General features: G+C 38.4%; 41 protein-coding genes, 5 long non-coding RNA genes and 4 pseudogenes across 65 annotated transcripts in view; 18 read left to right on the forward strand and 32 right to left on the reverse strand.

Annotated features, from left to right (window-relative positions):
- Positions 1–3: 3 nt before the first annotated feature.
- LOC110861721 (mannosyl-oligosaccharide glucosidase-like) lies at positions 4–3,348 on the forward strand (the record flags this gene model as incomplete). Its single annotated transcript, XM_022110847.2, is given in 4 exon segments — positions 4–281; positions 283–492; positions 1,936–2,486; positions 2,489–3,348. Coding segments are annotated over 4 exon segments (1,344 nt in total), but the record flags the coding sequence as incomplete, so codon positions are not given.
- On the reverse strand, positions 3,187–5,565 carry LOC110861788 (annotated as a pseudogene).
- A 335-nt stretch (positions 5,566–5,900) lies between these two features.
- On the reverse strand, positions 5,901–6,360 carry LOC118433246. The gene is made up of 3 exons (XR_004833271.1): positions 6,283–6,360; positions 6,034–6,145; positions 5,901–5,969 (listed from the first exon to the last, which is right to left on the reverse strand). It is a non-coding gene; the product is annotated as an uncharacterized LOC118433246 (long non-coding RNA).
- Positions 6,361–7,166: 806 nt separating this feature from the next.
- Positions 7,167–9,934, forward strand: LOC110861722 (annotated as a pseudogene).
- LOC110861723 (mannosyl-oligosaccharide glucosidase) lies at positions 9,413–16,498 on the forward strand. Its single transcript, XM_022110848.2, has 8 exons — positions 9,413–9,421; positions 9,604–9,761; positions 9,835–10,025; positions 10,535–10,697; positions 10,771–10,957; positions 12,606–12,721; positions 13,036–13,614; positions 15,056–16,498. Exons 1-8 carry the CDS (start codon positions 9,413–9,415, stop codon positions 15,912–15,914), a joined length of 2,262 nt encoding a protein of 753 aa, XP_021966540.2. The 3' UTR covers positions 15,915–16,498.
- Positions 16,308–18,496, reverse strand: LOC110861802 (annotated as a pseudogene).
- A 925-nt stretch (positions 18,497–19,421) lies between these two features.
- LOC110861725 (beta-centractin-like) lies at positions 19,422–25,327 on the forward strand. 2 transcript variants are annotated; one of them, XM_022110849.2, is made up of 9 exons: positions 19,422–20,086; positions 20,151–20,215; positions 20,287–20,488; positions 20,548–20,672; positions 21,116–21,259; positions 21,767–21,932; positions 21,998–22,076; positions 22,181–22,286; positions 22,726–22,862. In XM_022110849.2, the coding sequence occupies exons 1-8, from the start codon at positions 20,051–20,053 to the stop codon at positions 22,201–22,203; spliced, it is 840 nt and encodes a 279-aa protein (XP_021966541.1). In that variant the 5' UTR covers positions 19,422–20,050; the 3' UTR covers positions 22,204–22,286; positions 22,726–22,862. The 2 variants fall into 2 exon arrangements, with proteins under 2 accessions (XP_021966541.1, XP_021966665.1); XM_022110973.2 differs by lacking the exons at positions 19,422–20,086; positions 20,151–20,215; positions 20,287–20,488; ... (2 more) ...; positions 21,767–21,932; positions 21,998–22,076 and adding exons at positions 22,957–23,134; positions 23,660–23,823; positions 23,897–24,083; positions 24,654–25,327 and having other exon boundaries at positions 22,726–22,883.
- LOC110861834 (beta-centractin) lies at positions 25,227–28,802 on the reverse strand. Its single transcript, XM_022110972.2, has 9 exons — positions 28,475–28,802; positions 28,346–28,410; positions 28,073–28,274; positions 27,889–28,013; positions 27,302–27,445; positions 26,629–26,794; positions 26,390–26,563; positions 26,120–26,182; positions 25,227–26,011 (listed from the first exon to the last, which is right to left on the reverse strand). The coding sequence occupies exons 1-9, from the start codon at positions 28,508–28,510 to the stop codon at positions 25,868–25,870; spliced, it is 1,119 nt and encodes a 372-aa protein (XP_021966664.1). The 5' UTR covers positions 28,511–28,802; the 3' UTR covers positions 25,227–25,867.
- Positions 28,803–29,869: 1,067 nt separating this feature from the next.
- LOC110861726 (actin-related protein 1) lies at positions 29,870–33,401 on the forward strand. Its single transcript, XM_035844973.1, is given in 11 exon segments — positions 29,870–30,355; positions 30,420–30,484; positions 30,556–30,757; positions 30,819–30,940; positions 31,025–31,156; positions 31,441–31,576; positions 31,579–31,611; positions 31,677–31,741; positions 31,743–31,842; positions 32,143–32,205; positions 32,314–33,401. Coding segments are annotated over 11 exon segments (1,098 nt in total). The 5' UTR covers positions 29,870–30,319; the 3' UTR covers positions 32,458–33,401.
- On the reverse strand, positions 31,811–32,765 carry LOC118433241. Its single transcript, XR_004833267.1, has 2 exons — positions 32,536–32,765; positions 31,811–32,465 (listed from the first exon to the last, which is right to left on the reverse strand). It is a non-coding gene; the product is annotated as an uncharacterized LOC118433241 (long non-coding RNA).
- A 56-nt stretch (positions 33,402–33,457) lies between the features above and the next one.
- Positions 33,458–35,294, forward strand: LOC110861836 (beta-centractin-like). Of its 2 annotated transcripts, XM_022110975.2 has the most exons (4): positions 33,458–33,641; positions 33,846–34,017; positions 34,083–34,256; positions 34,358–35,294. In XM_022110975.2, exons 1-4 carry the CDS (start codon positions 33,493–33,495, stop codon positions 34,478–34,480), a joined length of 618 nt encoding a protein of 205 aa, XP_021966667.2. In that variant the 5' UTR covers positions 33,458–33,492; the 3' UTR covers positions 34,481–35,294. The 2 variants fall into 2 exon arrangements, 1 of the variants encoding a protein (XP_021966667.2); XR_004833266.1 differs by lacking the exons at positions 34,083–34,256; positions 34,358–35,294 and adding an exon at positions 33,710–33,764 and having other exon boundaries at positions 33,500–33,641; positions 33,846–33,985.
- On the reverse strand, positions 34,733–53,944 carry LOC110861804 (catenin delta-2). Of its 9 annotated transcripts, none has more exons than XM_035844962.1 (18): positions 53,728–53,942; positions 53,550–53,645; positions 53,207–53,469; positions 52,981–53,043; positions 52,572–52,894; positions 50,987–51,120; positions 50,753–50,824; positions 48,494–48,815; positions 47,871–48,114; positions 47,182–47,340; positions 46,552–46,665; positions 44,977–45,508; positions 43,569–44,010; positions 42,177–42,565; positions 41,412–41,639; positions 40,985–41,132; positions 40,653–40,748; positions 34,733–39,034 (listed from the first exon to the last, which is right to left on the reverse strand). In XM_035844962.1, the coding sequence occupies exons 6-18, from the start codon at positions 51,118–51,120 to the stop codon at positions 38,816–38,818; spliced, it is 3,099 nt and encodes a 1,032-aa protein (XP_035700855.1). In that variant the 5' UTR covers positions 52,572–52,894; positions 52,981–53,043; positions 53,207–53,469; positions 53,550–53,645; positions 53,728–53,942; the 3' UTR covers positions 34,733–38,815. The 9 variants fall into 9 exon arrangements, 8 of the variants coding, with proteins under 8 accessions (XP_035700855.1, XP_035700858.1, XP_035700856.1 ...); XM_035844965.1 differs by having other exon boundaries at positions 52,572–52,626; positions 52,726–52,894; positions 53,207–53,645; XM_035844963.1 differs by having other exon boundaries at positions 52,572–52,626; positions 52,699–52,894; positions 53,207–53,645.
- LOC118433242 lies at positions 51,047–52,225 on the forward strand. The gene is made up of 2 exons (XR_004833268.1): positions 51,047–51,143; positions 51,547–52,225. It is a non-coding gene; the product is annotated as an uncharacterized LOC118433242 (long non-coding RNA).
- A 158-nt stretch (positions 53,945–54,102) lies between the features above and the next one.
- Positions 54,103–58,723, forward strand: LOC110861831. 4 transcript variants are annotated; one of them, XR_002549093.2, is made up of 5 exons: positions 54,103–54,719; positions 55,074–55,515; positions 55,583–55,738; positions 57,904–58,270; positions 58,455–58,723. XR_002549093.2 is itself a non-coding variant. In XM_035844972.1 (5 exons), the coding sequence occupies exons 1-4, from the start codon at positions 54,442–54,444 to the stop codon at positions 58,207–58,209; spliced, it is 1,182 nt and encodes a 393-aa protein (XP_035700865.1). In that variant the 5' UTR covers positions 54,103–54,441; the 3' UTR covers positions 58,210–58,216; positions 58,487–58,723. The 4 variants fall into 4 exon arrangements, 3 of the variants coding, with proteins under 3 accessions (XP_035700865.1, XP_035700863.1, XP_035700864.1); XM_035844972.1 differs by having other exon boundaries at positions 57,904–58,216; positions 58,487–58,723; XM_035844970.1 differs by having other exon boundaries at positions 57,904–58,211.
- Positions 58,724–64,667: 5,944 nt separating this feature from the next.
- LOC110861727 (casein kinase I) lies at positions 64,668–68,411 on the forward strand. The gene is made up of 6 exons (XM_022110851.2): positions 64,668–64,793; positions 64,861–64,967; positions 65,482–65,707; positions 66,968–67,107; positions 67,190–67,343; positions 67,960–68,411. Exons 1-6 carry the CDS (start codon positions 64,668–64,670, stop codon positions 68,182–68,184), a joined length of 978 nt encoding a protein of 325 aa, XP_021966543.1. The 3' UTR covers positions 68,185–68,411.
- Positions 68,412–70,006: 1,595 nt separating this feature from the next.
- Positions 70,007–70,980, reverse strand: LOC110861728 (heterochromatin protein 1). The gene is made up of 2 exons (XM_022110852.1): positions 70,660–70,980; positions 70,007–70,579 (listed from the first exon to the last, which is right to left on the reverse strand). The coding sequence occupies exons 1-2, from the start codon at positions 70,978–70,980 to the stop codon at positions 70,331–70,333; spliced, it is 570 nt and encodes a 189-aa protein (XP_021966544.1). The 3' UTR covers positions 70,007–70,330.
- A 2,394-nt stretch (positions 70,981–73,374) lies between these two features.
- On the reverse strand, positions 73,375–80,846 carry LOC110861778 (probable RNA-binding protein 19). 2 transcript variants are annotated; one of them, XM_022110904.2, is made up of 11 exons: positions 80,020–80,846; positions 79,493–79,761; positions 78,588–79,122; positions 78,091–78,385; positions 77,372–77,624; positions 76,233–76,607; positions 75,446–75,783; positions 75,149–75,351; positions 74,614–74,724; positions 74,428–74,533; positions 73,375–74,123 (listed from the first exon to the last, which is right to left on the reverse strand). In XM_022110904.2, exons 1-11 carry the CDS (start codon positions 80,130–80,132, stop codon positions 73,881–73,883), a joined length of 2,841 nt encoding a protein of 946 aa, XP_021966596.2. In that variant the 5' UTR covers positions 80,133–80,846; the 3' UTR covers positions 73,375–73,880. The 2 variants fall into 2 exon arrangements, with proteins under 2 accessions (XP_021966596.2, XP_035700850.1); XM_035844957.1 differs by lacking the exon at positions 80,020–80,846 and adding an exon at positions 79,827–79,894.
- An 811-nt stretch (positions 80,847–81,657) lies between these two features.
- Positions 81,658–83,790, forward strand: LOC110861796 (heterochromatin protein 1). Of its 3 annotated transcripts, none has more exons than XM_035844958.1 (4): positions 81,658–82,152; positions 82,270–82,545; positions 82,632–83,104; positions 83,188–83,790. In XM_035844958.1, the coding sequence occupies exons 3-4, from the start codon at positions 82,784–82,786 to the stop codon at positions 83,431–83,433; spliced, it is 567 nt and encodes a 188-aa protein (XP_035700851.1). In that variant the 5' UTR covers positions 81,658–82,152; positions 82,270–82,545; positions 82,632–82,783; the 3' UTR covers positions 83,434–83,790. The 3 variants fall into 3 exon arrangements, with proteins under 3 accessions (XP_035700851.1, XP_021966618.1, XP_021966619.1); XM_022110926.2 differs by having other exon boundaries at positions 81,884–82,152; positions 83,185–83,790; XM_022110927.2 differs by having other exon boundaries at positions 81,884–82,085; positions 83,185–83,790.
- A 1,814-nt stretch (positions 83,791–85,604) lies between these two features.
- LOC110861798 (RING finger protein 11) lies at positions 85,605–95,823 on the reverse strand. Of its 2 annotated transcripts, none has more exons than XM_035844959.1 (7): positions 95,284–95,823; positions 90,613–90,960; positions 90,097–90,229; positions 89,600–89,751; positions 89,413–89,535; positions 88,388–88,796; positions 85,605–87,701 (listed from the first exon to the last, which is right to left on the reverse strand). In XM_035844959.1, exons 2-6 carry the CDS (start codon positions 90,636–90,638, stop codon positions 88,739–88,741), a joined length of 492 nt encoding a protein of 163 aa, XP_035700852.1. In that variant the 5' UTR covers positions 90,639–90,960; positions 95,284–95,823; the 3' UTR covers positions 85,605–87,701; positions 88,388–88,738. The 2 variants fall into 2 exon arrangements, with proteins under 2 accessions (XP_035700852.1, XP_035700853.1); XM_035844960.1 differs by having other exon boundaries at positions 85,605–87,714.
- Positions 95,824–99,203: 3,380 nt separating this feature from the next.
- Positions 99,204–124,520, reverse strand: LOC110861729 (homeobox protein onecut). The gene is made up of 6 exons (XM_035844945.1): positions 122,563–124,520; positions 121,328–121,725; positions 110,244–110,432; positions 106,314–106,508; positions 101,062–101,177; positions 99,204–100,666 (listed from the first exon to the last, which is right to left on the reverse strand). The coding sequence occupies exons 1-6, from the start codon at positions 124,518–124,520 to the stop codon at positions 100,436–100,438; spliced, it is 3,087 nt and encodes a 1,028-aa protein (XP_035700838.1). The 3' UTR covers positions 99,204–100,435.
- Positions 124,521–127,195: 2,675 nt separating this feature from the next.
- Positions 127,196–129,253, reverse strand: LOC110861772 (DNA replication complex GINS protein SLD5). Its single transcript, XM_022110899.2, has 4 exons — positions 128,986–129,253; positions 128,751–128,897; positions 127,932–128,251; positions 127,196–127,567 (listed from the first exon to the last, which is right to left on the reverse strand). The coding sequence occupies exons 1-4, from the start codon at positions 129,103–129,105 to the stop codon at positions 127,471–127,473; spliced, it is 684 nt and encodes a 227-aa protein (XP_021966591.1). The 5' UTR covers positions 129,106–129,253; the 3' UTR covers positions 127,196–127,470.
- Positions 129,254–129,367: 114 nt separating this feature from the next.
- On the forward strand, positions 129,368–132,851 carry LOC110861773 (dnaJ homolog subfamily B member 9). Its single transcript, XM_035844987.1, has 5 exons — positions 129,368–129,651; positions 129,740–129,777; positions 130,044–130,309; positions 130,730–131,013; positions 131,478–132,851. The coding sequence occupies exons 3-5, from the start codon at positions 130,078–130,080 to the stop codon at positions 131,718–131,720; spliced, it is 759 nt and encodes a 252-aa protein (XP_035700880.1). The 5' UTR covers positions 129,368–129,651; positions 129,740–129,777; positions 130,044–130,077; the 3' UTR covers positions 131,721–132,851.
- LOC118433250 lies at positions 132,562–134,921 on the reverse strand. Its single transcript, XR_004833276.1, has 2 exons — positions 134,671–134,921; positions 132,562–134,202 (listed from the first exon to the last, which is right to left on the reverse strand). It is a non-coding gene; the product is annotated as an uncharacterized LOC118433250 (long non-coding RNA).
- A 2,082-nt stretch (positions 134,922–137,003) lies between these two features.
- LOC118433249 lies at positions 137,004–140,139 on the forward strand. The gene is made up of 2 exons (XR_004833275.1): positions 137,004–137,356; positions 138,043–140,139. It is a non-coding gene; the product is annotated as an uncharacterized LOC118433249 (long non-coding RNA).
- A 10,482-nt stretch (positions 140,140–150,621) lies between these two features.
- LOC110861786 (lipase 3) lies at positions 150,622–157,332 on the forward strand. The gene is made up of 9 exons (XM_022110914.2): positions 150,622–150,754; positions 151,316–151,526; positions 152,502–152,703; positions 152,902–152,940; positions 153,443–153,512; positions 153,879–154,269; positions 154,805–155,035; positions 155,703–155,816; positions 156,480–157,332. Exons 2-9 carry the CDS (start codon positions 151,323–151,325, stop codon positions 156,639–156,641), a joined length of 1,413 nt encoding a protein of 470 aa, XP_021966606.1. The 5' UTR covers positions 150,622–150,754; positions 151,316–151,322; the 3' UTR covers positions 156,642–157,332.
- Positions 157,333–157,592: 260 nt separating this feature from the next.
- LOC118433247 lies at positions 157,593–159,013 on the reverse strand. The gene is made up of 4 exons (XM_035844986.1): positions 158,782–159,013; positions 158,531–158,683; positions 158,277–158,432; positions 157,593–158,188 (listed from the first exon to the last, which is right to left on the reverse strand). The coding sequence occupies exons 1-4, from the start codon at positions 158,944–158,946 to the stop codon at positions 157,889–157,891; spliced, it is 774 nt and encodes a 257-aa protein (XP_035700879.1). The 5' UTR covers positions 158,947–159,013; the 3' UTR covers positions 157,593–157,888.
- A 23-nt stretch (positions 159,014–159,036) lies between these two features.
- On the reverse strand, positions 159,037–161,431 carry LOC118433248. The gene is made up of 4 exons (XM_035844988.1): positions 161,313–161,431; positions 160,935–161,101; positions 159,658–160,726; positions 159,037–159,229 (listed from the first exon to the last, which is right to left on the reverse strand). The coding sequence occupies exons 1-3, from the start codon at positions 161,344–161,346 to the stop codon at positions 160,544–160,546; spliced, it is 384 nt and encodes a 127-aa protein (XP_035700881.1). The 5' UTR covers positions 161,347–161,431; the 3' UTR covers positions 159,037–159,229; positions 159,658–160,543.
- An 8,144-nt stretch (positions 161,432–169,575) lies between these two features.
- Positions 169,576–172,201, reverse strand: LOC110861731. Its single transcript, XM_022110855.2, has 3 exons — positions 171,947–172,201; positions 171,146–171,382; positions 169,576–170,326 (listed from the first exon to the last, which is right to left on the reverse strand). Exons 1-3 carry the CDS (start codon positions 172,167–172,169, stop codon positions 169,644–169,646), a joined length of 1,143 nt encoding a protein of 380 aa, XP_021966547.1. The 5' UTR covers positions 172,170–172,201; the 3' UTR covers positions 169,576–169,643.
- A 159-nt stretch (positions 172,202–172,360) lies between these two features.
- On the forward strand, positions 172,361–175,040 carry LOC110861827. The gene is made up of 6 exons (XM_022110965.2): positions 172,361–172,496; positions 172,976–173,303; positions 173,572–173,635; positions 173,700–173,834; positions 173,967–174,136; positions 174,648–175,040. Exons 1-6 carry the CDS (start codon positions 172,451–172,453, stop codon positions 174,943–174,945), a joined length of 1,041 nt encoding a protein of 346 aa, XP_021966657.1. The 5' UTR covers positions 172,361–172,450; the 3' UTR covers positions 174,946–175,040.
- Positions 175,041–175,153: 113 nt separating this feature from the next.
- LOC110861733 lies at positions 175,154–182,948 on the reverse strand. Its single transcript, XM_022110856.2, has 7 exons — positions 182,712–182,948; positions 182,175–182,299; positions 181,626–181,880; positions 180,789–181,176; positions 178,953–179,277; positions 176,403–176,525; positions 175,154–175,935 (listed from the first exon to the last, which is right to left on the reverse strand). Exons 1-7 carry the CDS (start codon positions 182,915–182,917, stop codon positions 175,543–175,545), a joined length of 1,815 nt encoding a protein of 604 aa, XP_021966548.1. The 5' UTR covers positions 182,918–182,948; the 3' UTR covers positions 175,154–175,542.
- A 611-nt stretch (positions 182,949–183,559) lies between these two features.
- On the reverse strand, positions 183,560–187,988 carry LOC110861734. The gene is made up of 5 exons (XM_022110857.2): positions 187,497–187,988; positions 186,000–186,213; positions 185,744–185,936; positions 184,965–185,084; positions 183,560–183,877 (listed from the first exon to the last, which is right to left on the reverse strand). Exons 1-5 carry the CDS (start codon positions 187,900–187,902, stop codon positions 183,605–183,607), a joined length of 1,206 nt encoding a protein of 401 aa, XP_021966549.1. The 5' UTR covers positions 187,903–187,988; the 3' UTR covers positions 183,560–183,604.
- A 5,404-nt stretch (positions 187,989–193,392) lies between these two features.
- On the reverse strand, positions 193,393–196,625 carry LOC110861735. The gene is made up of 4 exons (XM_022110858.2): positions 196,367–196,625; positions 195,345–195,676; positions 194,324–194,652; positions 193,393–193,777 (listed from the first exon to the last, which is right to left on the reverse strand). Exons 1-4 carry the CDS (start codon positions 196,570–196,572, stop codon positions 193,508–193,510), a joined length of 1,137 nt encoding a protein of 378 aa, XP_021966550.1. The 5' UTR covers positions 196,573–196,625; the 3' UTR covers positions 193,393–193,507.
- An 838-nt stretch (positions 196,626–197,463) lies between these two features.
- Positions 197,464–199,735, forward strand: LOC110861737. Its single transcript, XM_035845014.1, has 3 exons — positions 197,464–198,034; positions 198,659–199,046; positions 199,436–199,735. Exons 1-3 carry the CDS (start codon positions 197,556–197,558, stop codon positions 199,691–199,693), a joined length of 1,125 nt encoding a protein of 374 aa, XP_035700907.1. The 5' UTR covers positions 197,464–197,555; the 3' UTR covers positions 199,694–199,735.
- Positions 199,736–200,140: 405 nt separating this feature from the next.
- Positions 200,141–202,402, reverse strand: LOC118433262. The gene is made up of 3 exons (XM_035845015.1): positions 201,906–202,402; positions 201,132–201,441; positions 200,141–200,562 (listed from the first exon to the last, which is right to left on the reverse strand). Exons 1-3 carry the CDS (start codon positions 202,365–202,367, stop codon positions 200,219–200,221), a joined length of 1,116 nt encoding a protein of 371 aa, XP_035700908.1. The 5' UTR covers positions 202,368–202,402; the 3' UTR covers positions 200,141–200,218.
- A 359-nt stretch (positions 202,403–202,761) lies between these two features.
- On the reverse strand, positions 202,762–207,324 carry LOC118432853. Its single transcript, XM_035845019.1, has 5 exons — positions 206,903–207,324; positions 205,856–206,108; positions 204,506–204,641; positions 203,630–203,953; positions 202,762–203,078 (listed from the first exon to the last, which is right to left on the reverse strand). The coding sequence occupies exons 1-5, from the start codon at positions 207,268–207,270 to the stop codon at positions 202,897–202,899; spliced, it is 1,263 nt and encodes a 420-aa protein (XP_035700912.1). The 5' UTR covers positions 207,271–207,324; the 3' UTR covers positions 202,762–202,896.
- Positions 207,325–208,401: 1,077 nt separating this feature from the next.
- Positions 208,402–210,253, reverse strand: LOC110861738. Its single transcript, XM_035844946.1, has 2 exons — positions 209,983–210,253; positions 208,402–209,393 (listed from the first exon to the last, which is right to left on the reverse strand). Exons 1-2 carry the CDS (start codon positions 210,197–210,199, stop codon positions 208,402–208,404), a joined length of 1,209 nt encoding a protein of 402 aa, XP_035700839.1. The 5' UTR covers positions 210,200–210,253.
- Positions 210,254–211,171: 918 nt separating this feature from the next.
- On the forward strand, positions 211,172–213,933 carry LOC118433255. The gene is made up of 2 exons (XM_035844997.1): positions 211,172–211,382; positions 212,294–213,933. The coding sequence occupies exons 1-2, from the start codon at positions 211,193–211,195 to the stop codon at positions 213,259–213,261; spliced, it is 1,158 nt and encodes a 385-aa protein (XP_035700890.1). The 5' UTR covers positions 211,172–211,192; the 3' UTR covers positions 213,262–213,933.
- Positions 213,934–215,748: 1,815 nt separating this feature from the next.
- Positions 215,749–216,903, reverse strand: LOC110861762 (zinc finger protein 27-like). Its single transcript, XM_022110888.2, has 2 exons — positions 216,659–216,903; positions 215,749–216,588 (listed from the first exon to the last, which is right to left on the reverse strand). Exon 2 carries the CDS (start codon positions 216,544–216,546, stop codon positions 215,749–215,751), a length of 798 nt encoding a protein of 265 aa, XP_021966580.1. The 5' UTR covers positions 216,547–216,588; positions 216,659–216,903.
- Positions 216,904–218,752: 1,849 nt separating this feature from the next.
- On the reverse strand, positions 218,753–219,975 carry LOC118433236. Its single transcript, XM_035844948.1, has 5 exons — positions 219,768–219,975; positions 219,550–219,656; positions 219,213–219,473; positions 219,022–219,144; positions 218,753–218,950 (listed from the first exon to the last, which is right to left on the reverse strand). The coding sequence occupies exons 1-5, from the start codon at positions 219,973–219,975 to the stop codon at positions 218,861–218,863; spliced, it is 789 nt and encodes a 262-aa protein (XP_035700841.1). The 3' UTR covers positions 218,753–218,860.
- A 5,382-nt stretch (positions 219,976–225,357) lies between these two features.
- On the reverse strand, positions 225,358–227,156 carry LOC110861763 (zinc finger protein 160). The gene is made up of 2 exons (XM_022110889.2): positions 226,848–227,156; positions 225,358–226,773 (listed from the first exon to the last, which is right to left on the reverse strand). The coding sequence occupies exon 2, from the start codon at positions 226,729–226,731 to the stop codon at positions 225,595–225,597; it is 1,137 nt and encodes a 378-aa protein (XP_021966581.1). The 5' UTR covers positions 226,732–226,773; positions 226,848–227,156; the 3' UTR covers positions 225,358–225,594.
- Positions 227,157–229,944: 2,788 nt separating this feature from the next.
- LOC118433237 lies at positions 229,945–231,362 on the reverse strand. Its single transcript, XM_035844949.1, has 3 exons — positions 231,046–231,362; positions 230,682–230,961; positions 229,945–230,604 (listed from the first exon to the last, which is right to left on the reverse strand). The coding sequence occupies exons 2-3, from the start codon at positions 230,859–230,861 to the stop codon at positions 229,945–229,947; spliced, it is 840 nt and encodes a 279-aa protein (XP_035700842.1). The 5' UTR covers positions 230,862–230,961; positions 231,046–231,362.
- Positions 231,363–233,970: 2,608 nt separating this feature from the next.
- On the reverse strand, positions 233,971–235,008 carry LOC110861826 (gastrula zinc finger protein XlCGF8.2DB-like; the record flags this gene model as incomplete). Its single annotated transcript, XM_022110963.2, has 1 exon — positions 233,971–235,008. A coding segment is annotated over one exon (810 nt), but the record flags the coding sequence as incomplete, so codon positions are not given.
- Positions 235,009–244,355: 9,347 nt separating this feature from the next.
- On the reverse strand, positions 244,356–245,732 carry LOC110861765 (zinc finger protein 771). The gene is made up of 3 exons (XM_022110892.2): positions 245,471–245,732; positions 245,115–245,387; positions 244,356–245,026 (listed from the first exon to the last, which is right to left on the reverse strand). Exons 2-3 carry the CDS (start codon positions 245,289–245,291, stop codon positions 244,616–244,618), a joined length of 588 nt encoding a protein of 195 aa, XP_021966584.1. The 5' UTR covers positions 245,292–245,387; positions 245,471–245,732; the 3' UTR covers positions 244,356–244,615.
- A 1,201-nt stretch (positions 245,733–246,933) lies between these two features.
- LOC118433253 lies at positions 246,934–250,100 on the reverse strand. The gene is made up of 5 exons (XM_035844995.1): positions 249,518–250,100; positions 248,772–249,222; positions 248,334–248,495; positions 248,198–248,256; positions 246,934–247,640 (listed from the first exon to the last, which is right to left on the reverse strand). The coding sequence occupies exons 1-5, from the start codon at positions 249,673–249,675 to the stop codon at positions 247,361–247,363; spliced, it is 1,110 nt and encodes a 369-aa protein (XP_035700888.1). The 5' UTR covers positions 249,676–250,100; the 3' UTR covers positions 246,934–247,360.
- A 1,956-nt stretch (positions 250,101–252,056) lies between these two features.
- On the forward strand, positions 252,057–253,522 carry LOC110861740 (low molecular weight phosphotyrosine protein phosphatase). Its single transcript, XM_035845005.1, has 4 exons — positions 252,057–252,216; positions 252,351–252,541; positions 252,609–252,797; positions 253,248–253,522. The coding sequence occupies exons 1-4, from the start codon at positions 252,150–252,152 to the stop codon at positions 253,407–253,409; spliced, it is 609 nt and encodes a 202-aa protein (XP_035700898.1). The 5' UTR covers positions 252,057–252,149; the 3' UTR covers positions 253,410–253,522.
- Positions 253,523–255,210: 1,688 nt separating this feature from the next.
- On the reverse strand, positions 255,211–257,483 carry LOC110861741 (DNA topoisomerase 1). Its single transcript, XM_022110866.2, has 4 exons — positions 257,338–257,483; positions 256,130–256,422; positions 255,962–256,031; positions 255,211–255,306 (listed from the first exon to the last, which is right to left on the reverse strand). The coding sequence occupies exons 1-4, from the start codon at positions 257,481–257,483 to the stop codon at positions 255,228–255,230; spliced, it is 588 nt and encodes a 195-aa protein (XP_021966558.1). The 3' UTR covers positions 255,211–255,227.
- A 3,833-nt stretch (positions 257,484–261,316) lies between these two features.
- On the reverse strand, positions 261,317–262,437 carry LOC118433260. The gene is made up of 2 exons (XM_035845008.1): positions 262,077–262,437; positions 261,317–262,010 (listed from the first exon to the last, which is right to left on the reverse strand). Exons 1-2 carry the CDS (start codon positions 262,293–262,295, stop codon positions 261,720–261,722), a joined length of 510 nt encoding a protein of 169 aa, XP_035700901.1. The 5' UTR covers positions 262,296–262,437; the 3' UTR covers positions 261,317–261,719.
- Positions 262,202–264,222, reverse strand: LOC110861844. Of its 2 annotated transcripts, XM_035845007.1 has the most exons (6): positions 263,952–264,222; positions 263,646–263,810; positions 263,371–263,586; positions 263,130–263,285; positions 262,789–263,058; positions 262,594–262,721 (listed from the first exon to the last, which is right to left on the reverse strand). In XM_035845007.1, exons 1-6 carry the CDS (start codon positions 264,105–264,107, stop codon positions 262,635–262,637), a joined length of 1,050 nt encoding a protein of 349 aa, XP_035700900.1. In that variant the 5' UTR covers positions 264,108–264,222; the 3' UTR covers positions 262,594–262,634. The 2 variants fall into 2 exon arrangements, with proteins under 2 accessions (XP_035700899.1, XP_035700900.1); XM_035845006.1 differs by having other exon boundaries at positions 262,202–263,058.
- A 3,305-nt stretch (positions 264,223–267,527) lies between these two features.
- LOC110861742 lies at positions 267,528–269,607 on the forward strand (annotated as a pseudogene).
- Positions 269,608–274,423: 4,816 nt separating this feature from the next.
- LOC110861812 overlaps positions 274,424–276,101 on the reverse strand; it is a 37,736-nt gene continuing 36,058 nt past the window's right edge. For both annotated transcript variants that reach the window (XM_022110953.2, XM_035844980.1), the window contains exon 9: positions 274,424–275,693. In XM_022110953.2, the coding sequence (XP_021966645.2) occupies positions 275,558–275,693 (136 nt within the window). In that variant the 3' untranslated portion in view covers positions 274,424–275,557. The remainder of the gene's footprint in view (positions 275,694–276,101) is intronic.

The raw sequence follows: 276,101 nt of genomic DNA on the forward strand, positions 1-276,101 counted from the left end.
GCCCTTAGCAACCTCATCGGAGGGATTGGTTACTTCCACGGCCATTCGAAAGTCCAGTCGCCTTACAACTCTGCCCCTGTGCCGTACTGGACGTCCAGTCTGTACACGGCCGTCCCCTCGAGAAGCTTCTTCCCCCGCGGGTTCCTCTGGGACGAGGGCTTCCATCTCCTCCTCATCAACAAGTGGAACCCTGAAATCTCCATCGACATCATTTCCCACTGGCTCGACATGATGAACACGGAAGGCTGGATCCCCGAGAACAGATTCTTGGCGACGAGGCCTTGCCCGAGTCCCGGAGGAGTTTGTCGTCCAACGGAACGACGTCGCCAATCCTCCCACGCTCATCATGGCGGTGTTCGACCTCATCCAACGCCACCGCGAATGGCTCCTGATCAATCATAAGGCCACCTTGCAGCGAATGTGGCCCCGCTTGTCGACCTGGTACCAGTGGCTGAATAAGACCCAGATGGGAGAGACGCCCTTCACTTATCGGTCGGTTAATGAATTGATTAGTTAGATATGTTTATATTTTATCAGGGTGGGCTAAATGCTTTGTTAGTATTTTGTGCTGAGATTATTCCCTGTGTTTGGATTTCCGGGGATGTTGCACCCACAAAAAGATGATAATCTGCGTGAAGAAGGCAACAGTCCGTCGAAAATGCATGTTTTGTGAAGAGATTAAGTCAAGTCAAGTAAACCCAGTGTTGTACAACTACTCAGAAAAGTAGTTGAACTACAACTACTTTGATTCCATGTAGTTGAATTCTAACTACATTTTCAACTACATCTTATTTTAACTAATAACTACCAACTACTTCTTAACTACTTTTTTAACCAAATATTAGAATCATGAAAAAATAATGAAATTATTTACAACAGATTTTTACTTTAGATTCAATCAGGCCATGTAATCTCTAGGGTTCATTCGACAATGTCGATTTGCACTTCAAAATTCCAAGTGCTTCAAACAATTCCCCACTTCTGGGAGATTAATTTAATGTAAATGAGATACCCCTTCCTTCCATGATCCATTTAGAAAGGTAGTTAAAAAGTATTTGAAACGTAGTTAGGGTATTGTTGGTCAACTACACTACACCATCTAAAAAAGTAGTTAAACTACTTTGTATCAATTACTTTGGCAAAGTAGACAGTTGAATCTTAACTACAACTACTTTTTGCAAAATAGTAGTTGTAGTAAGTAGTTAAGTACTAGAGTTAACTAGAAAGTGTAGTTAACTACTACAACACTGATTGTAAACCTTTATTAATATGTCCACAAATATCAGTTAATACAAATTGGTTTCAAATTCATAACATAAATTACGAGGCTACTAAACCAAGTATGATTAACAATTTTGGTTCTTACTTAAACAAAATTCGCAACATTGCTACACAAATTTTGTTACGTGTAAGATTGATTAAAAAAAGCTATGAATTTAGATAATTGTGTTAATTAAAGGTTATAGATAGTTATTTATTAAGTTCGATTAATGTAGCCTCCGCCTTTACAATCATACAGATTCGTTCTGAAATGTAATTAACGTAATTTAAATAATTGATTAATTGATTTATTGTTATAAAGCACTGGGATTATTATCAGTTTAGTATTTCTTAAAACTACATTGAAAGAATGATGTTCCGAATTGTCTTTTGCTGTGAATTAACTTTTCATCCTTGACAAATTACTGTTTTTTTTAATCGTTAAATAGTGTATATATTTTGACCGTGAGAAAAAGTTAGTTCCTTCGCAAAACCCGTATTTTCGTATGACTGCTCCCTTCTCCACATACATTTTCGTCTTTTTGTGGGTGTAACATTCCCGGTAATCCAAACGCTGGGAAGAACTGAGCTCAAAATAGTACACATTTCGACAAAGTATTTAAGCCACCTCTACAATTTTATCATTGTAACTAATCCACTCATCTTCCTTTTTAGCTGGCGAGGTCGAAATGCTTCCACCCTGCGGGAACTCAATCCCAAAACGTTAGCCTCCGGGTTGGACGATTACCCCCGAGCGTCCCACCCCACCGAGGACGAGCGCCACTTGGACCTCCGCTGTTGGATGTCTCTCTGTTCTAAACTGATGGGCGAGCTGGCCGAACTTTTGGACTATGACGCCACCCGGTTTCGCTACACATATGAAAAGCTCACGGATCAAGACCTCCTCGACAAGCTCCACTGGTCACCGAAACTCGGAGCTTATACCGATTATGGAAACCATTCAGATAAAGTCGTACTAAAACAAGCACCCGTCATTCCCCCGAAAAGCGGGCAACGTCCGGTCCAACCTCAAGAAAAGGTTCGGCACGCCGTGCAACCACCGGAACTCGGTTTTGTCAACATGTTCGGCTACGTCAGCTTGTTCCCCTTGATTTTGGGGATTTTGAAACCCGACTCGCCCACCTTCACGGCCACCCTGGACAAGTTGGATAACCCCAAATTGCTCTGGACCCCGTACGGGCTTCGTTCCCTGGCCGCCAATCGCCCCTGTACAACAAGCGGAACACGGAGCATGACCCGCCCTACTGGCGAGGCCCCGTCTGGATCAACGTCAACTTCCTCACGCTCAAAGCCCTGCATGACTACTCGAAAATGGGCGGAAGTGGGGCCGTCTTGGCGAAGGAGAAGTATCACAAGTTACGGGAGAACGTGGTCAATAACGTGGTCAGTCAGTACCACAAGACGGGCTACGTTTGGGAGCAGTACGACGACGCGACAGGGAAAGGGAAGGGTTGCCGACCCTTCACCGGCTGGTCGTCGCTCGTTGTTCTGATGATGGCGGAAGAATATTGAGGCTAATGATATCTATTCTATGTGTAGCAGGATATGTAAATATATGCATAAAGATAGCCTATGAATATATTTACGCAGATAATTAATAATTATGTAAATATTGTACCACGTACTTAGTTCCTAAATGACCCTCATGTCCAACAGGTTGCCACCACTTTCTTGTTGTCTTTGGCTTGGCTATTTTTTCTACAATGAGGAAATTCACATCAATCTTTGTAAACTTTATCACATTTACAAAGTTGGTGTGAAGATAGCCTCCGCAATACTCTAGCAACAACAATGTATGATTGATTTTGTACCCCAATATGGATAAATATGTAACATAAATATTAACTTATTTTATAGATATTCCAATATTCCTCCTTTTCTTGTAATGTTTGCTGCTTTTTATAATTGTGATAATGTACAGTTTTATTGTTTGTATAAAATGATTAGCTGCTGTAAGAATATATAAGTAACGTATTAAATAGTAGCTTATATTAGCTGATATTTGTTGATAGTTGAATAAAGTTTACAATACAATACAATACAATTTAAAATGATAAATAAAGAGAACTACATGTACAAACAGTTTATAAAACAAAGATCCAAAATCAAAATGTTTTTCGGTGAATAACGCGTTGGCCTTCTTCTTCTTCAAATTCCCTTTTCGAAACCCACATTTTCTTGAGCGTGTCCAACGACGCCAATATCGAGCCACCGATCCAGGTCGAGTACAAGCGTTATTGGGGAGCAGAAATCAGTGTATAAATTACGTACTTTATGTACTAATTGTCGAAAGTGAATATTTGTTAATTAGCAATTACTTTAAATAACGTCTAGCCACCGGATAGCACAATGTTTTGAAAGAGAATTTTCCTCAAATCCGGGTCCGACTTTTGTATGGAAAACAGCAAAACTTCATGCATAGCTTCACACTCTTCTCTTATCAAACCTGGTCGAAAAAGGACTTCCGGAGCTAGGAAGCGAGCTTGGCCAATCTGTCGACAAAATAGACATTCATTCCAATTCCTTATTACTGAAGTTATAACAAAATTGTCCTCACATCAAGCTGAGCGTCTGACAACCTGTAAATTCGCTTATCCGCATCCGGGTCAAAGTCCTTGGATGGATTCACAGATAAGTAACACTCTCGCTCCTTAATCGTTCTCACAATTTCGAACTCTGACGACGTCCTAAAATTGATTCCTTCCTTTCGTAGAAGAAACCTGTGCAGGAAAATATATGAACAAAATATAAGTTATCCGATATAGCAATTCTGTATGAATATTGAAGGCATGCATAAGTATACTTTTTCAATTTACATATCTTCAAACTCTGGTTTAAATGATCAAAATCAATTAAAATATATCGAAACCTTGTCAATCATTCTTACTATTTCATACTCTGACGATGTTCTATTCTATGTATTCCTTCCTTACGTAGAATAGTAGCAAAGTTAATGAATAAAATGTATCAAAACCTTATCAATACGAGATAAACCAACCTTAGATATCTCGTCACATCTCGCCCAACTAAATCCACCCTCGTGATGCTGTGTGGCAGGGCGAAACCTTCGTAATAGGTCACCCCATCTCCGGCGACTAATGCAACATCCGTCGTTCTCTCATTTGCTTATCTTATCTACCAAGAATAATAACTTCATTAGTTGCAGGCTGCAACTTGCAGCACATTCTCTACTTAATCACCAATTTTTACTTACAATTTAAGAACTGCCTGCATCGACAAAAATAAGGCTGGAGCGTTCAGCGTTTCGAAAAATATCTCGGCCGACTTTTCCCTGTTCCTGCGCGGATTGAGGGGCGCTTCCGTAAGGGGAACGGGCTGCAGAGAACAAATATTTCAAAATTATGACCGACTTATGTTCCTTTCTTGTTCTTTTTACCTCTTCAGCAAATGTTTGCAGCTGATCTTTGCTGTACACGTATTGCCAAATTCTCTCCATGTCGTTCCAATTTGTGACGATGCCATGTTCCATCGGTACTTGATGGCCAACAGGCCCCTGTGCTCTTCCGCCTTGGGACCGATGAGAAGGTCACCCTCGAAAGCTCCGGCCATCACTCGAACGTGCTTTGGACGGCCCACACTGCTCAAAAAATGCTCAAACCTTCACAAACTGCTTATCAACTTCGTTATCTCGTATTTTTAACCACTCACTAATTAGGAAACCGACATTTAGGAACAGAATCTCCAGCAAATCCGGCCTTGATAATACCGTAACCCTGAACCAGACAAATGTCCCATTAACGACCAATTATGCGTTATACAAAATAATTGCTTTCTCACGTTATCAATTACTACAGGCTGATTAACCAACTCCATTTCGTTTTACTTATCGTTTATCAATAAATTCAATTTTTAACAAACTTATCTCGCATTTTATGTACTTTTGTGTGTGCTTTGACTTGAGTCATTCATTTCCAAGCTGGCGCATTATATCTCTTATAGTATGTACGAATCCACTTTGTTCGAAAACGCTATGCTTTCATGCGTTAACTAAACTCCATGATATTTTACTTTTAAGTTCTCAGTGAAATAAATAAAATTAATAATTATAAATAGGCAAATAAATAGTACAATAATTTTCACTAATCGCGCAATTTTGATACATTATTTTTCTCGCTTATAAATTTTATTAGCCATGTACCAGACACGGTATGATTAACACAATATGTTGACATAAGGATGGAAATTGACGACTTACAACTTACGAAGAACATTAATGGATTTGAAAATTCTAATAATTTATAATAACACATATTTTAACAGCAAAATTACTTGAATGCAGGACGTTTCTTCTCCTTCTTCTCCTTCGCTTCTTTGCCTTTGACCGGCTGCTAAAAAAATAATTAATTTAATGAAGGAAGCATAAAATCGAGATAATAAACCTATTTAATTGACGACTTACTTTTTTTTAGCGCTGGAGCTCGCTGTAGCCTTCAAGTAAGACGGCAGTTCCGTCACAACAAATGTTGCCTGTGGACGAAACATTAGTATTTAATTTGCATGTTAAAATGCAACTGAATTTTTATACAACATTCACTCACATTGGCCATTTCTTCCGTGACTCGGGGAGGCAACGACCTTCGCCTGGTTTTCTTAATTGGATTGGTGCTTCGTGACACTTTCCTCCAATGGATGAGGCTCTCTTGCCAGGTCTTTTCTTCACCAGCAGACTAAAAACGCAGAAAAAATTTAGTCACTTAATTTACTTTAAGGAAGGAATAATACTATGCCTACAAATGTTCTGCCGTTAACTCCAGGTTGGCGATAAGACGAGTTTGATAAACATCTGGTTCATCCTGATCCTCTTTCGGCCCCTTTTTTTCCCATCAGGTTTCTTCTCCTCCAGCTGGAAAAAAAAAATAAAATGGTCATAATTTTGATTTCTAAACCCTCCTCACGGAAGTGCCCCTCAATCCGGGCAGGAAAAGGCAGAAGTCTGCGGAAATATTTTAGAAACGCTGAACTCTATAGCCTTATTTTTACCTTCACTTTCTCAGATGGTGCTGGGGGTGGGTTTCGTGAGGACTGCGCGACGGGTTCTTGAGGCGGCGTCTCCGGGGGGATTCACCTCCTACAATCGTCTCTAAAATGGGAACAAACGACTTCCTCTGAGCCATTTTTTCACTATTTTTGAAAATATTGAGAGTAATAGTCGATACGTAGTATTCAGTGGAAGGAGGAAGCGCGACTGAGCCGAAATTGGAAAGCGTCGGCCGAGGAAAGCTCGCCTCTGCAATGTTGAAGAGGTCATGTAGAAGAAAACTCAGTTTCTCCAACTTATTTTCTTGACCTCCCGTAAGAGTTGGCATGTGTGGTGGGTGGAGGAGGAAATGTGTCTAGACTCCATCCTCACCACTGTCTCGTTTTTATTTTCAACTGACCTGAAGCCAGCCACTCAAAATTTCCAAAAAGTTGGACAATTTTCCATGACCAAAATGCATGAAAGCTAAGCGTTTTCGAACAAAGTGCATTCGTACTATGAGAGATTTAATGCGGCAGCTTGGAAATGTATGAGTCAAGTCACAGCACACAGAAAAGTTGTTCGTTGTGACAAGTACGTAAAAATGCGAGAAAAGTTGGTTAAAAAATTGAATTTATTGATAAACGATAAGTAAAACGAAATGGAGTTGGTAAATCAGCCTGTAGTGATTGATAATGTGAGAAAGAAATCAATTTGCAAAAGGTTTAATTGGTCGTTAATGCGAGATTTGTTCTGGTTCAGGGTTCCGGTATTATCAAGGCCGGATTTGCTGGAGATTTCCGTTCCTAAATGTCGGTTTCCTAATTAGTGAGTGGTTAAAAAATACGAGATAACGAAGTTGATAAGCAGTTTGTGAAGGTTTGAGCATTTTTGAGGCAGTTGTGGGCCGTCCAAAGCACGTTCGAGTGATGGCCGGAGCTTTGGAGGGTGACCTTTTCATCGGTCCCAAGGCGGAAGAGCACAGGGGCCTGTTGGCCATCAAGTACCCGATGGAACACGGCATCGTCACGGATTGGAACGATATGGAGAGAATTTGGCAATATGTGTACAGCAAAGATCAGCTGCAAACATTTGCTGAAGAGGTAAAAAGAACAAGAAAAGGAACATAAATGGGTCATAATTGTGAATTATTTGTTCCCAGCACCCCGTTCTCCTCACGGAAGCGCCCCTCAATCCGCGCAGGAACAGGGAGAAGTCGGCCGAGATCTTTTTTGAAACGCTGAACGCTCCTGCCTTATTTTTGTCGATGCAGGCAGTTCTAAGCTTGTAAGAATAAGTGTTAACTTAATTCTTGAAGAATTGATAATCGAGTCTCGCAACATATGGTCACAGATTTTGAGGAATAATCGATCATAAGTTTAATTAATGTGAACTTTGCAAAAGACAATGGGCCACGGTTACCAGCGGTATTTGCATCGAAAGAGGGAGAAACTGCGCCCTAAAGTTGATAAGTTTTACACCTTTCAACTTTACTGGTCGTTTCCTCCTCTTTGGATGCAAATATCTCTGCCAAAAAGTGTCTATTGGTAGATGGTGTAGTTTGCAAATTTCGTATTAATCAAATTTGCGATTGATTCACACTGTTTTGCTAAAAATCAGAGAGCATACGATCTTCATTTTGAGTGATAATTATTTTATTAATCATTTAATTTAACTATCATTTAACCATTTGATTTCGTCCCATAATTAATAATATAATTGTTCTTTGTAGATATGCAACTGGGAGGACGACGGGCGTGGTGCTGGACGCCGGAGATGGTGTGACCCATGCAGTGCCTATTTACGAAGGTTTCGCCCTGCCCACACAGCATCATGAGGGTGGATTTAGCTGGGCGAGATGTGACGAGATATCTGAGGTTGGTTTATCTCGTATTGATAAGGTTTTGATATATTCTATTCATTAATATTGCTACTATTCTACGTAATGAACGAACAAGTCTTAGAATTTTGTGAGAGTTTGAATAGTAAGAATGATTAACAAGGTTTTGATATAGTTATATTGATTTTGATCATTTCAACCAGAGTTTGAAGATATGTTCATTGAAAAAGTATACTTATGTAATGCAGGCCTCCAATATTCCTACAGAATTGCTATCAGATCTCGTATTGATAAGGTTTGATATATTCTATTCATTAATATTGCTACCATTCTACGTAAGGAAGGAATACGTAGAACAACGTGAGAGTTTGAAACAGTAAGAATGGTTGACTAGGTTTTGATTTAGTTTTATTGATTTTGATCATTTCAACCAGAGTTTGAAGATATGTTAATTGAAAAAGTATACTTATGCAGGCCTTCAATATTCATACAGAATTGCTGTATCAGATAACTTATATTTTGTTCATATATTTTTGCTGTACAGGTTTCTTCTACGCAAGGAAGGAATCAATTTTAGGACATCGTCAGAGTTTGAAATAGTACGGACGATTAAGGAGCGAGAGTGTTACCTATCTGCGAATCCATCCAAGGACTCTGACCCGGATGCGGATAAGCGAATTTACAAGCTACCAGACGGTAGTCAGCTTGATGTAAGGGACAATATTGTTATATATTCAGTAATAAAGAACAACAATGAATTACTATTTTGTCGACAGATTGTCCCGGGTATCGAAACGGCGGTGGCGACACGGCGGTGCTACTACATAAACGCCAGAAATCGTTCACGTTTAACAAGTGAGAAAGATATGTATTTGCTTTGATGGAATGTTTTCAGGTTTTAATATGATTATGTATGTTTGTAATGTCGTCATGTATTAATTAAAATGTTTGTTTTACAGACTACTTTCCACCTGCGGGATAAGCACAATTGTAGCATTTGTAGCGTATTAAGGTTATCTTGGATATTTAGAGACGAGAATTTCAACTCCTCTGCAAGTAGATAAGGTATTCTATTTGTTTGTCTGTTTGTTGTTCTTTGTTCAAGTGTGTCGATAAGTATTAGTTAGTTAATTACAAACTGGTATTCAATCCATGGCCAAACAAAGTTAATTATTTGTATTCTAATCACTTAAATAATTAGCTAACTAATGAAGCATTTCACGTCAGTCTTCGTAATTTCGTAAACTAACGAAACATAGGAACATCGCGTAGATAATTTTGACTTATTACAAAAACTTACAAAGATAAAAGCCATGTTACTGGTTCGTAAGTTGATCTTCGTAAACTTACGTGGTCACGAAATTACGAAGGTTGACGTAAAGTGTCTTATTATTAATAAGTTAAGTAATCTGTCTAATTTTAAGTAAATATTTACGTCTCTACAGAAAGTACTAATTTTGTATCTATACTCTCACTTGATTTTGGTACTCGCTACTTTTCGCAGGTAGTCGTCCGTGCAGGGCTTGATATTCCCGAACGGTTTTGGGGGTCTTATCGACCCGGCGTCTACTTTGGGATGAAGCATCGAAGTCCAAAGTCCTTGCTCACTGGGTTCATGTGGCTCCTCCCTTCTCTAGTCAGGCCAGGAGAACCCAACTTACGGTAATTTCACTTTATCCACAACAATGCAAATTCAATTCCGTTTTATAAACACGTAATTTCCTTCTAATTTTAGGCACTTGTGCGAACAAGGTGACGGCCTAACGAAGTACGGCTGGGTTGAGCATGACGGCGTAAACTTTGGGGTTCAGGAAATCATTGATCATCACATGAAATTGACAACGTCTTTCGTTAAAGCTCATCACGGGAAGAAAGGTGGCGATTGGACGTCACGAATCGAAGTTCAACCTCTGGTAAAAATCAGAAGTTTTTAAATATTGACTAGTTAACGTAGAATTCGATAACTCATTGTCAAAACAAAGTAAATACCTACTTACATATGTATTAAATGGAAATTTTAATGTAGGAATTGACGACTCATCGTCAAAATCAACACATTTTTAATCATTTCCCCGCTCTGGGAACTTATTTTAAAACTCTGGACGACAAATTTGTAGTCAGTGAGTTGATTAATTGAATGGTGCTGAGTTTTTAAGCCAGTTTCGATGAGGTCCAATTTATCTGAAGGCTTCTTAAAGTTGAGGTCTCCTTCAAAAAGTGTCGAAATTATAGTTATTTTTTTTAATTGGGAAAGGTCTGCTCAACAAGTACATCATTCAGAATTTCAAAATACATTGGAGAAATATTAAATATTTGCTGTCTTTAACGATGAATTATCGAGTCCTACGTTAATTAATTAAATGAATTAGTTATATATTTCATTCGTGTATGTATCATTATTCCGATGACGAATTAACCAATCTTCTGTCTATTAGGCGACTACAATCATCCCCAGTCGACCACGAAGGAGGAAGTCGTGCTCCTCTACTACGTCGCTTTGGAAGCCGGCATGGGTGGGAATCTCGTTCCCGAATATTACGGCGACATTCTCAAATCCGTCGAAGGTTACACGCCCGAGTTGGGAAAGTTCACGATAAAGTAATTCCCACTTTTTAAACAAACATGATAACAACTATGACTTATCTATATTAAATCCTCATTTTTTGTACAGGTTCATCAACAACAATAACGTTTTAAAGTCTTCATTTATCCAAACAAGTCTGGATTCCATGACTGCCGCTTCAAACACCGTGCTCTCGAGCATGGCGACCACCTCGGTTTCCGAAAAGCAGTGGTTGTTCTTCCTCAAAAATAGGAATCAGCCAGACTCGAACCCTCAAAACTTTCTTGTTTATCAGGTGCGTATTTATTAATCAGCAGGGTGGCTGACTGATTGATTGATTAATAGTCATTTATTCACGTTATTCCTTGATCAGTACAATTTAATGACTGGTTTACATCAAGTAACACTAAAAGATATAATGAGTAAAGAATTAACTTAACTACATAACATGACCTTACATTTATCTATTCCGTATTACTGTAATACGGAATACTTTGTCAAGATACAAGATAAACGATAGTATCTTGTCTTGTATCTTGCTCGCCTGATCAGGGACGTATCTTGTATCTTATATCTTTTAGACAATCGAATAGTATCTTGTGTAAGTATCTTATCTAGATATGCCTGGAAGAAAAGTATCTTAAGATAGTTGACAAGATGCAAGATACTTTTTTCTAAATTATGTCAAATTCAGTCAATTTCTTACTACTGTCAGTCAATTTTACCATGAATTTGTCGTAACCAGAGTTTGGTGAATTTTTACTTTATGTTTTGCTAATTAGTAACAAACCTATACATGCAATGCATACATATGTACATATATTCATATATATAAGTACTCGTACATACATAAACATACATTGCATATTGCATGCTGTGTACCTACGCTTAACTAATGTATAGATAATATAGGGTTTAGTTTGAATAAGCAGAGAATATTGTAAAAATACTATGAACTTCTTAAAAATATACGCATGTTAGGTAGGTAGAGGTCTAGTTTCTCGAAATTTAAAAATCTTTCGAAGTTTAAACATAGGCAACAAAATTTGTTAATTGATAACAGAATGATTTTAAATTTTGCATTAACTAGATTTTCGTTTAAATTATTAAACATTACTAATTGAGCATGAGTACCAGGCTAAAAAAAATAAAGTATCTTATCTAATATAAAAGTATCTTAAGATACATATCTTGTATCCTGTTCTTGACTAATCAATTTTTAAGAAAGTATCTTGTATCTTGAACAAGATGTATCTTATATCTTATCCTAGAAAGTAAGTTCATCTTGTAGCTTGTATCTTACGACCAAAGTATATTGCCCACTCCTGCAGTATTAATCTAACGATTACTTATTGACGTACTTTGTTTTCTGCAAGAACAGAAGTACAGGATGAGGAGAATTATGGTTTAAGGACATTACGGATGTGCAAATGAGAAAAACTTTATTGTTTTATAACCAAGCTCGATTGTGAATCACAATTTGTGATCGTCATCCGGACGGGAAATATTATAAATCATTAATTATTTTTCCCAGAGGCTTGAAAAGTACAAGAAACTTTGCTGAAATTTCAAGATACGTTTTTGTTAAATTGAGGTTTTGCATTGTATGCTCTCCAATTTTAACCAAATTTGTGTCAATTCATTACAAATGCAATTAGTATGAAATTTGCGAAGGACACGATCTCCCAATGGGAACGTTTGTTTTAAAATTATTACTAATAATACAGAAACCTTAAAGTCAGCAAATTTTACACGTTCCAAATCCACTGCGCGTTTCTCCTCTTCGGATGCAAACATCTCTGCCAAACGTGTCCAGGATGATTAGCGACAACTTAATAAACAAACAATACTTTTCGGCCACCCTTGATACTTGTCATGCGAATACATACATACTTATCTAGTCCAGTGAGATAAATGTTAATGTGACCTTTTACTTATTGCAGGTTCACGTCAAGGGTCACTTTAGTATGGACATTGTATACGAGTCTGAAAGCGGGGTCGTCCCTTCCAAGAAACTTTTATCGGGGGACATGTACAGCGAAATGTTGCAATCGTACAGGTAAATTAATACTCAACAGTGTTTCGTTTCTTGCTGGTTTGCTACATTTCTTGCCCTGTCAAGTAATTCAGGGTGCATGAAACTACAAGAAATATGATGCATCTAGCCACGCGCCGTATGAATTATTTACAGCGGTGGGGCGTCGTTTCTTGCGCCGTGCATTTCACGCAGATCAAAATATTTACCTGCAATAAACTACTTTATTACCGTTATTTCTTGCAAGTGGTTATCAGCACGTGAAACACTATAAACATAATTATTACGATTCTTATCAAACTAATAATTTAACCTCGTTTAAATCCTTCTTCTTTCAGGGACCGATTTTCCGACAAGTTCGAGACGACCTTTCACCTGGAGAAGAAAGGCTTTAATAAAACCTCGATTCACTTTGCCAAAGCTGCCCTTAGCAACCTCATCGGAGGGATTGGTTACTTCCACGGCCATTCGAAAGTCCAGTCGCCTTACAACTCTGCCCCTGTGCCGTACTGGACGTCCAGTCTGTACACGGCCGTCCCCTCGAGAAGCTTCTTCCCCCGCGGGTTCCTCTGGGACGAGGGCTTCCATCTCCTCCTCATCAACAAGTGGAACCCTGAAATCTCCATCGACATCATTTCCCACTGGCTCGACATGATGAACACGGAAGGCTGGATCCCCCGAGAACAGATTCTTGGCGACGAGGCCTTGTCCCGAGTCCCGGAGGAGTTTGTCGTCCAACGGAACGACGTCGCCAATCCTCCCACGCTCATCATGGCGGTGTTCGACCTCATCCAACGCCACCGCGAATGGCTCCTGATCAATCATAAGGCCACCTTGCAGCGAATGTGGCCCCGCTTGTCGACCTGGTACCAGTGGCTGAATAAGACCCAGATGGGAGAGACGCCCTTCACTTATCGGTCGGTTAATGAATTGATTAGTTAGATATGTTTATATTTTATCAGGGTGGGCTAAATGCTTTGTTAGTATTTTGTGCTGAGATTATTCCCTGTGTTTGGATTTCCGGGGATGTTGCACCCACAAAAAGATGATAATCTGCGTGAAGAAGGCAACAGTCCGTCGAAAATGCATGTTTTGTGAAGAGATTAAGTCAAGTCAAGTAAACCCAGTGTTGTACAACTACTCAGAAAAGTAGTTGAACTACAACTACTTTGATTCCATGTAGTTGAATTCTAACTACATTTTCAACTACATCTTATTTTAACTAATAACTACCAACTACTTCTTAACTACTTTTTTAACCAAATATTAGAATCATGAAAAAATAATGAAATTATTTACAACAGATTTTTACTTTAGATTCAATCAGGCCATGTAATCTCTAGGGTTCATTCGACAATGTCGATTTGCACTTCAAAATTCCAAGTGCTTCAAACAATTCCCCACTTCTGGGAGATTAATTTAATGTAAATGAGATACCCCTTCCTTCCATGATCCATTTAGAAAGGTAGTTAAAAAGTATTTGAAACGTAGTTAGGGTATTGTTGGTCAACTACACTACACCATCTAAAAAGTAGTTAAACTACTTTGTATCAATTACTTTGGCAAAGTAGACAGTTGAATCTTAACTACAACTACTTTTTGCAAAATAGTAGTTGTAGTAAGTAGTTAAGTACTAGAGTTAACTAGAAAGTGTAGTTAACTACTACAACACTGATTGTAAACCTTTATTAATATGTCCACAAATATCAGTTAATACAAATTGGTTTCAAATTCATAACATAAATTACGAGGCTACTAAACCAAGTATGATTAACAATTTTGGTTCTTACTTAAACAAAATTCGCAACATTGCTACACAAATTTTGTTACGTGTAAGATTGATTAAAAAAGCTATGAATTTAGATAATTGTGTTAATTAAAGGTTATAGATAGTTATTTATTAAGTTCGATTAATGTAGCCTCCGCCTTTACAATCATACAGATTCGTTCTGAAATGTAATTAACGTAATTTAAATAATTGATTAATTGATTTATTGTTATAAAGCACTGGGATTATTATCAGTTTAGTATTTCTTAAAACTACATTGAAAGAATGATGTTCCGAATTGTCTTTTGCTGTGAATTAACTTTTCATCCTTGACAAATTACTGTTTTTTTTAATCGTTAAATAGTGTATATATTTTGACCGTGAGAAAAAGTTAGTTCCTTCGCAAAACCCGTATTTTCGTATGACTGCTCCCTTCTCCACATACATTTTCGTCTTTTTGTGGGTGTAACATTCCCGGTAATCCAAACGCTGGGAAGAACTGAGCTCAAAATAGTACACATTTCGACAAAGTATTTAAGCCACCTCTACAATTTTATCATTGTAACTAATCCACTCATCTTCCTTTTTAGCTGGCGAGGTCGAAATGCTTCCACCCTGCGGGAACTCAATCCCAAAACGTTAGCCTCCGGGTTGGACGATTACCCCCGAGCGTCCCACCCCACCGAGGACGAGCGCCACTTGGACCTCCGCTGTTGGATGTCTCTCTGTTCTAAACTGATGGGCGAGCTGGCCGAACTTTTGGACTATGACGCCACCCGGTTTCGCTACACATATGAAAAGCTCACGGATCAAGACCTCCTCGACAAGCTCCACTGGTCACCGAAACTCGGAGCTTATACCGATTATGGAAACCATTCAGATAAAGTCGTACTAAAACAAGCACCCGTCATTCCCCCGAAAAGCGGGCAACGTCCGGTCCAACCTCAAGAAAAGGTTCGGCACGCCGTGCAACCACCGGAACTCGGTTTTGTCAACATGTTCGGCTACGTCAGCTTGTTCCCCTTGATTTTGGGGATTTTGAAACCCGACTCGCCCACCTTCACGGCCACCCTGGACAAGTTGGATAACCCCAAATTGCTCTGGACCCCGTACGGGCTTCGTTCCCTGGCCGCCAATGCGCCCCTGTACAACAAGCGGAACACGGAGCATGACCCGCCCTACTGGCGAGGCCCCGTCTGGATCAACGTCAACTTCCTCACGCTCAAAGCCCTGCATGACTACTCGAAAATGGGCGGAAGTGGGGCCGTCTTGGCGAAGGAGAAGTATCACAAGTTACGGGAGAACGTGGTCAATAACGTGGTCAGTCAGTACCACAAGACGGGCTACGTTTGGGAGCAGTACGACGACGCGACAGGGAAAGGGAAGGGTTGCCGACCCTTCACCGGCTGGTCGTCGCTCGTTGTTCTGATGATGGCGGAAGAATATTGAGGCTAATGATATCTATTCTATGTGTAGCAGGATATGTAAATATATGCATAAAGATAGCCTATGAATATATTTACGCAGATAATTAATAATTATGTAAATATTGTACCACGTACTTAGTTCCTAAATGACCCTCATGTCCAACAGGTTGCCACCACTTTCTTGTTGTCTTTGGCTTGGCTATTTTTTCTACAATGAGGAAATTCACATCAATCTTTGTAAACTTTATCACATTTACAAAGTTGGTGTGAAGATAGCCTCCGCAATACTCTAGCAACAACAATGTATGATTGATTTTGTACCCCAATATGGATAAATATGTAACATAAATATTAACTTATTTTATAGATATTCCAATATTCCTCCTTTTCTTGTAATGTTTGCTGCTTTTTATAATTGTGATAATGTACAGTTTTATTGTTTGTATAAAATGATTAGCTGCTGTAAGAATATATAAGTAACGTATTAAATAGTAGCTTATATTAGCTGATATTTGTTGATAGTTGAATAAAGTTTACAATACAATACAATACAATTTAAAATGATAAATAAAGAGAACTACATGTACAAACAGTTTATAAAACAAAGATCCAAAATCAAAATGTTTTTCGGTGAATAACGCGTTGGCCTTCTTCTTCTTCAAATTCCCTTTTCGAAACCCACATTTTCTTGAGCGTGTCCAACGACGCCAATATCGAGCCACCGATCCAGGTCGAGTACAAGCGTTATTGGGGAGCAGAAATCAGTGTATAAATTACGTACTTTATGTACTAATTGTCGAAAGTGAATATTTGTTAATTAGCAATTACTTTAAATAACGTCTAGCCACCGGATAGCACAATGTTTTGAAAGAGAATTTTCCTCAAATCCGGGTCCGACTTTTGTATGGAAAACAGCAAAACTTCATGCATAGCTTCACACTCTTCTCTTATCAAACCTGGTCGAAAAAGGACTTCCGGAGCTAGGAAGCGAGCTTGGCCAATCTGTCGACAAAATAGACATTCATTCCAATTCCTTATTACTGAAGTTATAACAAAATTGTCCTCACATCAAGCTGAGTACCGTCTGACAACCTGTAAATTCGCTTATCCGCATCCGGGTCAAAGTCCTTGGATGGATTCACAGATAAGTAACACTCTCGCTCCTTAATCGTTCTCACAATTTCGAACTCTGACGACGTCCTAAAATTGATTCCTTCCTTTCGTAGAAGAAACCTGTGCAGGAAAATATATGAACAAAATATAAGTTATCCGATATAGCAATTCTGTATGAATATTGAAGGCATGCATAAGTATACTTTTTCAATTTACATATCTTCAAACTCTGGTTTAAATGATCAAAATCAATTAAAATATATCGAAACCTTGTCAATCATTCTTACTATTTCATACTCTGACGATGTTCTATTCTATGTATTCCTTCCTTACGTAGAATAGTAGCAAAGTTAATGAATAAAATGTATCAAAACCTTATCAATACGAGATAAACCAACCTTAGATATCTCGTCACATCTCGCCCAACTAAATCCACCCTCGTGATGCTGTGTGGCAGGGCGAAACCTTCGTAATAGGTCACCCCATCTCCGGCGACTAATGCAACATCCGTCGTTCTCTCATTTGCTTATCTTATCTACCAAGAATAATAACTTCATTAGTTGCAGGCTGCAACTTGCAGCACATTCTCTACTTAATCACCAATTTTTACTTACAATTTAAGAACTGCCTGCATCGACAAAAATAAGGCTGGAGCGTTCAGCGTTTCGAAAAATATCTCGGCCGACTTTTCCCTGTTCCTGCGCGGATTGAGGGGCGCTTCCGTAAGGGGAACGGGCTGCAGAGAACAAATATTTCAAAATTATGACCGACTTATGTTCCTTTCTTGTTCTTTTTACCTCTTCAGCAAATGTTTGCAGCTGATCTTTGCTGTACACGTATTGCCAAATTCTCTCCATGTCGTTCCAATTTGTGACGATGCCATGTTCCATCGGGTACTTGATGGCCAACAGGCCCCTGTGCTCTTCCGCCTTGGGACCGATGAGAAGGTCACCCTCGAAAGCTCCGGCCATCACTCGAACGTGCTTTGGACGGCCCACACTGCTCAAAAAATGCTCAAACCTTCACAAACTGCTTATCAACTTCGTTATCTCGTATTTTTAACCACTCACTAATTAGGAAACCGACATTTAGGAACAGAATCTCCAGCAAATCCGGCCTTGATAATACCGTAACCCTGAACCAGACAAATGTCCCATTAACGACCAATTATGCGTTATACAAAATAATTGCTTTCTCACGTTATCAATTACTACAGGCTGATTAACCAACTCCATTTCGTTTTACTTATCGTTTATCAATAAATTCAATTTTTAACAAACTTATCTCGCATTTTATGTACTTTTGTGTGTGCTTTGACTTGAGTCATTCATTTCCAAGCTGGCGCATTATATCTCTTATAGTATGTACGAATCCACTTTGTTCGAAAACGCTATGCTTTCATGCGTTAACTAAACTCCATGATATTTTACTTTTAAGTTCTCAGTGAAATAAATAAAATTAATAATTATAAATAGGCAAATAAATAGTACAATAATTTTCACTAATCGCGCAATTTTGATACATTATTTTTCTCGCTTATAAATTTTATTAGCCATGTACCAGACACGGTATGATTAACACAATATGTTGACATAAGGATGGAAATTGACGACTTACAACTTACGAAGAACATTAATGGATTTGAAAATTCTAATAATTTATAATAACACATATTTTAACAGCAAAATTACTTGAATGCAGGACGTTTCTTCTCCTTCTTCTCCTTCGCTTCTTTGCCTTTGACCGGCTGCTAAAAAAATAATTAATTTAATGAAGGAAGCATAAAATCGAGATAATTAAACCTATTTAATTGACGACTTACTTTTTTTTAGCGCTGGAGCTCGCTGTAGCCTTCAAGTAAGACGGCAGTTCCGTCACAACAAATGTTGCCTGTGGACGAAACATTAGTATTTAATTTGCATGTTAAAATGCAACTGAATTTTTATACAACATTCACTCACATTGGCCATTTCTTCCGTGACTCGGGGAGGCAACGACCTTCGCCTGGTTTTCTTAATTGGTATTGGTGCTTCGTGACACTTTCCTCCAATGGATGAGGCTCTCTTGCCAGGTCTTTTCTTCACCAGCAGACTAAAAACGCAGAAAAAATTTAGTCACTTAATTTACTTTAAGGAAGGAATAATACTATGCCTACAAATGTTCTGCCGTTAACTCCAGGTTGGCGATAAGACGAGTTTGATAAACATCTGGTTCATCCTGATCCTCTTTCGGCCCCTTTTTTTCCCATCAGGTTTCTTCTCCTCCAGCTGGAAAATAAAAAATAAAATGGTCATAATTTTGATTTCTAAACCCTCCTCACGGAAGTGCCCCTCAATCCGGGCAGGAAAAGGCAGAAGTCTGCGGAAATATTTTTAGAAACGCTGAACTCTATAGCCTTATTTTTACCTTCACTTTCTCAGATGGTGCTGGGGGTGGGTTTCGTGAGGACTGCGCGACGGGTTCTTGAGGCGGCGTCTCCGGGGGGGATTCACCTCCTACAATCGTCTCTAAAATGGGAACAAACGACTTCCTCTGAGCCATTTTTTCACTATTTTTGAAAATATTGAGAGTAATAGTCGATACGTAGTATTCAGTGGAAGGAGGAAGCGCGACTGAGCCGAAATTGGAAAGCGTCGGCCGAGGAAAGCTCGCCTCTGCAATGTTGAAGAGGTCATGTAGAAGAAAACTCAGTTTCTCCAACTTATTTTCTTGACCTCCCGTAAGAGTTGGCATGGTGGTGGTGGAGGTGGAGGAGAATGTGTCTAGACTCCATCCTCACCACTGTCTCGTTTTTATTTTCAACTGACCTGAAGCCAGCCACTCAAAATTTCCAAAAAGTTGGACAATTTTCCATGACCAAAATGCATGAAAGCTAAGCGTTTTCGAACAAAGTGCATTCGTACTATGAGAGATTTAATGCGGCAGCTTGGAAATGTATGAGTCAAGTCACAGCACACAGAAAAGTTGTTCGTTGTGACAAGTACGTAAAATGCGAGAAAAGTTGGTTAAAAATTGAATTTATTGATAAACGATAAGTAAAACGAAATGGAGTTGGTAAATCAGCCTGTAGTGATTGATAATGTGAGAAAGAAATCAATTTGCAAAAGGTTTAATTGGTCGTTAATGCGAGATTTGTCTGGTTCAGGGTTCCGGTATTATCAAGGCCGGATTTGCTGGAGATTCCGTTCCTAAATGTCGGTTTCCTAATTAGTGAGTGGTTAAAAATACGAGATAACGAAGTTGATAAGCAGTTTGTGAAGGTTTGAGCATTTTTTGAGCAGTGTGGGCCGTCCAAAGCACGTTCGAGTGATGGCCGGAGCTTTGGAGGGTGACCTTTTCATCGGTCCCAAGGCGGAAGAGCACAGGGGCCTGTTGGCCATCAAGTACCCGATGGAACACGGCATCGTCACGGATTGGAACGATATGGAGAGAATTTGGCAATATGTGTACAGCAAAGATCAGCTGCAAACATTTGCTGAAGAGGTAAAAAGAACAAGAAAAGGAACATAAATGGGTCATAATTGTGAATTATTTGTTCCCAGCACCCCGTTCTCCTCACGGAAGCGCCCCTCAATCCGCGCAGGAACAGGGAGAAGTCGGCCGAGATCTTTTTTGAAACGCTGAACGCTCCTGCCTTATTTTTGTCGATGCAGGCAGTTCTAAGCTTGTAAGAATAAGTGTTAACTTAATTCTTGAAGAATTGATAATCGAGGTCTCGCAACATATGGTCACAGATTTTGAGGAATAATCGATCATAAGTTTAATTAATGTGAACTTTGCAAAAGACAATGGGCACGGTTACCAGCGGTATTTGCATCGAAAGAGGAGAAACTGCGCCCTAAAGTTGATAAGTTTTACACCTTTCAACTTTACTGGTCGTTTCCTCCTCTTTGGATGCAAATATCTCTGCCAAAAGTGTCTATTGGTAGATGGTGTAGTTTGCAAATTTCGTATTAATCAAATTTGCGATTGATTCACACTGTTTTGCTAAAAATCAGAGAGCATACGATCTTCATTTTGAGTGATAATTATTTTATTAATCATTTAATTTAACTATCATTTAACCATTTGATTTCGTCCCATAATTAATAATATAATTGTTCTTTGTAGATATGCAACTGGGAGGACGACGGGCGTGGTGCTGGACGCCGGAGATGGTGTGACCCATGCAGTGCCTATTTACGAAGGTTTCGCCCTGCCACACAGCATCATGAGGGTGGATTTAGCTGGGCGAGATGTGACGAGATATCTGAGGTTGGTTTATCTCGTATTGATAAGGTTTTGATATATTCTATTCATTAATATTGCTACTATTCTACGTAATGAACGAACAAGTCTTAGAATTTTGTGAGAGTTTGAATAGTAAGAATGATTAACAAGGTTTTGATATAGTTATATTGATTTTGATCATTTCAACCAGAGTTTGAAGATATGTTCATTGAAAAAGTATACTTATGTAATGCAGGCCTCCAATATTCCTACAGAATTGCTATCAGATCTCGTATTGATAAGGTTTTGATATATTCTATTCATTAATATTGCTACCATTCTACGTAAGGAAGGAATACGTAGAACAACGTGAGAGTTTGAAACAGTAAGAATGGTTGACTAGGTTTTGATTTAGTTTTATTGATTTTGATCATTTCAACCAGAGTTTGAAGATATGTTAATTGAAAAAGTATACTTATGCAGGCCTTCAATATTCATACAGAATTGCTGTATCAGATAACTTATATTTTGTTCATATATTTTGCTGTACAGGTTTCTTCTACGCAAGGAAGGAATCAATTTTAGGACATCGTCAGAGTTTGAAATAGTACGGACGATTAAGGAGCGAGAGTGTTACCTATCTGCGAATCCATCCAAGGACTCTGACCCGGATGCGGATAAGCGAATTTACAAGCTACCAGACGGTAGTCAGCTTGATGTAAGGACAATATTGTTATATATTCAGTAATAAAGAACAACAATGAATTACTATTTTGTCGACAGATTGTCCCGGGTATCGAAACGGCGGTGGCGACACGGCGGTGCTACTACATAAACGCCAGAAATCGTTCACGTTTAACAAGTGAGAAAGATATGTATTTGCTTTGATGGAATGTTTTCAGGTTTTAATATGATTATGTATGTTTGTAATGTCGTCATGTATTAATTAAAATGTTTGTTTTACAGACTACTTTCCACCTGCGGGATAAGCACAATTGTAGCATTTGTAGCGTATTAAGGTTATCTTGGATATTTAGAGACGAGAATTTCAACTCCTCTGCAAGTAGATAAGGTATTCTATTTGTTTGTCTGTTTGTTGTTCTTTGTTCAAGTGTGTCGATAAGTATTAGTTAGTTAATTACAAACTGGTATTCAATCCATGGCCAAACAAAGTTAATTATTTGTATTCTAATCACTTAAATAATTAGCTAACTAATGAAGCATTTCACGTCAGTCTTCGTAATTTCGTAAACTAACGAAACATAGGAACATCGCGTAGATAATTTTGACTTATTACAAAAACTTACAAAGATAAAAGCCATGTTACTGGTTCGTAAGTTGATCTTCGTAAACTTACGTGGTCACGAAATTACGAAGGTTGACGTAAAGTGTCTTATTATTAATAAGTTAAGTAATCTGTCTAATTTTAAGTAAATATTTACGTCTCTACAGAAAGTACTAATTTTGTATCTATACTCTCACTTGATTTTGGTACTCGCTACTTTTCGCAGGTAGTCGTCCGTGCAGGGCTTGATATTCCCGAACGGTTTTGGGGGTCTTATCGACCCGGCGTCTACTTTGGGATGAAGCATCGAAGTCCAAAGTCCTTGCTCACTGGGTTCATGTGGCTCCTCCCTTCTCTAGTCAGGCCAGGAGAACCCAACTTACGGTAATTTCACTTTATCCACAACAATGCAAATTCAATTCCGTTTTATAAACACGTAATTTCCTTCTAATTTTAGGCACTTGTGCGAACAAGGTGACGGCCTAACGAAGTACGGCTGGGTTGAGCATGACGGCGTAAACTTTGGGGTTCAGGAAATCATTGATCATCACATGAAATTGACAACGTCTTTCGTTAAAGCTCATCACGGGAAGAAAGGTGGCGATTGGACGTCACGAATCGAAGTTCAACCTCTGGTAAAAATCAGAAGTTTTTAAATATTGACTAGTTAACGTAGAATTCGATAACTCATTGTCAAAACAAAGTAAATACCTACTTACATATGTATTAAATGGAAATTTTAATGTAGGAATTGACGACTCATCGTCAAAATCAACACATTTTTAATCATTTCCCCGCTCTGGGAACTTATTTTAAAACTCTGGACGACAAATTTGTAGTCAGTGAGTTGATTAATTGAATGGTGCTGAGTTTTTAAGCCAGTTTCGATGAGGTCCAATTTATCTGAAGGCTTCTTAAAGTTGAGGTCTCCTTCAAAAAGTGTCGAAATTTATAGTTTATTTTTTTTTAATTGGGAAAGGTCTGCTCAACAAGTACATCATTCAGAATTTCAAAATACATTGGAGAAATATTAAATATTTGCTGTCTTTAACGATGAATTATCGAGTCCTACGTTAATTAATTAAATGAATTAGTTATATATTTCATTCGTGTATGTATCATTATTCCGATGACGAATTAACCAATCTTCTGTCTATTAGGCGACTACAAATCATCCCCAGTCGACCACGAAGGAGGAAGTCGTGCTCCTCTACTACGTCGCTTTGGAAGCCGGCATGGGTGGGAATCTCGTTCCCGAATATTACGGCGACATTCTCAAATCCGTCGAAGGTTACACGCCCGAGTTGGGAAAGTTCACGATAAAGTAATTCCCACTTTTTAAACAAACATGATAACAACTATGACTTATCTATATTAAATCCTCATTTTTTGTACAGGTTCATCAACAACAATAACGTTTTAAAGTCTTCATTTATCCAAACAAGTCTGGATTCCATGACTGCCGCTTCAAACACCGTGCTCTCGAGCATGGCGACCACCTCGGTTTCCGAAAAGCAGTGGTTGTTCTTCCTCAAAAATAGGAATCAGCCAGACTCGAACCCTCAAAACTTTCTTGTTTATCAGGTGTGTGTTTATTATAAGGGTGGCCAAAGTATTACGTTACAAAGTGCAAGAAACGTTGTAGAAATTTACTACTTAGATACTTTTCCGACTCGGAATGGAGGTCTCGCATCGTCAGCTCTCAGATTTTGACCAAACTAGTGTGAATCGATCACAATTTTAATTAGTATGCAATTTGTATTTGCAATACGATCACTCAATGGATAAGTTTTGCAGAAATATTTTCATTCGTAAAGAGGAAACTTGCCGTCAATTTGTCAATTTTGATACGCGTTTTCTCCTCTTCGGATGCAAACATCTCTGCGAAACGTGCCCATTGCGAGATCGTGCCTTTTGCAAACTTCATATTCATTAAAAGTATGATCGGTTGACACTAGTTTGACCCTCAAAATCAGAGAGCATACGCTGCGAGACTTTTATTGTTCGCACACGATTGAAAATGATGATTCGCGACACTTGAATAAGCAATCAATACTTTTCGGCCACCCCTGATACTTATCATGCGACTATGTACATACTTATATCATCTAGTCAAGGGAAACGTTAATGACTGTGACCTTTTAATCATTGCAGGTTCACGTAAGGGTCACTTTAGTATGGACATTGTATACGAGTCTGAAACCGGGGTCGTCCCTTTCAAGAAACTTTTATCTGGGGACATGTACAGCGAAATGTTGCAATCGTACAGATAAATAAGTACCCTCCTTTCTTGCGGGTTGGCTACATTTCTTCCACTGCAAAGCTCAGACGACGCAACGGGGAAAGAGAGGGGTTGCCGACCCTTCACCGGCTGGTCGTCGCTCGTCGTTCTGATGATGGCGGAAGAATACTGAGGCTAATAAATAATATCTATTCTATGTATAGCAGAATATGTAAATACATGCATAATGATAGAATATAAATATGTATACGTAGATAATTATGTAAGTATAATTAATTAAGGATTGTACCACGTAGTTCGTTCCTAAATGATCCAAACAATTAGTAGGGTATCACGTTTACAAAGTTGGTGAGAAGATAACCTCCGCAATACTCTAGCAACAACAATGTATGATTGATTTTGTACCCCAATATGAATAAATATGTAACAAATATAACTTATTTTATAGATATTCCTCTTTCACTTGTAATGTTTCCTGCCTTTTATCATTGTGATAATCTTCAGCTTTATTATTTGTATAAAATGATTAGCTGCTGTAACAAGTAACGTATTAAACATGATAAATAAAGAGACCTACTCAATTATACAATAATCTACTCAGTTTTTAAGAGCAACAATCATTCATTGTTCATTATTTCGTCATTCTGAATAGGATGGCAATGCACCGAATAGCAAAAGTAGTCGTATTTACAGCGTGTTTGATTTGACACAGAATTTCAATTGATTGGTTTTTACATTCGCATATAAAATTAAATACAAGACTTATCATAATTTGGAAACAAATCAGTATAAACTTCTTGGCAATACAAACCCCATGATTTTACTTATTAAACAATTAGGCATTTCACGTCAACCTTCATAAATCCGTAACCACGTAAGCTTACGAACTAAAAACATGATGATTATCTTCTATGAATAGCTTAATTGTTAGCAAAAATTACTTGAGAGATGTTCCCAGGTTTCGTCAAAAGTTTCATAAGTTTACGGGGGTTACGAAGTTACGAAACCTAACTTGAAATGCCTCAATATGTAAGATAATTGATAGACACAATAATTTAAATACTGTGGTAGTTTTTCATCCATAAATTCTACATGTACAAACAGTTTTTAAAATAAAGATCCAAAATCAAAATGTTTTTCGGTGAATAGCGCGTTGGCCTTCCTCTTCAAATTCCCGTTTCGAAACCCACATTTTCTTGAACGTGTCCAACGACGCCAATATCGAGCCACCGATCCAGGTCGAGTATAGACGTTCCTGAGGTGCGGAAATCTGTGCATAAGTTACAGTAGCATTATTATATAATTACTGATCATTGTTTATAACTAATCATGCACATGTCTTATCTACCATAACACAAGTTCATAGAGGTATACTTGCCTTGATTTTGATATCCTTTGGTGCTTGTTTTCTCACTTCAGATAACAGACGGTCACCAAAACCCTGACAAACGGCATAATAATTATATATTAGAAACTTTGTATAAATATATAAATAAGCGATATAAATAAGGCATGAATTTAAATTGATAAATATTTGTTAACTGTTTAAATTGAATATATGCTAATTGATTAAATTGAATATTTGTTCATTGATTAATTTCAATATGTACTAATTGCAAAAATTGAATATTTGTTACTTCACAATTACTTTAAATAAAGTCGAGCCACCGGATAGCACGATATTTTGAAAGAGAATTTTCCTCAAATCCGTGTCCGACTTTTGTATGGAAAACAGCAAAACTTCATGCATAGCTTCACACTCTTCTCCGATCAAATCTGGTCGAAACAGAACCTCCGGAGCTCGGAAGCGAGCCTGGCCAATCTGTCGACAAAATACACATTCATTGTTGTTCCTTATTACTAAATATATAACAATATTGTCCTTACATCAAGCTGACTACCGTCTGGTAGCTTGTAAATTCGCTTATCCGCATCCGGGTCAGAGTCCTTGGATGGATTCGCAGATAGGTAACACTCTCGCTCCTTAATCGTCCGTACTATTTCAAACTCTGACGATGTCCTAAAATTGATTCCTTCCTTGCGTAGAAGAAACCTGTACAGCAAAATATATGAACAAAATATAAGTTATCTGATACAGCAATTCTGTATGAATATTGAAGGCCTGCATAAGTATACTTTTTCAATTAACATATCTTCAAACTCTGGTTGAAATGATCAAAATCAATAAAACTAAATCAAAACCTAGTCAACCATTCTTACTGTTTCAAACTCTCACGTTGTTCTACGTATTCCTTCCTTACGTAGAATGGTAGCAATATTAATGAATAGAATATATCAAAACCTTATCAATACGAGATCTGATAGCAATTCTGTAGGAATATTGGAGGCCTGCATTACATAAGTATACTTTTTCAATGAACATATCTTCAAACTCTGGTTGAAATGATCAAAATCAATATAACTATATCAAAACCTTGTTAATCATTCTTACTATTCAAACTCTCACAAAATTCTAAGACTTGTTCGTTCATTACGTAGAATAGTAGCAATATTAATGAATAGAATATATCAAAACCTTATCAATACGAGATAAACCAACCTCAGATATCTCGTCACATCTCGCCCAGCTAAATCCACCCTCATGATGCTGTGTGGCAGGGCGAAACCTTCGTAAATAGGCACTGCATGGGTCACACCATCTCCGGCGTCCAGCACCACGCCCGTCGTCCTCCCAGTTGCATATCTACAAAGAACAATTATATTATTAATTATGGGACGAAATCAAATGGTTAAATGATAGTTAAATTAAATGATTAATAAAATAATTATCACTCAAAATGAAGATCGTATGCTCTCTGATTTTTAGCAAAACAGTGTGAATCAATCGCAAATTTGATTAATACGAAATTTGCAAACTACACCATCTACCAATAGACACTTTTGGCAGAGATATTTGCATCCAAAGAGGAGGAAACGACCAGTAAAGTTGAAAGGTGTAAAACTTATCAACTTTAGGGCGCAGTTTCTCCTCTTTCGATGCAAATACCGCTGGTAACCGTGCCCATTGTCTTTTGCAAAGTTCACATTAATTAAACTTATGATCGATTATTCCTCAAAATCTGTGACCATATGTTGCGAGACCTCGATTATCAATTCTTCAAGAATTAAGTTAACACTTATTCTTACAAGCTTAGAACTGCCTGCATCGACAAAAATAAGGCAGGAGCGTTCAGCGTTTCAAAAAAGATCTCGGCCGACTTCTCCCTGTTCCTGCGCGGATTGAGGGGCGCTTCCGTGAGGAGAACGGGGTGCTGGGAACAAATAATTCACAATTATGACCCATTTATGTTCCTTTTCTTGTTCTTTTTACCTCTTCAGCAAATGTTTGCAGCTGATCTTTGCTGTACACATATTGCCAAATTCTCTCCATATCGTTCCAATCCGTGACGATGCCGTGTTCCATCGGGTACTTGATGGCCAACAGGCCCCTGTGCTCTTCCGCCTTGGGACCGATGAAAAGGTCACCCTCCAAAGCTCCGGCCATCACTCGAACGTGCTTTGGACGGCCCACACTGCTCAAAAAATGCTCAAACCTTCACAAACTGCTTATCAACTTCGTTATCTCGTATTTTTAACCACTCACTAATTAGGAAACCGACATTTAGGAACGGAATCTCCAGCAAATCCGGCCTTGATAATACCGGAACCCTGAACCAGACAAATCTCGCATTAACGACCAATTAAACCTTTTGCAAATTGATTTCTTTCTCACATTATCAATCACTACAGGCTGATTTACCAACTCCATTTCGTTTTACTTATCGTTTATCAATAAATTCAATTTTTAACCAACTTTTCTCGCATTTTACGTACTTGTCACAACGAACAACTTTTCTGTGTGCTGTGACTTGACTCATACATTTCCAAGCTGCCGCATTAAATCTCTCATAGTACGAATGCACTTTGTTCGAAAACGCTTAGCTTTCATGCATTTTGGTCATGGAAAATTGTCCAACTTTTTGGAAATTTTGAGTGGCTGGCTTCAGGTCAGTTGAAAATAAAAACGAGACAGTGGTGAGGATGGAGTCTAGACACATTCTCCTCCACCTCCACCACCACCATGCCAACTCTTACGGGAGGTCAAGAAAATAAGTTGGAGAAACTGAGTTTTCTTCTACATGACCTCTTCAACATTGCAGAGGCGAGCTTTCCTCGGCCGACGCTTTCCAATTTCGGCTCAGTCGCGCTTCCTCCTTCCACTGAATACTACGTATCGACTATTACTCTCAATATTTTCAAAAATAGTGAAAAAATGGCTCAGAGGAAGTCGTTTGTTCCCATTTTAGAGACGATTGTAGGAGGTGAATCCCCCCCGGAGACGCCGCCTCAAGAACCCGTCGCGCAGTCCTCACGAAACCCACCCCCAGCACCATCTGAGAAAGTGAAGGTAAAAATAAGGCTATAGAGTTCAGCGTTTCTAAAAATATTTCCGCAGACTTCTGCCTTTTCCTGCCCGGATTGAGGGGCACTTCCGTGAGGAGGGTTTAGAAATCAAAATTATGACCATTTTATTTTTTATTTTCCAGCTGGAGGAGAAGAAACCTGATGGGAAAAAAGGGGCCGAAAGAGGATCAGGATGAACCAGATGTTTATCAAACTCGTCTTATCGCCAACCTGGAGTTAACGGCAGAACATTTGTAGGCATAGTATTATTCCTTCCTTAAAGTAAATTAAGTGACTAAATTTTTTCTGCGTTTTTAGTCTGCTGGTGAAGAAAAGACCTGGCAAGAGAGCCTCATCCATTGGAGGAAAGTGTCACGAAGCACCAATACCAATTAAGAAAACCAGGCGAAGGTCGTTGCCTCCCCGAGTCACGGAAGAAATGGCCAATGTGAGTGAATGTTGTATAAAAATTCAGTTGCATTTTAACATGCAAATTAAATACTAATGTTTCGTCCACAGGCAACATTTGTTGTGACGGAACTGCCGTCTTACTTGAAGGCTACAGCGAGCTCCAGCGCTAAAAAAAAGTAAGTCGTCAATTAAATAGGTTTAATTATCTCGATTTTATGCTTCCTTCATTAAATTAATTATTTTTTTAGCAGCCGGTCAAAGGCAAAGAAGCGAAGGAGAAGAAGGAGAAGAAACGTCCTGCATTCAAGTAATTTTGCTGTTAAAATATGTGTTATTATAAATTATTAGAATTTTCAAATCCATTAATGTTCTTCGTAAGTTGTAAGTCGTCAATTTCCATCCTTATGTCAACATATTGTGTTAATCATACCGTGTCTGGTACATGGCTAATAAAATTTATAAGCGAGAAAAATAATGTATCAAAATTGCGCGATTAGTGAAAATTATTGTACTATTTATTTGCCTATTTATAATTATTAATTTTATTTATTTCACTGAGAACTTAAAAGTAAAATATCATGGAGTTTAGTTAACGCATGAAAGCATAGCGTTTTCGAACAAAGTGGATTCGTACATACTATAAGAGATATAATGCGCCAGCTTGGAAATGAATGACTCAAGTCAAAGCACACACAAAAGTACATAAAATGCGAGATAAGTTTGTTAAAAATTGAATTTATTGATAAACGATAAGTAAAACGAAATGGAGTTGGTTAATCAGCCTGTAGTAATTGATAACGTGAGAAAGCAATTATTTTGTATAACGCATAATTGGTCGTTAATGGGACATTTGTCTGGTTCAGGGTTACGGTATTATCAAGGCCGGATTTGCTGGAGATTCTGTTCCTAAATGTCGGTTTCCTAATTAGTGAGTGGTTAAAAATACGAGATAACGAAGTTGATAAGCAGTTTGTGAAGGTTTGAGCATTTTTTGAGCAGTGTGGGCCGTCCAAAGCACGTTCGAGTGATGGCCGGAGCTTTCGAGGGTGACCTTCTCATCGGTCCCAAGGCGGAAGAGCACAGGGGCCTGTTGGCCATCAAGTACCCGATGGAACATGGCATCGTCACAAATTGGAACGACATGGAGAGAATTTGGCAATACGTGTACAGCAAAGATCAGCTGCAAACATTTGCTGAAGAGGTAAAAAGAACAAGAAAGGAACATAAGTCGGTCATAATTTTGAAATATTTGTTCTCTGCAGCCCGTTCCCCTTACGGAAGCGCCCCTCAATCCGCGCAGGAACAGGGAAAAGTCGGCCGAGATATTTTTCGAAACGCTGAACGCTCCAGCCTTATTTTTGTCGATGCAGGCAGTTCTTAAATTGTAAGTAAAAATTGGTGATTAAGTAGAGAATGTGCTGCAAGTTGCAGCCTGCAACTAATGAAGTTATTATTCTTGGTAGATAAGATAAGCAAATGAGAGAACGACGGATGTTGCATTAGTCGCCGGAGATGGGGTGACCTATTACGAAGGTTTCGCCCTGCCACACAGCATCACGAGGGTGGATTTAGTTGGGCGAGATGTGACGAGATATCTAAGGTTGGTTTATCTCGTATTGATAAGGTTTTGATACATTTTATTCATTAACTTTGCTACTATTCTACGTAAGGAAGGAGCACATAGAACATCGTGAGAGTTTGAAATAGTAAGAATAGTTGACAAGGTTTTGATATATTTGAATTGATTTTGATCATTTAAACCAGAGTTTGAAGATATGTTAATTAAATAAGTATACTTATGTATATGTAATGCAGGGCTTCAGTAGTCATACAGAATTGCTATATCAGATAACTTATATTTTGTTCATATATTTTGCTGTACAGGTTTCTTCTACGCAAAGAAGGAATCAACTTTAGGACGTCGTCAGAGTTCGAAATAGTGAGAACGATTAAGGAGCGAGAGTGTTACTTATCTGCGAATCCATCCAAGCAAAGGACTCTGACCCGGATGCGGATAAGCGAATTTACAAGCTGCCAGACGGTACTCAGCTCGATGTGAGGACAATATTGTTATGTATTCAGTAATAAGGAATAATAATGAAGTTCTATTTTGTCGACAGATTGACCAGGCTCGCTTCCGAGCTCCGGAAGTCCTGTTTCGACCAGATTTGATCGGAGAAGAGTGTGCATGAAGTTTTGCTGTTTTCCATACAAAAGTCGGACACGGATTTGAGGAAAATTCTCTTTCAAAATATCGTTCTATCCGGTGGCTCGACTTTATTTAAAGTAATTGTGAAGTAACAAGTATTCAATTTTGGCAATTAGTACATTCAAATTAATCAATTTGGAAATATTCAATTTAAACAGTTAGAAAATATTCAGATTAGTCAATTAACAAATCTTCGATTTAAATAATAAGCAAACGTTCAGTTTAATCAGTTAGCAAATATTCAAATTAATCAATTAGTAAATATTTAATTTAATCAATTAGCATATATTCATTTTAAACAGTTAACAAATATTTATCAATTTAAATTGATGCCTTATTTATATCGCAAAGTTTCTAATATATAATTATTATGCCAGGGTTTTGGTGACCGTCTGATATCTGAAGTGAGAAAACAAGCACCAAAGGATATCAAAATCAAGGCAAGTATACCACTATGAACTTGTGTTATGGTAGATAAGAGATGTACATGATTAGTTATAAACAATCATCAGTAATTATATAATAATGCTACTGTAACTTATGCACAGATTTCCGCACCTCAGGAACGTCTATACTCGACCTGGATCGGTGGCTCGATATTGGCGTCGTTGGACACGTTCAAGAAAATGTGGGTTTCGAAACGGGAATTTGAAGAGGAAGGCCAACGCGCAGTTCACCGAAAAACATTTTGATTTTGGATCTTTATTTTAAAAACTGTTTGTACATGTATAATTTATGGATGAAAAACTACCACAGTATTTAAGCCTTACCCTCACGCTCGGAGGAATCGAAACGGGTTGGAGTAAAATTCCAGTTTGATCCTTCTCTCTCGCTTTGCGTAATGCCTTGTAGTGCCTATCTCGGAACTTCGCATCGACCCTGTGGGGGGGAGGAGTCGACCTCAGGGAAATGCATCCCCCGGTCTTTAGAATTTCGTTTTCTGCGTCTGATGGTATTTTTTTCAAATTTTTTGGACTGGCGCAAGGTACACTTATGCCCCTTACCATCAAGTGAGATAATCTTATGGAGACTGGTAAGGGGCATAAGTGTACCTTGCGCCAGTCCAAAAAATTTGAAAAAAATACCATCAGACGCAGAAAACGAAATTCTAAAGACCGGGGGATGCATTTCCCTGAGGTCGACTCCTCCCCCCCACAGGGTCGATGCGAAGTTCCGAGATAGGCACTACAAGGCATTACGCAAAGCGAGAGAGAGAAGGATCAAACTGGAATTTTACTCCAACCCGTTTCGATTCCTCCGAGCGTGAGGGTAAGCCTTAAATTAGTGTGTCTATTAACTATACTATATAGTGAGGCATTTCACGAAACCCTTCGTAACTTCGTAACCCCCTTTAAACTTACGAACCTTACAAACTTTTGACGAAACCTGGGAATATCTCTCAAGTAATTTTTGCTAACAATTAAGCTATTCATGGAAGATAATCATCATGTTTTTGGTTCGTAAGCTTACGTGGTTACGGATTTATGAAGGTTGACGTGAAATGCCTAATTGTTTAATTAAGTAAAATCATGGGGTTTGTATTGCCAAAAAGTTTATACTGATTTGTTTTCAAATTATGATAAGTCTGTATGTATGTATTTTACTTAATGTATTATAAAATACCAATCAACTGAAATTCTGTCAAATCAAACACGCTGTAAATACGCCTACTTTTGTTATTCGGTACATTGCCATCCTATTCAAAATGACGAAACAGTGAACAATGTATGATTGTTCGAATAATCTTAACGAACGACGATTTTAATTTTAATTCCCGACGACGGAGGACGACGGGCGTGGTGCTGGACGCCGGAGATGGTGTGACCCATGCAGTGCCTATTTACGAAGGTGGGCGAGATGTGACGAGATATCTGAGGTTGGTTTATCTCGTATTGACAAGGTTTTGATATTTCTATTCATTCATTTTGCTACCATTCTACGTAGGGAAGGAATACGTAGAACATCGTCAGAGTTTTTATCGAGTTTTTTCATCGTCAAGGTTTTTATATAGTTTTGATTTTGTTTTGATCATTTAAACCAGAGTTTTAAGTATATTTTGTTCATATATTTTGCTGTACAGGTTTCTTCTACGCAAGGAAGGAATCAACTTTAGAACGTCGTCAGAGTTCGAAATTGTGAGAAGGATTAAGGAGCGAGAGTGTTACTTATCTGCGAATCCATCCAAGGACTCTGACTCTGACCCGGATGCGGATAAACGAATTTACAAGTTGCCAGACGGCACTCAGCTCGATGTGAGGACAATTTTGTTATAACTTCAGTAATAAGGAATTGCAATGAATGTCTATTTTGTCGACAGATTGGTCAAGCTCGTTTCCGAGCTCCGGAAATCCTGTTTCGACCAGATTTGAGAAGAGAAGAGCGTGAAGCTATGCATGAAGTTCTGCTGTTTTCCATACAAAAGTCGGACACGGATTTGAGGAAAATTCTCTTTCAAAATATCGTGCTATTCGGTGGCTCGACTTTATTTAAAGTAATTGTGAAATAACAAATATTCAATTTAAACGGTTACGAAATATTGCTCAATTTAAGTTCATGCTTTGCATACTAATTTTAATACTGGGTTTACACAAGGTTAAAGCATTTCGACCTCGCCGGCTAAAATTTAAAAAACTCCATCACCTAAAATATAAAGATGTTGTTAAACCGATAAGTGTGAAGAGTGTCGCCCCCATTTGTGTCTTATTCAGCCACTGAAACCAGGTAAGGGGATGACATTCGCTGCAAGATAGCCTTACGATTGATTAGAAGCCATTCGCGATGTCGTAGAATACTGAATAATGGAGGTCTCTTAGATTTTGGGCAAACTAACGTCAAGCGAGAACAAATTTAGTTAGTATGAAATATGCAACAGACACGATCTTCAGTGATAACGTTACGTTTGACAGAGCTATTTGCATCCGAAGAGGAGAAAACGCCCAGTAAATTTGGAAAACACATTTATAATCATTTAACATGTGTCGAACCTTTATTAGAATGTAACACTTAACATAACGATAATTTAAAGTTAAACCTAATTAACTTTTACATTTGGATATTACAACAATAATTGATGATAAAGTATTAATTTCCTTTTTTAACTAGCTATAGATCATCTCTCATCGTCACTAATTTCGTAGTTTTCTACTCCTCACCAGCAGCAGCCGGCTTATCTTCTTCACTTAATTATTTACGTAATAATTTTAGTTGAGAATTGTGGAATAATTTTCACCTTCTTCAAATTCAATCAGAAATAAATTAACATCTGCGCGTCAATCGTGTCAGAGTTGCGTAATGATAGGCTGACCTCAATCTTATCGACGAGAACAATTAGTAGAATCGTGGGGACAATAACATTGTGTGACCGAGTTTAATAAGATTTTTAAGATTCATTTCTTCTCTTGGGGGACATCATCCCCACGATTCTGTACCCGTCAAAGTTTACAAAAGCTGGGGACAACCCTTCCGTTTTTTAAGGTCCGTTTCCAGGATTTTGTTCCCCCGTAGAAAAAAAAACAGAACTCCCCCCTCCAAGAGTAGAGATCTTATCATTACGCAACTCATGATTACAAAGTACGACGTGACGGCGAAGAGACAGAGTTACAGGTAAAAATGTGCCATTATACATACTCATTAAATCCGATACATAACTATGATTAAGGTAATTATTTAATAATTTACATAACAAGTAGCTCCGGAACAGGGTATTTAATTTATGATAACTAGTTACTTTACTTTACATTACAACAAACTACACAACAGGTTCAAGTACATGTACACAGTTTTAGATTCAGCAGTAACAAGTTAACTAACTAGGTTTAATTTAATATGTAACAAGAATTAATTAATTAATTATTACGTAATTAATGACGATGATAAGGAGGAGACACGACGACGACCAAGTAGATATTTATGTACCATCTTTTTTAATCTTAATCTCTTCACGTATGTAAAACTGTGAATCATAGATAATTTGTACAATTTCGTAAATTCTTGTATAATTCTTACGAAATAAAATGTAGATTTGACCATTAATGCATACAAAACTCGTACAATTATATAGCATTATAATTATCACTATACATTAATTAATTAAGTAATTCATTAAAATTAACCTTTCATCATGATACAAAAGTGATAAATAATATGTCCCGGTTTGATTGATAAATATATAAAATGCTCTCTCTTCTTTTCCGGCTAATTAATTAAGTATAAACTATTAATAAAAATACCTTGATAATAATTAAATGATTGTACGAAAAGTAAAAATTAACTTCGCAATGGAAAAAGTAAGTATAATTAAGTAATTATTTAGCTAATTAATTAGTTCAGCAGTAAAAAATTCTTCATGATATTTAATCATCATCACCTCCTCCTCCGAGAGCTTCGTAATCCTTCGTTTCATTTCTTCTAGTTTACAAAAACTATAGCGTTTCCTAATTTTTCTTTTATAAGTTTCCTAAGACCGAGAGACCTGAGAATGAGCAGCATTTTTTTTTACTTGGAAAAAATAAAATTGCCAAGTTTTGGAAGCAGGATTGACTTTTAAGTTTAATAATTTATCCGTGGTGGGAAATTACTTTTGTTACTTATTGCATTAAGAAGCGTGTCAATATTTGAAATAAGAATTGGCGAAAAAAAAATTATAGCGGAAATTGAATAATGTTCGCAGTTTCACAGTCGAAAAGGAATATGTTTCTCAATCTTGAGAACGGGACAGCCAAAACGTACGACTTATCGTTAAAACCAGCAAATTTTTAATCATTTCTCCCCTCTGGGAACTTACTTTAAATTCTGGACGACAAATTTGTAGGGTCGTGTACACTCCAAATTTTGACGCTTTTTGAAAGTGGAGATCTCATGGTTAAGAAACCTTCAGAAAAATTGGAACCCGTCGAAACTCGTTAAGAACAAATCACCAATTCATTAATCAACTCGCTGACTACAAATTTGTCGTCCAGAATTTTAAAATAAATTCCCAGAGAGGAGAAATCATTAAAAACGTGTTGATTTTGCTGATCCGTCATCGTTAAGTATAAACAACCTTCATTTTCATTTTTATGGAATCGTACGCAACAGAAAAGGAACACTAGGAACTTTTGATACTTGGAAAAAAGTAATTAACCGAAAAAATCGATCAAGATTTTGAAATAGGAAACCAACATATTTCTGAAAGACGGATAATAATACAGGAGTAATGAGTAAAAAGTAATTACTTAATAATACCAGCCATACGTACGTACGTTTAACAATTAATTAATTCATTAAAAATTACTTTGTGAGTCGGTCGGTGGGATTGGTATCAATTAATAACAAAGAGATTTAGCATACATAGTAATTAATAAGTTATTAAGTAAGAAACTAACGTTGTTTAAGTACTACGACCACAAAATCTCAGCTATTATTGCTCAAGTCATTCATTTCATTTCATTTCATTATACATTCCAGTCCAAATTGGACTGTCCAATAAGTTTTTAAGATTATGTAATATGAAAAAACTCGCTAAATATTCATCTTCAAACATCATCACAAATAGAGAGACAAGAACGAAACAAAGTAACCTTTCTTCTTCTTCTGACAAGTTTTGTAAAAGATTGTCAAAAACTGATAAGAGGTGACCAAAATACTTGTCAAAATGTATACTATTTTGAGCTCCGATCTTCATACCAGGGTTTGGATTTCTGGGGGTGTTACACCCACAAAAAGATAAGAATCTACGTGGATAAGACAGTCGTCAATCGAAAATACAGGTATTGTGAAGAACTTAAGTTCTTATCGTTGTCAAAATACTGTATTTTTAAAACGTCGCGAAAAACAATATAGTTTGGCAGAGATTACAAGTTAATTTCTCCACAAAACCCGTATTTTCGACTGAGGATTGCCTTATCCACGTAAATTTTCATCTTTTTGTGGGTGTAACACCCCCGGAAATCCAAACACTGGTAACAACAGTGGTCAAAATACTTCACATTTTAAGAAAGCATTTTCAATCACTCATCTTTCCTCTCACTACAAATATTGCACAACAAAAGATCGAAAATCAAATCAATAATGATAAGTAATATGGCTCCTTTTCCTTATTCAAATAGTAAATACCTTATCGACACGTACCTATTAACTTAGCTACATCTTATCTTGCCGAGTGAGAAAAGGTAAAGTGAGTGGTTTGTTAAGTATATTTTTTTGAGTGCAGTCTGTTTTAGTGTAACATTAATTTTGTTCAATTCTTCTTCTTAACGGTAATCAGTGCTGTTTCTTTAGTAAAAAGATGGCTAATTAAATTTGTAGTTAATTTAATTTCTTCTTATTTAAGTACACAGATGAGAGAGAGAGAGAGAGAGAGACAAAGTAAGTAAGGAGACTAAAATTTGCTCCTCTCCACATTTAAAGGAAACTGTGCCGCCAAAAGTTGTGTGCAATTAAGTAATTAATTAACTAATTAAGTCGAGGAGAGAATTATCTGTGTGTGTAAGTAAGTAAGTCAGTCAGTCCTGTCGTCAGGAATGAGTAGAAATTTTTCTCATGTGTTCAGTCATTGAATAATTTTTTCAGTGCTCTTGCTCTTATCTTACTTATCCTTAGCTTAGCTTATCATGAAGAAATCACATCACACTAATATTTACTATCTACTAAATATGTATGTACGATAACAACCACAAAAAAGAGCAGTAGCATCAGCAGTAGAACAACTACTTATCATCTTCTATAGACGACGACGACGACGACTACACTGCACTTACAAGCCAACAGGCAGACATTAGAATTACTTAAGTATTAAACTGACCACGTCACACCGCTCACAATTCTACACTTATCATGACACAAGGAATGTCAAATTATACTATATGACACTTGAACAACTGCGGATAATTTCGTGATGGGTTTCCCTCAATAAATGTTAATCCCTCGAAGATAACGTCCTATTTCGTCCGTATTTTAATTCATGTTTCCAGCTGCTGGGTATAGAATTTCCTGGAATCTTGTCCCCCTCCCTCCCTCCTCCGTCTGAATGATTGATTGAGCTTGGTGGTAGAAAGTATGTAAAGTTCACTGTCAAACCCACGAGTCACCACCGGGTTGTTGGGCGGAATGGGTGGGGGGTGTGGTCATGAGGGGACCGTCATGTTCGGACCAGTAGCCTCCTCCTCCTCCTCCTCCGCCCACGTAACCAAGACCGCCGCCACCGCCGCGAGAATTGTTTCCCTCGTACATGCCGCGGTTCTTCTTCTTTTCACGATTTACTTGCGCGTACAGGGGCTCGCCGGGTTTAACCTGGAGGAGGAGAATAAGATAACAATTTATTGATGTATCGGAAAATGTTTACTAAATAGGACGGAAGAAGAAATTAAATAATTAATCAATCAATCAATCAATGGATGCAAGTAAGTACGTAATTGAAGTAGAGAGAGAGAGAGAGGAAATAAATGTACAAAAGTCCAGGCGCTGTGGAACTTTGGGGATGATAAGGACAAAATTCTAACAATAAAGGTCCCCCAGCTGACACTAGTGTCAATCGATGACAAATTTCATCCTAATCAAATCTGTCATCGATTGACACTAGTTTGCCCAAAAACGGAGAGACCTTCCATTGTAAAGACCCCACATTTATCATTGTCGTCCTCCCTCCATTCCACAATTCCCGAACAACACAATAAAACCAACCACAAGAGAGACGAGAAGTAAAGGAATATATACACACATAAAAATCATAAATCAGCATTCTCTACTGCATGCATTTACATATTAAGTATTAATCATCTGACTGAGATGAGATGCACATGTTTTTTTTAGTAAGGAGGAGACCAACCTATTCATAAAGAGAGAGAAAGTCTAGAAGAAGAAGAAGGAGGAGGGCGACCTAACACTTTTTTTACGTACAGAAATCACACCCACCACCTTCAGAAATGATGACGGAACGGAAGAATAGGACTCTCGATTCGATTTACTAGTTGTGCGGAAGAGGAGGAACAAGAAAGAGAACGAGAAGAGACATTAGTCGTGGCGATTATGTAAATTAGCTGCAGATTATTATCAGGAGGAGACGAGTGGGGGGGATTGTTAGTTAGTGGGGGGTGGGGGGAGGGGAGGGGGGTTGGTGGGGTCAGTGAGTGAGTGAGAGTGGGGGCGGTGGTGGTGGCGTAAGTAGTGGTGCGTGCTGGCTAGAAGAGTGGTGTGCAAAATGGGATTAAGTAGATCCGTTTGGCTGCAAAAGAATAAAGGAGAATAAAATATACCGTATTTGTGAGTATATATTTTTTTAAGAGTAGGACTGGATCACTTATCATCAAAATGAGCACACTTTTAATTACATTTCTCCGCTCTGGGAATTTATTTTAAAATTCTGGACGACAAATTTGTAGAGCAGATCATTCCCAATTTTTAAAGATATACACTCCAGATTTTGACACTTTTTGACAAAGGAGATCTCAAGTTTAAGAAGCCTTCAGAAATATTGAAACTCATCGAAACTGGGTTAAAAAACTCAACGTTATTCAATTCACTGACTACAAACCTGTCGCCCAGAATTTTAAAATAAGTTCCCAGAGGGGAGAAATGATTAAAAATGTACTAATTTTTCCTACCAGTCATCCAATCCTACATCAACTAAACCACACCCACACCCGTGTTATTATTATTATGTTAATGGTACTAGTAAACATCTTGTTAGGAAGAAAGAGGTGGTTTGGTCCGTCATAGATAAAACTATATGTTTCACTCTGGAGAGGACAAAGTAATGTATGTATTCGCAGTGGGTGCGGAAGCTGTGGGGACATTAAACTGGTTTATGGTTTTATATACGACATCAAACAATTAACTTTGTCCGCTCCCTTCCGCGACCACTGTGTATTGTATTTATTAGTTTTCTTGAACTGGAACCTTATTGACTCACCGGGTGGGGCGGATACATGCGGAAGACGCCGTGTGAGGGCGGGGCATGAGATCCTCCGTCGGGATAAGGCATATCCGCCAAGGGGACTTCGTGACCCTGTGTGGCAGCCAAATACTCACTCACTCACTAACTCACCACACCTGCTTTGCAACCCTTCAGCCGTGCGTAATACTCGTGGGGGAAGGGGGGGTTTATGTATGTGTGGATTTGTTATGGGGACAAGTGGGCACACAGGACGAGGAGGTGGACGAGGAGGAGAAAGAGAGTTTAGGATAATGTTAGTCAGTAGATAATACGTGAGGTGAGAGAGTGACGCTTATCTATCCGCTTACCTGGGGGTAATTGGGGGGTGGGCTTTTTGGAACGTTATTTTGACCACTGCCCCCACGCGTCATGGTTTTGTCTTCGTACCTTGTCCCACTTTGACTTGCCATGGGTCGATTCAATGTCGAATTTGCATTTACCGGCGATCCAGCAGAACTGAGATAGAGCAAAAGAATTATTATATCCGATAAGGTAATAAGTTAATTAATTGAATACTGAGGCAATTCACGCAGTACTTGGTAACTTTGTAAAATCCTACTTTTTATACCATACCCACTTTTGCAAAATAAAGAGACGCCTTTAATCTGAGCAAGTTTACACAAATTTGGAAGCTAACTTTCCTTCGAAATATGAGTAAAAGTTTGCAACTTTACGGATTTTACAAAGTTACCAAGTCCTGCGTGAACTGCATCGTTGTTTTGTCTTGATCTGTACCTGGCTTCATTCCCGCTTGGTCCGGGACTCCCACCTCGTGCCCCGGCCCCTTTGGCGACAAAGTCCGACTCGGTCCAACCCCCTTTTTTATACACTTCGCGCAACTCTTGATGCTGCCACATGGAGTAGAGAACCTGCGATGCGAACTTTACTGCGCGAGGGGAAAAACGACGCTTTTGTTGAGTGAGGAGAACCAGTCTTTCCACTCCCTCGGCTTCCATCAGAGATCTGCAAGTTTCATTCGTAATTCGTTAAATTTTATGATAACAACCAGAAAATGTATGTGTTTTGCTCAATTATTTTAGTGTATCGCGATCTGTGCAAATTTGCAATATCTTAATCAATATTTATCAATATTTATAAGCTGGTAATCATAATGTTTGAAAGGGTGTGTATTTGTGTTTGCCAAGTTTACTGGGGTATAAACATTCAAGTGAATTTCGTCATTATAATGTTTCGCTTCTTTTGGATTTGCTATGTTTCGTGTACTGCAAAGAAAGAAACGCAAGAAATATGAGGTGCAAACAACTGTGAGAAACATAGGCCATCCAGCCACGCGCCGTATGAAGTATTTATAGCGGCGGGGCGTCATGTCTCGTGCCGTGCATTTCTTGAAGGTCAAAATATTCACCTGCAAGAAACCACTTTGTTTCCGTTATTTCAGTCTTACTTGAATTCGAAACATTCAAAATTGTATCGTTTTCTTGAAACTTATTCTTAATTCTGAACACTGCATCATTATCTATTGATAACGGAGGAGCATACCTGGAAAACTCTGCATTTTTCTTGATAACTTCGTTAAGCGTTGCGAGCACGGCTGCAATCGTGTCATCCGACGTGTTCTGGTCGTGGGGTCGGCCCGATGGAAGTTTTTGAACGAGGTCCCGCATCGCATATTTCCCAATGAGTTCTTTATTCCTTTGGTCCAGGGCGAGGTTTCGGAGGGCGGTCGCCACCGCGCAGACGACGCGGTCAACCTCCATCCGCAGAAGTTCCACCAGCACGGGCAACCCCTTCTCCTTCCGCACTGCTGCGCGAATCTCAATGCTGGGCTGCCAGTAGCACGCGGCCAAGTTCTGTATCGCGCCCGCCGCCGCTTCCAACGTTTCAGGGTTAGAACAATTAGATAATAGGGCGAGGTAGGACTGCACAACCTGGAAAAAAAGGGGAAAATAATTAGTTAATTAATTACAATTAGTTATTGAATCAATTCACACAGTACTTGGAAACTTTGTACATAAAATCCGTGCTTTTTGTACCGTAATTTTACAAACTTTTACGAAATACAGAGACACCTTTGATCTGAGGATCCTGAGTAAACTTACAAAAATTTGTAATCTAATTCTCCTTTGTACATAAGTATATGGATTTCACAAAGCTACAAATGACTGCTTGAATTGAGTCATTGTTTTTACGAACTCCAGGTACTTTAATTCACACTTTAACCATAAGTACGAACTATGTATTAAAATAGTTGTTTTGAGGCTTATGGAATATGTTAGTTTCCATACATTGTTTGTTTATCGATTGGTTACAAGCTTCCGATTTCATTGCATTGTTTTTACAATTTTAGGATTATTGCTTACATATTTAGTTGTAAGTATGGCTTATCGTGTCATAGAATTTAACGGATTTCTGTTAACACTCGCATACAGACTTCAAAGTTAACCCTTTATTCGATTGTTATTAACAATTTGTTAATAGACTTAAGCCTTAAATCATTGAATACAATCGATGCAATTCACGCAGTCATTTGTAACTTGTAACATCCATGTGTCTCCTTGTACCATAATTTTTTTACGCAATAGGAAGACGCACTACCTTGAGGCGTAATAACGCAGAAATGGGGTGTCTCATTGAAACAAGTAGATCAATCAATCAATAAATTCTAATTAATTTTTTACAATTATAAGATAATGAATTATGGAAACTTTTATGGAATACAAATTCTGCAATATAACTGTTATTGAAAAGGAATTATACAAAGTGATCGGAGACGAATCAATCAATCTGAGCAAGCATACACAAATTTGTAATCTAATTTTCCTCATAAATAGTTAAAAGTTTGTAAGTTTACTTATTTTACAAAGTTATCTCCCCAGTATTTGTTGCCAATTTTCTCTTCTAAATGAACCAGTAAATCAATATCTTAAGTACCTCCGGCTGCCATAAGAGCTCCATTCCCCGAATGGGTTCCGTCCTCTGCTGACTGCTTGACCGTGTCGGCCCGCCGCCGCCGCCCCCGCCACCCTGAGCATTCACCGAATTGCTGGAATCCTTCGGACTCGACGAGGACACCAGGGCGGCCTCCTTTTTCTTCTTGTTGGCCCCAAAGCACCCCAAATTCTCCCCCTTGGCCGGCGTCGCGTTAGCCCTGCTCTGCTTGTCGTAGGGGGGTGGGTGCTTATCATAGTTCGGGTCCTCCACCTCTTGACAACGATAACTCAAGTTGCGAAGAATGCAGACACAGTTCTCCACACTCTTGTCGTCAATGTCCGCTCGAGACAGGGCGGCTCGCACGACGTGTAGTAAAGCTTCGACAAGTCCGTCGCACTCGCGCAACTTTTTCCTCGCGTATTCACCCGCCGAACTTACGTTCCTGAGGAGGAAATATTTTCAAAATTAGGAAATTTTAAATTCTGGAAACTTATATACAATGAAGGTCTCCCAATGTATGCTCTCAGATATTGAGGGTCAAACTTGTGTCAGTCGATAACAGAATTAATTAGTATGAAATTTGCGAAAGACACGATCTCCCAATTGGCACGTTTGGCCTGAGATGAAATGTTTATTAGAAATCGATGTGTTAACTTGGCACAACTTCATTTACATTTTGATAATCCATACTACAGTAATAATCCATACAAGAGATATTTGCATCTGAAGAGGAGAAAACGCGTGGGAAATTTCGAAAGCATACAATTTGTTGACTTTAAGGCGCGTTTTCTCCTCTTCAGATCCAAATATCTCCTCCAAACGTGCCCATCCTGTTCAATTTCATTCATTTGAGTGATTATGATGGTAAGTGATAGTGAATGAAAATGAATTTCTTGTGATTTGAGTGAAAATAATTGAAAGATTTTGTCATTTAAGATGAATGACTGTGAATGAAAGATTTCTCACTAATTTCATTCTTCATCCTGTGCTTAATACATGGAGCGAAGTAAAAAATGAAATGAAATGAAATGAATTTGAACGAAAATGACTGAGTGCGAATGACAATTTTCAGTCAGAAATTGGGATGACTGACTTTTGAATGAAAACTAAATTTTTGAACAGGTATAAACGTAACCATTTGAAGGTCGTGTCTTTCGCAAATTTCATACTAATCAAATACGCTGGTCGACCTCCTCCATTCCCACGGCAAAAACGCCCATCGGTATTTCAGTACGGCCGTATCAAAAATCGCATTGCGAGCCATCCGTACTTAAATTTGAATACATTCCCACTTGGACGGAGTACGATTGTACTTCGGTTGAGTACGGATGGCTCGCAATGCGATTTTTGATACGGCCGTACTGAAATACCGATGGGCGTTTTTACCGTGCCTCCTTATCTTTTTTACCTCACTACACCCGACGAATTCTTAAACACGGTGGACCAACAGGCGTCCGGAATGTGTTGATTGTTCGGCCCACTGTTCCGATCCCATCCGCTGTGAGGAATAATGATATTGTTGACGAGGGTTAAAATCCCGTCGTCAATTATGGCGCGTTTGAGCTCTTCGCAACTGGACAAGTTCCAAAGGACGCCGGTGACGAGTTCTTTGACCTCGTTGTCGGGTGTCCTCTTGAGAAGTCGGACCAGACCGGGAATCCCGCCCGCGGACTTGATTGCCTTCTTGTTCTCATCGTTTTGACGCCCGTACGATAAGTTTCGCAGTGCGCCGCAAGCGTTTCGATGAACTTCGGGTTGGTCATGACTCAGAAGGGCGACGAGTGGGGGGATTCCGCCGAGCGCGCGGGTTTTCGCCTTCACGGGGTCGTCCATATAGCAGAGGTGTTGCAGGTAGGCGGCCGCATTCGCTTTCACCACGGGGTTTTGATTCCCTAGAAATTGGATGACTTCGTGAAGGTCGGGGTCGCGCCACCTCACACCTGCGCAAAGAATCAAAGACAATTAACATACAAATCGAAGACTAATCGTCTACATTTTTAATCATTTCTCCGCTCTGGATTATTATATACACTCCAGATTTTGACACTTTTTGGTGGATGAGATCTCAAGTTTAAGAAGCCTTCAGAGAACTTGGAACTCATCGAAACTGGCTCAAAAAACTCGACGCCATTCCGTTAATTAACTCATAGACTACAAATTTGTCGTCCAGAAATTTAAAATAAATTCCCAGACCGGAGAAATCATTAAAACCTGCTGATTTTAACGACTTTGGTGATGCGTCACCATTTTAATCATATTTTTTAAAAACAAAAACAGGCCCACCACCAAAAGCATAAAACACAAAACAAACAAAAAAAGGGGGACCTGCTGCCGGCGAGTGGTTCTGGCTACTGGAGGAATTCTCATGATTCATGATAATACTTCCTCCCACACTTCCACTCCCACCACCACCACCGCCACCCTGCTGATGGAGGTGGGAGTGCGAGTGGGCGTGGTGATGCAGCGGCGGAAGGGCGGCTTCCATCTGCATCTCGCCGCTCGAGTTGTCCAACTGCATCTGCATCTGCATCTGCATGGAGGACGGGAGGGGGGAGGTGGGGGGGCCGAGTGATTGTGTAGGTGATGATTGTTACTGTTCGTATTGTTGTTTGGCACGAGAAAGGTGGACGAGGGGGAGGACGATTCCGGAATGGCGACCATGCCCCCACCCCCAACGCCGCCGTTACCACCCTCTTGCAGGAGGTACGGCCGCACGGGAAGGTTGCCGTAGTGGGAGGTGGAATTATTCAAATTGGCTGCAGTCCAGTAAGACGGACCTCCATTTCCGCGTGATTCTCCGCCTCCCTCTGATCAATCGTTCGTTACACCAAAAAGCCGGAGGGACACACACAAAAGTAACGAACACAAGAAACAAAACAAAACAAAACAAAAATTAGGACACAAACAATAAAGCAAAAATTCAGAACAATCAGAACGAGAACAAAAGCTGCTGGTAATACAGAGAAACGTCTGAGCAGTTTACCATAATTTCCAGGATGAGCATTAGCGGATGGAGAAAGATATTCGGGTCTGGGGACGACACCAGAGTCCATGTCGTCATAAGCTCCGGGAGGGTAGCCACCGCCACGCAGGTAGTCTGCAAAAGTAATCCCCCTCATTATTATTCGTTAACTTAATCAACACGACTCACAATGGAGGTCGACCAGCGGATACTCTCCGATTTTGAGGGTCAAACTAGTCTCAATCCATCACAAATTTAATTAGTATCAAGTTTAGAAAAGACACGATCTCCCAATGGACACGTTTGGCAGAGATATTTGCATCCAAAGAGGAGAAAACGTATCTTACAATCGACAAATTTCACTCTTTCTAAATTTACTGCGCGTTTTCTCCTCTTCCGATGTAAATCCCTCCACCAAACGTGCCCATTCCGAGTTCATATCCTTCCCAAATTCCATACTAACTAAATTTATCATCAATTAACACTAGTTTTCCCCCCATAATCGGATCGTACCCACTGGTCGATCTCCCTTCTAAGGAGAGAACGAGTGCAGGACAACCAACAAACAACATTGTAAACAAAACGATAAGACTGAAGCGGACCGTGTGGGGAGAGAATCTCGTACGTTTTCTTTAATCGATCGATCCCTACCTGAGTTGTTATTTCGTGTTAGACTAGGAGAGTCCGACGCTTCGCTGGGCGTGGAGGGCCGATACCCACCACTGCCACCCACCCCGGTGAAACTCCCGTACTCCGGATACTGCTCGTAGTCCGAGTACCCGAGATGGTGGTGATTATTGTATCGTCGACCTGTCCATTCCAACCAGGCGCGCGAGAGAGAAGACGAAAATAAATAAAAAATAAAACAAAATAAAATATAAAACGTGCAAAATAACTACATACAAACTTGAGAAATAGAGATAAAAATGTACGTAAATCACGAAGAAAAAAAGGGTGGACAGAATATACACATAAACAATGGAGGTCTCTCAATGTATAGTCATAGATTTTGAGCAAATTAATGCCAATTAATCACTAATTTAATTAGTATGCAATTTGGGAAAGACACGATCTCCCAATGGGCACGTTTGGCAGAGATATTTGCATCTCAAGAGGAGAAAACGTGCCTTAAATTCGACAAATTGTACACTTTTCAAATTTATCTTCCATTTTCTCCTCTTCAGATGCAAATATCCCTGCCAAACGTGTCCATTCCTAGATCGTGTCTTTCCCAAATTTCATACTAATCAAATTTGTAGTTGATCGACACTAATTTCCTCAAAATCTGAGAGCACCCGCTGGTCGACCTCCATTGTTCGTGGTGATAGTCTTATCATTACCGGCGGGGTCGGGTGGGAGAGCTCCGCGCGTATAACCGTACGGGTCTTGGACGAGCGTGGGGTCGTACTGTGGTCCATTGTTGTCCGGGGGGAAGTGGGCGGAGGGAGGAGGGCACGCGTTATTGGGGACGTACTCCGTCACAGGTGGGTTGTTGGAGGGTCGGGCCGTGTACTCCATCTGTTGACCATCAGGGCCCATCAGCTCACGCACCAGGTTCGTCGTCTTCCGCTCCGAAGTGGTCACCTGCACAAAGTAAAGAACAATTATAATCTAACTTCCTCCATTAAAAATCGAGGTCTTCCAGCGTATACTCTCAGATTTTGAGGGTCAAAGTAGTGTCAATCGGTTACAAATTTAATTAGTATGAAATTTGCGAAAGCCACGATCTCCCAATGGGCACGTTTGGCCGAGATGTTTGCATCCGAAGAGGAGAAAACGAACCTTAAAATCGACAAGCTTTACACTTTCCAATAGTTTTTTCCTCTTTGGATGCAAATCCCTTCACCAAACGTGCCCATTTCGAATTCATATCTTTCCCAAATTCCATACTAACTAAATCTGTTCTCAATTTCCACTAATTTCCTCAAAATCTGATCGCACCACCATTCCAAGTTTCCTTTACCGTAGTCGTCGTAGTCTTCCTAGTGAGCGTATTATTCTTGCTGCTGGCCGGGTCTGCTGAAGAGATAAGGTCCAAATGCGACAGCGCACCGCTGGAACCTCCCCCGTTATTCGTTAACGAGCTGGAACGCGAATGGATCAAGAGATTCGCACGCGATGGAGATGGATCGTTTGCGGGCTGGAGAGTGTGGTGGTGGTGATGTTGCGTGTGCCCGTAGTGGTGGTGGGGGTGATGGGTGTGGTTGTGCCCATTACTCGTCGTCGTCACACCTTGAGAAGGAGAAGGAGGACTTAACACTGCTGCTGCTTGGGCGCCTTCCTTTCTGCAAAAAAAGAAAATTTGCAAAATCAGGTTGTCCCTCAAGGTCAAATAAGTAAACAAAACCTGCGCACAGACAGACCACCACATCACGAAATAATAGAAGTATCAATTATTTCAAGAAATCACCACATAAATTAGTTTTTTAATGGAAAAGAGAAAACTTTTCAAATCAGGGGAACAAAAAAAACAACCAAGAAATCACGAAGACCAGACCACAAGGACAGTAAATAAATAATTAATTAATTAATAATTACTCGTTCAAATTTGATCCCAAAAAACTAATTGCATTCACAGCACAGCCAGATTATTACTAATTTACTACTTTTACTTCATACAAAACAGTGAATTAACAGAGTTAAATTAACGAAACGTTGATTCTCATCACTTGACCGGATATCAGTGGAATGGAATCATCCGACAACAAGGTATTGACTCCTCCCATTCAGTATCTTGCAATATTAGTGCTCCCCATAATAATACCTAATGATATCCGCCTTATCAAACCAAACTATACACAACCTGCCTAACTGATACAATATTTATCCACTCATCCATTCCATTTATCGTCCTTGTTAATAACAAGTTGTTATCTTCCTAAGAACAAATAGACCTAACAAAATCCAACCCTCCGACTGGACACAATGACTTCCTCGTTACCAACTAATATCACTGGTTAATTATAGACTACTGGATAACATTCCATTCCACCCACCACCACCACCACCACCACCAGACAACCCTCGTCCATAAATAAAATGACAACAAAACCTAACACCGTGACGAATCCAGACCACGAAAGAAAGTAAAAGTTGGAATGTAATGGAATGGAATGTACTTCGTAATGGATAGAAAAAAAAGCCGAAATTGAGGAAGGAAGAGGTATTTTTACATGCGTGACACATCACTAGCTGGGATTTCCTCGAGGGGACTATGACTCAAATAATTGATCCTTATATTAATGACTCATTATTAATCGGCAACTTTTCCTGGAGGGAACAATCCATCAATCAGTGCCCTTCCTGCCAGGAGAACATGACAGATCCACCATCTCCCAACATAACCCGACATGATTGACGAGACGGAACAATGCAATTTTAATATCTAATCTATCCATGAAATGACCGATAAGCAGGAAGGTGGTCTTTACTTACTTACATACTTTTGGTAAATAAATAGATAGTTTGGGGCTTATTTTACCAATAAATAAGTAGCAGCAGCAACCTAACCTTCCTCTCGTTGACAAATTGGTAGCCCAAATAAATTAATGTAATGATGATTATTACAATAATACAACAATGGGTGCAGAACAATCAAAACTTGTCGTCCCCTCCCTCAACAATTGAACCGTTTTTACCCAGCAGCAGGAAAAACAATAATGGGATATGTTATTGACAACTTTTTTTATACCATCAGAATCCCTGCAACCTGTCGTAATGTAAATAAATGGACTGACCAAACCGGAAATGGCTACGTTACACAATAATCAATTATCTGTTCCGGGAGAACGTCAATAATAAAAATAATTAAAGTTCAATTACATATGTACATGTGGAGAGACAACCCCCCAAAAACCGAGGTGGTCCATCGTCGTCATTATGCATCATTATTTTTAACTAACTAAACAATAATGCTATTATGATGATTACTACTTATTTACTTAATTAAATATATAGTTGATTAATTAAAAAGTATATAATTATTATTCCGACTTATCAAAAAAGCTGGCAAAGATGACGATACGACACGACACGATACGACAAATGCTAAATGCTAACCTGTACGATAACTAAACAATAATGATAACAACTACTTATTTACATAATTAAATATATATAGTTAATTAATTAAACAATATAATTATTATTTCGACTTATCAAAAGCTGGCAAAGATGACGACACGATACGATACGATACGACTTGATGACGACAAATTCTAACCTGTGCGACGTAAACTCTGTACGAGTGACCACTCTTTCCTGCCGTTGCTCCGTGACCTGACGACTCACCAGTCTGCGTGACCACGGGGTATTATTCAAATTAGATTGTGACCTTGACCTTACTTAAACTTTGTAAACTACTAAATACACACAAACACACATACAGACACACAATTCTATCTACCGACGTCTACGCCACGCCACGCCACGCGACGAGCAGGGAGGAGAGACTTACACACAATTGTCAAGGATGTTGTTGGGAGGAGGAGGTTGTAGCTGTGGGGTGGGTGAGGGATGTCCATTGCTACGGGGAGGGGGCGTGGGGACACCACCACCGTGGGGGAGGTTCGCGTGACCAATTCCGTTCATCTATACGCAACTAATATTCAGAGGTGGGGACGATACTTTGGAAAAATGGACAGTATTTTGAGCCCCGTTCTGAACCCAGGGTTTGGATTTTCAGGGGTGTTACACCCACAAGAAGACGAAAATTTGCATGAAGAATACAACAGTTGTACGAAAACAATGGTTTTGTGAAGGAATTAACTTGTAATCTCTATCAAAATACATTGTTTTCACGATTTTTTAAAAAATAACGTAATTTTCCAGCGATTAATAGTTAATTTCTTCACAAAACCCATATTTTTGAAGAACAATTGTCTTCTCCACGTAGATTCTCGTCTCTTTGTGGGTGTAACACCCCCGGAAATCCAAACCCTGAGAAGAACAGACCTCAAAATACTTCACATTCTTCCAAACTATGTTCCCCATCTCCCCCCATATTCATAATTTTAGGAGAAACATTCATTCATTCAAAAACAGCCAAAAAATTCATTCAATTCAAACACTTAAAGATCGTCGTCATCGTCATCATTAAACAACAAAGTGGACCTGGATTATTTATGTGTTTTGTCTGATTGTGCAATTTATGCAGCGATGCTGGTGGTATAATCTCAGGGTGAAATCAGATCATCAAAATTATTATCTTGTAACAAGATCCAGCTCGAATTACGTTGAGTATAACTTTTGGGAATAATAAAGTCGTAAATTTTACGACCTTTGTCTTTACACAAAGTTGAATAAAAATAGGGGTGGAATGTTGAGTGAGATAAGATGACTAATTCAGTCCTTTTAGTTATATAAGTTTTAGTCGAAAAAAATACGGGGGGTGGATGATGGTCATTCGAGATTGTTGACGTCGTCATTTCTGACTGGACAGTGAAGGATTGTTTTGTCTAAATCGTAATCATTTTTATGTACTTGATTGAGATTGGGCGAGGAGAGAAAAATTAAATTAATAATTTTTTATAAATTACGTCCAGTAACCAAGTAGCAAAATGTATAACAGATTATCATATTTTTAAAAATAAGCAATGATTGTGATTTCCAAAATCTTTGTACATGCCTGATGAAGATGACTGTGGGTCACTGAAAGCTAGCAATTTTTCAATAAATCAAGTATTATCCTCGAAAACCGCAGAGATGTCTACTAATATTAAATTAATAACCAAATATAATGGTGTCAAGATTGTTGTCTTATCTTTGCGTTAGGTGTGATATTTTTACTACCTTTTTGATTTAAAATGTTGATAAGATGATATTTAAAACTTGTCTGATTTACATTTAAATTAAGATACGTGACGTTGATATTATTTCTTTCTAGATCTTGCCGTATTTATAAAAAAATAGTCGTTCCTTCCAAAAGATTAACACGACTTCAAATTTACAAAATAAACTTGTAAATTAATCCACAAATTATGAAGGAATTAACTAATATGCTAATAATAATAATGATTAATGATAAAACAATATTTACTCACTTTTCACAATTGAACCGTTCTTCTGATCAATCAAAATTCGACTCGTTCCTTCGTTCTGTCACGATGATAAACGACACTTTAATTAGTGTTTAACTAATTCGTTGGGCTTATCTGTTTCTAATCTCACCACTTAATTCACAAAACAAGTTCACACCTTATTCACGTATTAACGATCACACAGTTTAATTAAATGCAATCCAATCCACAAGATATCCACCTTCTTCTCACGACGAATCCAATGAAAATACTGTCCTTCTAATTATAAACTTCGTTACAAATATATCGCGACGAGTCCATCCATCCGTCCCGTAGAAGAATCGTATCTTCTCATATAAAAACCCAAGAAAACACAACTATTAAACAATTTCGATCATATTTCAAGTTCGAAAAACTAATAAAATTGACTCACCTCCTTCCTCGTCGAAATTTGATCCTCGAACGACAAACAAACAACACCAACCAAACTTTTGATCTAGAAGAACAACAAAAACAAGAACAAAACAACAATGAATAACTAATCCCACAAGATAGATAACAATAACAACACTAAAAATACTCTTTAAAGAGATTAACTAATCCCCTTTTAAACTTTAAAGAGCCGACCGACCCTAAAAAAATCATCCCATCAAACTTACCATCAAATTAACTAATTCTTCTTCTTCTTCTTACATCTTCCTCCCCCTCCTCGTCATCCTTGCAATTAAACCCCTCGTCGTCACCCGGGTATCTATCTTATCGTCGTCGCCGACGTTTATCTTCACCGTTATACTAACAATAGCTTAGCTGCCGACTCTTAGTAACTTATTATATTATTCGTCCCCACCAATTACCAAATTCCTTCCTTCCCCACAACCTTTTGAGGGTGCTGATCTGATACTCTCCAAATTTCTTATCCGTCCTACCAGACCACTACTATTATTAGTATTTAGTACTATTATTATTATTATTATTATTATTATTGTGCTTGTCCGTACGTACATACGTAGAGCTCGGCTGTAGTGTATCACGGATGGATGATAGGTTGGTTGAGTGAATTAGGCTGACTCTCTGACCAAGAAGGCAGGTTTTTCGTGGCTATAATATAATGACAATATAGAGTATATCTTTGGTGGTATTGGATTGGTGGGTCACCCTTCTTCTTCGGGGGCAATCATACCTGACTCACCCTCCCCCGTGGGACGGGTGCCCTTCGCATAAAGCAAGTTGACGAGATTACTCCGACATTTCATTGGGAATGGGAATTCATCGAAATGTGGGTGTGGTGACCCCTCGCAGAAAAATGAAACCCTTTTCTCTCCTCAAAGTTAGTAAAGTTTGGTATGTGGTCTTCCTTTAACATACCGTGTACATTATTCAGACGCGGATGATGATGATGATTCCTCAGCGCGGCGACAGCGCCACCGTTCGAGGCGCTGCGAGAGGGCGACTCTGATCGAAGAGATGAATGTGTGGGGGGGGGCTTTTTCTGGGGTAGGTTGACACAAAAAGGTGAGATTTTCGTCTCAAAAAGTAGTCGGTGTCCAGAAAGAAGAAGTCGGTGTCAGTTTGCGGTGGTGGTTTGGTTGGTTGGATGGAGGAAGAGAGTTCTGCTGCCAAGACAGGCAGATAAATAAATTTTCTGTGATCCGTTATTTAGAAATTAATTGATTGATTAATTAATTTACTACTGTAAATATCATGTCAATCAGTAATTAATTAATTAATTGTAGTATAATAGTCATTAGTAAGGTGTAAGGGTAGTAGATCGCCGGCCAAAATCAACAAGAGTTCAAATTTACTGTGTTCAAAACTCTGTGATCTCGCTTGATGATCTCTGATAAATAATTGAAATAGGAACTTTAAATAAATAAATTAAAATAAATTTATAAATATGGAGAAGAGAGGAAGTGGTGAAATGAATATGTCTGGGGTGTCGGAATCTGGAGGGTTATCTTCGCCACGAGAGGGGGAGGAAGAGGAGGAAGATTGTTCGTCTCCCTCAGTTCCGCCGGTCAAGCGGAGGAAGAGCGAGATGACGGTGGTGGTGGAGGAAGAACAAGAAGATAACGTCGTGTACATGTCGACGCCGATGTCTTATCGAAGCAATTCATCGATGGCGAGCAGCAGTGCGGGGCGCAGTGATGTGGGGATGATGGGTAGTACGGAGAGGTAAGGGGTTATCGGATGGAGGGTTTATAAATAAATACTTGACTGATTTGGTGGCTTGCGCCAATAATGTGAAGGTTTAACTAGGGCACAAGTTAGCAAGGAGTCAAGTATAAAGGCATCTTTCTTTAGACCTTTTTTCGTATTGTGGAATGTGTGATGTGATATATTTTGAGTTCAATAATGAGTTTATACTTTAGTAACTTGCGCCAATGTTATGATTTAACTAGGGCGCAAGTTAACAAAGGGGGAAGTATAAGGGTACCTTTAAGCAAGGTGTCATTTTTGTATTGTGGAATGTACGAAATCAATAATTATTCATTTTGATTGATTGATTTCTTCGTTCTATTTTTCCAGAGTGAACCCCTTCGAACCATTTTGTCTCCGTAATTTGAAATCGTCTATCTTGTCACCGTCTGTCTTCCTGACGTCCACCCCCACGACGCCCAAGGAATTCCAAGGCTGGACGATCAACGAAATGGCGGAATTGTTCCCAAAGTCATTAGAAGATTCGCCATCATCTCATACCAATCCGTACCCTGTGGATGCCCTACAAGAAGCCCAGGCTCAGCAAGATATCACCGATTTCTTCAACGGGGGACCAATCGCTCCCACACCAGATGGCATTGTTCGCAACCCAACCGCAAATCTGTTGGGTTCGACACCTCCGGGACCACGACGACGACGTCAAAGTTGTGCGGCAATTTCGATGAACAGTTGGACGAATACGGTCCTCTCCCTGCCACCGGGTGACCTGCCCGAACAAGTCGCGGCCGTGTTGGGACCATACTTCAATATGGTGGATAATTGTTACAATTAATGATTTTGTTATCATCTAAAGTTAACTAATTCTAAACCAATATCAGGTTGATTGCTGTTCAGAAACGTTATCAAAGTCACTTCCAAATAATGACGAGCATCTCTGGGATTTTGAAGTAGATGAAAGTTCTCAAACGTCATCGAAATCGTTTCGGTCTTTTCAAATGAATGCGAGGCGACGACTCGACTTGTCTTTTGCAGATGTATGTACATAAATTATAATTATGAAATTTGAATACTATCTGACTTATCGAATATTTAGAAAAGTGTTTGTTTCCTTTCTTACACTGCAAAGCAAGAAATACAAGGTGCAAGAAACTGCAAAAAATATGTGCAATCTAGCAAAGCTGGCCTTTCTTGAAAGTCAAATTACAAATTATAACTTGTAATTGAAGCAATGTTGTGATTGTAAAATTACAATCACAGCATTGCTTCAGATACAATTAGTCAAGACAATTCAAAATTTAATTATACCAATTGCGGTTTAGATATTTTTTAATGAACATTCATCATTTAATATTAAAATAATTTCAATGCTTGTTCACTTTTAACAATGTACTGAACTAACAACTCTGTAATCATTCAATTATAATTACATTTTTCGACTGAAGTAATTTATATTACAATTAATATTTTGTAATTTTCAATTACTAATTTGGCCAAGTCTGCAATCTAGCCATGTACCATCGGAAGGGAGTAGTTTCTTGCGCCTTGCATTTCTTATAGGCAGAGTCTGGTTAAAGTTTGAGTTAGGGAACAGTCTGGGCATCCTAGTGAGCGAGTTGACTTTTTCTCCTCGCCACTTACCAGTAATGTAAATGATTTTTGTCACTAAGACTTCTAATTTGCAGCTAATACAAAATGGATTGATTTCGTTTTGGTGGCAATAAATTCCCAAGTTTGTGCTTTACAATTGCCATGTTGCATAAATTCCATAATAAATCTCGGTGAAAAGTATTGGACTGAAACATGATATGAGTCCATGTTTCAGTTCAATACTTTTCTCTGAGATTTATTATGGAATTTATGCAACATGGCAATTGTAAAGCACAAACTTGGGAATTTATTGCCACCAAAACGAAATCAATCCATTTTGTATTAGCTGCAAATTAGAAGTTTTAGTCGAAATTTTTCTCCTTTTCTGGTTCGCGATGCCCCGTTTGGAGAGTGGGAACGGTCACTCTCAAAACCCAAAGCAACTTTTTACATGCAACTGCCTGCATTGTTTACATGAAAATCAGCTGCTCTCTTCGCCCCGCCCCCCCTCATTAGCAAAAAATCTCTCGGCACACAAGGAGACGCAACCGTCGTCTCTGTCTTTTAGTTATGAGATTTTTTCAACGTATATGCCTTCTTAATCCGGGATTACGGATTGAGGATTGAGATTGGGATTGGGGATTAATTGATCCTTAATCCCAATCCGCAAGTTTTGACTTTTAATCCCTAATCCTCAATCCCAAAAAGTTTTGAAAAAATAATTAATCCCTAATCCTAATCCCGGAGCGCATTGATTAATCTTAATCCAAGTTTGGGATTAAAATGGGATTAAATCAGCTCCACCTGCTGAAAATTCTCAGAGACTTTGCCAGTTCTCCTTTTGTTTCAATTAAAAATATGTTTCCCATAAGTTATGGGCCATAACTATCGAAATTCCATCGTTGTATTTCACAAACAAAAATTCGATATTATTAAACAAATAGTTCATGTATTTAAAAACATTTGATAAGACTTCATCTGTTAAAGTTGATTTTAGTTCACTGATGACTAAGTAAACTTATTTTATGTCACTCATCTGTACACTTCATATTCTTGTGGCCGTATAATAATAACCTAGAGTGGCCAGTGGTAATGCCCACTCATTCACACTTGAATGTTAATCAAATGGAGACTGGACTTAAGTCACTTAAGCGACAACTCACACTTTAGGTCATTATTTATATGGTCATTAGGTTATTCAAATTCAATCGCACTGTTAAGACTTATAAAACAATTTAATTAAGACATCAGAAACATTAACTAGATATAAATGTGATCGACGATAAACACGACTTTAATCCCATTCCGGGATTAAAATCGGACTAAATTAATCCTAATCCCTAATCCCATTGAATGACTTGAGAGATTTAATCCCGAATTAATTTTAATCCCGAGTTAATTTAATCCCTAATCTCAATCCTCAATCCCGAATTTTTTAAAATCAATCCGTAATCCTAATCATTAATCCCACTTTCGTTAATCCCAAGACTCTGCTTATAGGTCAAAAATACCTACAAAAAACCACTTTCTTTCCATTATTTCTTTCAAATAATTACTTATTACACCCTTATTACACCCGAAATACTGATTTACATATTTATTCCCCCTCCAGGCTGAGAATTCACCTCCACCACGGTACCCAATTGAAGACCCTCTTGGACCAATGCGTCTCCTTGCATCCCCACTTCGCACCAAGAATTCCGACGAGTCATCCTCCTTCTGCACTCCAGACAATGTCAACGTCTCCAAGTCCGCATACTTTGGCGCTGGACGGCGGGACTTCTGCACCCCGACGTCCCGTGATGGCAACGACGATCTGGAGGACGAGGGCGGCTGTGGATCGGACGGGTGGCGGAGGCGACGCTCAATCCTGTCATCACCAGACATCACACCAATTCGTGGGGTGGAAGAGAAATGAAGGCAAGGTTTTTGCACTTGGGGGGAAGGGGTTACTGGGGGATTAACTCGATGCAAGTTGTGTCAGTTTATTCGAATTTTTAATAAAAAAAGTAAAAAAGACTCCGGACTTAGAGAAATCTAAAAAATTTAACGTTATCAAAATTTACAAATTAAAAATAGAGCTTCAATTTTTCGATTTCTCCAATTTTTAATTCGAATAAACTATATTAGCATCGAATTAATCCCCCGAAACAACCCCCCAAGTACAAAAACCTTGAAATGCGTGGAATATTATGATCGGGGATGCAATCAATCTTTGTTATCAAGTATTTTTATAATATCTATTTTAAAAAAACTTGGTTGAATGTTAAACTTAAATTATTATGAGCCATATATCATCACATGAATGTTAAATTAATATGAATGAAATGAACCATGTCATTGTTCAGAAGCAATTTATATATGAATGCGTGTAGTAGAAATTCGAAAAGTTGAATATATTTGAACAATATATTTTGCATAATTACATTAAATTGCAAAGTGTCTCGTTTACAAATTGATTAATTATGTCATACATTTACTACATCGATAACTTAGAAAAATGGTAATTTATTATCAATTATGAAAAATTCTGCATGGAAATCTCACATATTTCAGGCGTGTTTCTAAATACGTACATGTGTACCTTGCATAACAGCATTTTCTGGTATTTTCTAAGTTAGTGACAAACTAGGTGTTCATATTTGCATATATAAAATCATACTTTTCAATTTCCAGAAACATTATTTAGCATTTAATAATTCATCACATTTTTCATGAAAAACGCATATCACATAATTATCTATGTCATATTCATAACTTAATTCAAGTTAGTTAACTAATTTCCTCACATTGTTTAACAGTCGAATTAAAAACATGCATCTTCTTCCAATCGGACATTTAAGTAAAGCATCGGATAGAGTCACATATCTATGTACTCCGTGCTGGTATTGATTTGGTAATAATTCCCTACCGGATTGGTTATAGTTTGATTCTGAGTGGTAACGATTTCATTACCACCACATTACTACGACGCCGTAACAATCGATATTACCGATGCTGGTAGAGTCGTATATGTACTCCGTTCGGTAATGATTCAATAACAGTTGCATAAGAATGTACACATACATTTTATGTTTATAAACATACAACGCTACAGCATGCATCTTAATGGCGAAGGCGTAATGGCATTGTGAATTATGGCGAAATTAATTAACCTTATCGCAGAACAATTGCAGGAACAGAATCGCATCTCAAAGCAAAATTTTCGATACCCGACCAAGGCTGGCTTATCTACGTTGCTTATCTACATACACTCTTAGAAAACTGGTATTGAAGAAATCCTTATTAGTGTAATCTGTTTATCAAAAGAAATCTGGATCAGTCTGATTGTGATTCATTACATTGCTTCCTTGCTTTGCAAATTACAACGTATGGAATTGGAGAGATGTCCAGTAAACAGGTAATGAGACGATGGTAGCATGATGACCACGTCCATGGGAATAATGGTGACCTCGATTCAGATCAAACACAATTGGTAGTAAACTATTACTGACCGGAGTACATACATATTTGACTCTACATATGTAAGCTATATATGTATTAACGATCATTACCGTGTGGTAATGTTTACGGTAAATTAACCAATCAGACACAGGTCACCACCAATCCGGTAAAAAGTTATTACCAAATCTACACCTAGCGGAGTACATATGTGACTCTACCAGGTTTCTAACACTGTATTTAACAAAAATAAGATGGATGTGACAAATGATAATTAAATATATGATTATAATTAGTACACAATTTAACGTAAGAACAAAAGTTTGATGTAACAAGACACACATGTCATCTCTCATTTCATCGTGACACGTTGCAAATTAATTGCAAAATGCAAAATTATAAATTGCATACTTGTTTGCAAATCTATGTACTTATGTAAGTATTAAACAGCTATAAACTAAATGAGTAATAATGTAGTAATGAAGATTTCAATGTAGAGAGGAGGAAATTTTGCATGGATTCTTGGATTTTTTGCATGAGATTTTATATCGTAAATTCCTAAAACACGAGAAAATTGGATAATATGAAAAATAAAAAGGCTAATTTTCAGCTTTAACTGTATTTCTGTAAAGTTTCGAACCTTGGGAATTTTGCGTGTGCAAATACCTTGATCCACTGAAACTCGTCACGTTAAAGTTTTCATGCAAATTGATTTGTTAACAAATCGGTTTATTTTTTTATATGAAAAAGTTCATACGTGTGAACTTCCAATTTTCCAGGTTTTACGTATGCATGAAAACTTATCATTTTTGTAACGAAAGTAGGAAACAAGAAGTTACGGATAAGGGCTGAATGACGGTCTGACTTAATAAGTGTAATTAAGATAATCGATATTTGTTAAAGTTAATTATATGTATTTGAATAAGTAATTACTTCTACTTGTGTAATCCATATTACCACCACGATAAAAAGTCGCATAAACATGGATAACACGAATTTGTAAAGGTTTCAATTTGTCTTTGGTGCCAATTCATTCCTTCTTAATTAATGCTGCATTTATGAAAATGGGTGACATGAATTAATTCAAAGATTTCCATTCTTATTTACTTTCAGAGTATAACTTATTACCGAATGCATAATTAGTTCATTACCGGACACAGAAATTAATTATTTAATTAATATCACTCGACTCGACTAAACACAATACTCTAATTACAACTTCACATAATTCATTTTCAGACCAGAATATCGGATCGTTAAATGTTGATAATTATACACTTTGGTTCAGTTCGTGACGATGAATTCAGAGCTTCTTCATACCACTGCATGGGGACAATGTCCCCACCATTGTTCGATGTCCGCATCATCTCTCCATCTTATACAAACCCGTCCATCCTACAGTGTTAATGTCCCCACTGTATTCATACCATTTATGTTTAGCATTGTATCGTATGCGGTGAATTATGGCGAAATTTAACGATCAGAAAGCAAATGCAGGATCAGAATCCGGCTCTGTCTGCACATCTCGTTGCATAATTTTCAATACCCGACCAAGGCTTGCTAATCTACGTTGCTTATCGACACTTTTAGAAAACTGGTGTTAAACTATTACTGACCGAAGTACCTATAGATATATGACTTTGTACACGATTTAATACCAATTGTGCTTGATCTGAGTCGGGGTCAGCATTATTCCCATGCACGTGGTCATCATCCTACGATCGTTTCATTACCGATTTACTGGACATTTCTCCAATTCATTATAACAAGAAAAGCATGAAAGCAATGTAATGTTCGTTAAATTTCGCCGTAGTTCACAATACGATACAATGCTAAACTTAAATGTGTACAATCTTAAGCAACTGGTATTGAATCATTACCGAACGGAGTACATATATGACTCTACAAGCATCGGTAATATCGAATGGATCGTTACGGCGTAGTAGTAATGTGATGGTAATGAAAATCGTTACCACTCACAATCAGAATTAAACTAAAACCAATCGGGAGGGAATTATTACCAAATCAATACCAGTACGGAGTACATATGTGACTCTACCGGATGCTTTACAGTGATATGGATTAACGTTCATTATCGCTTGGTAATGTTGCGGTAATGAAAAATTAACCACTCAGAAACGAATCACTACCAATCCGGTAAAAAGTTATTACCAAATCTATACCTTATCGGAGTACATTTGTGACTCTACCAGATTTTTAACAGTGTGTCTAACAAAAATAATATATGGATGTGATAAGTGATAATTAAATATGGTTCTAAATTTTTCGTAATAACAAATGTAGTGAAATGGGACGCACATGTCAAATCTCATCGTGACACGTTGCAAATTAATTGCAAAATGCAAAATTATAAATTGCATACTAGTTTGCAAAGCTATGTAAGTGTTAAAAAGCTATAAACTAAATGAGTAATAATTAAGCAATTAAGTTTCAATGTAGAGAGGAAATTTTGTATGGATTCTTGGATTTTTTGCATGGAATTTTTGTTTATATCATAAATTCCTAGAACAATAGCAAATTGGATAAGCTGAAAAATAAAAAGGCTAACTTTCAGCTTTTACTGTATTTCTGTAAAGTTTTGAACCTTGGGAATTTTGTAAATTTCGTGGAAATATAGTGATCCACTGAAACTCGTCATGTTAAAGTTTTCATGTAAATTCGGTCATTTGGTAACAAATCGGTTTATTTTTTTATATGAAAAACCTCATATGTATGAACTTCCAATTTTCCAGGTTATACATAAGCATGAAAACTTATCATTTTTATAATGAAAATGGGAACAAAGAATTCTTCCTCTCGGTACTTGATAAGTGTAATTAAGATAATCGATATTTGTTAAAGTTAATTATATGTATTTTAATAAGTAATTATATTTAGTTGTGTAATACGTATTACCACCACGGTAAAAAGTCGAATAAACATGGATAACACGAATTTGTAAAGGTTTCAATTTGTCTTTAGTACCAATTCATTAATCCTGCACTTATGAAAATGGGTGACAAGAATTAATTCAAAGATTTTCATTCGAATTCACTTTCATTCATTTTAGTTCAGTTCGTGACGATTAATTCAGACGTGATTCATACACTATGAAGCATCCGGTAGAGTCACATATGTACTCCTTACTGGTATTGATTTGGTAATAATAACCTACCCGATTGGTTATAGTTTGATTCTGAGTGGTACCGATTTCATTACCACCACATTATAACGATCGATATTACCGATGCCGGTAGAGTCATATATGTACTCCGTTCGGTAATGATTCAATACCAGTTGCTTAAAAGTGTACACATTGATGTTTGGCATTGTATCGTATTGTGAACTACGGCGAAATTAAACGAACATTACATTGCTTCCTTGCTTTACATGTTATAACGCATGGAATTGGAGAGATGTCCAGTAAATCGGTATTGAAACGATCGTAGGATGATGACTACGTCCATGGGAATAATGCTGACCTCGATTCAGATCACACACAATTGGAAGTAAACTATTACTGACCGGAGTACAAATATGTATTAACGATCGTTACCGTTTGGTAATGTTGCGTTAATGAAAAATTAACCACTCAGAAACGAATCGCTATACCAATCCGGTAAGAGGTTATTACCTAATCTATACCTTAGCGGAATATATCTGTGACTCTATCAGATTGTTAACAGTGTGTTTAACAAAAATAATATGGATGTGATAACTAAATACATGATTGTAATTAGTACTAAATTGGACGTAATAACAAAAGCTTGATGTAATGGGATACACATGTCATATCTCATCTCATTATGAAACGTTGCAAATAACTGCAAAATACGAAATTATAAACTGCATATTTGTTTGCAAACCTACTTATTTCAGTATTTTAATAAGCTATAAACTAAATGAGTAGTAATTTAAAGATTTCAATACCAGTTGCCTAAGAGTGTAAATGCATATCTTTCTAAGACATGTATTTATTTACATATGGACATATTTAAGATTTGCATATGCAATCACTTGCCAATCAACGAAACTGTTATGTTATTTAACAAACCTCCTCGGCTCCCAGAATAATAACATTAATCATAACAATAATAATAATGAATCCGATTATTAACACCAACATTTCACGGGAACTCGGTGCGTGGCGTCCAAATTTTTCAGGCTAAAGTCCAATCCAGTCCAGTCCACCTATCTATGTACCAGTTACGTTATACATTTGCATGCTTTTTCAACCCTTAATTTGACACAATTACGTATTTATAAAGTAAAAATTTCAAATATTTTATCCATTCATTGTTGAGTTGACAATTCAGCATATTTTGATTTTTTGATTGTTCTTTATTGTGAATTGAGGAGAACAACAATTCTTTTATGATGTGTGAAAGTGGTTTTATCAATCAATACCATTTTAATAATAGGGCAAGAATTTTGCATCGTGTGGAATTGTAATTTGCAAATTTTTTAAACGGAAATTTGCAACATTAAAAAACTTAACTTAAAAGTCGTATATAACAATTAGTATGAAAAAAAGTGCATGACATTTCTGAGTTAATAACGTCAATATTTGTAAGAATTTGAGGCGGAGGAATATTTACATAGATAAATACAAGCTATGTATATATGAAAATCGACCTTACAAATTTTTGCAAAATCTGCATTATCTATGTTTCCTGCAGAAATTTTGTACAGATTTCTATAAAAATCTGCATTAAATGTTTCCGGTGGAAAATTTTGTACAGGCAAAATTTCCCTTCATTATTTTAAAACTTTATGCAGAATTGTTTGTGTACCCCTGAAAAATGGGTCGATTTTCATATCTAGTTTTCACCACCACATTTTGCATACTCTGAATTTCAAAGTTGTGAATTTCAAAATGGGACTGTTTTATTTATGAAAATCTCTTATGTACCACATTTGATTTTTAATAGCATCATGATTTCTTGTATTCCTGCTTCTTCGCACTTCTTGGTGGGTGGGACGTACCGCGTCTCCCCGACGAGAATCGGGTCTGGAGGGTTTAGCGAGGTCGTCCTCGGCATGGACATGGGCACCAGAGAGGTCAGAGGTCAACATGCATTTGCATGTTGACTATGGAATAATTTGACCATTTCTGAAATTTCGACAGAACGTTGCCGTCAAGCTGGAGCGACGCTCGTCTCGATACCCGCAACTCTTACGGGAACACCAATTGTACGAGGCGTTAGAAGGAGCGGATGGGCTTCCACGAATCCGGTAAGAAGAGCGTTTCCGGTGCAAATTCATGGCTACAAATGACTAATAGTTATTGCCATACCCGTTCAAAAAGTTAGTTTTCATTCAAAAGTAGGTCATCCCGATTTCTCACGGAAGATTTTCACTCATGTTCAGTCATTATCGTTCAAATTCATTTCATTTCACTTCATTCTTACTTCATGCAATGTACACATTAAGCCGCTTAACATGCTTAATTTAGGCATAAATAGAGTGAAAAATGAAATAAGTGAGTGAGAAGTCCTTTCATTCATTCACAGTCATTCATCTGAAATCCTACATTCATTTTCATTCAAGCGACAGGAATTTCATTTTCATTCATTCATCATTCATCATATAATCAGTCAATTGAATTAAAATGAAATAAGTGAGAAGTCTCTTCATTCATTCATTCACAGTCATTCATCTGAAATGACAGAATCCTTCAGTCATTTTCATAGGAATTTCATTTTCATTCATTCATAATCAGTCAATTGAATTAATCATTCCCCTTCAGGTGGTTTGGTCGTGCTCGGGAGTACAACGTGCTCGTGATGGACCTGCTCGGCCCCTCGTTGGAGGACCTCTTCAACATCTGCGGGCGTCAGTTCAGCCTCCAAACCATCCTCCTGCTCGCCGACCAGATGTTGGAACGCCTCCAATTCATCCACGACAACAGCATCATCCATCGCGACCTCAAACCCAACAATATGGTCATGGGCCTCGGCGACAAGGCGAACAAGGTGACGCCACAGTTTTTTGCAACAATTTTTTGGCCACAATTTGGCCACAATTTGGCCACAATTTTTTGCATAATGCAAGTATGCACTCCGATTTTGAGCAAATTAGCATAACGGTGGACTGGACGTGGACAAGATACTTGGTCAAGCTACAAGATAGTATCTTTATCTTGTATCTTCGTCTCCTGATCAGACAAGTATCCTGTATTTTTTATAGTATCGATCCTAGATAAGTACCTTATCTAGATATGCATGCCTGGGAGAAAAGTATGTTAAGATAGTTCACCAGATAAAGATGCTTTTTAAAAACTAAGTCAATTTCTTACTATCTGATCATCAACTTGTAACCAGAGTTTGATGAACTTTTACTTTATGTTATGCCAATTAGACTTACATACATATTGTACACTCTTAGGCAACTGGTATTGAATCATTACCAAACGGAGTACATATGTATATGACTCTACCAGCATCGGTAATATCGATCGTTATAATGTGGTGGTAATGAAATCGTTACCACCACTCAGAATCAAACTATAACCAATCCGATAGGGAATTATTACCAAATCAATACCAGTACGGAGTAAATATGTGACTTTATAGTGTATTTTCATGGGTACGGTACGTACTCGTATGTACATACGTTGCGTATTACATGACAGTCATGTATTTACATATTTATAGGCACATTAATTAAGTGTGTATTATGCTTAATTAATGTACGGATATTATTGGTTTATCTAATGTAAAAGTACTCATCTTAAGATACATGTCTTGTATCGTGCCTACTTAATTTTTAAAAAAGTATCTTGTATCTTACGTACTTAAACAAGATGTATGTTACATCTCGTCTTAGAAAGTATCTTCATCCGTATCTTACGACCAAAGTATCTTGCCCACCCCTGCAAACTAGTCTCAATCAATGACAAACTTGATAAGTATAAAATTTGCGAAAGACACGATCTCCAAATGGGCACGTTTCGCCGTTTCGCCAATATATATCTATATTTGCATCCGAAGAGGAGACAATGCGCAGTAAATGGGGGATGTGTAAAATTTTTGGCGACTTTACTGCACGTTTTCTCCTCTTCGGATTCAAATATCTCGGCCAAACGTGCCCATTGGGAGATCGTGTCTTTCGAAAATTTGATACTAACCAAATTTCCCATCGATTCACACTAATTTCGCCAAAATCGGATCGCATACACTTGGAGACCTCCATTGTGCATCTTTTTCATGCAATTTTTTCATGCACGCACGCAGCTCTTTCTGATCGACTTTGGCCTGGCCGAGGTCTACCGGACGTCATATTTTCACCTGTCCTATAACCAAAACAAGACGCAGGGTGTCGCCGGGACGGCGGGGTACACCTCGCTCAACGCCCACCTCGGGATCCGACGAAGGTTGCGATGCTATGAACTGACACCCATTTTCTTTGATTGCTTATCCTCGCAGTAATTATGTGGCGTGTGTGTTTGTCCGCAGTCGACGGGACGACATGGAGTCGATTGGCTACATTTTGGTCTACTTCCTCCGCCGCGGTCTGCCCTGGATTGGCCTCGACGCCTCGAACAAGGAGGCCCTCTGCGCACGGATTTTCGAGGTCAAGTCCACCACCACGATTGAAACGTTGTGCCAGGTATTCAGCGGCAGTGGCCGCGGGGGAAGCGTGAGGGACAATGTCCCCTTGGTTTTTGGATGTCCGCATCTTATACAAACCCATCCCTATCCGACATTTTTAATGTCCCCAGATTTCCCAACGGGTTACACGCCAATGTTCATCAGCGGTGCATGTAACCAGTTGCAAGAATGGGGTCTATTTTGGCCTGCAAGAAATGCAAGGTGCAAGAAACTACGTGCATTCCTTCATACATGGCGTCGCTGTATTTCTCCCACTTTCTTGCAGTTTCTTGCACCTCACATTTCTTGCGTTTCTTGCTTTACAGTGCAAGAAATGGAGCAAATCCGTACGAAATGAAACATTTGTTTTGGATTAACTTAGGACTCGATGGCTCTAAAGTGGCCGAAATCAGCACATTTTTAATCATTTCTTGGTTTTTAAAAACTTGGAAATGACCTGCTCTACAAATTTGTGCTGATTTTTACGACTTTGGCGATGAATCATCGAGTCCTACGTACATCCGTAAAGTGGACTGAATTGCTGAAATTGTCATTACATAAAGAACAACTATGCATTATTTAAGCACATTTCTTCTCCATGTCATGACAATTTTGTGACCTTTATTTTGGCGCAGGGCTGCCCCCCGGAGTTCGCGACGTATCTGAACTACTGTCGCGGCCTGGCTTTTGAGGAGGGGCCGGACTACAAATACTTGCGCTCGCTCTTCCGCCGCCTCTACCGGAAGCTGTTCAACAACGGGGAGGACGCCGAGTGGGACTGGACGCGGTTCATGAAGGACAACCCCCCGCAGCTGACCACGGGGGCCCCCAATCAAGGCCAATTCTGCTCCAACTGGTGATCATCAGGGAGGAGAGTCACGTTTTCAAGATAGTTTTTCATGCAAATTTCCACAATGCAAAGGGAAATACGACATTGTTTTAGATCCACGTGGTCAACCCACGTGTGACATTATAAGTTAAAATTATCATGATAAAATTCAATCATGTTGAACATACATTAATTAAATTATGCTTTTAATTGATTATTATTATTTCAAGTGAAAGCTATTTGTGTGTTGGGTTAAGGTATTTTGAGCCTGTGGAAATATAGAGATTAAAATTCAAGCTTATTTAACTAAATAACTAAGTGATTAACTGTGTATGTACATACGTAATTAACATATCCTCATTTACATATTCATCGTCGTCTTTTTCATGTCGGCGTAAAATTCTCAGTGAAAGCGAAATTACGAAATCACTTTTTGACTTCAAGATCAAAACCTACAGTGCAGACTTGATATAGCCCGAGTCAGGCGTAAATCTGTTTTCAAATTAAAATTTTTTAAACTTCGAATTGTTCAATTAAGAGCCTTTAGTAACCCATATACTAAAATTTATCCACTATCACTAAATTTTTGTTAGTGCACACATTTTTTTCCCTTGGTCACCAGTATCGACTGTGGCCATAACTTTGAAACGAGTGTATATTTTTTCTGAAAACTTTCAGGATATTATGTTACCAACATTCAATGTAACATATATAAATTCCAGGTATGCGGGTGACTAGGATCATATGCTTTTGTTCGTGCACAACACATATTTTTCTCGCTGGTCACCAGTATTGACCATGACCATAACTATGAAACGAGTGTATTGTTTTTCCTAAAACTCTCAGGATATTATCCTAGTAATATTAGACGCAACATATGCAAATTCCAGCCACGCGGGTGACTAGGTTCGTATACATTTGTTGGTGCACACATATTTTTTTTCCCTGGTCACCTGATTGGGTCGCCCAATAAGGTCCTCCAGGTGAAAATTTTTCTTATTTTACTTCATTAGGAGCTATTACCAACTTGCCTACCAAATTTCAGCTCGATTTGACGAATTTGAAAAATTGGTATGGGTCACCCCATAGGGTCTGTCCAGGTGAATATGTGTCCAATTTCAATTCTTATTCTTCCATTAGTAGCCATTAACAACCTATGTATCAAATTTCAGTTCGATTGGATAAGTTTTAAAAATCGGTATGGGTCACTAGGGTCCATCCAGATGAAAATTTTTGCAATTTTACTTTGTATTCCTTCATTAGAAATCATTATCAACCTCTGCACCTAATTTCAGCTTTCTACGTCAATTTTGAAATTTTGATGCATAATACCCCACCCACCTATATGACCCCCACCGGTCAACCACCTGACCGATTTCGCCCATCTTCGAACTTAACTCCTCATTTGACCCATACTACATTTGTGCAAAATCTCAAGTCGATCGGATTAGGTTAACGGCAGTTATCGCAAACCAGACAGACGGACAGACAGACAGACAGACGGACATGACGGGTACATAAGCCCTGACTCGGGCTAAAAATGGGTCACTCAACGTGAGAATGACGCATCAATTATGGATGCTTATCATGCCGCATAACATCGTATCAATTATCGGTATACTTCTCATGCCTATCTAATCAATTATATTTATACTACCTTATCTATAATCGTATTTGTGCCACCTCATCAATCATCAGTATACTTATCATTCTACCCTCCTACCAACTATGGATATTTATCTTATGCCACCTTATCCACTATCCGGTATGCTTATCATGCCACCCAATCAATTATGGGTCCTTAAATGGGGACTTAGCCTGACTAGAAAAACTCTATAAAACAAACAAGCATATTTTCATTGTAACAAACAATCTCGCATTCATTTATTCAAATAAACAATTCAATCCAAACTAACTAACAACTTGTTAGTAACAAGTGGTTTAAAACCGTTCCAATAACAAAATATGAATTATTAACTATTTTTAAAAATGACTTCCCCATTAAACAGAGACCGGAAGCTTTCTCCTTAAAACTATATTTGTTTCACTAACTAGATACAACTACAAAGTTCTACTCTTACTACGCTAACAAAGTCAAATTGCCTAATTGGCGTCGCAATCATAATACTTTTAAGTATAAAAAACAATAATATCATTAACAATGGTAGTTTTAATGTTTATAAGTCCTCCAAGATCTGAGCCCATATCACATTCATCTCGTAAAATTTTATGACCTTGTGCGGTATCCTTTCGTTGCATTCCTGACGAGGAATCGCCTCCATATCGTCGCGTTCTTTGTATTTCACGACGAAGCGGAAATCAGCATCGTCATCCGCACCCTCCTCCTTGCAAACTGCGACGATATCCTGCACCCTCCAACCTTTTACCAGCCCGCTCCGACCCGGCTTCGTTATCTTGATTACCTTCTGTCGATAAGGTAAAAAAATGAATCAATTAATAATGTTGACGTTGATGGAGAATGAGTAAGGAATTTTTGTGTAACCACCTTCTTCTTGGGAGAGGAGGAACCTCGGCGGGGGTCTCGGTCGAGACGATGGGAGGGACCAGGAAGAGGCTCATCTTGCCTAGCGGGACGGGCTTCCTCTTTCTTTTGAGAAAGTTCAGAACCCTTCTTTTCTGTCTTCCCGACTGGTTCGGAAACTTTCTTGTCATTCTTCTCGATAACTTGGGACGCTTTCTTCTCCGTCTTCTCAGTTGATCCGGTAGGTTTCTTGTCACTCGCCTTGGCTGGTTCGTCAGCGCGCTTATCTTCTTCTTTCTGAGTTCCTCCTTCTTTCCGATCTTTCTTCGAATCGGCTCCAGTCATGCTCTCTTCCAGTCTTGCCGGATACCTGCACCTTTTCGGATTTCCGACGTTTCCCTTCAGGCTTGACCCTTCTTTGTTTACGTGTTTTCTGGAACTCTTCTATAAGATCGTAGCAAAACAGACCGGTAGCCGGCTCCCAAGTGTTGTCCTCCCTATAAAGATAAACCAAAACGATATCAACCAATTCATTATGATAAACCTAGTTCAAAATGAATGATTATATCATTATTTGACTCACTTTGGGTAATTCTCCCATTTTACTAAGTATTCCAATTTGCCACGGACCATCCTCTGACCCTGTATCGCCTCCACCATATAAATATTTGGGTCAGCGGGCTCTTCTTCTTCTTCCTTGCCGTCGTCATCGTTGCTGCTGGAGGACGATACCGGCGGTGCTGGGACCTTCTTCCGGTCTCTCCCCGTCGCCATCACATCGACCATGACGATTCCTGAAGGGACGTCCTTGTCGTCGACCGCCAACTCAAGTTTTTCAGTAGTATTCGAATCCATCGTTCTGTACGTACAAAGAATTAGCATAAATTACAATCAATCAATTACTGAATAATAGGTAAAACTAGTTGTCCTGAAATGATAAATGATTTTAAAAAGGAACCACTAAACCATCATTTACCCTTTTTTTACTTCGATCTAACTCAATTTTTAGAAGGCAAAACTTTTCTTATTTCTGACTCTTCTACCTTTCGTTAACTTGGTAAATTTGACGTAGAAATCGAGACTTTGGAATTGAAAAAACGTTCGAAACTGCTTTATTCTAAACTTTGGCCCAAAAAGTAGGAACCAAGGATAAAAAGTTAATCAAAGTGGGCACGAGGCAACAGCAGCAGGAAGACGAGTGAGAGGGATCTGAGAGCAAAACCGGAGTAGTAGAGGCCGGCAGATGAGAAAGCACGCAGCTCGCCTCGTTGGCATATTCCGATTGGTGATCATGCAAATGAGGAGGGGCCAAACGTACCACGTGACCTCCGTGAAAGATTGGGGTCGTGGGACGTTTGAGATTCTGGGGCAAGATGAAATACCTGCATGGAAAAGACGCTTTCCATGAAATTCCAGGGTCCTTCTTCTACTCATTTTCAGATCTTGAGGGCCTGATTGCGTCTCTAGCATTTGCCCCCACGCCACACCCACTCGAGGGGATGAAAAACGTGAAAAAAGGCATGTTTTCAAAAATCCTATTTTGCTCTGATTTTGACAGTTTTCACATTTCTGTGATCTCAACATGAAAACTGTCAAATTCAGCAGAAATCTCAACTTGTATTATCGAAATGTATGTTCAGGAGATTCAATCAAAATGGGATTATCACAGTTCAATCAGACCCGAGATAATATGCTAATTAATGATCCTCTTATCCCAATTAATTAAGCGTTGTTTAAAATGTGCACAATTTTAGTTTCAATGAGTAACTTTATGTGTAAGTATTATGAAAAATAATTAAGCTCATAATTAACTAATTAGTAAACTTTGACACTGCCCAGCAGGGGGCACATCTTAGCAAACAGTGTTTCAAACAGAAAATAGTTCCATACGCCTCATGAACGAATCCCGTGACGAAAGGTTTCTACACCTCCGGCCGCATGAAAAAGTTACTTGTAACGAGAGAGGAAGAATTCTTTGTTTCACATTTTCATTACTTTGGAATTGAAAAAACGTTCGAAACTGCTTTAATTACTAAACTTTGGCCCTAAAAGTAGGAACCAAGGATAAAAAATTAATCAAAGTGGAGCACGAGGCAGGAGGCAGGAAGACGAGTGAGAGGGATCTGAGAGCAAAACCGTAGAGGCCGGCAGACGAAAAAGCACGCTGCTCGCCTCGTTGGCATATTCCAATTGGTGAACATGCAAATGAGAAGGGGCCAAATGGACCACGTGACCTCCGTGAAGGATTGGGGTCGTGGGACGTTTGAGATTCTGGGGCAAGATGAAATACCTGCAAGGAAAAGACCCTTTCCATGGCCTTCCTCTCAGATCTTGAGGCACTTTGCATATTTATTTGCCCCCCGTCACACCCACTCGAAGGGATGGAAAACATGAAAAAGGGATGTTTTCATGTGAAAATTCAATTTTGCTCGGATCTTGACAGTTTTTACACTTCTGTGATCATATTCCGCAGAAATCACAACTTTTTCGAAATTATCGAATTTTCAGGACATTCAATCAAAATGGGGTTATCACAGTTCAATCAGACCCGGGACCAAATAAATACCAGTACGGAGTACATATGTGACTCCACCGGATTTTTTATAGTGTATGAATCACGTCTGAATTTAGAACTGAACTAAAATGAATGATGAATGAAAATCTTTGAGTTAATTCGTGTCACCAATTTTCATAAATGCAGGATTAATTGAGAAGGAATGAATTGGTACAAAAGACGAATTGAAACCTTTACAAATTCGTGTTATCCAAGTTTATTCGATTTTTTACCGTGGTGGTAATACGTATTACACAACTAGAAATAATTACTTCTCAAAATACATATAACAACTTTTAGCAAATATCGATAATCTTACTTACACTTATCAAGTCGAACCTTTATTCAACCCTTATCCGTAACATTTGCAAGTTTATTCGAATCTATCGTCATTTAAATATTTTATATTACACAACTCGACTTAATTACTCATAAGTTTTAAAAATATCGATTATCTTACAAACTTTCATCTTATCAAGTCCAGCTAATTTAATCCTTAATTCAACAGTTACTTTTACATGTATCAGATAAGTTAAAAGATTTACTAATTGCACCGAATAGATACATAATTTCGTCTACTTAATTATCAAATTGGCCAATAACTCACTTATCGCGAGGTCATTTTACAAACTATTTTACTAATTGAGATTGAACCTTATCCTTGCAATTAGTGATTAAACCGTTGATTAAACTAGTCGTCGTCCCCTTTTTCTTCATCCCCCCGACCACTTTTGGTGCCCTCCTCCTTCTCGAAGTACCTCCGGAGCTGCTTCTTGGTGGAGTTGTCCTTGTGGTGCGAGGAGGAGGAGGACGTGGCCTGCTGTCGGGCCACCTTGTTCCGCAGCTCCTCCAGCGACGCGTCCCCTTCCGCCCACTCCAACACCAGGCGACGGCCGTACACGTGCGTCGACTTGCTCAACGTGTCGAATGCAGTCTACAAAGTCAAATTACACCTTGAGTCACATAATCAAAATTGAAATCTTGTTTTTTTGGCAACGTTTTAAATTAAATTTCTACATTTTTATCACATAAAACTTGACAATTTTTCCGAATTTCAAAAAACTAACTATTAATTTTTTCCAAAAAAGTTTCGTCATTATCTATGCATGTGTTGATAATCGATGGCAGACGGAATTCAAAATATTGAGAAATAAAGTAAAATTTATGCTAGTTTTCTGCTAAAATTTCCATGTAAATAATCCAATTAATCAAAATTAAGCAGTCTGTTTTATTCCCACCTTGGCGTTCGCCTCGACGAAGAAGTCGATAAAGGCAAATCCGCGATGTTGGCTTTCCCCTGTGGCTTTTCGTGGCATTCGAACCGCCTTCAATTTTCCGAACACCCTGGAAAAAAAATAATACGCAAAGGTTACGATTTTGGCCATGAAATGAAATCATTTTCATATCTGTGGAACACTTCTCACTTGAATAGATCCGTGATTTCTGCCTCGTTCGCTTGGAATGGGACGTTTCGCACGAGGATTTTGGAGCACTTTCTGTCCGTCGTTTTCGCATTTGCAGCAGCATTTTCAGATCTACATGGAAATAAATGATTACAAATTTTTACAAGCCTATCCAGAATTACAGAAGTCTGACAATGGAGATCTCGCAACGCATGGTCTCAAATTTTTGGCCAAATTAGTGTCAATCGATGACAAATTTAATTGGTATAAAATTTGCAAGGGACACGATCTCCCAATGGGCACATTTGGCCGAGATATTTGCATCCGAAGAGGAGAACACGCGCAGTAAATTTGGAAAGTGTAAATTTTGTTGACTTTAAGACCCTTTTTCTCCTCTTCGGATGCAAATATCTATGGCAAGCATGCCCATTGGGAGATCGTGCCCTTCACAAACGTCATACTAACTAAATTTGCGATCGATTGACACTAGTTTGTTCAAAATCTGATTCTATTGAAAGACCTCTCTTGTGAGAGTGAATTGAACTGAAGTACTCACTGCAAAGTCCTGCTCGACATTTTGATTTCTAAGGAATGATTTTGTAGCATGCTTTGGTTGAGAGTGGTTAAAGCCTTGGCGGCATCCTTCGCCCGATAGAACTGGACAAAGCCGAAGCCTTGCGACAAAAGCTGGTCGGGACTCTTGGGATCCTTCCTCCGTGCCACCGTCACGGCAAAGATTCGTCCCACGGAGGCAAAGTGCTGTACCAGAGAATTACAACAATTTGCATAATTATACATCGATAACTTGCGCCATAGTTAGGACATAAATTACGATGGCGTAACAATCGCCCACCTTTTTCAGTTCCGTTTCTCCCGTAGAAAAGTTCAGATTTTTAACGAAAACGGTCGTTTCCGGTTCAGGCACCATGTTCTCGTCGAATGGTTCGTCATCGTCGTCATAATTGGGCAACTCCCTTTCTGCCAGTTTCGTCGTCTTCTTGTCCGCAGTTGGCTGTGTCTTCTCTTCGACTACTTCTTCTCTCCTGACGGAGATTTTGGACCCGTCCGACGCCACGCGGAAGACGTTGACGGGAGCCCATTCCAAGTAGAGCGGCATCCCCTTGAATCTCGAGTACGCCAATTTCTTGAACGCCCCCCTCGCCTCGGACGGCACCATGAATTCCACAATCGCTGCACATGAAAAAAGAACACGTAATTAACATACGACTTGATGACTCTCGTCAAAATCAGCACATTTCTACTCATTTCTTCCCCTCTGGGAACTTATTTTAAAATTCTGGACGACAAATTTGTACTCAATGAGTTGCTTAATGGAATGGCGATAAGCTAGTTTTTTCAGCCAGTTTCGATAAGTTCCAATTTTTCTGAAGGCTTCTTAACCTTGAAATCTCCTTCAAAAAATGTCAAAATCTGGATTATGTATTTTTTTTTAATTGGCAACCACCTGGTCTGCAAATTTGTCCTTCAGAATTTTAAAATAAATTCCCAGAGCGAAGGAATGATTAAAAATGGGCTGATTTCCACGATTTTGGTGATAAGTCATACGTTAAAATTAAAAACGAACATATACATAACGCAGAAAATATAAACTTATCCCCCAATTTCTTCTGTCCACTCACCGGTAACTCCGCTGGGCGGAAGGACAACCCTCCCGAGAACGCCGCTTTTCTCGAACAACAACCGCAACTCGTCCTCGGTCGTGTTTGCGACCAAATTTTTGACCAAAAACGTTGTCGTGCTGCGTTCCAACTTGAGTCCGAGGGACGCATCGAACGCATCCAGACAGACGCCGTTCGCTTCGAGAAACTTCTGGGTCGCGGACACGATTTCCGTTTCGGCCAATGCCATCCGAACGGCGACACTGGAGGAGTGCTCGTCCTTCGCGTCGGAATTGTCGAGCAGGAGCTGTTCTCGGGAAACGCCATACTTTTCAGAAACTACGGCCGACACGGCGTTCATTCCGAGGAAGAGAGAATTCCAGTTGTGCGAAGAACCTGGAGTGGATTGTTAAAATACAATTCATTAGTCACGAGTTTTATCAATTGATAAGCGGATTAACGACATCAGGATTAAGGATTAATTATTGGGTCATATTTAACTGATCATAATTAATACTCTTTTAAGCTAATATTTCCTCTCGCCATAATGAAATCCAAGTTAACTAAAATCAAGTCTTGAGAGAAACGCAAGCTTGCTTGACCAATAAAAGCCGGTAAAGATGGTTGGGTAAAAATCGATACAATTTTGGAAAGTTTTTTAAAAATTTAAATTTTAAAGTGATCTTAACAACTTGTATTATCACTTCTGGCAGATTCAAGTACTTACAAACAACGAAATACTTTATTATGAGTAAAACAAGTATTTCTGTAAAAAACATTTATCATGGCCGGGAGTAGTATTAAGTTATAAGTTAACCATTCCCCTTACTTAAGATTTCAGAAAACTTTGGCACAAAATTGTGTGTGATTTTTGTTAATAAATTTTTCCAGCTAAGGTATGGACATGTCTTTATTTAGCAAGATTCACGCAGTACTTTGTAACTTTGTAAAATCCGTGCCATAATTTTACAAAATGAAGAGACGCCCCCCTCGATCTGAACAAGGTTACATAAATTTGGGAGTTAATTTTCCTTCGAAATATGAGTAAAAGGTTGTACCATGTGTATAGAATTTATGGACTTTACAATGTTACGAAGGCCTGCGTGAATTGCTTCATTGTTTGCTCGATAAGCACACTACACGAGGAACCTTCTGCCCACCTGCCGTCTTTTTGCGACTAGCCTCCTTCTCCCTTTTGTAAGAGGAGCCACCCACACCGCCACCGCCAGCCTCGTCGTCGTCCTTGCTCTTGGAGGGGAGCAGATGAAGCATCCGTCCTTGAAACGTCGTCCCATCCAAAGCCTCAAACGCCTTTGCGGCTTGTTCCGGAAGGAGGAAGGATACAAAGGCGAATCCTTTGCTTTGTCGGGTGAGCCGATCCACGGGAAGGTGAACTTCCGTCACAGGGCCGAACTAATTAATCATTGAAACGTATTTTAGCTAACTTAATCGTCTTAATTGTTGACTACTTAAAATTACAATGAAAATCTTCCAATGTATGCTCACAGATTTTGAGCAAACTATTGTCAATTAATCGCAGATTTAATTTGTATGAAATTTGCGAAAGACACGATCTCCCAATGGGCACGTTTGGCCGAGATATTTGCATCCGAAGAGGAGAAAACGAGCAATAAAGTCGACAAATATTACACTTTCCAAATTTACTGAGCGTTATCTCCTCTTGGGATGCAAATATCTCGGCCAAACGTGCCCATTGGGAGATCGTGTCTTTCGCAAATTTCATACCAATCAAATCTGCGATTAATTGACAATAGTTTGCTCAAAACCTGATCGCATACGCTGGTCGACTTCCATTCTAAATTTATTACCTGTAATAAATTTAAATATTTTTAAACATCGTTACCAATAATTAACTCACCTTTTCAAATTCCATCTTTAAATCAGCCTCATTCACCGTGTAGGCCAAATTACGGACGAAGATTCGCCCAGATTCTTCCACCCCTTCAGCAGAGCGCTCCAACTCGGCCGCTTGTCCTGCCCAGCGCCCTTTCCGCTCACCCATTTCTGCCCCCACGACCCCCGCTCGGGAGACGTAGGTCCGAACAGTGATCTGTTGACCGAGGAGGATACTGCGATTCTTGGCTAGAGCTTTCCGCCGCTCATTCTCCGTGAGGAATCCGACATAGGCAAACCCACGAAGACCGGGAGGAGTCCTGAAAAATATTAGACGTCAGATAAGACCTTATCAACGATGGGCGTGAAAGCGTGAGGACAAACAGAGGGACAATGTCCCCACGGTTATTCGATGTCCGCATCATCTTCCCATCTTATATAAACCCGTCCCTCCCCCTCTCCTACAATGTTAATGTCCCCCGATGTCCCCACAGCCACTGCTTATCTAAACTGACCACTCACCTTATCGACTTTGGCACCAAGGGAGCAAAGAACGCTTTCAAATCCTTCTTTTTCGCCTTTTTCGGTAAATTTCGAAGCTTCACGGTGAAAAAAGTGTCTTCCGGTATGACACCTTTCGCCTTCTTGACTTCTTCCTTCTTCGTCTTTGGCTTACCTTCACTCTTCTTCTTATCGACAATCTCCTCCTTATCTTTCTTCTTGCCCGAGGTCAACACCATTTTTTCCAGGGTGTCGAGCACCGTGTCGTTCCCCCATTTTGCTTGACTCTTGGAGTTGTGGACTTGTAAAAACTCGAGAAAATCGGGGTCAGCCTGCGCCTTTTCGTAAAGTTCTTCCTCCCTCCGTTTAATCTTTTTGGGGGCAGTTTCATCGTCGTCGTCGGCGGCGGCGGCGGTGGCGTTGGCGGCGGTGGCGTTGGCGTTGGCGTCGTCGTCGTCACTTTCATCTTTTTCTTTCTTCTTCTTCTTCTTGGTGGGCTGAGGTTCTTCCGCTTTTTTGCTGTGTTTACTCCAAGCCTTTGGTTTATTGGGATCATCTGTAGACAAAATAATAATAATAATCAAATTAATTTAGGACTTGATGACTTATCACTAAAAGCAACACATTTTAAATTAATTTCTCCCCTCTGGGAATTTATTTTAAAATTCTGAACGACAAATTTGTCCTTAGTGAGTTGATTAATTGAATGGCGATAAGGTTTTTTTACGCCATTCCAATTTTTCTAAAGGTTTCTTAACCTTGAGATTTCCTCCTTCAAAAGGTGTCAAAATCTGGAGTGTATATTTTTCAAAAAAGTGGACAACTCCCTGCTCTACAAATTTGTCGTCCAGAATTTTTAAATAAGTTCCCAGAAACGATAAATAATTATTAAAAATGTGATAATTTCACAAAATTAAGGCACTCACTTAACGGGTAACAGGGCTCCACCTGCATCTTGCCCCCACCGAAGAACGACTTATCGAAATAGTCTCTTGCCGCACTTGCCTCCTCCTCCGTTCGATAACCGACGAAGGCAAAATGACGAGATTTCCCGTCATTGAAACGCTTCAGTTGAACATCCGTCACGGTCCCTTTGGAGGCGAAAAGGTCACGAAGTTTGGGTTCCGTCGCCCCCTCGGGAAGGTTCTTGACGATGAGACGAGTATACTTGGTGGACGACATGGCGATAAGGACACTAATTTAATTTAATTAATTATCTTTAGTTTTTCACTAAATTTAACCTGTTATTCTTCTACACACTTTGCTGCTGCACGTGCAACTCGACATCCCGCATCTTCTTCTTCCAGTCTCATCTCGTCTCTCATGAAATGTTGCAAATTTACATAATTGCGAAATATTTGCATATATATGCAAAATTAAATTACTTTACTTTTTCTTGACCCTTAAATCTACTTAATTAAGATTATTTATTCATTTAAATATGACTAAATACCTTGAATAAATCAATCCAGTTTTAATGGCACTGTACATATTTATTGTACAGGACAGACGTCCAGTGCGTGGGGACAGAGGGACAATGTCCCCACGGTTATTCGATGTCCTCATCTTGTTATATTAACCCTTTCTTCCCCACATCCTACAGTGTTAATGTCCCCACGGCGTCCGCGGTCATTGTATTCATACCCATTTATGTTTAGCATTGTATCGTATCGTGAATTATGGCGAAACTTAATGAACATTATCGCAGAACAATTGCAGTAACAGAATCCGGCTCTGACTGCACATCTCATGGCATAATTTTCAATACGCGAACAACGCTGGCTGATACGTTGCTTATCGACACTCTTAGAAAACTGGTATTAAATAAATATTTATTAGTGTAATCTGTTTATCAAAATAAATCTAGATCAGTCTGATTGTGTGATTCATTACATTGCTTCCTTGCTTTGCATATTATAACGCATGGAATTGGAGAGATGTCCAGTAAATCGGTAATGAGAATGAGACGATGGTAGCATGATGACCACGTCCATGGGAATAATGGTGATCTCGATTCAGATCAAACACAATTGGTATTAAACTATCACTGACCGGAATACATATATGACTCTGCATATACCTATGTGTACATATATGTATTAACGATTATTACCCCTTGGTAATGATCGTTAATACATCTATGTACTCATACATAGATTGTGTTTGATGAGATTGTGTTTGATGAGAATCGGGGTCACAATGCTAATTGTGCATTGGGATAGTGATTCAATCACTATACAAATCCGGTAGGAAGTTATTACCTAATCTATCCCTTAGCGGAATATATATGTGGCTCTACCAGATTGTTAACAGTGTGTTTAACAAAAATAGTACGAATGTGATAAGTGATAACTAAATATATGATTCTAATTATTACTAAATTGAACGTAATAACAAATGTAATGTAATGGGATGCTCATGTCATCTCTCATTTTATTGTGAAACGTTGCAAATTAACTACAAAATACGAAATTATAAATTGCATACTTGTTTGCAAACCTATGTACTTATTTAAGTATTAAATAAGTACTAATTTAACAATAAAGATTTCAATGTTGATCACTTTTGTAATGAAAATGTGAAACAAAGAATTCTTCCTCTCTCGTTACAAGTAACTTTTTCATGCGGCCGGAGGTGTAGAAACCTTTCGTCACGGGATTCGTTCATGAGGCGTATGGAACTATTTTCTGTTTGAAACACTGTTTGCTAAGATGTGCCCCCTGCTGGGCAGTGTCAAAGTTTACTAATTAGTTAATTATGAGCTTAATTATTTTTCATAATACTTACACATAAAGTTACTCATTGAAACTAAAATTGTGCACATTTTAAACAACGCTTAATTAATTGGGATAAGAGGATCATTAATTAGCATATTATCTCGGGTCTGATTGAACTGTGATAATCCCATTTTGATTGAATCTCCTGAACATACATTTCGATAATACAAGTTGAGATTTCTGCTGAATTTGACAGTTTTCATGTTGAGATCACAGAAATGTGAAAACTGTCAAAATCAGAGCAAAATAGGATTTTTGAAAACATGCCTTTTTTCACGTTTTTCATCCCCTCGAGTGGGTGTGGCGTGGGGGCAAATGCTAGAGACGCAATCAGGCCCTCAAGATCTGAAAATGAGTAGAAGAAGGACCCTGGAATTTCATGGAAAGCGTCTTTTCCATGCAGGTATTTCATCTTGCCCCAGAATCTCAAACGTCCCACGACCCCAATCTTTCACGGAGGTCACGTGGTACGTTTGGCCCCTCCTCATTTGCATGATCACCAATCGGAATATGCCAACGAGGCGAGCTGCGTGCTTTCTCATCTGCCGGCCTCTACTACTCCGGTTTTGCTCTCAGATCCCTCTCACTCGTCTTCCTGCTGCTGTTGCCTCGTGCCCACTTTGATTAACTTTTTATCCTTGGTTCCTACTTTTTGGGCCAAAGTTTAGAATAAAGCAGTTTCGAACGTTTTTTCAATTCCAAAGTCTCGATTTCTACGTCAAATTTACCAAGTTAACGAAAGGTAGAAGAGTCAGAAATAAGAAAAGTTTTGCCTTCTAAAAATTGAGTTAGATCGAAGTAAAAAAAGGGTAAATGATGGTTTAGTGGTTCCTTTTTAAAATCATTTATCATTTCAGGACAACTAGTTTTACCTATTATTCAGTAATTGATTGATTGTAATTTATGCTAATTCTTTGTACGTACAGAACGATGGATTCGAATACTACTGAAAAACTTGAGTTGGCGGTCGACGACAAGGACGTCCCTTCAGGAATCGTCATGGTCGATGTGATGGCGACGGGGAGAGACCGGAAGAAGGTCCCAGCACCGCCGGTATCGTCCTCCAGCAGCAACGATGACGACGGCAAGGAAGAAGAAGAAGAGCCCGCTGACCCAAATATTTATATGGTGGAGGCGATACAGGGTCAGAGGATGGTCCGTGGCAAATTGGAATACTTAGTAAAATGGGAGAATTACCCAAAGTGAGTCAAATAATGATATAATCATTCATTTTGAACTAGGTTTATCATAATGAATTGGTTGATATCGTTTTGGTTTATCTTTATAGGGAGGACAACACTTGGGAGCCGGCTACCGGTCTGTTTTGCTACGATCTTATAGAAGAGTTCCAGAAAACACGTAAACAAAGAAGGGTCAAGCCTGAAGGGAAACGTCGGAAATCCGAAAAGGTGCAGGTATCCGGCAAGACTGGAAGAGAGCATGACTGGAGCCGATTCGAAGAAAGATCGGAAAGAAGGAGGAACTCAGAAAGAAGAAGATAAGCGCGCTGACGAACCAGCCAAGGCGAGTGACAAGAAACCTACCGGATCAACTGAGAAGACGGAGAAGAAAGCGTCCCAAGTTATCGAGAAGAATGACAAGAAAGTTTCCGAACCAGTCGGGAAGACAGAAAAGAAGGGTTCTGAACTTTCTCAAAAGAAAGAGGAAGCCCGTCCCGCTAGGCAAGATGAGCCTCTTCCTGGTCCCTCCCATCGTCTCGACCGAGACCCCCGCCGAGGTTCCTCCTCTCCCAAGAAGAAGGTGGTTACACAAAAATTCCTTACTCATTCTCCATCAACGTCAACATTATTAATTGATTCATTTTTTTACCTTATCGACAGAAGGTAATCAAGATAACGAAGCCGGGTCGGAGCGGGCTGGTAAAAGGTTGGAGGGTGCAGGATATCGTCGCAGTTTGCAAGGAGGAGGGTGCGGATGACGATGCTGATTTCCGCTTCGTCGTGAAATACAAAGAACGCGACGATATGGAGGCGATTCCTCGTCAGGAATGCAACGAAAGGATACCGCACAAGGTCATAAAATTTTACGAGATGAATGTGATATGGGCTCAGATCTTGGAGGACTTATAAACATTAAAACTACCATTGTTAAATAACAATGGTAGTTAATAATAAACAATAATAACAATAACAATAATATCAATATTGATATTATTGTTTTTTATACTTATTATGATTGCGACTCCAATTAGGCAATTTGACTTTGTTAGAGTAGTAAGAGTAGAACATTGTAGTTGTATCTAGTTAGTGAAACAAATATAGTTTTAAAGGCAGAAAGCTTCCGGTCTCTGTTTAACGGGGAAGTCATTTTTAAAAATAGTTAATAATTCGTATTTTGTTATCGCAATTGTTTTAAATTTTAAAGTTTTTTTAAATTGAATTGTTTATTTGAATAAATGAATGCGAGATTGTTTGTTACAATGAAAATATGCTTGTTTGTTTTATAGAGTTTTTCTAGTCAGGCTAAGTCCCCATTTAAGTACCCATAATTGATTGGGCGGCATGATAAGCATACCGGATAGTGGATAAGGTGGCATAAGGTAAATATCCATAGTTGGTATGGTAGAATGATAAGTATACTGATGATTGATGAGGTGGCATAAATACGATTATACGGTAATTATAGTACCAGTTTATGTAGCAGGTTTTGTCAAATGTTATCCCCTCACGTGTGTAAAGACAACAATGACATTAGGCAAAGTAAATATGGAGAGGAGAATTAATCAAGTATTAGATGACGTCAAGATACTTTTTTCTTCAAGATTTAATCAAGATTTTGAGGGATTTAATACTCTCACGAAATTTGGCAAGGAGTAAAACAACAACAAAATTTAAAAAGCTGTTAATCGGGATGAATCTTTAAATTAAAATTGCACGATTTTTTACTATTAAAAGCCGCTGATGTGATGAATCTTTGCTTAAAATTGCAGCGCTTTTTGCTATTACACGAACCAAATAGCAAATAGCTGCTAAGGAGGCGAGGCAAAAGTCCACTGGCAGTGTTTCGTTTTTTGCGGGTTTGCTACATTTCATGCACCGGGAAGGAAGCAATGCAAGAAATGAGAGGTGCAAGAAACTGCAAAAAAAGTGGCAGAAACATGCACAATCTAGCCACGCGCCGCATGGCGTATTTACAGCGGCGGGGCGTCGTTTCTTGCGCGTTACATTTCTCCCAGATCAAAATATTCCCCTGCAAGAAACCACTTTCTTGCAGTTATTTCTGGTTAAGTACTTGCACCCGAAGCACTGTCCACTCCCACTATGCATCAGGTATCATGATGCGGCTGCCTGATCTGGTCAAACTACCATGGCGTGCATGCACTGCAGTTATTGTCAATCTGCCAGAGGAAAAAGAGGCAAAGTCCGAACTGCATCTGCATCTCTGGCCTAACAACAAACAACAACAGGATGAATTCATTGCACTTTTTGGCTAAAAAAGTCTACCCAAAGCTGCACAAGTACCTTATTACGAGTACTAATTGACGCCCATTCATTAAGCATGTTTTGTGCCAAATTAGTACCCGAAATTAGTACATCCACTGAATGATCATGGTTCAAGAATAATTAATTTCGCATTAAAAATTTGAACAAGGATTTTTTATAGATTTTCTTGCGAAAAGTAAATACCGCGATTTATTTATTCGTGTTGTTACCTCCTCCTCCTTCTTCTCATTACATGCGTACATACGTTATTAGACTTAAAAATCAATACAGACATTGTCGGACATATCGGTTCAGTTTAGAGTAAATACTTACATTAAATAATCTTAGTTTTTTCTTAACGAATCAGAATCATTACGCTCACCTCATCACCCTCCTCTCGTTGTTTTCCGATAACAACTTATCAATCTTCCCCTCCTTCTCTCATCTTATGTTCTCTGGCGACATAATTATAGTAAAAGTAACAATGTATACCTATAAATAATGAAGATCTCTCAGCGTATGCGGTCCGATTTTGGGCAAATTGGTGTCAATCGATTGCAAATTTGATTTGCATGAAATTTGCCAAAGACACGATCTCCCAATGGGCACGTTTGGCCGAGATATTTGCATCCCAAGAGGAGAAAATGCGCAGTAAATTTGAAAATTGTAAAATTTGTCGACTTTATTGCTCGTTTTCTCCTCTTCGGATGCAAATATCTGGGCCAAACGTGCCCATTGGGAGATCGTGTCTTTCGCAAATTTCATACTAATCAAATTCGCGATAGATTGACACTACTTTTTGCCAAAAATCGGATCGCATACGCTCCGAGACCTCCATTTTACATAGTCATCGTCCCCTAAATTAATTACAATTAATTACTCCTCCGCCTACTAATAAGCACACATTTCAATCAGTCCAATACTTAAATTACATGTTCCTTCTTTCCTCCCCCTTCCCCCCTCTCCATGCGACTTTGGAGGAATAAAAAGTACGTATGTATATTTTCTCCTCTTCAATTAATTACTTAATTAATTAGATACATAATTTCCCTCTTTCTTGTTAAGTACTAAAGTTTACAACGCGTTGGAATACATATCTTCTAATTTACATATTGTTGGCCAACTAATTAACTAATTAATTAATTAATTAACTACTTTGCTAAGAAGAACAACAGCAACATGGAATGTAGTCAGTACATTTAGTTAACTATTTAGTAATTTTTAGCAGTAACATTTAACACAAAAAGCTCACTCATGGAGAAACGGAAAGCAAAAAACTACACATTGAAAATAATTAATGTGCCAAAAATTGGCACATTTTTCTGCAAAATAGACCTCCAAGAGTCTGCACTTGTAAGCAAAAACTACGTAAACCGTATCGGACATCGATGTGCCAAAAATTGGCAAATTTTTCTACAAAAAAGAAGTCTGCACTTGTCAGAATTAACTGTCCAAAAAGTCCTAGAAATTTTGCACGTATGAAAAATTCGCGAATTTTTTGCACATTAATTTTTCAATACTTTAACCCTTTTCACTTTCACTTTCACGATGTACATAAATCTCTGTTGGCATTTCATCCTATATAATTTTGCTCTTCTGTATGTAAATTACTTGCTAAAAATTACTTACTTAATTGCTAATAAGCCAACAATGATGCAATTTTAAGCCGATTATCGCGAATTTTTGTATAAAAATGGTTCCTATTTTTACTCGAATTTTTCCTTACTTATTCATTAGTTAATGTGATCTCTCTCTCGTGTTCGGAAATGTACAAATACTGCGACAAGTCTTACTCCCCAAACACCACGACGACACTACGACGCCGAGTCCTGGCCAGACTGAGAGTTTGGCAGGCAGACAGTTGCGTAGAGTTGTGGTGTAAAAGTAAAAGTTACATAATATGTAAGTAAGTAAGGATAGAAATACAACGTGGTAATAAAATTGTTACCGAGCAGTGTATGTAACCAAGTAGGTAACGATTTCCTAGGTCAGAATCAGTGTTTCGGGTGGAAGTAACCACGTATCAATTCAACAATTATTATTACCACGATGGATAACGAATCGTCACCTACTCGATAAACTGGGTACACTACTTGATAACAATTTTTTACCTTCAGATGATAAGACATACAAGGTAAAATTATTACTTAATTAGATAAGTCTATTAATTAAATAAGGTAAATAAGCATACCCTCCAAGAAAAATTACTGCGTAAGTAACTAATTTAAAAAAATAACCACAATTCTCACCTGCGCTTATACTTGGTAACTTGCGCCATAGTTAAAGTACAACAACATTGGCGCAAGTTACTATATAAGAAGTGAAGTAAATATAAACCCAGCTTAAGAAGAATTGTATAAGCAATTATTTAAAATTAATGATACGTCCTTATCAAGTTAACCTTATCCTAAAAAAACATCACACATTTCAATAACTAGTTTGTTTCATCAGATCACGGTAAGAAAAACGTATTCCTTAATAAAATGGAGTCGTAGTTATAATTAAATATGCATAATTATAAGTTTAATCATAATTATCGGGGAGGATCGAGCCCGATAAGATTGGCGAGTGGTTTTTTTTCATCTTACTTTATGTAGTTTTTTTCTCACTATTTCTTTTTGATTACTACTCGTAACAAAAATTTGACAAGTACTATTACGTAAGATAAGTAAGTAAGGATAAGGTTACAATTTAGTAATGATTATGCAAATTATATGTATAAGATAAGAGTTTACATTTCAAATAATGACAAGTACTACATTTCATTTCTTTTTTGATCTCTATGTACGTTAAGTAAGTTTCATTTTACCAATTTCGAGATGGACTGGACGTGTGTTTCGAGTTGGTTGAGTGGTGGAGTAAAATAAAATCAATTCGAGGCGAGGTGTGTGCGGGGGGAGACGTTTTCAGAAGAGCTGAAATAGAAAACTGTAAGTAAATTGGGTAAGAGTTTGGTGGTTATTAAATTTTAAAGATGTTTAAGTATGGAAATGGAATGTGAGTAGAGTTGTACTTATGCTCATAACATTGGAACTTAATGAAACATTAAGATTTTGGGCACATTTTACGGATATTTCTGTTTAAATATTTACGGTGCTGTTTAATTTGATAAGATCCCTGTACAGCGATGACATAAAATTAAAATTAAGTCACACCAAATTTGCAAAGTTGAAGAACAATTGCTGAAACAGTGGTGTTTCGTCGTGTATGTAAAATTTGTCCAAAACGAAAATGAATCGCATTTAAATATTGAGCCCATTCACGCAGTTATTGGTAACTCGTAAAATCCATTCGTTTTGTACATTTTCAAAGTAATGTGACGCCCTTAATCTGATTTGCAAGCTTACAAAAATTTGTAACCTACATTTTGTTCGAAATATGAGTAAAATTTTGTAAGTTTACGGAATTTACGGGTTTTACAATGTTATAAAGATCTGCCTGAATTGATGCGCTGTTTTACTTATTGAGTTAAGACTTGACTCGTTTGTCCCAAATTAATACCCGCAAAAAGACCAAGGTTATCATAAACATGACGAGAATGGGGCTTATTTTCATGTCATGAGCATAAGTACAACTCTATCCATATCTCCAGCTCACTTACACATTTCGAGGACAATTTAGTACACTTTTTGACTATTGTTACATATTATTATGCGAGGAGAGTAGTAGTAGAAGTAGGTAGAAGACTGGTGTGCCCCTTATTTACGTATGCTATATAGGTTTCGGTTGTTTTTTGGCTGGTTGGGGACGATCAGGAGGAGAATAAGTAAACAATTTTCGATTTTTGTTCTTGTTCTTGGCTAAAATTCCGGTAGGTAAAAAGAAGGGAAGAATAATTTTGTGCTTTCTTTCTTGTGAGACAGTTCTCCATGCGAGGATGGGTTCGGTTTGAAATTAATTAGACGTAACTGCGTTGCTTTTCGTTTGTAGTCATTTATTCTCCCCTCCTCTGCTAACGATGACCGCTCGTTTCATACGTGAGAAACAGGGCTACGTCGACGGGCTCCATGCTGGAAGAAAGAATGGGATAAGATGAAATAAGATAAGGTGGTAATTAAGGAGAATGTTTGTAACCCAGTAAAGTTAACACAAATATAGAGACGTCGACAGGTTTAGAGTACATTTCTACCGTAGGACTCGATAATTCATCACCAAAATCTTTAATCAGCGTTAATCGTTAATCGTAAAATCAGCACAGCTTTAATCATTTCTCCGCCTTGGAATTTTATTTTAAAATTGTGGACTAAAAATTTATAGAGCGGGTGGTTCCCAATTAAAAAAATATATTTAGTCCAGATTTTGACACTTTTTGAAGGAGATTTTAAGTTTAAGAAGCCTTATGAAAAACTGAAACTAATCAAAACTGGCTCAAAAACTCAGCGCCATTCCATTAATCAACTCACTGACTACAAATTTGTCGTTAAGACTTTTAAAATAAATTCCTAGAGGTGAAAAATGATAAAAAAATGTGGTGAAACGATTGAAATTTTAACAATTTTGGTAATGAGTTCTATGTTAAATTTCCTCCGTAATCTTATCAAACTTGAAGAAATTACGCTTGTAAATTTTACTACTGGGTTACAAAAATGTGCATCATATATTTAAAAATATTGCTCTCTTGCGTACCAAGATGGACACGTAAAACTTCGCATCAGCCAATCGTCAATGCATTTGACATGATAGACATGCATGCAAGGCATGTACCGGACTCGGTCCCCAGGAACAAAGTCAATCATACAGATGACGCATCTGGAATTAAATTTCGAAAATGAACTCAAACCAGAAAAAGATCAAATTTAGACTCTAATCTCACTCTCGGGGTTTGGCAGACTCATCAAAAACGCCGGAAGGCAAGTGTTGTATGAGTCCCATTCTCTTGGCAATTTTTATCTGTTCCTCCTCCGTCAATTGATTCAGGGGGCGGCGGACGTTTGGCGAGGGGTAGTATTCAGGCACGTTCGATTCCTAAATATAATTAGTTATTAATTAGTAATTAATTAATTACAATTAAATGCAGACAATGTCGGTATTCACGTTAAACTCCGTCGTAAACGTCGCTTTGTAACGTATCTTTGCAACTTTGCGAAGAGTTACGGTGTGACAGAAGACAGAACTACTAAATATTCACGACACCGATTTCGCAAACATGCAAAGCTACGGATTGCTTTATTTTTTTGCGAAATATAGGTCCTATTTCGCAAAAAAAATCGCAAAGATGCCAAGATGTTTTGCGAAGGAACGTGAATACCCACGATATAACTATAGTTTATAATTATTAAAGGATTTAATTAAAATAAAATAACTCCGTACAGACAACTGCTGATGGAAAATCTCTGAGCTATGAATCTGATCGCTGGAGAGGGATTCTCGAGTTCCATCACCTCCTCGAAGCAGGGACACGTCATCGGAAGCAGAGCCTTTCAAGCAGTTACCCATGGCTGAGCTGCATAAAGAAAAAAATTAGTGTGATTCCTCGCCAATTTGAAATTGTTATCATCAAAATCAGCACATTTTTAATCAATTCTCCCCTCTGGGAATTTATCTTAAAATTCTGAACGACAAATTTGTAGTCAGTGAGTTGATTAATGGAATGACGCTGGGTTTTTTGAGCTAGTTTCGATGAGTTCCAATTTTTCTGAAGGCTTCCTAAACTTGAGATCTCTTCCGTCAAAAAGTGTCAAAATCTGGAGTGTATATTTTTATAAAATTGTGAATGACTTGCAACAAAAATTTATGGTTCAGAAATTTTAAAATAAATTCCCAGAGAAATGATTAAAAATGTTTACGATTTTGACGATGAGTTATCCAGTCCTATGTTGCTCTTACCAGAAATGGGATAAGCAATTCCCCATGAACAATCTATAATCTCTTCGTTCTTTTCCACGCTGGGGAGGGGGCAGTGAACGAGGGAGCAAATAAAATGGTGGTGGGAACGATCCGTTAGATTCTGTGATGTGATGACCAGTGTCCTTTGAGATTGTAGAAACTTATTTTCCAACAGCACCGATTTTCGATAGTGACGAGTCTTTATTGCACACGCAGTAGTTCGCTAGTATTGACCGATGTCCAGATTTCAACTTCTATGGCACAAAAAGAACAAGAACAGGACAAGCGTTCCTTCCTTCCTTCTCCGGACAAATTGCAACTCTCCCGAGAAACTGGACTTTCTTATCCCTGCAAAGAAACAAAAATCAAGTTTGTATTCATTTTTTCATCGTTTAAAAAAATCTTTATCACATTTTTTCTCATTCGAAGTCCTACGAAAGCTTTGTATCATTCCTCGCCATCAGAAGATGGTATCAAACCATAAGCAGAAACGAATATGACAAAATAATGTCTCAAGTTGTATTTAGTCCTCAAGTTGAGAGTCTCTCAACTAACGAACAAAGCCAGTCAGCCAAGCAATTCTAATTCTAATGAACTCAACTCGCGACGACGACGGTGTTTCATTTTCATGCAGATTTATTCCAGAAGATGAAGAAGGAATCCTTATGTTGAGCGAGTTGTTGAGAAATATAATCATTCTAAAGAAGCAGTGGCCACGGAAGGGTGAGGGGGACAAAAGATGGACAATGTCCCCACGGTTGTTGGATGTCGGCATCATCTCCCCATCTTATATAAACCCGTTCCTCCCCTATCCTACAATGTTAATGTCCCCACGGCTTCCGCGGCCACTGTTCTAAAGGAACGGAATAATAAGTAACGGGAGGAGGACCAGACCACCACCACCACAAGAACAACGAACCGTGCTGTCGCGTATTTATTCACGGTGCAAGAAATAAATAGAAACGGCGTCAAGTTACACGAAGGAGAACAAAAGGATAATATTTTTCTAGAAGCAGCCAAGAAATGAAAATAATGAAGTGCAATTAAATAAGGTACTATTTGATGTGTAGCATAGATTTTTAATTTCACTCCATCCCTGTTCATTTGTTTAAGGGAAAATTTCTAAAATGGCTTTTTACACAATAAATTTCCTCGAAAATGAATTTCTTCAAATCAATAGTTTTGTAGTAATAAAAACATTGCTAATTCATTTGCCATTTTTTTAACAATAAATTTCCTGAAAAATTAATTTGCTATTTTTTTCAAATCGATAGTTAAGTTTTGTAGTACCAAAAATTAACTGTACATTATATTACCTTAAGAAAAGTTGAATTTATCTCGAAATTAATGCAAATTTTAGAAGAAATTTGCATTAAAATAGATTGAACAGGGGTAGAGTGAGATTAAAAATCTATGTCTGAGTTATCCCACCTTAATTAACTGCTCTTATGTATGATAAGAGTCTTATCGAGAATAGAATGCACGTGGGGAATAATAAATCACTGTGAACCAACCAAACCAACTACTCTGCTGCCGAACTGTATAACATTCACGATTCAAGTGGATCATTAATTTTTTGTATTATTCTTCGTCTCTCTTTCCTGGTCTGGTTTGGTCTGAGGGGAATAATCGATCCATACAAAAAATGCAAGTTCAAGTACGACAATAAATAATAAATAAATAAATAAATAATAATCGGAAACCTACCAAGAAATAAAAGGATAAAAAATGTGCATGACATGTATGGCAGATAAACAAAGGGCGGATATGTATCGATTTCCAACATTTTCGTTGGATTTAGACCGACGGTAAAGCTTTATGGGCGTGTCCCCTAACTCGCATAGGGCACAAAGTTTTCAAAATATGTTTACATATTAGAACTACTTCTAGGTTTTCAGATATATAAATATTTATTTTCAAAATTACGCATATATTTTGTAAATATTTCAACGATATGAGATCGAAATTTTTTTACTGAAAGAAATTGGATGACAAAAGATCCAGAGCATATTCCGAAAAACAAATTTTACTAAAATTCTTATTTTTCTGCATTTTAAAAAATATTTCTAAATATTTTTTCCAAAGTATGTATATATTTTGTGAATATTTCAAATTTAAGCGATGTGAAAGACTAAATTTTTTGGCTGATAAGGTTGGACCACACAAAATCCGGAGAATTTATATTCAAAAATAGAAAAAGTTTGTAAAAATGTGTATGTTTTTTATATATGTTTCGTAAATATTTTAACGTTTTTCTTTTCAAAAATACATATCCGCCCTGTGCAAATAAATAATCGATTCATCACAACAATTTAGCAGAAACGTCCTTCATCATTCATCCATATTTACGGAATTAATTAACCCGGATGGCTCCAATTTGGATTTATTCATAACTGGATTATTTATTAATCCAATTTAATCCAATTCATCGCCCACCCACGCACCCACCCCACGGACAATTTGCTAACTTTGTTACATAAATAAATTGGTGATGATTGGCTTTTCTCCCCTTTGATGCAAACTAGCCTAAGTGTTTTGACCTCATTACGCAAATAGATAGAAGATAAAATAAAAGTATTGATCCCTGTCGGTTCCTTTTCCTCACAAAGTTTCTTCTACACGGGGAAAGTAAAGTTTGCATTTTAGATGTATTCATTCATTCATTGAACACATGTAAAATTGCTTTTTGAAATGTCGTAAACTTCACTTTGGTCGGATCGGAGCGTAGATTGGATTGAACTCTGGACTCGATTGTGTAAAGGAACAAGGAACAAGTAGTTGCAATTGTGAGCAACCTTCTTTGAGAGTGGACGAGTACTCGTATATCAAGTAAATTCTGCAAAGAAAGTGGAATTTTGGACAATGCCGACCAGAGCGGGCGGAACATGGGGACAATATTGTCCCCAGGATCTAAATTTTTCCCCTTTTACACATTATTATCCCAAATTTATCGTTTAGAAGATGACTTTTGTTACTAGTTTTGAAGACCAGAGCCTGCCGAACAAAGGGGACAATAATGTCCCTAGGATTGTTCTTCAAATACGAGGACAATATTGTCACCCCAGAAAAATATATGATTTTCCTACCCATTAAATTATTCTTTGCCTTCCTTGGAATCAGGTGAAAGTAGCCATTTGCAAGAAATAACGGGTAGAAAGTGTTTTTCAATTTTGACCCCCACGAAATGCAAGACGCCAGAAACTACCGCTGTAAATACTTCATACGACGTGTGGCATATTTCTTGCAGTTTCTTGCACTTCACATTTCTAAAAAAATGTAAGAAATGTGATGCAAGAAATGATTTCTTGCTTTCTAGTGAAAGAAATGTAGGAAATCCGCAAAGAAACGAAACAAAACTGCTCTCAATTTTGTTCTTGTCCCCGATCTATCGTTCCGACTTTACTACTTTTGCTTACTTCATCTATCCGATTGAGAGAACAAAAGAAACAAAACAAAACAATCCATTGTCCTTTTTTTTGGTTGTGTCCACGTCCACCTTTACCTTCACCTTGCCAGAGAGTAGAGAGAAAGGATTGAATCACTTTTCACTAATTGATTGATGCCAGGTAAGTAACTCGACAGAGAGAAAGAAAGAAAGGTGGTCAATACTTCCACTAGTCCATCATTAATTGTTGTTTACGAGAAAGAAACAACTCCTCGTGATTCTGGGTAATGCAATTAAAATCGACGTTCGACACAATCGACGTCACACAACAGTGATGATGATCTATTTTTCAGTTTATGTTCTGTACTTACGAACGACAGGAAAGTTGTTGGGTTTCGTTTTGTTTTGTTGTTGTAAAACATTAAATGCATTGCAGACTAATGAACGCTTATCAGCAATACTTGTTTATCAATTTATTTCGGGGATGATAAAGCTTCGTTTTTTCCAGGTTCAGAAATATGTCATGTTTGTAATCAAAGTTTGGAGGAAATGATATTACTTTTTTGTTTATATAACATTAAATATAAGTTGAGTTTCATTATTTTTGGTGTAAAACATTAAATTCAGAGTAATGAATGCTTATCATGAATGCTTATAGCTTATCAACCTATTCCGATAAAGCTTTCTTTCAGGTCAGGTTCAGAAATATGTCAAGTAAACAAAACCTAATCAAAGTTTGGAGGAGAGGAAATAATAAAACAAAGTATCAAAACTTTTGGATAGATTGATGACTTCAATTTAATTGAATGGATAACCTTTCACCTTTCATCATTATGTTCCATTTCCGTCAGAACTCTCTGTTCTTATCTTTTGTTCTAATCTTAGCTTCACGATAACAAAGCATCAACTTATCTCTTCTTTCAATCGCAGCTGGAGCTTGGAGTAGTAAAACGTTTAAACTTGGAACCTGGTTTTGAACCTCATTAATTAACTTTAATTATGCCTCAATTCCATTAAATTGATTCTACTCTTGTTTATTAAGTGGTACTACAAATTCCAAATTAAATTAATATCGTCAATTGCGACGCAGAAAACAAACGAATAACAATTCGATCGTAAATTTTCAGTTCTTTGACCCTGACTCAGTTCAAGGACATTAATTATTAAAGTAATTGAACAAACCCTTCTCTCACTCACTCTTAATTGTGATTAAATTATTAATGGAGATGATTCAATTAATTAAAATATTTCTTCGTAAAGATAAACAAAACAGTCCGTCCACTCACCTCAATTTCTCCGCCTTCTTATCTTCTTCTTCTTAATCCCACTTAATTATTACTCAGCAAGTTTAATTTAAACTGTTTAAACCACTTATCAATTATAAAAGTAAGCACTACTTATCTCTTCCTTCACGGCAGGAAAAACAAGATAAGATTATAAATTGTCAAGCAAATATTGACGACGACATTTCATAATTTTTATTTTCTGCGATATCTAAAACTTATCCAGATTTTTTTTTCTTTTGGGGAAAAAAAGTCACATCTTGCTGATGATAAGGGATGATAATATTTCACTGATTATTTACGCCGTGGGTGGTCTGGATCTTGTCGTGGGTGATGTGCTGCTGATGATGATGATAAGTGCTTAACCTTAGCGAAGAAGCGAAATGAATCTCGAGCAGAGAGAGAGAGAGAGAGGAATATTTAGTCAATTTAGTTAATCATAGTTAAGTTAGCTAATTAATTAATAAGATAGTTATATTTCTTTGTTGGATTCGTAGCAGTTGGACTGACTGTGGACTGACGACTGACTTGGTTCACAACAACACAAAAACCAGGTGACATTCAGCCCCATGTAGAGGCAAACTTGGTGCTTTGTGGGGCAAAATGGGTGCCAATTTCCCCCAATATGCAAATTTTGTGCGAATTTTACCCCTGTAAAGTATTTGAATCGAACTGAAAGTGAAATCTGGGGTCAAAAAGGTAACCTCAGATTTCGAAATCGGGACGAAAATGGGATCGTAAAGGGGGCTCAGACACCAAATTCTGAACCAGTAAGTTGATCCAGGGATGCATAGATTTTGTGGTGGTGGTGATAGTATGACAGATAAGCGGGTAAGCGACTATCGAGGGGGAATATGAAATAATTCGGGTTTTTGGAGGAAATTGGATATATTTGAAGATGCCTTTGTTTACACGGACGTCGTGGCCGCATGACCCCGTGCAATTCTTGGTTTTGGATGAAATGCGTCTTTTGCAAGTGTGTATATCGCGTATATAGTTTTGCAATTTGGTCTGCCATCACCTTTGGATTGGCAAAACTGCGATGCAAAAAAGTAGTAGTTGGGTTCTTTCTTTGTTCGCTAAAATGCATGCTGCTGGCGTCACGAATACAATGAGTCAGATGGATGGATGGATGAGGGATGAGGCGATGGTTTCGTCAATGTCACGTCAATGCCATGCAACGAAATGCAAGTATACATGCTTGCTGTAAATGTAAATGTATGAAATTTCATGGAAATTGTGAAGAAATATATTGAAATTTTGGAAAATAATTTGCAGATAGGGTGTTAATGTGTGAAGAATTGTGGTATGTGTTCCAGATATGGAAAAATAAAAATTGGACACAATTTCCTCTACCTCTTTTGGGTATTGAAGTCTGAATAAATCGTGAATGCAATGTCAAAATGCATCAAATTTCATGGAAATTTCACAATATTTTGAAATTTTGTAAAGAAACATAAATATGTTTTAATTAAAATTGTGTACAAAAAAATTGCACACCGTTTTCATTGGGTATTCAAATCTGAAGAAATCATTCAATGCCATGCATTCCACGGTTGCTAAAAATGTATCAAATTTCATGGAAATTACAAAATATTTGGAAATTCTACGAAGAAATATATGCACATATGCTTTAAAATTTTGCAAAAAAATAGCACACAATTTCATCGGGTGTTCAATGCAATGTGATCAAAATGTATCAAATTTCCTTAAAATTTCTCAATATTTTGAAATTCTCCAAAGAAGAATCATAAATAAATATGTTTCAAAATTTGGAAAAATAAAACTTGCACACAATTTTAATCGGGTATTCAAGTCTGAAGAAATCGTTCTTTATTTATTACATTTTACATGTTTTTATATACTGACTAACTACACTTAACTCGTGTAATGTAACCATAAACTCTTATCTTATCATAGCTTATCCTCACTTAACTTATTATTATCCTGCAACGGTGACAGTTTATTTTAATTCTAAGTTAATTAATTAATTAATTAATTATTCAACTTGCTGCTTTGGATATTTCATGGCGTAAATTTATGTAAATTAACGTGTGGTTTTTTGTTATTACATTTTACTAATTTTATTCATGATGATCATCGTGTCACACAATTCACATTTTTTGAATTATTAACAACAACTAAAACTATGTATAAGAACAAGAATTATTAATTTTATTGATAACTCTTAAGTACTTATCCACTATTTTGTGAAGGTTTTTGTTTTTTGCATTATTATTTCTTGCAAGTTTTTAATATGTCTTAAATTCCTTAAAGTCAAGTACCAGGTGGGTTGGTGGGTGGGTGGTGGGTGTAGTTTTTCAAAAAATAAATAAAATTTCCAAAATTTCCGAAATTATAAAATTTAGGAAATAAGAGGACAACGTTCCAAAAATGTTTTTTTGTACAAGTTACAACAAAAATGGGTAAAAATTTGTGGGTATAGTTTTACAAAAAATGAATAAATAAATTTCCAAATTTCCAAAATTTCCATCTAAGTAATTAGTAAATAAAAAAATGTTTTTTTTTGTACAAGTTCGCAAAAAAATGGGCAAAATTTTGCAATTTTTTTCGAAAAAGAAATTAATTTCTGCACTTATTTTACACCAATTTTACACACATTTTTTTACGGGGGGAGGTTATCTTCATATAAATTGGTAATTAACTAACTAACTATGGTTATCTCTGGCTAGACTTATCGTTAAGGATAAAATAACATGTCGTCGATACTTTTCTTTCTTAATTTATTTAATAAGAATAAGGGCTTTGGTATGGTTTTTGATTAAGTTTTTCTTCGATTATTCCTACATTTTAGATACACATACGTAAAAAAACTATGTTAAAGTGTAATTAATTAATTAATAATTAATTAATTAACTTGGATGGAAAACTAGAGGTTTTTTTCTCTGTTTAAAATCGTCATCGTTAAATTGTAAATTTTCTTTATCTTGAAATCCATCCATTTAACGAATCGTGACGATGATAAGGTAGTCATTTATAGGGGGTGGGGATGATAAGACAAGAAGATAAGTGGGGGGGTTATCTAATGAAAGGTAGGTAAGGTATTTTTTATTTCCGGTGGGGGGGGATGAATATCGATAATTCACTTATCATATGTTTATTTAGACCTTAACTAATTTAAGTATTTTTTTCTTCTTCTTAATACAAAACTAGATGAAGGTGTGGTTGGTGGTGGTGATGATAAGAATGCCGCTGCTGTTAAGTATTTAATTGTAGTGTAGCTGTTTAACTGGCATATTAATTAATTAATTAGGTAATTAATTAATTAATTAGAGAAATATATATCCTAAAGTAATACCAATTAAATTTTAATTATTATTTTTTAAATATATATTTAGTGCTCGAAACACCATTATTGTTGGGTTTTTGTTGTGGACACGACATTTCATGGAGTTTTGTTCCTTATTGGTTGAGAGTGGGATCGAAATTTTTGGAAATTTTGGTTCCCCTGAAATATCAGGGTTCAGAAATTCTAAAAAAGTTATTCCCCCAGTATTTCTGAACTTGAAAATTCAAAATTTTCAGAATTTTTGGTTCCCATTTCTGCAATTTCAGAGTTCATGATTCATGAATCATGAATACTAGAAAAGTTATCTTCCAGTATTTCTGAACTTGGAAATTCAAAATTTTAAGAATTTTAGGTTCTCATGAAAGTTCAGGAATACTATAGGATTAGAAACTATATCCTCAACCCGTTGTATTTCTGAAACTGGAAATTTCTAAAGTTGGAAATTTCAGAAAACCAAAATTACCACGAGACACAATCTCACAAACGACCTTAAGGAACAAATAACGCTTCTAATTTCACCTCAATTATAGAAAACGTATTATTTTTAGTGTCGTACGAGATCAGAGATCGTTCATTTTTTTCTGGAAATTTGGAAAGATTTTGGAGTAATGCATTATATTTCTGCATACATAAAAAACTTTGTTTTTTTTTGTTTCTTCACTAATTATGTCTTTCATAAAGGTTGCATTGCATATTTTATATACGTCACACACTTGACTTTTTGTGAAAAGAAGAAGTCGGAAATCTTCTACTTCGTTTTGTGAATATTATTATTTTATACTTTTATACTTTACTGACTGGGTGGGTGTGGTTGTGGTGGTGGAGGAAATTCTATTATGTAAATATGTACGAGGAGGAAAGCGCGAGGATGATAAGAATTAATACACGATTAATTTTACATACACGAAGAAACCGAGATCGTCGTCATCATCGATCATGATCATCGCCAGAGATTTTTAAAAATTAACAAAAATATGTATCAAAATTGTGTAACAAAACATGACATGTTTAACAATTTGTCAAAATATACTAGAAAACGAGATCACAAAATTATTTAAAAAAATATAGGAATGCATTTACGGAATTTTTTGATTGAACTTAAATATTTCTGACTAAAAACGATAACTAAATAAATAACATAAATTATTTTCGTTTCTTGACTAAAAAATGGAATGTTTCTGACGAAATAAATATTTTTAGATATATTTTTAAACGCATTTCTGACTAATAAAAGATAAATAACATAATTATTTTCGTTTCTCGACTAAAAAAATGAAATATTACTCATTTCTGACTAAAAGATAAGTACATAACACAATCATTTTCGTTTCTTGACTTAAAAAAAGTGGAATGTTTCTGACTAAATAAATATTTTTCCACGTATTTTTAAACTCATTTCTGACTAATAAAAGATAAATACATAACATAACATAAATAACACAATTAATATTTCGTTTCTTGACTAAAAATGGAATGTTTCTGACTAAACAATATTTTTTTACACAATAACTGAGATCAAAACGTTGCTTTTTGAACAAAAAATCTGAGTGAAATTACATAAATTATTTGTCTCTGACTGGAAAATTGGTGATTTTCATGCTTTCTTTCTTTGGTTTCTTGCTTGCTTCTTAATAAAAAAGTGTGTCTGTCTGTCTCACTGAATATGAAGAATATTTTGGTGTGTGTAAAAGAGAAGGCTACTTGTTGTGGTTTTTTTATCTGTATTTTGTTTGGAGGGTCGTATTTTTATTTATTTATTCATTCTGCTGACTCGTGAATATTATTATGGTCATCGGCATCTTCATCTTCGTCTTCGTCGTCATTTTGTGGTGGTGGTGAATCGGGTCACAAGACGTCATGGTCATGGTCGTCACTTTCCCCTCCGGCGTGGATTCCGTTGGGCGTGGTGGACCCGGCGTTGGAACTGTTGCTTTTGGGGGAGGGTTCATTCTCTTCTTTCCACTTGTCCATCGAACGTCGTCGCGCATTCATAAAAAAGTTCCCCACCGTGGTAGGTTCGAGACCCAGTTGGCGTGCTATCGTGACCTGCATCTCTTTCGAGGGGCGTTTCGTCTCCTGGAGAGGAAGAAAAGAAGAAAAATGGGTGTTAGGAATTTTTCGCAATTTTATGTAACGCAACTTGCGCCATAGTTGAAGGAACCTGGGCGTATAAGTTTCTAACCAAACCACGAGTCAAGTATAAATGCATGTATCTTATCGTTAAACGATTTCATTTGATATTTTTGTCATGATAACGGCTAAGACTTCGTTGCTAATTTTCGCCATGGTTAAAGGAACTGTAACATTGGTGCAAGTTGATAACCATGAGTTAAGCATAAACGCATGGACCTTATCGGTTTCATGCAGAGTTTGATATTTTTGTTATGATAACAGCTATATATACTTGACATCTTTCTAACTTGGATCATAGTTAAAGGGGGCGCAAGTTGGTAAGGAGGATGATAAGTTACCTTAAAAATGGCTTGGAGTGTACGCCGCTGCAAGTCTGTGAATACGAGTCTGGGTTTCTTGGGCGTGGTTGGCGGATGTTCCGAAGTGGAAGTTTGATCCTCCTTCCGTTTGCATGCTGAAACACAAAACAAAACAAAATCAACTTCAAATTTCATGGACAAGATTAGTTTCAAATTTCTACTTAATTGTTACTATTAATAATTTTATGAGGGTGCATTTAATTTAATGTATGCATGTAAGTGACAGGGTACAAATCCATACACATGCATATATAAATACACACATAAAGCGAGGCAATAATCTTCGACCCTGATGCAAAGTACATACATACAGCGAATTGGAAAAGTCGGTGTGAAAGTGATACTAAAATTGTCTTTAACTCAGCCCATCCCCACCCACTTGAGATCATTTAAATAAATATGCAGCACCACACCCCTTTAGTCTACATCCATATGTGAATGTCCATACAATTGACTACATAGTCTCACTCCTTAAAAAGAGGTCAATCTTAAAACTTGTCCGTATACGAGAAGAAGTTTCATCCTCTTTCTTTCTCGGGAGAATTTTTTCGTCGCATTTTAGCGTCCTCCTCCTCCTTGTAAACACAAGTATTTACTTTCCCCACTTTCCCCAACACCTCGCCAGCTCTCTGGCTGCCTGCATTATAATCCATGTTGATTGGAAAGTGTTGTTTTAGGGGGTGCGCTTTCTCTCGCTGCATCAGATGGTCCGTTCTCACCAACCAACGCGGACCAGTGGTCACTTCCAGTCCAGCTATGAATTTATTTGTCCAGAGTCCAGTCCAATCCACACCGACTGGACTGAACTGGGCTGAACTGGATACATACATATTCACTCTCTTCATCCAATCTCCTCACACTTTTGCTTTGCCGGGGTGGAAACAAATTTGGAAAAGCACTCTGTCTCCAAATTCAAATTCCTCGAAAGAAAAAATAAAAGATAAAAATCTAAGCCATCATCCAACCCAACAGCGAAATGCATTCATTGCATGGCATCTTACGTAAGAAGATCACTACATGTGTCGTCTACCATAATAATGCGTCTCTCTGTCTCAAAATTGCCTCTCCGTAATCATTTCATCAATACTTTTGTGCGGCGACATCACGATTTCGGCGTCTTTTCCAAAATTGAAACTGGGCCCAAATTACATTTTAAGTAAGAAGAACAAGAAGAAGAACAAGTTACTGATCGATGTGTGTAAATAAATATGTGTATGTTGCAGACCAAACCACAAAAAGACGCCATATGTGACATTTATTTTGTCGAGATCATCTTTAGTAGCACGTGAGGATGCAGCAGCAGCAGCAAGAACAAGACCAGATCTTGATTTTGAGACAGGGGGGAAAGTTGAGAAAGTAGAAAAGGATGGAGTAAGTAAGAAAGGGATGATGATGACTCTGTTTTTCTCGACATGACGACATTCTCGAATGACATACTGATGTCGTCTCTCTCTGATCGCTTTATTGTCCTGGCTGGCTTGATCTCCTTCTCCTCCCCAATCTTACAAGATCTCCACCACCACCACCACGACCACCCTTCTGGATCAGATTTATAGCTCACTCACAAATGGGAAAGTGATGGCTTTTCCATTCTCTACCAAAGAACGTCGTCCCACTTTCCCCAGGTGACGTGATGATCTTCTTCTCCTTCCTCTTAATTTACCCCTCCCTTCGTCCAGTCCAGTCCCCCCACCTGGACTGGGACTCACATTAATTACAGCACAAAGAGAGAGAGAGAGACGGGAAGGATATTTATGAGGTTTCTCTTTTATCGTCGTCTCACTTTGCCTCACATTATTGATTAGTTACATTGATTATTCAATTCAACTCATTGATTGTGAAGGGTGTGATTGATTTATTTATTTGGCTTTGACACAGAGACCCAGACACCAAAAAAAACACGCCTTTTTTTCTTCCTTCTTGGTTAAGAATGAAAGGACAGTCAATGAATGAAGGAAGGAACGTCACTAAATATCGACACCGTAAGACCACTGGTCAAGCGGGGGTAATGGTCACTGGCTAATTTACGTATGTATATAGTGAAAAAAGAGACACATGGAGCAAGATGATGATGATGACGACGACGATGATGATGATAAGGTCGATATAACAGATCGATAAGACCGAGTATCCTGATCAATACCGTTGCCCTCTTTTCTCAACCGCTTTTTTCGTTTTTTTTCTTTTTTGAAAATTTGACAGACAACAAGAAACTAAGAGAACAAAACTACAACGAACATGTAAGGCTCGAGCATATAAAGCTGGAGAGTACATAGATCAAACGAACAAGTGAGAGAGGGAGGTGTGCTCGCCTCGTGGCCAATTATTTTTATTTTGACGATTACGTGATGGATTCGAAATTCATGGAAATTTTGATTTATTTATTTGCCCACGAGGACGAACCAACCCGATACTCTCAGCTCTATTATACTTTTCTACACGGCGGCGGCGGCGGTTAGGCGGCTGAGAAAAGAGTGGGGTTGGTATTTTTTACTCACAAGAAGAATGACCGGTCGAACGATCGTGTCGGTGGTGGGGGAGGCGGCGGCATGTCGACGATGTCGCAGGGATGATGCCCACGCCATGAAGGGATGTGACCAGCAGGGTGATACATTTCAAGCATCATGGAAGACTTGGTGGTAGTGGCGTGGGAAGAGTGATGATAAGTCCACCCGAAGATGGGGGGAGGATGATAAGCATACCCACCACCACAACAATTATCCTCCTCGTCATCGGAATCGTCACTATTTACACCACCACCCACCATGCCACCACCATGACGGCGTCGATAAGAAGAAGCAGTCTCATCATCATCATTATCAGCCTCATCACCATTATCTGCAATTATGACCAATGTGTCGGTTGTGTAAAAAATATGTAAATATGGGCAGAAATAGTTGACTAAACTAAATTCTTTTACACGTGACCTGGGTTCGCCGTGTCTCTTTTTTTGTAAAAATATATAACGAGTTGACTAAAAATTCTGGTAAATTCTTTCACACGTGACTTTCCAGGTCTCTCTTTTTCTGCAGAAAAATATATCATATTCTGTGTCACTAATATTATGACGAAGTGACATTTTGGCCTAAGTGGGTATAAAATAGGGTCGAAAATATGCTATAAATCTCTCTTTTTTTCTCTCTCTGTGTATTAAAAAGTCTGACATTTGTCACTCATCGGTCCACCCAACGAAGAGGAGAAATTGCTCCACTTTACTACGCGTCCATCCATTTGGTCCAGAGTCCACTTGGCCATTTTTTATTCCATTATCATACATATTCCTTGTCGTCAGAGAGAGTGAGTGAGTGAGTGAGTAGTGAAAGTGGAACCTCACTCACTTACGCAGGTCGGTCCTTATCTCACCAGCCTCCACACCCTCAACGACTTTCACCGCGATGGAAGAATAACAGAAAACACTCCACTTTTTTCTACCAAACTCGATGTCCACCTCCACCCTTCTTTTCTCTCCGAAGGGATGAAAATTCTCCCACTTTTCTCGATCCAATAGAGTTGTACTTGGTCATGGCCTCGTTCACAAATAAAATTTCCTATATTTTTACGGCCAATATTCCAATAAATGTGGCATTAATGCCATCAAAAAGCGGCAATTTTTTAGCTACGATGGTTCAATTTAAGGCCTCCTAAATGCCTTCTGCCCAATTGTACAACTCTACTAAACTTGTCACACTAAAAAGTGCATAACTGACCAAGAAGCTTGCATTCTTCTTCAAACGTCTAATATTTCAATAGTATGGCATTAATGGTATTATGGCGTCAGAACCAATTTTCACGCCATATGACTACATACTATGCCCTGTCTGACATTTAAGGCCTACTCCGGCCAAAAATGTATCCCTCCGATTGTACAACTCTACTAAAAAGTGTCCAACTGACCAAGAAGCCTTCCTCCTTCTTCTTCTCTTCCTTCAAACCTCAAATATTTACCCAGAAGACAAGAAGAAAACAACAATTTTTCTCAACTTTCTCCACTTCCTCGTCATCTTCCTCCCCCCTTCGCTTAAAAGACCAAGTTCACCCATCAACCCTGCTCTGCATCCTTCCAACTAGAGGAACACCACCTCGTTCCTTCCTCGTTCCCATGAATAATTCATGCATATTTTCTTTCTCTTCTTCCTCCTCCCCGGCACGTCAACTCCCAATAAAGAAGAAGAAGAAGCCCCACAAAATAAATACTAACTAAGAAATGATAAACTTTCCCCAAATTATAACCCAGGAAGGACAAGGACACAGGTGGAACTGGATTGGAAGCCATGCAAGATAGCCAAAATTCCTAACTTGTCCTCCGTCCGTATTTATTTAATTGTCACCTCATTTGATTAAATAGTTGCTCAAACAAGGAGCGACTTAATCACTCAACGGTGACGTTAACTTGGTCCGTGTCCCGTTCCCTTCCTTCAACATGTCAGGACAGGAGGAGAAGGGAAATAAAATAATCAAGTGTCCAAACACGACCACGACGCTGAACAACAAAACAACTAAAACTCTAACATTTCCAGCCATCCATTTCTCAACTCTGTCACGACGTCCACGTCCACGAAGCCCGTGTCACCTCACAAATCCAACCAACAAAGCAAGAAATATGCTCGAAATCGGGAAGAAATTGGGCTCATTTCGTTCCTGCTGGTCGTTTGAGTTGACCCTTTCGTCCAAATTTGAATAACGAGGCCAAACCAAACCAAATGCCTCACTTATTGGCCAAATCATGCCAAATCGGCGCACAGAAAAAATGACCCCTGGTTTTTGAACAGTTTTTTTTACTAGGAGAGAGAGAAAAAAATGCAAATAATAATATTAAAAATTGTGTTTTATAACGGAGCCTGACTTTCCAAGGTGGTCGGACCAACTAAAAAAATGACCCGGAGATTTTTTAACACTTTGTTTTTCTTACTAGGAAGGGAAAAAATGCAAATAATAATATTAATAATCGCATTTTTTAGTGACAACGACTACGACGCCTGACTTTCCTGTCGCGTCCATTCCGATTTTTGAAGAGATTTTTTGTTTACCAGTAAGATAAAAAATAAAAATAAAAATAATAATCACGTGTCTGACTTTTTTCGATTTTTACGCATGTGGATCTCGATAACCCCCGATTTTTGAAGTTTTTTTTTGTTTACCAGGAAGAAAAAAAATGCAAATGCAAATAAAAATAATAATCGCGTGTCTGATTTTTTCCCGACTTTGACGACGTGTCCATCTCGCTCGCTTACCATGCACATTCGTGTGGTTGATGTTGTTGTTGTTGTTGACGTTGGCGGCGGCGACGAGGACGGTGTGATGGCGTTGTTGGAGGAGGATGGAGGGCGTGGCGTCGGAAGAGGAGGAGGACGACGCCGTGATGGAATGACCCAGCGTGGTGGAAGGAGGACCGTAATAATTCGAGGAGGAGGAGGATTGATCAACATCTACAAAGATCAAAAAACAAACGGAAATGAAACAAATAAACAAAAAATGTTAAGGTTAAAACTTGAAATTAAATATGATAAGGTAACTCATAGATAAGTCAACTGAAATAGTGGGGGAGGATAAATGAGGAGGAGTGGGTGGGTGGTGATTAAAGCAAAAAAGCAACTATTTTTTGCCGAAGTAAATAGATAGAACTAAACATTGAACATGTAAGTATGTACGGATATGGATTAAAAATCCGGGTTTTTGGGGTGATTTCGTCCGAAAAATCGGAATTTTATGAACAAAAACCATTTAACGAGGATGTATTAAATCCGGTTTTGTTACAAGTGACAAGCGTGATTTCGTCCAAAAATGGGAGTTCTCATGAAAAAAATTATAATAAATTTCTGGAAAAACTTCTAAAGAAATCGCTTTAAAAGAAGTGAAGACTTTAACCATATCAAAATATTTTGCGGAATTTTGCGGACAAGAATCGAGGACAATAATGTCCTTACAGACAAATACACAATTTTCGCCGTCTCCACATTAAAATCTTCAGAAATCACACACATGGCTTTAAAAGAGATGAAAATTTTCACAAAAATTTCCATTCTGGAATAATTTCGCGGACATTAATCAAGGACAATAATGTCCCCACAGAATTTTCGCCTTATCATCCCCCCTAACAAACACTGTTCCGCTGGTCCTGCAGCTATTTCCTTGCCATCATCACATCGCTTCCATACTTATTAATCTCATTAGGACTCGATACATACAGGACACAGGTTACACACATATTTTTGCAGTTGTGTGTTGTGTCGTGTAGCGTCATTTTCTGGAATGATTAATGATCCCAATTGATGGACTGATTCATTCAGTCATTGATGTCGAGACGTAACATTTGTGTCATGTGACCTCGACACGTTCCCTTCACCCCGATCAAAAAAAATGTCAGCCAGCCTTGTTTACACAATTCCGTTCTGGCAACGTTATGCACTTTCAAGAATTCTTCTTGGCTCTGATTTTGCACACTTAACACACGACATGATCTACTAGGTGGGTGGAGTGATGGTGGTCAGTGACCGCGGAAACCGTGGGGACATTGCCTTTGTATGCTAGGGGAGGGACGGGTTTATATATGCATATATCATACCTGTTCACTTTCATTCATGTGACTGATTATGATAGTGAATGAAAATGAATTTCCTCTGATTTGAGTGAAAATGAATGAAGGATTCCGTCATTTCATATGAATGATTGTGAATGAAAGATTTCTCACTCCCTTCATTTTTCATCCTATGCTTAATACATGGAGCGAAGTAAGAAATGAAGTCAGATGAAGTGAAATGAAATGAGTGTGAATGAAAATCTTCACTCAGAAATCGAGATGACTGACTTTTGAATGAAAAAAGTTTGTTTGAACAGGTATAGCCTACATTGACCAACCTTGGTCCTCTGTTTGTTTCCACACCCTTCTGCGGCCACTGGGTGTAATAATATGCCACCGGGGGACATTAAGGATACTGAAGGGATGGATTTATAACATGTTTATACATGATAAATATGGACATCGAACAACCGTGGCGACATTGTCCACACCCTTCCGCGGCCACTGGCGGTGGTGGTGGGTGTAATAAGATGCCGACATGACATGACGGACCGCGGAGAGAGAGGCAACTTTCTCTCATTTTTATGTACAGAATGATGATGTGGTGGTGGAAGTGGTGGTGGTGGTGGAGTGGGAGTGCATAATGGGGCAACGTCTCCTCGGCCCATTAGGAGGATAATGAGGTGGTGATGGGGGCAACCATGTATGAACTATGATAAGCCAACTATGCATGTAGGACCACCAACCACCACCACCCGGGTTTTTCGTACGAGGGAGAAAGTGGTGAAAATTCGGGCAGGACATAATCCAACCCTTCACTTGCACCAACCACGCGGAGAAAGAAAGGATACGAAATTGCCCCATTGAATTCCATTAAAGAATCCGAATTAAATCGACCTTTTATCTGGAAACGGGCCCATTTCCAAGAAGAAGGAGAGGAGAGGACGAAGCCATACTTCAAAAATGTGGGGAGAATATGACAGAAGAGAATTAAGAAGACGGGTTTCTTCTCGTAGTAAAGTGAGATGAGATGAGGAGGAGTGACGGGGAAATTGAGACTTTGTCAAGATTTGGGTTATTTAGGTACCCGTAGTGATGCTGAGGAGTAAGATTTCATGTGTATCCGATGAACGGGGAAATTGAGATTTTCTCAAAATTTGGTGTATTTTGATACACCTAGAGTTGTATATTGTAATTAATGCGGAGGAGGGATGTAAACTGAAAATTGTGAATTTCCAAAGTTTCCAAAATTTCCCAAAATTTTCTAAATTGCTGAAGAATCCAAACCAATTTTACGCAAGACGCAGTTCGGTCCACCCCGACTTCCTCACGTAATGCATATGTACACAACAATATTTCTATACAAAATACATCTTGTAATTAATGCTCGGGACGGATGTAAATTTCATACCCTGGGAATTTCCCAAATTTCCCAAAAAAAATTCCAAATTTCTTAAGAACCCAAACCAATTTTAAAACGCAGGTCGGTCCACTCCGACTTTTTCCCCAATAAGTACACAACATTCACACGACTTTTCCCCCGATTTATAAAGTTACTCGAGAAACATGAAGAGACAGACAGATAAGAAAAACACCTTAAAAACTAACAAGTACATACTAATTTAAAGAGAGCGAAAGATTTACAGTGCACGTATTTACAAACAGATTTACAGCGAGACGATCTACATGCAGAAAGTGAGGAGAGTGAAGTGACATGATGAGTGAAAGTTCAGGGGCTGCGGAACCCCAGAAATGCATTATTTTCCCCGTTTCCAAATTTCTGTAACGGTTTTTTTATCACTTGAATATCTCGCTATTTTTCAAAATACCAAACTTTACCTACCCTACCAATTACACAGGTTTCTCTGCTAAATATTTAAATTAAATTCCTCCGGTTTTTAAAGGTTTTTATTTTTAGAAATTTAACCTTCTCCTGGATTTTACAACGCAATAAATTTCCGCTGACTGGCATACCTACATATTTTTAAAAATCTCGGCTATAATTAGACACATTTGTGCATGTATGTACCTGGATGGGAAACGATCTCGTATGTAATTCGTGGAATAATTTTGCTATACAAATATATGTAATTATTTAGTAAGGAATGTAATATTTCGAAAAATCTAGCACGCTAGATAGTCAAGTGATAAATGAAAAATTGCGGTCTGTAATTTAGTAGATAACGGAATATTTCCGAAAACTAACTGATACCATCATACCTGTTCACTTTCATTCATTTGACTGATTATGATAGTGAATGGAAATGAATTTCCTGTCATGTGAATGAAGATGACCGAAGGATTCCCTCATTTCAGATGAATGACTGTGAATGAAAGGATTTCTCACCCATTTACTTTTTCACCCTGTGATTAATACAAGGTGTGAAGTATGTAAGAAATGAAATGAAATGAATTTGAACGAAAATGACTAAATGTGAATGAAAATCTTCACTCAGAAATCGGGACTTTTCAATGAAAACTGAATTTTTTAACAGGTTAAGAGGTTAAGCTACTCCCCTTTTTGCTTATCTTATCAATGATATGCACACATGGTTCCGCAGCCCTTGAGTGAGTGAGAGAAAGTTGAAGAGAGAGAGAGAGCATATTTTGTTTAAGTGGGAGGAGAGTAATAAATTAGTCTTACCGAAGGGGTGGTCTTGGACGTATGAGGAGGAAGGTGTGGCCGACGATGCGGAGGAAGGAGACACTCCCGCGGCCGGAGGTCCCATCAGCCCCCCGCCGACACAACCCCCAGAAGAAGAGCCGGTCCCACCCCCACCCCCGCCGCCAGAGGAGGAGGACGAATACCCGCACGACGTACTCGACTGCTTACCTAGAACAGCAAGGTTAAGAAGAAAAATAATTAACATTATGCACATCTTGTGACCACACGGGAGATCAAATACATAGATAACATCATATATGCTTATCGTACATGCTTATCATACTTACAAATATCGTGCCAATATTAGTAATGTCGTGGATGTGAAATTCGCATGTTTTTTTTTTTGCACACGCGGATACAAATACTCGGAAGAAAATGGCGACCATTTTTGCATACGCATGCCATCAAAACCGTGTCATGTTTAGAGTTATCACTCAGCAGTGTTTCGTGTGTATTTAAGTAACCACGTGCAAAAAAGTGTGCTTTTTTTGCACGTAAATATTTTGCAAGAAATGCACAGCCCCAGAAAGTACGCCGTGAGGGTTGATGCATTTGCAAACTTATGAATACCCCGATAAGACCAAGGTTATCATAAATTTCCAAATCCCCAAAATCTTGAAAACATGAAATATTAAATATACTAGATATTTTTGGGTTAAAAATTTCCAAAATTCCACGTCTTAAAATTACAAAACTTTACTAATACATAGCAAAACATGATTTGATAAGTGCTTATCCCACTCAAAAATGTCAACTCCAAAATGCTACATATTTATTGTCGACTCAATACGCATTTAGAAGTGGTCAAGGTTGTTGCATGGTTATCTGAACCACATTTTGTTTTCGGGTGGGTGCGTGTGTTCCCTTAATTATTGGAGATAGTCTGGTGGCAAAAAAAGTATAGTTATCGATTCCATCCATCCATACCCGCACCCGCACCTGAAGGAGTCGTGGTTTTTTGGTACTCCATCCGTCCCATGTGCTGCTGACTCATCGATTAATTGATATTTATTAAACCTGCTACTCCCACATACATATTCCCGAGTTATGAATGAATGCATGAATGGAGGAACGAACTAGTTTGCCAATTCGTGAAATCAATTCCATTGTACACACAGAAAAAGAGAGAGAGACCATGACCGCAGGCAGGCAGACCAGGAAAAACATAACCTGTAGATTGTTACCACGATGCACACGTGGCCTGGATTTCCGAACAGAAATTTAATTGTCATTGAAGAAATCAGAACAAGACGATAACAACACTGAGAAAAACATAATCTGTAGGTTGTTACGTACCACGCTGCACACGTGGCCTGAATTTCCGAGCAAAAATTCAATTGTCACGAAAATCAGAAACAAAAATTAGGAAAACATAACGTGCAGATTTTTACACGTGACCTGGATTTCATGCATGTTCTCCAAATCAAAAATTTAGTTGTAACGGTATCATGAAAATGAGAACAAGACATTGACAACAATGGGAAAAACATAACTTGTAGATTGTTACGTACACGTGGCCTGGATTTCCAAGCAAAAATTTTAATTTTCGAAAATATAATCAAGTAAAAATCCCCGAAAATTGTAGAAATGTGTGATCACAAAAATTTACTTGTGGCGACATCCCGAAAATCAGCACAAGGCGTTAACAACACTTATGTATGCACGACCAAAAATATGCATATTTGTTCATTATTCGAGCAATAATGAGAATATTCTTGTCTTTGTTGAATCATATCGGACCTCGCCATCAAATTTATTTGGAACGTGGATGGATGGAACCAGGTGTGTATACTTATTAGGGTCGAGTTTTGTCTGTCTGTCTGTCTGTCTGTCCGTTTTCGTACGTTTTTAACCTTTTTAAATTCCTAAGTATGCTGCGCATTAAAAGGTCACCGTGTAGGTCGAAATAGGTTAAACGGGGGTCAAATTGATGGTAGTTTGACCCTGGGGATTAGATGGAGGGTCAAAAACTATAAAATTTTAGGGTTTAGAAATTTTACCCTTAACTTCCCCTACTTCATTACGCCTGTTTATTACGCATACTTGGTTTAGACGGTAGATTGCCTACACTACGTCACGATAACATCACTAACCATCCATCCATCCACCAGGTACATATTCTAAGAAATAGGATTTAATGAATTTCCTCATTTATTCCGAATTCCATGCATACATCCACATTCACATTCACCTCTGGATGGAAGAAGAAGAAGACACAGGTAATAACACTAATGATATGATGACTCCTGGAAATTGCTGCACCCGATTCCCTTCCTCCCTCCCCACCACCGCAATTATTACCCCAGAAACAACGCTTCCTCACCACCACCACCACCACCGCCACGGCTATTTCACTACCACAAAAACAAGAACAAGAGTCACTAACTATAAGAGAATAATGCATACATATTCAGTCAGAATAATCATCAACCCACCAACCAAGCAACCCAAACAATATATTTGGCTGTATTTATGTACAGTGGCCGTGGAAGAGTGTGGACGAAGGGACAATTGATGTCTCCCCGGATATTCGATGTCCGCATCATCTGCCCATGTTCTATATTACATTAACCCGTTCTACCATGGCAATGTCCCCAGATGTCCCCACGGCCGCTGGGTATGTATGAATGTACGTGGGCCTAAATTGGATAAACCCCTGAGACCTGGTCAATTTTACGTATCTGATTAGCAAATAAATACATAAAGTGAATACTTTCTCCCACGATGCGTGCGTTTTTCTCCATCGGGAAACATGCATCGTTTCACCGTTTTATTTATTTTTTAGTCCAAAATTGCATTTATTGTATGTATCCTTTTATATGTTTATAGAATATGTGTACGACACGTCCACCGTGTTTCAGGTGAAAGTAAGTAACCAATTGCAAGAAATAAGGGGGGAGGGGGGAAGAAAGTGGTTTCTTGCAGGTTAATACTTTGACCTGGGAGAAATGCAAGGCGCAAAAGCCTAGGTCCCGCCGCGATAAATACTTCATACGGAGCGCATGGCGGATATTTCTCGAACTTTCTCCCAGTTTCTTGCACCTTGTATTTCTCGCGTGTCTTTCTTTCCACTGCAAGAAATGCATGTAGCAAACCCGCAAGAAACGAAACACTTTACAACGTCCGTCCGTCCGTCTGTCTGGCTGTCATTCCTGATTGAGACGGTCTATACCTTTCACTACTTTGTATACACATGCACATAGGTTCACCTTATACCCACCAGTCACCCTTCTCCACCTTCTCCTTCTCCTTCTTCTTGTAAAGTATGTAAAGTATGGTGAAGTGAAAGCAGGAGGAGGCGAAACTACTGCCATTTCCTCAGAATTTGGCCTTTAATTCAAAACCTGTAAGCTTAGCTGATGTATTCCCGACTCTTTTTACCAGGCAGAGGGTTGTCGAGTGGTGGTTTTACGCAGTGGCCGCGGAAAGCCGTGGGGGGGGGACACAATGTCCCCACGGTTATTCGAAGTCTGCATCATCTTATACAAACCCTTCTATCCTACAATATTAACGTCCCCCTCTGTCCCCACACCCTTCCGCGGCGCCTGGTGGTATGGTGGTGGTGAGAGTGTCTTGTCTCTCGTTTTTGTTCCTCTCTCTCTCTCTTGTCCCCCCGAGCTCCTGGCAACGGGAGAGGACAACAGAGGAAAACACTGAACTCTTCTCCATCCAGAGAAAGAAGCTACAAAAGTGTGTACACATTTTCTCGCAGGTGAACCAAACCTCCAGTCCTCATGAAAACATGGGACGACTTATATGGACAAAATATAGAATAGAATAGACAATGGATACTCGTCGTCGTCGTCGTCGTCGTTGCCCTTCTTCAACCAGGACGACGATGTAGCTGCATGCACATGACATGACACAAACTCTGGCTGGAGAAATGTGATGTGAGGGGAAATGCAAAGTATTATAATTACATGGGATGTATATATATAGAGAGAAATAAGTAATGCCACCACCACCACCACTACGACGAGTAACATAATGTATGCATGTATATTATGTATGTGGATGCATATGCATATTTCGTAACTAACTTTACATATGTATGTATGGAATTGTACTTATGATGGAGAAAGTTCTAGGAGAGAGAGCGAGAGACAAAAGTGTTGTGGATAAAGAAAAGATGGGAAATCTCGACTTACTTATTTGGGTAATAGCTCGTGTCGATTAAAAATAAAAGAAATTGATGTGTTATGCAAGTAGGAATTTGTATTTTCTTACAAGAAGTGTTCCACATGGAAATAGGGAAATTTCTAAAATCTCTACTTATTTAGTTACTACCGATTATAAAAGATTGTTAAGAAATTTAGTTAGGCACGTGCGAATTTGTATTTGCTTCTTCACTTCTTTTAACCTGCGTTTCTCTGCAAATGTTTATGTAATCTCGTGTCTAGCCGGAAGGAGATGATTGTCCTGATAAGATGCCTCTACTTCCTATTTTTGAGTAGAGTTGGATGTACTACATTTTGGGGATAAGTCCTTATCAATCTTTGTAACTTTAAATGAGGGCAAAATAGGGCATGCCACTAAACACATGTTCTCGTACAGATCTCCTCTTGTACATAATTTCTACACAAAACTATGCCCAGCTCGTCTTTATATTTCCTAACTTCCCAAAGTTTCTGAACCCTCTCATCAGACAGACGACAAATAAGGGAATAAAACCATCTTTTTCACAAGAAGATTATGGATATGGATCCGATATGAAAATATGTAAAAATAGAAAAATATCTAATACACAATTCCTTCCTTTATAGTTTGGAATTTTGTCATCATTTTTTCCCAACAATAAAAAATTTCAACCTGTCCAAAAACAAAGCTCAAAGACAAAAAGCTCTCCGAATTCCGATCCACGTATTTACCTGAGACGAGATTGGAATTTAGTAATGAAATAATTCCTCGAGATTACGTATGTACATATGACGAAATTATGTAGCATGATGGAAAATATTGTAGAGTGAAAGTGCTCGAAAAATGTGTCACGACCGGAATTTGAGACATTTTTCTTATAAAATAATATAAATAAAATCATGACAAAGTCAGGCAGGTATATAGGTACTTCCCGCAGTGGCCGCGGAAGGAAGGGTGGGGATAGAGGGAAAATGTCCCCACGGGAGTTCGATGTCTGCATCATCTCCCAATGTTATATAAACCCGGCCTTCCTCTATCCTACAATAATAATGTCCCCTCACAGCTTCCGCGGCCACTGCTTTATAAAATCATAACACAGTCAGGCATCCATACCTTCCCGCCGTGGCCGCGGAAGGGTGTGGAGTGGACAGAGGGACAATGGCCCCACGGGTATTTAAGGTCCCCATCATCTGCCCATGCATCTTATACAACTCCACTATTATCCGACAATGATAACGTCCAAAGATGTTCCTACGGCTTCCGCGGCCACTGCTGTCTCAATGCTTTCCTATTGGAGTTGTTATCAACAGTGGCCGCGGAAGCGTGTGGACAGAGGGACGACAATGTCCCCACGGTTGTTCGATGTCGGCATCATTTCCCCATCTTATGCTATAAATCCCTATCGTACAATGTTAGCGTCCCCCTCTGTCCCCACGGCTTCCGCGGCCACTGCCCTTTTCCTGGCAGAATATGCATGTAGGTACTGGGAGGGAAGGGGGAGAGAAAGTTTGTGTGTGAGGTTGATGATGATGATGATGACCATTATTCAGCAGCGACGGTGGTACTGCCAGGTACGAGTTGTACTTTCCCCTCGTCGTCGTGTGTGTGCACAAATATGCATGAAATTTGGATGAGGAGTGGATCACACGGTTTTTTCTTTCCTTTTGATAAAGCAAGGAACAAAAATCTCGTAGAGAGACATATGTAAAATTTTGAACGATTTGTGTTTAATGTGACGGGATTTGTTTTTTTTTGTTGTGACGGATAAGCATTCATCTTTTTAACATTTTGTCGAAATGTGGCGTTTAATGTGATGACGGGATTTGTTTGTTTTTTATTTGATAAGCATTGATCTCTTTAATATTGCATCGAATTGTAGCCTATTTTGAGCCCCGTTCTTCCCAGGGTTTGGATTTCTGGAGATGTTACACCCACAAAAAGACCAAAATCTACGTGGAGAAGGCAACAGTCGTACGAAAATACGAGTTTTGTAAAGAAATTAACTTTTTATTGCTGGAAACATACATTATTTTCACGATTTAAGAGCAATTAAAGTATTTCGACCGCGATTAAAAGTCAAGTTAAGAGTAAAAAGTCAAATCATGCAGATTCGACGTAGATTTTCAATTTTTTGAACTAAAGTGTATTGACAGAGATGAAAAGGTTCTTCATAAAACGAGCATTTTCGTGTAAATGCGGTGTAGATTTTCGTTTTTATGGGTGTAAACACCCCCTGGAAATCTAAACCCTGGGAAGAACGGGGTTGAAAAATTCGGTACATTTTGACAAACTAGATTTCCACCCTTGTTCCTGATTTTGGGGGTACATATTTTCCCTCTACCTTCCCGACTGACAAATTCCTATCGTCCTGCATCCTCTCACAAATATGCATCTCTCCGTTAAATAAAATTTGGAACAATGTTAAATTAAATTAAATGATGTGATCACTTATTTAGTTTGGATAAGCATTGATCTGTTTACTTATTGGGCGTGGGGTTGGTTTGGTATGCATACATACGTGTGTACATATTTTCGCTCTTATTTGCACCCTGAGAGGACGAGAGGGCTTTATTAAAATCCGATACTTAAGTCTAAAATAAATAAATATTATTGATTCCACTGCCCCTACTGCTCCTGTTAAAGTGGAGAAAGCAAAACAGGGTTTGTTTGTAGGTTTGCTGCTTACTTACTTATTCGCAAACTATTTATTTTGCTATCTCTCTCACTCACTCACTCGCTCACTTGTGGAGAAAGTGACACGACGAGGGCTTGTTATTCTGCATGCGGACCATTTATGCAAATGTACGAAACAAGTATTGCAATGTTGGAGGAGGAGGATGAGATATGTACATTTGTGCGACAACGAGAAGGACGAGGGTGTTAATTTGACGGAGTGACAATTCTATAACAGAAATTATGTACTTGGTTTTTTATCAGAGATTTTTTGGAGTTTTGAGAATAAGTTTTTCAAATCTAGTGTAAGGAAATGTGTAAGAAGTGAAATTGTATATGAAAACTTACTCAGGGAAATAGAAACTATAAGATTTGTAATAAGAGAGATTTGGAAATCTGGATCAATTTAAGATGCAAAAATTGCATGCTTGATTTCAAGCATTTTTTAAGTCTGGTTTTTTATAAAGGGGACGAAACTTGATTTTTTTCTGCAGAAAACAACGTACTAAATTGCTCAGAAACTTGTATGGATGCATTTCTTAAATCTGGTTTCTTGGACTTGAAATAAGGGGATGAAACTTTCTGTGTTTTTTTTTGTGGGGAATTTGCTATTTTTTGCAGAAAACGTGCTAATTTGAAGCCATCACTTCTCTGGAATAAATCGCACTATGTATTTACTAACGAACCAATGCAAGTTCCGAACTCACATAAAAATGTCACATAAAATTATGTGCTCGAGAAGGAGTATAAGCTTCCCGTTCTCGAGAAGAAATGCGGAAAGATCATCATCATCACGTCAGACCAGAAATCAGTGGCTGCGGATGCTGTGGGAACAATGTCCCCACGGTTATTTGATGTCCGTCCCCATCACCTTCCCAGGTTATACAAACCCGTCCCTCCCCCTATCCTACAATGGTAATGTCCCCACAGCTTCCGTGGCCACTGCGAGAAATTGTAATGCGAGTTAATGTCATGCCGTGTACGTAGGTATGGACGTACATAAGTACGTCCACCTCTTTAAGAAGTAGGTGGAGGGATGGATGGGATGCAATGGAATGGAGGAAATGTCAAATTTGGACGAAGGTGACGTGCTACAGGAGTACGTACAGCGTTTTGAGGAGTGACCTTTAGGATACGTAGAACGCCTACATTTTCTCAACTTTTACCCCCAAAAAAAACCTTGTCCGTCAGTCCAGCAAGACGCATCACCAGAGGAAGGATATGTATGCATTTACAAACTTTTTCATTTGATGACGGCAAACGGTCAAACTTTGTGGATGTGTTGTCCAACTCGTGAAAACTTCAACATTTACATATTTCTAGGTTTTCAGATATGCAAATATTTCCGCGATTATTTAAAAAATACGTACACTTTTTACACATTTTTTAAAAGTACGAATATATTTTGTAAAGATTAAAACGATGGGAGTAACGAAATTTTTTGATTAAGGAAATTAGATCAAAAAGAAATTGAGAGATTTATATTTAAACAAAACTTTTGCTAAAATTCGTATTTTTATGTTTTTTCGTACATATTTTGTAAATATTTTAACGAATTTCGTAAATACATATCCGCCCTCTGCATAACCCACGGTGACGCTGAGACTGATGATGATATTAATGACATTATTAGCCAGTAACTTATCAGCAATTTGCTTGCAGATCACCATTCGCCTTATCATTAAATACGGTACGCGACTAATGGTCAACGAATACGTACATATACTCAACCCTTTCTCATTTTTTCCCATGCACAGTGACATGAAAGATGACTTTCGACTATAAAACCACCTCGATAACCAAGAACCACACGGACGCGGATATAGGATTACGTTACTGGAAGGGGTAACTATGTACATTAAAGTCTGAGGTTTCACTAACTAACCAAGGATAAGTACTTATTAGGCCAAGATAGATAAGGTTATGAAACGGAATAATAATAATGGCGGAGGACTGGACAATATCGGATAACCGGGGCATAATTAATGCTCTATTAGTTCCCTTATCTGGATGGATATCCATCCTCCTTCCCTATTAAATAGTGTATGTATCATGCTCATAATGAGCTCAGATACATATTCGCATGTGCACGTCCTTTACGGTGGTGGAGATGACTCGTACAGATAAGCTCTATACCCTGCTGGGTGTCACCCATACCCACCCACCAGGTCAGGTTTTGGGATGGCAACAATTAGCATAAATAACTATGCATATTCGCCACCAGGCTGAAATCAAGTACCAATTAGTGCACATATTTATCTCGGTCACGGCCTTCTCCAAAGATGAGAAAGGGAACGTTTTGTAACAAATAAGCGTCATCATCACGACCAAAAATGCAACCATGTCATCCCGAATATAAACTTTTTTCGCCAAATTTTCGCCAGAAAAATAAAACTTGATACGGAGCGATTTGTAGGGAAAACTATGGACATAAAAGGATGTGCAAATTCCGTTCTGCTAAAACGGATACAAATTTCGGGCAGGATTATGCAACAAAAATTAAGCAGGATACGACAATGCATCCAGCTTTTAACGATTACTACACAGTGCATCAATTAACAGATTTACACTATCTCCGTCACAACCTTATCCACCCAAAGATAAGGTTAGTCCGAGAAGGTTCTTACTGAAGCAGCAACCACGACCAAAAATGCAAACATGTAATCCTTTAAAATATTTATAGAAATCAAAATCATCCCAATCTCAAAAAGCATGTTTTTATAATGTCTATAAATTCAGGGGATGACGCAATGATTTCTAACCAAGTACCAGTTAATTACACACATATTTACAATACTATCTCGGTCACGACCTTATCCAAAGATAAGATGAGCCCAAGAAAGTTTCCTACGGAAGCAGTAACCACGACCAAAAAATGGAAACATATGTATCATTAATCCTTTGAAATACATAGATATTCATCCAAATCAAAATCACCCCAGTCTCAAAAAATGCATACACATCGGTTTTTTTATAATGTGTATAAGCTAAGCTGCTGCCCTGATATTCGGGGATGGATACATAGATTTGATTAAAAAATGGTACTTACTACCCCGGCAGACCAGACCAGATGCAGACATATCTACACGTTTCATCACGATGCATACATAGCTCACCTGCCTTCCGGGTAGTATGTAAAGTAAAAGTGTATGTATCCGTAGTGGGTGGAGGTGGTGGAGAGTCGGATCACCTCCCCACCTCCAGCAGACCATGACCCACCAACTACTCATTTGCCTATGCATAACCTACACATGTATGGATGGACACGTGGATGACTCATTTTTCAAGGTATGATCCAATTGTTTCTCCCACCGACCGGATACACATCCATCCAGCCAGACTCGGCTACCCTCTCCTTCCGACGACGACCACTATCTTTCTCTCTCTCTGTTTGCCGTCCCAATCGCCATGACGACCCGGGAGGAAAGTGAGACTTTGGTGGGTGAAACGGGATAAAATTCAGGAACAAACAATGGAGGTGGACCAGCGTATGCGATCAGATTTTAGGCAAAATAGTGTGAATCGATGACAAATTTGATGCAATTTGGAAAAGATGTGATCTACTAATGGACACGTTTGGCAGCGAAAGACAGAAAAAAGAGGATAAAAAGGGAAGTAAAGGCGACAAATTTTACAGTTTTCGAATTTATGTACTGCGCGTTTTCTCTTCTTCGGATGCAAATATCTCGGCTAAACGTGAACATTGGGAAATCGTATCATTTGCAAATTTCGGATTAACTGAATTTATGATGGATTGAGACTATTTTGGTCAAAATCGGAGAGCATACGCTGGGAGACGTATGTACTTTGTTAGTGAGGCAAAATACTGCATATTTTAAAAATCATGATAACGTATTTTGATAACGACAAAAAATTAGGTTCTTAAAGTAGACAAATTTTACACTTTCCAGCTTTACTGCAAATTTTCCCCTGTTCGGATGCGAATATCTCGGCCAAACGTGCGTATCGCGTCCTTTGCAAATTTCATACTACATAACTAAATTTGTGACCGAATTGACACTGGTAAAAATCTAAGAGCATACGGTGGAAAATCTCCCTTGTGAGACGAGATCGTTTCTGTTGCAAATTTCATAGACTAATCCTAAGTTTGCTATCGGATTGGCACTACTTTGGCAAACTTTTGAAGAATGCACTGGGAGAGCTCCATTCTTAATGAGCTAAATAGATGATTTAATTGCTGGATGCCCATTATGCGAAATGATGCCAAATTCTGAATACTCATTTGTACTCACCTGCCAAACGGAGAGCAGACATTCTTTGAAATTCGGGCTCTTGCAACCACTTCCACATCCGGCGAAACGTCTCCCTCCCGCTTTTCAGCTTGCTCCAGGGTTTGGGATTCCTGAGGAGGTCGCTCAACGTGCCCTGGCTGCGACAGAGCACGCGCTGCGCGAAGATCGCCTGCGGAATGGAGTAGCGCTTCAGCTCGGCGGAAATCCGGGCGGCGAGTTCTTTGGTGTTGATTTCTTCGAGTTCTCCACCCCCACCGCCGCCCCCGCCGCCACCGGAAGTCGAGCCGGTCGAGGAGGACGTAGATCCCCCCGACCCAGCCGGGGTACTTATCGTCGTAGCGTTCGTCTTACTCGAGTGGAGGACCGGATGTAGGAGGGAGGAGGGTGAGTTGGCGTCTCTGTAAAAGGGGAGAGGGGGGATTTTAGTCAGGTTTTGTTCTGGGGGGAAGATTAGTGAGCGTAACCTTCGCATATCTTCGCAAAATTGAGTACCGCAACATATGTAAATTGAGAGGTTTTGCGAAATTTACGAGATTTGACAAAACTTTTGCTGGAAAAGGGTGAGATTTTTGTTCGGAAACTTACTCAGGAAATGAGGAAATGTTTTTATTTCGCGAAATTATTTAGTGAAATTCATCCTCAGCAAGATATGTAAATTACAGAAATTCGAGGAAACAAGGTTAAAATATCTGTTTATATGTACATGTTTATATGTACAATTTGCGACATTTCACAAATTTTGGTTGAAAACTATGATACTTTTTTTAGGAAATTTACTCAGTAATTTTTTTATTTCGCAAAACAATTTCACAAATTCATCCCCAGCAAGATAAATTACTGGAAATTATTTGTGGAAACAATGTCAAAAATGCGGTCATGAAAAACCATGTCATCCGAAAATTCCTCTTTAGTCAAAAATGCTGTTTTTATACGTAAATTTGAGACATTTAAGAAAACTTCTGTTAGAAAATATGGGATTTTTGTTCGGAAATTTACTCAGGAAATGAGCATGTTTTTATTTTACGACATTATTTTGTTAAACTCATTCCCAGCAAGATATGTAAAATACAGAAATTCGTATTAACACGGTTAAAAACGCTGTTTTTATACGTAAGTTTGCTCAATTTACGAAGTCATACTTTGCGAATCTCCTCACAACACAAGTAACTTTTTGACTTTCTCAAACTTGCTAAATTAGTCGCGATCTTAAAAAAATTATGATTAATTTTACTGACCTGTGCGCCACCACGACCGCGGTGAGTGGTGGGCTTGAGTGTGAATTGGAACTATTATGATGCTGCGGACTCAACCCGTTACTCGAACTTTGGTTGACCGTCGTAAAAGTGAGATTGAGTTGTTGCTGTTGATGATGTCCGACATGGTGCTGCTCCTCCCCCGACGGGGATTCCGACCCTCTCCCCCGAAACCCACCCCCACCCCCATATTCCCCCGGACTTAGCGCCTTGGGCGAATTCGACAACCCCCCATTCTGCCCCCCGTGGTGATGCTGCTGCTGCTGCTGCTGATGGTGCTGCTGCTGCTGCTGGTGATGATGAAAGGATGGCGACCCCAACCCATTATTCCCACTGGGGGAACCTCCCCCACCCGTCCCCCCGTAATGCCCGTGATGCTGCTGCTGTCCCGGGGTCGGACTCATACTCAACTTGACCACTTCATACCCCCCACCACCCCCCGAAACGCCCCCGCCCCCACTGGAATACAGGCCAGTCACCATCCCCCCGTTGTGCGAGTGGTGGTGGTGGTGGTGCGCGTGAGCATGGTAGGACGACTGATAAGTGAACTTATCCGTCATCGTGGAAATCGGGGGGAGCGGTTGGAGCGGCGTGAGGGTCGCGTACTGCCCCCCATTCGTGGAGACGGAGGGGGACGAAGAAGAATTATTCTGGGAGGAAGAGTTCGTCGGGGAGGACGCGTTATTATTATTGTTCGAGGAAGGAGAATGGTGCTCGTACTCATCCCCCCCGGGCCCCCCGGAGGGCGAGAGACGCCCATTATTCGAGGGGGAATACCCGACGACAGTAACGACCTGGCCGTGGTGGTCGATCGCATGGTGGGTGTGGTGGTGGTGGTGGTGGTGATGCGAATTTAAGCGGAACTCGGCCCCGTCACAGATCATGGTGGTGGATTCGCCACCCGCCCCACCGTGGGGGTCGTGATCGTCGTCTTCTTGTTGGAGGTGGAGGTGTTGATGGTGGACTTGTTCTTCGTCCTCTTCCTCGGGGGTGGGGTCGATTAGTTCTTCTTTAGCGGTGATTTGGTGGTGGTGCGAGGACGAGGAAGGGGGCACTATGACGGTGAGGGTGGCGAGGTGGTGGTGGTGTTGATGAGATTTGGACAGGATATCGTGATGATGGTGGTTGTCGTCGTCTTCGTCCTGCTGCGGGGAGGAGGGGACGATGGATAAGTCTTCCGGGGGAGGGTTATCGTCACCGTCGGAAAAGTTGACGTGTTGTTGGCCGTGGTGGTGCAGGATAAGTTGTTGGTTGTTGGTAATATGTTGTTGATGAACGGCGTGCTGCTGTTGCTGCTGCGGTGAAGAGTGGACGAGGACTGTGGGATGGTGGTGAAGTTCGCCCGGCTTTGTTGTGAGGAGACTGTGGAGTCGGGTAGTATTAGGGCCACCACCACCGTTACCCGGGTTATTTCCCGTCCCAGAGCTCGACGTCGACCCCTGCGGTACGACGACGAGGAGGCGATGGTGTGAATGTTCGGAGCCGTCGACCGTGGCGAAGTGGGTGTGACTGAGTTGGTGGGGGTCGGGTGGGTGGGGGGCGTGGGTGAGCACGGTGACGAGTTGGCCACCTAGTCTGGCCGAGTGTGAGTATACGATTCGCGTCGTCGTGGTGGTGGTGAGTTGTTGGGGGGAAGGGTCTTCTTGTTGGGTGGTGATGATTTCGTGGTCATCGTCTTCTTGGGGGCAGGGATCTTCTTCTTCTTCTGGGGTGGAGGGGGGGAGGTGGTCGTTGTCGTCGAGTTCGATGTGGTGGGTGGGGTGGGGTTCGACCTCGATTTCGAGGGTGGCTTCCGGAGGCGCAGAGGGGACGGAGGAGGAGGAAGTCTGTTGTTGGCCGGGACCCACGATGACGCAGTGGTCGACGAGGTCCTGCTCGGTGAGAGAGTCCATCATGGACGTTCCGTCTGGGAAACAGGAGGACCCCACGGCTGCCAACATAATAATACCCCCGAAACGTGGGGGGTGGAGGGGGGGGGGCAGGGAGGAAAGCTCTCCCAGAAATGAAGGGCTAGGTGTCTTTAATTAGAATGGGCAAACCTGGAAAATCCGAGCATATGCATCCAGGATGGTGGTGGGTGGGGACATGACACGAATAGATTCTTTCCCCCCAGAGGAAAAGGTCACTCAGCAGATTGACATTTGAAGAAGCAGAGATGAATTCTTTACACACTTACAACTTATTCGATTGATGGTTGTGTGTGGATCGAAACGCCAAGTATTGATTTAACCATCGATCTGTTTTCATTCCGAAAAGCATGCTTTCTTCTTTTCTAACGTGCCACGGCGACAAAGGCGACGACAATGACTTATCAGCCGATGAGGGGAGACATTTATACACAAAACTGTATCACAATTAATGCAGAGTTAGGTTAACTAATTGAGATCAGGGTTCCATAATAAAGTTAAACTTTTTTCAGTCAGTCAAGTCTTTTTACAGTACAGAGATCGTTTCCTTGCCGGACTAGAAGATGAAGGGGTGACAAAAATCGTCACCTTTTTTTGGTAATAAACTTTCACACTAATTATATTAACGGAATGACTGCGCAGATTATTAAAGGAATGTTCTTATTTTTCTGAAAATATATATATGTTTCCCATTTTTACACTCTCATCAACACCCAACCAACCAAACCGTTAACTTAACTTTCTCTGTTCGGAAATACGCAATTATTTTTTTAACAAAATTTTGTCCATTCTTTAACTTAACATCTTCTCCTCCTTCTCCGCGCCCGTGTTATCAACATATCGTCGCAATCCTGGCTTGGATTATTGTTCGGAACGCGAGTCACCCACAAAATAATTAACTAATTAGTTGGTTAGTTAGTTAATGAGTTTTCTGGAGAATTGGTTGGTGGTAGTTGTTGTTGTTGGTGGTGGTGGTGGACGAGAGGAGGAGGACAGACGATGGTATGGTGGCTTTCTTTCTTTCATTCGGGGGGATGGCTGGTTGGTTTGGTTGGAAGAAGATATAATTGTTACTTTGACAGGATTTTCTCTCTCTTCCGAGCTATTCTTCGCCTTCTTCGCCCATGTTGTGGAGCTGGTGGCGGTGGTGGTGGTCCGTCGTCGTCGTATTCGCCAAGTAAGTGGTGACTGACTACGTACGAGAAACAAGTGTGCGCAGGCAGGCAACACTCCGATCCGAGGATCGGAAAGGGTAGCCGAAAATGCCCGGGTGGGGGGCACCCATTACTTTTTTTGGGGATAAGGGAAGAATTTATCAGTTTTTTTCTTCTTTTAGTTTGATAAATTTGCTGAAATTTTGAATTTTTTCTTTAGAAACGTGCAGTATTGTTGGTCAAAGCAACCCCAAAAACTGACTTAAGGCGAAAGCAACCACCTTCCCTCTTCTCTAATTTCTGGAGCCAGCAATAAGGCAACCCGGGTAATGGTAACGAGTACCCGGGTAGGAGGGGGCTGTGCGGGAAGGATTCGGGATTTTTTAGACCCTCCCCCCTTCCCCCCTCCTTTAACATGTGTCACATAAGCACGATATGATAGACCCCCCCGTCCCCCCTCTCGTAATAATTTACATACTTTATGAACGGCGCCTAGAAGAGAGCTGTGGACGCTCAGAGAGGATTTCATTATGCAGCTGCCTTTCCGTGGCGTGGATGGATACAAGCACACCTGCCTGGTTCCAGGCAGGCAGGCCAACCACCCTCCGATCCGAAGTGGGTATTATACATACAACAACCCTCCATATTATTAAGCTATAGGGAGAAGAGAAGAGATATGTGTGTGTATAATATGACGACGACAATGAGTTGTTGTTACGTTACGTCATGTCCAAATATTAGGGAGAATGTGTATGTATGCATGCATTTGTATGTACTTCCTCCTCTCCTTCTTCTACTACTACTACCCGTGTATGTGTGTCTCGGAAGACGGGTATTATTTTCCGCCCGGATTTTCCTCCTCCTCCTTGCTGAGCTGAGTGACTGACTTTTTGTTAAATTTTTTGGTGGCTGGTGGAGACAGGAAGTTGGTTTGGTTGTTGCCCTTCAATGAAGTAAGAAAGCCCCTTTTATTAGAGAGGATTTGTGTCCTGGATGGATGGGGAATGATGATCAGTGGCCGTGGAGGAAGTAGTGGGGACATTAACGGGGGGAAGGGCCGGGTTCATATAAGATGGGGACATTCTCCCCCTGTCCCCTCAAGCTTCCGCAGCCACTGAGGATGATGACTAATTTTCTGTGGGGATGAGAGAGCACCTTGTTCCTCTCGGATTTTGAGTGCGTTGACCTTGTCGTCGTCGTTGGCGGCGTGGGGGTGGTGATGGTGGCGCGAGGGTGGATTGGCTTTTAGGGTTGACTGGCGACGAGCAGCAAGGGTGGCTTATTGATCATCGGATCAGATGCGGAGCACATGGCTCCCCTACTTTTTCGAGGAACAACAAAGAACCCATGTGCTCTTGATATTGATTCCATATCCGCTCTCGCAAGACCCTCCACCAACCATACCATGCACATCAGATCAATAATTACACGTACCGGCGACTCCGGCGAGAGTAGTCCTCACCAGATCAATAACTACCCACGAACAAAACCATCCGAATTATCTTGGCCTCATGTGAATGTACATAAAAAAACACATCTTTCTTCCTCCAGAGATAAGTGAGTAGTTTAGGACAGGTTTTTATTAAATCTATGATAAGTGCACGGTTTTCCGTGAAATTTAGAGTTGAACGTTAAGATCACAGGTGTACATATTTAAATAGGTGGTAGAATAATTAAATAAAGTATAAAATACCCAGCCTAAAATTATTATTAGTGTCATTATCATTTCGTCACCCTACGTAATTAGATATGTAATCAGCCTCTAAATATGATTTTGTATACGTATTTATGTAATTAATTAATTAGCGTTTCGTTAATTTCCTGGGTCGTCATACGAGGTGGATGGCTCCACCGGCGAGGAGATGGGCGATGGGTTCGTACCGCATAAAGTGGAGATCTCCTTCTTCCAATTCGATCGTGAGAATTCTGGAAAAAGAAGAAGAAATGTGTAAGTTTTTTGGGGGGATTATTTCAGAGGTCAACAAACAACGCCGATCAATTTTGCGGCGGGGGCGTAAATTTTGGTTATTTTTTCGTTGGCGTCGGATGCGCGGCGTCACAATGTTAAAGGCGTGGGTTCGATGTCTGTCTTTGTCCCGGAAAATGGGGGAAATCCCGTCAAAAAAGGTCCCCCAACAGCAACGGTTCAGTTTTCATTTCCCGGCGTTTGCGCCATAAATCGAACCCACGCTTGAAGGAATAGGAAATCAGATTTGTCGCCCGTGGCGGCGCGACGATCGGCGATGTTGACCTCTGACTTATTTAAATTTTCCTAATTTTTAAAACTTACTCATCGTTAACCTCCACTTGCACCGTTTGGTTTTGCAGGACACGAAAAAAGACGAACGCATCGAACTGTGGGAGCACTCGGAATTTCTTGATTTCAAATTTCTGCAGTACGGGAGGCATTTTAGAGATGAGGGTCGCCTTGAAGTAGTCGGCCGTCCGGGTGACCAAATTTTTTAGGAAGGTGAACTCCTCCTTGAAAAGGATGGACTCTTGGTTTCGTGATCGCTTCATTTCCGCCTCGTACAGAGTGAACGACATGCGCTGGACTTTAAAGAATCGTGTCCTCATGTACGATACCACGACGAACTTTATCCTTTCGAGCTATAGAAATATTAGTTAAGAAGCAGATTTAGTATTTATAACTCTTCAGAATTATTATATAATTGTCACTTAAAATGTAATTAATATAGGATTTGATGGCTCGTCACCAAAATCAACACATTTTTAATCATTTCTCGCCTCTGGGAATTTATTTTAAAATTCTGGACGACAAATTTGCAGTTAGTGAGTTAATTAATGGAATGATGGTGAGGTTTATAACCCAGTATTGATGAGTTCCAATTTTTCTTAACGCTTCTTAAACTTGAGATCTCCTTCTTCAAAAACTGTCAAAATCTGGAATGGATATTTTTTTTAAATTGGGAACGACCTGCTCTACAAATTAGCCGTCCAGAATTTTAAAATAAATTCCCAGAGCGGAGGAATGATTACAAATGATGTTGGCGACGAGTCATGCTAATTTACTGCATTAACTTAACCTTGATTAAGTTAGACCCAAATATTCCAATAAATAAAATACATCTTAATTAACTTATTCTACCTCCAATTTATGAATATCCGTCCGAACATCCCTCTTATCCAGGGTGGTGACATTTCTCTCCATAACTTTGATCTGCCCAAGCATCGCATCCTTCTCCTGTTCCAAGGGGGGCAGCAGTTCCGGCGACATTTTCTCATTCATCCAGCCCTACAAGATAACAATTTTACTCCTTTTAAATACACAATTAACTTAATCATCTCTTCATCAAAGACTACTCGTCCTCATCAAATCTTACGTGTTCCAATCTCTGCAAAACCTCCGCCGACGTGACGACGATGGGTTCATCGTCGTCGTCATCTTCCTCGTTATCGACGGGGCCGCCTTGATCGTCCCCCCCGTTTAACGAGATATCCATCCCCTCCACTTCGTCCGCCACGGTGAAGCTATATATTTTTTCCTTCTCTCAGTTAAATAAATACTAAATTAACTTATTTAATTATTTAACTAATTAATGATAACCTAACCATACAAAAAAAAAATTAAATTGCACGGAAAACAGAGGAGAAGGAGAAGAAGGCGGCCCAAAATTTGAGAATTGCGAGCGGGTCGGCTCCAACCAATCCGCGAAATACTCGTCTACTTCTCGACTAATGGGCTGCAAATTCTGCACATTTGCATTCCAATTTTTGTGCCAATATATAAGGTAACGTCTTGCGAAATTGTGAACCAGTTTAATTGCAAACGCATCACAACAAAGGAAAGGTGCACGAGAGAGAGAAAAAAATTGTCACTGTTACTTAATCATCTGCACGTACGTGTACTTAGCAAGAATCAGTCGTAGCAAGAATTTATAAGTATTATTTTTTTTGGAAAGGTGTTAATTAAAGAAATTATAATTTTTGTGGTGGGTTGGATTATTGGAGAATATAAATTTGCAGTTGGGGAATTACATCAGAAAAGTGTGAGCAAGTTTTTATTTCTATTTGTGATTTTGGTTAGTTTGAATTTTGTAAGGAATGTGAATTAATTGATTAATTGACTAATTTCAGTAATTGGCAGTGTAAAAAGTTCGGGAATCAGTTTAAAGGTATGGACAAGTTTTAATGATTTGTAATTTTGGTTGGTTTGACTTTTGTAATGTAGATACGTAGGTTTTTGATCATTTCTTAGTTTGTAGTTTTAAATTTATGTATGATTTACATATTATGTAATACATAAATCGTGCATAAATTTGAAATCGTCTGCAGTACAGAGGTGAAAAGCCGTACTTATGCTGACGATGCTCATGCGACATATTTATTTAAAACATATCAATCAATTAATTATGTTCATTAAATAATTGGCTAATTTCAGAACTTGGATTTGATTCAACCCCACTGGTCAGAAGATGGAAGTGAAAAATGCCCTTTCCCTCATCAACGGGGTCATGTTCCTCCTCCTCCTCACCGAACTGGTCCTGGCCGAAGTAAAGAAACGCGATTACTACGAAATTCTGGGGGTGAAACGGACCGCAAAGGATCGCGAGATTAAGAAAGCGTTTCGAAAACTGGCAGTGAAATACCATCCCGACAAGAATCAGGAGAAGGGGGCGGAGGAAAAGTTTAAGGAGATGGCGGAAGGTATGTGCATATCTGAGAATGGAGTAGCCCGGTAGACCAGCGTATGCGATCCGATTTTGAGCAAAATAGTGTAAATCGATGATAAATTTAGTTAGTATGAAATTTGTGAAAGACACGATCTCCCAATGGGCACGTTTGGCAGAGAAATTTACATCAGAAGAGGAGAAAACAAGCAGTAAAGCTGATAAATTTTAGACTTTCCAAATTTTTCTGCGTGGTTTCTCCTCTTCGGATGCAAATATCTCTGTTAAACGTGTCCATTGGGAGATTGGGTCTTTCGCAAATTTCATACTAACGAAATTTGTGATCGATTGATACGAATGTGCCCAAAATCGGAGAGCATAAGCTTGGAAACCTCCCTTGTGAGTGATAAATTACTTGTAAAACTCCAGTTTAACATAGGTTTCTTCAATTTTATAGCTTACGAGGTCCTCACTGATGCCGAGAAGAGGAAGAAATACGACCAATTTGGTCATGACACGTTCTCCAGTGGGGGTGGTGGTGGTGGCGGCGGTGGCGGATTCCACTTTAATTTCGACGACTTCTTCAAGGGTTTCGACTTCCCTGGATTTGGTGGCGGTGGTGGCGATGAAGGATTCCACTACTCGTTCGGCGGCGGTGGTCACAGCCAGCAACAGAAACGACAAGAGAATCAGCAACGTGGAGGAGGCGGATTCTTCACGTTTGAAGACTTTTTCAACGATGTAAGATGATAATCCAATCTACTGATTCGTTTGACTTGATTTGCAGCTTAATCATCATCAAAATTGTCAAAATCAATACATTTTTAATCCTTTCTCCTATCTGGGAATTTATTTTAAAATTCTGAACGACAAATTTGTAGTGAGTGAGTTAGTTGATTGATGGAATTGCAGTGTGCTTTGTAAGCCAGTTTCGATAAGTTCCAATTGAGCTTGAGATCCCCTCCTTCAAAAAGTGTCAAAATCTGGGGTGTACATTTTCAAAAAGTCAGAAATCTTACAATAAATTCCCAGAGCCGAGAAATGATTAAAAATTAGCTGATGATGACGATTTTGGCAATGAGTCATCGAGTAAAATGCTAAAATTGCCATTCAAATATTTATTTGTTAATTAATTTAACCACCCTTTCTTTGAACATTTAAATTAAAAATCAGAAAGTATAATGTCTACTCGCTATTATTTTTAGGAGGACGAAGGTTTCGGTGGCTTTGACGCGCACTCCTTCGGTGGTGGCGACTCCTTTTTTGGCACCCATTTCGGCGGAGGAGGAGGTCATCACCACGATGGTCATGATCACGGTCATCATCACCAACAACAACAAGCCTTCGCACGCTTCGGTGGTCATCCCAACGCCAACTCGGGCAACAAGTGTCGCACCGTGACGCAAAAAGTGGGCAACATGATTACCACGTATACCCAGTGTTCCTAATTAATTAGTTGCATAACTGGTCACTCAACAAATAACTAACGTCAACGTCAACTATCTCATCTCAACGACACCGCTATAATATTAATCGTCCCTATAAATACATTTACATATCTAAATAAATAATGTCCGCGTGTAAGTAAAAACTAACAGAAGAATTATATATATTTTATGAAATCTTGATGTAATTTCTACTCTGTAGTAAGCTTAATTAGTCCAGTAAGCAAGTAAATAGTCGATGATTTATATAAAAATTGAATTATGATTTATATTTTCAACTTTGTTAATCACGTAGTTAAAACTAAATGTGTAATTATGATTAATTAATCTCCTATTCCCGCAAGTTACTTTAAGTCGAAATTTAACTAACTAGAAACGACAAAACCAAAGGACGACGATGATATCCCAGTATTTCCCTGAAATCCACACCCAACAAAGAAACAGACTGATCCTAATTAACTAACGAATACCTTAAAAACTAGACACGACCGTTCCTATGTATTAACTATTAGAAAGTTAAGGTGCGTTTACATACACTTCATTCGTTGGTAACTTGCGCCATAGTTAAAGTATAACATTGGCGCAAGTTTCTTGTAAACATACCTTTATGATTTTCATCCCCTCTCTCTCTCTACACATGTGTCCCGTTACATCACACTTTTGTTATTGTTATTACGTAAAATTTAGTAATAATTAGAATCATATATTTAATTATCGCTTATCACATCCGTATTATTTTTGTTAAATAGACAAGCAACGTATAAGCCAGCGTTGGTCGGGTATTGAAAATTATGCAATGAGATGTGCAGACAGAGCCGGATTCTGTCTCTGCAATTGTTCTGTGATAATGTTCGTTTATTACAAAATATGTCGCCATAATTCACAATACGATACAATGGTAAACATAAATCTGTATGAAATTCATGCTACGAACAACCTCTGAATTTATCGTCACGAACTGAACCAAAGTTTATAATTATAAATATTTAACGATTCGATATTCTAGTCTGAAAATGGATTATGTTAAGTTGTATTAGAGTATTGTGATTAGTGGAGTCAAGTGATATTATTTTCTGCGTCCGGTAATGTATTCGGTAATAAATTCTACTTTGAAAGTGAGACGTTTAATAAGAATGCAAATTTCTGAGTTGATTATTCTTTCTCATCTATTTTTATACAGCATTAATTAAGGAATGAATTTCCAGGTGAAATGAGGCTTCTAGGCAAAAATAAATTGCCAGAGTCGTGAAAAGATTTAAAATTGCTGATGCGTCATCGAGTCCTACATTAATTACGTGTTTCTTTTCTTGTTCAGCGATTGTCGAGTTCATGGCATGCTCGCAGTAAATTGGACCATGAACCATGGTCCATGGTTCATCGATGGGCCAATTTTTTTGTGGTCCATGGACCGTTTTGGTTACGTCAACGTTACGTTCATTGCGAGGTATGGTTTATGATGCCGTCCGAGGCAAGCTGTTGGGGCGTTCGAGATTTAAGGGGACACCGTTCTGCTTCGAACGGGCACCCGTCAACGTATTCCGAGTTGTGTCGGACGGATGCAAGAATAAGTACAGATCTTGAATTCTTGTTCAAACAATTGGACGCTACTAAGATTAAAGGGGTTAAACAAGGCGACAGACTCTTCAATGTCAGCCGTTAACCTCATGATAAAAATTGACTTATTTTGAACATACATTAATTAAATTATGCTTTTAATTGATTATTATTTCAAGTGAGGGCTATTTGTGTGCTGGGTTAAGGTATTTTGAGCCTGTGAAAATATAGAGATTAATATTCAAGCTTATTTAACTAAATAACTAAGTAATTAACTGTGTATGTACTTACTTAACATTCATTGCCGTCTTTTTCATGTCGGCGTTAAATTCCCAGTGAAAGCGAAATTACGAAATCACTTTTTGACTTTAAGATAAAAAATGGGTCACTCAGCGTGGGAATGACGCATAGACATGTATATGTAGATACATACTGACGTATCAATGACGTATCAACTATGGATGCTTATCATGCCGCCTAACATCGTATCAATTATCGGTATCCTTATCATGCCATCTAATCAATTATAGTTATTCATTAACTTTAATTATAATTATTAATTATAGTTATTCATTTATTAATTATAGTTATAGTCAATCTTGACATTTTAAAGATGGATAAATGAGCCCTGGTTGAAGAAGAAGTTGACCCCGTCGCTGGACTGGACTGGACGTGGACGCAGTATTGTTGACGATGCATTATCTCAAAGTTGCTTATGTAAATATGTTCTTACTTGGTTTCGACTCTCAGTGGCCGCGGAAGGGTGGCGACAATGTCCCCACGGTTGTTCGATGTCCGCATCATCTCCCCATCTTATATAGAATCCGTCTCTCCTCTACCCTAATATGTTAATGTCCCCACATGTCCCCACAGCTTCCGCGGCCACTGGTTGTAGATACTGGAACAGGTGCCAAGAAAGATCTCCTCGATCCTGTCCGCACAAGGAGAAGAATATTAACGAAAATATGGACAAACTAGAAAAAATGTGAAATCATCAGCCACTCATTTTGCCCATTTTTTATATAAATTCTTTCATAATCTATGAAATATTTCAATTTTTAAAACATTTATATTTTTGGAAAGCTTTAAATATCGAAAAAATCATGAATACTTTCATAAATAAATATAAATCACAAATAAATCATAAAGGCTGAAACTTGTCATCAAATTAAAAATCTGAAAATAACTAAATATCCATTCTCTCTTAATTCCATGCTCCACAAAAAAGTCGATAAGTTCACAAAGTCCTCTTATAACTTGCAAAATACTAATCTCTCCCCATTAAAGTTTTACGACTTTCTCACTACCTAAATACGAGATTACCAATCTCCTCGGCAGAAAAACAAGGATGGGAAAAATGAGACGAAATCTGGTTTCATCTGCAAAACAAGAGTCTCACTTGTTTGTTGTTGTGGTTACTCCAACTTGACTGAATTCTCGCATGGCATTTCATTTCTTGGAAAAGAGGGTGAGGGTACCCACTTTTGGACGTCATTTCTCCGTCACATCCTCACTCACTACATATTTACACCAAATCTGGGAAAAATGAGATTTCCAACTACTTCACTTCGCAAAACATCTTGGCATCTTTGCGATTTTTTTTGCGAAATAGGACCTATATTTCGCAAAAAAATAAAGCAATCCGCAGCTTTGCATGTTTGTGAATCAGTGTCGCGAATATTTAGTAACAAAATAAAGCAATCTAATTAGTCCTGTCGCACCGTAATTCTTGGCAAGTTGCGAAGATACGTTACAAAGCGACGTTTACGACGGAGTTAACGTGAATACCGACATTAGAGAGTTAGAGATTCCTTGTACTCTGACTGTAGACTGTACTGTGGACTCTAGATGATGACGTCATCAGCTTTTTGTACTAATTCTACAGTCTACAGTAGACAAATTGAAACACGGGCTCAGTTTGTACTACTGTGGAAAATCAAGCGTTGGCAAGTAGGATATCTCTTGAACGCCTCAATATAATCTAACGCCGTTTTCGCTATTTCGCTACTAATTTTTGACCCTAGGTCGATTTCGAAAATGGGCTCCCTGAGGTCAAGGTCAAGGTCACCTTGGCTTGAAGTAAACGCAATGTTCTACCTTAATTTTCATATGCGGTGTCATTTTAAAGGAAATTTCACCGAGAATTCATTGTCGTCAATACTTTTGACCTCCGACCAACCCATGACCGAGAGGACGAGGTCAAAGGTCAAAATTTAAGTGTCGAATGTTTTAGACTTCGGCTTGGGCGAGAATTTCAGAAATCGATACAGTTTTAACATACGAAGACCCCGTGACCACGTCAAAGGTCAAAAATGTTGAATTTTTATTTGGACCGTTGCAGTCGTGTTTAGTTTGAGGCGGGGAGTTCATAAATCACTATCATTTCGGCTTACATCAGCCTGGTGACTGTTGTAAACGAGGTCAAAGGTCAAAAATGTCGAATTTGTAGTTTTGAACATTTTATACACACTTTGTGGGAGGGGGTTCATTTCGTATATCATGAGTTGATTTGTCTCAATTTTTGACGCATCTATTTCGCGGAGTTTTACAATACAATTTTTCAGAGTACAATATAATGGAAATTCTCTAGGTCTTTTGAATTTTGTACTAATTTTTGTATTGTACTGTAGTCACAGTACAGTACAAGTAAAAATACAAAAAATCTCTAAGTCTCTATTGTCTGCATTTAATTGTAATTAATTAATTACTAATTATATTTAGGAATCCAACGTGCCTGAATACTACCCCTCGCCAAACGTCCGCCGCCCCCTGAATCAATTGACGGAGGAGGAACAGATAAAAATTGCCAAGAGAATGGGACTCATACAACACTTGCCTTCCGGCGTTTTTGATGAGTCTGCCAAACCCCGAGAGTGAGATTAGAGTCTAAATTTGATCTTTTTCTGGTTTGAGTTCATTTTCGAAATTTAATTCCAGATGCGTCATCTGTATGATTGACTTTGTTCCTGGGGACCGAGTCCGGTACATGCCTTGCATGCATGTCTATCATGTCAAATGCATTGACGATTGGCTGATGCGAAGTTTTACGTGTCCATCTTGGTACGCAAGAGAGCAATATTTTTAAATATATGATGCACATTTTTGTAACCCAGTAGTAAAATTTACAAGCGTAATTTCTTCAAGTTTGATAAGATTACGGAGGAAATTTAACATAGAACTCATTACCAAAATTGTTAAAATTTCAATCGTTTCACCACATTTTTTTATCATTTTTCACCTCTAGGAATTTATTTTAAAAGTCTTAACGACAAATTTGTAGTCAGTGAGTTGATTAATGGAATGGCGCTGAGTTTTTGAGCCAGTTTTGATTAGTTTCAGTTTTTCATAAGGCTTCTTAAACTTAAAATCTCCTTCAAAAAGTGTCAAAATCTGGACTAAATATATTTTTTTAATTGGGAACCACCCGCTCTATAAATTTTTAGTCCACAATTTTAAAATAAAATTCCAAGGCGGAGAAATGATTAAAGCTGTGCTGATTTTACGATTAACGATTAACGCTGATTAAAGATTTTGGTGATGAATTATCGAGTCCTACGGTAGAAATGTACTCTAAACCTGTCGACGTCTCTATATTTGTGTTAACTTTACTGGGTTACAAACATTCTCCTTAATTACCACCTTATCTTATTTCATCTTATCCCATTCTTTCTTCCAGCATGGAGCCCGTCGACGTAGCCCTGTTTCTCACGTATGAAACGAGCGGTCATCGTTAGCAGAGGAGGGGAGAATAAATGACTACAAACGAAAAGCAACGCAGTTACGTCTAATTAATTTCAAACCGAACCCATCCTCGCATGGAGAACTGTCTCACAAGAAAGAAAGCACAAAATTATTCTTCCCTTCTTTTTACCTACCGGAATTTTAGCCAAGAACAAGAACAAAAATCGAAAATTGTTTACTTATTCTCCTCCTGATCGTCCCCAACCAGCCAAAAAACAACCGAAACCTATATAGCATACGTAAATAAGGGGCACACCAGTCTTCTACCTACTTCTACTACTACTCTCCTCGCATAATAATATGTAACAATAGTCAAAAAGTGTACTAAATTGTCCTCGAAATGTGTAAGTGAGCTGGAGATATGGATAGAGTTGTACTTATGCTCATGACATGAAAATAAGCCCCATTCTCGTCATGTTTATGATAACCTTGGTCTTTTTGCGGGTATTAATTTGGGACAAACGAGTCAAGTCTTAACTCAATAAGTAAAACAGCGCATCAATTCAGGCAGATCTTTATAACATTGTAAAACCCGTAAATTCCGTAAACTTACAAAATTTTACTCATATTTCGAACAAAATGTAGGTTACAAATTTTTGTAAGCTTGCAAATCAGATTAAGGGCGTCACATTACTTTGAAAATGTACAAAACGAATGGATTTTACGAGTTACCAATAACTGCGTGAATGGGCTCAATATTTAAATGCGATTCATTTTCGTTTTGGACAAATTTTACATACACGACGAAACACCACTGTTTCAGCAATTGTTCTTCAACTTTGCAAATTTGGTGTGACTTAATTTTAATTTTATGTCATCGCTGTACAGGGATCTTATCAAATTAAACAGCACCGTAAATATTTAAACAGAAATATCCGTAAAATGTGCCCAAAATCTTAATGTTTCATTAAGTTCCAATGTTATGAGCATAAGTACAACTCTACTCACATTCCATTTCCATACTTAAACATCTTTAAAATTTAATAACCACCAAACTCTTACCCAATTTACTTACAGTTTTCTATTTCAGCTCTTCTGAAAACGTCTCCCCCCGCACACACCTCGCCTCGAATTGATTTTATTTTACTCCACCACTCAACCAACTCGAAACACACGTCCAGTCCATCTCGAAATTGGTAAAATGAAACTTACTTAACGTACATAGAGATCAAAAAAGAAATGAAATGTAGTACTTGTCATTATTTGAAATGTAAACTCTTATCTTATACATATAATTTGCATAATCATTACTAAATTGTAACCTTATCCTTACTTACTTATCTTACGTAATAGTACTTGTCAAATTTTTGTTACGAGTAGTAATCAAAAAGAAATAGTGAGAAAAAAACTACATAAAGTAAGATGAAAAAAAACCACTCGCCAATCTTATCGGGCTCGATCCTCCCCGATAATTATGATTAAACTTATAATTATGCATATTTAATTATAACTACGACTCCATTTTATTAAGGAATACGTTTTTCTTACCGTGATCTGATGAAACAAACTAGTTATTGAAATGTGTGATGTTTTTTTAGGATAAGGTTAACTTGATAAGGACGTATCATTAATTTTAAATAATTGCTTATACAATTCTTCTTAAGCTGGGTTTATATTTACTTCACTTCTTATATAGTAACTTGCGCCAATGTTGTTGTACTTTAACTATGGCGCAAGTTACCAAGTATAAGCGCAGGTGAGAATTGTGGTTATTTTTTTAAATTAGTTACTTACGCAGTAATTTTTCTTGGAGGGTATGCTTATTTACCTTATTTAATTAATAGACTTATCTAATTAAGTAATAATTTTACCTTGTATGTCTTATCATCTGAAGGTAAAAAATTGTTATCAAGTAGTGTACCCAGTTTATCGAGTAGGTGACGATTCGTTATCCATCGTGGTAATAATAATTGTTGAATTGATACGTGGTTACTTCCACCCGAAACACTGATTCTGACCTAGGAAATCGTTACCTACTTGGTTACATACACTGCTCGGTAACAATTTTATTACCACGTTGTATTTCTATCCTTACTTACTTACATATTATGTAACTTTTACTTTTACACCACAACTCTACGCAACTGTCTGCCTGCCAAACTCTCAGTCTGGCCAGGACTCGGCGTCGTAGTGTCGTCGTGGTGTTTGGGGAGTAAGACTTGTCGCAGTATTTGTACATTTCCGAACACGAGAGAGAGATCACATTAACTAATGAATAAGTAAGGAAAAATTCGAGTAAAAATAGGAACCATTTTTATACAAAAATTCGCGATAATCGGCTTAAAATTGCATCATTGTTGGCTTATTAGCAATTAAGTAAGTAATTTTTAGCAAGTAATTTACATACAGAAGAGCAAAATTATATAGGATGAAATGCCAACAGAGATTTATGTACATCGTGAAAGTGAAAGTGAAAAGGGTTAAAGTATTGAAAAATTAATGTGCAAAAAATTCGCGAATTTTTCATACGTGCAAAATTTCTAGGACTTTTTGGACAGTTAATTCTGACAAGTGCAGACTTCTTTTTTGTAGAAAAATTTGCCAATTTTTGGCACATCGATGTCCGATACGGTTTACGTAGTTTTTGCTTACAAGTGCAGACTCTTGGAGGTCTATTTTGCAGAAAAATGTGCCAATTTTTGGCACATTAATTATTTTCAATGTGTAGTTTTTTGCTTTCCGTTTCTCCATGAGTGAGCTTTTTGTGTTAAATGTTACTGCTAAAAATTACTAAATAGTTAACTAAATGTACTGACTACATTCCATGTTGCTGTTGTTCTTCTTAGCAAAGTAGTTAATTAATTAATTAATTAGTTAATTAGTTGGCCAACAATATGTAAATTAGAAGATATGTATTCCAACGCGTTGTAAACTTTAGTACTTAACAAGAAAGAGGGAAATTATGTATCTAATTAATTAAGTAATTAATTGAAGAGGAGAAAATATACATACGTACTTTTTATTCCTCCAAAGTCGCATGGAGAGGGGGGAAGGGGGAGGAAAGAAGGAACATGTAATTTAAGTATTGGACTGATTGAAATGTGTGCTTATTAGTAGGCGGAGGAGTAATTAATTGTAATTAATTTAGGGGACGATGACTATGTAAAATGGAGGTCTCGGAGCGTATGCGATCCGATTTTTGGCAAAAAGTAGTGTCAATCTATCGCGAATTTGATTAGTATGAAATTTGCGAAAGACACGATCTCCCAATGGGCACGTTTGGCCCAGATATTTGCATCCGAAGAGGAGAAAACGAGCAATAAAGTCGACAAATTTTACAATTTTCAAATTTACTGCGCATTTTCTCCTCTTGGGATGCAAATATCTCGGCCAAACGTGCCCATTGGGAGATCGTGTCTTTGGCAAATTTCATGCAAATCAAATTTGCAATCGATTGACACCAATTTGCCCAAAATCGGACCGCATACGCTGAGAGATCTTCATTATTTATAGGTATACATTGTTACTTTTACTATAATTATGTCGCCAGAGAACATAAGATGAGAGAAGGAGGGGAAGATTGATAAGTTGTTATCGGAAAACAACGAGAGGAGGGTGATGAGGTGAGCGTAATGATTCTGATTCGTTAAGAAAAAACTAAGATTATTTAATGTAAGTATTTACTCTAAACTGAACCGATATGTCCGACAATGTCTGTATTGATTTTTAAGTCTAATAACGTATGTACGCATGTAATGAGAAGAAGGAGGAGGAGGTAACAACACGAATAAATAAATCGCGGTATTTACTTTTCGCAAGAAAATCTATAAAAAATCCTTGTTCAAATTTTTAATGCGAAATTAATTATTCTTGAACCATGATCATTCAGTGGATGTACTAATTTCGGGTACTAATTTGGCACAAAACATGCTTAATGAATGGGCGTCAATTAGTACTCGTAATAAGGTACTTGTGCAGCTTTGGGTAGACTTTTTTAGCCAAAAAGTGCAATGAATTCATCCTGTTGTTGTTTGTTGTTAGGCCAGAGATGCAGATGCAGTTCGGACTTTGCCTCTTTTTCCTCTGGCAGATTGACAATAACTGCAGTGCATGCACGCCATGGTAGTTTGACCAGATCAGGCAGCCGCATCATGATACCTGATGCATAGTGGGAGTGGACAGTGCTTCGGGTGCAAGTACTTAACCAGAAATAACTGCAAGAAAGTGGTTTCTTGCAGCGAAATATTTTGACCTGGGAGAAATTCAAGGCGTTTAAGAAACGACGCCCAACCGCGGTAAATACGGCATACGGCGCGTGGCTGGATTGCGCATATTTCTTGCAGTTTCCTGCACCTCGCATTTCTTATCTTTGTTCTTTTGCATTGCAAGAAATGTAGCAAACCCGTAAGAAACGAAACACTGGGAGTGGACTTTTACCCCGATAGGAATATTATTTTCTATGTGGTGTTTTGGTATAATAGAAAAAAACGTGCAATTTTCATCAAAGATTCACCAGATCAGAGTCTTTTTAATAGAGTAGAAAATCATGCAATTCTAAAAAATTTAAAGATTCATCCCGATTAACAGCTTTTTTAATTTTGTTGTTGTTTTACTCCTTGCCAAATTTCGTGAGGGTATTAAATTCATTAAATCCCTCAAAATCTTGATTAAATCTTGAAAAAAGTGTGTTGACGTCATTCTAATACTTGATTAATTCTCCTCTCCATATCTACTTTGACTAATGTCATTGTTGTCTTTACATACACACGTGAGGAGATAACGCTTGACAAAACCTGCTACATAAACTGGTACTATGTCAATCTTGACATTTTAAAGATGGATAAATAAATGAGCCCTGGTTGAAGAAGAAGTTGACCCCGTCCGCTGGACTGGACGTGGACGTGGACGCAGTATTGTTGACGATGCATTATCTCAAAGTTGCTTATGTAAAGATGTTCTTACTTGGTTCGACTCTCAGTGGCCGCGGAAGGGTGGGTGGGGACAGAGGGACAATGTCCCCTCGGTTGTTCGATATCCGCATCATCTCCCCAGGTTACACTCAAAATAAGGTAGTAATGAATCATTACCTTGCGGAATGACTAGGTGTCTCTACCACGTTGGTTACGATTTGTCGTAGAAATGGTAATAATAATTTCCGGGAAATTCAAATTCATTACCAAATATTAAGGAAGTGAATACCATAATGTAATAAATTTGAATTTCCCTGAAGTTATTATTACCATTTGTACGACAAATCCTAACCGACGTGGTAGAGACACATAGTCATTCCGCATGGTAATGATTCATTACTACCTTATTTTGAGTGTATATAAAGCCGGCCCTTCTCCCTTATTCTGCAATGTTAACGCCCCCAATGTCCCACCACACAGCTTCCGCGGTCACTGGTTTACTGGAACAGGTGGCAAGAAAGATCTCCTCGATCCTGTCCGCACAAGGAGAAGAATATTAACGAAAATATGGACAAACTAGAAAAATGTGAAATCATCAGCCACACGCCACGTGCTTTTTAAGTAATCGCTCCTCGTCTGGCATGTTCACATTTTTCATATCTGTAAAATTATTGCCCTTGCAAATTTACTTACGTATCCTTCGACTTGAACATGGTGTACAAATTATGGAAAAAAATGTATTTGATCTGCATACGAGAGCGAGTGATTAAGCTTAATCAAGGAATTTGTAAATAAAACATTACATAACTTTGGTTTAATCGAAATGAAATGAAATATGTGTGTATGTAAATAAATCACATATTTATTGGCATGATGTCATCATCTCATCTCTGTTTTGACGATTAGTAATTCGACAAAATCTTATCGTACTTACGACAGACCAGATTTCAGACGACGGACATTTACTACATATTTATGAAGAATGTGTGAAATATTTATTTCAAAAAAAGATAAAATCTTTACGAAAATATTTAATAGAATACAACAAAACGATATTTATTTTAATGGTTGAAATAAATAGCTATTTTTTAAAAGTTGGAAATATCGAAAATAACAATTCTCAGAATTTCATAAGTGTTTAATATTTTAAAAAAATGGAAAAAATATGAATTTCACCCATTTTTTATACAAATTATTTTGTAATCCATGAAATATTTCAATTTTTAAAACATTTATATTTTTGAAAAGCTCGAAATATCGAAAAAATCTTAAACAATATCATAAATAAATATAAAAGTTGAAACTTGTCATCAAATTAAAAATCTGAAAATAACTAAATATCCATCCTCTCTTAGTTCCATACTCCACAAAAAAGTCGAAGTTCACAAAGTCCTCCAAAATACTAATCTCTCCCCATTAAAGTTTTACGACTTTCTCACTACCTAAATACGAGATTACCAATAATCTCCTCACTCACTCACCAGCAGCCGAAAAACAAGGAGGGGAAAAATGAGACGAAATCTGGTTTCATCTGCAAAACAAGAGTCTCACTTGTTTGTTTGTTGTGGTTCAACTCCAACTTCACTGAATTCTCGCATTGCATTTCATTTCTTGGAAAAGAGTGGTACCCACTTTTGGACGTCATTTCTCCGTCACATCCTCCTCACTTGTACACGAATCGAATCTGGGAAAAATGAGATTTCCAGCTACTTCACTGCAGCCGAGCCTGCACATTACGCATATTGAGACACGAGTCGAGTTATGGGCAGCATTTTTCCCATGCAAAATACAACATTGGCCTGGTGGACGCATTTACTTTTCAATGTGGGGCAAATTGACACAAAGCATGCTCTGGCTGGATGAAAAATAGGTATACCATTCGAAATAGGTAAACCTACAAACCTTTACAAAATTTTGGTCATATTTCAGAGGAAAATTAGCTAATTAGCGCACCAATGTTTATAAACTTGTTCAGATCGAGGAGGTCTCTTTATTTTGTAAAATTGCGTAAAATCATTTTCATCTCACGAAGGCCTTGGTAACTTTGTAAAATCGGTAAACTTATAAACTTTTACAACATTTTAGTCATTTTTTGAAGGAAATTTAGCTTCCAAATTTTTGTAAACTTGCTCAAATCAAGGGCATCGTCTCTTTATTTTGTAAAAGTTTACAAAATTATGGTACGCAACGCACACATTTTACAAAGTTACAAATACCTGCGTTAATTGCCTCACTGTATTAAAACAATGGATTTTAACCGAGATAAAAACTTAATTTCTTTTACAAAACATTAAACGTGAAGCGTCCCATACTTAACAAAGATCGCATCGCATCAGATCCAGCTAAAAATTTGCCTTGGTAAAAATACTACTACTTACTTTATCACGCTGTTATTTAACAAAAGATGCTGATCGTTGAGATGAGAGGAGAGTAAACAAGCAACTTTTTTTTTCTTCTCTTCTCGTTCTTATATAAAGACTTTGGTGATGTCGTCCGTCCAATAAATGGTCACTTATTTCAGGAATTTGTACACACCTACCTTTTAAACCAGTCGTGAAAGAAGAAGAAGACGGATTAAATAGCAGCAGAGACACCACCTGATTCTTCTTTATCCTCAAAAAGTATGTGCACGGCTGGAAGACCGGATTACATCATGACCAAAGAGCGGATATGAATTTAGTTTACACTTTTCATTTGATGCCGATCAACGGTCAAACACTTTGTCGGTGTGTCCCCTAACTTGCATGGATCACAAATATTTTTACACATCGCCAGGATTCCGGACGTATAAATATTTCCCCTATTATTTTAAAAACTCAATTAAATCTTTAACATATGTTTTCAAAAATACGTACGTATATAATTTGTCGATGCTACAGATTATTACAAATTTTGTAGTACCCTTTGTACACATTTAGTAAATATTTCGACGTTTTTTTTCTTTAATATTACAGAATACATACAAAAAATACATAGGTATTTCAACCATTCTTCTTAAATGCATATCCGCCCTTTGATACTGAAACACACCAACTCAAAATCTTAACAATGATTTAAAATTGCGTCTTCTTTAAAGAAATTATTGCGTACCCTGTTTTACCTCCATTTTGCTACCTCGTCACTTTTTGGAAATGTATGAAAATTATAATAAATTGATAACCAATAATACTTAATTACTTAATTTGCCCATCATTTTTACCAATTAAAGTTTATGTATGCTTTTAAGTATTTATCGGCATTACTTATTCTTTGATAAGGCCAATGTTACAATAAGTAAATGCCCACATCAGCATGCATTTTCATTGTAATTATACTTATAAGTAATTCTCTCTAATACTTAAACCAAGCCTGACCTCGCAGGACACGAAAAAGTGAAAAGAGAGTCCAAAAGATCGAGGTTTAATCGAATTCCTTTAATTGCTCGGGTTCAATTTGTCATACATTTTTTTGCATGCAACAAACTTTTCACTATCTGAAATGAAATTCTATGTATACGGGGACAAAGTACAGAGGGCGAGGTCGTTCTCTCTCTCTTCCGAATTCATGAAACTTATTCCTTATTAAATCTCTCACAATTTTTGGAATCAATCAAAAATAATTGGGTGACAGCGCAAGCTCCCATTTTTTACGATACGTTTACATATTTTGTTTATTTACAAATAAATAAATAAAATGAAAATGTTTACATTACGGCGATACATTTCATTACGATGCATTACGATTTTTTGTATCATACTAACTTTCAATGGGCTAAAAACTCTCTTTTAAAATAAAAAAAAATGTCAAGGATTGGTCTCTCATGAATCGAAATTTTTGTACCACGCACAAATTAGTTTGGACTCTGGACGCATCAAAATCTCAATCCAGGAATTGTGCAGTTATTATTTAAGGACGAATTTCTTTAATTTCCTTACTTTGAATCGAGTCTGGCTGAAAATGTGGTGGGATTTGGGATTATCTGACGACGACGGCGTGATTCTTATTTCTTCTGGACTGGTTTTCTGGTTGAGGACGAACGAATCAAGATATGATATGCACGAAGTTTACGAGTTGTTTGTTCAAATGGTGGATCTCTTATAGGGAAAAAGTTTACGTGTTGTTTGTGATGCATTATTTTATCATCTCCTCGTATAAAAGAGTCCCTCCGGCCCAGCCAGCTCTTCAGTCTGTAAAGTTTCATTAAACCAATCCACACTTAAAAAAGCTGTCTGAATTAAGCCTGTATTTTTTTCGTCAATTTATTCTACAAGATTATTGTCTGTCGAGAATTTTTGCCATTTTTCAAGTAGACCGAAGTTAAGTAGAAGAAGAAGCGAAATTTCTGGACATTTCCTGGAAATTTTACAAGTCGATTTTCGTACCTTATTAGCGGAGTAGAAGTCGAGGAAGGCGGAGTATTTTTCCATTTTGGGTCTGTAACAGATAAATGTGTCCATGAACAGCGTGTTCATTCGAGATCAGGAAACTATCAGGCTTCAAAATAAACTCAGGTGAGGAGAATTTTTCGAATTTTATGAATTTTTTAAGAAACATAATCTCATCCCTTGAAGTTACAAGAAGTTAATTTATGATGAGCACAATTTCATAAAATGGCATCATACATACCGTAAAATTTACCATTTCTGCTTTGCTCCCATGTTATACGACATTTAAGTATGGCGCAAGTTAATAAAACATAATTCCTTCCTGAATTTAATTTATAATCAGCACAATTTCATAAAATCGCGTCATTCGAACCGTAACTTTAACCATTTCTGTATCAATCTACCTATACCTTGCGCCCATGTTATACGTAATTTAACTATGGCGCAAATCACTAAAAAGAATAGCTTAATTAATTTATCACTCTATAAAATACATAACCATTTAGACAACAATATTTAACTAGGCCAATTGTGCATATTAATTCATTTCTGATGACCATATATCCACCATATAAACGACCAATTGGCAAATTTATTTGAAGGATATTAATCCCAAATATCAAGGTGGGTCGTTATACGTAATTGTTATAATTTCATTATAATAAAAGTGCACCCACATGATTTTATCAGGATGAGGATATACCTTTAATTCACAGGATAATGTTTCTATTGGGTATTTACACTACCAATAACACCATCCTTGAGAAATTGACCAATTAAAAATATTCAAATCATAATTAATTAATTAATCACATTTCCAAATTTTTTAGGGGCACGAATCCCCCCCCAAAAATATTTATGTATTTACATGAATAGTTTTACAAAAAAATGAAATTATTTTTTCATTCCGCATGCATGAAATCTTGCACGAAAACTTTTATATAATTGTGTTTGCATCAAGAATCACTAGGCAGGTTAGGCTAGCAGTTAGTTAACTTCTTTATTTGTCGTCGTGATACGTACATACATCTGCATATGTCGTCAGATAGTGGACCATGCATGCGAGTGATCATGCGGACGCTGCATGATTTCCACTAATTGGACGACGCTTGGTAACTATCTTTCTAAAGGAAAGAAGAGTGGTTAAAGGTGAACTTTGGAAACGAGTTGGGTCACTTTGCACCTCATTTTCTTTTACACAAGCTCAATTTTAAGCATGTATTGTACACACACATACTCTTCGCCTGCACTTTGGCAGCGCAACAATGCAGGAAAAAATTACGTATATGTATGCAAATGGACAATTTTCTGGAGTGGGTCTTCTTATCATGAAAATCTTATTGCAACCTTGCTATTCATGATTTCGTGCCAAATTCTTTGTCCATGCTGTGAAAATTTGCATGGATATTTGGGGGTGCAGTTTATGTATGAAATTGGATGCAAATGAAATTTTGGAATTGTTTTTGTACTGATTTGTTTTGTTTTGTTTTTATTGTTTTGCAGTCTTGACAAGAACCTAAATTCCGTGAAAGGAAGCAGGTTAGGGAATTCCGGAAATAAGTTGGAACTTTGGGTGTTGACGCAGCTACATCACGTCCCCTGAGCCACGCTCTCCAATCGTTGTCATTATAGGTTTCAATTCTGTGAGTCCCTAATTATGATGTGCGTATTAAAGTTGTACGCGTGGGGGTGACAAAATGATGGGAATTTATGACGGGAACTTATTTTCATAGTAAAAATTCTAGGCATTTTTTGCAATTTTCATGCTTAAAATTCGAATATTTATGTTAAAGCCAAAAATTCCTATCAGTTATTTAAATGCCAAAAGTGCTGGGATTTTTGTATCTTCATAGCAGAAAATTCCTAATTATTTAGTTTCAAGGCCAAAAATTCCGAGAATAGAGCTCCATCCGAAGATACCCACTGTCACTGTACAACTCTAATATCAGCGTCCATATTTTTGATATTATTGATTTAAGTCGGTTTTTTATACTTTATTTTATTTTGATCCCCGTTTTTCAGGAAGCATCCGTCTTGTCGGAGATATTTTGACGCTACAACGAAATCCAAGAAACATTTTGGAGAACTTATAAAAAATTCACCACTCTTTTTTTGATAAGAAATGGTTCAAGGTGAGAAAACCAATATGCTCACGGTCAGCTCCTGCGTCGCCAGAACTTCAGACCCTTTCGCCAGGCAAGTCCTCAAGCTTACTTATTCATGACAATCTCGCAAATTTCCCAAATTTTATGAAATTCTCGTAAAAACATTTAATAGAAAAGTATCAGATTCTTCAGTGTTTCGTTTCTTGCTTGGTTTTCTACATTTCTTGCACTTCAAAGCAATCAATCCGAGAAATACGATGTGCAAAAACTACAAAAAAGTGCAAAAAATCTAGCCACGTGCCACATGAAGTATTTAAAGTCGCATCTAGCATTTCAAAATATTTGCTAAAACCCACTTTCTTCCCGTCATTTCTTCCAAATGGTTACTTCCACCCGAAACACTGACATCCGATTTTAATTCACGAATTTACCCAGCAATGCAATTTATGCAAAATAACACGTTATCATTCACTCATTATTTACTAATTATATCCCATTTCTATCCACAGAAAGGCAGGTTTTGAAGCGATGCAACGCGCCGATAAGTCTGCGTCTTCGTCCGGATCTTTTTTCGGATCGATGACTTCGTCCTCGAACTCCTCGATGGACTCGTCCTCGAAGAAGTCGTCGTCGTCTTCACCGGCGTCCGCGTCCACGAAATCCTACGGCGCCTGGGGACCAGTCTTCCAAGACAAGCAGAATTTTGCTTCAATGCACTTCTGCTAAGATGGCTGAGCTATAAAAACATGTTTTTTTTTGCAACCCGGTTAAATGACTCGGATCGTTTTATTAGATATCGATTTACACAAAAAATGAAAAATATTATTATAATTTTAAATTTAAATTTCTGAAAATTGTTTAGTTCTCCAAAATGTTTCTTTGATAATAATTTTTCTCTGATAATTCTGTGCTTCTTTTTTTTGTTGTCTTATTAGATTTCTTAAATTTCCATTTTATTTTTAGCCATAATAATTTCTTTTGTTTTTAAAAATCTGTCCGCTTTACATGCTCGATTTTTTGCGAGGAATTTAAACTACAGAGTTTGCGATTCTATTCTTTTTTTGAAAAAAATGGGATTCTTGTGTTTATGACGATTTTATTTTATTTCCGATTTTACCCAGCACAAGTTTTGGTTTGTTTCAGTGTAGTTTTTGGTTTTAATGGATGAACGGAAAGAAGTAGAAATAAGATCCTTTACTTTTTTTGATCGGAATTGTTTAGCGGATAGGAAATTAATTTGGGATTTAAGTTGTAATTAAAAATTTGAGAATTAATAAATATATGTATGAAATATGAAAAAAATTGGACATTTACTATTCAAATTTTCTATGTAAAACACAATATACACTTTATTTAAATCGCATGATAACACAATTTTGAGCAATTTCATACACAATGCATCAAATGCATGATGTTAATAATTCAAATTTTGAATGTGACTCTCGCTCTTAAATGAAATATTGATTATCGATCACGATGTAATTAATCAGGCAAATTCACGCAGGCCTTGCAAAATTAGTAAATTCCATAAACTTACAAAATTTTACTCGTACATATTTCGAAGCACAATTAAATATCTTACAAATTTTTGCGAACTTACTCCGATCAAGGAGGACGTCTCTTTATTTTGTGAAGTTATTTTACAAATTTTACTGATGTTACAAAGTTACTAATGCCTGCGTGATTTGCCTCGGCATTACATACATAAACCTTCCCTAAACTGCGATTCATTACGGTTTAAACACTATTAATTTCTAATTGCTGACTGTTAATTATATATACTTAAAAATCTGGTACAGCCCGTACTAGTATTGATTTGATAATACATAGACTTCCTACCCGATTGGTAATAGTCTGTTTCTGAGTGGTAACTTTTTCATTACCAATACATAACCAAGCTGTAATTAATGCCCGTTATTACCGTGCCGGTGAAGTCGTATGCATATTTGTACTCCGGTTAGTAGTGATTTAATACCAGTTTTCTAAGAGATAATAACGCAAATTTGGCGTTATTCTTGTCTCAATTATTACACAAACCACACAAAAATCTAACTCTTCATTATCTAAATTATGTAAATATGTATGTATGTGACAATCACGAATGCTATGCAATATGTATTTATTATTGTTATGTAAAAAAATTGTCATGTCACGCTAAACTAAAAGATAACTAACTTATCATCGTTATATGACAGTTAAAGATATAAATAATAACTGTGCCAATTATCTAGTAAACGCCCAATTTCTTTCCTCAACCCAATACAATTTTATCTTATCAATCAAATCACTCCAAATATGCATCATCAATCGATCAATTAGAGATCAATCCAAAGTGCACATTCACACGAAAGGACGAGACCAATTAGTTAACACGACACGAATCAGAAGGATCACAAACTTTGCGGCAATTCACGCAGGCCTTGGTAACTTTGCAAAATCCATAAATTCCATAAACTTACAAACGTTTACAAAATTTTATTCATATTTCGAAGAAAAATTAGGGTGAAATTTTTGTAAATTTGATCAAGGACGTCTCTTTATTTGGTAAAAGTTTGTAAAGTTAATTTCAATTCAAGTATTCCTTAATAACTTTGTAAAATCTGTAAGCTTACAAACTTTTATACATATTTTTAAGCAAAATCAGGTTACAAATTTTTGTAAACTTGCTCATTGTCAGATCAAAGGCATTCTATTAAGCGTACAACTTTGTAAAATTATTTTCAATGAGGGCAGTCCTTAGTAATTTTGTAAAATACGTAAACTCCGTAAACTTACAAAATTTTATATAATTGTATTCATATATCGTAGGTAAATTAGATAACTCCCAAATTTTTTTCAAACTTGCAAATCAGATCAAGGGCGTCTTTTAATTATGTAAACGTTTGTATATACATAAAATTAGTCAACAAAATTTAAACATTTTACAAAGTTACCAAGCACTGCGTGAATTGTCTCGGTTAAATCATAACTGGACAAATTTTCAGAACAAAAATGACATTTCGAAATTTCTTGCTGTTTCTCGTCGTGGCGACGGCGACTGTCGTGACCGCCACGACGCCCGACTTTCCACGCGACGCTGCGGGACAAGAACGCCTCTGGAATGAAACGATCCAAGCAATTTTAGAGTTCAAAAAGGAATTCGATGCCCACCCGGAATTGTACCAGGCCGAGGATGGAGACGCCTTGTTGACCGTGGTACGAAAAATTTACATATGAAAGACCTTGATAAATTCGTGGACCCCGTAATTTTACAACTCTTGTTGACCATGGTACGAAAAATTTATTGATAAATTCGTGGACCTCGTAATTTTACAACTTTTATGAGTTTACAAAGCACCACCCCCACGACGATTACATTTTATCCGTGTATTTACTACAAGTCGAACAGAGTAGCAAAATTTCTAAATATTTTTTCTATGAGGCATTTCACGTAAATTAAATCTGTAACCTCGTAAACTTACGAAGATCAGCTTATCAACTAAAAGCATGTCTTTCATAAGGTTTTATAAGTTCATAAGCAAAAATTACTTTAGAAATGTTCCGAAGTTTACGTGGTTACGAAGGCTGACGTGAATTACATACTTATTCTGTAATGGTTTTCATATATGTACATGCATATCAGTGATTTGCAAATAAGCGATTTAAACAACGTGTCAGTTAGGAACGTTTGTAACCTTCATAATTGCGTCATTTTCTTTTAAATTCATTTTACTTCACTTCATCCGACTTCATTTCTTACTTCGTCCCATGTATTAAGCATAGGGTGTAAAATGAATGAATGGAGTGAAAAATCCTTCAATCATTCGTCTGAAATGACCGAATCCTTCAGTATTTTCATTCAAATGGCAGGAAATTCATGTTCATTCACTATTATAATCAATCAAATGAATGAAACTGAACAGGTATGATTGTGACCAAATTCACGGACTTCATTTCTTAGATACTTCGTCCCATGTATTAAGCATATGGCGAAAAATGAAAAGAGTAAAAAATCCTTTCATTCACAGTCATTCATCTGAAATGACGGAATCCTACAGTCATTTTCATTCAAACATTTGAAATTTCATTTGCATTCACTATCATAATCAATCCTCAAATGAATGAAGGTGAACAGCTATGATTGTGACCAAATCGCTCAATAAATCCATCTTTTGTTTGTCATCATCACAGCCTGAAATCATCGCGAGGTACGGTTACCCCTGGGAGGCCCACAACGTCACAACGGAGGACGGCTACATCCTCCAACTTCACCGAATCCCGTACGGCTTGGGGTGCGGGGAAGGCGCCGGAAAGCGCGTCGCCTACTTGCAGCACGGCCTCATGGGCGACTCTTCCAACTGGATCATCACCGGAAACAAGTCACGTGGTCTGGGTGCGTACTTATTTACATAATCAACTTTGTCGAAAATTGGTCAAATCTTTCTGTAACCGAGATTCTTCCTGCAGACAATAATTCTGCATAATTTTGCATGAAATAAGTTTGTGGAGAACGTGAACACCCCAATTTTCGACTGGTTACTAACTTAATTTTATGAAGGCGTTGCCAAATATCACGTGTTTTGTATGACAGCATTTGAACTCGTGGACGCCTGTTATGACGTCTGGATGGGTAAGTATTTAATTTACCATCCTCCCCCCTGTGGGGGCATCAGCACGGCAAAGTTATCAGTCGTTTCTTTACTACATACATACATTTCTCCCACTGCAAAACAAACAGTGCAAAAAATGCGAGAAACTGCAAAAAAGCCAGAAATATGTACGAGGGTGTTCTAATAAATATTTTCAAAAAGTATGTTCCGCATTGTTTCTGAAGTTTGTTATTTCATCAAAAGTTTCGTCAGAAACAATGCGGAATATACTTTTTGAAAATATGTATTAGAACACGCTCGTATGCGCCATCCAGCCACCACGCACGCGCCGTATGCCGTATTTACAGCGACAGGGCGTCGTTTCTTGCGCCTCGCATTTGCAAGAAAGCACTTTCTTCTTGCCCTTATTTTTTGCAAGTGGTTACTTCATCCCCGAAACACTGATACCGATGCCCCCACAATTTCAAGCTGGAAGACAACTAATTTTCTTCTTACCACCTTTACTAATTACTAATTGTGTAGGAAATTATCGCGGAAATACGTACTCTCGCCTGCACACGGATCCAAACAAGGCGGACTTTTATGATTTCAGGTGCAAAATTAAAATTTCGTGATCTGTGGGTTTCGTTTCTTGCCGGTTTGTCATATTTCTTGGAATGGAAAGCAAGCCAAGAAATGCGAGCTGGGAGAAATATACGGCTTCAAGCCACACGTTTTTACAGCGGCGAGGCGTCGTTTCTTAAAAACGCCTTGCATTTCTCCCAGGTTGACCTGAATATTCCCCTGCAAGAAACCACTTTCTCTCCCCCTTTATTTCTCCCACGTGGTTAATATGTACTCCCACCCGAAACAGTGTAGATAACATCATAATGCCCTTTGTTTTTCACTACCAATCATTTTTAATTGGTTCATTAACTGATTCATTAATTAATTAATCACTTCCATCATTTTCTCCCAGTTGGCACGAAATGGGGATGTACGACATTCCCGCGAGTATCGACTACATCCTGACCGCGACGTCGGCCCCCTCGCTGTACTACGTGGGTCACTCCATGGGCTGCACGGCCTTCTTCGTCGCCATGTCGGAGCGGCCCGAGTACAACGCCAAGGTCAAGCTCATGAGCGCCCTGGCCCCCGCGACCTTCATGCCCAACACCAAGTCGCTCGTGGTGCGCCTGCTGCTCGGCTTGATGCCCATTTTCGACCGCCCCCCGTACATGCTCGTCCTCCCGATCGAGTGGACGGAACGGTTGGCTGCGGCGCTGTGCAAAACCGGGTCGCCCACGCAGCCCCTCTGCGCCATGATCTTGTTCCTTATCGGGGGCGATAATGCGCCACAGCTCGATTTGGTAGGTAACAGGGGAGATTTTATTTTATCCACGCCCGCTTTAATTTATGCCCCCCTTCCCCCCTTTTTCGAAGAGGGGATGATTTTTTTCCAGGGTGAATTTGACACCATGAAATTCATACTTTTCCATGAAAAGTATTGCAAATTTGCATGATTTTACCCACGCTAACTTAAATTTATACCCCCACAAAAGTTATTTAGCTTCGCTTCATTTCGCGTAGCTAATAAATACATGCGAAAAAGATGATTATGATTTCCAATCTACATAAATTTGGTGACAAAAAATGCCACATTTTTCAAGCAAAGCATTGTATGTAAATTTCGCAAAATTTTGCATAAAATAGTTATGATTCTACCCACGCCCACCCTCAATTAATGCCCCCAACGTCTCATTTGTCATTTCCCATAAGACATTCATTTATCTCACCTTGAATACTTTGCGAAAATTGGGACGATTTCTGGGAACACAAAGTCCTACTACATTTACCGCAAGATATTGCAATGTTTGCCTCAAACCAATTTTTGCGTGTATGTAGGTCTCTCTCCCCGCGATTTTGGGTCACTCTCCGGCCGGAAGTTCGAGCAAGACGTTTCTCCACTACGGCCAGTCCATCCTGTCGGGCGAATTTCGGAAGTACGACTACGGCGCGGAGAAGAATCCCGAGCACTACGACGGCGCCCTCACCCCGCCCGCCTACGACTTGAAGAAGATCACCACCAAAATCGCCATTTACTACGGACCCAACGACTTCCTGGCGGACAGAGTGGTTCGTATAAAATACAGTGGCCGCGGAAGCCGTGGGGACATGTGGGGACGTTAACAGGGGTTTACATAAGATGATGCGGACATCGAACAACCGTGGGGATATTGTCCCCAGATGTCCCCCAAGCTTCCGCTTGGGGGACATCTGGGGACAACGCTTATTCTCCCTTTGCGTATGCATCTGTAGTGGCCGCGGAAGCCGTGGGGACATTAACATTGTAGGATAGGGGAGGGACGGGTTTACGTACATAAGATGGATAGATGATGGGGACATCAAATAACCGTGGGGACATTGTCCCTCAAGCTTCCTCGGCCACTGCGTAAATACATTGCAAAAAATTAGCACAGTTTATGCACCTTTGCAAAGAAATTTCTGCATGGAAAGTCCTCCAAAAATTCCCAGAACGGAGAAACGATTAAAAATTTGACGATTTTGGTGAAGAGACTCCGTTAAAAAATTCGGATCTCTGTCCACGTGGTGATCTTGACATATATTTATTTTTATCACTTCAAAACGTGACCCCAGTATCCAAACATGGCAACAACAATTTTTATTAATTTCCAAAATCTATAATCATTAATTTTTCTAAAAATCTTGGGACAATAAATTTCGAAATAATGACAAATAATGCAGACTTTTTCTTCCTAATTTATTTTCTTTTCTCCTCAAGGATGTGATTCGGTCAGTTCGAGAATTTGGGAATGGGACGGTTGTAAACCTGCGAGAAATTGAGGACCCCTTGTTCAACCATTTGGACTTTGTTTGGGCCAAGGATCAGCACAAGGTAGCGAAGAAATATTGGCATGCAAACTTACTTTAATTAAGAATGTATGAAGCAAAATTTGCGATACAAAAGGGTTGAATAAAGAATGTGCAGATCTTCGTAATTAAGAATGAAGGACTTCCAGCGTATACTCTCAGATTTTGAGCAAATTAGTGTGAATCGATCGCTAGTTTGATTAGTATGGAATTTGCGAAAGACACAATCTCCCAATGGCACGTTTGGCAGAGATATTTACATCCCAAGAGGAGAAAACGCGCAGTAAATTTAGAAAGCGTAAAGTTTGTCAAGTTTAAGCCCCGTTTTCTTCTCTTGGGATGCAAATATCCGAGATATTTGCATCCGCAGAGGAGAAAACACCCAGTAAATTTGGAAAGTTCATGTAAAATTTTCGACTTTATACCCCATTTTCTCCTCTTCGGATGCAAATATCTCGGCCAAACGAGCCCATTGGGAGATCGCGTCTTTCCCAAATTTCATACTAATCAAATCTGTCATCGATTCACACTAATCTGCCCAAAATCGGATCGCATACGTTGGGAGACCTCCTTTGTCAGTAGAATTTTCAAAAATTAGGGTACAAACTTCATTCTGTACAGATTTGCATAATAAAGATTGCAAACTTTCTAGCGAAGTGTTACATATGGAACTTTAACCTTTGTCTAGCTCGTAAACGAAGTGGTGATGGATTTCATGGAAGAGTTTACCAATCCGACGCCAACCACGACAGCACCATCGGGTGGAATTACCCTCGGCGGTGGTGGCGTCGCCATGTGGGTCGTCGTCCTTCTTGTCACGGGCTTCTGGGGGATGAAATCCTCCATTTAAATTACTTCCCCACGCACCATCAGGTCAAGAAAAATGTTTGAAATGTCATGCAACTATTTTCATACGCTGACTACATGTTCTTACAAATATAAAATTGTGTGAAAGATAACTCACAAAGTTAACTACTTACTTACTTAATTAATTAAAAAACAAAATTATCACAAAATCATTAACTAAATATTGTTGCAATATTCAAATGTTAATTAGGTTCAACCTTTAATCATCGTTAACTTTAACGTTCTCTAATATAGATTTAACACATTGTAAATGATCGAAAATTATTACTTTATAATGATTTTAATTTAAAATTAAATACTTATGAGACTGCTTTCCCTAATTGTACTAATTCATTCCCTGACAAGATTCAGATTTGTATCGTTCCAATTATGCATGCATTTCTTATCTAGTTTTGAACTTGAATACAAAAAAATATATCATAAAAAGTTCTATTTATTGGCTCAACATTATATAAATTTTGACAAATATTTTCTACAAATTAGAATTTAAGCTTTAATTAGAATAGTAATTTCTATCCTTCTCGGTAAACAAAAATCGTATAGAATTAAAATTCAGGTAGATTCATTATAAATACTTTAACATTCAACAAGATACATGAGATTCTGTAAAATAAGAACAAGAACATTCATTTTAGGAGAACCGGATTGATTAAATACTTTAACATTTAGCAAGATGCTTGAGATTCAGTTATTCAATTAATAACGATTGGAGCAATTAAAAAGAACATTATTTGTCATCCAACCGGGGCTTGTGCTCGAGGCGTGGTTTCGCGATGCGTGGAAATATGAAGGTGTTTCAGCGTATACTCTCCGATTTTAAGGATCAAATTCGTGTCAATCGATTACAAATTTAATTGATATGCAATTTTTAAGAGACACGATCTCCCAATGGGCACGTTTGGCAGGGATATTTGAATCCCAAGAGGAGAAAACGCACAGTAAATTTAGACAGTGTAACATTTAAGGCACGTTTTCTCCTCTTGGGATTCAAATATCCCTGCCAAACGTGCCCATTGGGAGATCACATCTTTTGCTAATTTCACCCAAGCGACATCATCTCCCAATGGTTACGTTTAGCAGAGATAATTGCACCCGAAGAGGAGAAATCTCGTAGTAAATTTAGAAAGTCTAAAATTTGTCAACTTTAATGCTCATTTTCTCCTCTTTGGATGCAAATATCCCGGCCAAACGTGCCCATTGGGAGATCCTCTTTCTCAAATTTCATCCTAATTAAATTCGTCCCCAACTGAGACTAGTTTGACCCTCAAAATCGGAGAGCATACGCTGAGCAATCCCAATTTTGGGTGCGGAGCATCCTTCATCATCTTCATCGTCGCTATTTCCACCCTCCCTTCGTCGTTTCAACCCCGGTGCACATGTTGCTGGTGGTTGACCCGAATATGCGTTATCGGACGATGACGACGACGGCTTATCGGACTTCTTCTTACGCTCACGGTACGAATTCCATACAGAATGCGTAGACTCTTTAGAACCTTCAATTCCATTTCTCCGTGGTGGATTGTCTTCAATCTAAAGATTTAGAACATTTTATAGATTTTAAACTATTGAAATAAATCGAAATGTCATTATTTTTCTTGATTTTTTTAGTTCTCCTTACATCAATCAAGTTCGGCCGTCCGCTCGTCGACGTTAGCTGAGACTTTTCCACTTGAGCGAAAGATGATCCAGCTGATTGTGAATTGAAGCCTATCTCAGAATCTGGCACGTTCCCATGCTTTCTCAACTTTGTCATCGGCTCAGACGATTGGTCCATCTGAAATGAGTTTAGTGTATTTATAAATTTACGTTTAGACCTTAATTAAGGTTTAGAAGTTAATAGTGATCATCTCTATTTAACATAATTTCACTTACATTGTCGGCGTCCACCATGTTACAATCGTCTGAGGGTTGAGACTCATCCATTCCAGAGGAAGATTGTCCTGCTTCTGAACTCTGGCCTTCCATCGAATCCGATACGGATCCATACTTTCTCAACTTGGGCATCGGACCAGCGCATTTGTCGATCTGAAATGAGTTTAGAACATAGTAAGTTAGCTTATTTATAGATTTAGAGTTTAATTAATTAAGGTTTAGAATATAACATTTAACATCATTTCACTTACACGATGCACCCTGTTAAAGTAATATCCGAGTGATGTCTCAACCTCTTCCGGCATAAATCCAGGTGGGAAAGAGGACACCGTATTTTCCCAGCGGATCGATTCCCCCGTGGGCAAGGAATCGTGTCCTCTTTTCTTGGCGACTCCCGGCCCCGTCAATGGAGGCATTGATGCCAACAGACTTCTTTCAACGGCTGACCGAACATTTGTAGCACGAGTGACCACCCCTCCCGTCAAGAAGTCGATGATATCCTCCGAGTCGTGCGGGATGTCGACACCAGTCTCGGACATGGCCATGGAAACCAGGTTCTCTAACCGGTGTAAAAGTTCTGACCACTCCGGCGACCTTGGGCGGCTTGGGTGGGGTGGAGAGGCCAACGGAGGTGGCAACAAGGAGGAGATGGAGGCCCCCAGGTTGCTCATAGAGAACGGGTCCAAAGATGAATTCACCCTGAAAAGAACAATGATCAATTAAACTCGTCAGTTAATTAGGTATCATTGATTTAAAGATGTGACAGGTATGATGGATTTCCAAGTATTGAGCAAGATAATTGTGCAAAGTTGTCCAATTTAGAGTTTCAGAATTACTACCAAACTGTATTTTACCCTGGCAATATTTTGAATCTTATCAAAACTCATTAGATTTTGTAGGACAAAGTGAAACAATGTTAAGGGCTCAATTTTAGTGCTTTGAAGGGTCCGAATTTGTCGGAAAAAGGAGAACAAAACAAAACGGCTAATTCTGACCCTTCATCAAAAGTGCGCCACCTTACCCTTTCAATCTCCTCACTGTACAATTCTTCACATCAGATTAGATTAACAAAGCTTATCACCTCTCATTTAAACCTTGATAAGTATACAAACAACCATTTGACCTACCGTTCTGTCCTTCTCTCCACGACCATGCCACGGCCCTCCTGATTGTTTAGGGCGGATGCAGTCCTTTCCGCCGTCATGTCCATTTTAATCCACTTGCATTTTTCCGAAGAAGGTGCCGAGGAGGAGGGGGGATTTGTTGGCTCATCGTCCCCAGATGACGAACCACCCTGTTCACTGCCTCTTTTCATTTTCAAAATTGACTAAGAAATTATACTTCTACTCTTCTACGACTAAATACGAAGATCTATCTATCGCAAATGAGAGAGAAAAAAAACTGGAAAATAATCTACTCCTCCGTCGACTGGCTAAAACCTGACTGTTTAATTGGCAATTGAAACTATTCTACCTGTACTAAGATTAGTGTTGAGACATGATAATTGTAATTCTACTAAAACTACTTAATTATAATTAAAAGTCTAAGATTCACACGCAGGCAGCTAGTAAATTTGGCCGTTGATTTTCAGCCGGAATGAAGTAGAATAAAATGCGACATTATTTTTATGATAAATAAATATGTATATGAATCTTCTTTCACACTTAATTAATTAACTAATTACTTACTACTTATCGACTTTAATAATTACGAATATAATAAATTATGTAGTAATAAGACACAATTAGCCTTCTTCAGAGAGCATATTATACCACATTTAATGATAATTCCATAATTACATCCTTATCACTGACAGAATATACTATTTCTTAGCATAACATCTTTTTAAACTATTCGGACTTGTATTATCATTTATATTGAGCTTATCTAGAATCACTCATACTAAAATTTAACTCGATAAGAGAACACTTAACATGGAATAACGATAACTAGTTAGCAATCATAATAAAGAATACGACATTGACATTATCACAAAATGCGAGTTTCTCAGGACTAAACAACTTTATCTTGACCATCTGACCTCACCCGGACCTGTCTTCCTCGACGACAAGACTTAACATCACCAGAGTAGATGATTTCCTTGGCTGTCCGCCGCAACAACTGTTCGTTGATAATCCACAAAAACTGGCCAAATGTGACCGATCTTAGGTCGAAGATCTTGCTATTGGAATCCATCTACAATAAATAACAATTAGCCGTTTAATCAATATCATTTGCCATTTAGCAGTAGCCACGGAAGGGTGTGGAGAGAGGGACAATGTCCCCACGGTTGTTCGATGTCATCTTATCTTATAAACCCGGCCCTTCCCCCCAATCTTGTCAATGTCCCCACGGCTTCCGCGGCCACTGCCATTTACCAAAGAAATATTTGACCTGCACTTACAATATTGACGAATTTGGCATAGTCAGGGATGTTCCGACCGTCATATTCGCCAAAGAGGCGAAGAAACCCAATCTTCATCTTGCTGGGTAGCGGAACAACGGAGGTAAACGTTAGTTTATCCTGGATTTTGGATAAGCGTGTCTTTTTACAGGACATTGTTGATAAGTCTGTAAGATAAGATAAGAAGGTATAAAGTTTTAATTAATAGTAAAATCTCTCGACTAGCAATTTGGTGGGATAGGTGTGAGTGATGGATGAATGGAGTGAGCTGGCTGCTGATGATTTGACTGATTTCCAAAATTTCTATGGAAACTCGTCTCGCATTTTAATTCCTGCGGACTTTTCTGGAAATTTATTTAGATTATTCTGGAAACTTACATATTCTCTGCATGATGCTCGTCTTGGTTTTCATGTTGTCTATTTTATTTCTAAATTCATGTCATCTTCGACACAAGGGTTCCTGATGTGCTCGAAACATGTATGTATGGATAGGGGCTTATGTACATGAAGTATGACAATGGTTATCCTGAATACCAAATAGTGCATGAATTGAATGCACACACGGTTAAAACCATACCTGTTCAACAATTCAATTTTCATTCAAAAGTCAGTCATCCCAATTTCTGGCTGAAGATTTTCATTCGCATTGATTGATATGTCATTTTCGTTCAAATTCATTTCATTTCACTTCATCTGACTTCATTCCTGACTTGTATTAAGCATAGGGTGAAAAATGAAATGCGTGAGAAATCTTTCATTCACAGTCATTCATCTGAAATGACGGAATCTTTCACTCATTTTCATTAAAATCACAGGAAATTCATTTTCATTCACCATCATAATCAGTCAAATGAATGAAAGTGCACAGGTATGGTTAAAACTTTGAGAGTCACATGTAGATACTCCGTGCTGGTATTGATTTGGTAATAATTCCCTATCGGATTGGTTATAGTTTAATTCTGAGTGGTAACGATTTCATTACCACCACATTACTACGCCGTAACAATCGATATTACCGGGGTCGGTAGAGTCATACTCTGGTAATGATTTAATACTAGTTGCCTAAGAGTAAACTTGTAAATGTTACGGATAATGGTTGAATGAAGGTTTGACTTGATATGTGTAAGATTATCGATATTTGTTAAAAGTTGTATGCATTTTAATGAGTTAGTAATTATTTCTAATTGTGTAATACATATTACCACCACGGTAAAAACTCGAATAAACATGGATAACACGAATTTGTAAAGGTTTCAATTTGTCTTTTGCACCAATTCATTATTTCATAATTAATGCTGCATTTATGAAAATGGGTGACAAGAATTAACTCAAAGGTGTTCATTCTTCATTCATTCCTATTCCTTTAAGTTCAGTTCGTGACGATAAAATAAATTCAGCGGTGGTTCATTTCATACACATGTATGTTTAGCATTATATCGCACTGTGAATTATGGCGAAACGTAACGAACATTATCACAGAACAATTGCAGTAACAGAATCCGGCTCTGTGTGCACGTCTCATTGCATGAATTTCAATACCCGACCAACCCTGGCTTATCTACGTTGCTTATCTACATACACTCTTAGGAAACTGGTATTAAAGAAATACTTATTAGTGTAATCTGTTTATCAAAAGTAATCTAGATCAGTCTGATTGTTCGATTCATTACATTGCTTCCTTGCTTTACATATTACAACGCATGGAATTGGAGAGATGTCCAGCAAACAGGTAACGAAACGATAGCAGGATGATGCCCACGTCCATGGGAATAATGGTGACCCCGATTCAGATCAAGCACAATTGGTAGTAAACTATTACTGACCGGAGTACATACATATTTGACTCTACAACACATATGTATGAGTGCATATATGTATTAACCATCATTACTGGTCGGTAATGAAAAATTAACCAATGAGACACAAATCACCACCAATCCGGTAAAATGTTATTACCAAATCTATACCTTAGCAGAGTGGATTAGTTAAAAAGGAATGAACAATGCTAAACATAAATGGCTATGAATTCAAATCCCACGGAAGCCGTGGGGACATTGCCATTGTAGGAGAGGGGAGGACCGGGTTTGTATAAGATACGGACGTCGAACAACCGTGGGGACATTGTCCCTCTGTCCCCATGCACTGGTATGAACAAGCTCTGAATTCATCGTCACGAACTGAACCAAAGTTTATTATTGTATAATTATTATTATAAACATTTAACGATCAGATATTCTGGTCTGAAAATGAATTATGTTAAGTTGTATTAGAGTATTGTGATCAGTCGAGTCGAGTGATATTAACTTAACCATTTATGTTTAGCATTGTATTGTATTGTGAATTATGGCGAAACTTAACGAACATTATCAGAAAACAATTGCAGGAACAGAATCCGGCCCTGTCTGCACATCGTTGCATAATTTTCAATACCCGACCAAGGCTTGCTTATCTACGTTGCTTATCGACACTTTTAGAAAACTGGTAGTAAACTATTACTGACCGAAGTACATACCCAAGCTACCACACTCGTCATGAGGATCTCCCAAACTCATCGCCATCGTCTAAGGGGGACATGTCGCAGTGACGACCTCCTTAGGATAGAGTAACGATGTATTGATTACGATGTCAGCATATAAATCTCCTATGGACGTCGTTGAACCGATATCCATTGGATATTGTCGATAGACATTCTACGTTTATCGTCTCATGTTGTCCATTAATGAAAAAAGCGCGCATTTTTACAAGTACTTATTTTGTTTAGTCACACCATGAAGTCCTGCACGAGCTTATCGAAACGCCAATTACGCCGTCGTATCGAAAAAACAGTTGTAGCAACAATTAACAATTTAGAAACCAGTATTTCTGATCAGTCGACTGCAACTTTTTACCACGACCTAAGTGCCCCTGACTTAATCGCTGACTCATTCAACCACGACCAAGTAGAATTAGATTCAGAAATTTATGATATTATCGACGACGACGAAATCATATCTGAGCCGTCTTCGTCCGATTTCAGCAGTGACTCTGAAGTAGAAGATAACCAAATTAATGAAGAACTGCGGAAGTGGGCAATAGAGAATAATGTGACTAATTCTGCAACTAGTTCATTGTTGAAAATATTAAAAAAACATTCGTGTTTCTCAGAATTACCAGCCGATGCTAGATCATTATTGTCCACACGCCGTCATTTTATTAAGCGGGATGTGCTGCCTGGTGCATACGCACATTTTGGACTTGAGAATGGAGTTAAAAGTTATGTGAATCAATTAAAAGTTGTGCCAGAAGTGATTAGTTTACTAATTGGAATAGACGGAATACCAATTAGCAAGAGTAGCAAAAGTGAATACTGTCCGATTTTGGCATCAATATTCCAGGATAGAAACTATAAACCGTTTTGTGTTGGTATATACCAAGGATCTAGTAAGCCTAATGATCAGAACGAATACTTACAAGATTTTGTCGCCGAGTGTAAACAACTACTTCAAACTGGGATATTAGTGAAAAATAAGTTAATATCTGTACAAATTAAAGGATTCATCTGTGATGCTCCTGCTAGGGCATTTATTACGTGTACAAAATACTATTCAGGATTTTCAGCGTGTTCAAAATGTACACAGGTTGGAGAGAGGTACGAAAATCGTACCGTTTTCTCGGATAAAATTGCGTCTAGAAGAACTGATGCCAATTTTGGAAATTCAACATCGCTTGAAGATGATCATCATCGTGGATTTACTATTCTTTCTGAACTTGGGATTGGACTTGTATCAAAACTTCCTCTGGAATCAATGCATTTGATATATTTGGGCGTAGTGAAGAAAATTTTAAATTTGTGGGTTGGTGGTAAACCAAAATATCTAAAGTTCAGTGCATTTCAAATTTCTGACAATTTAAGTGCGTTAAGATTTCATATGTGCTGTGAATTTAACCGACAACCTAGGTCGCTTGTGGAACTACCGAGATGGAAAGCAACGGAATTACGACAGTTTCTATTATATACCGGCTTTATTGTGTTGCATAATATTTTGCCACCAAATTATCTGACACATTTTTTGTCTCTCCACTGTGCTGCTGCAATTTACTCTAATGACGAATTAATTGCAAGTTATGGTGATTATGCTGATCAACTTCTAAATTTTTTTGTTGTGGAATTTAGTGCACTTTATGGGAAAGAAGACTTGTTCTACAATGTCCACGGTTTACTACATGTATACGAAGACGTGAAGATGTTCGGCAACATCAATAATTATAGTGCCTTTAGTTTTGAAAATCATCTTGGGATTTTAAAACGATTAACAAAAAGTGGATTTTCTCCTCTCTATTAAAGTCTCTGTTAAAGACGCTATTTCTGGTAAATAATTTACAATTAAAATCTGCTTCTAAGTGATATGTGAAAGGATATTTACAATTTGTAGCTGCTGTTAAGGATAATCGAAATTGTGCTGGTGTAACTGACTCGGATATCAAAATTAAGCTGGCTTCATGGTTTCAGCACGCACCAGAGAAAAACAAATCGGTAATATGTTATATAGTTTTGTCTTAATCTATCTATAATATAGGTTCGTAAAACTAGTATTTCAAAAGCGTTTCTAAATAATTGCAGGAGTATAAAGAATCTTAGGAGGAGAATTAACACATCAAAATATGCGTCGTTGTCGCCTTGTATAATTTAATGATTGTATATTTAATGTTCTTAAATGTTATGGTTATTTGTTAATTGTTATTGATTGTCATTAATGTATTCATTGTCATGTTTTGAATTGGAAATAAATATGTGAAAATATAATATGTTCCTAGTGTGAGACTAAATACTGCGCATACCACACATACTAAGTCAGATGTCATAAAGGTGACTTCAGGAATATCCCCAAGACATCCAGTGGCATGCTTCCAGAGACGACTTTTTGGCGGACATTGGCTCGTCTTACGGACGTCTTTATTACGTATCCGTATTAAAACCGATGTCGCTACGACAAACTACTCGTCTCGTTTAGATGTCTTAGAGGAGTGCAAATGACATAGTGTGGTAGCTTGGGATATATATATGACTTTGTACACAATTTAATACAAATTTTTCCTTACCAAGCGGTAATGATCGTTAATACATCTATGTACTCATCATATATGCAGAGTCATATATGTTACCCGGTCAGTGATAGTTTAATACCAATTGTGTTTGATCTGAATCGTCACCATTATTACCATGGACGTGGTCATCATCCTCTTACCGTTTCATTACCTGTTTACTGGACATCTCTCCAATTCCATCCATTATAATTTGTAAAGCAAGGAAGCAATGTAATGAATCAAACAATCAGACTTATCTAGATTTCTTTTGATAAACAGATTACACTAATAAGTATTTCTTTAATACCAGTTTTCTAAGAGTGTCGATAAGCACGTAGATAAGCAAGCGTTGGTCGGGTATTGAAAATTATGCAACGAGATGTGCACACAGAGCCGGATTCTGTTACTGCAATTGTTTTGAGATAAAGTTCGTTAAATTTCGCCATAATTCACAATACGATACAATGCTAAGCATAAATGGGTATGAAATGAACCACCCCTGAGTTTATCGTCACGAACTGAACTTAAAGGAATGAAAATGAATGAAGAATGAACACCTTTGAGTTAATTGTTGTCACCCATTTTCGTTAATGCAGCATTAATTAAAAAGGAATGAATTGGTACAAAAGACAAATTGAAACCTTTACAAATTCGTGTTATCCATGTTTATTCGGTTTTTTACCGTGGTGGTAATATGTATTACACAATTAGAAATAATTACTAATTCATTAAAATACATACAACTTTTAACGAATATCAAACACAAGTGGCACTGAATCGTGTACAAAGTCATATATGTCTAAGTACTTCGGTCAGTAAAAGTTTAATACCAATTGTGTTTGATCTGAATCGGGGTCACCATTATTCCCATGGACGTGGTCATCATGCTACCATCGTTTCGTTACCTGTTTGCTGGACATCTCTCCAATCCATTCTAATATGCAAAGCAAGGAAGCAATGTAATGAATCACACAATCAGACTTATCTAGATTTCTTTTGATAAACAGATTACACTAATAAGTATTTCTTTAATACCAGTTTCCTAAGAGTGTATGTAGATAAGCAACGTAGATAAGCCAGGGTTGGTCGGGTATTGAAATTCATGCAATGAGACGTGCACACAGAGCCGGATTCTGTTACTGCAATTGTTTTGAGATAAAGTTCGTTAAATTTCGCCATAATTCACAATACGGTACAATGCCAAACATAAATGTGTACTCTCTTATGCAACTGGTATTGAATCATTACGAATCATTACCGAACGCAGTACATACATGACTCTACCAGCATGCTGGTAGAGTAGATGCAGCATCGGTAACATCGATCGTTACGGCGTCGTAGTAATGTGGTGGTAATGAAATCGTTACTACTCAGAATCAAACTATGACCAATCGGGTAGGGAATTATTACCAAATCAATACCAGTACGGGGTACATATGTGACTATACCGACCGGATGATTTATAGTGTATGAACACCTCTGAATTTATAGTCACGAACTGAACTAAAATGTATGAAAATCATTGTTTAACAGTCGAATTAAAAACATTCATCTTCTCCCAATCGGACATTTAAGTAAAGCATCGGATAGACTCACATATCTATGAACTCCGTGCTGGTATTGATTTGGTGATAATTCCCTATCGGATTGGTTATAGTTTGATTCTGAGTGGTAACGATTTCATTACCACCACATTACTACGACGCCATAACAATCGATATTACCGATGCTGGTAGCGTCATATATGTACTCCGTTCGGTAATGATTCAATACCAGTTGCATAAGAGTGTGTATACACATTTATGTTTATAAACATACAGTGCCAAAGCATGTATCGTAATGGCGAAGGCGTAATGGCATTGTGAATTATGGCGAAATTTAACGAACATTATCAGAGAACCATTGCAGGAACAGAATCACATCTCATTGCAAAATTTTCAATACGCGACCAACGCTGGCTTATCTACGTTGCTTATGGACACTCTTAGGAAACTGGTATTAAAGAAATACTTATTAGTGTAATCTGTTTATCAAAAGAAATAGATCGTTCTGATTGTTGGATTCATTACATTGCTTCCTTTCTTTACATATTAAAATGGATGGAATTGGAGAGATGTCCAGTAAACAGGCAATGAGACGATGGTAGCATGATGACCACGTCCATGGGAATAATGGTGACCTCGATTCTCATCAAACACAATTGGTATTAAACTATTACTGACCGGAGTACATATATGACTCTGCATATATGATGAGTACATAGATGTATTAACGATCATTACTGCTTGGTAAGGAAAAATTGGCATTAAATCGTGTACAAAGTCATATATATGTAGGTACTTCGGTCAGTAATAGTTTACTACCAGTTTTCTAAGAGTGTCGATAAGCAACGTAGATAAGCCATCGTTGGTCGGGTATTGAAAATTATGCAACGAGATGTGCAGACAGAGCCGGATTCTGATCCTGCATTTGCTTTCTGATCGTTAAATTTCGCCATAATTCTCCGCATACGGTACAATGCTAAACATAAATGGTATGAATACAGTGGGGACGCCGTGGGGACATTAACACTGTAGGAGGAAGGACGGGTTAATATAATCGTAATGGTAATGATCGTTAATACTTACTCATATATGCAGTCATATATGTACTCCGGTCGGTAATGATTTAATACCAGTTTTCTAAGAGTGCAGTAATATTCTGTAAATTACGTCATACATAACATAACACGCCTCTCATTTCATTTCCTACAAATTTTGATTTGGTTTGGAAATTTATATTATTCTGGAAACTTAATCTGGTTTGTGCTTCTGGTTCTAAATTGCATGCATGTCTTGCTATTATTTAGTAATAAGCGTTTATTTTACTTTTAATTGTTCGACCCAAGGATTTTTAATTTCTTGATGTGCTCGGAACATGCGACAATGTGTGGAGTGGATAAAGGGCTTATAGACAGCCATAACTACTAATTAGCAGGATCGACCCAAAGATAACCCAAAACCATGGAATAAGTTAATACTATTAATACTGTAAAACACTGTATTAAAATACTACTTTTAACCATGTAAATACCAATACATATTCACATGCAAGTGAACAAATTCAAGCATACCTGTTCAAAAATTTAATTTTCATTCAAAAGTCAGTCATCCCAATTTCTAGCTGAAGATTTTCATTCGCATTCATATGTCATTTTCGTTCAAATTCATTTCATTTCATTTCTGACTTCGCCGCATGTATTCAGCATAGGGTGAGCAATGAGATGAGTGAGATTCATTTCATTCACAGTCATTCATATGAAATGACGGATTATCCTTCATTCATTTTCATTCAAATGACAGTACTTTCATTTTCATTCACTATCATAACCAGTCAAATGAATGAAAGTGAACAGGTATGGTTCAAGCTATATCACTTATCCGTCGCCACATTTCTTCTCTTCCGGTTTCCCACACACCCACCCTGTTTTCGACACGATATTTAACTTGACTAGATGAATTGAGACTTTCTGTTTGCAAATTTTTTGCATGGATCAGGTAAAAATTACGATGCAAATTAATTACATGCGAAATACACATTTACTTTAGCTCGTACAACGTTTATTTAATCGTGATAGATAAATCATAAATCAAATATTATGAGTATCTATCGCTTATCCGTCGTCACATTTCCCCTCATCCGGTCCCCTGCCACACACCCATCCTCCGCCCCCACCGGGTTCGTCCTAAACTCCGTCGATAAGGCAAGCTTATACGTAAAAACGCCATCCACCCTTAACTGCACCGTATCCCCCACAACTCTCCCCCCTTCGACGCCATCCTCCCTCAAAACCTCCAACACTTCATCCCCCCTCAACCCCGGCGCGGAATAAGTCCCCAACGCCACGTAGGGTACTTCAGTCTCCTCCTTAATAATTATTATGGAACACGCCTCAATCGACTCGTAGGGCGGGACGGTCACCTGTTTCGTCACGGTTATCGTGGTACTTTCCCTTATCTCGGTGACCTCTTTCGTCTCATCCGTCCACGTTTCCGTGGTCGTCTTGATCTTCGAGACGAAGAGGATTTTCGTCTTTTTCGTCGTTGTCCGGGTAGCGACATATTTTTTCGTCACGGTGGTCCGGGTGATTTCAGTGACGTTTTTGGAATGCGTGACCGTCTGATGGATCGTGGCGGCGGAGTTGTTTTCGATGATTTCGACGCCAGAGATGTCGGGTTGGTCGGAGGAGGTGGAGAGGTCGACTTCGTGATGGGATATTTCTAGGATTAGGCCGGGTGAGGTGCTCTCTAAGAGTTGGAGGGTGCGGCCGAAAAGGGGGAATAGCAAGGCTGTAAGGAGATATGTAAATGGGGCGAATTAGTGGGGAAATTCAAGGTTCTTGGTAACTTCGTAAAATCCGTAAATTGTGTAAAATTGTGTAAACTCTCACGAAATTTTGCAAGTATTTCTATGCAAAATTAGGAGCGAATTAGTGAGAAAATTCGTTCAAGGGGTTCTTTGTAACTTTGTAAAGTCGTGTAAAATTGGTAAGGAAACTTTTACAAAACTTGGTAAGTATTTCTATGCAAAAATTAGGGGCGAATTAGTGAAGTAATTCAAGGAGTTCTTGGTAACTTTGTAAAATCTTGTAAAATTGTGTAAACTCTCACAAAATTTTGCAAGTACTTCTATGCAAAATTAGGACTGAATTAGTGGCGAAATTCGTTTAAGGGGTGCTTGGTAACTTTGAAAAATCGTATAAAATCGTGTAAGGAAACTTTTACAAATATTTCTATGCAAAATTAGCTCAAAAATTTTTGTAAACTTACGCAGACCAAGTGCGTTTAGTAAAAGTTTGTTAAATTATGGGACAAAAGGTACAGATTTTACGAGTTATCAATGACTGTACGCGCAGTGGCTGCGGAAGCTTGAGGGGACAGGGGGCAATGCCCCCACGGTTGTTCGATATCCCCATCTTACATACTTAGGTATATATAAACCCAGTCCCCCCGCTATCCTATATGTTAATTGTCCCCACGGCTTCCGCGGCCACTGACTGCATTGCAAGCTATGGTTTGTATTTTAAAATTAGACCCTTTTCTGTATGCATTTCCTATGAAGAAAAGGGTCTAATTATAAAATACGAACGTTGTACATTAAGCCCTTACTTTTCTTCTTATTATAATTAACCCTCTGTAACTTCCCATTGGTCAGCGTGACCGCTCCGGTGCCCCATTTGTCAGGGAAATGACCTTGCTTTAAAAACCCGCGTCCAATAAATTCTTCCCGACCCGGGTTTCCCGTCCGTACGAGGAATGACTTCCGGTCCTGCCAACCGTACGAATCGACAAATTTTACCGTACAATTGTACGGATTGCTGAGGAACATTAGCGACGAAACTTCATCTAAATGATCAAAAATTATATTAAGGTGACATTGTATGCGGGTTTTGAGCTTAATTTTTAGAGTGTCTCAACTTTCCCTTATTCTATATATTCAAATGGCGATTTTGAAACGTGTTCATCTCCCTGGGGTTTTTACAATATGAAGATTTTACAAAGTTATTAGGGTAGAATTTTGATTTTTTTCTTCCATTAGAAAATAAATATAAAATAGATCCAAAATAATAAGTAAAACCTAAATATTTTCTCATTCAAGAAAAAAAATCAAAATTATACCCTCGTAACTTTGTAAACCTAAAGATTATAGATTTTTAGCTGCATTCAAATCTTCACATTATAAAAAACTCAGGGCGATTAACACGTCTCAAAATCTCCATTTGAATATACGGAAAAAGGGAAAGTTGAGACACGCTACAATTCAAACTCAAAACCAGCATACAATTCCACCTTAAATATATTTTACATCTATGTATTTGTTTTAATTGTGACACAACAATTCAAGTTCAAGACCCGCATACAATGCCACCTTAAATATTTCATATCTATTTTTAAAATTTTAATTGTTACCATCCGTATCAAAAATTGCTTCGAACGTGTCCCTCCTATAATTTCCAATCATGTGGACCCCATTCCGTACAATTTTTGCGATGTATAATTCATCCAAATGAACAGCGATTTCATCCCTCAGGCTGAACGAGGTGCCTAACGTTTGCCATCTAAGGCCGCAAGGGACCTCCCCTCGTACAAGGGTCCCGATTAAGAGGAGCAGTATGAAAATTTTGGTTGCCATGGTGATGCGGGGAGATCTCGATCCGAGAAAGGTCGTCAGACCACTGCTCTCATCCCAAAGCGAGTAGATGAATACGTCAAATTAAGTAATTGGTATTAAATTTCGTATCTCGTAGTGCATACCCAATTCAAGATTACAAAAGTCTACGTGCATCCATACCACATCAATTCATCGCTATGCTACCAGTTTACCTGTGCACTTGGTCATTTCACCAATTCGCTAATTCGGCCAAATTTTCGTAAAAATTCTGACCCCATAATTTCCACCATTTTGAAGGGAAAATGAAGTTGGGGACACTTATTTTGGTCGGGATTTGGGTCTCATTTGGTAAATTTGATATTTACGTTTTTGAATAATATGCAATTCATTTACATGTTTAAATAATATGTAAATTTGTAAAATCCGTAAACTTTTTAGCCATATTTCTGAGGAAACTTAGGTCCCAAATTTTTGTACACTTGCTCAGATCATCTTTTTATTTTGTCAAATTTTGTTATAAAACGAACCGATTTTACAAAGTTACCAACGACTTTGTGAATTGCTTTAACAATGCATTTTTTAATTCTTGAAAACAATGAGGAAATTAACGTAGTCCTTGATAATTTTGTAAAATTCGTAAACTTCAGAAATTTTAGTCATACATATTTCTGAGGATTTATGTTCCAATTTTTTTGTAAACTTGTTCCGATCAAATGTGCGTCTCTTTATTTTTTACAAGTTTATTTTACAAAACTTACAAATTTTACCAGTTTACAAATTCACTGCGTGAATTACCTCATTACACATTATTCAAAAATTTTTTGCAGTGACCCCCCAGCAAATCCCCCCTAATCTCGACTGTGACACCTATTTTGGCGACACTCCGACTCTTTTTACAGCCCAAATGACCAAAGTCGTTAACACGAATTATTACAAAATAACGCTGACTAATAAAGGGACTCGTGAAGATTTGACCTTATACCAAGATTTGGACACCTTATCGGCCTTGATGACTATCCAAGATAAGCCCAGCAAAGGGACAAGTTCTCTTGCCTGTGACGACGAAATGTTCCCTTGGCTGACCCCTTTCACCGTGGGGGGAAAGGACTGCAGTTTTCATGAGAATCTTTGGCCTCCCATAAATTCGCAGGCCGTGTAAGCTTAAAAATTACATGGATGAAATATTAAGTAAAAAATTTAAATAGATTTCCTGAAAAAGTTTGGTCCAAATTTCTGCAGAAAAAATTTGTGCAGTAAAAAATTATGCAATAAGTCCAGTTCTGCTGAATAAAACTGATAGAAATTTTCTGCAGGAGTATGAAAAAGATATGCAGAATATAATATGCATTTGTCGATTACTGTCGAATTAGAGAGAAATTTCTACTCGGAATTTAAATTTTCATAATTTTATGCATTTCCACAGGAAGATCACCATTTACCAGCACATGTACTCCAAATTTTCTCAAGAGGAAACTTTAACGTCGCAAGTAGGTTTTTAACATGTTCAGATTTCACTCGTTTAAATACAATAAAAATTTCTCGGAAATTTAGTTAGGAGCAAGTTTCCAGTTAAACCCGGATAACGCCTTGACCCCAGTTTTACTAGGGATTAAGAACGGCGTGGGACAGTTTGACCACGTTTTGAACACCGTGCCGGTCTGGAAATCGGTGAAAACTTTGATTGAGGTGTGAAATATTTCTTAAATAAAATATAATTTTTCAAATTTCAAATTTTCAATCTGTGAAACCGTTGATTGAGGTGTCAAAAATATTTTTAAAAAACTATAGTTTTTAAATTTCAATTTCTCTCTAATTTAGGAAGTAGAAAGGAAACTTGTCCAACTTGGGGGGCCTAACGGTCCGGCAATCTTATCCGTAGCGGATGGCACTCTTGAATTACCCGGGAACAGTGGGAGAACCCCCGTTTTCCTGAGTGGCGAATTTGACGAGGTCGTGCAAACCAGTTATGACCGTATCGGCGTACCAAAGTATTTCAACAATTTGTATTAAGTCTCACATTAGTAAGGTTACACTGTATCCTGTGACATAGATTTTTAATCTCGCTCTACTTCTGCATTCAATGTCATTAAATGCTAGATGATTTCTAAAATTGCGAAGATTTTGCGCGAGTTTTGAGATAAATGCAACTTTTTATACGGTAATGCAAAGTTAATTCTTGCTACTGCAAAACTTTCGAATTGAAAAAAAAATATTTAGTTCATTTTTGAGGAAATTCATTGTGAAAAAAAATTCAAATGAATTAATGATACTTTTGATAATGTAAAGATAATATTTGTCACTACAAAACTATCGATTTGAAAAAAATTGCTAGTTCATTTGATATTTTTTATAATAAATTTCCTCAAGAAAGGATTCGCAAATTTGTGCCAAAGATTAAGTTTATGAAATGTTTCACCTAAGAAATTTTCGTATAAAGACATTGAATTGGGGTAAAGTGAGATTAAAAATCTATAACAGCGTTATTCCACCTTAATACAGTCGGATTTGGAAAATCGCCCAATCCTCTGAAACCCATCGATGCGGCGTTTCCATTGCAATTTCGAACTGTTACGGCGAAATCTGCAGCAATGACGATGACATTGTTGGATGCACCGTGGAAAATTGTGTGACATATTTCGGCTCACCATTTTCCCAAATTTCGAAACATTGCTGTGGAAATTTAACCATTGCGGAAGAAATGATTGCCAGGATTGATCCAAGTTTTGTCCTTTTTGATGGCGAGTGTGAGCCAGAAGAAGTGTCTACTACAACAGAGGGCAGGGAAGAATTCGAATGACGGGCTTCTTATACTAGTAAATTGTTGGTCATGAATTATTTGAAAATTATGAAATGGGGAAAATTAATAAATACTTTGAGTTACTCATTTACGTATTTGTTTAAATGCAAATGTATACACTTCATTAATTGGAGTGTTACATAATATGTAATTAATAATTACTAATTATGCTCATGATAATCAATTAATATAATTAACAAACAATTATTCTCATGATTTTATCATCCTCCATTCATGCTTAACGTGGAATAACTTTACAAATTTTTATCTCACTCTACTCAAATTAAATGTCTTTAAATTTCTAAAATGGCATCAATTTAACCAGTTTTGAGATGAATACAACTTTTTTACTTAATTAATTTTTGTTATCCATTTCCAAAAATAACAAAAAGCAAAACTACTCATGCAGAAAAACTAATAATTTTTTCGAAAACATTTTTTAAAATTTAAATCGCTTTTTATTTTAAGTACTATATAAACAAACGTTTATTAATTTCGTTGTAAAATTCGCTCAAAAAATAGACCATGAACAAAAAATTTTACTTTTCCGAATGCATTTTTTTTAAATTTAAACCGTTTATAAGTACAAATTTTTAATCATTTCTTTGTCACCCCATTAACCAAGGAATCAATTTGTGTCATAATTTTGTCAAATTCTGCCCTATTTTTACCCTTGACACGTTTCGCTTGTCGGATCAAGCTGGCCGTGAAAGTGCACACGCTCTGACCCAATTCGTCCATCTCTGCCACGATAAATTGCGGTTCCAACGCCAAAGATAACTTTATGCTGCCATCGACTTGAACCAGAACGGCGTCCCCGGCTTCGTCCAACACGCCGTAAATGTTGTCACGCGCCAGAATTCGCGCAATCTCGGCGGCCCATAATCCCTCCGCCGTGTAGCGACCAACCGCCGTGAAGCCAAGTTTAGTGTCCGCACTGACGCTGACGGTGGAGCAGACGTGCAGACGGGAAAATGGGGGAACGATGACCTAGCAATATTCATACCTGTTCAGTTTCATTCATTAATTTGACTGATTATGTTACTGAACGAGAATGAATTTCCCGTCATTTGAATGAAATTGACTGAAGGATTCCGTCATTTCGGATGAATGACTGTGAATGAGAGGATTTTTCACTAATTAAGCATTTAGTGATAAATGAAATGAATGAAAAATCCTTTTATTCACAGTCATTCATCCGAAATGACGGAATCCTTCAGTCAATTTCATTCAAATGACGGGAAATTCATTCTCATTCAGGATCATTCAGTCATAATCAGTCACATGAATGAAAGTGAACAGGTATGGAAATAAGCCCAGTTGAGGGAACATTTTTAAAATTAGGTATAAAACGATAGTTAAGCCGCTAGGTGGCGCCTTATTTCTCCCTTTTTTGTAACAAAGTAAATGGCGAAAAGTGAAATAAATCAAACAGAAACTTATCAAAGCTTGCTTACCTCGCGGGACAACTCAAACTCGCTCTGTTTCGACGATTTGACGTGAAATAAGTCTACATTGTCGCAATCATTGATTACATAGAGGCAGCTGGGCGCGCCTCCCCAGTTGTGTTGGGCGCAAAACTAGGTACATCAATTCAAACCGTATTAATTACGATGTGCGTAACCTTCGCATATCTCGTAAATTAAGCATAGCAACATAACTTTTGCCAGATTTTGCAAAAATTTTGCTGAAAAACCATGAGATTTTTGTTTCGCAAATTTATTCAGCAATTGGGCATAGCTTCATTTATTAAGATAGATATATACAATGAAATAGTGTTTTTTTCGCGCTCTAACGATTTTCAAGTTAGATACCTTAAAATTTGCGTAAAAATGAGTAGATCAAAAATCCGTAATAAAATTGGGGTGGTCGTCCAGCAGTTTTCGAGATCTGAGGTAAAATGTGCGAATTTTTTGCAAATTTTGGATTTTGACTCAAACTAGTCCAACTTTTGGTCAAATATCGCGGGAAATAATTTTAAAAATTATTTTACACTCGAATTTGGCCGCTGCCTCGATTTCGGACCCCAATTTTCCTATGTATTGAAGTTTGCAAAATAATTGCATTTTCCGTATTATTAAGATACATATATACAATGAAATAGTGATTTTTTCGCGCTCTAACGATTTTCGAGTTCGATGGCTTAAAAGTTGCGTAATATTGAGTAGATCAAAAAGCCGTAATAAAATTGGGGTGGTCGTCCAGCAGTTTTCGAGATCTGAGGTAAAATGTGCGAATTTTTTGCTAATTTTGAGAAATTCAAGTTTTGACCAAACTTTTGCTTTAATATGGCTCCAAATAATTTTAACAATTATTTTGGACCAGAATTTGGCAGCTGCCTCGGATTTTGACCCCAGTTTTCCAATGTATTGAACTTTGCAAAATAATTGCAAATTCCCTATTAGTTAAGATAGATATATACAATGAAATAGTGATTTTTTCGCGCTCTAACGGTTTTCGAGTTCGATGGCTTAAAAGTTGCGTAATATTTAAGATCAAAAATCAGTAATAAAATTGGGGTGGTCGTCCACCAGTTTTCGATATCTGAGGTAAAATGTGCGAATTTTTTGCAAATTTTGGATTTTGACTCAAACTAGTCCAACTTTTGGTCAAATATCGCGGGAAATAATTTTAAAAATTATTTTACACTCGAATTTGGCCGCTGCCTCGATTTCGGACCCCAATTTTCCTATGTATTGAAGTTTGCAAAATAATTGCATTTTCCGTATTAGTATGCCACGATCGAATTATGGAATTTTGGTTAGCATTTTAAGTTAATCCATAGATCTAATGATCTAGCGGAATCGCTAGATACAATCAGGCAGCGCAACTAGCATATCACAAACTCCTCCCTGGATCCATTTATCTTTTTAGGGACACTCAAGAACGGATCTAAAATGTGAACATGTGCGATCGACTTGAAATTCAAAACTTAATGGTTTACTGACCTTAAAAATTCATTTAGACTATATTTTCATCGCCATGACCTTTATTTCGACACCATATGACCTGACTGGGTAAAATTGCGTGATCGACTTGAACCTCAATATTTAAGGGTTTGGTGACCTTAAAAATTTATTTCTATTTTATTTTCATCGCCATGACCTTTATTTCGACACCATATGATCTGATTGGCCAAAATTGGGTGATCGACTGATGATGAATTTTGGCCGATCAGGTCATATGGTGTCGAAAAAGGTCATTGAGATGAAAATAAAATAGAAATAAATTTTTAAGGTCACGAAACCCTTAAATTTTGAATTTCAAGTCGATCACCCAATTTTACCCAGTCAGGTCATATGGTGTCGAAAAAGAGGTCATGGCGATGAAAATATAGTCTAAACAAATTTTTAAGGTCAGTAAACCCTTAAGTTTTGAATTTCAAGCCGATCGCACATGTTCACATTTTGGATCCGTTCTTGAGTGTCCCTAAAAAGATAAATGGATCCAGGGAGGAGTTTGTGATACGCTAGTTGCGCTGCCTGGATACAATCCGTTACTTATTATGTTTAAACCAACTGGGAATGTTGGGAATAGCTGGCTATAGCCGTAAATTTGGGACCGCAGTTGCGACACATTTTGCAACAAAATTTTAACGAAATCTAAATTAGAATATGAGTAAGGAGTTCATGTTAATGTTACAACGGAGTTCTGATATGTCCTGTTGCCAATTCAGAATTTTGAAATTAACGCAAAGTTTTGTTAAGCACTCAGAATTTTGTTAATGCCGCGTTGACTTGTTTAGCAAACTTTAAAATATTTCGCTAACTCATCCTCACCAAGAGAAATCACAGAAATTCATGGAAACGATACCAAAATAAGTATTTTTTTAGTAGATTTGCTAGATTTTCGAAGCCATATTTTGCGAATTCCCTCACATCAGAAATATTTTGATGTTCGCAAGTTTGGTAAACTTTGCGAATTAAAACGTTGTCCAGAGTACGCCCAATAATTTTGAAAACAAAATTGGAAAAAATCGTCCTATTTTAAAAAATAGTTTGTCAAACCTTCGCAACTTTTCCCCAATACGTTCTCGACACCATTTCATACATTTCCCACGTTTTTTTCGTCTGCGTCACCATGTGCCTCATCGTGGCGGGAGAATCGTTTTTGATTTCTTCAATCCCAATGAATTCCTTATCGTTGGGAAGGATGTTCTCGTCATAAACGATGGATTCGAGCTCCATGCTCAGCCCGGCGAGATTGTTGGGTGATCTGGTTTGCGATTTGTACATTTCGCAAACCGTCGGTCGGCACTGCAACCCATCAGTGGCGCCTTTGTCGAACGGATCCGATTTTAGCGTGCAAAGGAAGTAACTGCCTTGACTCGCCCTAGATTTTGTTAAAGTAAATGTTTAAAGCTTGATAGGCAATGGAGGTCTCGCAGCGGATGCTCTCAATTGTTTTAGTAAATTAGTGGAAATCGATGACAAGTTTGATTATGGTTCATCTGTTAAAAATGCGTCATTTTTTTCAACAAGATTATTTCGTGCACGTTGTAATGCTTATGAATTTTGAGTTTGAGCCGTTATTGAAATTCTTCACATATTTTCAAAACTAATAACGTATTAAAAACTTTGAAACGTTGACACGCACCAGACCCGTTGATAGCAAAATCAATAAAACACGTGGAATATATGGCCGAGATATTTGCATCCGAAGAGGAGAAAATGCACAGTAAATTTGGAAAGTGTAAAATTTGTCGACTTTTCTGCGCGTTTTCTCCTCTTCAGATGCAAATATCTCAGCCATTGGGAGGTCGTGTCTTTCACAAATTTCATACTAATCAAACTTGTCATCGATTCGCACTAATTTGCCCAAAATCTGAACACGCTGGGAGACCTCTAATCCAGGGTATTCCGACCTGGGTTTTAATGGGTTGGGTTTTATTGGGTTTTAATGGGTTTTAATGGGTTTAATGAATAAAACCCAAGGGTTTTACCATGTTAAGTGGGTTTTATTTGGGTTTTAATGGGTTTTATTGGGTTTTAATCGAGTTTTACCTTAAAACTATATTCTAAAAGTTAAATACATCTCCTATACGTTAAAAGACGTTATCTCAATTCATTCTAAAGCAGTTTATTTCATTACTATCATAATATATGAAAATTCGGAACAAAGCAACAATTGACTCCATTCTTTAGCATCACAGATTTCAAGTGTTGTAAAACAAAAATAATTTCCGAATAGATACAAATTCCGAATAATTTTTGTTAAATTATTACTTAAAACTATTAAAACCCAATAAAACCCATTTAAACCCAATAAAACCCAATAAAACCCATTAAAACCCAAATAAAACCCAATTAACATGGTAAAACCCATTAAAACCCATGGGTTTTATAATTTTTGATTAAAACCCTGGGTTTTTTCGAACCCTGCTCTAATCACAACCAGGGCAGTGTCAGTTACAAGTTGGGCGTCCAAAACATAAGGTAACATTGATTTTTCAAATTTTGGCAACATCGGTTTTCGATTAATCGGATTTTGAAAAGTTTTAGGAACGGGTTTCGATTCTGAACAAAACCGGGTTTTAAAATCGGTTTTTATGTCAATTTTAAAAAGTACAGAATAATTAATTATTATCTCGACAATAAGAAACATTAAATATTATATAGCTCTTAAAAAGTTTCCCTTATTAAAAACAAAAAACCGATTTTCGAGTCTGTATAAACCGCTTGGAAAATTGTAAAACTGGTTTTCGGTTAAATTAAAAACCGGTTTTTAACCAGTTTTACAAAATCGGAAAACCCGATTTTGGATGCCCTACTCTACTCATAAGTCGCTTGACAACCAAGCCCGACTCCTAGTAAACCAATAAACATGTAAACCATTGAACTCACGTTTTCCGAAGATTTTCCCCCATAAAATTAAACTCCTCGTCCCCACAGCCTTCCAAGTCTTTCCCAATGAACGCATCATAACTGCCACATTTCTTCGCGTAAAATGCCGTTTTTGCGGAAATCGTCTCCACAAAAAGTTCCACGGCTCTCGAATGACTGCAAATAAATGCGCCCGCACCATCACATCCGGGCTGATTGAATCCGCCATTCGGGTAAAAATCGTAGTGCCCGATGGGCTCCGTGATGCCCAGGTGGAACATGTCATATTGCGTCAAGAAGTCATCCGAATCTCGACCGTTCGTGTGAATAATGTCGACCAAATCGGCGTCGTTTTTGGATAAGCGGTTCGTTTCTCCGGAACGGAAACCAGGATAGGCGGGATCGAGACCTGGATATTTACAAAGGGTGGGTTTTATTTATACCACCCAACCAAAATATAGTTTATTCCAACCAAAATTAATAATTTTGCAATAATGGAATTAGCAACGGGTTTAATTTATTTTAATTAACCTCTTGGCTATCAAACTACACATGAAAGTTGACCACCGAAGTATTGGTATTTCATATTTTTAAATTTAATTATTTGGCTGGGCATTTTAATGAAATTTGTTGCAAAATAAATCATTTTATTCCGCACATCTCATGATTGGCGAAATTATTAATTAGTAATCATACTCGCTAAATAAAGGATTAATAGTTTTTTATGCAAAAAATTAGCTCGATATGAAACTTTTCTGTAGAAAATTGGGCAAAATTTCTGTAGGAAATTTTTACTCTGATGTTCGGCAAAGAAACGGAAAATTCGGTAAAACTGTATTTAAAATGATGACTTATTACCCGTTATCCTCCCTAGTTTTCCAAGTCCGAAAGCCTGAAAAATTTTTCCCGCCCAGCCCGACGCATGCGCACCGAGACTGTGCCCGATCACGTGGACTTGTGACGCAACCACGTATTCCTCATCGATAAGCCGCTTAACAAGGTGAGCAATATTGTGACCGACCCGTTTGGTGAGGGTAGCTGGGGTGCAGTACGGGATCCCACCTTTGGCAAGCTCTCGCCAATCGACACGGATCACGTTGAAGTTTTGATAAGCTAGTTACATCGTTTTTTTAGACAAAATACATAATTTATCAGAGCTGGGAGATTAGTTTATTTTTTTTTCGGATTACGGATTGGGAATTAAAATTTTTGGATAAGAATGGGGATTAGAATTAAACATGGACTATAAAAATGATTTTGATTTTAGGATTAGGGATTGGCCAATCTGGATTAGTTTTAAGATTAAGGATTTCGTATAAATGGTTTGTTTTAAACAAAAACTTAAATATATATGAAAATATGTATATGTATATGTACGAAAATCCGAAAATACAATTACTAACTTACCTCCATGTACTTCGCTAAAAATCCCACCACTATTGCTATTCCAACCATGCGAAAATATTCTAAGGGGTCGCCCCTTAACGAAAGATGCAGGGATATCATCTGTCAATGTAATTTGTGTGTTCGCTCTGTAAATATTTTTAAAATTTTTTAGACAAAGAATAGAGTTGGTAATCGGACAATTTCCGATACGGATCGGATTATCCGGCGTTTATTATCCTATCCGTCGGATCGGTTCGGATCGGATCCAATTTATAGGTAGTAAACGGCCGGATAAAAAATGATCGGATCCAAGTTTTAGCAAATGCCCGGATAATAAAATCCCATCTAATCCGACCGATCGGATATTGTCGGATCGGATCCAAGTTTTAGCAAACGACCGGATTAAAAAAAACGATCTAATCCGACGGATCGGATCCGAGTTTCAGCCAACGACCGGATAAAAAATCCTATCCGATCCGACCTATCAGATATTTTCGGATCGAATTTCCCAACCCTACAGAAAACTCTAGAATTTCCAAAATTTATTATAATTCATACCCATCAATGAAGAAGTGAATATCTTCCGGTTCTGTTCCAACATTGGTGAAATCCACACAATCGTCGAGAAATGCGAGAACTATTTCCCAAGCGTCTAATTGAATTTCATTTTGAAGTTCGGTTTGATTCTCGAGACGCAAAGTTTTCGTATTCGTAGGGACAAATAAGCCAGATAATGGCACCATAAATAATATTGCTTTCCACATCGTGACGCTGAACTTGGCTTAAACTGCGTTAAAGTCAAACTGGTCCAGTTAATAATACAAAAATAAAATGACCAACTAGCTTAAAATTACCTTATCCAAAGGAAAGATAACGTCGATCAGATAATCAGGAGCATCGGGACTATATTGTTGAAAGATGGGTATTTTAATTAGCATTGACAAGATACAGGAAAATTCAATAAGTGGATGTCCACATTATTAGCAGACGTCGGATATGAATGATTGGTACGTAAAACCTCAAAATATGAGTGAAAAAATTACCATAAAAATCCCCAAAATATGACTTAATTTTTTTTATATTTGCCTTGTGTGAGACTCTATTTACTTCACTTCTATCGTGATTTAACTCATTGTTAATGAATTAAATCACCCCCAGAAGAAAGCGAAAATAAACTTCTGTAAATTTCTCATGAATTATAGTGAGAAAACTGAATTTTTTGTCATTTTGTAGCAATTTGATAAGGTAATTTGGTAATGGTAATTTGGTCTTATGACATGAAGCCCGATGATGAAATGAAATGAATTTGAACGAAAATTACTGAATGTGAATGAAAATCTTGAGTCAGAAATTGGTATGACTGACTTTTGAATGAAAACTAAATTTTTGAACAGGTACGATTTTAGATACAATTTCTTAATTTATTCCCCCCAAATTTGATGCCAATTTCATTACAAAAATTTCAGCATGGATTTCAACTTGTAAAAATTTTCCTGCATGAGTCGTCCCGCCGTGGCATTTGTGGCCCTTTGTCCCTCCAGTTTCTGATTTTGCCTTATCAGCGCCTCAATTAGGGTGCAGCCGTAGGGGTCATCTGTCGGAACGACGGTGTACTGCCCGCTCAGGCCGGCAGTGCCCTTAATAACGCCCGACATGGTTTTCACCACTCGCCCATCCTGGATCGACCAGGACCTGTCACCCACACTGACGAGGTAGCTCTGGACCTTAAAATATTTAAGAAATGTGAGCAGGTTAAGGTGCAATTGGATAGTGGTTTAATGTGGCGTTACGACAAATTGTGGATGTGTCATAAATGTCAAATTTGTCAAACATTTACAATTTGTGATAAGTATGACAAGTTAAAATTGTCATAAATGTCAAACGACAGTCGAATTGGAATTGTGATAAATTGCATGGTCAAATATGACCTACATGACAAATATGACAATTTGTCATATTTATCATTTGACAAATTTAACAAACATGACAAACATGACATAAATGACATACAGAGGCTAGACAAGCTCCATCATTATGTGGCATGGATTTTTAATCTCACTCCACCCCAGTGCAATCTGTTTAATTAATAAGCCATTTAATAAATGCAAATTTATAAAATGGTATTAATTTCCTGAATTTTGAGATACATAATGCGAATTTAACTCTTGGCACTACTTCTTCTACTACGAAAAATTAAGTTTTCATTTAAATCTGAAAGTGGTGAAATTTATGTCGTTTTAGAAATTTGCACTTAAAGACATTAATGAAAAGGGGAAGATTAAGATTGAAAATATATACCGGAGTTATTCATCTTTAAGGTGGTATAGTATGCGGGTTTTTAGTTTGAATTGTTGTGTCTCAACTTTCCCTTCTTCCATATATTCAAATGGCGATTTTGAAACCTCTTCATCTCCGTGAGTTTTTCAGAATATGAAGATTTTAATGCACCTAAAAATCGATAATTTTTAGGTTTACAAAGTTAGGCTGGTCTGATTTTGATTTTTTTCTTCCATGAGAAAATAAATATAAAATAGACGAAAAATAATCAGTAAAACTTAAATATTTTCCCATTGAAGAAAAAAATCAAAATCAGACCAGCCTAACTTTGTAAACCTAAAAATTATCGATTTTTATGTGCATTAAAATCTTCATATTGTAAAAAACTCACATAGATGAACAGGTTTCAAAATCGCCATTTGAATATATGGAAGAAGGGAAAGTTGAGACACAACAATTCAAACTAAAAACCCGCATACTATATCACCTTAACAAAATTTAAATAGATTTCAACTCTAATTGTTTTGTTCTAACCTCTTCCGCTGATAGTCCGACCCCACTGGCGACCGCCTTGCTGGTGTAGGTCGCCTCAAAGTTTTCCGCGACGGACAAGGTCGAACAAATATGGACCGCGTTGAATGGACCAAGTTCAACCTGGCAAATCAGTATTCCACATTATTTTCAGCGTTTATTATCTCGAATAAATAACCAGCTATTTTTTTGCAGGCACAAGTTCATGCAAATTTAACTTAGGACTCGATGACTCATCTTCAAAATCAACACAAATGTAAATCAAAAATTTAAATCAAGGATTTAAGTAAATCGTTGCTTTAAAAAATTCTACATTTTTAAGGTTTCAAATTTCTAATTAACAAAATTGTACAGCCAGATTTTAGGAAAACAAATTCCTTCCTCAATAGTTTGTTGGACCTCACAGGAAGACAATTTTTTCTAAAATCTGGCTCTACAATTTTGTTAAGTTAAAAATATAGAATTTTTTTTAAGTACCAGAATTTAACTTTCATTGAATATTAAGGCCGAGTGTTTAATTTAAGTTTTCCATAAGGAAACATGGGGCGGAATGAGACGGGAGAGGATGACTCATACAGGCTCGCCTTAAGGTTAAATAAACCCTTCACGCACAAAAGCAAATGGTGGGATGGACTCGTTTTATATGAAATAGATGTTAAAACCACAGGGTTGTGTAACTCTAATTATTTGTATTTAGTATCTTGTATCTTAGGATTTCGTTCAAATATTTTTTATCTTGTATCTTTGAAAAAAATTATCTTGGCCAACCCTGTAAAACCAACCTCTCGCTCCATGTTGACCTCAGATTCCTCCGTGGTGGTCGTTTTGCTGGGATTTTTCCCTACCAAGGACTGACTCATGTCAATCACGGGACCTCCCGACCCCCTAAAACTCAGCTGCGGGGCAAAGTTTAGTTTGCTAAAGGCTGCTCCGAAACCTTCCGCTCCGCCATATTCAACTTCAAGGGTTTGTTTCCTGCCAGAAATATTTTTAAAAATTGGAAATTTCATGCCATTCCCAGAAATTTATTCTCCTTACAATTTTTTCTTATGGGTGACGGACTGCTTGACAGTGGCGGGAGAATTGTTATTGATGACGTCCAACCCCAAAAATTCTACTTTGTTGGCCCCGTTGTTCGCGTCCATTTTGAACTCGTTCATAGAAATGGTGAACCCGGAGGTGAAAGCTTCCAACGTCATGACATTGGTCGTTCTAGTGACGGCTTGTAAGTTGTCGTTGACGTAGTTAATTCCTAGGAAATTTTATAATTTTTTACGCTTTTAGAATTTTTTGAAAATTTTATTAGTGTTGGCATGAATTCGAACTCGATCGGATCAATGTTTCTTGCGGGTTTTACATAGTGTTTCTCACGGGTTCGGGTCCTTACTTCGGGTTTCGGGTTCGGGTTCGGGTTCGGGTTCTGCTTCGGATACGAAATTTAAGAACCCGAAACTTTCGGGTTCGGGTCCGAAAAATGTCATCTCAAAATTTCGGGTTCGGGTCGGGTTCGGGTACGGCTTAAGAACCCGAAACCCGAATCAAACTTTTTTGGATCGATATCACAAAAAGATATTAGAAAAATTGTTGAATGTGCTTCAGCGGTTGCAATACTGAAGTAAGTAATTCAAATTTCTAGTTGTCTTAAATTCGTTTAATTTCAATAGTTTCCAAAAATGTAAACGATTTAGAAGAGCCTGATTCAATTAGTTTTATGGTGCGAACTATAAAAGAAATCGAATTTTTATCCTAATTTTGCTATGCAATTACCTGAATCATATCTAATTACATAAGTAATAATATTGGAAACGTCAAACTGGAAACAATTATCCAATTTTGGACTGATTTTCAAATTTCTAAAGGTCTCGGAAAGCCACTCTGGTGCAGTTTTTGAAATATTATAAATATTGTTGATTTTTAAGCTTTTAAATAATTTTTAAGTGCAAATTCAGCCCATGCCTTAAAATTAAAAATATTTTCGGTTTTTCGGGTTCGGGTTTCGGATTTGAACCGCCAGTTCGGGTTCGGGTTCGGGTCCCTGCAAACGGGTACGGGTTCTTCGGGTTCGGGTTGGCCTCGGGTTTCGGATCAGTGGTACCGGGTTCGGGTTCGGGTTTCGGATTTGCAGGAACCCGACCCGTGAGAAACACTAGTTTTACATTTCTACATTTCTTGCACTTTCCACGCAAGCAAAGCAAGAAATGTGGGGTGCATGAAATTGAGAGAAAGTGCATGAAACTGGGAGAAACTGCAAGAAATAAGCGCCATCTAGCCACGCGCTGCATGTCGTATTTACCACGGCGGAGCGTAGTTTCTTGCACCTTGGATTTCTCCCAGGTCAAAATATTCCCCTGCAAGAAACCACTTTCGTTCCCCCCTTATTTCTCCCACCACGTGGTTACTTCCACCGGAAACTCCGAATTATAAAATGCTGGTTTCTACTTAGGCGAATTTTTCAAAAATAAATTTTCGAAATTCATGGATTCGGATTCCAATTCATCCCCTAAACTAACTAATTTCCCCTTAAAAATATCTTACTCATCGCCTCATCCACCTTCCCCGCGAGACACATCGGGCTGCAATACCTCCCCACAAAACTGGTCGTGTCAAACTTCACGGTAAATTTGTTAATCGAACCGCCCCACCGGATCGAACAGTTTGACGGGTTTGTTAAAACCTCGAAAGCATTGTTGTTCTCGACCACATTGTTGTAAACGGAAACCGCTTCGTTCGCCGCGGTCAACCTCCCGCCCGTCCACACGTTACCCGGCGATACCCGGAAACGGGCGATGAAACCACTGCCCGATTCGCCCGCGTCGACCGCGTTGGAAGGCGGGTCACTTTCCGACGTCCAGCTGACAAACGTTAATCCGCAGGGGACATCGCCCGCCACAAAAAATGTCGACTGAAGGAGGAGGAGCAAGATAAGGGAAGAGGTTATCATTTGGAAGGAGGTTTTTACACACTTTTTCTTTAAGAAACGTGATCAATTAAGGGGAATGATTTGAGTGAGAGTGAGACAAAAGTGGGGTGAAGTATTCTAAGCGAATGGTTGTCATGATGATAAGGCCAGTTGGTGTCTATCTTATCATGAAAGTGAGTATCAGTAGAGAGAGTATAGAGTTGTACAGTGCATGGGGGAAAGGGGTGGTTAAAATCAGTCTGTGTGTATATTAAAATTGCAGGCAGTGCCTTTTTGCCCCATATAAATGGGTGCCCTTTTGCTAATTGAGGCTTAATGAGACGCAAATCCTGAGACAAAATTAAAGCGAAAGTTAGTCATTGCGTTTTTTATACCCTTGGAAAATATGACAGAATTTGATTAATTTAGGTGACGACGACGAAAAATAATTATGAGAGTATCCATGGAAAGTATCTTAATTCGATTAATTTAAAGTATCGATTAAAGCCAGTACCCTCCAATACAATTTTAAAAACATTAAATACATTCTGTAATTTCTTTAACATGTCATAAACGCAATGTATATGCGCCAAGCAATTGAGTGCAATCGTCAAAGACAAGAAAGCATCAGAAAGGCAAAAAGGCACGCGTCAAAAATCGAGCAAAAACGCAAAAAAGGCACGCGCCAAAAATCGAGCAAAAAAGCATCAAAAAGGCACCCAAAAATGCAAGCGAGAGCTACGTATCTGCGTAATTAGTTTCTACGAAAGCAAATTAACATATTCTTATTTGCCAATTTATGATCAATAAAATGTAATTATTAAAATGATGAAATTTTCGAAATAACAGTTTGAAATTTGGCATTCCTCATGGAACAAACTTTATACAAATCTACCATGAAAATTTGCAAGTAACAATTTGAGCAATTTTTATGTAACAAAAATTTATTTAAAAATTCAAAATAAATTATTCCTCGAATATTTATATGACACATTTGAAAAAAACCGTACCCAAATTTTCAAACAAATTTACATTCGGCATATTTGCAGACATAAGCCCTCACCAACTTTGTTATCTATGGATTTATTTATAAACATTATGCATTTTCGGACACGAGCAATAATGTAATTGCGACGCAGATGTCAATCAATCATCGATACCCACTCCACAAAATTCTGCGAATTTGTCGGCTAATTCGATCAAAGAAGTACTTGACAAGTGTCAATCTCGTTAAAATCGGTGGTTATTGACACTTTAATTAAAAATTGAGTGCCCACTTTGTTCTGACATGACAAGTTTGTAATTGTCGGAGTAGAATCAAAAGCGCCGGCTTCAGAGATTTTTGCAAGCCTGGGTCACCTCTAAATTTACAAAATTTCAAACTACAAATTGTTTATGATTATTAATAAATGAAAATTTCACATAAATGAAAGAAACGCTATCCGAGTTTTCGTTGCCACTAAAATCATTTTAGTTTGATACTATTTTCCTCAAAATGTTTGTACCCTCATTCATTTCCAATACACATTTAAACATTTTTTTTTCATATTTAAGTGATCATTAATGTCAATTAAATCACAATTATTTTTGAAAATTTAATGCGACAAAGATTTAATTGTGACAAATTAAGAGAATTTTGACCAACTCGGCTCCATGTTAACGTGCACACGCAACTTAATCAAGTTTAATTAATTTGTCGGCAAATTCGATTAATCAGAGATATTGGACAGGTGTCAAATCGGTGGTTATTGACACTTTAATTGCAAATTGACGCTTATTTTGTGCCCACTTTGTTGTGACACTTTGCAATTGTCAGAGTGGAATCAAAGGTGCCGAATTCCGAGAATTTTTTGAGTATGGGTCACCTCGACCTCTGTTCTTCAGTATTACGTGTTATAAATATACATTGAGCGTGTTGCCCTTGATCAGTCCACAGGATGGACGTGGAACATGTTTTTTTCTTTACATAACATGCAAAGCTGAAGTGCATAACTTGTTGTGGAAGTACTTGACAAAGTTAAGCGTCACAAGTGTCATTCGATGGGTGACAATTTTTAATTAAATCCTGGCTCAGGTGACATGATCGACTTGACCCTTACATTCCTCACGCAATCCGTTCCAGAGAGAAAAAAGTCCAAATTAGTGCAGGTTTGATGGAATTCCGCAGCATTCATTTTGCAATGTCATCCTGCACCATGCAGTGATTAACTAATGATCAGTAATGCCACGAATATTTTTGTATTTCTTAAAATTAATTAGTCATTCGTCTTGTCCTCACTCGAACAATATGCTAAATACCGACTGGAACATGCTTCTTGAATCAAGAAGCATGTTATCCATCAAGAATCTTGATGGATAACTCATCCTTGAAAAATCTAGGCTTGCATGGACGAAAAATACTTGTATGATTTTTTATTTTCATTTATGTAAATCATGAAGAACTCTTTATTGCTAAATTTAAGTAAAATTGATCTATTTAGCATGGTAGTATGTACATCTTCGGGTATTCATCCATCCATACGGTTCCTACCCCAGTGGTGGGGGGATTTAAGATAAATTGATTTCTTGCCCCAGTCGGCATTCACAGTGTGACCCTTTGGGGCTAAATAAGATGTTCGAGCATCTTATTTAAAACAATGCCCTAAAATTAAGCAAAGTTGTCCACCTTAAGCATCACATTCTTCAAAACAATGTGCATAAACGGTTTCTAATACATACATGCCAAATTTCAAGCTGGACGACTTCGACGCGAATGAAGACAAATGACGAATTTGATGCGGAACAGAGTTTTGATTTCATGCTCGACTTTTACTCAACCGTTTGATTGACTCGTCTCCTTTTTGGAGAATAACTCCAAAAACTAATCGCAATTTCCGACAGAGTTTTGCACAGTCTTTATTATTTGCATATGTAGTCACTAGTTCGTGTCTGGAGTCGTCCAGCTTTAAAAAATTTCACATGTATTAGAAACCGTTTATGCACAATGTTTTGATGAGTGCGATGCGTAAGGTGGACGACCTTGATGAATTTTAGGGAATCGTTTTGAAGAAGATGATCGAGCATGTTAATTAGCTACAGTTCGAATGCCGATTGGGACCAGAAATCAATTTATCTTAAATCCCCCCTGGGGTAGGAACCGTAGGTGGGGTGGATGAATACCGGAAGGTGTACATACTATTATGTGAAATAGATAAGTTTTACATAAATTTAGTAATAAAAAGTTCATCACTTAAATAAATGAAAAATCATGCAAGTATTTCTTGGTCCATGCAAGCTTGGATTTTTTTCAAGAATGAGTTAACCATCAAAAAGCATGCTCCAGTCGACATTTAGCATATTATTTAAGACGATTAACAAATTCCAAGAATCGTAAAAATATTCCTGGCATAAATGATCATCATTTAATCACCGGTGCAAAATGACATTGCAAAATTAGTGCTGCAATATTCCATCCAACCTGCACTAATTTTAGACTATTTCTCCCTGGAACGGATTGCGTGAGGAATGTGAGGGTCAAGTCGATCATGTCACCTGAGCCAGGATTTAATTAAAAATTGTCACCCATCGAATGACACTTGTGACGCTTAATTTTGTCAAGTACTTCCACAACAAGTTATGCACTTCAACTTTGCATGTTGTGTAAAAGAATAAAAAACTAGCAAGTTCATCCACGCGATCTGAGTGGACTGCATGGTCAAGGGCAACACGCTCAATGTATATTTTTAACACGTAATACTGAAGAACAGAGGTCGAGGTGACCCATACTCGAAAAATTCTCGGAATTCGGCACCTTTGATTCCACTCTGACAATTGCAAAGTTGTCATGTCACAACAAAGTGGGGACAAAATAAGCGTCAATTTTTAATTAAGGTGTGAATAACCACCGATTTGACACCTGTCAAATATCTTTGTGATTAATTGAATTTGCCGACAAATTTATGGAATGATTAGCACCCTTGTGCATTGACCGGAATTGGTCATAACATTCTCTTAATTTCCCATAATTGAACCCTTGTCGAATTCAATTTTTGAAAATAATTGCGATTTAATTGAAATTAATGATCATTTAAATATGAAAAAAAGTTTAACTGCTTGTTGGAAATGAATGAGCGTGCAAACATTTTGAGTAAAGGTGATTTTAGTTGTAACGAAAACTCTAATATCTTTCCATTCATTTATGAGTAATTTTTGGTTTGAAATTTTGTAAAATTTGGAAATTTGGAAAATGAATGTCACATGATCCCGATTACTTTTAGAATGATGTGGAAATTGATAATGAGAAAATATTCTGAATTACGATATGCTTAGCAAAGTCTCAACATTATGAACATGTTCCAAATAAAATGTCTTAGAACCAGTGTATTATTCACAAAAATTTCGAAATAGTATCAGAAATTTGAGACCCATGCTGAGAAAGATTATGTGCAATGAAATAAATATAAAATTTAAAAAAATAGGATCAAATTTTGGAAATATTTTGATACATTGGCTGGTGTATTTCGCCCATTTCAAAATGTAAATTTAGATGAAGTTAGATCATGCATTTGTAAATTTAGAGGTGACCCATACCATACTTGAAAAATGCTCTGAAGAGTTCCTGGAAAATTTGTGTATACAATTTTGCATGTTATGTAAAAAAAAAAAAAAACATGTTACAAGTTCATCCATGCAATCTGCGTGGACTGGTCAAGGGCAAGGCGCTAAATGTATATTTTTAATAAGTAATACTGAAGAACTGAGGTCGAGGTGACCCACTTGGAGAATTCGGCGCCTTTGATTCCACTCTGACAAGTGCAAAGTTGTCATGTCACATCAAAGTGGGCACTCCATTTTTAATTAGCGTGTCAACAACCACCGATTTGAAGGAGATTGACACCTGTCTAATATTTCTCTGATTGATCGAATTTGCCGACAAATTCGCAGAATCTTGTGGAGTGGGTGCCCGTGATTGATTGACATCTGCGTCGCAATTACGTAATTGCTCGTGCCCGAAAATGCATAATGTTTATAAATAAATCCATAGATAGCAAAGATGGTGAGGACTTATGCATGTATGCAAATATGTATCAAGTGGCGAATGTAAATTTGTTTGCAAATTTTGGTGCGTGCGGTTTTTCTAAAAATCCAGAAATAATTTTTTTTGGTCTATCCAATATTTCAAATTTGTTTGCAAATTTGGGTAGTCTTTTTTTAATTGCTCAAATACTAATAATTTTTTTTTTTACAAATTTCACTATTACATTTTTATGAAGTGGGTTCTGCAAAAATTGCTTAAATGGTTGCAAATATATTTTTATTTTTATTTTTATGAAGCTTGTTCCATAAAAAATGGCAAATTTCCAACTTTTATTTCCGAAATTTCATCATTTTAACAATTACGTTTGATTTATCATAACTTGCCAAATAAAAATATGCTAATTCACTTTCGTATTCACATTTCTGTTTTACGAGCACCCCGCCCTGAGTCCGTCCGTAGCTCGGAAATCCAAATTTTTATGTTAGAATTGTATGAAGTGTGTTCCATGAAAGTTGTCAAATTTCAAACGTTTATTTTGAAAATTTCTTCATTTTAAGAATTACATTTTATTCATCATAAATTGCCAAATAACGATATCTTAATTTGCATCGCATTCACGTTTCTGTTTTACTAGCATCCCGCCCTAAATCCGTCCGTAGCTCGGAAATCCGTTGAAAATGCGACGGATCCCTTAAACTTTCCTCGAACCGGGGTTAGGACAATGTTTTGATCCGTTAAACTGATGTCGAGCCCTTCTTCCTGCAATATTACGAAGAGAGCCCTTGGCGTGACTCCCTTGGCGGAATAGACGCCTCTCGCCACATAGTTGACTTCCACCTGCTCCTGAACGTTTATCGTGGAACAGACCGTAATCCAGGAGTTGGGCGGGATGACGATCGTCTAGGAAATGCAAATTTTATTGTGAAAATTTGTTAAACTTTAGGCCTATTTTGTTCAATGGGCGTACTCACGACCATACCATACCTGTTCACCTTCATTCATTTGACTGACTGATTATGATAGTAAATATAAATGAATGAATCTCCTGTGATTTGAATGAAAATGAGTGAAGGATTCCGTCATTTCAGATGAATGACTGTGAATGAAAGGATTTCTCACTCATATAATTTTTCAACATATGAACCGAAATAATAAATGAAGTGCGATGAAGTGAAGGGAATTGGATTTGAACGAAAATTACTGAATGTGAATGAAAATCTTCAGTATGAAATTGGGATGACTGACTTTTGAATGAAAACTAAATTTTTGAACAGGTACATATGTTATAGTGTGTAAAATAGGAATTTTCGAACATTTATCTCATCGTTTTACACTCAAAATTTGCAAATTCTGTTGCGATGTATGTACATGAGATGAGGTTGTTGATTTTGCAAAAAATTTTGCAAATTCATATGCTAAACTTTTGCAAACAAATTATTTAAATACCTTATTAATCGTAAGTGTGGTTTCTGTAATTTCAATTTTTTCCACCTCGATCCCTTCCGTGAATGATTGTTCGATTTTGACGGTTGTTTTTGATCCCAAAAAGCTCGGAAACCCGACACTTTTTGAAGCCGAGGCTGTATACTTGCTGACCTTGAAGTCACTACTGATCGGAAATTGAAAAGTTTCCGTAACTTTTCGAGAATGCGACACCCTTTGGGTGACATGGGCATTCGCATCATTTCTGAAATGTTCTACGGACACGGAATTTACGACTGGGGCAGAGTTATCCGGAGGGTCAAAGACGAATTCATCCATGTCGAGGTGCAGACCTGTAGTGGGTTAAGGTGCTATTGGATGATGGGTGTCATAAATTCATAATCTCATTCCACCCAAATTCAGCATTTTTGCATAAATGCAAATTTTTTCAAATTGCATTAATTTCATGCGTTTTGAGGTAAATGCAAATTTTTATTAAGTTAATTTTTGCAATTCGCTACCAAACGATGAACTTGAGAATTAATTAGCGAATTAATTGTTGATGAAATTTATTTTGAAAATGTGGCAAATTAATTAGGATTTTTGTTTCAACTGGATAGTTTTTTAGCAACAAAATTAACTCTACGTTGAGCAGAATTCATGTGAAAACTCAAAATTGATGCAATTTTAAAAGTTTGCATTTAATTAGGGGTAGCGTATAGCCACGTGACTGTCATAAATGTCGTGTCGTATTTATTGACCAACTATCTGCCATATATGTCAAGGTTTAAAAATATAAAATATCTCGCAAATATGGCATTTATGACACGACGAATTGGGGTAAGATGAAACATCTATGACATATAAACTCGTCACCCTGTAGCACCTTAAGGTATTAAAAGTTTATCCCAGATTGGAAAATTGAGACATTTTTCACCACATGACATTTATGATATGACAAATTGGGGTAAGATGAAACATCTACAAACTCGTCACCCTATGACACCTTAAGGTAGTCTATTGACAAAATCGAGACATTTCTCACCTCCCGTCGAGCTGCTGAGTATCTGATAATTTCTGAACGTTGTAACCTCATTATCCACGACAATTTCAATCGAATCGTTATTCTTGAGTTCTCCCGGGTACCACAAGTCCGATTTGGCGGGTGCTCGGGCCACAAACGTGGGCACGTCGGGGTCCACTCGAACATCCAACCCGGACGCGGACGGGGACCATTTCACTTCGCAAGAATTCGGGTTATCCAACACCTCAAAGGTCGTAATGTCTCGAACGATGATGGGTTTGCAGGAAGAATCGGAATCTCGGTAGAAAAATTCGGCCACGTTTTCCTCCCTGTTGTACCAGCCCAGGATGGTTCTGGAATTCATGAATTATGTATGTTAGAAACAAAGAGCGGATATATATTTATGAAAAAAATCGTCAAAGTATTTAAGGAATAATATGAAACCAAACCTATTAAAATAAGAATTTTCAAATAAGTTCTATTTTGAAAATACTCTGGATTTTTTGAAGGTCGAATTTCTTCCAGCAAAATACAATTTCGGTTAATATTTACTAAATATATAAAAACACTTAAATCATTTAAAAATGTTTTCATTCCATAAAGCATTTGTACATATATTTGAAAATCCGAAAATATGTAGCAATAGGTAAAAAACGATACGTATTTTCGAAATATTTACAAACATTAAGACATAAATTTTTTGTCAAAATTCGTATTTCTAGATAGTGGATTTTTTTGAGCAAAAGGATTTCGCGTCGTTGAAATATTAACAAAAATGTATTTTACATACATTTTTCTGTATTTTTTAATTATGTAAAAGATGTACATATTTTTTAAATAATAGCAGAAATATTTCTAAGAGAAAATCTAGAAATATATATTTCAAAATATGAAATGAAATTGAAATTTTTCTGATCTATCAAAATTAACGAACCCACCCACAAATTTTGTCCCGGGGTCGTTATCAAATGAAAACTTGAAAATAAATACATATCCACCCTCTGATTATAAAGTATAAAAACCATTTCAGATAAATCTACTACCGTTTTTCGTAATCGTGAAGGTACGCCCGTGCCACGTAAATTTTGCCGGAATGCGACGCAATTGCCGTGCTGGGAGGGAAGTCGCCGGTTGAAGCTTCCACCCATCGGAGGGAACACGGCAGCCGATTTTCGAACCCGGCCGTAAGCCAGGCAAAATTTAAAATCAGGTTTACGAAAAAGGTAAAAAGTAGGATAAGTTTCGCCATTTTCAAGTATGATTCTCTACTCTTGGAGTTTCATGCATTAAAACAAGTTCAGTTTGTTGTGCATGAGATTTACTTATGATAATAAAAAGTATGGAATTGATTAGCCAGCAACTTGACCAGGGCAGCATTGAAATTCTGCGAGATACAGAAGGTTGACAGAAGTATTAGTTCATTTTAGCGGCATTAATTTATGCAAAATATATTTATGTTAATTAAAACGGCATACATGTATATTCTACAAAAGAATGTATTTTTGAAAAATGTATCTAGGCCCCCCCTCCCCCTTTAACATGTTTCACAAATCACTACGATAATGCCCGATATCATTCAAGCCTTAGACCCACCCCCGTCCCCTCTCTCGCGTTACATAATTTTAGGTTTTTTTGAGAAACAGGTTTGTTTCGTTTTTTTAATCATAACAGAAAAATGATTGTTTACATTTTTAATTAAACAAATCGTAACCAGTCTAATCGACTGAATGCGACTAACACTTCGATACGGGTGAATTGAAATTGAAAACAAGATACAATTGTAATAATTTTTAAACAAAAATTTATTTAAAATAAAAAAAAAACTATAAAATGAAGGCTATGGGTTCCATTGGAATTTTTGAAAGCTTTGCAATGTTTTTTATAAAAAATACACCGATGTAAAAAAATGCAAATAAGTATGCACGCTATTATCATAGGTCCATAGCCTTCCATGTCTTGCTTACGAGAAGTAAGAAAAACCAGTGTAAAAATGTTTTATGGATGGTGATACGTTACGTGCGCACCGTAATGTGTGTAGATGTTTGTGTTTTTATCAATACGCATTAAAAAAGTACCGAATACTTCTGACAACCAGGTGTATGTAGGAATTTCATCCAACTTATCAAACCAATTACACTGAACACCTTTCTATTTACGGGTTCCAATTGATTTGATTGAGATCATTCACTCGTGAAGAATCGTTCCACATAATTTACAAAAAAACTCATAAAAATGAGGAATATTTCGTACCTCGCCCTCACCCTTCTGTATCTCCAAGTCCCCACAACATTCAGTGCGATACCCTGCCCCTTAATTTGGCAGGGACACTTCGGCTCCGAAAAAATGCCGGAAAATCCCATCGGACCGATTGCCGGGGCCCCGGACACGGCTCAGTTTGCCTCCCGGGTTTGGAACGCGGAATACCACGGGGGGTGGATGCAAAAATCGGTGTCGTACTATCCCCTCGACGCGACCAGAGCAGCCTCGTCCGGAGATTATGAACTGCTCACCAATCCAAACGAGTGTTTGATCAAGTGGGTCGATAATTCCGAGCAGGCGCCAGAAGACGCGGATAAGTTGACGCCGATTGACGCCACGGGAAGCAAAGTCGTGGGGAGAGCGTTGATCGGAAATTCTATCCATTTTGGCGAAGTGGTTGGCGGTGTTTTGCTCGTGTCCACGGGTGGTACGAGTACGACACGGTTGACAAGGTAGGAAAGATAAGTGGGTGGGGGAGGAGTGAAAGGTTTGTTCCTTAGAATGGAGGTGTCCCAGCGTACCCGATCCGATTTTGGGCAAATTAGTGTGAATCGATGACAAATTTGATTAGTATGGAATTTGCGAAGACCCGATCTCCGAATGGGCACGTTTGGCAGAGAGATGTTTACATCCAAAGAGGAGAAAACGCGCAGTAAAGGTGACAAATGTTACAATTTCCAAATTTCCTAAGCGTTTTTCTCCTCTCCGGATGCAAATATCTCGGCCAAACGTGCCCATTAGGGGGTCGTGCCTTTCGAAAATTTCAACCTAATCAAATTTGCCATCGATTGAAACTAATTTGTCAAAAACCAGAGAGCAAACGCTGTGAGATCTCCATACTAAATTTGAACCATCAAACGAGGATAAAGCGCACCCCAAAGTTGACAAATTTACACTTTCCATATGTATTTACTGGGCGTTTTTTCCTCTCTACATGCAAATATTTTTGCAAAATGCGCCCATTGACAGAGTTTTAAATTTTACAAATGACAAGTTACAAAATTTAATCAAGTTTACTAACGTTCCCCCATCCTAAATTTCCTAAAAAAACTTACAAAAATTCCCCTCCCCCACAGATACCAACTCCTCCACAGCTACTCGAGCGGGCTTCACCTCGAGCTGAAACATTTCACCCTGCTAAACGACGCCGTCACTGGTCGGATCGATGTCCTCGGACAGGACGAGATTTACAACCTGAGCGACCACGCCGAACTCCGGCAGTGGATCCGCGTCGCTAAAAAGGTCACCGAGGAGACCACCATCGCCCAGGAAAGGTACAGCCGAAGCCTGACCACGCTCAGGGTCACCTTGGACTTCAGCGTCTCCATCGGCTTGGGGGACGTATTGCCAAGCATTGACGTCCCGATTGGTGGGGTGGGATTCATGGTTGGATGGGAAGAGGGGGAATATAAGAATCAAACTGTTACGCATGGGTCAGAGCGGGAATTAGATTTATTAAGGGAGGTAAGTAATAAGGGAGGTTTTCCAGCGTATGCTCTCAAATTTTTGGCAAATTAGTTTCAATCGATAACAAATTTGATTAGTATGCAATTTGCGAGAGACCCGATCTCCCAAAGGGCACGTTTCGCCTAGATATTTGCATCCCAAGAGGAGAAAAACGCTCCGGAAAGTCGACAAATCTTATACTTTCCAAATTTACTGCGAGTTTTCTCCTCTTCGGATGCAAATATCTCGGTCAAACGTGCCCATTGAGAGATCGTGCCTTTCCCAAATTTCATGCTGCTTAAATTTGTTATCGATTCACACTAATTTGCCAAAAATCGGAGCGCACCCGCTGGCAGACCTCCATTGTGAGTTTGTCTCAATTTCTTTAAAGCAAATTCTGACTATAGGTGATCGTTCCACCCGCCACTAGCGTCCTTGCGACCTCCCAAATCGTAATGATTGACAATTTTCAATCCGATTACGAAGCGATTGGTGAATACTCCGCGCCGGGTTTGACATCCTCTCAAATTGCGCGGATTTTACTGCTTGACGGCATAACCGGAGAGGAAGATCGCGTCCTGAACACCGTCACTGCCCAAGTTCGTGGCACCATTGGCGGCACGTTGGCGACATTTAATGAGTTTAATATTAAACAAATTTTCTAAAATGAAAAGCTGCGTGATAAATAAATACAGTATTTCAAGCAGTTTCAATTTATTAACTAGTTTTATTTTCGAATAATATGATACGAAATTTTATTAAAAATGTGTCGAAACCGGGCATAATCCGGTTAAAAACATTTAGCGATGACTCAAAATCCACACATTTTTAATCATTTCTCTTCTCAGGGAATTTATTTTAAAATTCTGGATGACAAATTTGTAGATCAGGTTATCGCCAATTTTTTAAAAATATTCACTCCAGATTTTGACACTTTTTGAAGGAGATCTCAAGTTGAAGAAACCTTTAGAAAAATTGAAACTCATAGAAACTCGCTCAAAAAACTCAACGCCATTCCATCAATCACCTCACCGACTACAAATTTGCACTCCAGAATTTTAAAATAAATTCCCACCGGCGAAAAATGATTAACAATTTGGCAATTTTAACAATTTTGGTGGTCACAAATTTTATTTAAGGATTAAACAATACACATATTTGACAGGATTATGCATGCATTTCATTCCAAATTATTCAAAACCACACGGAACACCGCCATCCTCGTACGGCTTGGCGAAAAATCTCGTCGTGACGAACATGTCGGCATCGATGTCCCCTCCGTTCTCGATGACGACCGTGTTTCCTACGATGCGTCCCCCCGTGATGCCATCTTCTTCGAGGTGCGCCCTCACGTCCTGCCCAGTCAGCCCGGGGGCGCTGTAGACGTCTTCGGAGGAGTACTCCGCTCGAAAGTCCTTCACCTTGATGACAATGGAACACGCTTGCACGACGCTATGGGGCTCCACCGTGATTTCACGCCCCACAGAAATCTCCTTCGTTACCGCTTTGTGCATCGTGTTACTTTTGAATCCACCTGGATAAAAGAGCCCAGAATAAAATTTGAATTTCCACTTTTCTGCAGAAATTTGGCACAGAAATTATGCAGAAATTTGACCCAATTTTTTGCAGAAAAGCGTTATGCAGAGCGATTTCTGCGATCCAGTAATTCCAGGGTCGGAATATCATGTGCTGAACTACTACCATACTTGTTCACTTTCATTCATTTGACTGATTATGACAGTGAATGAAAATGAAACTACCGTCATTTGAATAAAAATGATTGAAAGATTCCTTCATTTCAGATGAATGACTGTGAATGAAGGATTTCTCACTCGATTCATGTTTCACCCTATGCTTAATACATTGGGCGAAGTAAGAAATGAAGTCAGATGAAGTGAAATGTAATGAATGTGAATGAAATCTTTAGTCAGATGACTGACTTTTGAATGAAACCTAAATTTTTTGACAAGTATGTATGGCAGAACTCGCCTATAAATGTTTTTTTTGTAAAATTTTAGTCACATGTGTAACTCCCAATTCTTTCAATAAACCCGCCTAGTTCAAATAAATACTAATGATCCCACAACTATTAATGGGCGTTACCTTCATCATTTTCGTCATTAATATCCAGTCCAACGTCTATATTTAGTCCGATTGGGCCCGCGATAGGGATCGGGATGCTGAGCTTGGCCTGAAGGCTGAATCTACTCCCGGAATACCAAGATGACCACGTTTTGACGGTAACACTCTCATAAGAGCGCGTCTTATGTTCGATGGTTTGCTTGACCACTGCAGGAGAAAAGTTGAGGATATCTTCCATCCCGATAAGCTGATAGGTCGGGACGATCGGGGGATATGTCAACTTCATCTTTCCAACGCTTAACCGGAGTCCGGGTAGAAATGAGGTGAGGTACTGAGGAGTGAATTATTTTATGCGCCAAATTAATTTTTATCGCCCAACCAAAATTTATTTTCCTCCAAGCAAAAGCAATAATTTTCGCAATATTTTGAAATTTATTTTTTTAATCCAACCAAGATGTAAAATAATACAACTAAATAAATATCAATAATACAAAAGGTTTGCTCTTAAATTGTGAAATTTCTTGTGTTGTTTTTAATATTTTTACTTCCTGAAGCTAATTATTCTTCTAGATATTTAAATATTAAATTATCTGCTTGTATTATTTTATATTTTGGTTGGATTAAAAAATTGATTCGTTGCAAATTTTGAATTTGCAAAAATTGTAGCTTTTGATTGGGCGGTTATACTGGCACCCTTATTTTAGGTCATAATTTGGCAAACTATCTATTTTCCTCATTTATACTACCAAAAAATGCAATTTATCCCCACTCAAATTTCGCCTAAGTAATACTCACCTGAAAGTCCACCTCCATCCGGACCACTTCCAACCCCTCCGTTACAATGACCCCCATCTCTTCCTCCTCGACAAAACCCGCGATCAACTTCCCCCCGTGACTCGCCCGAGCCACCGAAAGGTCCCCAACTTTCACCCCGAACGCTTTATCTGGCTCGATTTCCCAAGCCAACGAGCACGAGTGGGGGTTTGCCAAGAGTTCGAACGACGTCAATGCCACGCCCCCCGTTCCGTTCGGGAATAAACCGTATTGCAGACTGGTCGGGAAGTTCCCGACGACCAGACGGCCCCCAACCGAGGCGCGGACGACGTAATTGTCCGGGTGCAGGATGGACGTCGCGACGGCAGTGGGGAGACTACTGACGCCCGTGACCCGTAACCATGTCAGGGGGCAGGGAATCTTCTTCGCGTCCCCGGAGGAATGGGACGCCACGAGTAACAAGGCGGTTATCAGGTAGCGCATGATTTAGAAAATGATGGACTAGCTTTTTTACTGTGTTCTGTACTAATTGGGAATTAATAACGAAATACGTGCGTATCATGAATGATAGACCTCTCGATCCATTTGGAGATGAGTAAGATTAGATATGGACAGTGGCCGCGGAAGCCGTGGGGACATGTGGGGACATTGACATTGTAGGATATTAGGGGGGAAGGGCCGGGTTTATAATATAAGATGGGGAGATGATTACGTGGACATCGAACAATCGTGGGGACAATGTCCCCTCAAGCTTCCGCGGCCACTGGATATGGATGGATGGATATGAAGAGTAATTACGAATTAACGTGCATATTATACCCTTGGAGGCAAGATTAGACGAAATAAATTTTCTTTGTTGAATCATTTTAAGCAAAAATTTGTTACGACGAGATATCATGTTTTGTAATTTATTCTGGAAATATTAGTTGGATTTGTATGCTAAAAAGTTAGTTACGACAGGTTTTTAGCGACAAAGTTTAATTTATTCGGTAAATAATTGCATATTTTTCCCTCATTCATGCAGTAATTCTTTGACTTTGCGTTTTAAGGTGTCAATTTCCTCCTTGCTGGCACGCCCGGAACGTCGCATTTTGTTCAATTCGTTGATTGATTTCTGAATTGTGTCACAACCTTCGGGAATGTTTGGGGAATCTTTTGCGAAAACGACAAGTTTTGTCCGCATGGGTGACTCAACTGTAATAAATATTTAGAGTTAGAAGGATCATAATCACCTGCTTTAGTGGCGGTCTCCCAGCGTATGCGATCCGATTTTGAGCAAATTAGTGTCAATTGATGACAAATTTGATTAGTATGAAATTTGCGAAAGACGCGATCTCCCAATGGGCACGTTTGGCCCAGATATTTGCATCCGAAGAGGAGAAAATGCACCTTAAATTCGACAAATTTGTATACTTTTCAAATTGACTACGCGTTTTCTCCTCTTTAGATGCAAATATTTCCGTCAAACGTACCCATTTATCTTTTGCAAATTTCATGTTAATCAAATTTGTGCTTGATTGATACTAGTTTTACCAAGATATTTGCATCCGAAGAGGAGAAAAAGCGCAGTAAATTTGGAAGGAGTAAAATTTGTCGACTTTAAGGTGCGTTTTCTCCTCTTCGGATGCAAATATCTCGGCCAAACGTGCCCATTGGGAGATCGCGTCTTTCGCAAATTGCATACTATCAAATTTGTGGCATCAAATTTGTGGTCAAAATATATTTCCAGTTTGAAATTCACTTACTGGAAAAATTCCCAGAAATATTGACAAAGATGTGGGTCCCGTTTCTTCCCCGAATCTCGGAAACGTCGTACCCCTCAGCTCTAAGGATGCCTTCCACGTAGGTCGAACTTCTCCCCTTGATGCCGTAAACACCTTCTCCCGTGTACGGCATGTCGAGCGACTTTGCGGAGAAGAGGACCGAGCAGGCGTGCACCGAAGTCAACGGCGGGACAATAATTGTCCTCGACGACTTGACCGTTTCCTCCTTCTCGTTGACGATGTTGCTCATACGGCCGGACGCGATATCGTGTCTGTTCTGCCATTCCGCATTTATCTCGAGGGGTCCTGTTCATTTGGAAAAAAATTAGTTTAAGGTGCTGCTGGATGCCATTAAGTTTCATCTCACACTACCCCGTCTTAAGGCTACTGTGGATGACGCGTTGACGCGTTAATCTCACTTTAACCCTATCCAATTTCTAAACTTGAATCAATTCCATGAATTTTTAGATAAATGAAACTTTTGATATTTTAATCTAAAGCTAATTTTTGGTAGTATAAATAAGTCGATTTGGAAAAAAATAGCAAATTCGTTTCTCATTTTTTCACTGTAAATTTTCTCAAAAATGAATGAATTAATTTTAAAAAAATCAAATAATTAATCTGAAATGAATGAATTAAAAATGAATGAAGTTAATTCTTTTAATCGACTTGTTTGTCAAAAATTATCTTTAAATTAAAATATTAAGAGTTCCATTTATCTCAAAACTCATGGAATTGATTCATTTTTAGAAATTTTTAAATAGAAACATGAACAAAGGTTGAGTGAGACTAAAATCTCTATGACGAAGATATGCACCCGTAAGACAAGCAAAACAAATTATAGGATTGACTAATCACCTAAGCTCACACCGATGCTGAATGTGGTGACGGTGGATTGTGCGAAAGATCGCGATTCTGAAATCTCATGCCGAATTATGACGGTCTTCTCATGGGAGACGATATGTTCGAGAACGGCAGGGCTTTGGTTTTCAATCTGCATATAAATCGCCAATTATACACGTGACACCCATACCTGTTCACTTTCATTCATTTGAGTGATTATGATGGTGAGTGATAGTGAATGAAAATGAATTTCCTGTGATTTGAATGAAAATGACTGAAGGATTTCATCATTTCAGATGAATGACTGTGAATGAAAGATTTCTCACTCATTTCATTTTTCACCCTATGCTTAATACATGGGACGAAGGAAGAAATGAAGTCAGATGAAGTGAAGTGAAATGAATTTGAACGAAAATAACTGAATGTGAATGAAAATCTTCAGTCAGAAATTGGGACGACTGACTTTTGAATGAAAACTGAATTTTTGAACAGGTATGGTGACACCATGGTTTGAACTGTGATAATTACACTTTGTGATTTAGGTGTGATTTGTGTAATTTTTTAATATCCAGTGATTTGTGTGATATTACTGCGGGGAAAGTGAAACTAGTTAAAAATACATATATTCTAGGAGGAAACTAAATTGGGATTTAGATTCACGAAATTTTGTGCATTAGTCTATTCTACTTGTGCCGATTATGAGAAAGTTGCATTTTGCATATGAATCATACATATGATCATACAGTATGATCATCATGTTAAGGTTCCCATGGATGACGCGTTGGCGCGCAATCTCACTCTGCCCCTACCCAATGTATTCAAATGCAATTTCTAAATCGAATCAACTCCATAAGTTTTGAGATAAATGCAACTTTTGATATTTTAATCTAAAGCTATTTTTGGTACTACAAACAAGTCGATTTGAAAAAAAATTAGAAAATTCGTTTGCCAATTTTTCACAATAAATTTCTTCGAAAATGAATTTTTTAATTTTTTTCAAATCGACTTGTTTGTTTGTAGTACCAAAAATTAGCTTTAGATTAAAATATCAAAAGTTGCATTTATCTCAAAACTCATGGAGTTGATTCGATTTTAGAAATTTCATTTGAATACATTGGATAGGGGCAGAGTGAGATTACGCGCCGACGCGTCATCCATGGGAACCTTAAGGATGAAAGTTTCTCAAAAAACGGTTTGCATGTATATGAAAATGGGCAGAATCTGAACGTAAAGCTTGTCTAAATCTATTCGCGAATTAAAAAAAACTCCTAACAATCACCTTTTTCACAGAAATCGCATAAAATCAGGCATGATTTTCCAAACCCTGCTGGAAATTTGGATACTGTATAATATATATTTTTTTACCAAATCCGTTCCCATAAAATCTGGAATCTCTTCCTCCAGTTTATCCACAAATTTCAAATTTTTCACCGTCAGTCTCAAATTCTCGGTTGATTTGAGGGCCTCGCACGCCAAAAAGTCTGTCTTAGCTTGATCCGTTTCAGGGTCGACGGCATGGAAGAAATTTATGTCTCCGGTGACCAAAGTGCCAGCTACGATCTTGCCCCCTGATTTCCGCATGGCCACGTATCTGTTAGATTCAAGGTGGAGGGCAAACCTAAACGGAAAAAATTACAATTAGTTTAGTTAATTTAATAATTAATGCAGGACTCGATGACTTATCGGCACATTTTTAAGCATTTCTTCTCCGCTCTGGGAATTTATTTTAAAATTCTGGACGAAAAATTTGTACTTAGGGAGTTGATTAATGGAATGGGGATAAGTTTTTTTTAGCCAGTTTCGATGATTTCTAATGTTTCTGAAGACTTCTTAAACTTGAGATCTCCTCCTTCAAAAAGTGTCAAAATCTGGAGTGTACATTTCCAAGAAATTTACAACTCCCTGCTCTACAAATTTATCGTCCACAATTTTATAATAAATTCCCACAACCGACAAATAATTAAAAATGTATTCATTATAAAGATTTGATAATGAGTTTTCGAGTCCCACGTTAAATTAGTAATTAATCAATTATTCTTACAATGGAGGTCTCCCAACGTATGCTCACAGAGTTGGACCAAACTAGTGTCAATCGATCACAAATATAATTAGTATGAAATTTGCAAATGGAACTATCTGCCAATTCGCAGGTTTGGCGGAGATATTTGCATAAAAAGAGGAGAAAACGCACCAAAAGGCTGGCATATTTTTCATTTTCCAAATTTCCTGCGCATTTTTCTCCTCTTTTTATACAAATATCTTCGCCAAACCTGCGCATTGGCAGATAGTTCCATTTGCAAATTTCATACTAATTATATTTGTGATCGATTGACGCTAGTTTCGTCCAAATCTGTGAGCATACGTTGGGAGACCTCCATTGTTAGTTATTAATTAATTGTTACTGGTAATTACTCTGGTTCTTCAATCTCTCCAAAGGCATCCATCCACCCGATCGCACAATCGTTCGGGTTGACCAGCAAGTCGAAACTTTTCAGGGTGACTTTCCCCCAGGCCAAGGGGTGCACGAAGGAGGCCTCTTTCGTGTCGTTGTTCGCCGTCCCGGCGGCGTACTTGCGCCCAAAGATGAATCCAAAGAGGTGCGTCATTCTCGCCACGAAGAGGGGGCCGTCCAGCTGCACCGCGTCGGGGGGGAACTCTTCCCCGGCGATGTACGGCTTCCAAGAAAGTTGACATTGGGACAGCTTCGTCTGCGCGGAGGAGGACCTTATCTGCAGATAAGTTAGGGTAAGGATGATCCAAGCCAATTTGAAGGAAGGCATATTGGCGTAAATAAGTGGGGGTAATTTTATGATAAGTGAATACTGGACGGTGCAAATTCTGGACAAGGAATGAATCCGAGGTGACGGAGAGAGTTGGAATTGCTGATCAAGTGGTTACATATTATCGGAAAGTGTGTAGATAAGTGATTCGTGGTGGAATGGGAAGTTTTATACATATCATAGTTTTATTTTCGTGTAAAATTGTAATATTTTCATAATTTTGGGCGCATATTATGCCTAAAATTTAACGAATTTTAATATGTAGTATGCACTATGTATATAAATTTATGTACATCTTCCCGTAATCAAGATGACACATATATTTGCCAATTAAGAAATTTACTATGCATGTCGTATATGAACATATTTGTGTATATGTACACGCAGACATGCATTACATACATATGTACATATGTATGTAGGTACCTGTGTATTAACGAGATTTTGATTTTCGAATTTTTTGCATAACACTTAAACATTCAGGGTGGGTAATGTAATGTTTTCATGCAAAAATTAACCCCAGACGAGAAATTAACAGGTATAATTTCCTGTAGGTTTTTATCCAGTTTATAAATACATATGTACACAATTACAAATGTGGTGAAGTTGCGTACGTATGCACTCCGTGCTGGTATAGATTTGGGAATAACTTCCTAATAGTTTGTTTCCGAGTGGTATACAAATTTTCATTACCACAACGGTATACTTGATTACTACGCGGTAATACCAGTTATTACCGTGTCGGTGATGATTCAATACGATTTCCCTAATCCTAAGAGTGTACATACATATTTAGTAGAGTGTAGATATACAGATATTGTATGTATGTATAATATGTATATATTCATTACGTGGATAAACCCCACCTTAGAAATTCGGTATTAAACTAATATCAAGCGGTATTCATATTCATATATATACAAATCTACGGAAGTGGTACATATATTCCTATATCTTAATGGGTTGTATGTAGTAGTGTATCTCCTGTCTTGTGGAGAGGTCGATAGCTATAATATTTACCATAGCCATGGCAAATTTATACGTCCGCGTATAATTTTATTACCAAAAATTACATGTAAAGTTTCTCTTCGCATTTTTTAATAACCAAAAAAGAACAGATTTATACTAAATCTATCTAAATCTCGAACACACAAAATTAAGATCCCTCGGCCCCACATGTATCGCCGTACTCGTCACAAACCTCCCCGTCAAAACCCCCCTGATCACCTCCCCCTTCACCGTGTACGGATCCACCACCTCCACCCACGGCCTCCCCAGCACCCCCAACACCTCCACGATATCCTCCGCCCTCAACAAACCCTCCCCCGACTTATAATAAATCTCCCCACTGTACAAAACCCCCACTCCCCCCGCCCCCAAAATATTCGCATAGGAACACGCCTCCATACTCACTTCCGCCAAATTCGTCCCCGTCCTCGCCGCCGGGATAAAAGTCGCCACCGCGGAAACGTTTCTAATCCGGGTATAAGTAACCTTATCATGTCCGTCGAGCACCCGGGTCGCGAAATTTACTTCGGACGAGCCAAAAAACGGGTCAAATTGGACACTCAACCCGGTTATTCCGGCCCAGCTGTGGACATCTTCGGTTAAACTGAAGCGCTCTAGGAGGCCCTTTTTGTGCTCAATGTTATAACTCGGGAGCCCCGGCGCGCCCAGGGCGGCCGTCCCGCCGGCCACGAATAAACCCTCGTGCCCGATTGTTTCCCGGGTAGTGTCCGAATTTCGGAGGGTGGACGTGGTAAAGACGAGTTTCTTAAGTTCCGCGTCTAACGGGTGGTATTGAGAGGTGAGGATTTCATAGGTGGGCGAATCCTGGGGGAGGAGGGGGTCCCGGGAGGAGGAGAATAGGACCGAGGCGTGGGCAGGGTTTAGATATCCGCACATGGTTTGCCATCCGGAAGGGTCGAGGGCCCTTGCCACGAGGAAATTTGTGGGACCGGCGTTGACCTCGACGGGGTGGGAGGGGATGGATCCGAGCGAGCCGGGGATCCAGGTTAGCGAGCAGTGCGGGGGGACGAGGAGGACTTGGTAGGAGGGGGAGGTTATGACAAGGTTCGAGCCAACGTTGGCGTAGATGGCGCCTTTATCGGGTATGACCCGCCCTGAAAAAATTAATATGTATTTAAGTGGAATAACTCCTTCATTTATTTTTTAATGGCACCCGACACTTCTTCAATGTCTTTAATTGTAAACTTTTTTAAATGAAATGCATTTCTTGCTTGAGTTTCGAGATAACTGTAAACTTTTCATACTTTAATGTAAACTTAATTTTTGATACCACGATACTATCGATTTGGAAAATAAAACACCTAATTCATTTTTGACATGAGAAAATTCGTACTGCATTTGCCATTTTCTACATAATTGCATTTTACAGGTCGTCCATAAATTGCGCCACGCGATAGGGAGGAGGGGGGTCTATAAGGGTCAAATGATTTCGTGTCTATGTTAAAGGGGGGAGGGGTCGCGAAAATCGCTATTTTACCATTACTTAATTTATAGACGGCCCCTTAGTCACAAAACCTATGGAGTTGATACATACAACCGCAGAAATTTGCATTTAAAGACATTGCATACGGGTAGAGCGAGATTAAAAACTCCATGACACGTCAGAGTCAATTTTATCAATCGTCAGAGTCAATTCAATTTCTGAAAATTTCAGACCTTAATTTCAGAAATATGCTTACATACCTCCATACCATCCCCCGTTATGAAACACTTTTCCAACAAATTCTCCAGTACCGGCGGCACATTCCAACGCATTTTCCGGCAGTTTGACGCCAAGACTGCTGGGAAACCAGGACACGAGGCACGACACGTTGGGTCCTTTACCAAGGACGATGGGAATAGAACGTAGAAATATTAAAGGGTAAAAGAGGTGGTGGAAAGACATGTCGAATTTATACATTAATTTGCAATAGTACAAAAAAGAGTGCAAAAAAATGCTTGCGATAAAGTTGTACAAGCGAGACTAACATATATAAAATCGAGTTTGGGAAGTACACGGCCGTATCAAATCCTCCAAATCCTCCATCCTGTAAAGGACGGATTAACAAGTTTATTTATGGGATAATGATAAGATAACTAGATAAATACAGTATGCAAAAAAAACGACGCATACTTTACAAAATTACAAAGTTATTAACAAAATTTCCTACTTATTTTTTTACAAAATTCGGAATAAGAAAAGGATTTTAATTAGCGAATCCGTAATATCGTTAAGATTTATGGATTAAATCAATCAAAATGCTACCCAAAGTAAAATTCCATATTTCAATCGTGGAAAAACTAATACTGAAAATCCTATTATTTTGCAAAATTCAATACATTTGAAAACACACCGGTTCACTTTCATTCATTTGCCTTATTATGATAGTGAATGAAAATGAATTTCCCGCCATTTGAATGAAAATGACCGAAGGATTCCGTCATTTCAGATGAATGACTGTGAATGAAAGATTTCTCACTAATTTCATTTTTCATCCTATGCTTAATACATGGAGCGTAATAAGAAATGAAGCCCGATGAAGTGAAATGAAATGAAATGAATTTAAACGAAAATGACTTAATTTTAATAAAAATTTTCACTCAGAAATCGAGTCTACTGAAATTTGAATGAAAACTAAATTTTTGCACAGGTATGTTTGAAAACTGGGCTCCGTAATCAAGAATTCTTATCCAAAATAATTTGTTGACTTATTTCCAGCAATATTTGACCCAATTTAGAGACAAGAATCAAAAATTGTAAAAAGATTACATTCGTACATTTAACTTTTTTGCACACTGTACACATTACATATTTTACAACCTATAATAATCAGAAATAATTCCACATATTCATATGAAAGATCATCTCTATTTGCACATTTACAGAAGCAACTCAAATTTAGTCGGAATAACAATGTTATTTTTGTCGATTTTTATATTTCTACAATTATTTTGTCTCATAAATTGCAAAGGTCCGTCCCTGTACTGTCCCCCTGAATGGGTAGTTCATGGGAGCGGTGACATTCCTGAGGACGCGGAAATGTGCAGTCTTGGTGGGGGAGAGTATATCGGGAGGACATTTCAGAACGGGGAGTGGGTTGCAGGTACATAAATATCGATAAAAAATCTCTATTTCGAACCAGGCTTCGGAAAGCGCAGGCTTTTAATAAAAAACAATAACCACCCTAATGGGTTTTGATGGGTTTTGATAGGGTTTGAAAGGTTTTACCTAATAAACTAAACAAAAAAATATTGCAACTATTACAAATACAATTCTACTCATATGCAAATCCTCAATCCTCCTTGCCCATAATAGAAATTGTATCGGTTCGGAAATTAGTTTTTTTGTACATTCTTAGAAAACTGGTATTAAATCATGGCCAACCGGAGTACATATCAAATCAAATCATATGTGACTTTACCGGCACTAGTATTAACGGGAATTGCCGTTCCGTAATGTTGTAGCGTGGTAATGAAAAATTTACCACTCAGGAACAATTTACTGCCAATCCGGTAGGAAATTAGTACCAAATCAACACCAGTAATGTGAGTCACATTATGTGACTACCAGATTGTTAACAGTGTAGGACTGGATGTTGTCCATTGTTTTCCCATATATGTCTGTCTGTTCATTGTCCTAGTGAAAAAACTTCGTGTAACGTATGCACATACATAGTTTATACGTCACGTGGCTAGAAAAGTGGCGCATGTTTCTTGTAGTTTCTTGCACCTCGCACTTCTTGCGTGGCTTGTTTTGCAGTGCGAGAAATGCAAGAAACGAAACACTTGGTAAGAGTGACCGCTTTCAAGAAATAACGAGAAAAAGAAAGTGGTTTCTTGCAGGTAAATATTTCTACCTGGGAGAAATGCAAGGCGAAAGAACCTTCTCCCCCACGTGGCTACATGGAGCCTATTTCTGACACCTCACATTTCTTGCGCTTTTTGGTTTACAGAAATGTAGCAAACCCGCATGAAACCACACGTGAATTGATTTTGCACACGTTTCTTTACCCAGCTCGTATCATCCCGTCCCTCGGAATGGCCTACACCCCCGTGGGAAACACCGTAGTGGAAACGGAAGCCTACCAAACGCTTATCTTCCCCCCTTACTGCATCACAAAATGGGTCCCCTCCCCCCTCATCAGTACCCTTTCCCACACCGCCGTCTCCGTTAACGACCCCTCCCGAACCAACTTCATCGGCCGCGTGGAGGCCACCCACGTGTCGCCCGACGAAGGTCAAGCATTCTGCGGAAATACCGAAATCACCTCAAATTCCTTGCATTACATATCCCCCTCCCTACAAACTATCCGAAGTACCCCCCACTTCGAAATCCTGACCAGTTCGAAACCCCCCCTCCACGCAATCCTGCACGGATTCACCTTCAATCTCCAATTCCTTACGAACACTTCCCTAAAAAACGAGCTTATCCATTCGGAAACCTTGGAACTTAACGGAATCCTGGGAACTTCCCGGTTTAACGTGACCCACTCCAAGATAACCTCGGAAGAATTCATCTTATCCGAAAACGGTCTCGATTTCACCGGACTTTCCCACGTGGACGTGTCCTTCCACAATTTCAATGGCGGGGACGCCGTTCACTTCCACGTGGACGAAGTGCGCGACTGGGAGGTGCGGATTGTTGCGAAAATTCCGCGAAAAATTGAGGCCTCCGCGAGCTACGAGATAACCCGGGTTGGCGCGCAGACCTTGGCGTTGGTCCAGGCCTGTTCGACCGTCGGGATTTTGCAGGATGTCGAAATCCCGTACACGGCGGAGGTGTGGTATTGGTCCCCTGGGTTGGACGCGGGGCAGGTGGAGGTCATGTTGGACGAGGTGGGACGGACCTACGTGGGGAGGGAGGAGGATTGTTACGTCGTCGGGGAAATTGCGGGGGGGTTAAGTGGAAGATTAGTTTTTGGAACGAGGATTAATTTTGCACAGCCAAACGTGGATTTTCCGTGTGCGCAATTTATGAGCTAGTAAAGGTTAAGGAAACAACGAGATACGTTATGAAATCGGTGATTAATTAACCTCTTTAATGTTTTTAAAAAATCCTGCCAAAATTTGCATGAAGTTAAAGACGAACAATGTTCTTTTTTCACTCAACACAACTAATAATGGAGGTCTCGCAACGTATGCTATCCGATTTTCGCGAAATCAGTGTCAATCGATCGCAAATATAATTAGTATGAAATTTGCAAATGGCACTATGAGCAAGTTCAGCGGAGATATTTGCATAAAACGCGCAATAAATTAGGAAAGTTTAAAACTTGTCGACCTCGTTTTATCCACTTTTTATGCAAATAAATATCTACGCCAAACTGCGTATTGGCAGATCGTATCATTTGCATATTTCATACTATTTAAATTTGCGATCGATTGACACCAATTTGGTCCAAATCGGTGAGTCAACGTTGGGAGACGTCCATTGTAAATATAGGTTTCTTTTATTTTAAAAATTGACACGGTAAATACAAACCATGTTATTTATTTCGGATACAATAGACAATTAGTTATATGTACATATGCCAGTTAATTAGTAACTATTTATTATTTATAGTAGCCAGATTTGTCTCACACTTTTGACCAGGGTTCGCTACCCCGGGTTTTTGTGGGTTGGGGTTTTTGGGGTTTTTGTGGGTTTTTGGGGTTTTTGTGGGTTTTTGGGGTATCAAATCTCCAGAAAAACCCTAATGCTTAATGGGGTTTTTGCGGGTTTTTGTGGGTTTTTGTGGGGTTTTCCGGGGTTTTTGTAGGATTTTGAGGCAGATTGAAACAAAATCCCTTAAACTACAACGTAGATCAATGCTAATTAACTTTTCTGCTTCATCTTGAAATTTTGAAAATTTTAATTTGCGACTCGAATTTCCAAATATCATTGCATATTTCCAGGTTTACATGTCAAACATGAATTTTCGATGTAAAAGTCCAAATCAATGATAACGATTAAAATTGCATGTTAAAATTGTATACTAAATTAGTTTATCTCTAATATATAATTTTAGGAATTCTGGTTCAACCTGCCCCAAAATCTACAAAAACCCACAAAAACCCACAAAAACCCCAAAAACCCCGGAAAAACCCCCGGGGTTGGGTTTTTCTACGAAAACCCCGGGGTTTTCCGAACCCTGCTTTTGACTGGTTATCTGGTTTAGAGACGTTAGTTCTGTTAGGTTTTGTACTTATCTTTGTAGCTAAATATTCACAAATTGTATGAATTTTACACAAAATTGGATGCAGTAAATAAAAAAAATACATTACAACCTGCAAAAAAATTCTTATCGCATTTAACTAATTGTGCACATACACGATTTTAGTTTTCAGAAGTTATTCTATTAAAAACATAAACTTAGGTGTTATGTAAAGAAAGTGGTATGTACACGTGACTCTTATGTATGGAATACCGTGAATATTAAATATGTATGGAATACAAATCATGCTACATATATTATAAATGGATTATGCAAAGTGACCGGAAACCGGCAACCCACAACGTCCGATTTAAGTGTATGATGCACAAATTGACCTTTTATTTGTCTACACGATTTTAATTTTCATTACTCAGAAGTTATTCCAGTTTTAAAAAAGTTATGAGATAATGTGGTTATCTAAAGTGGTTATTTATACCATGTGACTACATATTATGGAATACAAACCATGACCCTTATGGAAAATGAATTATGCAAAGTGACCGGAAACTGTAACCCACAACCTGAGCCCAAATTCCTTGCATTGGTCCAGCGGTGAATTTGTGTCGGTGCATGGAAAAATGGGAGCGACACGCGAGCAGAGTTTTACACAAAAGAGAATGACTTTACTACATACAAATCATCATGGTCAAAACGGTAACAAAAAAATTGGGACAAGTTTACAACATAATAATTCAATTATACAATTTTTATCAGTCGTGCGAGAATAATTATCTCGTAATAAATAGTGAAACGGGAAAAAGTTTTTTTAAAAATTGCAAAAGTATGGGAAACAGTCGCAATCTGTTGAGGGGTCAGTTGGGGGAAGAAGGACTTTATTATTCGGAGGGATGAAACTTCTTCAGATGCCTCCCAAGGCTGCCTTTCTGCGTGAATGTGTGACCGCAGTGGGGGCAGGGGAGCCGGATTTTGGCATGAACGCTGCTCAGATGTCGAACCATGTCCCCCTTCCTCCCGAATTTCTTGGGACACTCGGAGCACGTGACGTCCTTCATCTTTCGGTGAACCGTCTTCTTGTGCCTGGCCATGGATATTTTTTGAGTAAAGGCTTGATCGCATTCGGTGCACTGGAAGGGTCGCGGATCCGCGCTGTGAATGCGGGCGTGCTTGGTTAAGTTACTTTTCAAACTGAACTGCTCCCTGCATTGGTCGCAAGGAAAGGGTTTCTCCTTCGTGTGGGTGACCACGTGATCTTGATAAGTGCGGTTGCTGGAGAAAATCTTGCTGCAAAATAGGCACACTCGACTTACACGCTGCTTCACGAGGGCGACCTTTTCGTCTTCGGAGGAAACCATGGCAGGTCAGGGCTCGTTTGGAGGAGAACGTTTTTCGACAAAGGTGACACTTCCCGCCCAGCTTTTCCTTTGTGTGGGTCGCAAGATGACGACTGAGATCGGATGGTCTTTGGAATCGTTTTTGGCAAAAGTAGCAGTCGTGGCGCCACCCTCGCCGCACTTCGGCACGCTCCTCGCCGCTCAAATGGACGAAGCGATGCCGGGTCAAGTTTGCCAGCGAGACGAGATAGACTTTGGAATGGTTTGCTGCAGAAGTAGCAGACGTGTCGCCAGCCCTGCGCCATCACCGCGCGCTCCTCGCGGCTCAGGTGGACGAAGAGGTGCCCGGTCAGATGTGTTTTTTGGGTGAACTTCTGCCTGCACACGGGGCAGGTGTAGTTTTTCTGACCGTCGTGCGCAGCCACATGGTCGACAAAGTCGCGACGAATGAAGAATGCTTTATCACAGTGGGGGCACTTCGCATGGAAAATTGAGGACTGTTCCAGCTCATGGGGGTTGAAGTGGGTGTGGGCGTGGAGGTGAGCACTAGTCGCGTTGGCGAAGGGACAAAGGCAGATTTTGCATGGGATTTTCTCAGTGCCAACTTCCGGCAATTTCTTGACTTTTGATGACCTGCTGTTAGCTGAAGGGGACTGCACGTGGTTATCGTCACGTGGTGTTGGCCGTGGTTGGACGGAGTGAGAAGGAGGAAGTCGTCCGTTCTCATGAAAACGGTTCCCTATGTCCGTTGGGAGGTCGAGCGGTTTCTGGCTGCCCTCCATTCAAGGGCAACGCCTCGTTCTACTCGGAAGTTCCTTCGATCTCTGCAAAGAATAGTATTAGGTCACCAGCTTAAGTTGAAGAGCATATTTTGTATGCAGAAAGCAGCCTTACCAACGACTCGTTCTTCAAATTTCGGCGTGGGGCGAGTGTTCCAGAGCAAAAAATTGTTCTCAGTTTATAAGAGACGTCCAGTTTTATTTCCTTAGCCTTGTTCTGCTTTATCTTTTTCAATGTGAGCTTCTTGGAAATTTGGAAATGTTTAAAATTATTGCAATTTCTGGAGGGAGTGAGCTCTTGTTTGGCGAGGAGCTTGTTGGTCTCTGACTCTTTCGGATGGAGAGATGGCTTCGCTTATCTGCATATCCCACCAACAGCCAAGTCTCGTATAGCCAGACGTATCAAAAAGGCAACAAAATGCAGAACAATTTATGTACGGAGAACTCAGCAAGAAAATCATGGGACAAGCAACAAAACGTTGGTGATGGTGCTCATTGATCATTCATTTGTTATTCAATGCAAATTGAGACGCTTGGCCACCTCTGAAGAAATATGCATGGGTCCAGAATCTCGCAAATTTGGGTATAAATTAGACTTAATGCTATATAATGCTGCTCTATGCAAATAACGACTTGCAAGAAATAAGGGGGATAAAGTGGTTTCTTGCAGGTGAATATTTTGACCTGGGAGAAATGCAAACTATGCCCAGCACGACAAATAGTTTATAGGGCGCGTGGCTGGATGGCGCAAATTTCTCCCAGTTTCTTGCACCTCGCATTTCTTGCGTGGCTTGCTTTGCACTGCAAGAAATGTAGCAAATCTGCAAAAAACGAAAAACTGGGTTCTAGTAACCACTGCAAGAAAGTGGTTTCTTGCAAGTGAATATTTTGACCTGGGAGAAATGCGAGGCGCAAAAGAAACGACGCTACGCCGCGGTAAATACTTCATACAGTTTCTTGCACTTCGCATTTCTTGCATTGCTTGCTTTGCAGTGCAAGAAATGTATATGACAAAACCGCAAGAAACGAAACCCCGAAGGACTTCTGTGTACGATCGAGTCTGGATTTCTTAACTTTTCTTGTACAATTTTATTATACGAATGCATATTTAATTTAATGGAAATGAGCACGTTGATCAATCATTGGATTATTTACTTGTGCCATGTATGTAAATTGACCAGTCCTGCACGGAAAATGCAAATGGAATCTCGGAAATTTAGTGCATTTGTTGTCAACCTTTCGTCTTTCTTGATTTTTTATGTCACCATTACTGGAAGAAATATGCATGGAAAATACACCTCGTTTAATTATGGTGCTAGATTCGTCAGGCTGAAGTTAGGTCTTATTTCCATAAATATGGTTTTCTTAAGTAAAACGGAACTTTCCAACGGTATGAAAATTATGATGGAAACTGAGATAATGTGTTATGCAAAGTGGTTGTTGACACCATGTGACTACTATGGAATACAAATCATTCTATGTTAAGTATATACCCTTATGAAAAATGGGTTATGCAAAGCAACCGGAAACTGCAACCTGCAACTTGAGCCCTGCACGATTTAAGTGTGACCCTTCTTCTCGTCACGATGAAACATGTCGTCGTCACTGTTCCAGTCTTGCATTTGTGTCGGCGCATGGAAAAATGGGAGCGAGACGCGACCAGAGTTTTACATGATTTTGCTACATCAAAATCGTCATGGTCAAAACGGTAACAAAAATTGGGTCATGCTTACATCTTAATAATTCAATTATGCCATTTTTACGAGTCGTACGAGAATACGAGATCCGGATTCTTCGATTTGACATTTAAATCAGTCAAACTCAAACGTTCAGTCAGTATTTAGATACTATATCTTGCTGCAAGATTAAATGGCGCACTTTAGCTACTTTGGAGGGATGCAGTGCCGGGACAATGAAATTGGGCCCTTGCCGGCGCAAAATTCATAATTTTGGCTATAGGCACCTGATTCTGGCTTAATTGGCAATACTTAATAAAATAATAAAATTTTGTAGTGTTTAAAAAAGTACAAACTTCGAATTTACAAAATTTTTTTTAATTTGAAAAAAATAGTTTTTAGAAAAATAGTAGTTAGTGTTTACAAATACTTTTTAAACACTACAAAATTTCATTATTGTTGTTAGATAGGATAAAGCAAAGATAAGGCAAACGATAAGATAAGTTTGGGACAAAATGTTTCAAAATGTTGCAATTTATGTATTTCAAGATTATCAAACAAATCAAAGTTCGGCAGGATTAATAATTTTGTTTGATTTAACAATCAAGATTTCAAGAATTGTTATTTAAATGTTGAACATTTTAATAACACGGCGAACCATGGATAGATGGGGAGCGATTTAATAAAAACATGTTCCGCAACATAGTTCCCAGTTCGGAGTCACGTTCCCACTGTACGAAATTAAATTAATGACATGATAACCACAAACTTTTAATTATCTGTTTAATGATAAATTATGTACCCCATTTTGAAAAAGAACGGTAATCAATGGTCTCTTGTAATAGTTTTGCACAAAGGCATGAATATCTCTGCCTCGATTGGACGAATCCGGAAGATATGGACCACGGATTAGATGAGGATTTTCCTTCAAAAATATCATGACATTGCAAATTATGAAATATGATTGACGAATTAAATGATGCCATCTCGCACCTTAGCCAAAATGAAATCAAAGGCATCTACTGACATGCCATGATTTTGACATAAAATTGTGAGCGTCTCATCAATCTCGGTCAAAATGTGGGTGCTGTCCCCAAAACTTTCAATGACGAAGAGGACATTGGACAAATTGTGGGTTCTCAAGTATTTCAGGGCGTCGCATGCAGACGTACTCAATTTGACGGAGTTTTGAGGGGAAACAAACTTCTCGAAAATTTTGACCAGTTTCAACGTGTACTTCTCAGGGCCGACAATCTATGTAGACAAATTTGAATGGGAAATTAGATTAATTTTTTGGATGATATAAATAATATACTGATAAAGTGCTAACCAGCATTATACGATCGGGTGGGGAATGGGGCACATCGTCTGTATTGCCTTTAGTCAGTAAACTTTCTCCTGGCTCCAATGCTTGCAAAGTTGCAAGATTACAATTTTCTAAAAATGTTGAAAGTTAAATACGTATTATATATTTATTAGATAATTATTTAAATATAATTTCAAGCATCATATATGTCATTTTAACATATTTTATGTAGCTAAATTCACCTTTATTGTCATTTTTTGCTGGATCATCACAAGCCTTATTCGTCCCTCCGATGGAAATAACCTGTTCAGAGAACGTCCCTAAATTAGTCTGATCATCAGTGGGGTCAGTGGACATCAGTTTCTTGGCGTTTGACTCCAACAAAGCATCAGACTCAACATTCTGTTGTTTCTTGAAAAGAATCTTTTGCTTTCTCGTTTTCTTTGTCATTCTTCCGGAATGATAATTTGCAATTATATGAAAAGATGTAATTCAGGACTGAAGCTTTTATCACGAATGTTTCTCTGCCTAAATTTGGAAAGGTGACATAAAAATAATGACGCCTTGCGAGGAGAAATAAATTTAACGTTTTCGCAGTGATCAGCTCACTTTCAGTGACATGGTGCAGCAACTTTCATCAAATCGAGGCGTTCCCCGAATAAGCATAGATTTTGTGTTCATGCAATGTTATATTTTGTTCATAAATTAACTTCTTCCTGTGACGTAGAGTCAGAGACCGTGGCCAAGGGGCTGGCTTCTGAAAGAAAGGAAACTGGGAACAGACTGATTTTTTCCATGACAAATAAAATGCAACAATTATGCATATCTCCATTCCAAACACAGGATTGGCAAGATGAAAATCGTGCAAAAAAATCACACCTTCTCTCAAAATCTCTTCTCGATACTACCATTATTTCCAGTGGAAATTTTCCGCTCCATTGTTGTTGCTGCTCGTCGGGAAGAATTTTCCTGGAAATTGGAACAAAGTTTAAGTTCACACCATTCTACATCTTCAACAATCATGGCGCAATCACGCAGTCCAGCCGACGACGTAAGTTTATGTTTTCTTTTAAATTTACTAATTCCTTACGAAATTTACTAATTCCTTACGAAATTAACGAAATGACTTTATCATTATTTACACAACGCAGATGGGGGAAGAGGAGGAGGAGCACGAGTTTTTTTGGACGGTCCAGACCAGTTACTTAAAAACTCGCCCAGACGGTTAAAGCTTTGCCCTTATGGCGGGCCATGCATTCAGCATAATTTGCAAATGGAAATTCTATTTCATCCCAGGCAGGGTAAGGTACCCTGTTCTGGGCGTGAAATTGGTCGGGTCTAATGGACCTGAAGAAATTTTAACCAAAGTGTGATCTTTTGGAAGTAATTTAATGTCTCTCCAAAAGAATGGAAATTACCCTCCGAATATTTAAGAAGTTACCTAAATGGAAAGCAACCTCTTAATGCTCTAAATTTTCCCTGCCGTTAAATGGAAGTAGCCTCTCATTTTGCATATCACAAATCTGTGTAAATTTCTTATTAGTGATGGGCCTACCTACCACACTCAAAATAAGGTAGTAATGAATCATTACCATGCGGAATGACTATGTGGCTCTACCACGTCGGTTACGATTTGTAGTAGAAATGGTAATAATAAGTTCAGGGAAATTCAAGTTTAATACATAATGGTATTAACTTCCTTAATATTTGGTAATGAGTTTGAATTTCCCTGAAATTATTATTACCATTTCTTCTACGACAAATCGTAACCGACGTGGTAGAGCCACATAGTCATTCTGCATGGTAATGATTCATTACTACCTTATTTTGAGTGCACAGTACGGTTGATTATGTTCTTAAATATCCTAAATATTTATGTAAAATGATTAATCAGATACCCAAAAGATGTATTTATGAAAAACATTTTTTAATTCGTTTTAAATTGCTTAAAAATTAATTTGTTTGACTGCAAAAATGTCAAAAATTGTTTTAATATTTCACACTGACAAATAACAAGCTATCCACATGCTTTGGTTTCATATTACATTAATGATCGGAATTATTTATGTATTGTGAATTTCTGCGATTTTACTAAAAAAATATATTTTTTGGAAAAAGCGCTAAAATATGTAAAAAAAACTATTTGAGTGTTTCAAAAGATGCAGATTTTTAGCTAAATTCCAAAGCTGTATGTGCTATCCATTAGTGGTTTTTGCAATCTATACTAAATTTAAGATGAAAATAATAACTTTTAAAAACGGTATAGGTCACCGTATAGGGTCACTGATTGCACTTTGCTCACTTGTAACTTCATATTCTTTCATGTGAAGCAAGTGTTAATCGCCAATTTCACTGGGCCGAATTTTACCTTTTTAAGACATTATCTGGAAATCTCAACCCTATAGTTAGTTCTATTTTGCTGTGCTGATGTGAAAAAATCTACATGCACGTGTATCCGTTTTTTTACGAACGGGTACTGTATGTTTGTAAAGATGAACTTCGTCTTTGTCTAAATTATAAAAGAATTTTTCGATGTGAACACAAAACCTGTACCAAGCGGAAGCGTGGAGGACCTGTTAAGTCCACAACAGCTTTGATTACCATGTGGTTTTTAAAAGTGCATGCTTTTATGGAAGCCTTAACTTTAATTGCATATAAATGATACGTTTTTTATATAAAATCCTAAAATTTTGAGTTGTAGATATGTACATTATTTTAAGAGGTAGTTTGCCACCAAAACCCTAATTCAAAAATGACTTTAAGAGGCAGGTGTCCATGAAGGGTACTTCTGAAATATTTGGAGGGTACTTCCTATTTAATTGGAGAGGCTTTAAATGCATGCCTGATCTTTTTGACTGGGAATGGGGGTTGTTTAAATCAGTCGGGAACGTGTGGTAAGACGTGAATCATTCATTTTTATCAGTGTTTCGGATAAAGCAAACCCGTTACATTTCCAAACCGATATTTTATAAATGTATAAACTACATTTTAGTTTTTTTTCACAGATCTTAAATACCGGAAGATTACGAAGAGTAGCAGTTTGGAATGCCCCATTTACGGGACTGGCCAAGGATATCCAAGCGCATTTGGATCCATTGTTTCTAGCTCTTCGCAAGCCTGGCTTCACATCAAAGTTAAAATTCTTGTCAAAGATTTGGTGGCTAAGCAAGATGCAATTCGACACAAATATCCGAACATCCCCAAAACATTGATGCTCTCGATGCTACAGAATAGTGACCAGAAGGGCGACGTCACTTTCAGGACCAAGGATGGCTAAGCAATCGTGGCACATCGCAACATCCTGTTTGCGCAGAGTGAGGTCTTTCAGACCATGTTTGCCACAAAGATGAAAGAAAAGGAGGACAGCGTCGTGGAATTGGCGGATCTGAGCGGGCCGGCCTTAAAGATTTTCCTGAAGTTTATCTATATCGCAGAGCTGGATGAGACCTGGGGCGAATATTGTGGCGAAGTGGTCTATGCTGCTAGCAAGGTGAGTAAATATATAAATTTATATATAAATATATAAATATATAAATATATATAAATATAATATATAAATATATAAATATTTAAATATATATAAATATAATATATAAATATAATATATAAATATATAAATATATAAATAGGTAAATATATAAATATATAAATAGGTGAATATATAAATTATTAAGAATAATAAACCGTGATAAACGAAACATAGAAAAGTGGCATCAAATTATTGGACATTTTCGACGTTTCGACCTTTGACCTCGTCTACACAAATCATGAATCATCGTGCGTCAAAACAATGTCGATTTCTGAAATCCCAAAATTACGATCATTTATTACGAATTTCGATATGAAAGTTAGGTTAAATTTAATTTGGTCCAAACCTCTGGTGCCGGGAGAGGGGAGTGGGTTGGTCGGATCTTCAAACTCAATCGAGGATTAAAAATAAAAAAGCACAACATTATGCTTTTTTTCTTCCGCCGTTTTCGCCATTTGGCGAAATATGGAGTAGTTCTGGACCTGCTTGTAGACGGAAGCACAAAACGATCACAATAAGCGGCTGACGCCATTTAATAATTATGAATTTAATTTAAAGTTTACTCCTCACTTTCAGCACCAGGTTGCTCCTCTGATCGTTGTGACGTCCTTCTCCCAACACTGATCACCTGGGAAAATTGCTTCCAACTTCTTGAAGTGGCCAGTTTACACTCTTTGGCTGCTTCGAAGCAGAAGATTGAAGCATTTATGGAATGGTGAGTGAAACATACAATTGAAAAATTAATTATTGGACTTATGCCGATTTAATTTATTTGTTAGTGACCCTACGAAGTTAATGACACTGGTGAAGGGTTTTGTTGGACGACCACAAAGTCACCCAATCATTTAATTTTATTTTTATATGTACATCACATTTATTATCCGATAATTTATGTTTAATGGTCCGCTGGCTAGAAAATGTTTATGTGGCGTCATAAAAATAATGACACCTCGTAGTTAAAAATAAATTGGACGTTTTTGACAGTTATCAGATCACTTCAATACCGACTTTCATGAAGCCGAAGCGTGCCCGAATTGTTTTATAAATTGAGACATTTTGCTTGTCATGCTGTAGTTAATTTAATTACTGATGGTTTTGCGTCATGAAAATGGTTGAAATCATTTGGCGTACTATAAAATTATAGTATGCATGCAGCAGTTTTTCATACGAAATAATATTCTGGATTTTATTCCAGTTGCCCCAAACGTTCAGACATTTTCAGCAGCACGTTTTTGATCAATAATAGATCCGGATTCTTCGATTTGACATTCAAATCAGTCAAACTCAAACGTTCAGTCAGTATTTAGATACTATATCTTGCTCAGCAAGATAATTAAATTTTGTAGTGTTTATAAAAGTACAAACTTCGAATTAACAAATTTTTTTTTAATTTACAAAAAAATAGTTTTTAGGAAAATAGTAGTTAGTGTTTAAAATTATTTTTTAAACACCACAAAATTTTATTATTGTATTAAGTATTGTCAATTAAGCCAGAATCAGGTGCCCACAGCCAAAATTATGAATTTTGGCCCGGCAAGGGCCCAATTTCATTGTCCCGGCACTGCATCCCTGGCTGCGTTTCGCAACGTAGCTAGAGTGCACCATTTACCCGAATACGACCCATAACTTGCATTATAATTTATAAATGCAAGTACTCTCCCTCTGTTTATAATGTATAAACAAATGAGGATTTCATCTGTGGTGACCCATACTGATTTTTTTAAACTATTCGATCGAGCTGAAATTATGATTACCAGTATATTCAGTTGAAATTTGGAATAATTGTTCTAATGGTGTTGCAAATTAGGAATATAAGGCAAATTAAATGCTTGATTTCATATGTCACTATTACTGGAAGAAATATGCATGGAAAATTCTCGTTTAGTTATGATGCTATTATTTGTTCTGATCCTGCTCAGGCTGAACTTGGGTTTTTTTTCCATTCGGCAGAAATATCTAATGCCTGATTTCCTCCAATAAAACCAAATATTCCAACCGTATGAAAAATATGCTGGAATTTTAGAGCTTCATATTTTGGATGAAATGCTCACGATAAGAAGATGAACGACCATTCATCAATTAGCGAGGTCTGCTTCTCATAAAAATATGCAGACTGAGACTTCCTGCAGATTATTTGGTCACCTTGGTCCCTTTCGATAAGCAATCCGCAACCTGAGCCCTGCAGGATTTAAGTGAGCTGCACAAATTTACCATTCTCGTCACGATGAAATATGTCGTCGTCACTGTTTCAGCCTTGCAATTGTGTCGGCGCATGAAAAAATGGAAGCGAGAAGGGAGCAGAATTTTTTTTATATAAAATGGAATTCCTTTACTACATAAAAATCGTCATGGTCAAAACGGTAACAAAAATTAGGTCATGTTTACAACTTAATACTTCAGTAATGCCATTTCTATGAATCGTACAAGAATATTTATCTCGTAATAAATAGTGAAACCGGAAAAGTTATAAACAAAATTGAAAAAGTATGGGGAACATGTCGCAATCTGATGAGCGGTCAGTTGGCAGATGACTGACTTTATTATTCGGAGGGGTGAAACTTCTTCAAATGCTTCCCAAGATTGGATTTCAGCGTAAACGTGTGGCCGCAGTGGGGGCAAGGGTGCCGGATTTTGGCATGAACGCTGTTCACATGTCGCACCATGTTACTCTTCTTGCCGAACTTCTTGCAGCACTGGTGGCACTCGAAGCTCTTCAACTTCCGGTGAACGGTCTTCTTGTGGGTAACCAGATTTACTTTTTGAGTGAAGGCTTGATCGCATTGGGTGCACTTGAAGGGTCGCGGATCCGCGCTGTGACTGCGCGCGTGCCTGGTTAAGTTACTTCTCACTGAACTGAACTGCTCCCCGCACTGGTCGCAAGGAAAGGGTTTCTCCTTCGTGTGGGAGACGAGATGAGCATGATAAGTGACGTTGTTGGAGAAAATTTTGTGGCAGAATAAGCAGACGCGACTTACACGCTGCTCCACGAGTGCAATTTTCTCGTCGTCGTTGAGATGGAGGAAGCGATGCTGGGTCAGGGCGTGTTTGGAGGAGAACGTTTTTCGACAAAGGTGACACCTCCCGCCCAGCTTTTCCTTTGTGTGGGTCGCTAGATGACAATCGAGATGAGATGAAGTGTGGAACCGTTTTTTGCAAAAGTAGCAGGCGTGGCGCCAACCCCGCCGCACCTCCGCGCGCTCCTCGCGGCTCAGGTGGACGAAGAGATGAGCGGTCAAATGTGCTTTCTGGGTGAACTTCTGTTTGCAGGTGGGGCAGGCGTGGTTCTTGCGACCTTCGTGCGCAGCCACGTGGTCGGTGAAGTGGTGACGATTGAAGAACACTTTTTCGCAGTGTGGACATTTCGCGTGGAAAATTGAAGCCTTCTCCAGCTCATTCGGGTTGAGGTGGGTGCGGGCGTGGAGGTGAGCACTGTTTCGTTTGGTGAAGGGACGAAGGCATGTTTTGCAGGGGAAGATTTTCTTATTGCCGATAAGTCGTGGTAATTTCTTTGTGTTTGATAATCTGCAGTTGGGTGAGGGGGACGCCACGTGGTTGTCGTCACGTGGTGTTGGCCGTGGTTGGACGGAGTGAGGAGGAAAACGGTACACTTTCTTCCCTTCCTCCTTTGTGGGGACGAGCGCTTTCTGTCCTCTGAGCATTTTCTGGTTGACCTCCATACCGTCCAAGGGCAACGCCTCGTTCTGCGAGAAGTTTCACCGCTAGCGACCGAAATATTATTATTATCTTAAGTTGAAGGGCAGAGTTTGTATGAAAATTAAGAATGCAGCCTTACCAACGATTCCTTATTCAAATTTCGACGTGAAGCGGGTGTTCCGGAGTAAAAAATCGTTCACAATTTTCAACAGACGTTCAGCTCGTCCAGTTTTCTTTCCTTCGCGTCGTTCCGCTCTATCTTTTTCAACGTAAACTTGGTGGAAATTTGGAAATGTTTAAACTTATTGAAATTTCTGGAGGGAGTGAGCTCTTGTTTGGCGAGAACAAGCTTGTTGGTCTCTGTCTCCTTCGGACAGAGAGACGGCTTGGCTGATCTGCATATCCCACCAGCAGCCAAGCCTCGGATAGCAAGACGTACCAAAAATGCAACAAAATGCAGAATAATTTATGTGTGGAAAACTAAGCGAGAAATTCATGGGACAAGCAGCAAGCAAAACTTTGGTGATGGTGCTCATTGATTAGTTATTCAACGCAAATTGAGACGCTTGTCCACCTCTGAAGAAACATGCATGCGTCCAGAATCAGACTTGCTTTTCTCGGATGCTAATGCCAATGCTGCTCTATGCAAGTAACCATTTGCAAGAAAATTTGCAAGTGGTTTTCGTGCAGGTGAATATTTTGACCTGGGAGAAATGCAAGGTGCAAGTAATCACACCCCGGCTCCATAAATACTTCATACGGTGCGTGGCCAGATAGCGCATATTTCATGCACTTTCTCCCAGTCTCGTGCACCTCGCATTTCTTGCGTTGCGAAGTCCAAGAACTGTATGTGATTAACCCGTAAGAAACGAAACACTGGGAGGAAAGATCAACAAAAGGAATTCTGCATAAGATCGAATCCGGATTTCGTAACTTTTCTAGTACAATATTATTATACCGCATGCAAATTTAATAAAATGGAAATGACCACTTTGATCAGTCATTAAATTACATGTGGCATCCTCTTGCACGGAAAATGCATGCGGAATCTCGGGAATTTAGTACATTTGTTGCCAACCTTTCATCGTTATCCTCAATGCTTGATTTCATACGTCACTTACTGGAAGAAATATATATGCATGGAAAATACACACATCTCGTTTAATTATGATGCTAGATTTGTTCTCATCCTCCTCCGGCAGAAGTTTGGTTTTATTTCCATTGGACAGCAACAACTCATAATTTCCTCAACTAAGCCCAAAGTTTCCACCGTATGAAAAGTATGGTGGAGTTTTACATTTCTAGATGGAACGCTCCCGATAAGAAAGTGAACGAGCAGCATTCATCAGTTTTGAGGCCTGCGTATCAAAATTAGTATGCAAACTGAGATTTCCTGCATTTCGTTACTCGGGAGTTATTCCATTTTTTTAAATATGAGAAAATGTGTTATGCAAAGTGACTATTATGGAATTCAAACCAATGCTATATGCATATTTAATTAAATGGAAATGAGCACCTTGGTCAATCATTGGATTACTTGGGGCACGTAAATTTTAGAGTCTTACATTTCTGGATGGAATGCTCCCAAGAAGAAAGTGAACGACAATTCATCAATTATTGAGGCCTGCGGATCAAAATTAGTATGCAAACTGAGATTTTCCTGCAGAATTATCTCTTCACTTTGGTCCCTTTCGATATGCAGCACGAAATATGAGACCTGTCCGATTTAAGCGTGATGGACAAAGAGGCCGTTCTTCTCGTCACAAGGAAATATGTCGTCGTCACTGTTCCAGCCTTGCATTTGTGTCGGCGCATGGAAAAATGGGGGCAAGACGCGAACAGAGTTTTATCTAAAACGGAATGAATTTACTACGTAAAAATCGTCATGATCAAAACGTTAACAAAAATAGGGTCATGTTTACATACAATTTAATAATCCATTTTTATGAGTCGGGTGAGAATAATTATCGTAGAATAAATGGTAAAATCAGGGAAATATAAAGTACGGAGGACACGTGATCACTTGATGGGATGCTGTTTGGGAGGAGAATGACTTCGTTCCGAGGGATGAAACTTCTTCAAATGCGTTCAAATGCAGAATCTGGCAAATTGGGTACATTTCTTTTTAGCTGGTCATCCTTATGCACAATTTTTGATTTATTATGCATCTTACTAATATTTGGAAGAAATATATGTATGCATGCAAAATCTGTCTCGTTTATTTACTGTTCTCATCCTCCTCAGGCTGAAGCATGGTTTTATTTCCGGTGGAGAGAAATATGTAATGCCTGATTTTCTTAACTAACAGAAGTTTCCACCGATATGAACATTATTAGAGCTTTATATTTTGAACGGTTTTTAAAATATGCAAATTGAGACTTGCAGTTGCAGAATTATTACTTCACCTTGGTCCGTTTAGATACGCAACCCGGTAACATGAGCCATGTAGGATTTTAGTGTGATGGACAAATTGGGCTTTCTTCTCGTCACGATGAATTATGTCGTCGTCCCTGGTCAAGCCTTGCATGCAGGGTTTTACATAAAATAGAATCGCTTTACTACATAAAAACCGTCAAAACGTAACAAAAATCGGGTCATGTTTACATCTTTACAAATTCAATTATTCCATTTTTATCAGTCATACGAGAATAATTGTCTCGTCACAAATGGTGACCTCGGGAACATATAAAAATCTAAAGTATGGAAACCTTACACGTAATTTGACAAGGGGTCAGTCGACAAACGAAGGACCTTATCCTGGGGGATGAACCTTCTTCAAATGTCTCCCAAGACTGCCTTTCTGCGTGAATGTGTGACCACAGTGGGGGCAAGGGTGCCGGATTTTGGCATGAACACCCTTCAGATGTGTCACCATGTCACTTTTCCTCCCGAACTTCTTGGGGCACTCGGGACACGCGAAGCTCTTCAACTTCCGGTGAACCGTCTTCTTGTGGGTAACCAGATTTACTTTTTGACCGAACGCCTGGTCGCCCTCGGTGCACTTGAAGGGTCGCGGATCCGCGCTGTGAATGCGCGCGTGCGTGGTTAAGTTACCTTTCAAACTGAACTGCTCCCCGCACTGGTCGCAGGGAAAGGGTTTCTCCTTCGTGTGGGTGACCAGGTGAGCTTGATAAGTGCGGTTGCTGGAGAAAATCTTGCGGCAGAATAAGCACACGCGACTTACACGCTGCTTCACGAGTGCGACCTTCTCGTCGTCGTTGAGGTGGAGGAAGCGATCACGGGTCAGGGTTTGTTTGGAGTAGAACGTTTTTCGACAAAGGTGACACCTCCCGCCCAACTTTTCCTTCGTGTGGCGCAGAAGATGACGACTGAGTTTCGATGGCGTGGGGAATCGTTTTTTGCAGAAGTAGCAGCCGTGTCGCCACCCCTGACGCACCTCTGCGCGCTCCTCGCGGCTCAGGTGGACGAAGAGATGCCCGGTCAGATGTCTTTTCGTGGTGAACTTCTGCTTGCACACGGGGCAGGCATGGGGTTTCCGACCTTCGTGCGCAGCCACGTGGTCGGTAAAGTTGCGACGAAAGAAGAACATTTTTCGCAGTGGGGACATTTCGCGTGGAGAATTGAAGCCTTCTCCAGCTCGGCCACGTTGAGGTGGGTGCGGGCGAGGAGTTGGGCACTGGTTGCGTTGGTGAAGGTACGCGGGCATGTTTTGCATGGATGACTTTCTTGGACCTCATGTTGGATGGCGACGAGTGCACGTGGTTATCGTCACGTGGTGTTTGGACGGCGTGAGGGGGAAGTTGTCCGTTCTCTTGAGAATGGTCTACTTTCTCCGTTGTGGGGACGAGCGATTTCTGGTTGACCTCCATCCCGTCCAAGGGCAACGTCTTGTTCTGCTCGGAAGTCCCCACTCGAGCAAGTGCTAATTTCTTTCTCTGCACAAAATATCATTACGTCAGCATTCGGAGTAGAACAGATTTTTCATGAAAATTATATGAAAACACAATCTTACCAACGCCTCCTTCACGTTTGGGCAGATTTTCTTATTGCGAATAACTTGTGGTAATTTATTGGCGTTTGATGATGTGCTGTTGGCTGAAGGGGATGGCACGTAGTTATCGTCACGTGCTGGTTGGACGGAGTGAGGTGGAAGTCGTCCTGAAGTCTCTTGATAACCTTCCCCTTTGTACATTTTCTCTATTTTGAGGACGAGCGCTTTCTGTCGTGGGAACGCTTTCTGATGCGCGTCGATGCTGTTCAACTGCAAGGTTTCGTTCTGCTCGTGAGTTACCCTTTCGATGACCAAAATATTATTAGGTCACCATCTCAAGTTGAAGGACGGATTTTGTATGAAAATAGTCAGAACGCAATCTTACCAACGATTCGTTCTTCAAGTTTGGAGGCGTGTGTTCCGGAGTAAAACAAAAATCTTTCCCTCGTCAAATCCTGCTCTTTTCAGGCTCCGCCACAATTTTCAACCTTTTTTCACCTGCAGCATTCTGCTCTCCTTTTCTGAATGTGAATTCGGGTGAAATTTGGAAATGTTTAAATTTCTGGAGGAGGTGTGCTACTCTCATTGGATGGGGAACTTGTTAGTCTCTGAATCCCTCGAACTGAGAGATAACTTCACTTATCTTGTATCCAACCAAAAGCCAAGTCTCCGACTGAATCTCGTAGTCAGTCCGTCAGCCATAAAGGCAACAAAATGCGGAATGATTTCTGTGATAGAATTTAGCTAAACAATCCCGGAATAGGTAGGACGTGGTGATGATGATGCTCATTAAGTATGCAATGCAAATTGATTGTCCACCTCTGGAAGAAGTATGCACAATGTCTCAAATTTGGCTATGAATCCGATTTTTTTGCCTCCATTTTACTGCTATTTTTTGCCTTTACATACATTCGCGTTCCTTTTAATTTTGTGAAAGTTCCATGAAAAAATGAACCATTGACGAAACGGAAAATGAAGGGAAGCCAAACCAAAGAAATTCTGCATGTTTATGATTGAGTCTGGATTTTTTACTTTTTTGCATGGAACGTGGCGCATGCAAAATTAATTTGAGCACCGTGATGCAAATTGACCACTCCGGTACGAAAAGATCACCTCACAAAATGCAAAATCTGTGGATTAAATTGATAGAAAATTGTCCACTGATACAAATTATAATTACATTGTTAGAAATCCTTTATAGTCTCGAAGGTATTGATTTCTCGGTATTAAATTTACTACCGCTTGGTATTAAATTTATACCCGTCCATAAAAATTTGATACCAATATTGTATAACTTCAATACCGGGTTAGTACTACACGGTATTAAAATATTGATCAATACCACGTTGGTAGAGTGATATATATGAATACCACCTGGTATTATTTTAATACTGGATTTCTAAGAGTGTATGTATATCAAATTTCCTCCCAGTTTATTCCGCTCTATTAAAAAGCTGGGGTTATCATGGGTAAAAAGCGTGTATTTTCCCAACATGTCGAGAAAGTTGATTTGTACAGGTTCAGAAATCATTTCGTGACGTGAGAATGATTTCTGTGCTTGAATTGAGCATGGAACAAGCAGGATTATGCTTATTAAGTATTCATCCATGCAAATTGAGACGTTGTCCAGCTCTGGAAGAAATTGAAATCTGCGTGCGTGCACAATTTCTCAAATTCGGTTATGAATCAGATTTCCTATCCGTTTTTCTGCTGCCAGTGATATCTTTCTGCTTTTACACTTATTCTTTGTCAGATAAGAACAAGATCGTACATACTTTCATTAAAATTAAATTCGTAGTCAGTTCGTTCATCAAAAAATGCGGAATGATTTCTGTGATGGAATTTAGCTAAACAATCCAGGATGGTAAATATTCATAAAATATGCAATGCAAATTGAGACGTTGTCCAGCTCTGGAATAAATTTGCGTGCCTGCAAAATTTCTCAAATTCGGTTATGAACCAGATATATTTTCCTCTGTCTTTTTGCTCTTACACTCCTTCTCCGTCAGATTAGAACAATGTCGTACTTTCATTAAAATGAACTGTTGAAACGGAATATGAAGGAAATGAATTGTACACGCGATTGAGCCTGGACTTCTTAACTTTTCTAGTGCAGTGAGACGCGTGCATATATAATTTAATGGAACTGAGGAGGAGAGTACGCCAACCTGATAATGACAGATCTTGATGTCCTTTGGATATATGGTAGTACCCCCTCTGAAAGCAAAAAGTGTGAAGCGGTTTGATGCCATGGCCCAATTTACGCCCGTCACACCCCTTTGAAGGCGCGCCGGATGCCAAACTAGCTGCACTAAAAAATTCGCCAAAAATCCAATTTTGTTCGGATTTTCATAATAGTTACATATTTATGATCCCACATAGTTGCTTTATCATATCAGATATCAATCTGAATTTTTTTGGAATTTTGAATTTTTTCAAGCCATGCCCTTTTCAGGAAATATTCGAAAATATTGAAAATTTCTGAAAAGTTAATTTTGCAACTGAATATGATAAAGGGACTATCTGGGATCACAAATACATAATTATTATGAAAATCCGAACAAAATTGGATTTTTGGCGAATTTTTTAGTGCAGCTAGTTTGGCATCCGGCGCGCCTTCAAAGGGGTGTGACGGGCGTAAATTGGGCCATGGCATCAAACCGCTTCACACTTTTTGCTTTCAGAGGGGGTACTACCATATATCCAAAGGACATCAAGATCTGTCATTATCAGGTTGGCGTACTCTCCTCCTGAGGATGAGCACCGTGATCAATCATAAATATTAATACAAATTGCAAATTGACCACTCGGGTACGAAAACATCGCAAGATGCAAAACCTGGTGGATTAAATTGAGAGAAAATTGTCCACTGATACCAATTACTTATCTTTATGTGTATCAATTTTCCTTCCAGTTTACTTCACTCTCAATTAAAACACTGGGGTTATCACCGGTATAAAAAGCAATTTTGCCAACGTACATATAGAGAAAGTTGATTTGTACACGTTCAGAAATCATATACTTGGTTTCTCGACGTGAGAAAAGCAGTGGCCAAGAAAGAAACTGGAAGAAATATTAGTGCAAAATCCGTCTCATTTTTGCACTTGTGTGAGACTACCAATATGCAAACTGGAACATTCCAGTACGGAACAGAATTATTTTGTCACTTTCGATATGCAACCCGAGCCCTGCACGATTTAGGTGTGATACACAAATTGACCCTTCTTCTCGTCACCATGAAACATGTCGTCGTCACTGGTCCAGCCTTGCATTTGTGTCGCCACGTGGAAAAATGGGAGCGAGAAGCGAGTTTTTTTATATATAAAATGAAATGGCTTATTTATTACTACTTAAAAATCGTCATGGTCAAAAAGGTAACAAAAAGTATGTCATGTTTACAACGTAATAATGCTATTTTTATCAAACGGGTGGGAATAATTATCGTGTCAGAAATAGTTAAACAGATAAAAAAACAAATTTTAAAATGAATAAAGTATGGGAAACGTGTCGCAATTTGGTGAGGGGTCAGTTTTCGACTTTATTCTGGGGGGTGGAGCTTCTTCAAATGTCTCCCAAGATGGTCTGTCCTCGAAAATGTCAGCCCGCAGTGGGGGCAAGGGTGCCAGATTTTGGCATGAACGCTGTTCACATGTCGCACCATGTCACTCTTCCTCCCGAACTTCTTGCCGCACTGGAGGCACACGAAGTCCTTCAACTTCCGGTGAACCGTCTTCTTGTGGACTACAAGGGAGTCTTTTGTAGTCAAGGCTTGATCGCATTGGGTGCACTTGAATGGTCGCGGATCCGCGCTGTGAATGCGCGCGTGCTTGGTTAAGTTACCTTTCAAGCTGAACTGCTCCCCGCACTGGTCGCAGGAAAAGGCTTTCTCCTTCGTGTGGGTGACCACGTGCCCATGATAAGTGCGGCTGTTGGAGAAAATTTTATGGCAAAATAGGCAAACTCGACTTACACGCTGCTCCACGAGGGCGACCTTTTCGTCGGCGGAGAGGTGGAGGAAACCGTGATGGGTAAGGGCTTGTTTGGAGCAGAACGTTTTTCGACAAGTGGGGCACCTCCCGCCAATCTTTTCCTTTGTGTGGGTCACAAGATGACACTCGAGATGAGATGAATCTTGGAACCGTTTTTTGCAAAAGTAGCAGGCGAGGCGCCACCCCCGCCTCACTTCGACGCGCTCCTCGCCGCTCAAATGGACGAAGCGATGCCGGGTCAAGTCTGCTTTCTTGGTGAACTTCTGCTTGCAGACGGGGCAGCCGTGCTTCTTCTGACCTTGGTGCGCGGCCACGTGGTCGACAAAGTCGCGCTTAATGAAGAATGCTTTATCACAGTGGGGTCACTTTGCATGAAAAATTGAGGAATGTTCCAGCTCGTGGGGGTTGAGGTGGGTGCGGGCGTGGAGGCGAGCACTGGTTGCGTTGGTGAATGGACGAAGGCATGTTTTGCATGGGAAGATTTTCTTATTGCCGATAAGTCGTGGTAATTTATCGGAGTTTGTTGACCTGCTGCTGGTTGAAGGGGACTGCACGTGGTTATCGGCACGTGCTCTTTGGACGGAGTGAGTCTTCTGAGGAGGAAGTTGTCCGTTCTCGTGAATACGGTCCCCTTTCTGCGTTGTGGGGACGAGCGGTTTCTGTCCTTTGAGCATTTTCTGGTTGACCTCCATCAAGTCCAACGGCAACGTCTGCTCGGAAGTATCCCCGCCATCAACCCGTTCTCTGCACACAACATGATTAAGTCAACATTTGGTGTTGACCAAGAAATTTTACATGAAAGTCCCTAACGCAATCTTACCAACGACGACTCCTTCTTAAAATTTAGCGTGTGTTCGGGAGGAAAATCTTTTCTTCCTGGAATCCTGATTTTTTCAACCGATGTTCAGCTTTCTTCGCTTGTAGTGTTCTGCTCTTCTTTTCTGAATGTGAGCTAGGTGTAAATTAGGAAATGTTTAAAATTATGAAATTTCTGGAGGAAGAAGTGAGCTCTTGTTTTCCGAGGAGCTTGTTGGTCTCTGACTGAGAGGTGGCTTCACTTATCTGAATATCCCACCAACAGACAAGCCTCGTATAGCAAGACGTACCAAAAAGGTAACATAAAGCAGAGTAATTTATGTAAAGAGAACAAAGCAAGAAATTCATGGGACAAGCAACATAACGCTCATTCATCAGTTATTCAATGCAAATTGAGACGCTTGTCCACCTCTGAAGAAATATGTTTGGGTCCAAAATCTCGCAAATTTTGGGTACGAATCTGAATCAGACTTTGTTTTCTCTGATGCTAATGAGCATTAGCACTAATGCTGCTCTATGCAAGTAACCAATTGCAAGAAATAGCGGTGAGAAAGTGGGTTCTTGCAGGGGAATATTTCTACTGGGAGAAATGCACGGCGCTGTAAATACTTCATACGGCGCGTGGCTGGATGGCGCATATTTCTTGCACCTCGGTTTTCTTGCGGAGCTTGATTCGAAGTTCGAAGAAATGTATGTGATCAACCCTCAAGAAACGAAACACTTGGTGGAAAGATGAACAAAAGGAATTCTGCATAAGATCGGGTCTGGATTTCTTAACTTTTCTAATACAATGTTATTATACGCATACACATTTAATTTAATGGAAATGGGCACTTTGATCAATCACTAAATTACTTGTGGTATTCTCCTACAGATGAAATGCATACGGAATCTCGGAAATTTAGTGTAGGTATTTGTCGCCAACCTTTTATCTGTATGCTCAATGCTTGATTTCTTGTGTATCTATGCATGTATGCCACGGGAAGAAATATGCATGGAAAATACGTCTCGTTTAGTTATGATGCTTGATTTGTTCTCATCCTCCTCAGGCTGAAGTTTGGTTTTATTTCCATTCAACAGAAACAATTCATAATTTCCTCAACTAAACCCAAAGTTTCCACCGATATGAAAAGTATGGTGGAATTTTACATTTCTAGATGGAACGCTCCCGATAAGAAAGTGAACGAGCAGCATTCATCAATTATTGAGGTCTGCGGATCGAAATTAGTATGCAAACTGAGACTTCCTCCAGAATTATTTGTTCCCCTTGGTCCCTTTCGATATGCAGCCTTGTCCGATAAGTGTGATGCACAAACTGACCTTTCTTCTCGTTTTGTTTGTCTGCCTGCACGATTTTAGTTTTCATTACTCAGGAGTTATTCCATTTTAAAAACAAATTATGAGATAATGTGTTATGCAAAGTGGTTGTTTATTCTATGTGACTATGATTTGCATATGGAATGCAAACCATTCTGTATTACCCTCATGGAAAATGGGTTATGCAAAGTGACCGGAAACTGCAATATGAGCCCTGTCTGATTTAAGTGTAATGCGCAAAGTGACCCTCTTTTCGTCATGATCACATACATATGTCGTTATCACTGTTCAAGCTTGCATTTCTGTCGGCACGTGGAAAAATGGGAGCGAGAAGCGATCAGAGTTTTATAATAAACTATTTTATTATTTTATTACGAAAAACGTTCACTCACGACCCTATGGGCGTGACCACGAAAAACGTTGTCACGACTCTAATTGGGTGTGTCCACGAAAAACGTTGTCACGACTGTAATTGAGTGTGACCACGAAAAACGTTTAGTCACGACTCTAAAGGGGGTGCCCACGAAAAACGTTCAGTCACGACTCTAAAGGGGGTGCCCACGAAAAACGTTCAGTCACGACTCTAAAGGGGGTGGCCACGAAAAACGTTCAGTCACGACTCTAAAGGGGGTGGCCACGAAAAACGTTCTTCACGACTCTAAAGGGGGTGGCCACGAAAAACGTTCAGTCACGACTCTAAAGGGGGTGGCCACGAAAAACGTTCAGTCACGACTCTAAAGGGGGTGGCCACGAAAAACGTTCAGTCACGACTCTAAAGGGGGTGGCCACGAAAAACGTTCAGTCACGACTCTAAAGGGGGTGGCCACGAAAAACGTTCAGTCACGACTCTAAAGGGGGTGGCCACGAAAAACGTTCAGTCACGACTCTAAAGGGGGTGGCCACGAAAAACGTTCAGTCACGACTCTAAAGGGGGTGGCCACGAAAAACGTTCAGTCACGACTCTAAAGGGGGTGGCCACGAAAAACGTTCAGTCACGACTCTATCGGTGTGACCACGAAATTCGTTTAGTTACGACTCTAAAGGGGGTAACCACGAAAAACGTCCGGTCACGACTCTATGGGTTGACCACGAAAAACATTAGGTCACGACTCTAAAAGGGGTGGCCACGAAAAACGTTCAGTCACGACTCTAAAGGGGGATGACCTCGAAAAACGTTAGGTCACGACTCTAAAGGGGGTTACCACGAAAAACGTTAGGTCACGACTCTAAAAGGGGTGACCACGAAAAACGTAAGGTCACAACTCTAAAGGGGGTGACCATGAAAAACGTTCAGTTGCGATTCTAAAGGGGGTGTCCACGAAAAATGTTAGGTCACGACTCTAAAGGGGGTGCCCACGAAAAACGTTCAGTCACGACTCTAAAGGGGGTGGCCACGAAAAACGTTCAGTCACGACTCTAAAGGGGGTGGCCACGAAAAACGTTCAGTCACGACTCTAAAGGGGGTGGCCACGAAAAACGTTCAGTCACGACTCTAAAGGGGGTGGCCACGAAAAACGTTCAGTCACGACTCTAAAGGGGGTGGCCACGAAAAACGTTCAGTCACGACTCTAAAGGGGGTGCCCACGAAAAACGTTCAGTCACGACTCTAAAGGGGGTGGCCACGAAAAACGTTCAGTCACGACTCTATCGGTGTGACCACGAAATTCGTTTAGTTACGACTCTAAAGGGGGTAACCACGAAAAACGTCCGGTCACGACTCTATGGGTTGACCACGAAAAACATTAGGTCACGACTCTAAAGGGGGTGGCCACGAAAAACGTTCAGTCACGACTCTAAAGGGGGATGACCTCGAAAAACGTTAGGTCACGACTCTAAAGGGGGTTACCACGAAAAACGTTAGGTCACGACTCTAAAAGGGGTGACCACGAAAAACGTTAGGTCACAACTCTAAAGGGGGTGACCATGAAAAACGTTCAGTTGCGATTCTAAAGGGGGTGTCCACGAAAAATGTTAGGTCACGACTCTAAAGGGGGTGACCTCGAAAAACGTTAGGTCACGACTCTAAAGGGGGTGACCTCGAAAAACGTTAGGTCACGACTCTAAAGGGGGTTACCACGAAAAACGTTAGGTCACAACTCTGAAGTATGGCATTGTTCTAACGTTTTAAGTACGTTTAGGCACTTAAACCAAAAGCCCGCCCTCTAGCGCTGAAAAACAGCCAACATCCGATAGGTGGCGCTGGTAGGTAATTAAATTGGTAAGGCACAGGTCAAGTGTCAACTTTGCCGTGGGGCACAGAGGTCACAGGTCAAGTATAGTGGATGTGCCCAGGTCACAGGTGAAATGTCAAATCTAGTGGGTGTGCCCAGGTCACAGGTGAAATGTCAAATCTAGTGGGTGTGCCCAGGTCACAGGTGAAATGTCAAATCTAGTGGGTGTGCCCAGGTCACAGGTGAAATGTCAAATCTAGTGGGTGTGCCCAGGTCACAGGTGAAATGTCAAATCTAGTGGGTGTGCCCAGGTCACAGGTGAAATGTCAAATCTAGTGGGTGTGCCCAGGTCACAGGTGAAATGTCAAATCTAGTGGGTGTGCCCAGGTCACAGGTGAAATGTCAAATCTAGTGGGTGTGCCCAGGTCACAGGTGAAATGTCAAATCTAGTGGGTGTGCCCAGGTCACAGGTGAAATGTCAAATCTAGTGGGTGTGCCCAGGTCACAGGTGAAATGTCAAATCTAGTGGGTGTGCCCAGGTCACAGGTCAAGTGTAGCGGGTGTGCCGAGGTCACAGGTCAAGTGTAGTGGGTGTGCCCAGGTCACAGGTCAAGTGTAGCGGGTGTGCCGAGGTCACAGGTCAAGTGTAGCGGGTGTGCCGAGGTCACAGGTCAAGTGTAGTGGGTGTGCCCAGGTAACAGGTCAAGTATGATGGGTGTGCCCAAGCCACAGCCACAGGTCAAGTGTCAACTCTGTAAAGTGTCAACTTTATGGGTTGTACGCAGGTCGCAGGTCAAATGTCAAGTCCAGGGGTGTGTGCCAAGGTCACAGGTCAAATGTCAAATCTAGTGGGTGTGCCAAGGTCACAGGTCAAATGTCAAGTCTGGTGGGTGTGCCCAGGTCACAGGTCAAATGTCAAGTTTAGGGGGTGTGCCCGTTCATTTGATCAAGTCTCGGCAGATCTAAAGGGTGTGTTTCGTTGTTCTCGTGTTCGTCAACGTTTTGACACTTTAGCGAAAAACGCCCTCTAGAAACGAAAAATGTAACATAGTGCCCCACCTGCCGCTAGGTGACATTAGCTTGGACAATGTGAGACACGTGTGTAACCAAGCGCCAAGTTCAACTGGTAACACACACCACTGCACAATTCTTGGTTCTGATGAATTAAAAAAAATAAAACTAAGGCGAGAGGCGCTATTACAAACAAGAAACAAGCCCTCCCATCAACACCCCCGTCTCGCCGTGGCCCCATTAATATTCTTATATCTTGGGGGTGTAACCACAATTTTATTTTTTGAAATTCTTTCCTGCATTATATACAATTAAAAAAACCAATACTGTGATACTATGCCAAAATGGGTGCATGTCATTTTCATGAAAGTGTCATAAAATTGTCACACAAATGTTGGAAATCAAAATACGAAATCTTGTTTATTTAGCTCGTTTACCAGAACAGCTAGCTCAATTCTGAAATTTCTGAATGCAAATTTGGAATGTATTTAGTCACATGATTGCCTACATTAAAAGTTGGTTTTAAGAAGTAAATATTTCATTTTTTGTACGAAGGTTGATGAATAGAGTCAGGTTATGTATATGTTTCAAACTTTTTCAACAACACTACCGATTGACTTAAAACTTTAGGATCTTGGTTCTGGTATATAGATTTTCTTTAATCAAAAATCTTTAATTAAAAAAACGTTTTTATACATACACTCTAAGAAACCTGGTGATAACTATCACCGCGCGGTGGTCATATGTGACTCTACCGGAAAGATGACAACTGCACCACCGCACGGTGATTGATCATCACTAAGCTGGTGATGGGCATCCACCCTCCGGTGGTCTTCTGCCACCTGTCGGTAGAGTCACATATGACCACCGCGCTGGTGACAAAATTTCTTAGAGTGTATTTGTCGATTTTATTAAACATTTTACATAATGTTTCGGAGTTTTTAAGAATATATTTATCCGAACTCTGTTGATTAATGCTAGACGGCATGTTTAAATTGAAATTAATGTAAGAACTACAGGTAATAGGTTTTAAAAGTGCAGTGCAATATAAGATTGTACTATATATCAATTTTAAATGCAGTTTACATTGGTAGTTAAAGGTTTGAATTATAAATTGTGGTTACACCCCCAAGATATAAGAATATTAATGGGGCCACGGCGAGACGGGGGTGTTGGTGGGAGGGCTTGTTTCTTGTTTGTAATAGCGCCTCTCGCCTTAGTTTTATTTTTTTTAATTCATTTATTTTGTCGTTTTTAAGTGAATAATTTTTTAACTCCGTCATTAAAAACCCACAGTGCAGACTTGATATAGCCCGAGTCAAAAAAGGTTGCAATTATCACCCAATCCGAAGTTTTGCACGATTTTTTTTCATAAATGCATATCAATATCTTGTAAATAAAAACTAATGGCTCTAATTTAAATTCACATTCTTGCATTACTGTTCGTTCAAAATTAATATGCAGTAAAGTCCTCAAAATTTTGTAAAAGGTCAAATGGTCGAAGTTGCTGGTTGACATTGACAACGATTTAATTAGGTACATTTTGTCTACTTTTTCAATGAATATTAGGTGAAATTTGGAAAATATAAACAAACTCAATCAATGGAAACCAATCATCCGCCAAATAACCTTTCAGACTTTTTACTGCATATTAATCTTGAATGATCAGAAGTAGCAATTGGCAGCATATGTAACAAATTGCGGTTTGATACGACGATTAAAATAAATCCTTTCGGGTCCCTTCAGATGAATATGTTTCCGATTTTCCTTAATTCATATTGTTCCATTACGAGCCATTCCAAATTTACAGACAGACGGACCTGACGAGTATATAAGCCCTGGCTCGGGCCATCATTTATACATACATATAAAGAATTTCTTTACTATAGTTGCTATGGATGTAACTGAATTTTAAAAATTTCAAACCTCCATAACTTCGTCATTTTGCATCCGATTTTCATGACCCTAAAGAATGATGTTAATAATTTTTTCAGCCCTTTCGATTCCCCTTTGCCGATTTTTCACTTTCAGCGGAATATTTTGAGATACAGAAAAAAAAGTCACTAAAATTATAAATACACCATGAAGATGTGAACCGATTAAGCCAAGAGATCTATGCGCAATACTACAAAGAATTTACTACCCATTGGTCGAAACCGCATGTCTCTACGACGTATGGTTCTCTCACAATCTTGTTTGACTGTTTTGAGGTGTCCACTTAACTGCATACTATGGCTTCGCCGTAACCATGCACGTATTTTTTTGGGTGCATGGTTACGTTTGGGTCTCGCCTTAGAAAAAAAGAGAATGTTTTTACTACATAATTAAAAATTGTCATGGTCAAAACGGTAACAAAAATCGTGTCAGATTAACAACTTAATACTTGAATTATATATATACGCCACGCTTATCGGAATAAATATCTCGTCACAAATGGTGGCATGAGGAAAATGTAAAAATATCTAAAACATGTCGTCAGCAGGTGACGCTCAGTTGTGCAGTTGTTTGGCAGGAGGATGACGCGGGGTGAACCCTCCTGACATGTTTGCCAACATCTGACTTGGTCGTGTACGTCTTCCCGCAGTTCTGGGGGCAGGGGTGCTGGATTTTGGCATGGACACCTTTCACGTGTTCCACCATGGTCCCCTTCCTCCCGAACTTCTTCCCGCACTGGAGGCACGTGATGTCGTCCTTCAGCTTCCGGTGAACTGACTTCTTGTGCCTGGTCAGATTTCCCTTTTGACCGAAAGCCTGGTCACACTCGGTGCATTGGAAGGGTCGTGGATCCGCGCTGTGAATGCGCGCGTGCAGGTTTAAGTGACTTCTCAAACTGAACTGCGCCCCACACTTGTCGCAGGAGAATCTCCTTCGTGTGGGAGACGAGGTGAGACTGATAAGTGGAGTTATCGGGGAAGGTCTTTTGGCAGAACAGGCACAACGACTCGTTCTTCAAATTTCAACGTGTGTTCCGGAGTAAAAAATTGTTCGACTCCTTCACAATTTTCAACTGACGTTCTGCTCGCGTATCTGCGTATCCCAACGACAGCCAAGCATCGTGTAGCCAGACGTACCAAAAAGATGACAAAATGCCGAATAATTTATGTACGGAGAACTCAGCAAGAAAATCATGTGACAAGCAGCAACACGTTGGTGATGGTGCTCATTGATCATTCAGCAGTTATTCAATGCAAATTGATATTGCACCTCTCATTTCTTACGTTTCTTCTATTGTAGTGCAAAAAATGTGCATGTGGCAAACCCACAAGAAACGAAACACCGGGAGGAAACATCAACAAAAGGAATTCTGCATACGATCGATTGTAGATTTCTTAACTTTTCTAAATACAATGTTATTATACGCATGCATACTTAATTTAATAGAAATGGCCACTTTGCTCAATCATTGGATTACTTGGGGCATGTAAATTGACCACTCCTGCACGGAAAATGTAAACGGAATCTCGGAAATTGAGTATATTTGGTATCAACCTTTCATCTTTAGGCTCAATGCTTGATTTCATATGTCACTATTACTGGAAGAAATATGCATGGAAAATACATACCTCTCGTTTAGTTATTATGCTATTATTTGTTGTCATATAATAATAGTTTATTCACTTCATATTCGGTAGAAATACATTTCAAAAGAGATCATTCATATACCCTGAAGTTCAGGAAATACATGAATGTCTTAAGTATAGTCATTAAATCATATCAAAAAATCAATTACATAAAAAAAATCATAAACAAATTTGCAAAGATAATTTATGTGAGACTTTTAGTCAGTAAAACAGGTAACTCTCATATGCCTTTGTCATCCTCCTCAGGCTGAGCTTTTCCATTCGACGGAAATATCTAATGCCTGGTTTCCTTAAATAAAACGTAGTTTTCCAAACGTATGAAAAGTATCGTGGAATTTTAGAGTTTTCTATTTTTGATGGAATGCTCACGATAAGAAAATGATAAACCATTCGTCAATTGTTGAGGTCTGCGGATCAGAATAAAATGCAACCTGAGACTTCCTGCATAATTATTTGTTCATACCTCGGTCCTATTCGATATGCAGCCCGCAACCTGAGCCCTGTACGATTTTAGTTTTCATTACTGAGGAGTTATTCCATTTAAAATAAAAATTATGAGAAAATGTGTTATGTAAAGTGGATGTCTATACCATGTGACTATTATGAAATACAAACCAATGCTATATTACCCTTATGGAAAATGGGTTATGCAAAGTGACCGGAAACTGCAACCTGAGCCCTGCACGATTTAAGTGTGAAGCACAAAGTGACCCTTCTTCTCGTCACGATGAAATAAATATGTCGTCGTCACTGTTGAAGCGGTGCATTTATGTCGGCACATGGAAAAATGGGAGCGAGAAGGGAGCAGAGTTTTATATCAAAAGAGAATCACTTTACTACATAATTAAAAATCCTCATGGTCAAAACGGTAACAAAAATCGTGTCATATAAACAACTTAATACTTGAATTATATACAGACGCCATGCTTATCGGAATAAACATCTCGTCACAAATGGTGAAAATGAGGAAAATGTAAAACTACATATCTAAAACCTATCGTCAGTAGGTGACGCTCAGTTGTGCAATTGTTTGGCAGGAGGACGACGACATTCTGGGAGGTGAGCCCTCTTCACATCTGACTTGGTCGTGCATTGGGGGTTGAAGGGGTCGCTGCGCGCTCCTCGCGCTCCTCGCGGCTCAGGTGGACGTGGACGTGGAGGTGCCTGGTTAACTGCGCTTTCCAGATGAACTTCTTCTCGCAGTGGGGGCAGGCGTGGTTCGTCCGCCCGTCGTGCGCAGCCAGGTGGACGCTAAAGTTGTCACGACGGTAGAACGTTTTTTCGCAGTGGGGGCACTTATCATAGAAAATTGAAGCCTTCTTCAGTTCGGCGGAGGTGAGGTGAGTGCGGGCGTGGAGGCGAGCACTGGTTGCGTTGGTTGATTTATGCCGGCATTTTTTGCATGGGAAGATTATCTTGGGTTTGGCTGGCGTCGGGTGCACGTGGTTAGCGTCACCTCTACCAACGGCTAATTTCTTTCTCTGCACAAAATATCGTTACGTCAGCATTCGGAGTGGAACAGATTTTTCATGAAAATTATATAAGAATTATGTAAGAATGCAATTTTACCAACGCCTCCTTCACGTTTGGGCAGACTTGCTTATTGCCAGTAACTTGTGGTGATTTATTGGCGTTTGATGACCTGCGGTTGGCTGAAGGGGAGGGCACGTGGTTATCGGCACGTGCTTTTTGGACGGCGTGAGGAAGAAGTCGTCCAGCCTCTTTAGAACCTTGCCCTTTGTACATTTTCTCTATTTTGAGGACGAGCGATTTCTGTCCTCGGTGGAGCGCTTTCTGGTGCGCGTGCGTCGATCCCAGGTCTCGTTCTGATCGTGAGTTACCCTTTCGATGACCAAAATATTATTAGGTCACCATCTCAAGTTGAAGGACAGTTTTGCATGAAAATATTCAGAACGCAGCCTTACCGACGACTCGTTCTTAAAGTTTGGACGCGTGTGTTCCAGACTAAAAAAAATATTTCCCTCGTCACTCGTCGAATCCTGCTTTTCAGGCTCCCCGTGATTGGGTGGAAATTTGGAAATGTTTAAAATTTCTGGAGGTGAGCTCTCGTTGGATGGGAAACTTGTTGATCTCTATGTCCCTCAGAGGAGAGCTTCACTTATCTGCGTGCGTATCCCACCAAGCCAAGCCCAAAAGCCAAGTCAACGACTTAATCTCTAAGCGAATTAAGCCAAACCATCCATGGAACAAGCAGGACGGTGGTGATGGTAAATATTCATTAAATATGCAATGCAAATAATTCATTCGGTTGTCCACCTCTGGAAGAAGTATGCACAATGTCTCAAATTTCGTTATGCATCAGATTTCCTTGCCTCCATTTTAGTGCTACTGTTTTGCTTTTACATACATTCGTGTTCCTCGGAATTTTGTGACAGTTCCATTAAAAAAATGAACCATTGACGAAACGGAAACCAAACAAAAGATATTTTGCATATTATTGAATCTGGATTTCTTACCGTTTTGCATGCAACCTGACGCATATGCAAAATGAATTTAATGGAAGTGAGTGAACACCGTGATGTAAATTGAGCACGAAAACATCACAAGATGCAAAACTGGTGGATTAAATTGAGACAACTGATACCAGTTATTTATCGTTATGCATGGATATCAAATTTCCTTCCAGTTTACATCTCTCTCAATTAAAAACCAGGGGTTATCATCGGTAAAAAGCGTGTATTTTCCCAACATGTAGAGAAATCTGATTGGCACCACACACGTTCAGAAATCATGCCTGGTTTCTCGACGTGAGAAAAGCAGGGCCAAGAAACTGGAAGAAATATGAGTCCAAAATCCGTCTCATTTTTGTACTTTTGTGAGACTACATTCGTGTACATAGCATTGGTCCATGGTCCACCGATGGACCATTCTTTTATGGTCCATGGTCCAGCTACATTCGTGTATAAATGACGAATTGACCAGTCTTTTAAATATTAGGTGACCACAAATCATCCCCAGTCTACCATGAAAGAGCATACCTGTTCACTCTCATTCATTTGACTGATTATGATAGTGAATGAAAATGAAACTACTGTCATTTGCATGAAAATGACTGTGAATGAAAGGATTTCTCACTCATTTCATTTTTCACCCTATGCTTAATACATGGAGCGAAGTAAGAAATGAAGTCAGATGAAGTGAAGTGAAATGAACTGAGTGTGAACGAAAATGACTGAATGTGAATGAAAATCTTAAGTCAGAAATCGGGATGACTGACTTTTTAATGAATACATAATTTTTGAACAGGTATGCGAAAGACGAAGCATTTTAAGCGGTAGGCAATTACATAATACTTGATCATCAATCATTGTTGTAATATTCAAGTGTAAAAGTTAATTAGGTTTAACCTTAAATTAAGTATCGTTAATGTTCAATAGTGTTCTAATCATTCTAAGCTAACTTCTACACATCGTAAATGATGTATGAGACTGTTTTCCATAATTTCACTGGCTCATCCCTGACGAGATTGGAACTTATATCGTTCTAAATATGCATGCATTTCTTATCTAGGTTTGAAGTTGAGTAGAAAAATATATTTCGAAAATTATACATATTTTTATTAATGCAGAACCATGTACGATAATAATTTGGACAGTTTTTCCTATATAAACTACAAATTAACATTCTACACATTTCCATTCTACTCAGCGTAATAATCAATATTGATATGATATTATAGGTACGGAATAGATTCATTATCAAAACATTTTACCGTTGAACAAGATATTTTCAGATATATGTACATAGATTTTCCGTATGATAAGCACGTTTAATTAACTGACTAGAACTGATAATCACTTCCTGGCCAACCAGGCTTGCGACTTGTGCGAATCTTGGCGATGACCGAGCACGGAGCGTCGTCGCATAAAATTGTTTTCATCGCGCCCACTATTTCCGGGTGGTTGCAACGCGGGCATCGGCGTGCTTGCAGCGGCCGGTTGGCCAATGGAATCGTTCATGTCGACGGGGATTGCTTTATCTGAATTGTTGTTCTGCAGGTGAGAATCCCACAGAAGATGGATGGACCCGACGGGATCTTCAGTCGTCTGATCACGTGGTGGTGGGGGAGGTATGCTGAAAGTACAAGCTCATTACAAACCCCTCGTTTCAAACCCGGCTACTTACAAACCGCTCAGTACAAACCCCGCTCATTACAAACCCTGGGGACATAAATTAAATTAGTGAATTGCCTAAATATTCTAAACAAATGTTCCGAATTGTTGATTTAATCGGATTTCATGAATTCATTTTAAAAAATCCGATTTGAGACACGAAATGAAAGAAGTGTTACGGAATAACAAAAAACCTCACACCTTAGTATTTTATTACACTTTTCATATTTTTGGGGAAATTTAATGGACTTCAAGTGTCCTAAAAAAGATATGACTATTGTAAAAAATCCCGCATATTCACATAAAATCTTAGGCTACTGGTATGAAATCATGAAATCATCGAAAAGTTTCATGTTTTAATTACATCAAGATTAATTCATGAAATCTGATTTATAAAAAATATTTTGAATGTTTGATTATTTGACCAATTCACCAATTCCCTTTTCGGATTTATGGTGCCCAGTGGGGTTTGGAATGAGTGGGGTTTGTAATGAGCAAGGTTTGTAAATATTTTCCTACAATCGTGGGGGAGAGTCGTCCTCAATCTCCTGATTTTGAGCCGGCGGAGTATTTTCCATCTGGAAAAAAGGACATTTTAGAACATGGAATAAATCGGATAAGGTGTCATTATTTTAAAAAAAATAGCTCTGCTAACATCATCAAAGTCGAGCTTTCGGCTGACGGACTTGAGTGTAAACCTGTCTACATGTGAGAACGCTGTGGTGGACTTGGAACTCGCGTCGGTGCTGGTACTGAGGTACACGTACTCCTCCTTTGTCAGGTTTGGTACTGTTTCCGTCTCCGAGCAGTTGTCGACCTGAAATGAGGTCAGAACTTAATTTAACAGTGATCACATTTAAATAAGTATGGAGCTTGTCCTGGGTCGAGAAGATATTTGTTAATTTGACTATGTAAAATACGTCACAATTCCACTGTGACCGACATTTATGACAAGAATTATGGACAAATTGGACAACTTGAACTTGTCATGTTTGTCACAAATTTTAAATGTCTGACAAATTGGACATTTCTGACATGTCATGACTCATGACGGCACATTTAACATAAGAATTTCCCTTATTTCACTGCTCACCATACTAAAGTACGGTCCCAATGCGGCCTCAACTTCTTTGGGCAGGTCGCCCGGACCGAAAGACAACACTGTGTTGGTCCAGCTCTCCAGTTCCCCTGTCGCCAAGGAACTCCGAGCCCGCTTCCTGCCCCTCATCGCCCCCCCAGGTCCGGTCAGAGGAGATCCGGAGTCCATAAAATTCCTTCCCCGAGTCGTGCGAGCGACGACGTATGACGGTGGGGTCACTAAACTGCCGGATAAGATGCTTATGCCATCGGACGAACTTTGAGCAATGTCCGCAGTGTCCGAGGTGGATTCTGGATCTTCCAACCGTTGAACAAAGTCCGTCGACCATCCCCTCCGGGACTTGGGACGAGGTGGGCGCGGTGGGGACGCAAGGGTGGGAGGAAGGATTGAGTAGATGGAAGCCTGCAAATCGGTCAGACAAAATGGGTCGGAGGAGGAGCTCGTCCTGAAAAGAAGAGTTAAACAAGTCAGTTAATTATTTATTATTGATTAAAAATGTTAAGGGTATGCATTCTCAAGTATTGAGCAAGATATCCATGCAAAGATAATTAGTTAATGAATGATCTGAAAAGATACCCATGCAAAGTTGTCCTATTTGGAGATACGGAATTACTAAACAGTATCTTATCTTTTCGATATTTTGAATCTTATCAAAACTCGGATAGATTAGATTTCTCGTCTGATGAGATTTGTAAAGGTCTGACTTGAACGTTGATAATTTGCAGGAGACCATGACCTACCCATCAGTACTGCTCGTCACTACGATGCCGCGGCCGTGACCCTCCGGATTTTCCAGTGCCGAGGAAGATTGCTGGGCGGCCAGGTCGAGGCGCATAAACTTACTGACGGGGGAGGGATTTGAGTTATCATCTCCACTTGTTTCGTTGTTTCTCTTCATGATGTGACCGTAGTTAAATTATTGTTACAATTTATAGAAAATTATACCACCAAATTTGGAGAATAGATACGATGAATTTAAAATCTTGCGTTGACTGAGGCGAGGCCTGCCTGACTGGAGAGACAAGTATTGACACTACTCTAAATTGATTACGACTGGTAATTTATGACTAGAAAAGGGACCGAGATAAGTGAACCTATCTTTAGAGCTTGAGACTCAACTATTTAGTTAATCACAGATAATTATTAATTAATTTTGCCGTTCTCTCCCAGCCGGCCGGTGGACGGAGATGGATCAGCCGCAGCCTCGATCTCAGCTCAACTTTTCCAAATTATTTTCTTCTCAACGCCACGGCAACAGACTCGCCCGTCTTGAATCTCAATTTCTTCATTTAATTCATTCCACCACGGAACAGTTGATGGCGACAATTTACTAAATAATAAGTACAAATTAATGAAGTACAATAAAATGTTACACTATTCTATTATAAATATATGTATGCATCTTCACACTTAATTAATTAACTAATTAATTGTATCAACTTTGATAACTACGAATATAATATTAAATTATGTAGTAATTCGACACTTGCTTTCTTCCTAGATCATCCAATTTTATTTTTGAATAATATCACATACATTTCCAGATAACCTTTACATGCATAATATACATTCAGTGTTTAGCTTTATATGTTCCTTACTCTGTTCGGATTTTGTACTTTTGGCATAATACAATTATTAGTGAGACTATAATTTAAATTAGCATATTGACGAGAACACGTATCATGAGATCAGGATTACTGGTTAAAAATCATAATATAATATAGATGAGATGAGGATGAGACATATACACATTTATCACAGCATGCGAATTTCACTAGTTCAAAATTCTTGTAAATGCAGACTTCCAGAATGACCTTGCCCCCCTCAACCCCCAATAGGAGGTAAGGCGTCTAAATCATGCAACTGCTGGTGCAAGAGGTTCCACTCCATAAGGAACAGGATAATCCTCCCAGTGTACAGTTGCAAATCGAAAAGAGTCCCGCTAGTGTACATCTACAATACAATAACAATTAGCCATCAATTAATATTAATCACGATTACAAATAGTTGACCTGAACTTACGATATGTACAAATCTGGCACATCCTGGTATTTTTCGGGTATCATATTCGCGAACTAGGCGAACTACACTGGTGTCCCCTGTCTTGGGGAGTGGAATCCGTTTGAGGGTTAACGTGTCCATGATGTGGCACGCCCACTTCCAGAAGCCTGTCCTCCTAAACGACATTTCCGAATAGTTAGTTATCGAGTTAATTAGTAGTTAAATGTGTCGAAATTGAGGAGAAGTGAGGGACGCAAAGTTGCCTTGAATCGGAGCGAGTGAAGGAAAGTGAGCTCTGGGAAAAAAGTGCTGCTGGGCTGGTGAGTTGACCTCCCGACGGTTTTCCAAGTTCAACCGCAACCCAGTTTTTCTTCTCACAAATTTGACTCTTTTTGGAAATTGAGATTATTCTGGAAACTTATTCTGGTTCAGAAATAACTCAAAATGCTATTTGAAAATATAAAATTTGTTACCGGAATACCTAAAATTTCATGAATTGAGAGCACGAAGGATGTAAGATTGTTCTGAAATTTCTGTGGGGACATTCCACACACTTCCGCGGCCATTCTGCTAATGGACTCAAATGGTGTCTTGAGAGACCAGTGGCGGCAGGACAGGGGGACATGGTCCCCACAGAAATTCAGAAAAATCCTACTCACCTTTCGCATGTTAGTAAGACCCTCCTCTTCTTACCGCACAATGCTTATGTCCCCCCTATTCCGCCGCCACTGTGAGAGACTTATTTAAAGAGAATGTTGGGACGAAGTGATTTTCATTCGTCTTGCTAAAATCCTCCATTAGTTTGACATTAACTCCGGAAGTAAAGAAGGTGACAAAGAAAGAAGAGTGCAATGAAGGCCCCACCCGAGACGCCATCCGCCGCCACCGTCCGACGGACCCTCAGGTGGTTGCAGGTGGTTGCAGGCCCGCGTCGGGAGGCCGGCCGGCCCCCGTCCGTCAAGGCCGGAGATATGGGCACGCCTTGAAGCGCAGGTACCAAATGTTTGTCTTTACTTAGATTGAGGAATAGCTTTTGGTGGCCAATTTCTTCAAATTTACGAATATTTTGACAAATTATAAATATATGCATCAGTAATTTATAAATTACGATTTTTTAAAAATAATATTTACCAATTTTTTTCAAATTTAGGAATAGCTTTTCATCTTATTGATATTTTTTTTTAATTTTCGAATACTTCACAAATTATTGACCAGTTTTTATAATTTACTCGTTGAAAATTATTTACGAGTTTTTTATCTAAAGCCTCATTTTCACAATTCAGTTAATTCTATAGGGCAATTCAATCTCGGAAATTTTATATCCAGCACTTTTCATTTCCAAAAGTTCATTTAATTACCAATTAAACAATAATGGCCTCCTCGTCATCATCGTCTTCTTCCTCCAACTCTAATAAATCCGTGCTGTTCGTGGATTTGCGTAAGTTCAATTAAATTTTCCTCCTCTTTAAACCATGCATGATTCAAAATTTCCAACTTTATATCACAAATTATGCTTGGTAATTACAAATTTGCCATAAAATTACTAACAAAAGACATCCTCCCGTTCTTCAGGGAACATCTGTTTCTCGCCCATCGCCGAGGCAGTCTTCCGCCGCCTCGTCGCCACCCGTGGCGTCGCGGCGGACTGGACGGTCGATTCCTGCGGTATAATTGACCTTCATGCCGGTCAAAATCCGGAACCAAGGGCTCGGAAAGTCTTGAGAGATCGTGGCCTCGCGGAGTACAAGCACAAAGCGAGGGTGGTAAGTTTTAAAGCACAATTAAAAAAATTATGGATCACGATTAACAACAACAATCATCTCGTTTCAGATAAGGAATGATGACTTGGCTAAGTTTGACTACATCCTTGGCCTGGAAATGGATGACGTATCGGAGTTAAAATACATGAAATTCATCCAGGAGCAAAGGACCCAGGTCAGGATTCATCTTCTCGGCGAATTCAACCAGAATAATGTTCACTTTGAAGGAGAACTCAAGGAAGCTAGGGATCCTTTTCACGTAATAGTTCCCTCATTCCATTAATGCAGGACGAGATGACTGATCGTCAAAATCCGCACATTTTTCCCCTAATTTATTTTAAAATTCTGAACTTGTTGTTGTCAATTGAAAGAAAATATGCACTCCAGATTTTGAAGGAGGAAATCCCAAAGTTAAGAAGGCTTCAGAAAAATCATTGAAACTGGCTGAAAAAACTAGACGTGATTCCATTAATCAACTTACTTACCGAGTACAAATTAGTAGTTCAGAATTTTAAATTAAATTCCCAAAATTGATTAGAAAGGTTTTAATTTTGAGGATTTTGTTGATAAGTAATCCAGTCCTGCGTTATGTAAATGTTGCCAGCTAATTAAGTTTTTTTTTGTATTTGATGACACGCTGATTAATTTCTTAGCATAAGGACAATTATCTTATTAATAATTCATTTTTTTTAATTGTTGTTAACTGCAGGAGAACGATGACAGGAGTTTTTATGCCTGTTACGATCTGTGTCTGGACGCGTGCAAGGGTTTCCTGGATAATTTGGAGAAAGCAGATAAAGAAGCAAAACAATCAAAAAAACCAGATAATTCTGAGAAACCGACAAAACCAGATCAAAAAGCAAAGCAATAATCTGAAACGATTTAACTCCTCCAATTAACAAATTATATTTAATAATCACCTCATTATTATCACATTTTTCTAAAGAAATGAACGACTTTAAGTCAAACTTTGTTATTTATACATATTTAAAAAATATATGTACTACACACAAAAACATTTTATAATGAAGAAATAAATATGAATACTTTTACAGTAAATTAACGTACTTAATTTCAAAATGACCAGCTTATTGTCATCTTTCATCATCCACATTTGTAATCATTTAAGTATCGGCTCTGTAAATTTATTTTACAATTAAATTACAATTAAGATAAGCCAGGGATGCTATGTTTTTTTTAATTTGGCGACGACGACCTGCTTTGCAAATTCGTCGTTCAGAATTTCGAAATAAATTCTCAGATCCGGGAAATTATTAAAAGCGTGCTGATTAAACAATAAACAGTAAAGAATTTCAGCGACTTTTGTGGTGACGAGTCATACATTTATTTTGTAGTGACCAGTATATTATTACTTAATTACACTTTATCTTTCCTCCAGATCAAATTATGATGTAGTTAAAAAATCATGAAAAGAGTTTCGCAATTCAAGTGATGAGATGCGTAATAAATCGAAATTAATTTGCAACATGGGAATCTCTCTTGAGTTTCAGGAACACTGTTTTCGTCTCATGCAATCTGCAAACAAGGCAAACTTTTATTGATAACTCGCCCACAAAGCGGTGACACACTTGTCACTTGGATTATGCTCGTTTATTAATGAATGCCGTAACAAAAGGTGACATGAAGGAGGCGATGCTGCGTCGGTGCGTCGTTAATCCGCTCTTTAATTGCAGAGGGGAGAGAAGAAGGGTTAAATTGTGTAATGAAGATGATTATGAATCAGTTTTAATGACGAATTAACGCAACACGGTGGTCGTCTCATCAGAATGACTCCAATTTCTCAAGTACCGTGTCGCATTTCGTGTCAATTTGTACATAAACTTGGCTCAAGTTAATTTAATATTTAACCAAACCACGTGAAATGGAAGGTGAACACAATTATAGCGGATCGATAAGACCACGATAAACCCACATTTTTTGGGGGGAGGGGGGACACGTTACTAACTGGTCGACGCTTGAACGTGGCGTCGTGTGTGACTGACTGTGGTCACAAATGGTAATAAACTTGGTCCTTTTTCTATTCGGTTTTGAAATTCAGCAATAAATTTTTATCCCACTTTTTGAAAAATACTTTCCCTTTTCTGCTAATCTCAAAATTTAGCCATGTCAAATATTGACCTCCTTATATCCACCCACTTTCCATGTGACTGACGCATACGAACAAAGTCGGTTTCATACAAAACTGCATGAGATGAATGATGCTCACCAAATAACATCTTATGTTTGTTTATTCCTGCAAAAATGTGCAGAATTTATTTCGCAAGTATTAAATAGGTAAGCAAAGATAAAGAAGCCAAGACTTGTGGTCGACCGACTGTGAATTACGAGATGGATGGACGACTGAGTGAATGACGAGATTTGCAAAAGTGCGTTTCGAATTTGCATGCACATGATCATCACGTCATCTTCTTCATCACCGCACGTTGTTCTTGAGCTGACCAGACGCCACTCTGAAAGCGGAGAGGAAGAAAAGAAAATGATGATTACGTAACAAGAAGGAAAGAAATAGTGTTTTTTTGATTCTTGAGAATGGATTCCATCCGATGAACGATGATCAGGAATGAGTGGTCAACAAGGCGTGAAACATTGTGGCGTCGCTTTTTTTTCAATTATTAGTTTTTATTAGTATGTGAAGCATCATTATAAATGTACAATTATTAATCATTTCCTAATTTTCCTCTTCCTCCTCCTCCTCCGAATCCGACCCAGCAACCGTCGAGGGATCCAGGGACGATTCCTCTTCTTCTCTGCAATTTCAATAAGATAATTATTAGGACGAGGTTTAGCATAAAGTAAAATTCCAGCATCAGAGGGTGGATATATATTTATGAAAAAATCGAAGAAATACATGTATTTAATATTTTGAAGAAGAAATCGCCAAAATGGGTACGAAAAAAAGCCCATACAAATATTTAAGAATATTCGCAAAATTTGTATCTTTGAATGTAATACTTTGGATTTTTTTGTTAAATTTCTTTGAAAAAAAATGTCGTCTTTCATACATCGTTGAATGTACCTATGTGTTTAAAAAATGAAGTGGAAAAGAGTTCCGTATTATTCAAATAATAGAGGAAATATTGATGTATGTAAGAAATATGTAAAAACATTTTGAAATTTGTGTGATGGAGTTAAGGAATCCGACAAAATTTGACCGTCGGTCGGAATCAAATGAAAAATTTGAGCATATTTAAATTCATATCCTTCCTCTGCTAATCGGACAACGGGATTCGTACACGCCATGCGTCCTTCTTTTCTCTGCAAAAGCGTGGGTAAAAGCGTGGCGCTGACTGTGCATCAAATTATTATGTCGGATTTTGAAATGACAGATCGGAACGGAAAAAGAAGAGATGATGATAATGAACTTATCAGTTTTGGTATGCATGTATAAAAATATTAGTTTACATCAAAGGATCGATTTGTTGGTCGGGAATGGTTCCGTCGATCCACTCCTGAACCTCATCCATGAGTTGTTCTATGGAAGAGGAACAAATATAGTTTTTCTTTGGAAAATAAGTCATAAAACTGGTACAAAATCAGCAAAAAAAAAAAAAAACGAGAAGGCACACCCACCAAAAGAAAACGGAGGTTTTTCTACTTTCGGTCCCCGTTCCGCGAAAATTTCATCGTCGTCGTCGTCGTCATCGTCACTTTCTCCCTCCTCCTCGTCGCCGTTCTGGGAGGCTGAGGGGATGTCAGCGATGGAATCGTCCCCCGACGGCGGCTCGGAGAAGGGCTCCGACTCCGATTCCCCTTCAGAGAAGGGCTCACTCTCTGAGGTCCCCTGAGAAGAGGGTTGCCAGGTCGGGTCAGAAGAGGCTTCAGAATCCGCCGCGTCCTCTTCCAAAATTGGGGAACCTTCCTCCCTGCAATTTCGATAAGATAATTATTACGATGAGGTTTAACATAAAGTAGAATGTCATCAATCATCCGAGCACGACAGATATGTATTTATTTATAAAAAAATTGTTGAAATATACATTTATTATGAAGGAGAAGAGAAAATGTCAAAATAAAATATTTGCAAAATATGGAGAAAAAAAGAATATAAAAATATTTAGGAAGTTTCGCAAAATTTGTATCTTTGAATTGAATTTCTTTGAAATGCTGGGTCATGAAGAGTTGAAATCTTTACAAAATATGTACGCATTTTTGAAAAAAAGTATTGCTGTATTATTGAAATATTTATATTTCTGAAAACCCAGAAATAATTATGTGACAATATGTGTGAAATATATATTTTTGTGACCCATGTAAGTTTGGCAACAAAGTTTGACCGTTGGTCAGCATCAGATTAAAAATAAATACATATAATCCGTCCTCTGTCCATCATTAGCTGCACGATTCATGGCGTGATTTGCATTTTGTAAGTGTAAAAAGGGTTGATTTTTTTGAAAATAGTTAATTTTTCAGTTCGTATTTCAATGGACTGCAAAACTCTTCAGGCGACTTTAGTAAACTTGATAACGCAAATTTTTGTTTTTTTTGGACACCACCTTTTAACATGTGAGACATATGTATGTACATAGGCACGATATCATTCGCCCCTGACCACCCACGTCCCTTTGCGTTACGAAGTTTACGAAGGTCCCTTGAGTAAAAAATGACCTTGTAAAGATATCGAGTCACGATGATCTCTAAGAAAAGTGGCCGCGGAAGCTTGAGTGGACGGTTATTCGATGTCCCCATCTTATACAAACCCCTGTCCAGCAATATTAATATCCCCACGGCTTCCGCAGTCACTGTCTACAATAAATAACTTTGCAAAGCAGGACTCTCACCCATTCGAACTGTTATCGAGCTCGATAAGCTCCGCATCCGGCGCTGATAAGGCGTCATCGTTATCCTCTCTCTTCCGTCTTTTGGCCGGTTGGACCGACGACGAAGAGGACAAACTTTCCCCCCCTGGTGAAGAAGAGTCTGACATTCTTGTCAGTATCAGATTAATTTTTAATTTCACCACAGGAAATGATTAGAGAGAGTATTATAAATTAATTGTTATATTTAATTAATCGATACAATTATTTATTTAGTTAATGAGGAGGACGACGTTCGGATGGATGGATGACAACAATAAATAATTTCATTTCATTTTATTTTTGGGAATCCGGCCGCCGCTGAGATTAACTCCGCCAGTTGTCTCGCCACCCCGATTTTTGACCACCGAATTGCACCAGGAAGGAGATGAGGACGATATACTAATTAATAACTAATTAATGACGGAAAGTTAAATATGATGATAAGCATGGGACTTCATGGGAGAAATAATGCATTCTTCGAATCTATGTGAGTATTACCACTGGTAATAGCACGTGGTAATTTACCACGTGCTTCTCTTGAAATGAGAAAAAACATGTAGATGCCCGAGTAATTTGAGAGTAATAATTAATTAGTAACAAATGTATAATTAATGATGATAATTATATGCGTTTGAATTTCGAAATGTTTACAAATTTATTGTGCACATTGGCAATTTATTAAATTAACTGTTGCTCGATCTGCTTCATACTGAATTTAATATACAAATCGTCTCAGAAATTCGTGTGAAGTCGAAGTCTGACAAAGGTTTAAGACATGCTCATTATTTAATTAGTGATATGTAAATGATTATTGTTTGTTAATCATTTGTCAATTTCGAAATGTTACAAATTAATTTCTTTGACCGAGATAACAAATCTATTTAATGAAAAAGTTAATGTAAAACGGTATAGAAAACCAGTGCGGAGCCAAATTCTTACAAATTCTCAAAAACATGAGCAAAACCATGAAATCGCTGATTATTCGGCCTCACAATTATTTCACATTCTCCTCGAATAAGTGAAAACATGCCCAACATTGCGAATTATTTGCATAACTAAAATATCACAATATCGCAAATTTTGACATAACAAAGTGATAAATTTATTAGACAAGGTCGTCGTCGAGAGCTTAATAATTAAAACTGCGAAAATTTTGACGAGTTATTTAGTTCACTTGGTTTGACCGTCGTAATAAATAAATCAATCTTTTGCAAAGATTAATTTCCTATGCAATGACGGAAGGCGGAGTACAAGGTGAAAAATATGGCGTCATGTGACACCACGGAAGTGAAGTATTCACACGGATAAATACTTCTCAGAAATATTTTGTGCAAGTCGCATCAGTAAAATGAATGTGAAATTAACATTTTTATCCCAATATCGTCTCAAACTTTGCATCTCTAAATTTCCGTCTCAAAAAACAAAGCTTTCATCTCGGAAATGAGTGTGTACTTAATAAATAAGTAGAACCCTTGGCGAATATGGGACTCTAATTTGCGTAATACGTAGCATTAGTTGCGAATCTTCTAATGTGTCAAAATATACCGCATCTTGAGCTCGGTTCTGAACCCAGGGTTTGGATTTCCAGGGCTGTTACACCCACAAAAATCTGCGTGGAGAAGACAGCAGTCGTACAAAAATACAGATTTTGTGACAAAATTAACTTTTTATTCCTGCAAAATACATTGTTTTAGCGATTGTATGTAAATAAAGGATTTTAACAGTTGCCAAAATTTCCGTCTTAAATGTATCCAATTCACTTTTTACTCATGGATTTGTTCAGTTAATTAAAAGCTTGGAGGAGGACTAACATGGTGTTGTTATCTCATTTGCGTCTCAAATTCTCAAACTCTCAAATTCCCCGTCTCAAAATGCTTATCTCAAGTTTCCCGTCTCAAGATTCTCAAAAGCTCAAAAATCCCCGTCTCAAAGCCAATCCATTCATACGCGTCACTGATTCTCACATTTTTCCCTGCTCACTCGTTCCGTGGCCAAAATCACTCTCGACGAATCAGCCCTGAATCTTGCTTACTTTGCGAAGAACTTTTTCTCTCTCGGATTATTTAACTAATTAATTGATCAGTTAAATTAAACACTTAATCCCATCTGGACATGGACCACGACCACGACATTGTTATTTGATTATCAAATTTCGTGTCGCCAAAATAAAGTTTTTGAGACGGAAATTTAGAGAATAAAATTGTGAGACGAAATTAATTGGGATAAAAATATCAATTGGACATTAATTTTACTGATGGGACACTTATAATTAAGCCAATTTCTGCACAAGTTAAGCACGATGGTTAACACAATTAATATGAGTAATGCAAGGAATGAATGAATCCTGCGTGAAAGATCGGTTTCTGATCGTCTCCAATTTTCTTACTTGATTTTTTAACGGATGTGTTAAATTCATTCCAGTATTTCCATTAAATTTGCATGAAAAATTGTTTATTTTTTTCAGATGTGCAAATTTTAGGTGTTATATTATGCAAAACTTTATTACGATGGGGTCCAGAATTTCAAAATAAATTCCCAATGCAGAGAATTGATTATGTAAGAATGTAGCGATTTTGGTGATTCCTCATCCAGTCCTACATTCAAGGAAGCAGCTTATTAATTTACATATTAAGGCACGCATGTCCTCCTCCGAAATATTTTGTGCAGTGACGTTAAGATTCATAAATTACGAATAAAAACTGTTGCACATTTCTTAAAGTCAAGTTTAGTGGGTTGACGATGGTCGATTGGAATTGTGAACTTGACACCATTTTTGACTTGGGCGCAGTGATTTCTGTTAGCGTGGCAGCGATATTTGGTGCCAAGGAATAGGACGTAGCACTGTCGTCGTCCATTAATTTTATTGTTGACCATGCAGTGATATGTTTAAACTGATTATTAGAGGAGCAGCAGTTGACGACAATAATGACGACCACGTGACACGCAAAGGTCACCCCACGCCATGACACCATCAATCATACTATTACCAGAATAAAAACCGTGGATTACTTCATTTTGCGTAAATTGGTTCTACGTTTTTTGCTTGTGACTTGAAATTAATTAATTGATTGGTTATCGGTGTCTCTCTTGCTAATTATTACTCAAACCCAGTGGTCACGGAAGCCGTCTGGGGACGTTAACATGTAGGTTAAGGGAAGAATGGTTAATATAAGGTGGGAATATGATAAATAGGGACATCAAACAACCGTAGGGACATTGTCCCCTCAAGCTTCCGCAGCCACTGCTGAAAACAATGTGCAAATTCTTTCAAATTTTGAACATTGCAACGAGAAAAAATTGTGTTATAATTTGCGGTTAAAACTTGACCAAAGTCTCCCACGTGTAAGCCCACGTTTCGCGTATGCACCACATTTTAACAATGCCGTAGGGACATCATTCCATTGTAGGACAGGGGAGGGACGGGTTTGTATAACCTGAGGACACCGACCAACCGTGGGGACAATGTCCCTCCGGCCCCTCAAGCTTCCGCGGTCACTGGTGTGCACTACGGAAAGTGAGAGGTTAGCTAAATACGCGAGGAAATAACAATGCCCAAATATTTTACGACGCTGATAACGCGATCATTTCCACGATACGAGCCAATCCTCGAGATCGATCTGAGATTCGAAAAAGTGCAACGACGAGAAACAATGAATCACGATCTAATTTTGCTTTTTGCATGCGTATGAAATTGGTGGAGGAAATCAATCATGCATTTCATTTAGCGTTGTGCATCTTAATTTAAATCGTTTGACAGTACGCAAGGGTAAATTAGGCGCTATTTTACTCACGAGGAATGGAAGTCTCCCAGCGTATGCTCTAGGATTTTGGACAAACGAGCATCAATCGATAATAAATTTGATTAGTATGAAATTTGCGATGCATGTATCTCCATAGTCCCATGTTTATAAAGAGACCAGAAATTTTGCAATGATTGCAAGTCCGTTTAATAATTGTTTAATAATTCTTTGTGATGTATGAAACTATAACGAAATTTGTATAATTGGTCAAAACTAGAATTAATAAAAAATTTGTAAATCAACAATTTAATTTCCAAACACAACAAGACAAAGCATGTCAAGAAGGAATACATAAGTTTAGAAATTCACTACTTTTTATAAAGTATTACATTTATACATATAAAATCTGGACCATTGAGTCAAAAAGATACGAAAAAATTGTAACAAAATCAATTCTTTCTCCGTAATTGATGAAAAATTTGTAAAAAAGATTATTGACAATTTGAAATATGCAAATCATACAATAAATAAATAATTATAAAAAAAGAATCATGTGTCGAGTCGACTCCTTCCATTTCCAAAAATCCTTGTCCATAAAAAAGCAGTCCATCAATTTCCGTTAATTTAATTTGAAGAAACTTGCTCCGTCGGGGTTTCCGATGATTCTCGAGCCTTGTCGATCCACGGGTTGTGAACATTTGGGAACATTCTTGCAATTTCGCCTGCTCTTGCAACAAGCGAGCCTGATGCCAAAGTTGCTTCAGTCGGGAGGTCCAGACGCCGCAAAGTTTTGCATACTTGAAATCCTGCATCGCCATCTTCTCCATGTCCTCCGAGGGGCAAAAATGCATGGCAGATATCATCATCTTCGTTGTCATTAAATCTCACACGAAAACGTCGATCGTCCTCTCCCAACTTTAAGAATACAAGGGAAGGAAAATGCTTGACATATGAGACGTCATTAACCCCATCAAAAGTCACCTTAATTGGAAACGTTTTGTCTTGAGCGTCCCAAGGTTCCTTGGCCACGTGGAGTTTTTTGAGCGCAGGAAAAACTGGTAGGTTAAGAATCGTGTTGCTCTCAACACAATTTCCAATCCTAATCTTCAAAGAGGTCAAAGTCTGTGCATGATTACGAAGGAGTCGTTCAAATTCGAGGTATTCTGGCTCTTTCCAGTCTTCAAATTTCCCAATATTCATTTTTTCTAAGGGTTTCTCCAATTTGTTCAGAAACTCGAGCCCTTTCGGAGTAATATTTCGCTGAATGGTAATCTCTTCCAAGTTCTCGAATGGTTCAGCTTGGTCATAAAATATCTCCAAAAGTGCGAAGAAATTGCACTTAAGAACGAGCACGCGTACATCCTTGACAGCAGAAAGGAATTGGCTCAACCATGGGGTCAGGGAAGAACAGTCCAGAACTGCGTCCACTGGAGTGCCCGACGTCCATCGAGAGGACGAACGTTTTCAAGTTGGTGAACTGAATACTCTTCGGAAATGTATCCACTCGTCCAGATGCTTCATTCTGAACCCAAGTCCAGCCTAACTCGAAACTTTGAATAGTTTGGGTTGGGCACATTTCCAAAATTCTGATTTGTTCATCGTAATCTGATTTTGATGCAATCGTTCCTGAAAAATCTAACGATGTGACGTTGTGCTTTTTCAATCCGAGAAATTTGTGGAAATCTGCGATAACTTTTTCCCCCTGAGCGGGACGGATCTCTTCATTCGAGCCGATACAAGGAATGATAATTCGCCAGTGGGGGATTGGGTTGTCCTGCATTTCGTAATTGTAGCGGAACAGCTTTGTGGAATCGTCCAATTTCTTGTGACCGAGGGAAAAGTCAAAGTTTACGATGCCCTTCTTCTCGATGAGGCGGAGAGCTTCTTGGTTCCAAACTTTTGAGAGGAAACGCACATTTTTCACGTCATTGAATGGTAGATATGACAAAATGCGAGACACCACCTGACGAATTATAAAATCATTATTCATTACATTGACCAAGATTCATTAGTGACCAGTTAACTATAATTTACCAAGTCGTCCAAATATGGAACGAAGCCTGCTTCTTTCTTCTCCTCGACACGTTCTAAAGTCATGTCAGCATCGGTTCCTTTCTCGCTCATTTTTTCCTTCTGCCTCCTATGCTCAAGCACTCTCCTCCAGAACGGATCAAAGTCGTATTCTCTCCGCTAATACAAAAATAGTGCAAAAATTACAAACCCGGCAACAAAAAAATTATTATTGAACCGTAACGTAATAATAATAATAATATACTTGGAACAATAAGACAAGACGATGAGTACTCTGGAATGCATCCAATTCCAATTTAGCCCAGCCAGGCATCTCGTCATCGTTATCAGGAAACCGGAATCTCCGTTTCCAATTTTCCACTTCTGCCCGAGTCGCTTCAACCCCCAAGGATAAATAATCCCCAAATTTCAGCTCTGTCCTCCCCTTAATTTCGATATCGTTCACTGAAACGACCTCCCTCTGAGAAAGACGAAATTATTTAAACAATTTCCACAAAATAACCTTCATTTCTCTCTTACCCCTGATAACAATGGTGACACCCAGTACTTATTTTCTGCGCAAATGATCTCACAAACTGGCAAGTTTCCGCCCGTCGTAATCTTCAGTTTTCCCTTCATGGGACGTTTCCAGAGAAGAAATTCGCCATCTTCTTCCCGACTTGTGAAAGTCTCTCCAATCGTAAACTGCAGAAAAATAATACCAACTCAAATTATCATATTTTAGATTTCAGATGAAATTAAACATATTTTATGACAGTCTTCCATCCTTTCATTATTGATAACAATGTTTGTATTAACATACTTAAGTATTTAAAACATATGTACCTTTTGACCTTCAATATTTGGCAGAATTGCGAACGGCTTCCACGACTTCCCTCCGATTTGTCGAATAAAACTTGGTAACTCGCCAAATCTACACCAGGTACAGCACGGCACGCCTTTTATCGTCCTCATTAGCAGTTGACCATCGAAATGTGCCATTATCGAGCAATTAATTTATTGTTAAGCAAATAAAAACTTTTTACTTAATTTTTTGTTGAAATTTGAAAACTGTAAACACAACTCGCCAACGAAGATGGAAGAAGACAACGCACGCTGGCTTACATTTGATACTTGCGGGTGGAAAAATGTGTCTCAAATTAGCTCAAAATTTGTCTCATTTTCTTACAGCCAAGGCTTTCTATTTAATTAGTGTTGAATCTAATTAATTATCTAATTAAATAGAGTGTTTAAACTAATTATTAATTACTAATTAACCTACTACCGGAGCTAATTTTAATTAATAATTAAGTTGAAAATCACCAATTACTGGCCAATGTTCAAATGGATTAGCTAATTAATTAACAACCTGAGTTTAATCATTAATTACCAATTAATTAGAGGAAATATTTCCCTTCTAATTATCAATTATCCTATGCCCTTTCTCCTCACATCACAATTATAGATGTACCTATTCAAAAATTGTCATTCAAAAGTCGTCATCCAAATTTCTCACTGAAGATTTCATTCACATTCCGTCATTTTCGCTCAAATTCACTTCACTTCACTTCACTTCATCTGACTTCATTTCTTACTTCACTCCATGTATTAAGCATAGGATGAAAAATGAAATTAGTGAGAAATCTTTCATTCACAGTCATTCATCTGAAATGACGGAATCCTTCACTAATTTTCACTCAAATCACGGGAAATTCATTTTCATTCACCATCATAATCCCTCAAATGAACGAAGTGAACAGGTATGTGTACATATGCATTTATCTACATACTTGCTTACGCATTACGCATTAATAATAACCACATAAATATGTGCAATTCAAGGTTTTGTAGCATCAAAAATTAGCTCTGCATTAACATATCAAAAGTTACATTTATCATAAACCCCGTGAAATGTTATATTATAATGTGTCCGTAAACCCTATGAAATTTATGCCATTTTAGAAATTTGCATTAAACTATTTATAGTGAAGAGTGGTAGAGTTTTTAACGTAGACCCGGTGACTCATTGCCTGTGACGTCGAAGTTCTAAAAAGCACAGCACATTTTTACTAATTTCTGAGGAGGAGATCTTGCGAGGTTGATAATAACAGATCTTGATGCCCTTTGGATATGTGGTAGTGTCCCATGAGTGTACTAAAACCCTGAAGTGGTTTGACCCCATGGCCACATTTACGCCCGCCACACCCACTAAAAACTGCCCAAAAAACGCTTTCCATCCAGTTTTCACTCACTCAAATCCACGCTAAAAATCCTATTTTACTCGGATTTTGAAATTTCTTTCACCATTACACTCCCAGATAGTTGCTTTCTTCAATCCAATATCAAACTCATTTTTTTCGAAATTTTTAGTATTTTTAAAATTTAAAATTCTGAACGAGCATTGTTGTAGTAATCAACAACGCAAATTATGTATGCGAAATGATCATCAGCAAAATTGAGTTTGATCACATATCCAAAGGGCATCAAGATCTGTTATTATCAACTTCGCAAGCTCCCCTCCTCAGTGCTGGGAATTTACTTTACAATTCTATGAAGTCATTCTGTGACGCATCAACGAGATATCCTTTAGACCCTTACATAAATATTTTCAGAACAGGGTTGCTCATTAACTAATTAAAAATCTGCTCAAACCAGTGTTTAAAGTGGTTTTTACCAAGTGGTATATACTGGTATTTACCGGTATATATAGATGGAGGAAATCAATCATGCATTTCATTTAGCATTCCGCATCTTAATTTAAACCGTTTGATAGTGCGCAAGGGTAAATTAGTCGCTATTTTACTCACGAGGAATGAAAGTTTCCTAAATTTGATTAGTATGAAATTTGCAAAGGACAAGATCTCCCAATGGGCACGTTTGCTCGAGATTTTTGCATCCCAAGAGGAGAAAACGTGTAGAAAATTGGAAAGGGGTAAAATTTATTGACTTTATATAGGACACCATTTCTCTTCTTCGGATGCAAATATCTCGGGCAAACGTATCCATTGGGAGATCGTGTCTGTCGCAAATTTCATACTAATCAAATTTCTGATCGATTGACACTAATTTGCTCAAAATCGGTGAATACGTTGGAAGACCACCGTTGTTAGAAAATCAGTAAAACAATTGAAACTTCACTACTTCAATCCGAAAATGCATTTACTTTACTACACTTTTATTTTTACTTCCCATTTTTCTCCTCGTCCCAAAATTAATTATTGTCAATTCTAGCCACATAGACCTGAAATGTACATCAGAATATTTTTATGAGACTAATTTCTATAATAGATTTTGACACATTTTTGGCGTAATTATGTATTTTAATTAATACTTTTTGGTTTAGAAAAAATATTTATTACATATTTTCGACTTTGTAAGGAGCATATTTTATTTGTGTGCACATAAGTTTTTGCTGGATTAATTGATTTTCATAAAGAATGACGAGCTGCAACTCTATACCAGAAAATCTTACCTTTTATCCGCAGTGTTACATTTTTACTGAACATAAAGTTAGACAATTTAGTAGTATATGAGACCCATGATCTCTCAGCAAAAACGGGGTCGTGATGTTGCTCACTTTTAACTTCATATTCTATAATGAGAAGCCATTAAGTATTACCTTGCCGATTTCATCTTTTTAAAGCAATTTCTAAAAATCGGTATGGGTCACCCCATAGGGTCGCTCCAGGTAAAAATTTTACCAATTTCTTTTCATATTCTTCCAATGGGACCTATAAGCAACATCTCTACCAAATTTCAGTTTGATATGATGATTTTTGAAAAATCAGTATGGGTCACCTCATAGGGTCCCTCAAGATAACAATTTTTCCAACTTGAATTTTTCCAACTTGAGTTTTTGTGCATTATAAGCCATTAGCAACCTGTGTACTAAATTTCAGCTCTCTACGATAGTTTTGAAATTTTGGTGCATAATACCCCACCCACTCCGATGACCCCCACCGGTCAACCACTGGACCGATTTCGCCCATCTTCGAACTCGTTTCCTAACTTTGCCCAATATGCATATGGTAAAAATTTCAAGTCAATCGGTTCAGCCGTTTTGGCTCTATCGTGCCGGACAGACAGACAGACAGACGGACATGACGGTTCCATAAGCCCTGACTCGGGCTAAAAACATAACAATTTGTCAACAAAATTATGATTGAACATGCGTATGGTACGCTAGTGGACAATGTCCATGGGACATACCTATTTATTTGTGTATTAACTAATAGTTGCCGGGGGTCAATCTGTCGCGGGGTCAATATGGCGTGGGGTCAATCTGTCGCGGGGTCAATATGACGTGTGGTCAATCTGTCGCGGGGTCAATATGACGTGGGGTCAATCTGTCGCGGGGTCAATATGACCGGGGAAATCTGTCGCGGGGAAATCTGACGGGGTCAATTTGACATGGATTCGAAGATGACCGGGATGAAGGGGAAAGCTCATCCCCGTCAAAGAACAAGGAACTCGAAGCCCTTCCCCTGCTTAAAGGTAAATATTACACATTTGCATTCCTCAAGTCATTCTCTAAGCAGTACCACCAACTATTTGTGCATGCAATTTATGTAGCAGTATCATTAATATTAAATAACTGTTTTTATATTGCGGTTTAGATGCGGCGAAGTCGGAAAGGGAGGTGCTTTTTGTACAAAAACTTCGCCAGGATTGTGTCCTGTTTGATTTTGTGACTGACCCGAATTCCGACCTCAAATGTAAAGAAGTTAAGGGATGCGCACTCCAAGAAATGGTGGAATACATTACAACCCAGGAAGGCGTCATCACAGAATTTATTTATCCAGAAGCAGTCAGCATGGTAAATATCTATCTCAGAATTTATTGACGTATGTAATATTGCACTAATTAGAGGAGAAATCACTGTTTCGAATTCTGCAGTAATCGACAAGCACTCGGTGCATATTGTATTCTTAATATTTAATTTTTGCATAATAGTGCAGAAAATTTCTATGCGTTTTATTCTGCAGAACGGTATGTATGTGCGTAGATAATTTTGCATAATACTTTTCTATACCAATCGCTCTGTAAAAAATTGGGTCAAAAGTAAGCCGTTCAATTACTATGTTGCGTTTTAACGAGTTTTACAATTTTTGCAATAGTTTGCCGCTAACGTGTTTTTGTTCTCATCGTCAAGTCCAAACGGGACAGATTTTGAACCGGAAAAGGATGAAACAACGGTATAATTACATTGATGCTCATGACGTAAATTTATGATTACGGTAATGGCTTTAATTTTCAAGTTTTCTTTTCAGTTTGAAGCAGCTTGGCCGCAATTGCAACCCGTCTATGATTTCTTTTTGAAGTATTTAGGTTGCCATTCCGTTAGAGGTATGCTCTATAATATTTGTAATGGTATTAAATATCACTTATTATTCTAGGTTTCTGGACTCCCCTGACTTTCAACCTAGTATAGCCGAGAAATATATAGATAAGGAGTTTGTGTCACAGCCAAGTACTTTCAAAAAATTAAATTTCATACGGTTTGGTTGGTTTAAAATTCATCCGCTACCTTATGTACATGTGTATCTATCTGGTTATTTATGTGTAGTTACTGAATTTATATAACGCTGAAGATTCAAGAGAACGAGAATCTGTCATATTAATTCATCACAAGATTTATGGACAATTCCTTAATATCCGAAGATACATCCGGTACTGATGCAATTTTATTTATTTTGTACCAAATAAATTAAGCTGCGAGAAAAATTACTAACAGAAATCCATTTCAGACAGCAGGTTTATAACATCTTCCATCACTTTACGAAACTGAACGCCATAATGGGATCGAAGAAATGTAAGTAATACAAGGCTGGTTAGTATTATCAGTATAGTATTAAGTTTCACTTTCGAAAATTAATTTTTAATTTCGCAGCATCATCAACTGATTAGCTCTACCGTTGAGAGAGGAGCACCTTGCTTCTCTTTTTGACGTGCTGCTACCATTGCACAAAATGAATTGTCTCTCGGTGTACCACCCTCAACTGGCATTTTATGTCATCCAGTATGTTGAAAAGGATCCTTCATTATTGGACAGGTGAGAAAGGAATTATTCGAATTTTGGGTAAGCTTCAATAGTAATTTGCTACACAAAAATCTCCAGTGTGCAGGTTACATTTAGCCTAAGTCAGCCAAGCGTGTCCGAATTTACCCGAGTACTACTATTATTAACCTACCCCTGTGGTGGGGGTGGTTAAATATTTGTAAATCTTTCGGAATATTTCTATTGGTTGGCACCAAATTTTGTAAGCATTTACAAATCCTTCCTGTTGAGAGCTAGTGGGGCCCGCTTCAAATTTTTATTGCTATTCTTATTCGAGAAAGTCTATTCTTATTGCTTCGTTTCATTTGCAATCTATTTTTCGAGGCACTGTACTCTTTTCTTATACAGGTCACGTGGTCATCAATGGGCTCGTCCTCTTTTATCATCACGTCATCTTTGATCGACCCCCTTTTTGGTGCGAGATTATAGGTCTCATATACTACTAATTGGCCTCAATGCAAATGTAATTCACCGCAATCTGTGAAATGTTATCTTCATCTCTGTTTTCTCCATGTTTTCCCGTTGTGGCAATGAAAAATTTACCACTCAGAAAATAACTATACCAATCCGGTAGAAATTTCTTACAAAATCAATGCCAGGGAGGGGTACAAATGTCAATCTAGCAGAAAGTGTGCTTATCACCCACATGGGTAAGCAAGTTTTCTGAATTGAAGGGTCTATTGCCTTTCTTTAAACACTTTTGAGATTATGGACGTAATTTTGTAAGTTTATTAATGATCATCAACCCTGAAATGCAGAGCACAAAATATTTTTAAGCAACCATGGATAGCCATTTATAATTTCATTCGCATCAGTCTGATCTATGTATTAGCTCATGTAATAATATTTTATTTTACATAAATCCTCACCCGGCGTGGAACAAGACGACAAATTTGCAGTCAGTAAGTTAATGGACGTGAGCCAGTTTCGACGAGTTCCGGTTTCCTAACTTTGAGATCTCCTCCTTCAAAAAATGTGGAAATCTGGAGTGCATATTTTCACAAAACTAGCACCGGCCTCTGCACTACAAATTTATCATGATTAAAAATGATTAAAAATATGCTGACTTTGACGATTTTGGTGATTTCTCATCCCGTCCTATTTTAAAAAGGAGCTTATCAATTTATTAAGGAATGCATAAGTCATTCCCACAAATATTTGTGTAGACATAACGAGCTTCATAAATTACGAATACAAATTGTTGCACATTGGTTAAAGTCAAGTTTAGTGGGTTGACGGTCGATAGAAATTGTGAACTTGACACCGTTTTTGACTTCTCTCTTGGGCGCAGTGATTTCTGTTAGCAATATTTGATGCCAAGAAATAAATTGTAGCACTGTCCTTTCCATTTAATTATTTTTATTGTTGATCATGCAGTGATATGTTTAAATTGATTATTAAAACAGGGGTTGACGAGAATAATGACGACCATGTGACATGGAGAGGTCACCCCACGCCATAACACAATCAATCATACTTTTACCATCATAAAAACCGTGGATTACTTCATTTTGCGTAAATTGGTTCAAATTTTTGTGGTCTCGACTTGAAATTAATTGATTGATTGATTGGTTATCGGTCTCTCTCTTGCTAATTATTACTCAAGCCCAGTAGCCGCAGAGGCCGTGGGGACATTAACATTGTAGAATAGGGGAGTGAAGGGTTTCTATAAGATGGGCAGATGATACGGACAACGAATAACCGTGGGGACAATGTCCCCTCAAGCTTCCACGGCCACTGTTCATGCAAGGAAAACAATGTGCTTGCTACTCAACCCTTTCAAATTTTGGACATTGCAAAGGAAACAAAGTTACGTAATGAATAATTTGCGGCTAAAACTTGACCAAAGTCACCCACGTGTAGGTAAGCCCACGTTTCGCGTATGCACCAGATTTCAAGAATGAGGCGTGTGAGCGTATTAATACGGAAAGTGAGAGGTTAGCTAAATACGCGAGGAAAGAACAATGCCCAAATATTTTACGACGCTGATAACGCGATCATTTCCACGATACGAGCCAATCCTCGAGATCGATCTGAGATTCGAAAGAGTGCAACGACGAGAAACAATGAATCACGATCCAATTTTGCTTTTTGCATGCGTATGAAATTGGTGGAGGAAATCAATCATGCATTTCATTTAGCGTTATGCATCTTAATTTAAACCGTTTGACTGTGCGCGTAGGTAAATTAGTCGCTATTTTACTCGCTTGCATGGACGTCTCCCAGCGTATGCGATCCGACTTTGAGCAAATTCGTGCCAATTGTTCGCAAATTTAAGTAGTGTAAAATTTGCGAAAAACACGGTGTCCCAAAGGATACGTTTGGCAGAGATATTTGCATCCGAAGAGGAGAAAACACGCAGTAAATTTAGATAGTGTAAAATTTGTCGACTTCATTTCGCGTTTTGCCCTCTTCGGATGCAAATATCTCTGCCAAACGTATCCTTTGGGAGACCGTGTTTTTCGCAAATTTTACACTACTTAAATTTGCGAACAATTGGCAGGAATTTGCTCAAAGTCGGATCGCATACGCTGGGAGACGTCCATTCTTTGTACGCTGCACTTCAAAACGTAAAATAATAAGCTTCGATTCTGTGGTGACTTACCATATTCGTAGATCGGCTGACTTTGGGTGCGTTACGCAATTCTGGTCTGAACCAAATTGCACGCAAGAGGAATGTCAATCACGAGTGGGGAATGAATAAAAGAGATCAACCAGGATTGGAATACGTATTTTAATTAGTTAACTAGAATTTTTTGAGATGCGTAATTAATTACGCATGTAAATTTTATGGTATCAGTTAAGAACTCAAGTTTGCATATGTACTTATCTTCAACTATATAAATCTGCTGATAATATTTGACTTTGAATATATGAACGTTTTCATGAAATATTTACGATACATGAAAACTTATCGATAACAAAGACATGTACCTACATATTCATGGAAATAAATTATTTTTTTGCAAAAAGTTTACTATTGGCGTTGCATCATTTCAATATCGAAACCGACTGCAAAAACTCGTATAAAACGACATTGCTTCTTTTGTATTTTGCTTTAAGGATAAATTTTGAGTAAAATTGATTATTTTGGTTGCACCCAGTTTTAAATTCCACTAAAAATTGAGCTCTCCCAGCGTATACTTTCAGATTTTAAGCAAAAGTAGTGTCAATCGAGCACAAATTCTCGTGTGCTGCAATAATTGACGAAGAATGCACTATTAAAAATCTGGTAGAGTCACATATCTACTCCTTTCTGGTACTGATTTGGTAATAATTTCCTACCGGATTGGTAGTAAATTGTTTCTAAGTGGTAAATTATTCATAACCACCACAACATTACTGAACGGAAATTTCGATGAGGTGGTCCCTCACTTTTGCCGATCAGAGAAAATCACTAAATTTAACCATGCCTACACTCTTATGCAACTGGTATTGAATTATTACGAATCGTTACCGGACAGAGTACATAAACCGGCATCGGTAATATCGATTGTAACGGCGTGGTAATGAAATCAATACCACTCAGAATCAAACTATAACCAATTCGGTAAGGAATTATTACCAACACGGAGTACATAGTTAACTCTACCGGATGCTTTACAGTGTAGAATGAACCCAATTGTACGCAATTCATGAAACGCTTTATTGTTTACCGTACGTACAAACTATGGAATGTCCTACCGAAAGACTGGGGAATTCAGCAGAATGACATTCAAAATTTTGCAACAATGTGAACGAGTTCATTATCAATGTGCGCTAATTAAGTCATTACGTTATATCCATAATAGTTTTATCCTAGTTGTAGTTAGCTATACTGATATTTTAATTACTTATTTTACAAATTTATATTCGAAATCATTTGTCGTCTGGAGTCCAGAACTGAAAATTATGCAGTACTTGTGCTGACTCCTTTAATAAAAACACTCAATCAATCAATTTCCGTTAATACCAGCGCCGGTAGAGTCACACATGCACTCCGGTCGGTAATGATTTAATACCAGATTTCTAAGAGTGTGTCAGTCATGAGTGGTGAATGAATAAAAGAGATCAACCAGGATTTGGAATATGTATCTTAATTAGTTAACTAGCATTCTTTTGAGATGCGTAATTAATTACGCGCGTAAATTTTAGAGCATTAGTTAAGAATCAAGTTTGCATATGTACTTATCTTCAACTATATGAATATATTTATATTATTTTAATTCGAATATTTGAACATTTTCATAAAATATTTAACATGCATGAAAATTGTTCGATAACAAGGATATGTACACCTACATATTCATGCGAATTAATTAATTTTTTGCAAAATAAATTGTATTGGCGTTGCATCGTTTCAATGTTAACGTTGGTTGCAAAAAATCGTGTAAAATGACAGTTTTACATTTTGCATACAATTTACGGACAAATTCTGAATAAAATTGATCATCTTGGTTTCACCCAGTTTTAAATCCCATTAAAAATTGAGGTCTCCCAGCGTATACTTTCAGATTTTGAGCAAAACCAGTGCACAAACTCGCATGTGAAGCAAATTTGAGGAAGAATGTACTGTTAAAAATCTGGAAGAGTCACATAAATACATTCCGTGCTGGTATTGACTTGGTAATAATTTCCTACCAGATTGGTAGTAAATTGCTCCTGAGTGGTAATTTATTCATAACCACAACATTACTCAACGGCAATTTGTGTTAATATCAGTGCCGGTAGAGTCACATATGTACTCCGGTAGGTAGTGATTTAATTCCAGTTTTCTAATAGTGTCAGTCATGAGTGGTGCATGAATAAAAGAGATCATCAAGTATTTGGGTATTTTAATTAATTAAGTAGCATTTTTTAGAATTAATTACGCATGTTTTATGACATCAGTTGAGAATTGAAGTTTACATGCTTATCTACAGTTATAAAGTCTGGTAATGAATTCCAATTTGAGGATTTGAACGTTTTCATGAAATTTTGAAAATGCATGAAAATTTGTCGATTACAAAGACATGTACGACACACCTACATATTCATGGAAATAAATTATTTTTTGCAAAAAAAAATTGTATTGGCATTGCATCATTTCAATATCAACATTGCTTGCAAAAAAACGTGTATGTGTATTGTGGTTATAATTTTAACGATGAATTTCTAATAAAATAACTTATCTTTGTTGCACCCACTTTAAAGCCAAATTGAGGTCTTTTCTCAGTTTTTGACCAAACGATTTTTCGATAAATCATAAATTTACGGTGGAAATAAAAATGTACAAATTAGCTTTTTTCTTGATCACAGTTTATCTTTATTACTTATTTTGCTCAATAATCATCGTCACCTCGTGTAACAAGGAATATCATCATCGATATAGTTCAATTTTTCATGCAAATCCATGAAAATCTATCAAATTACACTAAACTTCACAATGATCCATCGATGCGCATGTTTTTATCTTTAATTCATACAAAACTTCGTCCTTATTTTATTTTAATATAAAAAATTGACTTTTTTAATGAGAACGTAACTTAATTAATCGTAAAATTTATAGTCTACATATTTTTATTTTTTAAGTATGGCAATAATTTCAACAGTCAAAAGTCAGTTCACCGCCGCCGCCGTACATATGTAAAACATGAACAATTTCGTCTAATTAAGTAATTAATTAAGTAACAACATCATCATTATCATTTTTGTCGTAATTATACGTATGCAAATATCGATATCAATTCGATCCTCAACTTGGAAACTTATTAATTCGGAAATGTTAAATAATTTTGCTTTTCCCCGATGACCACGAACAAGAGGAACAAACATTAAGTAAGTCATAGTTTCTATTTAACGTAGACAACATTTAAGTAAAATTCCATCTAAATCTAATAAATGCACGCTTTTAGATTTGTCTTAAAGACACGTGATTATCGGATTTTTCCTGAGATTAAGGATTATTAATCCTTAATCCAATCAATCCGTTAATCACGCTTGATTAATTAATTAATCACCTGATTATTGCATTGGCATAAATATTTAAAATAAGTATTACTTTGCGAGGAGATTCGTACTTTTACGCAGATTTTTATATGCGACTTTCTCTACCCTAGAATTGCATAGTGCTAAATATTTTTGCATTCTTTTTTGCATTTCATATCATACCCAAAATTACGATAAGTCGTATCTAACTAACTAAAGTAGGGAATAGTGCAGTCATGAAAAAAATAGTGTAAACTAATCCCTAAAATTAATTAGGAAGCATAAACCTACAGATTTTTCAGTTCTTTTTCCACGTACAGACTAAAAAACTAGACGTATGTATTTACTACTTTACCACATCGCGGAGGAGACTTCTTTTTCAGTCGGGAATTTCAGGATAAAAATTTTATCAGAAATTTTGGAATAAATTTGTTTTTATCAAACTTGGTCATCTCTTGTTCAAAATTGCTAAGCTTAGGTCCACATCGGGCGTGGATTGTTGCTGCGGCTGCTGGGTTGAGGAGGGGATGAAACCTAACGTTTTCAGGACGTGGGTCACCCTCGAAATTAAGGCGTCCTTATACCTGCGGGACAAATTTGGTGGAAATTTTAAATTTATTTCGTGAAAATTTGCTACAAAATTACTTAAATCCTGTGTTTAGTGTTTCTTGGGGGTTTGATAAATGCATTTCTTGCAGTGGAAAGGAAGAAACGGGAGAAATTCGAGGTGCAAGAAAATGGGAGAAAATGCAAGAAATATGCGCCATCTAGTCACGCGCCGTATGACGTATTTACCGTCTTATGACATAGTTTCTTAAACGCCTTGCATTTCTCCCAGTCGAAATATTCACCTGCAAGAAATCACTTTCTTCTTCCCTTTATTTCTAGGAAGTGGTTTCTTGTACCGTGCATTTCTTGCAGGGGACAGTAGCTGCAAGAAACCACTTTTTCCCCGTAATTTCTTGCAAGTGGTTTGGTTACATACTTACGCC

The sequence above is a fragment of the Folsomia candida genome, unplaced genomic scaffold (genome assembly GCF_002217175.1).
Source record: "Folsomia candida strain VU population unplaced genomic scaffold, ASM221717v1 Fcan01_Sc045, whole genome shotgun sequence".
NCBI lineage: Eukaryota > Metazoa > Arthropoda > Collembola > Entomobryomorpha > Isotomidae > Folsomia > Folsomia candida.

Excerpts from the sequence above, each read along its gene's own strand:
- LOC110861725 (XM_022110849.2), top strand. The coding sequence starts at position 20,051 with ATGGAGTTGGTAAATCAGCCTGTAGTGATTGATAAT. Across the intron at positions 20,489-20,547 it reads TGCAAACATTTGCTGAAGAG|CACCCCGTTCTCCTCACGGA; the intron begins GTAAAAAGAACA and ends ATTTGTTCCCAG. Across the intron at positions 21,933-21,997 it reads CAGACGGTAGTCAGCTTGAT|ATTGTCCCGGGTATCGAAAC; the intron begins GTAAGGACAATA and ends TTTTGTCGACAG.
- LOC110861762 (XM_022110888.2), bottom strand. The coding sequence starts at position 216,546 with ATGGAGGGCAGCCAGAAACCGCTCGACCTCCCAACGGACATAGGGAAC.
- LOC110861773 (XM_035844987.1), top strand. The coding sequence starts at position 130,078 with ATGGAAGTGAAAAATGCCCTTTCCCTCATCAACGGGGTCATGTTCCTC. Across the intron at positions 130,310-130,729 it reads GTTTAAGGAGATGGCGGAAG|CTTACGAGGTCCTCACTGAT; the intron begins GTATGTGCATAT and ends TCAATTTTATAG. Across the intron at positions 131,014-131,477 it reads TTGAAGACTTTTTCAACGAT|GAGGACGAAGGTTTCGGTGG; the intron begins GTAAGATGATAA and ends TATTATTTTTAG.
- LOC110861827 (XM_022110965.2), top strand. The coding sequence starts at position 172,451 with ATGAAGTTGGGGACACTTATTTTGGTCGGGATTTGGGTCTCATTTG. Across the intron at positions 173,636-173,699 it reads AGGAAACTTTAACGTCGCAA|TTAGGAGCAAGTTTCCAGTT; the intron begins GTAGGTTTTTAA and ends TCGGAAATTTAG. Across the intron at positions 174,137-174,647 it reads GACCGTATCGGCGTACCAAA|TCGGATTTGGAAAATCGCCC; the intron begins GTATTTCAACAA and ends ACCTTAATACAG.
- LOC118433260 (XM_035845008.1), bottom strand. The coding sequence starts at position 262,295 with ATGAATATTGGGAAATTTGAAGACTGGAAAGAGCCAGAATACCTCGAA. Across the intron at positions 262,011-262,076 it reads ACAAAACGTTTCCAATTAAG|TTGGGAGAGGACGATCGACG; the intron begins GTGACTTTTGAT and ends GTATTCTTAAAG.
- LOC110861831 (XM_035844972.1), top strand. The coding sequence starts at position 54,442 with ATGGAGAAGAGAGGAAGTGGTGAAATGAATATGTCTGGGGTGTCGGAA. Across the intron at positions 54,720-55,073 it reads ATGATGGGTAGTACGGAGAG|AGTGAACCCCTTCGAACCAT; the intron begins GTAAGGGGTTAT and ends CTATTTTTCCAG. Across the intron at positions 55,739-57,903 it reads TCGACTTGTCTTTTGCAGAT|GCTGAGAATTCACCTCCACC; the intron begins GTATGTACATAA and ends TTCCCCCTCCAG.
- LOC118433248 (XM_035844988.1), bottom strand. The coding sequence starts at position 161,346 with ATGAAAACCAAGACGAGCATCATGCAGAGAATAT. Across the intron at positions 161,102-161,312 it reads GAGCATCATGCAGAGAATAT|ACTTATCAACAATGTCCTGT; the intron begins GTAAGTTTCCAG and ends CTTATCTTACAG. Across the intron at positions 160,727-160,934 it reads ATGCCAAATTCGTCAATATT|ATGGATTCCAATAGCAAGAT; the intron begins GTAAGTGCAGGT and ends TATTTATTGTAG.
- LOC110861735 (XM_022110858.2), bottom strand. The coding sequence starts at position 196,572 with ATGGCGAAACTTATCCTACTTTTTACCTTTTTCGTAAACCTGATTTTA. Across the intron at positions 195,677-196,366 it reads CTTCACGATTACGAAAAACG|AACCATCCTGGGCTGGTACA; the intron begins GTAGTAGATTTA and ends CATGAATTCCAG. Across the intron at positions 193,778-194,323 it reads CCACACTTACGATTAATAAG|ACGATCGTCATCCCGCCCAA; the intron begins GTATTTAAATAA and ends TGCATTTCCTAG.
- LOC110861728 (XM_022110852.1), bottom strand. The coding sequence starts at position 70,980 with ATGACTGGAGCCGATTCGAAGAAAGATCGGAAAGAAGGAGGAACTCAG. Across the intron at positions 70,580-70,659 it reads CCTCCTCTCCCAAGAAGAAG|AAGGTAATCAAGATAACGAA; the intron begins GTGGTTACACAA and ends CCTTATCGACAG.
- LOC110861836 (XM_022110975.2), top strand. The coding sequence starts at position 33,493 with ATGATTGTTCGAATAATCTTAACGAACGACGATTTTAATTTTAATTCC. Across the intron at positions 33,642-33,845 it reads GATGTGACGAGATATCTGAG|GTTTCTTCTACGCAAGGAAG; the intron begins GTTGGTTTATCT and ends TTTGCTGTACAG. Across the intron at positions 34,018-34,082 it reads CAGACGGCACTCAGCTCGAT|ATTGGTCAAGCTCGTTTCCG; the intron begins GTGAGGACAATT and ends TTTTGTCGACAG.
- LOC118433262 (XM_035845015.1), bottom strand. The coding sequence starts at position 202,367 with ATGCGCTACCTGATAACCGCCTTGTTACTCGTGGCGTCCCATTCCTCC. Across the intron at positions 201,442-201,905 it reads GGATGGAGGTGGACTTTCAG|TACCTCACCTCATTTCTACC; the intron begins GTGAGTATTACT and ends TTCACTCCTCAG. Across the intron at positions 200,563-201,131 it reads TAATGACGAAAATGATGAAG|GTGGATTCAAAAGTAACACG; the intron begins GTAACGCCCATT and ends TCTTTTATCCAG.
- LOC110861729 (XM_035844945.1), bottom strand. The coding sequence starts at position 124,520 with ATGTTGGCAGCCGTGGGGTCCTCCTGTTTCCCAGACGGAACGTCCATG. Across the intron at positions 121,726-122,562 it reads GCGGTCGTGGTGGCGCACAG|AGACGCCAACTCACCCTCCT; the intron begins GTCAGTAAAATT and ends CCCCTTTTACAG. Across the intron at positions 106,509-110,243 it reads CGTCCAAGACCACCCCTTCG|ATGTTGATCAATCCTCCTCC; the intron begins GTAAGACTAATT and ends TGATCTTTGTAG.
- LOC118433253 (XM_035844995.1), bottom strand. The coding sequence starts at position 249,675 with ATGAAGAGAAACAACGAAACAAGTGGAGATGATAACTCAAATCCCTCC. Across the intron at positions 248,496-248,771 it reads TGGGACCGTACTTTAGTATG|GTCGACAACTGCTCGGAGAC; the intron begins GTGAGCAGTGAA and ends ACCTCATTTCAG. Across the intron at positions 247,641-248,197 it reads GACGACTCTCCCCCACGATT|CATACCTCCCCCACCACCAC; the intron begins GTAGGAAAATAT and ends TTGTACTTTCAG.
- LOC110861798 (XM_035844959.1), bottom strand. The coding sequence starts at position 90,638 with ATGGGGAATTGCTTATCCCATTTCTG. Across the intron at positions 89,752-90,096 it reads TTTTCCATCAGCAGTTGTCT|GAATCGAACGTGCCTGAATA; the intron begins GTACGGAGTTAT and ends AATTATATTTAG. Across the intron at positions 88,797-89,412 it reads AGTTTTACGTGTCCATCTTG|CATGGAGCCCGTCGACGTAG; the intron begins GTACGCAAGAGA and ends TCTTTCTTCCAG.
- LOC110861772 (XM_022110899.2), bottom strand. The coding sequence starts at position 129,105 with ATGGATATCTCGTTAAACGGGGGGGACGATCAAGGCGGCCCCGTCGAT. Across the intron at positions 128,252-128,750 it reads CGGATATTCATAAATTGGAG|CTCGAAAGGATAAAGTTCGT; the intron begins GTAGAATAAGTT and ends ATATTTCTATAG. Across the intron at positions 127,568-127,931 it reads CAAGTGGAGGTTAACGATGA|AATTCTCACGATCGAATTGG; the intron begins GTAAGTTTTAAA and ends TTCTTTTTCCAG.
- LOC110861765 (XM_022110892.2), bottom strand. The coding sequence starts at position 245,291 with ATGTACAAAGGGCAAGGTTCTAAAGAGGCTGGACGACTTCTTCCTCAC. Across the intron at positions 245,027-245,114 it reads CAAACGTGAAGGAGGCGTTG|AGAAAGAAATTAGCCGTTGG; the intron begins GTAAAATTGCAT and ends TATTTTGTGCAG.
- LOC110861804 (XM_035844962.1), bottom strand. The coding sequence starts at position 51,120 with ATGAACGGAATTGGTCACGCGAACCTCCCCCACGGTGGTGGTGTCCCC. Across the intron at positions 46,666-47,181 it reads AACACGAAATAACAACTCAG|ACTACCTGCGTGGCGGTGGC; the intron begins GTAGGGATCGAT and ends TTACTTTTGCAG. Across the intron at positions 45,509-46,551 it reads TGCTCATCCTGGAAATTATG|GTGTGAGGTGGCGCGACCCC; the intron begins GTAAACTGCTCA and ends TTCTTTGCGCAG.
- LOC110861778 (XM_022110904.2), bottom strand. The coding sequence starts at position 80,132 with ATGAGGACATCGAATAACCGTGGGGACATTGTCCCTCTGTCCCCACGC. Across the intron at positions 78,386-78,587 it reads TTGGTGCCAAAGTCGATAAG|GACTCCTCCCGGTCTTCGTG; the intron begins GTGAGTGGTCAG and ends AATATTTTTCAG. Across the intron at positions 75,784-76,232 it reads TCCGCCCAGCGGAGTTACCG|CGATTGTGGAATTCATGGTG; the intron begins GTGAGTGGACAG and ends TTTCATGTGCAG.
- LOC110861786 (XM_022110914.2), top strand. The coding sequence starts at position 151,323 with ATGACATTTCGAAATTTCTTGCTGTTTCTCGTCGTGGCGACGGCGACT. Across the intron at positions 155,036-155,702 it reads ACTTCCTGGCGGACAGAGTG|GATGTGATTCGGTCAGTTCG; the intron begins GTTCGTATAAAA and ends TTTCTCCTCAAG. Across the intron at positions 155,817-156,479 it reads GGGCCAAGGATCAGCACAAG|CTCGTAAACGAAGTGGTGAT; the intron begins GTAGCGAAGAAA and ends ACCTTTGTCTAG.
- LOC110861763 (XM_022110889.2), bottom strand. The coding sequence starts at position 226,731 with ATGGAGGTCAACCAGAAAATGCTCAGAGGACAGAAAGCGCTCGTCCCC.
- LOC118433237 (XM_035844949.1), bottom strand. The coding sequence starts at position 230,861 with ATGTACAAAGGGGAAGGTTATCAAGAGACTTCAGGACGACTTCCACCT. Across the intron at positions 230,605-230,681 it reads CAAACGTGAAGGAGGCGTTG|AGAAAGAAATTAGCACTTGC; the intron begins GTAAGATTGTGT and ends TATTTTGTGCAG.
- LOC110861733 (XM_022110856.2), bottom strand. The coding sequence starts at position 182,917 with ATGTGGAAAGCAATATTATTTATGGTGCCATTATCTGGCTTATTTGTC. Across the intron at positions 181,881-182,174 it reads TTTTAGCGAAGTACATGGAG|CTTATCAAAACTTCAACGTG; the intron begins GTAAGTTAGTAA and ends CGATGTAACTAG. Across the intron at positions 179,278-180,788 it reads GGGGAAAATCTTCGGAAAAC|GGCGAGTCAAGGCAGTTACT; the intron begins GTGAGTTCAATG and ends AACAAAATCTAG.
- LOC110861731 (XM_022110855.2), bottom strand. The coding sequence starts at position 172,169 with ATGGCAACCAAAATTTTCATACTGCTCCTCTTAATCGGGACCCTTGTA. Across the intron at positions 171,383-171,946 it reads AGCAATTTTTGATACGGATG|ATGAAGTTTCGTCGCTAATG; the intron begins GTAACAATTAAA and ends TTGATCATTTAG. Across the intron at positions 170,327-171,145 it reads TAATTATAATAAGAAGAAAA|CCTTGCTATTCCCCCTTTTC; the intron begins GTAAGGGCTTAA and ends ATCTCCTTACAG.
- LOC118433247 (XM_035844986.1), bottom strand. The coding sequence starts at position 158,946 with ATGCCTCCATTGACGGGGCCGGGAGTCGCCAAGAAAAGAGGACACGAT. Across the intron at positions 158,684-158,781 it reads ACTTTAACAGGGTGCATCGT|ATCGACAAATGCGCTGGTCC; the intron begins GTAAGTGAAATG and ends AACTCATTTCAG. Across the intron at positions 158,189-158,276 it reads GACGGCCGAACTTGATTGAT|ATTGAAGACAATCCACCACG; the intron begins GTAAGGAGAACT and ends CTAAATCTTTAG.
- LOC110861796 (XM_022110926.2), top strand. The coding sequence starts at position 82,784 with ATGACTGGAGCCGATTCGAAGAAAGATCGGAAAGAAGGAGGAACTCAG. Across the intron at positions 83,105-83,184 it reads CCTCCTCTCCCAAGAAGAAG|AAGGTAATCAAGATAACGAA; the intron begins GTGGTTACACAA and ends CCTTATCGACAG.
- LOC110861740 (XM_035845005.1), top strand. The coding sequence starts at position 252,150 with ATGGCCTCCTCGTCATCATCGTCTTCTTCCTCCAACTCTAATAAATCC. Across the intron at positions 252,217-252,350 it reads CGTGCTGTTCGTGGATTTGC|GGAACATCTGTTTCTCGCCC; the intron begins GTAAGTTCAATT and ends CCCGTTCTTCAG. Across the intron at positions 252,798-253,247 it reads AAGCTAGGGATCCTTTTCAC|GAGAACGATGACAGGAGTTT; the intron begins GTAATAGTTCCC and ends TGTTAACTGCAG.
- LOC110861844 (XM_035845006.1), bottom strand. The coding sequence starts at position 264,107 with ATGGCACATTTCGATGGTCAACTGCTAATGAGGACGATAAAAGGCGTG. Across the intron at positions 263,811-263,951 it reads CAAATATTGAAGGTCAAAAG|TTTACGATTGGAGAGACTTT; the intron begins GTACATATGTTT and ends ATTTTTCTGCAG. Across the intron at positions 263,059-263,129 it reads TTCCATATTTGGACGACTTG|GTGGTGTCTCGCATTTTGTC; the intron begins GTAAATTATAGT and ends ATAATTCGTCAG.
- LOC118432853 (XM_035845019.1), bottom strand. The coding sequence starts at position 207,270 with ATGCCTTCCTTCAAATTGGCTTGGATCATCCTTACCCTAACTTATCTG. Across the intron at positions 206,109-206,902 it reads GGAGAGATTGAAGAACCAGA|GTTTGCCCTCCACCTTGAAT; the intron begins GTAATTACCAGT and ends TTTTCCGTTTAG. Across the intron at positions 204,642-205,855 it reads ATTTTATGGGAACGGATTTG|ATTGAAAACCAAAGCCCTGC; the intron begins GTAAAAAAATAT and ends ATTTATATGCAG.
- LOC110861723 (XM_022110848.2), top strand. Across the intron at positions 9,762-9,834 it reads CCAGGAGAACCCAACTTACG|GCACTTGTGCGAACAAGGTG; the intron begins GTAATTTCACTT and ends TTCTAATTTTAG. Across the intron at positions 12,722-13,035 it reads GAAATGTTGCAATCGTACAG|GGACCGATTTTCCGACAAGT; the intron begins GTAAATTAATAC and ends TTCTTCTTTCAG.
- LOC118433255 (XM_035844997.1), top strand. The coding sequence starts at position 211,193 with ATGTTATTTTTGTCGATTTTTATATTTCTACAATTATTTTGTCTCATA. Across the intron at positions 211,383-212,293 it reads GAACGGGGAGTGGGTTGCAG|CTCGTATCATCCCGTCCCTC; the intron begins GTACATAAATAT and ends TTCTTTACCCAG.
- LOC110861741 (XM_022110866.2), bottom strand. The coding sequence starts at position 257,483 with ATGTCAGACTCTTCTTCACCAGGGGGGGAAAGTTTGTCCTCTTCGTCG. Across the intron at positions 256,423-257,337 it reads CTCGATAACAGTTCGAATGG|GGAGGAAGGTTCCCCAATTT; the intron begins GTGAGAGTCCTG and ends TCGAAATTGCAG. Across the intron at positions 255,307-255,961 it reads CAACAAATCGATCCTTTGAT|AGAAGAAGAGGAATCGTCCC; the intron begins GTAAACTAATAT and ends TTGAAATTGCAG.
- LOC110861734 (XM_022110857.2), bottom strand. The coding sequence starts at position 187,902 with ATGATAACCTCTTCCCTTATCTTGCTCCTCCTCCTTCAGTCGACATTT. Across the intron at positions 185,937-185,999 it reads GTCACCCATAAGAAAAAATT|GAAACAAACCCTTGAAGTTG; the intron begins GTAAGGAGAATA and ends TATTTCTGGCAG. Across the intron at positions 183,878-184,964 it reads TCGGACTATCAGCGGAAGAG|GTCCAGAGCTACCTCGTCAG; the intron begins GTTAGAACAAAA and ends AAATATTTTAAG.
- LOC110861727 (XM_022110851.2), top strand. The coding sequence starts at position 64,668 with ATGATTTCTTGTATTCCTGCTTCTTCGCACTTCTTGGTGGGTGGGACG. Across the intron at positions 65,708-66,967 it reads TCGGCGACAAGGCGAACAAG|CTCTTTCTGATCGACTTTGG; the intron begins GTGACGCCACAG and ends GCACGCACGCAG. Across the intron at positions 67,108-67,189 it reads CACCTCGGGATCCGACGAAG|TCGACGGGACGACATGGAGT; the intron begins GTTGCGATGCTA and ends GTTTGTCCGCAG.
- LOC110861738 (XM_035844946.1), bottom strand. The coding sequence starts at position 210,199 with ATGTATAAATTCGACATGTCTTTCCACCACCTCTTTTACCCTTTAATA. Across the intron at positions 209,394-209,982 it reads TAACGGGGGATGGTATGGAG|GGCGGGTCATACCCGATAAA; the intron begins GTATGTAAGCAT and ends TAATTTTTTCAG.
- LOC110861737 (XM_035845014.1), top strand. The coding sequence starts at position 197,556 with ATGAGGAATATTTCGTACCTCGCCCTCACCCTTCTGTATCTCCAAGTC. Across the intron at positions 198,035-198,658 it reads AGTACGACACGGTTGACAAG|ATACCAACTCCTCCACAGCT; the intron begins GTAGGAAAGATA and ends CCTCCCCCACAG. Across the intron at positions 199,047-199,435 it reads AATTAGATTTATTAAGGGAG|GTGATCGTTCCACCCGCCAC; the intron begins GTAAGTAATAAG and ends TTCTGACTATAG.
- LOC118433236 (XM_035844948.1), bottom strand. The coding sequence starts at position 219,975 with ATGACAAAGAAAACGAGAAAGCAAAAGATTCTTTTCAAGAAACAACAG. Across the intron at positions 219,657-219,767 it reads AGCAAAAAATGACAATAAAG|AAAATTGTAATCTTGCAACT; the intron begins GTGAATTTAGCT and ends CAACATTTTTAG. Across the intron at positions 219,474-219,549 it reads CACCCGATCGTATAATGCTG|ATTGTCGGCCCTGAGAAGTA; the intron begins GTTAGCACTTTA and ends TTGTCTACATAG.
- LOC110861834 (XM_022110972.2), bottom strand. The coding sequence starts at position 28,510 with ATGGAGTTGGTAAATCAGCCTGTAGTGATTGATAAT. Across the intron at positions 28,014-28,072 it reads TGCAAACATTTGCTGAAGAG|CACCCCGTTCTCCTCACGGA; the intron begins GTAAAAAGAACA and ends ATTTGTTCCCAG. Across the intron at positions 26,012-26,119 it reads CAAAGGATATCAAAATCAAG|ATTTCCGCACCTCAGGAACG; the intron begins GCAAGTATACCT and ends ACTTATGCACAG.